Consider the following 288358-nt stretch of genomic DNA (forward strand, 5'->3'; position numbering starts at 1 on the left):
AGTATAAAATACAAATATGCAAAAAAAGATTAAGAAATTAGACTTATAACTTGCAAACAACACTTGAAACAACAATATAAATATACACAAAAAATTGAGAAAGCATTAACGAATTTCTGCATTTAAAGCTCAAATAAACTATAAAACCAATGCAGATATGCTGCCTTGTGCCCACGATGAAGAACAAGTAAAACGAAAGAGGCTCACCTTAGTTTTAGTGGAGGAGGACAAGAAGACCAGGAATATACACATTCGTCGCTGCCGCCGCCGCCGCCACCGGTTTTCCGATTATTGCCATTGGGTGCCGCTGTTTGAAGGGGGGCAGAGCAGCTAGGGTTTTGGGTTTTGTGTTTTGTCAAGCTTGAAGAATGACAGCTTTGTTCGGGGACCTATTTCCTTTTTCTTTTTACTTGTTTAATTAATTATGTTTATTATTTATTTTTAACTAAAACCTAAGACAACGATTGATTATTAGGTTGATTGGGATACGGATGTAAATTTGTATTAATACTATATATATTGAAGAAAAAAATACATATAAATTCCCCCTTTTTTTTTGTCCTCCTTTTTAGCACATATAAACTACATAGCTTCATATGCTCTCTTTTTCCCCCTTTTTTTTTGTGAGAACAACACAAAAAGATTGTACTTTAGGATAGACCTTATTTACATTTCACACCTGCCCTTCCGAATATTTACATACTTTCTTAACGTACAACAGAATCCTGAGATACATATTGTAAATCCTAGAGGACAAAAGATTGTAGACACTCTACCAACCTAGTGCATGTTATATCTACAAATGACTCAATTTTTGAGAGAGTTCAAGCAAAAGTGATGCAAGATAATATGGCCAAGCAGTGTCATCAGGCAATGGTAGTAAGCTTTGCAGTTTGGCACAATTTGACCACACCTCTTGAAGGCCAACACCATTCTTTTCGACCATAGCCAGCACTTATACATCCCATCCAAAACATCTTTTATTTGTGTCTTATATCCATCCTTACCTACTTGCACATTTATACAAAAAATCTCAGCTTATCAAAAAGAAAACCCTTTGCCAACCTATTATTAACACATTTCAAACATTTCAAACTCTTGCAACCACCAAAGTGTTTTTCATAATCAAATGCTAGTCGTGAAGATTATTAAAGGTTGTGGAATCATAAAATCCTGCAAATTCGAGTACTTCCAAGTTCCCTATTCAACCGATGGTGCAATAGCTTCAAATGCTATTATATTTGCCCAAAAAATGAGCTTTATATGCTAGTATGTCTTCACCTTTTTTACCAAAAATTAAAAAAAAAATGTCTACACCCATTGAAATACTTTTGTACAAATACTTCACAGTAAGAAAAACTAATAAATGAAGGCAAGTTCGAAGATGGATTTCAACTATCATTTATAGACCTCTCCCCTAGATTTCCTCAACTTCCTTTATCTCAAAAATCAAGGACCCTAACACTAATTCTACAGCCCTTTCACCCTAGACTAATTCCAAGCAAAACTTTAATTAACATGCACGATTGACTTCTCTAGATCAAAAAATTTTTTTTTTTTGGTAAAACTTTCCTAAATCAACTTTGACATAAAAGTGGGTCTGTAACATGAAAACCTAACCCTAATTTGACTCATAAAACCTAGCCAAACCATCTAATACATAGCCGATCTAGTTCTCGGTTTCGTGTTTGTCCCCTACCGATCCATCGATGCGGCCTAAGTGATCAGTCACAGCCTTTCTGACTACCTCAAGCAACGTCATGAACACCAGATGTTGAAACTAACAAACTGGAGGCAAAATCACATAGCAAATGCTTTGAGACATGGCTAAAATACGAAACAATGAAAAAAAAATTTGGGGGGGCCAAAGGGGTCAACAAGGAGGCTAGGAACAACATAGAAATTTGTCAAACATTTTAAGAATGGTAAAGAAAAAATGAAAGGAATTGGATGGGTTTCAGTCTTTCAGGGGTTGTATGGTAACGATTCTGTGCCAAATTTCCCAATTTGGCACAGAATGCACTTTTTATGCTTCTATGCCGAATTGAGTAAGTTTGGCACATAATATGTACTAAAATCTTGTATGGTTGGACACAAATGGGCACGTTTCTGTGGCAAAATTGGCACATAATCTTGCATGGTACATACGACTTTTGTGCAAAAATGGGCACATTTTTTTAATAAAATAATTAAAAAGATAAATATAAAATAATTAAAAAAAGGTAAATATGCTGGTTTAGTTCATACACAGGTGCTCACATAAAATCAAGTGAAATTATAATGTTTTCAAGTGGTTAGTGGGAGTCTCACTCTTGTTGCCAATGCATTTGCAATTGCCTTCCTTTGCTCTTCCATTTGTCTTGCTTCATTTTAGGTGTTTTCAAGGGGAATATAAGGGTCTGATATTACTTCTTCACGTATCCAATGCGGGTTTCCATACTCTTCAAACTTTTTGTCGGCGACTTGCTCATCTCGGATGAAGTTATGAATAGCACAACAAGCAGTGACAACTAGTATGGTATTAAAACCTTTTGTGCTTAACAATACCAAAAGAACCAAAACTGGAAATGACTCCCACTCACAATCACTATGAGTTCCCAAACTAATGCGAGGAAACTCAGATCTTCGATTAACCAGTGGTAGTAATCCTCACTCAACTACTATAGAGATAGATAGTCCTAGGCTATCAGTACTATACTACTATGTGCATCAGAATCTCATTTTATGTACCTGGTAGATTTAAGAAGAATAAAAATAACCCAATGAAAGTATATTTTAAGTATTAAATTCCAGCTCCATGGCTAAATCATCTAAGCAACAACAAAATTTTCCACTTGTTCCAACTTCCAACATAGAAAATTACACCATAGTTCAACATTTCATCAAGCAGCTTCCTTCTTCATCAGAAAATTCCAGCCTTAAAAAGCACTCAGGAAGAAAACAGCAAAGACAAGCAATATCAATCATTCAACAAAATGGTTGAAGGAGACACCAGCATCTCTATTAGGTTTTGCCCAAAGTCAATAACATCTATCTGACTGATTACGCATCTAGCTTCCACAATCGGGTCTTCATCCAAGCATACTCAGATAAAGAAATCAAAAACAAATTCATAATCATTTTAGGCATTATACCGTTAGGAAACCAGAATCCCACCAAACAATCTCAACCCATAATCATTTTATGGCATGAGTTTAGGAGACGAATGATTTGTAAACAACCATTTTCAATGACAAAAGTTCTGAAGAAAATCAACAATACCCTCTGAATGCAGGACTAATAAAATGAGCAACTACCCAAAATATGCAGAAGGAGGTGTAAAATACCTCGAATCAGAAGCAATGAACGAAATCAAGAAGTGGGTTGCAGACACACGGCTTCGGTTGAGATATCGATTGCAGAGACAGGGCTTTGCTTGCACAAGAGGGCTTCGGGCTTCTGGTAGAGAGATCGGTTGCAGAGATGCTTCCAAACGAGAGAGATGACAGAGATTTCTGAGACGAGAGAGATTCGAGAGATCAGTTTTGGAGTCGTGAGAGAGTTGAGAGAAATCAAGATGAGAGACAAGAGAGGCGAAAAAACGAGAGAGTGCAGAGAAACGAGATACATTAGGGTTTTTAGGAAATTACTTCCATGTCCTGATCACCCTCAATTGAGAGAGGTTGTGCCCAGCGTTTTCACCTGAAGCAATTAGGTGTGTCAGAAGAAACTCTTAATTTGGAGCTTCTTGTTGAGACAGAATTTGTGTGTTAAATATCCAGTTCAATACACTTTTGCTGAACCAACACACAAAAATTGAACTCTTTCACCGTACAACCCCTCAGACTCTATAACTTCGACTTCGAAAGGCAGGGCGGCACATCCCCAACTGAGAGAATGGATGTCCCCATTATTCCCGACATGCTATGGTGCCCCGGTGGGGATAGGAGCGGGTCGAGTCCGTATCCCTGCGGAGCAACAACAGCGTCCGGATCTGATCAGACACTTGAAAACAGCAATATAAATATACACAAAAATTAAAAAATCATTAAATAATTCCTGCATCTAAAGCTCAAATAAACTAAAACATCAATGCATATATGCTGCCTTGTGTTCACGAAGAAGAAAAAAAGAAAAAGGTTCACCTTAGCTTTAATGGAGGAGGACAAGAAAACCAGGATCATACACACTCGTTTGCCCCTGTTAGAAAGGACAGAGCAGTTAGGGTTTTGCGTTTTGGCAATTTTGAAGAATGATGGCTTTGTTCAGGGACTTCTTTCTTTTTTTCTTTTACTTGTTTAATTAATTATATTATATTTATTATTTATTTATAGTTAAAACCTAAGATAAGGATTAATTATTAGGTTGACTGGGTAGGGATGTAAATTTGTACTACATACTATATATATTGAATAAAATAATTAAAAATGGGTATAAATTTCATTCGTAATATATATATATATATTTGTTTGTATTGGTGCTTTAATTTACTTTTATTTTGTTCAAAAAAAATATCATTATAATTTTTTTTTAAATATATGTAGACCTATACTTTAATATAATAAAATAATTTAAAAGTGGGACCTTCAATGCGTCTTAAAGGGTTCACACAATATGTATGGCAAAACAACATTAGTGTTTCCCCAACGAAAAGATTATCTAGTTTTCATTCTTCGCCCCCCTAGTATTAAATCTTTGGTCCGCCCCTGAATTTCTCTCCAATCTTTGTTCAATTCAATTTTTAGAAATTTGTTTAGTAACCTTTTTCAATTTTGTTTAGTCCTTGCTTCAGAAAAGGGTAAATTCCATCTTCCATTCATCATGCCATCATGGTATATCTTCCCACAAGAATTTCATGTATTGGACTAGACGGTTGATCCTCCGCTTAGAACATTAATATTCAGAAGTTTCACAGAACTTCAAATAGTTAAGATTCTGATTGTTTGCGGTGCTCTTGCTGGCATGAATAAGCCTATTTTGCATGGTTTTGTATTAGAAATTGAAATGAATGAACTGTTAATCCCCTCTTTTTCTTTCAATTTATAGATCGAGAAATTTTCAAGGACATCGCCAGGCGCTCCACCCACACCATTCTAGCTGCTTGTGGGCTTGACCACAGTAGGAGCATAGCCATCCCTGTGCAGCCACCATCAAGATGTTCCCATCTTGAGAGACAGAGCGAACCAACCAACCAGATGGAGAAGTGTTGCTCGTCTTGCTTCAATTCCTTTATATCTGAGGTGTTAAGGAGGATCATGGACATGAGATGCCAATCAGTAGGGTTCAGCAGATGATTGGTGATTTCATAGAAAGAATACTTCCCTGATTTGTTCAGTTCTTGCAGGGACTGCATTCTTTGTCTATTGTATTATTATTACTAATTTTTCTCCATTCTGAGGCTGAGAGGTCAAGATTAACTATATATGTAGCTCAAATGACCCGAGGTCAAGATTAACTATATATGTAGCTCAAACAAAGGGTCATTGTACTGGGATTAGAATTGTATTGGGAAATTGTGCACTGATGAACTCCATTTTTATCATTGAGACATAAAAGTGAGTCCTTCTCAATTAAAAGAATAGAAACTCAAGAGAAATTATGTTGTGGGACAATGGTTTGCTTTTCAGATGTTCTTATTCATGATTATTAATAAAACTGTGATCTAGGATTGTATGAAAGAAATTCTTATATGATTTGGAGATCTTTTGGCACTAATTCAGCTGGATTTGTTGGAAGATAGTTAATATGATTGGTTAAAAACGATAAAATAAAAAGTTGCATTAGTACTAAGAATGTAATAGATATTTTACTGAAATGTAATATGTGAATTTGGATTACAATTTCTATTTCTAAATATTTGGACGGTTTACGACCAGGTTGCCTTCGAGCTTGTATAGGATGCGTTCAGAGAGGATTCACCTTTTCAGGTTGGAAGACTGAAGATAGTATTATAGACAAGGTTTAAAGTATCGGTATCGAGTATCATATCGGTCAAGTGATTTTAAGAGACGTATCGTCCTGTGTCGAGTATTGTATCACTCTAGCTAATGTATTTTAGTGTAATTCAATGGAGAGACGTATCGAGATGTATCGTATCGGTTGGGTCAAATATGGATACGTATCGGCTAGTATCGTAGGATACTTTAAACCTTGATTATAGATGCGAGGTGATCCGAATTTTAATTGAAGAATTCATTAGTGTAACTTTCAGTTCATTGGTAATTAACACTGAAACTGCATTGGCAAAGAATTAGCTGCAATGGTGAAAGAAGAGAGAGCAGTCACACTCTCAACAGAGAGCATGTTTCAAGCACTTCAACTGTAACAAATGCATGAGCTTGCACTGTTAATTAGTTGTTTAAGGTATTGGGAATTTTATAGTCACTAGCGCATTTATACATCTACATTGGGAGAAGATGAAGAGGGAATCATCCAGGAGTCGGGATCAACCCTGACAATTCCTCAACACAAAGTTGGGTGGAACTGGGGCCCACCTCGATTAAAAATATTAAAAGAAATAAAAAAATGGGACCTCTTGTCAAGGTTTAAAGTATCGGTATTGAGTATCGTATCGGTCAGGTGATTTTAAGAGACGTATCGTCATGTATCGGGTATTGTATCGTTCTGATTAATGTATTTTAGTGTAATTCAATGGAGAGACGTATCGAGATGTATCGTCTTGGTATGGTCAAATATGGATTCGTATCAGCTAGTATCGTATGGTATCGTGAGATACTTTAAACCTTGCCTCCTGTGAGTCTCATATGGGTCCACTCAAATTTGTGGCGAAAAACCGTTAGAAAAATAATATGTGCTCCTATTGACGGGGAGGTAATCTGGACTTATTGTCCGCACCCCCTCCACCCCCAATAGGAAAATGATTCTGGATTCTCTCTCGACAGCTGTTGACCACAAATTATAAAGGGAGTAGGGTGGTGGGATTTTTTTCTTAATATTTTATTATTTTTTTACTTATAAGCCTCACATAATTTGTAGTTGTAAAGCCGTTGGGGAAGCACTTTGTGCTTTCCGTAAGGGGAGATGATCCCCACCCCCGAAAAGAAGATAAAGAAATTTCAGATTATTCATAAAGTTAAGTGACTAGAAAAAGCAGTTTGAAAAATGGTGAGGTGAGGTTTTCCATAATTAAAAAAAATAAATTAGCGGTGAGGATTTTAATCCTCCCTCATTCGTTGCATGATAAATTTTAAACATAGAACCTTGAATCTTCCTCCCCTACCTCCCCCAACCTAGCTTTATCGTGACCTTGAGCAACCAATGTGATAATGTGTGAATATAGTCCCGGTCATTAAATATGATATAAAATTTATCATAGGGGTAATTATTGTTGTCCTTTGTTGTTTGGTTTTATTACTAATCAAACTTTGTGTTTTACAAATTTTGCAGTTGTACCCTTCTTTCTGATTGAATTAAGTAGTTGTTAAGTTTTCATATGTAATGTTTATTTTCCCTTCAGCAAAATTAAGAAATAAAAAGACAATACTATCCTCATTTATAAAAACCAAAGTAAATACTAGTTTTACCCTTACTTTTTAAATTTCATTCTTTTATTTATGTTGGGGATGAGAGTATTACAAAATATACCTTAGGTAGATCAAACCAATGATCTCTCCATTGAGAGTGTTGATTTTACCAACTTAACAACTTACGATGGTAATGCAAGTTACGTTTCGTTAAAACAATAATTCAAGGACATTTTACTTATGTGTGATAGTCATGCAATTTTGGCTTGCATGAGATATTGCTATAAGTACAAATTAAGTTCAATATTATCCATATACACATTTTTTTCCCTTACTTTGCCTCACATTCTCAATCTAAATGCAGGTTGTGAGAATAATATGAAAATGAGCTATAATGATAAATTTTCAAATAAAACTAGTGAGACATTGGAGAAAACTAATTTTGTAAGTATATATTGAGCATAAAATTTTTAGATGATTTTTTATTTTCCAATCATAAAATTATGTTGATCATAGGCCCTTTAGATATTTTTCATGTTTAAATCATAAGTTTGTTTTTTTTTTTTTTTTTTTTTTTATATTAAGTTTTACAAATAAAAAACACAATTTATATTTATAAAGGAAGACATATATATCATTATTATTTTTTCAATGCTTGTAATGCTTAATGATTGAGATAACAAATACAATACAATCTCTTGTTCACTTTAATTAAGCACAACATAAATGATTTTACATGTCAAAAAGCCCACTCATGGAGTTTGAGCATATCTCATTATTTTCAAGAAATATAGTCATATCAGTAAACTTTGTCATTGTCTTGGTACAAAGTACATGAACACACACCCATTCTATAAATTCACCATATAAATCCCAAATATTTGTTAGTAAGTCTTTATTTCCCCTTATATCTAGTACTATTCGAGACTCTTTAGGAAATGTAAATTTCAATATATGATGTTACATTATTTTTTGAGATATAAACCGATAAGAATCGACTCAGATATGGTAATATTTGAATTTGATTATTAAATACATTGTCCGAATTCAAATTCAATATATGTTAGATGTGTAAATTTATAATCAAATTTGAATTCATTTAGTTAATCATATTTTAAGATAATATCCAATCTAAATTTAAAGTAATCGAATAGATAAAAATATTAGAATATAGTTAAAATATCCGAAATCCCATTAGAGTAACAAATGTCCCTAGGTTGTCCTTGAATATTAAGTCCTCTATTAAACATAAATAGAGTCCCTAAACATTAAGAGCTCTTTTTGGTATCTATTTAATTCTCTATTATTGATTTTTTTTTTAAGTGTTTGGCATCTATTTTGAGTTTTATTTTTCTTTAAAATAATAGAAAAACTTTCAAAATTGACAATAGATTTTTTTTTCCATTATAGATTATGGTGAAAAATTCATTTTCCTCAATTACACGCAAGTCAACTTAAATTTGCGAGTTAAAGAGAGGTTAAAATGGTCAATACACATTCTTTTTTTAAACCCCTGGTTTTTCTCCAAACAATCTCTCTCAAGCCTGAATCCCAATTCGAAATTTACCATGGTCACTACACATTCTTTTTAAACCCCTGGTTTTTCTCCATACAATCTCTCTCAAGCCTGAATCCCAATTCGAAATTTCTCGCTGCTTCAAACACATGGGCCATGATTTCTGGCAAATTGGAGTAGAGCCTCTTGTATCTATGCACCATTAAAGAAGACATGAAACTGGAGAACACATCCTTGATGAGCAGATGTTGGTGAAAGATGCCAAAAATCTTTCCAATTTTAGCAATCCTTATTCTACTGTTGCTCTCAGTCCAGACCCTAGCATCAACCTGAATCTTTGTGGAATTATCTCATTCATCTTCCGTTCATGTGCTTCACATCTCTTTCTATCAAGGTCATGGGTGTTTTTTTGCGAGAACTGATCATGGATTCCGGATCTATAAATCTATTTCCAGATCAACAAGAGATTTGTCCAAGTCAGTGCCAATAGGAGCACAGGGTTTTAACCATTGCTAGCGAGAGAACCTCCATGCAAGAGGAGTTCGATCTGTCTTCTTTAGATTTTGTTCTTCAGATGTGTTGTTGGCACTTCAATGTGTTCTTTGTTTTCTAGATCTACGATTTTGCTTCGTGATTATGAACTTTCACTGTGATCTCGTTAGATCTGAGGTTTCTTTCTTTAGATCTGCGATTACATTAATTTGTGAGCCTAATTTGCTTCTCTATCTACCTTACTCTACTCCATTAAAAAAAACCCTTTAGCTTTTTAAATTGTTGCTGACTTTTTCATGACATTTTCAAAGACGAGCTGTTTATGATAGTGATTATTAGTATCCATTAATTTTTTTTTTAATTAGAATGCTTAGCTTGGCGTCTAATCTGTAAATATAGCTCTGTTCTTGCTCTTCCCTACCAAACTGAAGGTTTTAAGAATCATTAATGAAAATGAAAGCTTACCCTGGTTACTTGCAACTCAGACGTTGAAGACATACCTATTATCTAAAAGAGACCCATTTACTAAAGAGAGACACTAGTTGAGAAGCTTTGACATTGCGGAGGAAACTACACTAGCTTATGACTTCACATCCATTTGTTCATTGGAATTGGCAAAACTAGAACTAATTTTTTCTTACTCTCACTTGGATTCTCCATCTACTGCTACCACCTCTTATATTGGAGATAGGAAGAGATTTTTGTGATATATGCTTTCATGATTAGATTGAAACTGGGTTTGAAGTAATTCATATTTGAAAGCAGAGGAGTTTCAGGGTTTCTTTTTTTGGAGTGAGTTTCAGGAGTTTTATTCCATAAATCTTGCAGAAATATTTTTTCATCTAGACATACTAAAATTATTTCTCATTTTATAATTTATTCTCAACAAAAGTCACCAAATCATTTTTCATTTTTGACAAAAAAATGAATTTTTGTACTCATTTTTTTTAAATAGACATAATAGAGAATGAGAATAGATATCAAAAAGAGCCTAAGTCCTTTATTAAACCAAATTAAGAAATTTCTGCCCCTCAATATTAAACCGAATCAAGTAGTGCATTTGAAGTCTTCTCTATTGAAGTACTGAAGTTTTCTTTGTTGAACCAAAGCAACTCTATTGAATTTGAACCTCAATGATTCAACTTGATTTATCAAACCAATTAAGGGATCAGATGTTGCCTTTAGGAGTTGTCTTTTTTCAATGTGATTTGGCTTTGATTATAGGATGAAAATCATTGAATAGAATAAAAAAAATTACCAGCAAACCAAATCAGGATCTAGGTAAAATCATACTCCTTTTTCAAATACTTAAATCTATGTGGAGAGTTAGTTCTACTTTTTCTTGTCAAATGACAAAACATGGACTAAACTCATAACAAAGACTCCCTCTTCAAAATTTAGCAACAAATAACAATAGAATATGTTCAAATTCAGCAAAACTTTCTTCCCTTGCACCACTACATAGTAAACCCAAGCTATTATTTTTCTTTGAGACTATTTTGTACTTACAATCAAAAGACACAGATTGTTGAGATGAGAAAGATCATGTTTAGCAACAAAACACCTCAACTAAAGAATGGGTCCCTTAAAATTTGAACCACATAAACCAACCACTGAGTATAGGCTAAAAAAAGGTGTCCTCCAGAGCTTGCTGGCCTTGCTTGAAAGAAGAAATAAAGGACAACACACATTAGAGAGATATCTATTTCATTTTTTTTCGTTTTCAGAAATTTGTAATCCTGACGGTCTCTAATCTCAATTTTTCAGCACAAATCATAAATGATCTAAACATTAAGCAATAATGACTGATGAGAGAGATAACATAAATAAAGGGAAAAAAGACCTGCACTAAGAAATACTCATACATCTAGGGAAGAAAATAGGAAATAAATTTACAAAAAGGAGCAAAGCCAGTCAGGGAAAACCATCTTTCTTAAACAAGTAAGGGGAAAAACAAGCCTAAATGTGGATATCTAAACCAATGGAACAAACATTTCAGGTACAGATGAAAATTTTAAAAGATCAACCTTTACCTATTTGTAAGCAAAAAGGTTAAATGAAAAAATGGCCAAAATGTAAAAAGAAGTACAACCGTATAACAGAACAGAAAAAGACAAACAAAATTGAAGTCCTTTGTAAAAAGAAAAGCTCATATATGTAAGGAGAAAAACAATGATCGATTATACCTGATATGCTTCCAAGCTGAAACGGCAAACAAGGCTCGATCTTCCTAACAAATTACCAAACTGTAATTCTTCCCTTTGATCTTATATCCATAACAATCATAGGTCTGCAGCTGTGTTTGACTGCAACAAAGCAGAGTAGCTCAAAAGCACTTATCCTTTTGAAACCCTCAAAAACCTAGTCTCTGGATCCATTTCTCAAGCAATATCAATCATTCAACAAAATTGTTGAAGAGACAAGCAATATCAATCTCTATTGGGTTTTGCCCAAAGTCAATAACATCTATTTGACTGATTACGCATCTAGCTTCCACAATAGGGTCTTCATCCAAGCATACTCAGATAAAGAAATCAAAAATAAATTCATAATCATTTTAGGCATTATATCGTTAGGAACCCAGAATCCCACCAAACAACCTTAACCCATAATCATTTTATGTATGAGTTTAAGAGACGAATGATTTGTAAACAACCATTTTCAATGACAAAAAATCTGAAGAAAATTCACAATATCCTCTGAATGCAGGACTAATAAAAACAACAACTACCCAAAATATGCATAAGGAAGTGAAAAATACCTCAAATCAGAAGCAAATGAACCAAATCAAGAAGTGGGTTACAGTTACACCGTGAAGAGAGATCGGTTGCAGAGACAGAGGCTTTGCTTGCACAGGAGGACTTCGGCTTCTGGTAAAGAGATCCGGCTTCTGGTAGAGAGATCTGTTGCAGATATCCTTCCAAACAGATGAGAAATACGACAGAGATTTCTAAGACGACAGAGATTTGAGAGACCAGTTTTGGAGTCTTTAGAGTTGAGAGAAACCAAGATGAGAGAGGAGAGAGGAGAGAGGCGAAACATGAGAGAGTGTAGAGAGAAAGACGAGAGAGGGCAGAGAAACAAGAAACATTAGAGTTTCAGCGTTTTCACCGGAAACAATTTTTTATCGGATAAGCTTCTTGTTGGCACAGAATTTTTGTGTCAAACAGTTCAGCACACTCTTACTAAAACATCACACAAAAGTTAAACCGATTTACATACCAACTTCATACTCAACTTCTATTGATTCTATGCTATTTTTGGACAAATGACACAAAATAAGTGTGCAATCGCCACCATATTTAGAAAATAGTATTAATTCTTTTATTTTTTATAGTTTTTATATAAATTTTCTTTAATTTGTTTGATTTTTTCTCTTCCCACATGTGAAATGTCACTATTTGACCCCCAAATATTGAAAATAATTTTCAAAGTAAAATAATAGGTATAAACAATTATCCTAATTAAAAACTAACTCATCAATTCCTATTTTTTTTCTCTTCTATTCTCTTTTTCTCTTTCTATTAATGTGGGTTAAGAAAAATTTTGAAAAAAAAATCTTATTAAGTATTCAAAATTTCATTCCTAATTAATAACTAACTCCTTAATCCCTATTTATTCTCTCATTTCTTCTCTTTCTATAAATGTGGGTTAAGAAAAATTTTGAAAAAAAGAGAAGAGAATAAATAGAAAAGTTCATTAGGTATTCAAAATTTCATTCCTAATTAATAACTAACTCCTCAATCCCTATTTGTTCTCTCCTTTCTTCTCTTTCTATAAATGTGGGTTAAGAAAAACTTTTGAAACAAAAATCTTATTAAGTATTCAAAATTTCATTTCAAACTAAAAACTAACTCTTCAATCTCTATTTATTCTCCTATCTCCTATCTCTTTCCTTTCTTCCTATTTATTCTCCTATCTCCTCTTTCCTTTCTTCCTATTTATTTTCTTCCCTTTGTGGATAGAAAATGGAAAATCTGGTCTTTTCTCTCCTTTTTTTTGTTTTTTTTGTTTTTTTTTCTTGTTTTTATTTCTTCTGCAATTTTTGTTATGTGATTTTGTATTCTGATTTGTGAATAAAATATCTATAGGTAATAAGGTAACTACCATTGGTTTACATTTTCTACCAAAATAAAATTTTGACTTGCATTTAACTTTTTAAGGTTAAAGTCAAGGTTGAAGTCATAAATATATATATATATATATATATATATATATATATATATATATATATATATATATATATATTATTTTTTATTTTTTTATTGTTGTTTTAATTTATCTATATTTTGTGGGTAAAAAAAAATCATTATCAATAATTTGCCTTTTTTTTTCAAGTGTGTGGGCCCCATAAAATATATGTGGGTTATTTCTTAATATAATAAAATAATTTAGAGGTGGGATCCTCTATAGGTCTTATAAGGGCTACACAATATGTGTGGCAAAAAAATATTAGAGCTTCCCCAACGGGAATGTTATCTGGACTTTCATTTTTCGGCCCCCCAATATTGAATCCTGGATCCGCTCCTACATACAACCCCTCAAACTCCATAACTTTGAAAGGCAGGGCGGCACAACCCCCAGCCGAGGGAGTGGTTACTTCCAATATGTCCCCCCTTATTCTTGACATGCTATGGTGCCCCGGTGTGGGTAGGAGCTGGTCGAGTCCGTATCGCTGCGGAGCAACAGCAGCCTCCGAATTTGATCTGTCTACTTGATAATTCATCCGTTGACTTCATGGTAGCCAAAGATGCCCCAGGATAAACAAGACTTGAAAACAACAGTATAAAATACAAATATGCAAAAAAAAAAAAAGAAATTAAGACTTAAAACTTGCAAACGCCACTTGAAAACAACAATATAAATACACACAAAATTTGAAAAATCATTAAAGAATTCCTACATCTAAAGCTCAAATTGTTGGAAAGACATTACCACATGAGCAATCGTATAAGACAAATAAAGCATAATCACCAATACAAAAACTTATCTTGTTTCAAATAGCATGAATAATCTCCTTGTCGAAAAAAGTGGCAGAGTTGAAACGTGTAGGTACGACACATTCTTTAAGGCATTTAAACGCCCTGAATTGTGCAAACGGGTTAGCAGACATTGGAATTTTCCTAAATCTTCTCCACAGTTATCAGGTGTTTACTCTCTCTTTCTCAAATTATTCCTCTCTCTCACACACTCATAATTTTTCTAATATTCTTTTCATAAAGCATAATTTTTTTTAAAAATTTCTTTCTTTCTTTCATTGTTTGTAATCATTTAATTTTATTTTTAAATCCCTAAACTTTCTCATAAAGTTTTGAATCCTACTAATAGCAATTTAAATTTTAAGTTTTATTAGTTGAATGTTTAAATTTCTGCCATTAATATTAGAGCAAATTGCATTGACAACCCAAAATGGAGGCTTTAAAGCACTGTCACCCCACTTTATGTTTAAAAAGTACAGAGGTCCCAAAATTAGATTTTCATTGGACATATTTGTCTAATTTGTCACTTCAAACATTTCAGACACTGTTTATTATAAGGATATTTTTAAAAATAAACAATAATTCAACTATTTTCAGTCATAAATTTGACAAATATATCCAACAAAAATCCAATTTTAGGGTTTTTGTATTTTTTAAACATAAAGTGAGGTGTCAGTGCTTTAATGCTTCTATTTTTTAGTGTCAATGCAATTTGCTCTAATTATTATATCTAATCATAATCATTGATTTTTTAAAATTAATTTATGATAAATTGAGTGTTTGTCCCATATTTAGTTAATAGACTTCAAGTTTATCTTTTTTCTTATAATTTCTCCCACAATTTTTTTTTTGCGTTATTCTTTCATGATTTTTTAAAGTTTTTCTCCTACAATTTTAGTCCCTATTTTTTTAATATATTTTTTTAGGGTAATTTTCATCTGGACCCCCTAAAGTTTGATCTATGTCATTTTTAGTCCAATAAAATGGACACTTTGCATCTGCCTCCCCTGAAGTATCTAATAAAGTCAATTAAGGACAAATTATGATTTTTACGACTAAAATACCCTCGTATTTATTCAACCTAAAATTTGCAAACAATTAACCCCATTCCATGCCGTCGCTTGGGGCCTCCGGTGTCTCAAGAGGATCCAAAACTATCCATGCACTTTGAATCGGCTGGAGGTTCGATTAAGAAATGGTGGGAGCCGGTTCGGGGATTGGGCATTGGATCCTAGTCCAGAGAAACCCATCATTCGTTGTTGTGGTGGTTGATTCTGGGTGCGGAAGACCGCCATGTTAGGTTGTCCGACAAGGGCCGATTGAGGCATGTGTTCTCCATGGTAAGATCTAAGTTCCTGTAACGCTTGTGCGTACCAACTAAGGTCGGTGTACCTCAAACCTTCAGGGGTGATTCCTACAATTACCATCATCGTCAATTGTCAACGACGGCAACAAGGCTCACTAATTAAACGCAATAGTCCGAAGTCGCAAATTCCAAGATCCGAGCGTTTCCTTCTTCTTCTTTGCTTTCTATGCTAGCCTCAAGGGCGGTGTCTTTGGGATGGGCTCAAACATACTCCTTGTTAAGAAACTAAGGTCAAAATTAATATCAATTTCTCTCACGGGAGCTCCATCTACCAACTTGTAGCAAATGTTTTTGGGAACTCTTTTTCAATTTATTGTTGATTCTTCTTTATTTTTCTTAAAATTGTATATCTATCTCTCGAACCAAGGAGCTGCTGAGATCACCAATGAATATTTTCTTGTCTTTAATTCCACAGTTGACGACGACCGATGCGGAAGGTAAGAAAACATGCATAGAACGGGAGAGGGAGAAAACATGAGATGATAAAAATGGATCTAATTGATATCCGGCAGGGAGCTCAACCGTTTGTTTTCAATTTTTAAAACCGTATTTCCTCTTCCAGGAGGGTACCGACGAGAGGCAAAATCAAGAGGGATTTAGATCTGTGAATAAAGTTGAATGAAGCGACTGAAGCGGGTGAAATTGGGTTAATTGTAAAAACATAATGCAAATCTTACACTATAATAGATATGAGGGTATTTTGGTCATAAAATTTACAATTTGTCCTTAATTGATCTTATTGAATATTTCAGGGGAGGCAGATGCAAAGTGTCCATTTATTTGGACTAAAAATGACATAGATCAAACCTCAGGGGGTCCAGATAAAAATTACCCATTTTTTTATGATTTACTTATAATTGTGTTGTCTATATTTTAGTCCTCTTATTAATTTACCTAAATTTTTACAGTGAATTCCACATCAAAATATAATAAAAAATCTGAGATGGCTATGGGTCCCACATTGGCCCACGTATATTCGGCGCCCCAATGTTCAATCTTAGCTCCACCCTGAATGCAACATTGTTAAAGTGAATAGAAGACTCTGGAGATAAAGTTGTTTGAAGAAAAGTTAGTATTAGGAATCAAATGAGTGGTTGAAAAATGATGAATTCAAGAAGTTAGATAAAATGGATTTGCATTTGAATTAAACTTAAAACTTGGTAGATTATACTGCTCCTGCATGCAACAATTACGGAAATGGTTCTACCCTGTTGTCTCACAGACTTGTAGCCATATATCTCAAAAGTACAAAATAAGAATTTGAGAGGATTATGTTCAACTCTTAGTCTCAACAACGGAGGTTTAAAGCCATGGAAAGAGCTGCAAGTTCTATAGGTTGTGCGACAGAAGGCTGAATTCTTTTTCTGTTTATTTTGTTTAAATATTTTTGTGGTAGAATATTAGGAAATAGATATGTTTGATGGATTAAAAAAGAAAAAAAGTAAATTTTATTGACACCAAAAAATGAATGCTTTAAAAGACTGACACACATCACTTTATATTTGAAAAACACAAACATCTCAATTAATTAAACATATTAATCCATTCTATTAGTAAAACAGTTAACCCACTGTTTATTATTTTTCGTTAATTCTAAAAATACCCTTAACAAAATCTGAAGAGAAAAAAAAAATCGAAGCAATTTCTTCATCAAATAACCTTACTACACGGATTTTTTTTTATTTTGGTAAATGAGAATAAGATTTCTTGGAAAGGTATAATAGTCTTTTTGATAATACAACTAACCATTTTAACAGAATATGACCTGTGTATTTTTCAAACATAAAGTAAGATGTCAATATTTAAAAGCCTCTATTTTGAGGTGCCAGTGCAGTTTGCTCAAAAGGAAAAGATGATTGACAATGAAGAGAGAAAATAAAAGGACTGTAGTAATCACTTTTAGTAAGTTGATGGATTAAAAAAAATAAATAAAAATAACTATAGGTAATCATTTTAGTATGTCGATAAAAAAAAGGAAATGATAAAAGAATGAGAAGGGGAAAAAATTATCGAATAGAAATTAGATGTGATCATTGCAAAATTTTCCAAATGCTCATGTAAGGGTAATCTGTGTATTTCCTAGGGTTTTGGTTTTCTATTGAACCAGGCCGATTCACTTCATTTTGTATATGTTATTCTTTGATTACCCTTCCATTCTTGAGTCTTCGGAGATGTAGGTTCACTGAACCGAACTCCATCAACAAATGCCCTGTGTCATCTGTCTCAATTTCTTGAAAATCTCAAGCAACCGAATACATTAGGCTTGTTTTTCCTAAATCAATTTGGTAAATCTTATATGTTAATCATCATATGCAATCATAAATCAGAACCTGGGATATCAGTTCACAATCTTATTGAGAGAATGATTATCATGAGAGAGATGGCAGAGAGGTGGAATGAAATAAAATAAAAATAATTTTTACCTACCAAGAAAAAACAGAAGGGCTTTTAATAACTTTTATTGGTTGCGGTTCGTTTCAATTGTCATTGGGGCGTGGAAATTTGGGTTTCTACATTTCCTTCCGGTTCTTTTCCATTGAGTGATGTCCCAAATACCCAATGTTGCAAAAGAAAAGCTAAGCCCCAGTAATGCATAAACCATTGGAGGTGTTGATTTTACCAACTAAACAACGTACGATGATAATGCAAGCTATGTTTCGTTAAAACAACAATTAGAAGTCATTTTAATTATGTGTGATAGTCATGCAATTTTGGCGTGCATGAGATATTGCTATAAGTACAAATTAAGTTCAATATTATCTAAATACATATTTTTTTCCCCTTACTTTGCCTCATCTTCTCATTCTAAATGTAGGATGTGAGAATAATATGAAAACGAGCTTTACAACTAGTGAGACAGTGGAGAAAACTAATTTTACAAGTATATATTAAGCATACAATTTTTAGATTATTTTTTATTTTCAAATCATAAAATTATGTTGATCATAGGCCTTTAGATATTTTTCATGTTTAAATCATAATTTTTTTTAAAATTATATTAGGTTTTATAAATAAAAAAAACACAATTTATGTTTATAATATAATTTTTTTTCTTCAATGCTTGAAATGCTTAATGACTAAGGGAACAAATACAATACGATCTGCCTCTTGTTCACTTTAATTAAGCACAACATAAACGATTTTACATGTCAGAAAGCTCATCAGGGAATGTAGCCATATCAATAAACTTTGTCATATCTCATTACTTTCAGGGAATGTAATCGTATCTCAACATTTTCATCAGAAGTTACGTTCGTTTCAGACGAGGAGGAGAATACCATGTCCCAAAGGTTCTGCGGATACACGACCCTACTCAAATTCTTACTCGCTTCCTGCATCTTCATCATCTCATTAAGTAAAACCTCAGACAAGAAGAAAACTAACTCTAGTGTTCAGTCTTCAGTGAGTGAGTGAAGCAAATTGAGACAGAGAGAGAGGGAAGTGTGTCTTACAAACTTAAAAGTAATGAGTAGGAGCTCATTCGTTGAGTTGAGCGCGGTTAAATAGAAAATAAAGCAGCTAGGACTTGTTTTTTTTGTTTTCCTAATAGGATTCAGCAAACGACTTTTTGTGGTTTCCTAATCGGATTCAGAAATTTGTAGTTAATGTTTATTTTGAATTTAAAAAAATATTAATATTAACCAAAAAATCCTTTAAAAATATTACATACATGTTTACTTTTTGGATACAATACAAATATTAAAGGGTGGTATTAATTTCAATATGGCCAAGTGTGTCATCAGGCAATGGTAGTCAGCTTTGAAGTTTGATACAATTTGACCACACCTCTTGAAGGCCAAAAACATTCTTTTTTGCCATAATCAACACTTCTCATCCAAAACATCTTTTATTTGTGTCTTATATCCATCCTTACCTACTTGTACGTTTATACAAAAATCTCAGCTTATCAAAAAGAAACCCCATCGCCAACCTATTATTAACACATTTCAAACCCTTGCAACCACCAAAGTGTTTTTCAGAATCAAATGCCAATCGTGAAGATTATTAAAAGTTGTGGTATCATAAAATCCTGCAAATTCAAGTACTTCCAAGTTCCCCATTTAACCGATGGTGCAATAGCTTCAGATGCTATTATATTTGCACCTTTTTTACCAAAAATAAAAATAGAAATGTCTACACCCGTTGAAATACTTTTGTACAAATATTTTCTAGTAAGAAAAACTCTGAACTGAAAAACTATTAAATGAAGGCGAGTTCGAAGATAGTTCAACCATCATTTATAGACCTCTCCCCTAGATTTCCTCAAGTTCCTTTATCTCAAAAATCAAGGACCCTAACACTAATTCTACAGCCCATTCACTCTAGACTAAAAAAAAAAAATTAAAAAAAAAAAAAAAAGGGGGAAACAGGGTTGAAGGAAGAGGTTAAGAACAGCATAGAAATTAACCAAAAGTATAACTCAAACCTTTTAAGAATGACAAAGAAAAAATTAAACGAATTGGATGGGTTTCAATCTTTTAGTTAACAAAACTCTGAATCTGAGATAGCAGCAAGAAGAAAAACTCTCGGAGAGCCAATTGAAAAACGTGGGAAGAAAAATACCATTTTCTATTTCTCATACCAGACCTGCTGATCTGGAGATCATTTTGACCTCTCAACTTTGCCCTTCTGTTTACTATTATTCTCAGCATCTTAATTCTGAGTCAATATATATATATGATCTTATTAATTTGTAACTGTTGAGGTTCATAGTCGATCAACCTGTGTCCAATGTTAATTGGTTTACACACTCTTATTTTTGGCATGCACCATTGGAACAATGTTTTTCTTTTTTGGTAAATGAGAATAAGATTTATTGAAAATGTACAATAATCTTTGTGATAATATAACTAACCATTTTAACAGAATATGACCTGTGTATTTTTTAAACATAAAGTAAAATTTCAACATTTTAAAGCATCTATTTTGATGTGCCAGTGCAATTTGCTCATAAGAAAAAGAAGATTGACAATAAAGAGAGAAACGAAACGGTCTGTAGTAATAACTTTTAGTAAGTTGATAGATTAAAAAAAATAGATAAAAAAAAAACTATAGGTAATCATTTTAGTATGTCCATAACAATAAGGAAGTGATAAAAGAATGAGAAGTGGAAAAAATTAGCGAATATAGATGTGATCATTACAAAAAATTTTAGATGTGATCATTACAAAATTTTCCAGATGTTCAATCTTATTGGGAGAATAATTATCGTGAGATAGAGAATATGACATAGAGGTGAAATGAAATAAAATTAAAATAATTTTTATCAACAAAAAAAAATAAAATAAGGGCTTTTAATCAGTACTTCTATTAGTTGCGGTTCATTTCAATGGTCATTGGGGTGTGGAAATTTGGGTTTCTACAATTCCTACCAGTTCTTCTCCATTGAGTGATATCCCAAATACCCAATGTTGCAAAGGAAAAGCTAAGCCCCAGCAATGCATAAGCCATTGGAGGTTTTGATTTTACCAATCAAAAACCTGCGATGGTAATGCAAGCTATGTTTCGTTAAAACAACAATTAGAAGTCATTTTAATAATGTATGATAGTCATGCAATTTTGGTGTGCATGAGATATTGCTATAAGTACAAATTAAATTCAATATTATCTATATACACATTTTTCCCCCCTTACTTTGCCTCACATTCTTAATCTAAATGTAGGCTGTGAGAATAATATGAAAATGAGCTTTAATGATAAATTTTCAAATAAAACTAGTGAGACATTGGAGAAAACTAATTTTGTAAGTATATATTGAGCATAAAATTTTTAGATTATTTTTTATTTTCAAATCATAAAATTATGTTGATCATAGGCCTTTTAGATATTTTTCATGTTTAAATCATAAGTTTTTTTTTTTTTAATATATTAGGTTTTACAAATAAAAAACACAATTTATATTTATAAAGGAAGACATATATATAATTATTATTTTTTCAATGCTTGAAATGCTTAATGACTAAGGGAACAAATACAATACGATCTGCTTCTTGTTCACTTGAATTAAACACAACATAAATGATTTTACCGGTTAGAAAGCCCACTCATGGAGTTTGAGTATATCTCATTACTTTCAGAGAATATAGCCATATCAGTAAACTTTGTCGATTTTGATCCGTTTATATCTCAAAAAATAATGTAACATCATATATTGAAATTTACGTTTCCTAATGAGTCTTGAATAGTACTAGATATAAGGCGAAAACAAAGGCTTACTAACAAATATTTGAGAATTTAAAATAAGGATCTAAGTAAAATTGTACTCTTTTTTCAAATACTTAAATTTAATTTGAAAGTTAGTTCTACTTTTTCTTGTCAAATGACAAAACATGGACTAAACTCATAACAAAGACCCCCTGCTCAAAATTTAGCAACAAATAACAACAGAATATGTTCAAATTCAGCAAAACTTTCTTCCCTTGCACCACTACATAGTAAACCCAAGCTATTATTTTCCTTTGAGACTATTTTGTACTTACAATCAAAAGACACAGATTACTGAGATGAGAAAGATCATGTTTAGCAACAAAACACCTCAACTAAAGAATGGGTTCCTTAAAATCTGAACCACATAGACCAACCACTGGGTATAGGCTAAAAAAAAAAGGTGTCCTTCATCTGCAATGGCATTCTCACATAACACACAAAGCTTGCTGGCCTTGCTTGAAAGAGGAAATAAATGACCACACATTAGAGAGATATCTACTTCATTTTTTTTCGTTTTCAGAAATTTGTAATCTTGACCATCTCTAATCTCAGTTTTTCAGTACAAATCATAAATGATCTAAACATTAAGCAATAATTAATGACTGATGAGAGATAACATAAATAAAGGGAAAAAAAAAGACCTGTACTAAGAAATACTCATACATCTAGGGAAAACCATCTGTCTTAAACGAATAAGGGGGAAGCCTAAATGTGGATATCTGAACCAATGGAACAAACAGGTCAGGAACAGATGAAAATTTTAAAAGATCAACCTGTAAACAAGGCTCGATCTTCCTAACAAATTACCAAACTGTAATTCTTTCTCTTTGATCTTATATCCATAACAATCATAGGTCTGCAGCTGTGTTTGATTGCAACAAAGCAGAGTAGCTCAAAGGCACTTTTGTTTTCGAAACCCTCCAAAACCTAGTCTTTGGATCCATTTCTCAAGCTTCTCGCTTTTCTTTACTCTCAGATCCTTTGTTTGCTCAATAATTTCTTGAGTTCTTAAAGGAATATGAAGTGACAAACATTAGTTACAGATGATGACAACAGCAGACAGTTGAATGGCTAACAAGCCCTTGAGTAATTATAGTTTCAACCAATTCCCAGAGTTTCAGTTGCAAAGAAGCCTCTAAAACCAAATGTGCAACAACTGGAGGAATGAAAAATTCTCTTTTCAACCATTAGATAAGTGTACCTTGAATCTGAACAATCAACAACACTGGATGGAGGTACCAACCTATTTCCCTATTTCCTTCAAAAATGTATTTACAAGTCCTAGTCACTCTTTCTTGTCAAAATATTTATGTTTTTTGAACTTTCTTTTCAATTTCTGAAACAGCCATCACCACCATTTAAAATAATGGGATACTCCGATCGATCAAAGCGGTCTGAGTAATCAGTAATCAGCCACATCTTTTCTGACTACTTCAAGCAACGTCATGAGCACCAGATATGAAAACTAACAAACTGGAGCCAAAATCACAGAGAAAATGTTTTGAGACATGGTTAAAATAAGAAACAGCAAAAAAAAAAAAATTAGGGGAAAGGGGGGGGGAAGAGGAGGATAGGAACATCATAGAAATTAATCAAAAGTATATGTCAAACATTTTAAGAATGACGAAAAAAATTTAAACGAAGTCTTTCAGACTCTATAACTTGCAAACAAGAATTGAAAACAACAATATAAAATACAAATATGCAAAAAAAATTAAGAAATTAGACTTATAACTTGCAAACGACACTTAAAAACAATAACATAAATATACACAAAAATTGAAAAAGCATTAATGAATTCCTGCATCTAAAACTCAAGTAAACTATAACACCAATGCAGATATGCTGCCTTGTGCCCACGATGAAGAAGAAGTAAAACCAAAGAGGCTCACCTTAACTTTAGTGGAGGAGGACAAGAAGACCAGGAGTATACACACTCGTAGCTGTCGCTGCAGCCACCGGTATTTCGATTATTGCCGTTGGGTACTGCTGTTTGAAGGGGCAGAGCAGTTAGGGATTAGGGTTTCGGTTATTTTCTTTTAGTTGTTTAATTAATTATGTTTATTATTTATTTTTAGTTAAAAACTAAAAAAACGATTGATTATTAGGTTGACTGGGGTTATGGATGTAAATTTATATTACATACTATATATATTGGAAAAAAGAAATTACATATAAACTCCCCCATTTTTTTGTCCTTTTTAGCACATATAAACTACATAGCTTCATATGCTTTTTTTTTTTTGTGAGAACTAACACAAAAAGATTGTAATTTAGGGTAGACCCTTATTTACATTTCACACCTGCCCTTCCGAATGTTTACATACCTTCTTAATGTACAACAGAATCTTGAGATACATATTGTAAATCCTAGAGGACAAAAGACTGTAGACACTCTACCAGCCTAGTGCATGAAATATCTACAAATATTAAATGACTTAGTTTTGAGAGAGTTCAAGCAAAAGTGATGCAAGATAATATGGCCAAGCAGTGTCATCAGACAATGGTAGTAAGCTTTGAAGTTTGGCACAATTTGACCAGACCTCTTGAAGGCCAACACAATTCTTTTTGGCCATAGCCAGCGCTTGATACATTCCATCCGATTCATCTTTTATTACTTACTCGCACATGTATACAGAAATATCGGCTTATAAAAAAGAAACCCCATTGCCAACCCGTTATTAACACGTTTCAAACATTTAAAACTCATGCAACCATGGAAAAATATATCGCCGAAAATCGGCAAAATTTCGGCCGATTTTCGGTAGTTTCGTTGAAGGGCGATACGAAAAGAGGATCGAAATCAAACTTCCTAGATGTCGCCGATTTTCCGGCTAAACCAGCGAAAATGGATGAAATCTCGCTAGATCTCTATCTTTAACTTCAAAATCTTTGAGTTGGATACTTGGATCAGATGTTTAGTTGAAGGAGAAGAAGAAGGAGAAAGAGAAAGAAACAGAAGAGAACCAATATGATTTCCGGCAGAGAACCAGTATTTACTCTGTCTTTAACATCTAGATTAGCGATCGTTGAAATCGGGCGAACTTTGGCTCTGGGAACGAACAAGAATCGTGGGAAGACGAGAGATGTAAGGCTTTCAGCTTGGGGCTTCGCCAATACCCATTTCCAGATCGAGATGGAGGAGAAGAGAAGATATGAGAATGTCTATGGCCGAAGCAGAACACTTTGGAAGTTTGCAACCCTGCAAGTCTGGTTCTTTCATATTTCAGTTCTTCTTTGTGGCGAACTTTAGAGCCTGATTCAGGCGAATTTTCGGCGATATTTCCCTATTTCGTCCTGTTTGCTGAACGAAATTTCGTTCATTGCTTGCAACCCAAAAGTGTTTTTCAGAATCAAATGCCAGTCGTGAAGATTATTAAAGGTTGTGGTAGCTTCAGGTGCTATTATATTTGCCCAAAAAAAAAGCTTTATATGCTGGTATGTCTACACCTTTTTTTACCAAAAATAAAAATAGAAATGTCTACACCAGTTGAAAAACGAATTGGAAAGTCTTTCAGTTAACACATCTCTAAATCTGAACCAAGATCCAATGATAGAAGCAAGAAGGAAAACTCTCCGAAAGCCAAATGAAAAACGTGGGTATTTTTCTTCCCCATTAAGGTTCTCTCATCTTCCTCAGTATTTGTGTATTTATTTATTCATGAATTTCTTGTAATTAAATGTAAGTGTATTGGGTTTCTTGAGAATGATCTAGCATACCACCGTTAGCTCACAAAATTCTGTATGTATCGCAGTCCAAGAGAGCAGGAACCATTGAAAAATGATTTTTTTGGCATCAAACCACTCATATGATGTAATTTGTGTGATCTTGATCCACCGTGTCTTGAAGGTTGGCTAAGCCAATTGGTTGGGTTACAAACCATGCCCATTGCATGAAAGATGTACATTTTATCTATTAATGTGTTCGGTGGGTTGTGCTGACACTTTTGATTTCCTTATGTTTATATTTGACTGCCATATAATGCTGTCACTAAATTCATCAACAAATATATGAATGTCAATTTTCATGGATGACTGACTGCTTGTTAACAATATAACAGTCACCGCTTTAGACCAATCAAATGCTGGAGATGCCTTGCTTCCGGTCCCAAAGGCTGATGAATTTCTTGATGGAAAGAGAAAGGAAATGCACCCTAGAGATCACGATCAATTGTTGAGCGATGATTTGGTTGAAAAAGGGAGGAAGTAAAGATTGTAGATAGCAATGGTATGCTTAACATGGCTCGGAGTATTTATATCTGGTGTTAACCTAGGGTTGTAGATGTAGAAACTGATATTTTTCATTAATTATAAATGAGATAGTACACCGTGTATATATATACAACAGAACGGATATATACGGTATTATATAAAAATACAAGTTATATATTGGTATCTCTAACACGCCCCCTCAAGCGCAACCCATCTTGTATGGCAAGCTTGTCCCGCAACAAAAGAAAACGAGGTTGAGATAAAGCCTTAGTGAGAAAATCAGCCACCTGATCAGTAGTTGACACATAACGAACAACAAGGCATTTGACAGCAACCAACTCACGAACATAATGAAAGTCAATTTCAAGATGCTTTGTGTGTGAGTGAAAAATAGGATTAACTGTCAAGAAGGTAGGACTCAAGTTGTCACAATAAACAATAGGTGCTTGAGAGAGAAAAATGTCGAGCTCAAACAAAAGAGATTGTATCCAAATAATTTATGGAGTAGTGGACACTATAGCACGATAATCAGCCTCGGTGGAAGAACGTGAAACCGTTCTCTGTTTGCGAGATCCCCATGAAATTAGATGATGTCCGAAAAAGATGCACAAGCCAGTGGTTGAGCAACGAGTTATTGGATCACTTGCCCAATCCGAATCGGAATATGCGGTAAGAAAAACGGGTGAATTAATGCCAAAAAATAATCCAAAAGAACTCGTCCCTTTCAAACAACGAAGTATCCTCTTCACAACCACCCAATGATGATTCAGAGAAGAATGCATATGTTGACCAACGTAGCCAAATGCGAATGCAATATCAGGACGAGTGAAGGAAAGATATTGAAGAGCACCCATTGTACGTCTGTAGAGAGTACCATCGGCAAGTGGTGAACCATTGAGAGGCATAGATGTAGAGCAACAGGAGTGGCAAGTGGTTTGGCATCTAACATGTGTGTATGGGTTAACAACTCATGAATATATTTTTGCTGACACAAAAATAACCTATGGGTCTCCACACCAAGAAAATAATGCAAATCACCAAGTAGCTTTATAGTAAATGTAGTAGACAAAACATGAATCAAAGCATCAATGGCACTTGAAGTATTTCCAGTAATTAATATGTCATCGACATATATCGAAAAATAAACCACAATGGAGCCTTGACGATAAATGAACAAAGACGTATCAGTTCGGGGAATGCCGTAAACCCATGCAAAATGAGAAAAGTGCTCAACTTTGTGTACCAAGCGCGGGGAGCTTGACGTAAACCATACAAGGATTTTCTTAGCAAACACACATGATTGGGCTGAAATGGATCAGCATAACCCGGTGGTTGAGACACGTAAACCGATTCTTCCAGGCGCCAAATCACCATTTAAAAAAGCATTGGTGACATCGAGTTGAAGAACATGCCAGCAATTGACTAATGCGGCGGCTCTCAAAACATTTTTCTAATAGATATGAATGAGTGAAGTGATTCCTCCTCCACCATCTTCTTCGTTAGCCTTCTTGATAATTACCCAACACTCCGAACGAGAAAAAATTACAGTGTTTCTTCATCAATCCCTTGGCAACTCCGTTTCCTACCGATGGCCGCCACACCCACTGCAGGTCCATCTTCATCATTCCCATTGGAGCCCTTCGGATGGCATGTATTCTTGAGTTTCAGAGGAGAAGACACACGGAACAACTTCACGCGTGACCTCTATGCCGCCCTGGTGGGGGAAGGGATCGTAACGTTCAAGGATGACGAGAAACTGAGAAGAGGAGAGCTGATCTCTGATGCCCTGGAAAAAGCAATCAAGGAATCAAGGTTCGCCATCATCATATTCTCGAAGAACTACGCGAATTCGAGATGGTGCCTAGAAGAGCTGAGCTCGATTATGGAATGCCGGGAAAAACACCAGATTCAAAGGGTTTTTCCAGTTTTCCTCAGCGGAGTGGATCCGTTAGACGTCCAGCAGCAGAGGGGAAGCTATGGGGAACCTTTCGGAGACTACGAAGAACGATTCAGCGGAGAGATTGTGGAAAGGTGGAGGTCAGCCCTGACAGCAGCTGCTCAACTCTCCGGATCTGGATGGAAATTAACAGATTTTGGGTAATTATTACTTCATCTCTAGCTTTGAGCTTTCTTTTTTCTTTCTTGTTTTTTGGAAATCAATTCGAGAAGAAAGAATTAGCAGACCTAGCTAGTAATATAACTTACCGGGGAGCTTATAGGAGAGGATATTTGCTTAGTTATGGTTATTAACTAGTGGGTTTTAAGAGCTAGCTAGGCAATTAAGAAGCATACCCAAACAAACAGGTAATGGAACCAAAACCGGATCGAATTGAAGACCACTATGGGCAACAACCGTGGAAAGATTGCAAAGCCCCCAAAAAAGGAAGCTCTTGAATGAATGGGTCTCCAAATTAAATCTTCGCCGCCATCAAGACTCAAAGACTTGAACTTCTGAAGAAGAATGAAGCCACCAGAGCATCGTCGAATTTGTGTTTCAAGAAAATAGTAATGAGGGTTTTGGGAGACATGACAGCGATTGACAGGGGTAAAAAGGTAATATCGTCTCATGAGATTTTCCACTTTTTCGTAAAATTGTAAATGTGTAATGTAATTGTAACTGAGTAGGACCAGTTGAAGCTAGTGAAGTGGTTGAGCATTGCTTTTCAAATCTAATCTAGAGGGAAGACTGAGTTGGGACTTGGGAGTAATTTTTTCCTTTTTTTCTTTGAGGTTAAGAGTTTAGCACTTGAGCGTGATGAAGTCTACGAAGTTTTGAGTAATTAATTGGCAGAGAGGGGAAACGCGGTCAGAAAGATTAAGGTTCTTATTGGTAGAGCGGCAGAGAGATTACGTTAGGCGTTAGATCCGACCACTGGTTTTTTTTTATTGTTATTAATAATATTATTTTATTAATAAATTAAGAATTTAAATCATTTCACAGCGCATTCCCATTTCCCACACGATAAAGTGGCTAAACCTCCTGAATCCTGATTACTGGTTTTGATAATTAATAAATAAATAAATAAAATTTAATTGGGCCGTTGGATTGTCCACTTGTGCTCGTTCACTCTCGACTGGGGGAGGTTCCAAAAAAAAAAAAAAAAAAAGAAAAAGACTGGGAGTTTCCTAAAGGAAAAGGGTCTAGTAGGATCAACGTGTTGACCACCGCCAATACCCTAAGAACTCGCCTGTATCTTCTTCAGCTGACTCAGAGATCAGGTGATCCATCCATCTACTCCAAACAAACCCAGGTTCAGGAACTCTGTTTCAGATTCATGGATACAGACGCCGTTACTCCAACTTCTTCTGTCATCTTTAGATGGGATTACGATGTAACTCTGAGCTACGTAGAAGAGGAAGAAACAACTGGGAAGAACAATTTCATAGGTAACCTCTATGCTTCCCTAAAGAAGGCCAACTTCAAAACATTCAAGGATATTAAGCATAACCTGGAAAGAGGAATCAAAGGATCAAGATGTGCAGTTATCATATTCTCTAGGAACTTCGCTTCTTCGACACGATGCCTTGAAGAGGTTGCCTTCATGATGGAATGCCGGATTAAGTTTGGCCAAACGGTATTTCCTGTATTCCTCATGGATGTCGAAGGATCCGATGTAAGGCGTCAAAAGGGAAGCTTTGAGGAGCCATTTCGCAAACACGAACTGTGCTTTGACCAAGGGGTGGTGCAAAGGTGGAGGTCAGCTCTGCAACGAGCAGGTGAACTCGCTGGATTAAACTTCAAAGACATTCCTGACGGGTAATATTTTTGCTTTCGATATCATTAATACAATGGTTAGTCTTCTCTTTTTCCTTTTTCTCGTCTAATACATATATATGAAGAATCATCATATTGAGATTATCATGTGTATTCTAATTCTCGATCCATGTTAACTCTCATGATTTTCTTGAACAGAACCTATATCTGATGCTTGTATATATACTTCTATGGTAGTATAGTTTTGACTTCACATTCCCTTTATGTATTTTGGGTTTCCCATTACAGGAATGAAGAGAAGTTGATTGCTAGGATAGTGGAAGATGTCTCCCATGTGCTGAGTGAGCTCCCTCCTCCAAATGCCGTGATAGAGATGCAAACCGAGCCAATACCCGAGAACCAACCATCAACCCAACGCGTGCTGCAGAAAATACTTGATTGCATAGGTGATCCAGAGATTGACATTATTGGATTATATGGTATGGGTGGAGTCGGCAAGACCACCTTGGCCAGAGAAGTAAATGATCACTTCTACAAACAATTGGTTAGAGGAATAAAGATGCCTTTTGAAAGTGTGATAATGGTTGTAGTGTCAGCCACTCCCAATGTGAAAAGTATCCAAACCGACATCGGTGAGCGCCTCGGATTTGATCTATCAAAGGATAGCGAGCATGTTGCAAGAAAGAAGTTGTTCGATGGGCTAAGGAGGAAGAAATTTCTTCTAATCTTGGATGATGTCTGGTCCAAGTTAAAGATCAGCGATGTTGGAATCCCTCATCCTCAAAAGCACAAAGGCAGCAAGATCCTAGTGATCAGTCGGAGTGAAGATGCTTGCACTGATACCGGGGCTATGAAAACTATAAAAGTAAAGCCACTATTAGAGGACGAAGCATGGAACCTCTTTGTTAAAGTTGTTGGTCCACATGTTGTTGCTGATGTTGATATAGAGTGCTTTGCAAGAGAAATTGTTGAAAGGTGTGGGGGCCTTCCTCTTGCAATTGTCACTGTCGCTCATGCAATGGCAAATCGTCGTACAGTCGGGTCATGGGAAAATGCTGTAAGGGAAATCAAACTATCATCTTCAGAGCTCCGAGGTATGAAGGAAGAAGTTTTTGTTCCTTTAAGATTCAGTTTTGATAGGTTGGAAAATGATATGCTCAAGAGTCTATTTCTTTATTGTGCATGTTTCCCTGAAGACTATAGCATAGATGTTGACAACATTTTTATTTATTGTGTTGGAGAGGGATTAGTAGATAAACTAGGGAGTTTGGAGGCTACTAAGGCTAAAGGAGAGGATTTGATGGAGAGCCTAAAAATTGCTTGCATGTTGGAAGAGGGGGTGCTAAAAAGTTCGGTGAAAATGCATGATATGATGCGAGATCTTGCTCTTTGGATCACTTCTTCAACATACCCCGATAGCTATAGCCCCAAGTTTTGGGTAAGCACTACTACATCGGCTAAAGAGGCACCCTTGGAAAATGAGTGGGTAGATGTAACAAGAGTTTCGCTACTACATACCGGAATAGTGGAGTTGAAGGAGTTGGGGAAGACATGCCCGAAGCTTACATCTTTTCGATTACGGGAAAGTTTGGAAAATACCCATTATTATTCCCCAAACAAATTTCTTCCAACACATGAATCATCTAAACATACTTGATCTTTCTTACACAGGATTGGAATATCTCCCAAACTCTGTGTCATGTTTGGAGAATCTTCGGGTGCTTTGTTTATATGGGTGTTGGTATTTGACAACATTGCCTCCATTGGGAGAGCTCCGGCAGTTGCAAGTTTTAGATTTGTGTCAATGCCGGATGTTACATCAGCAGATATTTGGACCCGAAGACGAGGGTTGCGAAGCAAATTTAAGATACTTGAATGTTGAAAGTACAAAAGTTTCTATTCCAGATGGGGTATTTTCTCGTATGCAAAAGTTGGAGGATGTGAGATTTTATGGAGTGGGGGAAATAGATTGGGGGTTGGTGGATGTTGAAGATCGTGACGAAGGGGATGAGAGTGCATCTAGTGGCGAAGGACAAAGGGAAGACGACGAGCAGGAGGTGGAAGAGATAAGTAGGCCTAGTGACAACTCCATCTCTAATTTTGGGGACCTATTACGCTTGAACCATTTGCGATATCTTACCATTCAATTCGAACATATCATTATTTCTGATTGGTTCATACCTTTGGCTAATAAGATTAGGGCCTTGGGCTTGATAAATTGCCAGGTGGTAGAGCAAGCTTTAGAGTCTATCAACCACTCCAAAATCCTGGAGAGAATATCCCTCAGTAACTGCTCAGGTTTGACATGTGTGCGCATAACTCAGCCATTTACCCACTTGGCCGATTGCGCTGACCTGGAGATTGTAATGGATCGTGTGATTGGCTACCATGGTGATAGAAGATATCCTACTTCCTTTTTTATTTTAAAAGATTTGCCAAAATTGGAAAGGATATTTGTTAGCCCCACACCACTAAGTAACTTTTATCAATTGTCTGATGTAGAAATACATGGATGCAACAGCTTGAAGATGGTCTTCACCAAGGAAATGCCACACTTGTTCAACAGGTTGAGAGTCATTAATGTTAAATCTTGCAGCCAAATGCAAGTAATAGTTGAAGCAGCAGAGGAAGAGGAAGAGGAGGGGAGGAGGAGGAGGAGGAAGAAAAAAAAGTAGGACAGTTTGTTAGAGTCATCTCCCGCTTCCCAAAACTAAGAAGACTGAAACTGGAAAACTTACCCGCACTAAATGACTTGTGCAGTCGCAACTTCATCTTGCATTGTCCCCTCCTAATAGAATTGCAGGTGAAAGAATGTCCAAAGTTAAACAAGGATTCTTCCATTATATTAAGTGCGGACGAGATTGTGGAAGGGAATAAAAGGAAGTCATTCGATCTTCACATTGACACTACTGTTACGACCCAGGGAGAGAGTACTGTGCAAGAAGATAAATCACAAACAGAGGAGGTGGTGGGCGTGCGACGAAATTATCGACGAGGTTCTCGGCCATCTCGCCCACCTGTGTTTTTGAAATAATAGAACGTGTAAATGGGATTTTAGTTGTAAGTTTGGTCAATGGATCAAAGGGTGTATGAGGTTACAAGTGTCACTTAGTGAATTGAATTTTAGTTGTTTCTAACAACTTACTTTAGCTATAAATACTTGTACTGCACAGAGCAAGGGAGAACGAACGGATAAGAAAATTCATCTTCTTCTAGAACTGAAAACCCCTGTCTGTCTTCGGAAACCCTCTTCTTCCTCTAGTCTCCATCAGACACACGGTCTGAGGTAAAAAGACAGCCAAGTTGAGAAGTTTTCTCAGACTCAAATGTTCTTAGAAGTTTGAAAGAGTGTATACATGTATATATAAGATGGGCAAGTTTGTCTCAAATAGCTTGAGTCCATGCATCTGCCTATTTAAAGTCAAAAGAGGGTTTTGGTTGTAAATTTTGGTCATAAGCACCGGTGAGCTAGGGTTGGGTCAGGGTGGCTTTGGATTAGTGTTGGGGTCAAGTTAAGGTTGAACGTTTGGTAATGTCCAACCAGCTTCACTCCTATGTAGGAGATTTTGATATATGTAGAGCAACAATATGAAATTATGCGTTGTTGCATTATCATTTGGTTAAGATAAATTTCAAGAATGAATGTTTGACCTGGCTCAGCTTAAGCCTTTAGAATCAAGATGATCAGGTTTTAGAAGGCCAGACTCAACCAGACACTTTTGCAAGCTTATTTATGATCATAAAAAGACCTTCATGAGAAACATCCTTTTCTTTTTGTTATTATTTTCACCTTCAATGTGTCATGTAACTAATGTGTGAAAACTATACAAGAGAGAAAATAATATTATGCAATTGCATAGACAGACCATACACCTTGACACGATGATATATGAAATCCACATTGTATTTCTACACCTTATGTTAAAATACTAAAAACTATGTATTGTGCAATTAAAATCACCACCTTAATTACTGGAATTAATATAGTGATCATTTCAACTACTTTGTGTTAAACCCGATGGGTGAAGATTTGTCAGCTTCCTGATCTAGAATAACCTCCTAAACCATTATATGAAAATTCCTATTTCTTCTTCTTCGAATGATAATAGATCCAATGTTTGCTATTATAAGAATGACGAGTAACAAAATGAATCGAATCAGATACGCATCTATAGATCAGAAGTGATCACCATCCAATTTGAAGGTTCCTGAAGGTTTTTTATTTGAAAATAAAACCAATTTGAAGGTTCCTGCCAGTGATACATCCTTTTCAGATTTAGGGTTTTGCTTAAAAAAGATGACTTGTGTTTCTTATTGGAATTTTGCTTTGGGTTTGGATTAGGGAGTTCCTGCTAGATAATATTCGAATAGTTGCATCCATTTGGGGTTAGATGGATTTAGGGTCCCTTTATCAGATTTTCGGATTCGATGATGATAGAATAATTATTTTTTTAAGTAGATTTTTTTAAATCGACATTAATAATACAGATTAAATACAAGTTTTCAACAACCTGTTGACACCTTTACCCTTTTAATTGTGAGGCTAGGTTTGAAATTTAAGAATTTAGCAACTTTGATAGTTATTTTAAGGGTAAATATCACTTACCTCCCCTCTTATCTGGACAAATAGCACTTACACCCCCTCTTAATTGGATAATATCACTTACCTCCCCTCTTACTTAGTAAATATATCAAACACCTCCCCTCATTAACTTTTTCAATTAAATTTAATTTTTACCGTTAAATATTTTTCTAAAACCCCAAACTACCCTTGGCTAAAAATATATTTTTTTATTTTAAACTTTAAATTACCGTAATCACCCTAGCGTTAAAATACTAAATTACATTCAATTAAAATAATTTTTAAAAACCAAGATACAATCCAAATTATCTTTAATTATTAAAAGTTCAATATACTTTTTTTTTTTAATTATCAAACAATTTTAAAAAAAAAACCCATAGTACTGGTTTAATTTTATTAACATACCCTGTCTTTTTTTATTGCATTTTTTATTTTAATTGATTGTAGTACGTTTTTTTTTTTAAATTGTTTGATAAATTTCTTTAAAAAAAAAAGGTATGTTAGGCTTTTAATAATTAAAGATAATTTAGGTTTTAACTATGGTGTTTTGGTTTTTAATAATTATTTTAATTGAGGATAATTTAGTAGTTTAATTGTTAGGGTGATTACGGTAATTTAGGGTTTAAAATACAAAAATATTTTTAGCCAAGGGTAGTTTGGGGTTTTAGAAAAATATTTAACAGTAAAAATTAAATTTAATTGAGAAACTTACCAGAGGGGAGGTGTTTGATATGTTTGCTAGGTAAGAGGGGAGGTAAGTGATATTATCCAACTAAGAGGGGGTCTAAGTGCTATTTGTCCAGCTAAGAGGGGAGGTAAGTGATATTTACCCTTATTTTAATAGAAAATCTAGAAGAAAGAAGAGAAAAAAAAAGTCACATATCTCAAGTAAGAAACTATTAAAATAAGAAAAAAAAATCCAAATAAGTAATTTAATCAGATAATTTTATCAAATTAAATAATAATCAGTAGGAAAGGGGTAATACTAGATCCGCATCTTATTAGTAATCGGCCAAATTTTGATGCATATTTGAATTTGGAAGCGGATTTTAGTTATCCATTTACACCCGTACATCCATTCCATGCTTTGGTTATTACCAATGATCCGTTGCAAGGGTAGTTGTAGATGTGGGAGGAGAGAGATTTTTCCTGCAAAATTTGTTATGTGTGATCATGGCGGTGGGAGCACTAGCAAAATTTGTCGGCAATTTTCTCAACTCCACTATTGTTTATAACTTCAAGACCGTAATCGATCTCCTTTGATCCTGACCTTCTAGTGTTCCCTTAATCACAATTAGCAACCACATGTCCAAGTATGTCCCTCTTTTCCTTCTAATGCATCTTGAAATTGTTTGACCACCAGAAGCCTACAAAACAAGAGTCAGATGTGGGCCAACTTGTCGGTCGGGAAGCTGCCTCTAATGGCTAAGTCAATCTTAGCCATCATGCGTAGCACTTCAATCTTCAAAGCGAAGTTCTACAACTCTGCTTCCGATCATTCATGAATAAAAATAAAAATAAAAATAAAAAAAACTGAGAAGGAATTGAAACATTCATGAATGAGGAGAAACTAAAAAGAGGGGACCTGATCTCTGATGCCCTGGAACTGCAATCAAGGAATAAAGGTTCGCCGTTATCATATGCTCAAGGAACTATGCGAATTCAAAATGGTGCTTAAGAGAGCTCAGGTTGATTATGGAACTTTGGAAGAAAAAAACATCAAATTCAAGAGGTTTTTCCAGTTTTCCTCAGGGAGGTGGATTTGTCGGACGTCCAGCACCAGCAGGGAAGCTTTGAAGAGCGTTTTGAAAATTGCAGATACATTCTAAATTCAAATTATTCTTTTGGCACATTTTCAACACACGAGCGTCAGTTAAGCTCATTTTGTCATAGTAGACTTCATTTGGCTCTACTTGTATGCTTTGTTACTCATTTTTTTATTTTTTGTCACTCGACTAGGAGGATTTGGACAACGAACCCACTAGGATTGAGAACAGAATCTCTCATTCAAAGTTCTTTACGGCAACTTTGCAATTCCTCTTTAGTAAATCTCTCTCTAGATAGAGTTTCTCTCAAGTGACTGTTTTCAATTCTTATTATTAGAACATGGTGGATTTTTTACCTTTCTTCAAGGCTTTTCAGAGTTATTAGAATGGGGTGGCACAACTCCAAAGAACTAAGACATGCATGGGTGTATCTGAGCACTAAAATTCAAGATTCTATCATTTATATACAACTCCTTTCATTACAATGCCATCCACATTCCTTTCCTTATAGTTCCGTTTTCCTTTATAAATTGGGTAGGAGTTAGGACATTCAGCATTTCAACGGCAATTTCGTGCATTCAAAATATATTCTTGAACTGCAAACCCTAATGTTAAAGAAACAAAGACCCCAAGAGACAACAATAACTCTATATGTTCTTCAGGATTTAGTCACCTAAAACACATAATGAAATCTAATCATATTGTTCTACATTGTATTTGTATCGACAAGACATACCTCATAAAGAATCCACTAATGTATTGATCAAAACTTCAAGCCAAATCATTTTTTAGGTATATGAATTTACCAGCCTAGTGCTTCTGCTTGTGATGTGGTAGTGCCTAGTATTGGATGAACGCCGCTCCATTAAATCCCAATCACACTAAAAATGATTGATTTCAGTTTCAGATCAAGGAAAAACTAGAATATGCCACTTAACTTGGTATAATATGCATTCACTCTGTTATGCAACTGAGATTTAATGAAATTCACGTGACATCCATCCAATACTAGCATTACAAACACCATGAATATACAAAATTTCAAACCTGTTCGTTAACATATGTTTTTTTTTTTTCCATTAAACATGTGCTTCTATTAAGTATTACCCCTGGCAGTTGCACAGGAGTCTTGTATTCAATTTCAAGAACTTTCCAGAAACATGGAATCCTCCCCTCCATTCTCTTCCCTTCCTTGATATTTTGGTGCAGAAGAAAAAGCACAGGGAAGGGAAGGAAAGAAGTCTCCTCAATCTTCTGGTCGCTTTTGCTCTTTGGAATCTTATCGTCACCATTGAATTTGTTTTAGCCTTTGGGGGATGGAAAGTAGAAAGTAGAAAGTAGAAACCAGTTAAAATCCAAGAAAAGCTTCTGAACACAGTGTCTCTTGGATCTCCATGGAGTCCTGTCACCTCCCTCTCCAGTTGGCAAAGCGACAGCATGAGCAAATGATGCGATACAGACAAGGCTAATCAAAGAAAGGAAGCAAAAGAGAGAATAAAATGCTTCTGAGTTGCGTGTCTATCCCTTCTTTATTATCTACTGCTGCTTTTAACATAAATGATGAAGTCTACCGATGTAAATCCAACCCCACCAAATAAAATAAAATTTCTTGTTTTTTTATTCGACTCTCTATTTAAACGTAACGTACAACAATAAAGAAGAACACAAGTAAAACACACAATAATGACAGGGAATTTAACTTAATTTGACAAAATCTCATGAAGTTTCATTATTTCTTGAAAACCTCACCTTTCCTCCTTCGTGTTTTTTTTTTTCAACATTATCCTACACAGACTATTTATAAAAAAAATCAAAACAATAATCTCAATACTACCCAAAAAAAAATCTCAATACAATTTTTATCTAGATAAATAATTGACATAAAACCCTGAGAGGGTAGATGTTCTATCATAAACCCTTTGTAAACTCCATTTTTCTTACACTTAAAACAAAATCATGACATTATTAATTGATAAATTGGAGAAAAAAGACAAAGGAGATTGAAGAACATGTATAAGAATATAGTGGCTGAATTGAAGAACTTAACATGGGTTTTAATTGTGACGTTGGATAATTTATTGCTACATGTCCGATCCTAATGATTAATTGTTAGAAATCGTATAATGAAAAATTATAGAAGATGTGAATCCAGCAAATTGATGATACAATTGATTTCTAAGTTTAACCCAGATTTAAGATTTTTTAATGCCTACAAAGAACTTGAACTTCACCTTAGGACCTAAAATCAATTCAATTCGACCAACATCAGATCTATTGCCACCACGTAGATTTTTCTTCTTCTTCTTCTTTTCCAGCTCGATGACACAAATACAGGTCTAGAAAGCTTGAAAAAGTAAGTCCAATGAAGCTCAAACTATGGGAAGTCACGTCAGCTGGGCAATGGAATCCAGGCTGCACCATAAATTGACCAAAAGCAACATCATTTACCATATCTGTGCTATATTTCTTGGCTGCAATGGGCAATTTTGCTGGGTCAGATTCGAAATCTCGGTTGAATTTGAGCAATGAAGATCGAAATTTTGATCTAATGGCCTGAAATGCTTTGCTTAATCATCCTGCGCAGGACTGAAGCAAAGTCCTCCAATGGGGCAAACCCACTTTCTGTTTTTCAAGTTAATCCCTTTACTTGTAAGGAAAGGATACCCTGAGAGTGGATATCCTTCACCAGAAAAAGCTACTTTGGTGGTTCTGTTGACTAATAATCTATCAACATTCAGCCATGATAGTGATTGTCACTGAATTTCCCTTCCCTTCTTTATTATTTCTGGTCGGCTCTGGATATCCTGACGACCTAATCTGCCTCACACAACACCAAAACACACTCACATCTCAATTATGGATGGCCATCCATGCCCAAAGCAAATTCCTTTTTGGCTCATCCAACCAAACGTAGCCCGCCCATCTCTCCCTTTCTTTAGTCTTTTTATGTGACAGTTACCTCTCTCTCTCTCTCTCTCTCTCTCTCTCTCTCTCTCTCTCTCTCTCTCTCTCTCTCTCTCTCTCTCTCTCTCTCTCTCTCTCTCTCTCTCTCTCTCTCTCTCTCTCTCTCTCTCTCTCTCTGTGTACTGTGTATTGCGTGTCCTTGTATTTTTTTTGAGTATGTGAAGAAGATTCCTTGCATGACCCACAACTTTCACGTTACATATATTCCCCCTTTATATACAAATGCCAACCCAGTAGCTGATCCTTAATTCGCTTGCTGCAACATTCCTATTCCATACAAGAAACCACCTTCTTATTCTCTTCTTTGGTCCTCCACCTCTCCTTCACCAAAATGGTTCCTGAGTTGGAGGTAAGTGATCTTTTGATCTGACCAATCTATCTTCCTAATGTGACACTAAAACTGAACTTAGAACTAAAGTTGTCCTTCAAGGCATTTTGGTTCATTTCGTCTGTTAAGGTACTAACTCATTGATTTGGGTTCTGAAAATGCAGAAGCCACGGATCACAGAGATAAAAGTTCGGATGGACTGTAATGGATGTGTACAAAAGGTCAAAAAGGCATTGCACGGCATCAATGGTAAGTACCTGAACAATGCATACCTGCATCATTCATCAACTATTCAGTATTTAATGTCTATTACTCATTGATTTCTTCACAGGGATATATGATCTCTATATCGATTTCCCACAGCAGAAACTTACAATAGTTGGATGGGCTGACCCAGAAAAGATCATCAAGGCTATTAAAAAGACAAGAAAGATAGCTACCATCTGCTCCCACACAGAAGCAAGCGACCCCCCTGCTGAACCTGCAGCTCCAGCACCAGCTGAAGGTGGACAACCAGCCAATGATAACCCAAATCCTCCACCTACTGAATCCCCACCAGCAGAAGCTGCTCCCCCTGCAGAGCCTCCGAAAGACCCACCACCACCACCACCTGAAAATCCAGCTCCTGAAGTGAAACCATCAGCTGTGGCTGCTGAGACTGCTCCACCCCAGCAAGCTCAGGACCAACACCAAGGCCCCCCCAAAGACGTTGAAGAGATACACATAATACATCACCATCCACCAGAGTATGTCCACGGGTACGGCTATGGTGGGCATTGGAGCAACTATCCCAGTGGCCGTGGTTTTCGACCTGAGCCACCCATTCACAGTGGTTTCCGACCTGAGCCACCCGTGTATGTCACTCACAGCTACAACAACCATACACCATCTCCTTCCATACCTGCATATGGGTACGTTCAATCACCACCTCAACACACACGTTACAGTCATCCAGGGCACTACAGTGAAGATTACCGCAACCGCAGTAACAGTGATGGAAACATCACCTCGATCTTTAGTGATGAGAATCCAAATGCTTGTAGAATTGTCTAGAGAAAGAATGAGAGGTTGGTATGAAAAAAGGCTCTCTTCCTTTTCCCTTCTCAAGAGATTCCTTGCTAAAAGTAAGTTATTCAAAGTATACTAGGTGTCAATTTCTAATAGTAATTAATTAAATAAGCATGTACGAAAGTTGCAAGAAGAATGAGATTCTTAGATTGTAAATGAAGGGAGTATTGATCCTGCATTCCACTACGAGACTTTTTGAGTAATAACAAATGAGACGTCTGGTGCTTATTTATTCCAAGAGAATCCTAAAAAAGCTACAACAACAATATTTAACTACATTACTGACATGTGTTCCTTTACTTTTTTCTGCTATTCATGATGGAAAAGCTTTAATGGGAAAAAAGTTATTTATCTGCAACTCTCTTCAAAATCAGAGGACCCTAGTTAATATTCAAGGAGCTGGAAAAATGATGTTAAAATCAGCAGACACTAATTACAAAGGTTTTTCACCCCCAAGTGGGCTTACCATTTCATTTATACCAATCCCCTCCCACCATCCCACACCACTAACAATTAGGGGTGTAAGTTTGGCCCTCGCAGCCCTGACTCACTAAGCCCGCCCTGAGCCCGAATAGGGCGTGTGCTAAATATTTTAGCCCTAAGGGTGGGTTAGGGTCAAAATATTTTGGCCCTGAACTAGGGCCAAGGGTGGGTAGGGCCAAAATATTAATTAATTCTCGGCACTGAACTTGGCCATGATCCCGGCCCCGACTTAGCCCCGATTGGCCACATCTTGGCCCCGACTTGCCCGACTTAGCCCATCCCTAATTTTGGCCCTAATATTGGCCCGATCAACCCCCGATTTGAGTCTAGACCCTCCACCCATATAGAGAATAATTAATTCTAATCCACATGGGTGAATACTTAACACGTGTCAAATTTTAAAAACATGATCATGTTTTGTAAAAAATTAATAAAAATAAATTATATCCTCATTACCAATTTAGTAAGCATCCATCTGATTTTGGCCCGATCCTGACCCTAATTTTGGCTCTAGTCTTAATGTTAATTTGACATTGATCATATACTAGATTTTTATCCTAATATTCATTTTAACATTGATATAACTATAAGTCTCGACTTCGACCTTCAGTCATTTTGATCATATTAGGCTATGAGTTCACTTTTCATATTATTTTTAGAATAATTTTTATTTTTCAAACTGAGTCATTTTTAGTTCCAAAAATTGTTGATTTTTTTTGGACTAAGGCGAGATAATATATTATAAATAATAAAAGCTAATGTATAGAGAATTAATATCTAACAAATCTATACCCTAATTTCTAATCATGAATATTGATATCTTTCTTTTGCTTCGAATGTGAAATTTCAGGAGAGAAAAAAAAAACTTATTAAGGACAGAAAGCTATGTATGTAGCTAAAATATCATTTTCTTTAACTACGAAAAAAACATCAATACTAAATTATCGTTGATTTACTTGTTAACAAGATTTTGAATATGGATTTTTTTTTTGTTGAATAAAGATATTAATGGAAGAGGTTTTCAATTTACATCATCAAAGCAATGGGAGACTTTCAGAACTCAATATAGAATTATGGAGTATGAATTTATTTATATTTAAAACAACACAGTCAACTTACTTAATATTTATCATTTTGTATAAGCTTGAATCATCTAATATTTCTATGAATTTTATTTTTAGTTTACCCGTGATATTTTTATTTTATTATTTTATTAATTTTTTTTAACATTTGATATTTTAACCAATTAAGGCTAGGATCAAAATAGGGTCAATCAAGGCCAGAGACAAGGCTAGTTAGGATCAAAATAGGGTCAATCAAGGCCAATTAGGGTCACGGCCAAGGACAGGTCCAATTCGGCTCTAATCAGGAACAATGCATCCCGACCCAGCCCAATTAGGACAGGAATGGGCTTGGCTTAGCCCTGTAGGGCTTCGGGCAAGGGACAACAATCATTGGCCCTAAACTAGGGTCAAGGCGGGAATGGGATCAGATTAGAATGTATAAAGCTGGGCTTGGGATTGCAAAAGCCCGGCCCAATTACAGCCCTACCAACAATCACCACAAAAACTCAATCCTTCTCCTAAACAGCGTTAGCTAAATGGATCCCAAAAAGGCTCCTATTTCAGGTCATACTTTTTTTTGTGTTTCTTTTTTTTTGGTAAACAATACTTCATTCAGATAACTAAAGAAAGTACAAACACAACTGCATGAACACACAAGGTTCGAACCGAACCAAGGAGTGGAAAGTGACCAAACTGTCGTACATGCAAATAGACAGGATCATCTAGGCTACCGGTTGGGTCAAGCCCATAGAACCCTTAGAACAAAGACGGTAACAACTACAGTAGCAAAGAAATACAACACGCCTCAAGGGCGGACATACAACACGCCTCATAGGGCGGACATACAACATCCTCATAGGGAGACATACAACTCGCCTCAAGGGTGGACACAAAACTCGAGCGGTTGTGGCGATGGTAGCATCAAAAATGCGGAGAAGATTCAGACCTGCCATCTGACTCTGCCTTAGAGGCGTACCTGTCAAGCTCGCCGCAGAAGAACGTGTACCCAAATCTGGAGTTGTTCTGCAGTGTGCACCAAAGAAACGCTACAACCAGATAAGTGATGTGTTATTTGAAAACCAAAAAAGAAAACAAAAAAAGTACTGCAACCAGATCTACAGTATGAACAAGCAGATCTAAGGGGAAACCCTAGATCTGGTTATTAAGTAGAGAGGGAAACGGAGACCGGAAAGTGGATCAGAGGAGAGGAGACAGAATAACCGAGGAGGAGAGAGGAAGTGGAGAAGATCAAAGGGGAGAAGCCGCAGAGGCGGGAGGCAGACAGAGGAGGCCGGAGCAAGGAAAGAAGGAGCAGGGAGGCAGGAATTGGAGCAAGGAAAGGAGCAGCAGGGAGGCAGGAACTGAAGCAAGGAAAGGAGCAGGTCATACTTAATCCATAGCCTAATCGATGTACTCTTTTTCCTAAGTTCTTCTCCTAGGATCATTGTAAGTCTGCCCCCAACTCCCCCCAACTCTTTTAGTCCTTTCAATCTGAATCAGACTAGTCCTCCAAAATGGAGTATCATCCCAAGTTTCCATCAAAGAGTAAGTCCATCTCAAATGACTATTACCCAAATCACCTCCAATACAGTCATTCTTTAATTTTCCCTTGCGACACATCCATCTCAACATCCTCATCATCCATCTTACTTGAATAGTCATAAATTCATAAATTGAACCTCTTTCTACCCAACTTAAAACCTTTGAATTCTCTTACCACCCCCCCCCCCCTAAAATAAAATAAAAACCCTTTGAATTCTAACTTTGATCTCCAAAGCTCAACAAGGCTTCAATTGCCACTGGAACAATTTCATTAGCATAAATAATTGGCAAAATTGCATATTTACAGCAAGTTCTCTTACACAAAAACAGACAATGAAAATTTATGGCTTCCATAGTTCCATGTGCCAACTTCATGAACCTAAAGCATAATCAAATCCAATCCACTGCGTGATTAACTTTCCAAAAGCTATCTTTCAAGTCCGACCATTAACTGTCCAACAGTGTGCATCCTGCAATGAGAATGGTTCAACCATTTAGACATCATAAGCAGGTCAAAGCATGTCACTGATATTTGTTCCAAGGCCTTAAACCCACTAAATTAGAACACACTATCAAACCCAACAAATTTAAAATTGTCCACTCCTGCTTCCAACATGCATCTCCTAAATAAAGTCATAGATATGACTCGGGACCATTAGCTTCCTAAAGCTGGCAGTGTAATATTATCTGAAAAGCATTAATCTGATTCCCCATCCCAAGGGACAACTAAGAAATTAACAGACCATAAAACACCTCCAACAAATTACAAAATTATTTTGAACATCCAAAATAACATGAAAATGGTTTTGGGAGGAACAATATTTCACACAAAATCAGGTTGCCAAAATAAAAAATGAGGTCAAGTACAATAATATATCCCCTGGAACAATGGCTGTGACATATAAAAATACCACATCAGTACCAAATATTTCACGTACAAGAATTCCCAATCAGGTAGCTTGGCATTTAACAAAATTTGAAACTACAGAACAGTGCTTCCCTTAAACAATAAAACTACTCATAAATATTTTATTGAGTGAAACTCATATCCAATAATTTTCTTTTATTTTTTTCGGTCACCATTCCTCACTACAGCCCCAAAAGATCTACCCAAAACATGAAAATACATTTACCAAAACAAATCATGAATCACTGTTGGGGCTAGGGTGGGTATAGCACAGTGGCCAAAAGAAAATAACATTGGGGTTACCAGTTTTGCAACACCAAGATCTGTCAGTGGGTAAAATGAACCATTGAAGGCAGTGTTTATATTGGATCTAATTCGCAGGAGCAACACAATGTTTGAACTGCGAAGCACAATTTAACTGTGAACAGAATCCAACTGCTACAACCATATGCAGGGTGGGACAACTCATGACAAGGGAAAGTTTTTTTAAAGGGAAACATACCAACTGATACAGTGAACAAGAGATTCAGAGAATGCAGAGTTTCTTTTGAGGAGCCTGCCTTCCACACATGTTTGGGTGCACCCTATGGAAATCAATACTTACCATTAAGAGTTAAAAAGTTCTAGACTACAGAGTTTGTTGGTTTTGGCAATCATAAATTGAAACAAAATGTGACAGATTCAAAAAGCGAGTTTCAAATCAAGGTTCTCAACAAATACCCCCATCAATGCGGGGAAATAGTTCCAGACAGAAAAAGCATTCTGATGCAAATGTACCTGTGGCCGGGGGGAGGGGGGGGCGCTCTCCCTCAAATAAAATAAAAAAAGAATGCTTGCACAAGGAAAATCATGGGAGAGAACATCTACAAAGGAAATGGACCACTATGTTTTAGATTTGTTGCATCAAAATAAACAATGAGGCCTTTTTGGGTGGTTGTCGGGTGTCTGTTGAGGGGGAGAAAATTCTTTTCTTCCTCAAGTACTATGATATTTATCCTTTTTCTTTCTTAACACCGTGGAAGATTGATGCTAAAATTCACAGGATAAGATCATATGGTTAAGCTGCCAATTATGCTGATGAGAGGAGGGAAAATGTTGGGATTAAACTTATCTGGGAGTTTTCCCATAAAATCTGTTTAAATTTTTTGAGTTCTTTACATGCATACCCTAGAAAAACAAGCTAAACATGAGGCACCTCCTCCGAAAATCATATCTAACATTTAGGTTCTCAGGACACTGTTAAAGTCTTAGTTAAAGGTCACTGCATAATGACCTTAACACCGTCAACATTAGGGGTATCAAGCTTCTCAACAGATAACTCCATCAATACAAGGAAACAGTTCCAGGTAGAAAGAAGCATTCAAATGCAAATGTATACAAAACTAACAACACCCCCCCCCCCCCCCCAAAAAAAAAAAAAAAAAAAAAACCCGGGCAGGGGGAGTGGTTTCCCCCTCAACCAAAAACTCAATCACTTGCAGGAGGCCAAAAAAATGGACCACTACATTCAAATTTCTTGCATCAAAATAAAGATGAGGCCTCCTTTGGGTGGTTGTAGGGTGTGTTTTGAAGGGGAGAAATCTATTCTTCATTAAGTGGTATAATATTTTTCCTTTTTCTTTTAAAATTGCAATAGGTACTTTTCACATGTTTCCCTCGAAAAACATGCCAAACTCTAAAACTTTAATAGTGTCAGTTCTTGAAGACCTGAATGCAAGGTATAATTTTCTAAGGGGGTGCCTTGTATTTAGCATGTTTTTTGAGGTAGTGCAAGTAAACAACTCAAACTCTAATTTCAAGCATACACATAACAAGGGTATAAAGGTCATTTTACAATAGCCTAAACCTGAGACATTGATGGTACGAGTCCTAGAGGAGGTGCCTCTTGTTTAGCATGTTTTTGTGGGGGGCACATGCAAAAAACTTTTGTGATTTTTATGTTAAGTGTTTTTTTTTGGGTGTGTGTGTGTGTGGTTGCAAGGGGGGGGGGGGGGTTGTAGAATGTTCGAGTATTCAAGCCCAACTTATTGGTCAATGCTTATATCTTTTCTTTATTCTTTTATCCCAAGGATTAAAATTTTCTTATAATGTATATTAACCTGTCTGTATTGCTATAATGGTATGAATTTAGAATAAAAAAGTTCTAATTGGTTACCATTAATTGTATGGACATTTCATTTGATATTGCACTTCAACCAAGGCAGGAAGGAAAAAATTATTTTGCACAGAATAACTACCTCAAACAATGATACTTCTAATTATCTCCATCACTACCACTTTGAGATTCTTCATCTTCTTCCCCATAGACAAGTTCATCCACAACTTCATCTTCATCATCATCATCATCATCTTCACCTTCATCTAATTGCTTGTCCTTTGATACTGTTTGATTCTTGGTCTCCACAGCCTTGTCAATCTGCAGAACAAAAGAGTGGCTCAACAAGATTCCCCAGAACTGATAATTAATTCAGTGGATATAAGAATGTTGACCTGTGCCCTTATAAGTTGGAAACGACCACCCAACTGCAACCAAGGTTGAAGAGCAACACTTCTGAACACTAGCTTCTGGAACAAAATAAAGCATGGAATGAGAAAGTGCAAAATGAAAGTGAAGCTATATGCAGTATAATGTACAAACTGAAAAAACTAGTAAGTTTTCACAGGATAGGATCAGAGCAATGACTCTAGATTTTGGATCAGAATCGGGTCCAGTCAATCCCAATTCTGGTTCCAGCTTCTTGCTTTACAGAAACCACGGTTAGGGAACTAAAAAACTGATATTGGGGATGAACCAAGACGATTCTGATCCAATCTGTATCAGAAATGGCCAAGACAATTCCATGTTTTATAACTGGACCAGAAAGCTAGAGAAAAAAGAAAAAAACAAACTCATCCAGCATGTACAACTAAGCAGCATTTCAGCCTTCAAAAAAAAGAGCAGCGCTGAAATTAGTGAGACATCACATGATTACCACAATGAATACTAATCTGCTGCATGCTGCAACTGAATATTAACTTCTAATTACAAGGACGCCCTTATTGAAGCCACATCAATAAAAGGAGATTTCAAAATAGACACAATTTTGACTTTGGGACTAGTTTGTCTTGCTTCCATTGAAAGCTAGAAGACAAGATTATGCATGCACCTATAGCAACATCTGATCAGATATGACAGCTGAAACTGCCCAAGGAGATATTTGAATTAATGAAGGCTACAGCACCAAGAATGATAAGGACAAACCAATAACAATAATAGAAGAAAACATGCAATGCAACAAATAGAACTTTCCAAGCCCCACAAAAGAGACATAAGAGGCGGCTTATCCTACTGGTAAAGTCTGCAGCTTGTTGCAGCAAAGAAACAGGGTTCAATCCCTCCATCAGACCTGTCAATCCTTCCCACCCTGATTAAGCCCTCAAAAACAATGAGCTAGTTATCTTTAGACATCTCCAAGCAGCAAGGGATTCCCCCCCCCCCTCCCACCTGCCCCTTCTCACCAATGCAGTACTCTATTTTAATGATCAAAAAAGCAACCAAACAAGATCTTTTAACAGAAAATGAAGTATACTAACCAAACAAGATCTTTTAACTAATTCTTCTTCCTAAATTCGTCATTTTATACTATAAGATAAGACAGAATATAATACAACTAAGGGTATATTCATCATTTCCTTTAACTAACTAACGTTTCTAACAAAAATGGGGGGTGATTGCCAATTTGACATAGTTTTGTGGTATCTATGCTTTTTGCCAATTATCTTGGAGTGTCCCTGCAATTTTTGCCAAAAAAAACATGCATAATGTACAAACAAAGTGGTTCAAAATTACAAGGAAGAAATACAAAAAGGGATGATGTCCTCTTAAAATGCCTCACGTGATTAGCATTTTTATATAAACATCACAATTTTAACATTTCTTTGCGTTCACTACTTCACATTATATAGTTCATAATATTATTTGCCTTCATAGTACATCCAACAACCTTATGACTAATGGTCACCTAAGAATATTACTTGGGATGAGTTTATTTGGTTGAGAGCTGACCCAACCTAATTTTGACAAGTTTTGCCAAATGTTAGAACTCCATAGACAGAGTATTATGAGATATGTCAATAATCTTGTACACAAATCCAAAAACTAATTAATTATCATTTTTTTGTAAAAATTAATTACCATGCCATATATATGAAATATATTACTCCCCTCCTCTGTCTGATATTTTTCTATACCCTCATATATGGTCACTCGTGCATACACATATGGAAGTTTATTAGTGATTTGAAAAAGCACATATAGATTTCAATTCATGAGAGAGGTGATAAGTCCTCTTACATAAGTCCCTTTATATAGCCAATATAAGGACAGATATTAAATACATCAATCAACTAGCTAACACCCACTAACAAAACCCAAACCCAACACAGGCTCAACCACTACCCAACTCTTGACAAAGGAAAGCTCTTTTAACAATGAAATCTTTTTATTGAGTTTGAGTCATTTTTCAAGTTTCCATTCATATTATACTAGACTTGGGTTCAAATCTAGCCCATGAAGGCCATAATATGTTGGCCGACTCTCACTCACTTGAGTTGTATTGACAATGGAATCCATCGGCTGATCTGGGTAGATATCCTTGGGCCATTGATTGGCTTGATCCCTTGGGTTTCTTCTTTCGAGAGTATGTCTTAGCCCTGCATTACTCACAAGCTATCAAGGATTTACAGAATTTCGATATGGGGACTGGACCACCAAGCTTGAACCAATTATGAGAGAACTTAGCCCATGCTTACCTGAATTGGTCAAGTATGAACATACTAAAGGGATAGCCAGGGTTGATTAGACTAAGTTCCCTGGGGTACAGGGGAGGATCACTTAGTCAACTCAAGATCAAGCTCCAACAATGCCAAGCTAGCTCAATCCAAATGCCTAAAACCTGGTCTTTTCACATTAAATACCATCAAGTATTCAGAAAATAACAGTGAAAATTTTATTTAGTGACATGAGAGCACAACAGGCCGAGTGAATGCAACATATTAAACTCTTTGCTCTGTTCTTAACTGGCTCTGTTTTCTCCTACCACTATCTTCTCATTCTTTGTTCTTTTTTATAGTGTTACCATCCACAGGCACTGTTCAGTAACCACACACAACAGTGTAGCTACAAGAACCATCAATCAATTCTGATTATCTTAGGACATTTCTTTATCCAGACCAATAAACTTGAAGGAAAATTAGAAAAGAACAATTTTCATGTGAAGCTTACATATGGTGATCAGCTTTTTTTAGTGGTAGTACATTTTCCAATTGGCTTTGCTTAAAAAACCCAATGCTTCCATCAATCAGAAAATGATACCAAATAGCTCTGAAATTATTACCAGAAAGAAAAAGAGGAAACAAGAATTTATGTTTTTCAAACCATTTATCCTTTAAACGGTATATTTTTCCATATATGGCACATCAAATAGAAATGGTAAATGACAATTTGAAATGTTTATTTTTGGTGGAGAATAGTCTTGCGCTTACAGAGCTTTACCTCGTATAAGGAATCAACCATTTCCTTGTCTTGCGATATGACATAGCGTCCATGGATCAGCAATATACTATTAATCCACGGAATAACATACTTTCCACTGCCTGACCTGTTGAAGAACACCAGTGTTTTAGTCATAATACTAAATTTGGTTTTAATATAGTATATACTCAATGCATGGGTATCTGACAACTTCCTATAAAGAGAGTGAGAAGTCAGATGGCTATGGTACTGTCTGACAGCATTATTCATGTCAGAAGCATATGAATTGTATAGTAAGTCTTTCTTTTTTTTTTTTTAATGGAGAGAAGAGTCCCATGATCGGTACTTCTTTTCACATAATTTTTCTAATATATAACAATATTGAACTGTAAGAGATAGACAGGCCCCTTATTTACCAGAGTGTACACAAGGAAGGTTAGTAACATAGGCAGGGAGTTATCAATTATAGAAGTTGAACCTGTGGGGGACGTGTAGGGAGTGGAGGGAAGAATGAGAGAGAGAGAGAGAGAGGAGAGAGTTATTTGTGTATTGGCTGTTTTATGGAAGTGGATGGGAGGCAGAGGCTATTGGAGAATTCATCTCGGGTATTGAGCAAGGGAACTCGTAGGAAAAGTACTGGCCTATCATAGCCAGATTTATGTTTGCACTTCCATTGGTGTACTTTTCCTTGGTATTGTGCTGCTACTGACTCCAATACAGAAGTTGTCTCCTATTTTCTGAATATTTTTTTGCGTAACAGAATGCCGATGTGTGTGATTTTGTGTGTGCATTGAGGGATGAGAATCTGTCCCTGGGTTTCTACAAAGGTAAATTAGTAAACAATGCCCATAAACAGAGCTACCCCATCAGAGAGAGAGAGAGAATATTGAACCTTGATTCCCACGTTGAGATCAAACGCTCCAGCAACTTGTATGCATCAGCTGAAGTCATAGACAAGACAGATGCCCTAATCTGAAGGGAAGACAGATAAGGTTAGTAATAGATACCTCCCAAAGCTATGTGCATTGAATAACTAATATTAAAAAGTGTCATAATCATGTGGGATTCATTTCCATTTTCTAGAACAATTATTTTCCCAATTACTAGAGGACAGACCTCCTTTTCAGAGAACTGAGCTTCAAAGTGAGCATAATTAGACGTAGTATCTCTAGGAAGATCTTCCTCAATAGTGAGAACTCCTAATGCTCTTAGGCGATCCTCCATGCATATTGTAGCAGTTTCCACTTCAACCATTACCTGGTCATCTGCATATAAAAGTCATAGACAAAATGATATCAGGCAAGAGCATAACCAATTGCCCATTGAATATTACTCATAGTCTAAATTTTTTTTGGATGAATAAATAATTAAATTAAACGAAACACCAAACTACAAGAAGGATCCAAAAGGGGAAGGATCCAAAAGGGGAAGGATCAAAGAGAGGAATGGAACTAGGAGTTGAGCCCCAAGGCGACAACAATGAGCTTGTTCCTTGGGGAATCAACAACCGGGGGATGGGGAATAGAGATAATCCAAGTAGAAACATTAAAGTGGATAGCATTCCAAATCAAGTCAGTAGAGCGGGATTTGGATGACCAACGCCTAAGATTACGCTCCGACCACAGATGGTGGACCATGGCAAAAACAAGTCTATTGATCCAATCACAAATAGAGGTACAAAGTTACTCAAAACCCAAGAACAATCATGATCAAACCCAAATGAATGACGAGAGCGGGGCCAAATGAATGCAAGGGCTTTTCTCCAAAGAGAGCTAGAGAAAGGGCAAGAGAAGAACATATGCTCAATGTCCTTAGTACCATTCCAGCAAAAGATATAGTTGGGGTTAGCAGGGATATGGCAACTAATAAAGAAAGCTTGGGTGGGGAGAGTTAGGTTTAGGGCACGCCAAAGGGTGAGGGAATGACGGGGAATATGACCTTTGAAACAAACTAGGGGGGCCAGGGGGGAGGCGAAGGGGAACGAAATAGGTTCCAAGATGAAGATGTGGTGAAGGATTCGGTGATGGAGGGGAGCCAAACTAATGTATCATGGGTTGGGGGTTTTTTTTTTTTTTTTTTTTTTTTTTTTTTTTTTTTTTGGGGAGAGAGAGTTCCATACTTGTGAGACAATGGTGGGGGAGAGTCATTGCCCTCCCGCTCAACCTCATTTAAGGTCTCTCAATTGAATCATATGTGGTGAGCAGTATCAAAAGTGGGGGAGATTGTTAGCAAAATGACCCAAGAACCCTCATATGGTTTTGATGATCACAAACACATAACATATTAGTGTTAGTGTACATTGCACTAAAGCAGTCCAAAAGCTATATAAAGACCAATGTAGTGCTCACATGACATGGAGAACCAAGATTGGACCAACATAGTCACATGCAAGTACACCTCAAGAGCTAAAGGCTAAAGCAAAATCAAGCAGAATTAGGAAAGTTGCATCTTGTATGTGTATGAAAATTCAATTTTATAGTTTTATAAAACTAAATGCATAGGCAAAAGGTGTATTGGCTCAGAACTTAGGGGCAAAAACCAAATTCCAGAATTATTTTTGAATGCCCTCAAAAGATAACGGGCGATGTGACAGTTGATGGTTAGCCAAAATGGCCTGACCGATTGACACCATTGCAAAAGCTACACGGTTTCAACCGTGAAAGGCTCCTGGTTAACTGTCAGGCCAACGGACGATGTACCAGCCAACTGTCAGGCCAGGTTGGCTTCCAATTGCTAGCTTTAAATGGCTTATTGAAACTGGTTGACCATGTGGGTATACAGGTTGACCGTGAGTTAAAAAACATGACAATTTTCTACCCATTGGGATCCAATTCAAACCCAGTCTTTTGGCCATAATTAGGGGCCTTAATGACTCTCTTAAACACAATTTTTTTTGGATGAATAACAAATTGTTGACAATCTCTTCAAGCACAATTATCAAAGCTTGAAGAGTACTTATTATTTTGCTTTTACGATAGCCTCTGTCTCCCTAAATTCAAAATCCCTTCAGATTTCCATTCGCTTTGACCAAGAAGGTAGGAGTGTAGAACTCAAGGTAGAGAACTTGAAGCTTGGAGACCTACATTCAAGTGCACACACTGATGATACTCATACAAGGGTTTGTGCCACATCCTAAAGGTATTTATATTCTATCTATTTCTTTTATTTGTAATTGGGTAACCTTGAGCGGGATCAAAGGATTCTTGTAAAAAGTACTCTTGCTTGGAACAAAATTCTGTAAAGGTGTTGTGTCCTCACCCATTATATTGAAAGGGGCACAATAGTGGAATTCTCTCAAGGTTTAGAGAGGAGTGGATGTAAATTCAAATTAATCGAACCACTATAGAATCCTTGTGCCTTGTCTCTTGTTTTTTTATGGGTGATTTCACTGACCCCCGAGGTGACCGGCCAACCCAGAAGATTTGCACCCCCCCGGGTAATCGTGGACAATTATTTTTAGCCGTGCCCTTGTATTTTTTTTTCTGATAATTTACTTTTCTTTACATCGGGGTTTCTTTTATCACCCTTGGGTCGGGGCCGTCCACCCTCGTTTCGTTTTTTCCCGCTGGCTGTTCGTTCCGGTGGGATCCCCTCGCGTCTCTCCCTTTCTTTCTGGTCCTTCTTTGGGTGTTCTCTTCCTGGCTGGTTCTTTTGGTGCCTCTCTCTCCCTGCCTGTTCCCTCCCTGCTTTCCTTCTCCTGGTTGTCTCTTCTTCTTTCCTTCTCCGCTTGCGCACTTCTTTTTCTCTGGTCTGCTCGTTCTTCTTTCTGTCTTTGTTTGTTTCCCCGCTGTGTCTCTTCTGGTTGTTGTCTCTCTGTCTTTTCTGCTTGCGGCTCTGTTCCCTTCTTCGGTGCTCCTGCCCCGCTGTGCGTGGGGGGGGTGTTCGGGCTGTTCGCGCGGGCCTTTCGGCGGCGGTCCCCGGCGGTGGTGGTGGCGTTCCGGCGGCGCGTTGGTTGTCGGGTCCGGCGGTGTGGGTTGGTGGGCGGGGTCCGGTCCCCTGGGGTGCCTGTTCTGTTCCGGTGGGGTCCGCCTCGGCGTCGGGTCTCGCCGTGTTGGCGGTGTTCTGGTCGGCGTTCTTTGGGGGTGTTCTCTTGGATGTTGTCCCCCTGTTGGTGTCCGTTCCCCTTGTGGGTTTGGTGGGTTCTTCGGCTTCCTCTGTTTCATCCGGGTCTGTTTTGTTTTGTTCTATCCCCTTGTTGTTAGGTTATTTTCTTTTTAATATTCGGGCCTTTGGTCTTTTTTGTCCTTACTTGTTTTTTCCTCCGGGGGCGGTGCTTCTCTTCTTTGGGTTGTGCGGTCCCTCGGGGGTCCGTGTTCCCTTTTTTATTTGCTTTAAATTCTTAATTGTTAATAAATTTGTGATTACAATTTATTCCCTCTAGGTTGAGTCTCATCCTTGATGCCCTAAATATCATTTAAGAACGTATGAGCTCTAACCACAAAGCCTTAACTCAACCTTTTTCCCCTAAAAGGAAACATATCCACCCATATGAGTTGGTTCTCTTAAAAGATCAAGAAGTAGCCTTCATTGAATTGGGGCTGCTTCATAACTTTAGCATGAACATACAAAGAGACACAGTCTACATACAACCAAAGTCTGACAGAGTAAATTAACACTACTCCAGATATTAAACCCAAAAATAAAATAAAAAAATTAAACGCACACTTTTGTGCTTGAACAAAAATAGAAACAGAAGCAGTTAATAATCAGGAACTTAGAGGAGCCACAGATACAAATGAAGAAATCCAAACAAATTCAGAAGGACAAACATATCTACGATTTGTTAACAGATTCTATATTTAATAAGCTAATTAGGGGTTCAGCCAGGCCTCTCTGAATGGCATTCAGAACTCAAATAATCAAGACCTCAAATTCAACAAAGGGAAATAATCTTTCTAATGTAATAATGTAATTGAGCAACAAGTCAGACACTATCAAAAGACAATTAAAATCAAACAGATAAACATACGGACTTTTGGAAGAACATCAATAGCAATGAACAGATGATTGGATGGCCTCCAAACTCCAATTGAGTTTAGCAAACCACACAGGGAAAGATCCAGAGGGTATGAGTCAAACCTAATCGAAGCCAAATAGGGATATAACAGTAAATTTACCACTGAAAAACAGTTACAGAAATTTAAAAATAAGAGCGTGTAGACCAATTAACACTGAGCACAGGCTGATCAACTATGAACCTCAACAGTTACAGATTAATAAGATCATATATTGACTCAGAATTAAGATGCTGAGAAAAATAGTAAAGAGAAGGGCAGAGTAGGGAGGTCAAAATGATCTCCAGATCAGCAGGTCTGGTTTTAGAAATATATTGATCAATTACTCTGGAACAGAGTCGAACCCCTCAAAGTCTGAATGTATGCTAGTGGCTAGATTCTTTTATCTCTAACCCATGCAGACGGTGGGAAGGAAAGAACATCAAGCAGCCTTGATCACACACTGTCTTCATCACTCGAGTTCAACCAAAATTCTTGTGCCAAAGTGACTTCCTTTACAAATTTTCATATAAGACTCAAAAAAAAAAAAAAAAAAAAAAAAGGAAGAGAGAGAGAGAGAGAGAAGAAGAAGAGAGAAGAAGAAGAAGAAGAAGAGAGGGACAAGGCAATATAACCTGAGTAGGAAACTGAAATAATAAAAGAAACTAATTCAAAACAGAACTCGACTATAGAAGTTATGGAAGCTAGAGAATAAGCACCAAAAAGTGTCAAAGCTCATTATATAAGCGAGAAAACTTCATCACAGAAAGTAAATTAATAATATTGCAATATTGTCAAGCATGTCTACAACCCAAGATTAACACCAGATATAAATAAGAACATGATAAAAATACCGAGAGTCGTTAAGCATACCTTTGCTATCCACAATCTTTACTTCCCCCCCTTTGTCAACCAAATCATCGGTCAACAGTTGATCATGATCTCTAGGGTGCATCTCCTTTCTCTTTCCATCACGAAACTCATAAACCTTTGGGACCGGAAGCAAGGCATCTCCAGCATTTGATCGGTCTAAAGCAGTGACTGTTATATCGTTAACAAGCAGTCAGTCATCCATGAAAATGGACATTCATATATTTGTTGATAAATTTACTGACAGCATTACATGGCAGCCAAATATAAACATAAAGAAATCAAAAGTATCAGCACAAACCCACAAAACTCATTAATAGATGAAATGTACATGTTTCATGCAATGGTCACGGTTTGTGAACCCACCAATTGGCTTAACCAACCTTCAAGACACAGTTGATCAAGATCACACAAATTACATTATATGAGTAATTTGATGCAAAAAAATCATTTTTCAATGGTTCCTGCTCTCATGGACTGCGATGCATACAGAATTTTGTGAGCTAACGGTGCTATGCTAGATAATTCTCTGAATCGTGTAAATTTATTGATGTAGCTTTTATGGCACATCAAATGGATTTTCAAATCAGATTAACATAAAGTAACCAAGTAACTCTCAGACGACATAGCACGGAGAAAAAAGAAAGTGAAGTAACTCTCCTTTCTCTTTCCATCACGAAATTCATAAACCTTTGGGACCGGAAGCAAGGCATCTCCAGCATTTGATTGGTCTAAAGCGGTGACTGTTATATCGTTAACAAGCAGTCAGTCATCCATGAAAATGGAAATTCATATATTTGTTGATAAATTTACTGACAGCATTACATGGCAGCCAAATATAAACATAAAGAAATCTAAAGTATCAGCACAAACCCACAAAACTCATTTATAGATGAAATGTACATGTTTCATGCAATGGTCACGGTTTGTGAACCCACCAATTGGCTTAACCAACCTTCAAGACACAGTTGATCAAGATCACACAAATTACATTATATGAGTAATTTGATGCAAAAAAATCATTTTTCAATGGTTCCTGCGCTCATGGACTGCGATGCATACAGAATTTTGTGAGCAAACGGTGCTATGCTAGATAATTCTCTGGATCGTGTAAATTTATTGATGTAGCTTTTATGGCACATCAAAAGGATTTTCAAATCAGATTAACATAAAGTAACCAAGTAACTCTCAGATGACATAGCACGGAGAAAAAAGAAAGTGAAGTTTTATTTAAGCTACAAAAGTCTCCAATAAAGAAGCTATGCTTATTTTTAGTTCCTTGATCTTAATGCCTGAAGGAGGAGAAAGTATACTCATAGAGTAAGGAACAGAGGAACAAGAAGCAACAATAAGTTTCCATCCTAACAAATTTTTTTTTTTATGGATAATAGTGTATGATCTGACACTTCCATTTCATATAAAACCAGTGGCCCCACTAACCTAAGCTTAATGAGATAATGAGAAAATGAGAAAACTTATTCTCCAACAATACAAATTGATGTGAACCAAATTCTGGTGTTTAGGGTTTTAGGATTATGCCCTAGAATTGGAATCACTCAAGGATCATCTATCAGGGAACCAGCAGTCTTCTAAGGCTGTATATGCTTGTAATAGGAGATTCCTGAGAGGAATTAGAGTTTAAAGTGGTAAGTAATGCCCTAGAAGGGTTCGCCAGCCTTACGAATATGCTTGGGACCTTGCTGTAATTAAGGTTCAGATCTGGTTTAGGTGGCTGGGATTGAGTTATGGAGGTTTTGAGGCAGAATGGTAGGGCTTCAAGGTTCAGCTATTGCTGGAATGTAATTCCAGGTTAGGGTTTATAGGTTTTTGGCCTTAGGAATAGGGTTTTGGGGCTTTGGCTAGCTTAGGATAGGGATTGTTATGGTTATTTGATATGTTTAGGACAATCTTAATTGGTTAAGGTTTAGTTTGAAGCAAGGAAAAAAAATTTGGTCGAAACTGGAATTTCGACCTTGAAAAAGGCTGAACTTTCGATATTTCCCGAAATTGGTGATTTTTTCCCTAAAAATTCGAACTTCAATTTCAAGCCTCATATGGACTCAAAATGATTTAGATTCTTGCATACTACCTATTTCAAGCATAATAAGCACTATAGAACTACTAGTTTACCAAAAAAAAACCATTGAAAAGGTAACGTTCAAGTATATACTACATATGAGAAGAAGCGAGAATGTTACCAATTATAAGTCTACTCTATTCAATGTCTCCCTCTTCTGTCTGCACCCCATACAAATGATAATACAAGTCCCATGATGTTTGCCCCATATATATAAAATACACTAATCATCTTAAAAAACTGCACAACATGCTCCAAAAATTGCATAGATGCTTCCACTAATACTCTCCTATTTTTAAATTTAAACATAAATTAATTATTTTCTTAACATTTAAATATTTTTAAAATTATTTAAATATACATTAAATAGAGTAAAAATAGATAATTAATAGAAAAAAATTGATTCAACACCATCACAACAATATGGTGTCTCAACTCTCACATACATAAATTTGAAGCTCATACATCTACTATACATATACATTTTTAGCAATATACATAATTTACAAAAAAATTTTTAATAACAAAAAAAAATTTTAAAAAAAAATAGGAAGAACCAAAAATTAATTTTGACACTACAAATTCATAGATCAACACTCTAAAGTAAACATACTTAAATTTGGAAGCAATCCAAGAAGATTTAAGTCACAAACAAAAGAAAATTAAAAAAATGAAGAAGTTGGTTACTCACCTTGCAAGATTTGAGAAAATCCATAAATAGAGGAGCAAATCTAGTGTTTGAATGAAATGGAGTTGTAGAAATTAGGTGAAAAGACGGATGAAAGTAAGAGAAATAAATAATAAAAAAAATCAAAACAGGGTCGAAATCACAGAGGCGACATGGGTCGATATCGTCGAAATCAGCAATACATCGAAATACCGATCGAAAATGGTGATTTTATAACAAGAAGAGTCCCACGGGGTTAGGATCTTGGGAATGGGATGAAGTTGGGATTGAGTGTGAGTAAGGGGATCGAGAAGCTAATGCTAAAAGGGTGAGGGGATTGGAGTTAGGTTTGGAAGATATAGTTGTTATAGGGTTAGCAATGATTCTGGCTTTCTGGGTTCACTCAGCTGCTGCAGGTTAGAGAAGAAGAAAAGAAGAAAGGGGAAGGTGGAAGGGCTGTAACTAAGATTTAGCCTTAGGGGAAGGTAGGGGATTAACTAGCAATTGAAGGGAGAGGCTTCCTAAGGCTGCAACAAAGTGTTTTTTTTTTTTTTTTTGGGTTGGGGGGGGGGGGGGGTCCCCTGCCTGTGATAGAAGGGAAGGGGCTAAATTTCCAGAATTCAGGTTAGAGGGATGGGGAGACTTGAGGGTGAGAGAGAAGAAGGGGGAATAGGGCTGGGATTAGGGTGTCGTTTACTTAGTTGGTGACTGAAGGGAACTGCTAGAGTTGTTGAATTGTTGCCGGAATTGAAGAAGACACAACCTCAAAGCTGCTGCAGACTTCCCAAGGTAATGATGCAGTATCATAACCAACTTGGGCTTGTTTCCATAGGAAAAATCCAGGATTTGATCATGTATGTGCTTGGCATTTGATTCCATGGGCTTACTTAGAATTCAGCCATCATGATAGGCCTAAATATGGGCAAAAAGCAGGTATCAAGAGATATTTCATTAGTTTAGTTTGACTCCTGTTTCAAGTCTATTTCCTTCATTGTTCCAAATTCCCATTTCAGTTTACGTTACCTAGTTAAGATTGGGTTAGGCCTTTCCTTTTCAGTATAGAAGTCTGATTTTGGATTTAATGTCTAATTTTGAGACCTAGTTTGAGTTTGAAACTGTGCCAACCAATGTGGCTATAGATATGGATTGCTCAGTTGAGGATGACTCGATGAGTTTATTGATTTTTGTTTACTACTACCTGGAAGGGACAATGGCACAGCATGGATGTCTGACCATCCCCCACCCCTCCCTAATGTGATTTCTTATCTTCCTTTTTTCTCTTCTCCCAAGGATATCTTAAAAAAAGTAAGTCGCATTATCCCTGCTCCAATACTTCTTTTCCTAATCTTCTACCCTTCTAAATTCACCAACCCTAATACCTTTTTTTTTCCTTCCTCTTTTTGTGCTCCCAAGAAAACCCAAATTTCATACACCAATCTGACCACTAGAACAGTCCCAGACTTAGGGATCATCCGTTTATATCATTACCGATATTCTCTATAAATTTCATCCCCATCCAACCACTATAACCTTGTTCATCTGTACCCCAATCAACTAACCCAAAATCCTAAAGCTTTAAACTTTTGAATAGAGATTCTAGAAGATTAGCCCCTAGTTGATCATGTTCAATCTAAGGCTACATAATATGTAAAAGGCCTAGAACAGTACAAGGATGGAACTCTGAGCCGGTAACAACTTTGAATCGGAAATAGTATTTGTATCACTATTGGAAACTTTCCAGAAAAGGCACCAACAAAGAGAGAATCATCAATCAAGTAATAATAAGGAGCGGCTTACCTTCAGTTTGTGATTCCAACCCTTTCTTAGATTTGCTGCGCTGAACTAATGGTAGAAGAACCCCATTCTGAGAGGTGTTCAACTTTATGTCCTGACCATGCTGCACTGATATCCTCTGAAATGATGGTTTTACTAGTGAACCATATGCAGCAAACACTTGACCTGAGGATGGCTTCAAGACGCATTGTATTTTTGCAGCAAATATTGTAGGTAATACACCCTTGGGATTCTTTGACAGCTGACTGTCACTGGATAATGAGATTATTGTGGGCTTGACATTGTGTAATTCATCAACATTCCTTCCATACCAAAAATAGCAAATTCCAACTTCTGAGATGGCCAAAACATATAAGCTGAGATCTTCTCTTCCATTATTGTCCCCACATTTAGAGTCTAGATATACAGCAGGATGCTCCATTGCAAGCAAAGCGCTAGCAGACTTCTTTTTGTTACCATCTACTCTCCAGACTGCAATATATCTTTCACCGACAGCAGAAGAGAGTATATAATTCCCATCATCGGTAAAAATCATACAGCGAACAGCTCCCTATTCAATTACAAAAAGAAGATAACTGACAAAACAGAAATGATTGAAATAGATGGTCAAAGTAGGGCTAGGCTATAATATCCAGATTTGACCCAGTTATCCCAGATATAGATACAGTGGTACCATATTTGACTTAAGATCTGACCCATTTATAGCATCTCAAATCAATAATCCAACAAATATTGGTAATGCATATTGATACCCGTTTCATTTATAGTACATTATTATATGGGATTATATGTAGTACAGTGTTGACTAAATAAATGTCATCCAACATAACAAAAGGGGCAATTGAGGAAAGAGATTAAAGAACAAAGAGTTAATAAGTTAAAGACAAGGGTAGAAATAGGATGTAAATCACAGCATAAAAGCATATAGACAATTTTTATTTTCTTCTGATAAAAAAAAATAAATGGAGCCATATCCAAATATTTTAAATACTTAAATAGATTTGCATCCGCACTGGATATTTTGATTGGACATTGAATATCCAATTAACTTTATAACTCTAGGCTAGATACAATTTAAACCCACAAAAACAGAAAATTAAACACTGAGAATGAACCGTCATAAATAAAAGAAAATATCAACTCCTTTAAACTCACAGGGTGGCCATAAAGCTTCTGTATTTTTTTATTATTGGCACAATCGAAAATCTTCAACTGACCAGCTGCAGCTGCTAATGTCTTCCCATCTGAAAAAAAATGACAAACTTTCATCAGAAATTTTTTTTTTTTTTTTTTTTTTGGGGGGGGGGGGGGGGGTGACAAAGGCCCAACAGAAGAAGAAGAAAAAAAAAAAAGGGGGAAGTAAAAGCTTAATTACTTAAAAAAGAGAACCCCAAAGAATGTTGCCATAAGGATTCAACAATTAAAGCAGGCAAGCAAACATATCCACAACAAAGTAGGATATGGGATCCATCTTTCCAGGTCCAAGATATAATCATTGGTTGGCTATGGTAAAATATTTTCATTTTGGCTATCAATGCAAAGAACAAAAGAAGTGAAAATGTATGTGCCCCTTGTGTACCTCTTGAATTGGATAATTTCAGAAGCACAAATAGACGTCATTAAAAGAAACAACTTGAACTAAAAAGGAGCTCCTTGATGTGAACCGGGTTGACCTCCCCATAATTGAGCCCAAAGCCAAACCAAAAGGCCCAACTCAAAGCTGGCCGGATGCCCCAGGTGTATTTTGATGATTCTTCCAACCCATTTGGGGCTCATGAAGGGCCTAGTTGGAACCCCCTCAATCCAAGGGTCATGGATCTATCTTTATCTTTTTATTTAGATTAGTATTTTGTCAGTTATTGAGTTTTCGGGGTGTCAGAATACTTTATTCAAATTTAGAGTATCCAGTTGGAATCAAATCTAAATTAAGATTCCTTTTGGATAATTAGGTGTTATTTTTGTGCTTATTATTTAGTCGTAAACAGGGTATCCTAAGCTATAAACTATAAACGAAACCCTAGTTAAGTTGGTCCAAGTCTTAGCTAAGTCAAGAAAGAGTCTCCCAGTTTGAGTTAAGTTCTTTTGATGTAGAGCTATAAATAAGCCAAAACTATGGTTGTAAATTTTAGTCTGCAGTGAATAAGAATTGAATATTGTTTGTGGGAAACAGGTCATGGTTCTCTATGGGAGGGCCACGGCGTATTTTTCAGATCTGTAGATTCGATTGCAGCATTCCATCTTCAAGATTCCAGCAACTTCTTTCATCTCCAGCATTTTTCCACAACTACAACAGCAAACCAGCCCTAAACAAGTTAAGTACAGCATCCAAAAACCACCCCCACCCTGCGACTCCATCAAGAACCTACCCCCACCCATCTCTCTTCTTGCGCTAGAATCCCCGCCCCCCTCTCAACCCTGCAACAGCTCCAAGACCCCCCCCCACCGCTTTCTTTCCTGAGGCAGCCTCTCCCACCCCCACCCCCTCTTTCGGTTTCTTTAATTTTCCATTTTCTTATTTTTTTATTTTTATGGTTCTTGCAGCAGTATTGAAACAGCAGGGGGGGGGGGGGGGGATGACTGAAACACAAATAAAAGAAAAGAAGAAAGAAAGCAGAAATAGAGAAAGCAAATCTCAAGAAATCTACCTTTTTCTTCCCTAACTGAATGCCTTCCCTACCCTTTCCATTCCCCTTCCATTATCCCCTTGAGTTAATCCTTTCACTTCACGTTTTGCAGAACCCTGATCTTTTCCCATCCCATACCAATTTTTGTTATCCCTAAATTTTTCCCCTTTTCCCAACTAAACCCAACCCATCTAGGTCTGTTAATTGAGCTTTCCCATATAAATTTAGAATGATCCTTTTCATCCCTAAAACCTCCCCAAAGCCAACCACAGGTTCCCCGGGAAGTTTTGATACACCCCATATCTCTTTGTTGCATCCCATACTTCTGTGTTAGCCAAATTCCTCAACCCATTTCCCTAACCTTGCTCAAACCTTCCCCTAATAATTTTTAGAGCCATCCTTGCTACCTCAGATCATCCTATTGATCATCCCATTGACCTTTGGAGATCAGCTGCTGGAAGATTCTGGACAAACCCTCAATTTTAAAGAATCAATTCAAGAACCCTAACCCTAAAATTGGGTTTTAAATCACTCCATCTGATGATAATCAAAGACTAGTATAAGTATTGGTCTTAAGTAATGCATGAATAACCAATCAAGTGACTGCTTCAAGAATACAAAACTTATATCATCAACACTAAAAGGGAAATTAGCGATCATAAAACGTACAATATTAACAAGGATATTGGTGGATGTCATCAGCTGAAGAAAGAGAAGTCAAGCACATAGAAGGTGCAGCAGACACACCAGAGGACTTGTTACTGATCAGTAATTCAACTGGCTGGTAATCCTCCAAGTAGAATGGAATCCCAATCAGGTTAATCAAGAAATAAGAGAAAAATAACTTAAAAAGAAACAAAGAGAGGAATGGAGAGAAGGTGTAAAAGCAATGTGGACAGATGGCTCTTGACATCAACAACCATGCCACAAGGTGGGTAATAGAAAATATTTCTCATTTCATAAAAGATTCCCACAAGATGATCAAGTCAAATGTTCATTTAATTTTCACAGCAGAAGTTACATGCAGATGGTATTATCCAGGAGCTGCATCGACAGGCTTGCTCTCTAAGACAAGCCAACAACAAAAGGGACAGTATGCTTTTCGTCCCCTTTGAAAATGCCCAAAGTAGACGCATAAATTAAAACTAAAAACATTGAAAGTAGGCTCTTTTTTCAATACTACCCTTGCATTATTAACCAAAACTCTTCAAATTAGTAATTTATGTGAATAAGGTAATCCATGCAAAGGGACAACATCATACAACACAACACAAGCCGCCCACAGGGGCGCGGCCCCACGCGTGGCCGACCCGCACCCCCCCCTCCCGGCGCCCCCGCCCGCCGGCCGGGCGTCCCCCGCCCATTCATCACATTAATTTGTAAGATGGAGTAACCAGCAGATAAGTAAGCGCATTTGGAATTCCTGGATGGCATAAATTCGTGTATTTCTACATCAAAAAAGCATATTTCAAAAAAAAAAAAAAAAAAAAAAAAAAAAAAAGACGACAAGAAAAGGGTAATGGACATGGTAAAAGTTTTTTCATTAGCAAAATCTGTTTCTACTGGAAATTCATCAAGTTTTTCTGTACAACAAATAATTAACCAAGCCTTCAACTAATCAGAAGTAACATGAGAAATCATATAAGTTATAGTACGTATCTTAAATGGAATAACAGTTGTCTTAGTTGGAAACAGGGAATAGAACAAAAGTCATAAAACATAAAAGAATTGCATTGAGAAAATAGATTGTGCCATTAATCCACACATCAAATAGATACTTGATTTTCCAAATCATTTTAACATTAAACCTTCAACATCCTTATAAGATCGCCAATGTAATACTCTAAGTTAATAACCATTGCTTCAACTTTTCATGGATAATACCAGCATTCCATTACCCATACAATACCAAGATCCAAAACCAACCAAAAAGTCATATTTCATCTGATTGTGTTACAGAAAAAAACTGAAAGTAATAAGTCCAGCACAAGAGATATATAGATGAAATATGCCTTGTTTCTCATAAACAATGAGTTTAAAACATGATTAATCCAGTGGTATAAATTTGCACAAAAGATGCATACCAGGCGCAACAGAAATGGAAGATATAGCTTTTGTTGAAGCTCTGAACTTTCCTAACAGGTTTCCTGTTGTGGAATTGATTTGGCAAACCATACCATCAGCACCCGCAGTGTAAAAGCACAAAGTATGTGGCGAACATGCAATGGCATTGACACCTCTGTACATTTCAAAAAATAAGAATAATATCATGGTTTGTGCCCTGTATGTTCTTTTTAATTCAACAGTAGCCAAATAGGACCTTTCACGGGAATCAACTTTAGATTTGATAAGACTTAAGATAATAATTCAGATATAAGATGGCTGAACCGGGTGGTGACAAGGATATTGGTTTAAGACAGGACTAATGGTCTTAACGCGTGACTATAAGAAAGGATGACATATGAGTTGAGACATAGGACAACAGTAACACCGGGCTTCCCCGGTGGTCGTTGGATCAACACCAACCTCCTTGATCAAACACGGAGTCTCCTGGGGTGCTACGCATTTGATTTTATAGATGAGTTGTCTCTTCACCACTTACATAAGTCTCTTTATATGCATTCTAAAGAGACATAAACATTAATGGCAACATCCAACCATTAGCTAACACCACCTACCTATTTGACTCAACTACTACCTAACTCTTGACAAGGACTCCTTTGACAATGAGTTCTCTTATTCTCAAACTAAAGCCCCTTTTATTGACTTTCTAAACGCGGCTTAGGTCTAGACTATGAGTTCAACAAATGTGGGCTAACTTTAACCCACTAACAGCCCTAGCCCATGAAGCCATGGGCTGATTCAGTGACAACTTTAGGCCTTTGTGGGCCTAACCCAATGGGCTTCTTCTTTCGTAAATATGTCTTCATTCTGCATCAACTCTCCCGGCTTGAACATTCGTCTCCGACGAATGAGCGGGACATGTACGTTCATACAAATCGGGATCGGTTTCTTGAAATCATCGGCATGAATCCAAGTACTATCATGTCGTGGACGATTCTTCCATTTGCGAGAGCATGGTATCCGTTGCCACGACGAGTGGTTTTGTAAGAGTCATCCAAAACCTCTTCATGATGTCGTTGATTGGTGGCTTGGTTGGGGCAGCCTCAACATTTGTTCGGTGTCTCCATCATCGGTGGTGTCCTACATAAAGATGTAAGTCAGCCACGTTGAGACATTGCTTATGTTCATTTCTTCGGTGCTCGAGTACTAAGCATTTGGTCCAATGCGTTTCAGCACCTTGTATGGACCCATCTTCTTTGGATGGAGTTTGTTGTTGACCCCATGTTGGAACCTTTCTCGGGTTGACACGAACCATCACCATGTCTCCTGGTTGAAACTCCACATATCGTCGATGATGATCTGTTGTAGCCTTGTAGACATCATTGTTGAGAGCTATTCTTCGGCGAACATCGGCATGTACCTCTGTGATATGGCGCGAACTCGTCAGCCTCAATACTCACCGTGCTTGTGGTGGTAATGGAATGAGGTCTATAGGCCGTCGGGGTTGAACTCAAGTAGAATCTCAGAGTCACTGTCGTACGATTCTGGCTGTTGTAAGCAAACTCAGCTATGTCGGTATGGACGGCCATGTCTTCTCATAGTCACGAACCAAACACCTCGATAAGTTTCCCGCTTCGATTCACCACTTCTCGCCCGTCGGTTTGTGGATGGAATGCGGTTAGCTGTAACTTTGTGTTACTTTTCAGCCACAATGTCTTCCGTAGCTCGTGAACTTGACGTCACGATCTGAGACAATGCTACTTGGTAGTCCATGTAGTCGTACAACCTCCTTAAAGAATATCTTTGCAATGTGAGATGCATCAAGGTCTTTCGACATGGTATAAAATGAGCCATCTTTGAGAATCGGTCAACCACGACCATGATGGAGTCGGATCGCTCTTTTGTGGAGGGTAGCCCAAGTACGAAATCCATACTAATATCAATCCAAGGTGCATGAGGCTGGTAATGGTGAGTACAAACCTGTATTTTGCTTGGTTCCCTTGGCTGCTGACGACTCTGCATCTCTTGATTACATGATCAACATCCTTTGCAATATGGGGCCAATAATACCGATCGGTACTTGTATGATAGTCTTATCCTTGCCAAGTGACCTCCCAAACCTCCGCCATGCGCTCCCGTATGATGTGATGTCGTGGGAAGAATTTGAATGCATACCGAGTTCCCAAAACAAATACCCATCGTGAAGTGAGTATTTATGATGTTGCTTGCCTTGCTGTAACTCCTTGTATGGCATGTTGAAATCTTCGTCGGATGCATACTCATCACGTATCGATCAATGCTAGCTGCATGTCTTGAGAATGTGCTAAGAGTAAGTACTTTTCGACTCAATGCATCGCCACCGTATTCTCCTTTCCTGCCTTGTACTTCATTGCGAACACAAACTCTTGGAGATAAGCAACCCATTTAGCGTGCTGTTGCTTATCGACTTCGTGAATGTAGATACTTCAGCGCCTCATGATCGGTATAGAGAATGAACTCTTTGCCGATGAGATAATGTCTCCAATGGCGTAATACCTGGACAACAACATAGAGCTCTAGATCATATGTCGAATAGCTCGCTTGGCATCATTGAGTTTCTCTGTAGAAAGCGATAGGGTGCCCTCCTTGCATCAATACACCTCCTAGACCAATATGTGAGGCATCGGTTGCTACCTCAAATATACGGTCAAAATCTGGCGGCTAAGTATTGGAGCCTCTGTCATCTTTTGCTTGATAAGATGAAAGGCTTTGGTTGCCGCTGCTGTCCACTTGAACTCACCTTTGCCTTGCTTTAAACACTCGGTAATAGGTGCCATGACCGCACTAAAGTTCCGAATGAATCTCCTGTAAACGATGCAAGTCCATGAAAACTACGAACCTCGGTGATTTTCTTTGGTGTAGCCCAATCTGTTATACTTGTTATCTTCTCTGGATCAGCTTCAACCCCCGTGATGAGACAATAAAACCAAGGAACACAACCTTTGGCAGCATAAAGGAGCATTTCTTGAGATTGATGTATAGCTTCTCATGGCGAGCACTCTCAAGACTTGCCGTAGATGATCGTGTGATCATCCGGATGCTTCTGTAGATCAATATATCATCAAAGTATACGACCAAAAATCGACCAATAAAAGGACGATACCTGTGTCATCACCCTCATGAATGTACTAGGTGCATTTGTCGACAAAGGCATGACTTTCCATTCGAATAGTCCATCCTTGGTCTTGAGGCGTCTTCCACTCATCTCCGGCCGAATACGAATCGATGATAGCCACTTCTAGATCCAATTTAGAAAAGATCTTAGCCCCGGATAGCATGTCCAACATGTCATCAGCCGCGGTATAGAAACCTATACTTAACGTAATCTTGTTGATTGCTCTCTTGTCCACACACTGCCCATGAGCCATCCTTCTTTGGAGTCGGTAATGCTGGTACAGCACATGGACTTAAGCTCTCCGAATGAATCCTTTATGTAGCAACTCATTCACCTGTCTTTTGAGTTCATTGTGCTCTGTTGGGCTAAGGCGATAGCCGGTAGGTTTGGTAACACCGAACCCGGTACCAAATCAATGGCATGTTGAATATCGCGCATGGAGGTAGCTCATTAGGCAACTCATCGGGAACCACATCGAAAAATCGAGTAACTCTTTGATGGGTGGAGGGAATGTCGCCTCGGTGCGTGACTACCCTTGTAACAAGAGCCAATACCAGCCCCGTATCATGGCTAGTGTGAATGAACTCCTTGTGGGAACAACCAGCGCTTCTTTTGCGGTATGGACAACAACTTTTGTGCTTCATCGGTCCCCTTTTGGTTGGTCCTCAGGACCTCCGTTGGCGCATTTCAGCTGGGACTTGCTGTGGGGGCTTAGTCCTTTGAACTTGAATACCTTGGTTTTTCTTCCCCCCACCATAACATCATTATCATACATCCATGGTCACCAACAAACATCATGTGCATGGATTACATCACCCATACCTCTTCCTCATATCGTGGAGCTTCGTGGTCACACCGTTGATTTACCTCCAGTATTCCCATTCAGCAAGGATACCCGATATGGTTGGGGTGCTTCTCCACCTTCAGTTTCTTTCTTCGCAAGGTGTAGTAACGTTGACACCTCCCACTGTCAACTATCACCAAGCGGTATTATCTCCGACTTCATCGGCTGTGGATCATTCCCGCCTCCTCTCCTTTGGTTTCGCCACCAAGATGCGGCTTACTATATGATGCCATAGCATCACCTCTATTAGCATCATCCTCATCATTGCAGCTCCGTCATGTCGCCATCATCGGCGGGTTGATAATCATCTTCTTCCTCTGCTGACTTTTCTATCTCGCGCATTAATCTTTTGACGTGTGCATATTTGCATAATGTCCAACCTCTTGACGTGAAAACATTGTGCTTGCTGCCACTAGTCATGGGCCTTCCCTTATCTTTCGGGTGGTGTGGTTGTGGGGTTTTGTTTGGTTTTGGTGCTGGAAAATTTCCCTAGCCTCCCGGCTTGGTATCCAAACCTTTTGTTGTTGGATGCCAATATTCTTCCCCGTACCTTTTCAAAACAATCCCCCTTCTCTCATCCCCGCCAATGGCCCTTTGATTTCCCTAACCCATCCGTGACAGTTTGGTCTCCCTCTCTCGAATTCCCGTCGAGAAGAAGAGGTCAAATTGTTCCATATATTCTCCCGCAGTTCCCTTCGGATTTACTTGTCTTGTAGTCCATCGTGATCGTACTTTTCTCTCTTCTTCCTTCTTTCCTCCCACGTGTGAGCTCTCCCGATCTTCCAATTCATATTCCGTTCTCCACCATTCCTGCGCTCCAACTGCTTGTCTGCTCTTCATCTTTCGTACCTCCGGTTCTCCATCAATAGTCATCCCGCTGCCACCAATCTGACTTGGATCTGCTTCCCAGTATTCTTTGGTTCGCTTAACCTCTGTAGAGTCACCACATGCTTTTGAATGTTTTTCTCCCTACTTCTTGCTCCTCAGTTTTCCCTCCTTTGGGTCCTCTCCCCATATTTCTTGGCGAAATTCTCTCTTGTTCTTCACCGTGGTACTGGTCCACTCCCTCCATTTCGAACCTCTCTCCTTTCTTCTTCTTTTGTTCTCTTTTCCATCTCCATCATTCTCCTGGTTGTTCTTTCCTTTTCACTCCTTCTCTCTCCTTGTTCTTTTTGATTCACTCCATACCTTTCCATCCTTTGTTTGTACTTAATTTTCGATATAGATGCTCCTTCGTTTGGTTTCGACTATTCTTCCCTACTTGAGTACATATTTCATCACTCCCCTTCCCCTTCTTTCCCCACCTACCTTGTCACCGGTCTCCTGTGCTACCTTTGTTTCTGTGGTTTCTCTTCCCACTTACATAGTCTCTTTATATCATTCTAAGAGCATAACATTTCACATCCCCCTCTCCCACCTACCTATTATCTCCTACTCCTCTCTTCGACTCCTTTGCTGGTTCTCTTATTCTCAACTAAGCCCCTTTTATTGCTTTCTAACTGCTTCTGCTTGGTTCAACTTCTACTTTCCCCTCCCCTCCCTGCCCTTTCCCCCTCTACCCAATGCTTCTTCATTTCGTAAATATGTCCCCCCCCCGGGGGGGCCGGGGCGGGGGGGGGCGGCGGGGCGGGGGGGGGGGGGCGAAATAAAATATTTTTAAAAAGAGTTATTTTTTTTTTTTTTTTTGGGCCCCCCCTTTTCCCCCCTTCGGGGTAAAAACCCCCCATTTTTTTTGGTTTTTTTTTTTTTTTGCCCCCCCACAAAAAAGGAGCAAACCCAACACCATCCCCCCTTTAAAAAAAAACCATATCTAAGTACCTACTTTGCACTTGTATTCTTATCATTTTGAATTATAAAAAATATATTAAAAAAAATAAAAATAAAATAAAAAAGACGAAGAAGAGGAAGAGGAAGAAGACTACCTAAATTATTGTATTTTTCGGTTAAGAAAAAGAACTTCCTAAAATTGATAATGTCAAATTAGATAGTACATAAATGAAAACCTAATGGAGGTAGGAACTTTCTAGAATTTATAATATCAAATAGGAAAGTAAATAACAAAAACTAAAAAACAATACCGAATTGAAAAGTAAATATAAAAAAGCTAAAAACTAAGGAACTACCAAATTATGGTTAATTTTTTCCTAATTATTAAGGTAATAATGTAATTTAATATAAAGTATAAATAAGTAGAATAAAACCTTGGGATTATTTTGGAATTTTTAAATAAATAAAAATTGCCATGTCATCACTTAACTAATAAAGTTTAACGGTAAAGAGGAACAGTAATTATAAGTAAAGTCTACGGTTGAATTAGTAATTTCAAAAAGTATAGGGGATAAAGTAGTAATTAAGATATAATAGAGGGGGGATAAAGTAGTAATCTCCAAGTCATCATCAACATTGCATAAGATGATAGGGTAACCTAAAAACAACATAGATGAGGCAGCCACAAAGTTCAATCCTTGCCAGCATTTTTGTGGAGTTTTTCTAATGGATTTTGGTTTTTGGAGAAACCAAATTATGTAAATTATTTCTAGGGGTTCCATAGGGCCTAGGGTTGCTTCCCCAAACATTAGGAAGCCTAATTCAAATTAGGGGTATTTTGGTAACCCTAGATCTATTGCTACTAGTAGGTCCCTGATCCTGAAACCTGCAGTATTTTGGTTTAGACATGGATCAGTTAGTTGTCTTGATTGATTGATTTTCCATACTTGACGATTTACTAGAATTATAGCGGAAGAATAAATTCAAGAGCCAAAATGAGCTTTTTCTCAAGTTAGGGAGCTTTTGCTCTTCTGATTGGGTGATTGGGAAATTAGAAATCAAGACAGAACATCTGGATTGATGCAGGGATTTTAGAGTTCAAAATATAAAATCAAGAATGACCAAAATTATTGATTATGAAGTAAACAGTAACGAGATTCAGAAGAAGAATGACTCAGTCTAGGAATCAGAATTTCAGGAACTTTAGTGGCAATGGGAAAATCAGGAATCTTGATACTTAGAGAGTTGAGAATTAATGGAATTGGTGTATGAGATGTACACTAAAAAGTAAAAATTTCACTTAAAACGCATTGACCACCTCAAAAGTGCCTCGGAGGGCGCCTCGTCGACTCATCGCCTCAACTAGCTAAAACCGCCTTGCATCGCCTCGTCACCATGACAACTATGTATAACCTACATGTTTTTTATATGATAACTATAGCATTCCAAATAGAATGGATCTTTGTAAAAGAAACTATTTAAATCTTATCCTTGTATAGAGACTTGATGAAGATGCAAATGTTTTTTAGTCATTATGTGTATTGTAATAAGTTCTTTTGGTAGAACTAGAAACACATATATATGATCCAAATGATTAAATTCATGTTCTTCCAAAAATTATATTTCACAAATTCATAGTAAATGGTAAAAATGGAGAAGAGCATCTTGATGAGGATGATTTACTTTATAAGTAAAAATTGTTCAAGGCTATGATGAACTATTGTTTTTATTCTTGTGCAACATCAACAATTTGCTTTACAAGGAACTTCTAATTAGTTTGAGTCAGGTTTTTTTCCTAAAACTTATGTTTTGTCTTTTTTTCTTTTTCGTTTTTTAAGGATTTAAGATACTATTCCCTTTGATAAGTTAAGACCTATTTAGCATAAAAATAGCATTTCTTTGACCACTATTAGAGCCAAGCTATATACTTAGGGTGTAATGCTTTAAGCAACCGTGTGTTTAAACCTCAAACCCTAACATTACATTTACATCAATGTCACTGATATTGCTATTTATGAGAAATAATTAATTAATAGGAAACAAAGTACCTCTACTAAATAGTGTTAGAAAATTACCCAGGGTGGCAGTCACTGACTCTCCACTTTAATTGACCAGAAGACACGTCCAATGCTAAAACATCACCACTGCCAGTTCCCAGAACTAAAAGTGGCAATTTAATCTCTTTTTTCCTCTGAAAATCATGATGGAAAATTGGAAACTTTAAGTTAGTTGAAATAACAAAGCTGGCTTTGAAAGATTCAAAAATCTGAAGATCTAAAGTTTGTAGCCATGATCAATGAAAGAATGAACCTTTTTCTCCAAAGGTAACCATTTCATGCACTTGTAGTCAACCGAAAGGTGCCCTCTTTCTGTTTTTGTGTATAAATTTCCAAGAGTAGTAGATGTGATGTCAGCAAACTCAGTCTGCAGTTGACCCTTCAAAGTGTCCCAAATCTGAGCAAAGATGAAACTAATCAGTAAGGGTGTAAAACTGACCTTACAGACAAGAAGCTAAACAGAAAAAGTAATTTCAAACTAATGTCTCCGTAAGAGACGAGTGATACACTTTAACTGAAAAGGTATATCTGAAAACAACATAAAATAACAATGGGTAAAAAATTTGGAATGCACAACTCTAGCTGCTCAAAACTGTCCAAAGTTGGATAGGAATTCAAGGCACTATTTCAGAAAGCAACTCATATACCATTTCAACCATCAACAATAACGAACAAACCAACAGGGGGAATAGAAACTAATTAATAAAGATAACTCATTTCCGACAACAACAACAATGATAAAGCAAATGTGAACCAGCATCTCCACAGAAAAATAGACCATGTCTCATGGTTTCATCACTAAATATATAGAATGGCCCTCAAGACAGTAACTTCGGGGTCAACTTCGTAAAATACAATCATAACAATCTTTCTACAGTTTTTGGGTTTCACAAAGACAATTTATCAATAATTTTTTTTTAAACTACCAGCCTTCAAATCTTTCACATAACCAAGCAGTTCCAGTATTCACTACCCAAAAAGAAAGAAACAGTTCCGGCCTTGTATCCATCTTGGTCGAAGTAAACAAAAATTAACAAATAAATACCTTAATTCGACCATCTCCTGAACTGATAGCGAAAAAATCCAAAGAAGAACTAAACGATGTCAAGAGGTCTCTAATATCAGGGGAACTCATAGTCCTGCATTTACAAACTTCAAATTTAAATCTCGACCAAGAATATTTACAAAAATTTTTAAAACAAAATTAATCAACTAAAAATCTAAATTAAAACCACCAAAAACAGTATTAGTCATTCACAATAGCCCATAGAAATGGAGAACAAACAATGAATAAGGTAGAAGATATCGAATACAAGTGTTGGCAGATATCAAATATTAAGTACCTTAGTCTCATGTATGTGTTAAATATTAGAAATCTCGGTTCAGCAAGAGAAAAGGAGGTATAACAGGAACAATGAACTACACTCACGAAAACAACAACTAGAAGCTCTCTCTACAATTGAGTTATTCACCAAGTTAAAAGATGAGATGAAGCGGCGGCCAAACCAGAGCCCAAAGCAAAGGTTGCACACTATAAGGTCTATCACGGCGCTTGCTACTCCAAGATCAACTCTAATAGCTTAAGCTCTCATGTGACCAACCTTTCCCGCTTGCGCTTTACCAAATGCTGCCTACCTTAAAATCCCAATTTAATTTATATGACATATATATTTATGAAAAATTTAGGGAAAAAACAGCAAAATGCGAGTCAGGTCCTCTACCCCATCACTCCATAGATTTATCCAAGCCAGCTTGTTCACACCTCGACTACATCCTTAGGGGCTTCAGTAAGAGGTGTGGGTCTTACCACTAGAGCAACTCTGCATTGATTATTTTTATTTACTTAACCATTATTTTGTCTCAAATCTCAATTTACTTTTTATTATAGTAGAATTCACATTTTATGCCATTGTAGGGTTGCTCGATCAGTAAGACCAATACCTCTTAATGAAGAGGTAGTGAATTCAACTCTTGCTAATAGCATATATAATATCTTCATCTCCTATTTCCAATATATAAAAATCTCACTTATTTAACCCTAGAGAAAACCTTATTTCCAAAATTGAAGTAAGAAAACAGAGCAGGATTTGGCTTTCTTCTAAGAAATTCTGAGGGATTGGGGCCGACCGGAGATGTGCCGGCCATGGCCCGGGGGAGGAGCGATGTTATCTCGGTGGCCGTGGGCCGGGAAACCCTTTCTCCCTGTGTTTGGTGCCCTCGTGTGGGTGTGTCGCGTCTCTCGTCGCCGTCGTGGTCGGTCGTTCCGTGGGCTCGCCGTGTCTGTGGGGCCCTTCCTGCGTGGTGGTTGGTCTTCCCTCCTGGTTCTGGTTGTCGGGTGTCTGGGCTCTGTCCCCCTCTTTTTCTCCTTTCCAAAAAAAAATTGAAGTAAGAAAAAAAATTCAACTGCTATGATTTTTTCGTGGGATTAAGAGGTTGTATGGCAATGATTCTATGCCAAATTTCCCAATTCGGCACAGAATGCATTTTTTATGCTTCTGTGCTAAATTGGGCAAATTTGGCATAGAATCTATACTGAAATCTTGTATGGTTGGACACAGATGGGCACGTTTCTCTGGCAAAATTTGCAAAAAATCTTGTATGGTGTATACAAAATTGGAAATAGGGGAAGATCTTGGGATCTGTCATTTTAAAGACATAACCATATGTTTGGCTATAAGGTTGTAACTTATAATCCCTAACATTTACCAAAAGAATAACTTATAATCCCCAATACCCTCCATCTCCATTCTGGGGCTTTAAGTTTGGGCTCTTTGTTTTACCACAACAAACACATACAAAATTGAATTCCCGATATCCTACAAATCTGTCCTATATCAAAATAAGTTGTGAAAGAAGTTAGTAATCCTATTTGTAAGAGGAATTCCAACCTCAATACAGACAAATTCCAATCACCTCTCTCCAAGGTAAAAAGATAAAAAGGCCAGGTTGATAAGAAAATCCCATTGAGACAATCTAGAAGTAGGATGAGAACTCATACATAGAAAGGTAGCATTCCAGTAAGCAGAAAATATTCTATCTTAAGTGAGAACCAAATGGATTTAGCCAGTCAGGGATAAAGCTAAAACTATTATCAACAGCAACAACAGACTAACAATAATGGAAGTGGGCATCAAATAGAAACAGAAGAAATATGAGGAAGAAGAATATAATATGATGGATTCACAGTAGATTTCAGAATTCTAATACAACAGAATCATATGACTCCCTACCAACAAGTAATCAAAACATGTAACTCCACATTGCAGCGTTTAGGTAGCTGAAAATAACCAGAAATACTTCAATACCCCAAAACTAAGTGAAGACCTCAGAAGAGAAACATATAGTATACGTTTTATTGGTTGAAGGAAATCCTCTTAATGGCCTATTCAACAATATATGTATCATATACAAAATGAAGAGAAAGTGGCCAGCAACGGAGCTCAAGATCAACTAAAGACGGAAAGCAAGAGCCAAGACAGCAAGAAGCTGGAAAATACCTCCACTCGCAGTTGAACGAAGATGAAGAAGTGGGTTGCAGACACACGGCTTGGGTTGAAGAGAGATCGTTTGCAGAGATGCTTCCAACCAGAGAGGGCTTCGCTTGCACAGGGCCTTCGGCTTCTGACAGAGACCGGTTGCAGAGATTCTTCGAAAAGAGAGTTTCGAGAGACCAGAGAGAGTCGAGACTCGAGAGTGACCAGAGAGACTCGATAGAGTTGAGAGAGACGAGTAAGAGGAACGGAGAGTTTAAGTTTATTAGTTTAGGGCTAATGTGAGAAATTACATCGATAACCCTACAGGAGGAGGACGATGTATGACATGAAAATCGATTTCAATTCTACCAAAAAGGAGGATCTATTTCAATTATCTAAGGGTGGTTGTAGAACGCATGTGTTTCAAATGCGTGCAAGTGAGGATAAAACAGTCATTGTGTAGTCTATTTACAAATTTGTGGAGGGAAAAACCCTAAACCCACAACCCAAATATATAAATAAAATTAAGAAGAGGGGAAAACGATTAAAAGGAATTCATGTTACTCTTAAGCTTGAACACAACCACCGATTCTTAGGAAAGAGGTTCATCTTTTTCGTATTCTCTATACAGTGGCCCAATCCATCGAATTCAGTTTGTTGTACCGGTTCATCTCTTCTCCGTAATAGTTGAGGTCAGTGGATAAATCGGCTTTATTCATTAGGATTCTTCTGTGTTCATATTATTTTTCTCGTTTTCCATCGGCTTTATTCATTAGGATTCTTCTGTGCTCATATTTTTCTTCTCGTTTTCCATTTTTTCTTTAATTCTATTAATTTTATCTATTTCGATAGAAGAGGCTGATAACTGGAGTATCTACGCTTGTGTGGTTCTGATCATTGTGACTTATGAGCCTTATCTGACGATTAGAACCTCCAAGGATTTCAAATAAGTAGGCCGTTTTTGTTTTTCACTGCTGAACTCTTAATTTTTGTTGGCTTGTTTCAATCTTCAACTCCCATAGCCGTGTTCTTGTGAACCCATTGTCACACATGAATAGCTAAATACGAGTAAGTGTTCTGATCACTTCAGCCGTGTTATCGCATGTTTGTGTTCGTGCATGTTGATCGTGCAAAGTTTCTAGTTTGTTTTCATCTATTATGTAATGTTTATTTCAGTTGTTGACTCCACATGCTATTATCCAGGAACCATTAAAACTTAACTGGAAGTTTGGTCAGATACTCAGGAATCTTGCCTCTCTTGTTCAAGTTCTCAGCTGAACAACATCAAAGGATAGGCTTGAAATGTGTGACATGTCAAAACTTGCCTATTAGAAGTCTGATAAGCTGAATCCTTAACATTGAAGCATCATTGACGCTTTCATTCTTAAAAGATAGACTAGGAGAATCGAAGTAGGAAGAAGATGCCACAGATATTGGATTTGGAAGCAGAGGGAGATTCTATTGATGATTTCAGTTCTCACCAAATAAAAGAGGAAGAAGTGGGGGAAGAACAGGAATCAGATGATGACGGTTAAGAGCAAAATCCTTTGACTTTAGGTTTCGTTGAGAAGCCTAAAGGTCCCCATTCCCTTCTCCGTCAACTATTTCCAAGCAAGGCTGGAGGAGTGCCTGTATGTATTTAATTATGGATTTCCTCTTTTTGCTGTTATGTATATATATATATATCTATTTTTTTTCAATATGAATAGGTATAGTTTTTTTTTTTTTTTTTTTTTTTTTTTTTTTTTTTTTTTTTTTTTTTTTTTTTTTTTTTTTTCTCAATGAGGTAGTTCTCTTTAAGTTCTTTTTGGATTGATTAATATCCTCTTTTAATGCCCGCAGGCCTGGTTAGACCCCCTTGATTTGCCATCAGAGAAATCTCGTGTTTGCGACTTCTGTGGAGACCCCTTACAGTTTCTCCTTCAGGTTTGTTCTGCATCTGACATTTATTTTTCCTCCTCGCAAAAAGCTGCATTTGCTTTTGCTGAGTGGTTCTCAACTTCTAGGCTTTTGATTCTTCCATGTTTCATCCATGAGTTTCAAGAAATTATAGTATAAAGAATCAACAAAGTCTGAATGGTTTTGCTGTTAGGTATATGCTCCAGTTGCTGAGAAGGAATCGACATTCCATCGGACTTTATTTGTGTTCATGTGCCCATCAATGGTATGCCTTCTCAAAGATCAGCATGAGCAATGGAATCATGCAGCAGACAAGCCAGCACGGAGGTGTTCTTTGCAAAAACTTTCTTTTGGAGCATATTTGCTTATTCTTCCTTTTAAGTTGTAAGTGTTCCTGACACTGAAAATGCTTTCTAAAGTGTGAAGGTTTTCCGTTGTCAGTTGCATCGTTCAAATCCCTTTTACTCAAGTGAACCTCCAAGACATGATGGGACTGACAAACCATCCACAATTGGAGGTACTCTTTCTATTTTATTTTTTGAGTAGGTTCTCATGCCTTTTTTTGAAAGCCTTTTGGTAATTTCTAATTGTACTTTCTAATATTCAGAGTTAACTAAAGATTTGAGAGGATTATTATTTTCATGCTCAGGGTTCTCCATAGGCTATCTAGGCAATCATTTGTTTATAATTGAAAATGGGTACTAGGTAGTTACTAGTTATGGAGATATAGGCTTATAGTTAGCTGTTCTCTCATAACTGCTACTAAGTTATGCTTATTAAGCATAGGTGGGTTTTAGGGGAACATTGATGGAATGTTGCCGAATTTACTTTTCCTTAGCTTTTTGGCATGGTATAATTCTTGCCAAAAGCAGGGGGGAAAAGCTCCTCTCTACCCCATCCCAAATGAAAACCCTAATTTGTGTTTATGACATATTTTTATATGTATATAGAACATGCGCAAATGAGTGGCAAGACCCTTATAAAGAGAAATATAAATAAAGAGTATGCAAATACCATGAGAAATATTCAAGATGACCTCCTAATGAAACTAGGGATCTAGGGTTAAGTATGAAGTTGTAATTTTCCTAGATTTGTGGCCGCCCAGGAAATCCCACCAAAGAAGGATGAAATTTCTAGGATTTTAGAAGGTAAACTTCACACTTTCAGGCTTAGTATAGTGTGAACAGGGTTTGGGATAATTGCAGAATTCTGGACTTAGGGCTGAAGAAGGTTCGGCCAGGGTAGACTTCGGTCTTATATAAGCTGGTTTTGCAGATTCTGAACTAGGTCACAGTGTTTTAGAAGGCTTATGGGGTCTGGGTAATCTGTTTAGGGTTTTCTGGAGTCCTAAAAATTCTGCAGAAGTCTCAATGAAGGAATGACTTGCAGAATTTTTCTGGTTATGTAAAATGTAGGTTGAATGGACAAATAACTTGGGGATTGTATTCTAGGTTTAGGTGCGATCCTAGGAGGAGAGGAAAGAGGTCAAGAGGGGCTGGGGAGATGGGATAACCAACGGCGGGTACTGCTGCTATCGCAGAAACAGTGGAGAAGGGGAGGAGGCCTATGGCTGCCAAGGGAAGGGGTAGGGTTTGCTGAACCAGAAGGGGAAGGGGAGGGGTTGGGGGTGTTTCTTGGGCTAGGCAAGAGGGTAGGGGCAGGGAAGGTTACGGTGGAAGGGGGAGGGTCCTCTAGGGTTGTGCAGGAAAGGGGGAAGGGTGTGGGAGGCTGCTGTACTCACTTGATTGCTTGGGGATTGAATGCTTGGCTGCTTGAAGGCTTTGATGATGCTTCTACTCTGTTGGATTGATGAAGAAGATGAAGAACTAGAACAATTTTACTCAACCAAGGCCTACCCAACAAGGGGAACCTGGTCCTCAACTCAGTCAATTCAATTAATCATCAAACTGATAAATAACATTGCATAAGAGGCTATTTATAGCCTAAAATAATCGACTCTAACTCCAACTGGGATTTCCTTACTTATAGAATCCCATTACATATTGGATTGGACTCTCTTTGAAGAGGAATCGTATTTGAAAGGAACAGTAGAACCGCCCAAAACTTATGTATACTTCAACATTAGACTTTTTATTACTATTGTTAGAAAATTTGAAAGGAAAAAGAAGTAAATATATTTGAAGGAAAGAGTGAAGGGGGTTTATTTTGGATGAGGTGTCACCGATATTCTTCTTTGCCTGCAGATCATTGATTCAGTTTGAAATTTTTTAGTAATGTTTAATAAGTCTGAGGGTGCAATCATTGAATAGCCTGGAGCAGATTTGGGATGAATCTACTGTCATGTCATATGTGTGACTCATGCCATATTAGTTGCAGAAGTTTATGAAAAGGATATATAATGCATCCTTCAAAAAAATTTTCAGTAGTCTCATTGCTTCAGTGATGTCTTGTTTTAGCTGCACTCTGTTGTTGGTGTGGTACATGGAAGGGAGATAAAGTCTGTAGCAGTTGCAAGAGTGCCCGGTATTGCTCAAAGAACCACCAGGTAATTAACAGTGGTGAATCTCAAAATGCTGGCCTGTGACTTGGATCAATCCCGTGAAAATTTGATATTCTTCCATTGTTGCAGACGATGCATTGGCTTTCAGGACATAAAGCTGGTTGTCAAGGAATCTGCACTTATGGCAGCAGAACTACAACGGGAGAGACAGACAGAGGTTTATGAATAATTCTGGTTAATTTGGTGAAATGCCCTCAAATATTCTAGTGCACCTAATCCTATGCAAGTGACACATATAAACCTCAAACTTTTGTTAGACTGGGCAATTGCACGATGGTTGCATCACTAATAATTCAATCAATACTTGATTTTAGTACTTGGATTTGTAGGAGAGATGAGTTGTTATTGGAAGTAAAAGGTTCAATCTTTTATGTTTACAACTGTATGATAGTTATAAGGCCTATCAAGTTGGTAACCTAGCATTGAAGCATAAGATTCTGGTACAATGCATAGATCATGAATTCTCAAATATGTTGTGCTGCATTCCCGCTGCTTCCAATATTTGGACACTGGTTCACCAGTCGTTAATTTGTTCAATTGCAGTTGCCAACAAAGCTTTATGGTCTGAATATGAAATCATAAGCAAGGATGAAGACACAGAGGCATTTGATGGTAATGAGTACTCAAATTCAAAGGTTTCCAAAGGCCAGCTGGATGAAACAATGAAGTCACTGTTGGATTTTAAGGTATGTTTGCATTGCATTGCATTGCACAGCTGATATTTGCTTCTGGTTCCATCTAGTCGGATCGTTAATGGTTGCTTCTTTTGATGTGGATGCTAGGATGATCAGAAATGCTTGGCTTATTTCGAAGAGTGCAGTGCTAAAGCTCCCGAGCAAGTAATGAGGTGGAGTACTGCTGAACTGTAAAAAAATGAGTTCTCTGTCTCTATATGATTTCAATTTCAGCCTAATGAGGAACCTAGATATGGTATGATCTAACTCATGTTTATCTCTGGTCAAATTGCCCTGCAACTCTGTGTTTCTCCCCATCACTATCAGCAGTTTAGTTTTCAGGAAGTGCAAATAATGGATTTAAACTTTCACGAGATGTTGATAAATCTTCTCTCATCTGATAAGTTTCGATGGTTTGTAGAATGGTGTATGTTTGACATAAGTTGTGGTGGTATATATAGTTTACCAGCAATGATCGGCAATTACACAAGGGAGGTGTCTTTTATTAAGTTGTATGACCATAATAAATGTACCTATGTATTTTCAATTGGTACACTGATTGAGTAACCCAACCTACCACCCTAATACGTCCTCCTTGCCCCCTCCCCAACACCCCCAGCCAAAAAAATATGAAAAAAAGGCTCTCTTTTTTTTTTTTTTCTCTTTTTTTTTTTTTTGGGGGGGGGGGGGAGAAAAGCAGAGAGAAGAAAACAAAAGATGTAGTCTGTATTTTGGTGAGTTGACTATCTTTGGCAACCATAATTGTGTTTTTTCTTCTTTATAATAAAAATAGGTTATTCATTCTTCTAAAGTGATAGCATCAATGACTAATGAAAACCAAGGAGCATGGGATGTGTGTGGTACAAAATTTTCACTCTTTGGGACACTCAGATGGATGGTTTTGATAGGACATGGGTTTCTTTAATTAGGTTGATTTTGAGTTGTTTAATGGTTTGAGGAACGTTTGGTTTACAAAAAAGCCTTGATGGGTTGAGAAGGAAATAGTTCTAGGGTTTTATCAAGGGTTCAAAATTAAGGGAATGGGGCTAGGGAACCTTGCGGCAAGGTTAGGGAGGTTTCTTGCTCATATTTTCTTTCTTCTTTTCTTTTCTTTCATTCTTGCTTTCTTCCCTTTTCTTTCTTTCTTTTTTTCTTTTCCTGGTTACACAAGACTTGGGAGTGCTGTTTCTTGGGTTTCAAAGGGGAGGGAGGGGCTGGTACTGCTGGTTGAAGGGTTTGGGTGGTCTAAAAGGCTGAATTAGGTTGAATTCTTGGACTGGAATTAGGGACAGCTAGGTTCTTGATGGTATCTTGATCTGAAACTGCAAAAAATAGCTGCTGCAGGGTAGAGGGAGATGAGAAGAATGAAAAGGGATTGGGGAGGGGTTTTAATTTAATGATTTGCAGGTTCTTGGTGTTAGAGAGGGCTGGAATTATTTGCCAGACTGAACAAGCCAGATTGTAGGCTTCAAAAGGGCTCTTCAAACGACAGCGAAGGACCCTGCTCGATACCTCCTTGGCTGTAAACTTTTCATTCTTCCATTGATCAAAAACTCCTTTCGACACCAGCAGGCATGACACTTTATAGCCTTCACAAGATTCCAAAATAAAACCAACTTCTAATAGACCTAACTTAACTTATTCTTGGACTCCTAAGTAGACTAGACAACTACAGCTGAAATAAACTACTAATTGGGATTCTTTAACTGATTAGAAACCCAACTAAAATACTTAACCAAATAAAAGAAAAAGACCCAAAAGAGACAAAGATACCCCTTGTGGTTGCGCATTCTTGCGGCTTCTGTTGGGGGCCCTTTTGTTGTTCATCAATTCTCCCCAACTTGAAAACACTCATATAAATTAGGATGGATCCTCTTGAAATCATCCGCATGAATCCGTGGGCTCTCACTAATAGGCTTGCCCTTCCACTTGACTAAGAATGCATGGTATCCAGGTCCTTTTTGCGTGGTCTTGAGCTTGTCATCTAATACATGCTTAATAGTATCTTGTTCTGGAGTGGTGAGTTGGGGCAGTCGTAGCATATGCTTACTGTCTCCTTTATCCAAATGAAGCCCTATGTATAGTATAGATATGGATCTGGTACATTAAAGATATTGCTAAACTGTAGGACGTAAGCATTAGGTCCCATACAAGTGAGTACTTTGTAGGGTCTTGTCTTCTTGCGGTGAAGCTTAGTATTCACTTCGACTGGATACCTCTCTAGATGAATGCAAACCATCACCATATCTCCTAGCTTAAACTCTACAGCTCTCTTTTGTTGGTCTACCTGTGCTTTGTATATTTCTGTGTTAAGGGCTATCTTCCTCCTGACATCTGCATGTACCTCCATGATGTGTCATATGATTTCATCTTCTTCTATGCTTTACCTAGTTTTAGCTGACAGGGGAATTAGTTGCCAGAGTGAAGAAGGGAGATCGCAGGCTTCAAGAGAGCTCTTTAGACAACCAGAGGGTCCTCCTCAAAAGGACCCTGCTCGATACCTCCTTGACTGTAAATTCTTCATTCTTCCATTGAGCAAAAGCTCCTTTTTAACAGCAGTAGGCATGAGAATTTATAACCTTTACTAGATTCCAAAATAAAACCAACTTCTAAAAGACCTAACTTAGCTTATTCTTGGGCTTCTAAGTAGACTAGTCAACTGCAATTGAAATGAAAGACTAATTTGGATTCTGTAACTTATTAAAATACATAACCCAAAAAAAAAAAAAGGCCAAAAGAGAGCTGGGCATGCAGCTTCTGTTGGGGGCCCTTTTGTTCACATTAATGACATTGACTGATGCTACACTTTCTGTGATCTGTGATTGAACTAGTGGACTATTATGGAGAGACTAGGCTCTATTACAGAGATTGGATCATTGATTTGCATTATTAAATTATTGCAGGTATTGTAGGGATGCAAAGGCCAAACCATTGTGGCCCATGTTAAGTGGCCGTCCATCAAAGGCAGATATTCCCAAATGCAACTACTGCAATGGTCCAAGAAATTTTGAATTCCAGGTTAAGAGATCCATCATTCCCTGTCTTGATTTGAGTGATACAATTTTGCAATGGTTCAGCTAGTTTATCTGTCTACACAAATTTGCTTGCTTCACTGAATCTCTTCCATGTCTGTCATCATGATGTCAATCTTTCATTCTGGTATATGCACAGATCTTGCCCCAGCTGCTGTACTACTTTGGGGTGAAGAATGATCCAGGTTCTCTTGACTGGGCAACCATTGTTATTTACACCTGTACGGCATCTTGTGAAGCAAGGATCAGGTACAAAGAGGAATTTGCGTGGGTTCAGCCATATTCTCCTTCTGCTGGGATACCCTGGTGGAGTCGAATCTTATCTGAAACTAGCAAAATTTCATCTGCTTAAGGACGTGGTTTTTGTTATTTCCTAAAATAATGTAAAAATATAAACGTTTTCTTTTAGGGGAAGAACAAATTAAGGGTCAAGGTTAAATATTCGGCAGATTTTTGTGGCTGGATAAAATACAGTGAGTACTCTTTAAGTTTTTGCTTAATATTTATAGGAGAGAAATAAAGAAGATGACGATGGGCGGGGAGACATAAGGATTGAGGTAAGAGGGTGTTAGTCGAAGAGGTGCACTTAAGAGAACTTGTTATGGTCCTTATGAATTGGTGGGACATTTCATTGGTGGCGTGGTGTAATTCGATGAATATTACATGAGGATGACTTGAAAGGATATGTTGTTTGGGAGGAAGGGTATTGGGTCTAATGAAAGACTTGCTATAAGTGTTTTGGGGTTTTACTTTTATATAGTAGTATGATAGAATAAGCATGTTCATGTGTAAAAGCTTTTGATTATTTATTGTAATACTGTTTGTCCAATGAAAGTATTCAAACCTCAAAGCAATCTTAAAAACCAAAGCCCCTCTTCTTTGGTCTGTTCCCTATAAAGAAGACATCTTTCAAAAGGGCGAGGGATTGAGTTGGTAAAGCATTCAATTTCTTGTAAGCTGCTGCTGATTTGATCTGGTTATTGTTATTATTAGTGTTGAATTTGGATTTTGTCAACACAGCTTGAACCAGAGCCAAACATAACCTTTTGGTTTGCTCTTCAGTCTGGTAATGAAATATGATTAAAATTAGAGGTTCCATGTATGAGTCACCGTCTATGGTTCTACTTGTGTATTTTTTTTGTGGGGGTTCTTATTCTGTTCCGGAAAGGAGAGTTAGACTAAGAAACATACTAGTAAAGTCCCAAAGCTTGCAATGCTATGTTTGGGTTATTGAAGGCCTTAGAAAGTATCCTTGTTCTTGGGTAGAGTTTCTCTGGAAGTTTCTTTTTTAATATTCTTCTCAAGGGAGTAAAGAGCCACTTGGACCACTTCTTCCCCACATGATAAGAGTAGGATCCACCTTAGAATACTCATAAAATGAAACAAATGGGTCGCCCTAGAGGATATTATATGGGTCACCCCAACCTTATTATGTGGTGGAAAAACATGAGTGAAATATATACCTCTTCCTTGAGGAAGAGGTGATCTAGACACGCCATTAGGCTGATTCATTTTCGGAGAGCTGAATAGAAGATTCTATGGCTTTAGCTCAGAATTGGCCAATTCTAAAAACAACTGTTTGGGAGGGGAAGGGGAATAGTGGAAAATGGACTTTTTTTTTTTGCAATCTAAATCCCTTCTATGATTGGGGGGAAATTCCCTTCTATGACTGAAAAAAAAAAAAAACAAAAACAAAAAAACAAAAAAAAACTCCATTAGTATCAAGGACAAAAGCCAATGAGATGACTGGAATTTGTTTGACACTAATCCAATATAAGTGTTCATGTCAGTGTTTAACATTACTGCAATAATGTTTTGTCAATAGAAACATACTTAAAATAAGTAGCTAAGCTATATTTTTTTTTTCCTTGAACTACAGTTTCATCTGGGCCAGTTTGCATGTACCTTGACTACATCCTCAGGGTAGACACCTCAACGAGAGTCAAACCGCAACCTCTTCACTAAGAGGTGTAGGTCTTACTGCTAGAGCAACTATGCGTTGGCAAACTAACTAAGCAAATTTAGTTTTTTGATAATAGTAGTTCAGCTAATTATATTAAGTGAAAAGAGGTGCCATTTCTAACAAGGGTGGGCTATGCTGATTCTGAAAATAGAATAAAGCAATGCCTGCTTGCAGTCCAATTCAACAGTTTAGTGCTTGCCTACCATTCAATCTGCAGTTGATCTCTTTGGTAACAAGTAAATCTACTGAAAAGTGGGGTTTTCTTTAGTAATTATAATGTAACGGTTGCAAAGCACATCTCTAATTTCCGTTTCCTAATTAACGAAAGTCTCTTCATGATTGGTGTTTTGGAAATTTAACTGTTCAAGTTTTGCAGGAAGGAGAGTTTTTTTATTAATTCCGTATTGTCTTTCATTCTCACATACTATATTCACTGCTTCAATATTCCAATCAGGAGTGTAAGAAGTTAGACTCTACTGCATGTCAATTTTGGAATAGGAAGGTAAACAATCCAACCCCCTCCAATCAATATCGTCAATTTTAGCATCCCTTCAATGAATAATCCTCAGTCATTAGAGAACCATCGAGGTCCAAACAGAAAGAGCAAAACAAAAACCCTAATCAACCTTGGCAAAATGGTAAGTAATGACTTTGGTGATTTACTCTATTCCCTAATTAAATAAAAATTCGACACTAAAAACAATTGTAGATGAACAGGGACAAAAGATTTACAAAGAGGAAATTTTCTTTACAGTCAATAAGAGGATAAATGATGAGCCCAGATAAACCTCAAAAGGGGATTCAACAAGAACCTCTGGCATGGGGGCTGATCAGTTCTGAGCAAGCGAATGACACTCACCTGCTCAACACCCCCACTTGCATCAGAGCACTCTCAAGGGGTGGTTCTTAACCCAGCCACACCATTAAGGGTAATGTTTGAGAAACATATCCCAGAAAAAGGTGAGTTCTTATTGCCATGTATTAACACCAGCTGCTGAACCTTCACACCCCACACATGGTTGAATTTGACACAGATGACGATTGGGAGAGCATTTGGATTGTATTTGTCATTTGGGTGATCCCCAACATTACCTGACATCTTGATCCCCATCGTTGCATTCTCCATGTACACATCAGACATTGTAATGTTTTTTATTACCTCTCCCCTACCAATGTTAGTCTGCAACTCAAATTTTTTCCCAATTGCTAATTCAAGTTCTTGGACTTCCATAGAGAGTAACAATGAATGCCATACAAGGAAATGAAAATTCAATATTCATACTCGTAAGTCGTAACCATAGTATGAAACTTCCTTTGATTTTGGCAAAATTTTGTCAATATTTTGTCATTTCGATACTAAGCAAAACAAGACCATGGCCGGTATACAAGTCTGCAAAGTTGTTAAGAAATCACTGAGATTTCAATAATTTGCTGAAATTTTGCCGAAATCCGAAAATGTCTGTTAATTTTGAAAATTCCAAGAGGTTGTATCATACCGAATTTATGGCTGTAGAAGAAATAAACATAAGGTGGTTCATCTGTTGATTGGATAGCACTGTGGGGAAATGGATAAGGTGCATCATTTGAGAAACTCCATCTTTTTAGATATCCATCAAAACCTACACAGCCATTTATGTTAATTTCACGATCAACTTACATACCATGATCATCTTACAAATTCCCTAAGGTAGGCAATTGATGATACTACCTATAAAAGGGCAACAACAAACTACTTGGATAACTTTAACCATACTATGTCATGACTTGCTTATGTCCAGTATTGAAAATACTCTTCCACAACCCCATGGATACTCTATTGAAAGAAAAAAAGGGCACCAATTTTTGGTGTTCTTGGGCGAGATGGCAAGATGAACCAAAATATAAACTATGCGTGGAACTCATTTCTTATAAAATGTTGAGCTACCAAGCCAATATCTCAATCAATCTTACCACGCAGTTAGCTTGATCTCACACCAACAGGAGTTGGAGTTTGATGGACAAGTAATACTCAGCCTTACTTTTATTCATCGGTAGAACCCAAGGGTCTTTCTTTTACAATAAATACTACAAGCCTTGAAGTCGAAGAGGCTTGGGTACTTGGTAGTTGGTACGCATTGGCCATTGGGTAAACATATGTTGAGATTTCTGCTATTATTTTTGTCAAGGTCTCGTTTCTTTGCTTTGTATCTGTTTTCACTTCCCTACGTTTCCCACCTGAACATAAAAAATTCATTGATGCTAGTAGCTCAAAGTAAAAAGGCCATTAAATACTTGAAAGAGAACCCCTTCTGTTGACAAATTTCCCCCTTTCATTTCTATGGAACAGCAATTATAGACGTCTTAGCAATAAGTAACAACTAACAACAAGATCTTTGATCAGCAGCAACTTACAAGACGTCTCACTCCCCCTATGCCATAGTCAACTAACAGTGCACATTATACGGCATCAGCTGCACAACAGCCAATATGAGCACACACCCTGCAAATTGCAAGATCCAACATTTGAGAACCAAGAGAGCAGACCAGGTGACCTTTGGAAGGAAGCAGATGACATGATTGGCCTTTCACATTGCTTTGGATGGTTGTCTTCAACTGCTAGTACAATGGCCTGTTAAAAGGCCCGTCAACTTCACATTCAGTTCTCATGGCCTCAATGGTTTCAACCCAAGTGAAGCTCGAATCCTGTTTTGTTCAGCAATCTCCGGATCTGGATGATCAGTCCCATCATCCTTCTTTTCCTTCTTCTCCTTTTTCTTCCTTGACTCCTCTCTGGCAGGCCCATCCTCTGCCCCATCTGTGCGCCTCCGAGGACTGACACTACTGCGGTGCCTCTTGCGGTACTCTCCACCTTCACGGTCCCCACGATCTTTTCGGTCCCTAGGACTCCTGCTCCGACTCCTAGAACGACTCCTCCTCCTCCTCCTCTCCCTTTCTCGTTCTCTATCACGTCCATAGTCTTTTTCATCTCGGACACGGTAACGATCCCTGTCTCGCTCCCTATCTCGGTCTCTATCCCTGTCTCGCCCCCTCCCACGATCCCTGTCATAGTCCCTGTCATAATCCCGGTCCCTGAAAAATGAAATGTTATATTGAGAATATATGGCTCCAAAATCAAAATTCTTAAGTACAGTTACATAGAAAATAGGTTCCAGCATGCAGTATGACCAAGACTCATAGTACAATAAAATTTATGCCTCCAACAATGCTGACAGAAGACCCGGTACCCTTGATTTCATGTAATTGGAGAATACATCATAAAAAATCCTAAAATTCCAAAACAATATGACTATAGTAATTCAGTATGTGTGACCCATCATACTTCTCACTGCACACTACCAGTGCAGAGAAACCTGGCAGGGTCATTGCAAATTATTATAGGAAGCTTTGCATCTGCTAAAGGCTTAAGATGCCCTAGCAGCCAAATAGAAATCGATAAAAATATAAATGAAAAAAAGAGCAGCAAAATCAGCTTCCATTCTGTTCATTTAGGAACCCTCTGACAGAGTACAGACCCATTCTAGTCTAATGTGGACAGACTGACCAAACCAAGGAAAACATTTCAAATTTCAGGCTTCAAAGCACCTTGACAATAAGCCTGCTTTTCCAGATCCCAGTTTCATGTACATGGCAAAAGCATAAAAATCACCATAAATTCCAACACAACATAACTAAGGTAATGCATTAATGTGCGACTCATCATACTTCTCACTGCACACTACCAGTGCAGAGAAACCTGGCAGAGTCATTGCAAATTATTATAGGAAGCTTTTCATCTGCTAAAGGCTTAAGACGCCCTAGCAGCCATATAGAAATCGATAAAAATATAAATGAAAAAAAGAGCAGCAAAATCAGCTTCCATTCTGTTCATTTAGGAACCCTCTGACAGAGTACAGACCCATTCTAGTCTAATATGGACAGGCTGCCCAAACCAAGGAAAACATTTCAAATTTCAGGCTTCAAAGCACCTTGACAATAAGCCTGCTTTTCCAGATCCCAGTTTCATGTACATGACGGAGGCATCAAAAAATCACCACAAATTCCAACACAACATAACTAAGGTAATGCATTAATGTGTGACTAATCATACTTCTCACGGCACACTACCAGTGCAGAGAAACCTGGCAGGGTCATTGCAAATTGTTGTAGGAAGCCTTTCATCCACTTAAGGCTTAAGATGCACTAGCAGTGATACCGAATATAGAAGTATGAATAAAGAAGAGCAGAAAAATCAGCTTCAAGCATGTTCTGTTAGGAACGTCCCAGAGTACAGGTCCAATCCAGCCTAATGCGGATGGAGACTGACCAAGGGAGTATATTTCAAACTGCAGGGTCTGGCTAAAGTAAATTATCATAATATCCAACCATCTACAAAAATCTGAATAACCAATATGAAAGAACTTCCACGTATGACATAACTCAACTCACTGAAATAAACCAATGTCTGGAGTTCACAAAGTGTCATGGCGTCTAAACAAATCAAGGTAGCCAACAAACCAAGGTGGCACTGTCAACGTGCCTGGATGCCTTAACAACTATGTTGGATATAAAGAAACTTTTTATAACAGTTGGCAAGGTGTATCTGTTAAAAATATTTTAAACATAAACAAAATGCAGTTCCTGATGAATCAATGGGGAGTGAAGTGTAGGACACATCATCAATTATAGTGTTCCTTTTCTCTTGAGCAAATAAATTGAACTTTTACATGGGATGCAAGTAGGGTAGGTTACCTGTGTCTGTGACTGTCACGCTTTCTATCCCTGTCTCTTTCTCTACCAGGGCTTCGGCGATAATAGTCCTGTCACATAGTACTTAACGTAAGTGATGGTCCAGAACTACACAGAATTGAGACTTTGGAACTAAACAAAGCAACTCCAACCTTTTCATGAGACCCATTTTCCAATGCAGCCATAGTTTGGTCTTCCTCTTCTTTTTCCTCCTCTTCTTCAAAATCATCTTCCAAAGCACTTCTTCTGAGTTCCAATGTTCCATTGGTTTCAAGAGTCCACCTATTCAAGTAAAACACACTAGTTAAACCATGAATTCAAGGAGCTGGCCAAAGCTCAATAAAGGGGCAAAACAAGATGCAAATGAAAAAATTTAAGGCAATCAACAAAATAGATAAAAGGGAGCGAATGATCAAAATTATGGAATTGTAAATTACTAAATTCATCAATAATTATGCATTGGTTAAACAATCACTCTAAATGATAAACTTACAATATACTGTAAGTAACTGCTAATAAGCCACACATTACGGATAGCCATGCCACCCTTGATTTATTTGTAGCAGTTATATGAAGAACTTTTTGTTTGTAAGAGAAAGAATTGCGAAACCATATCAAGCAATTCAATTGTAGCAAAACAAGTAGGGTATAGCTGAGACAAACTACAGAGTCAACCACAAAAAAAAATTATTTCAAATTTGATTAAGTGAATTTCACATGGAAAAAAAAAATAGGGAGGGGGGGGCTGTGCAAGAAGGGAAAAAGCAATTCTCAAATCACTTCCAATGAAAACTATGGATAAAACAGAGATTGAAGAATGTTAAAGAAAACATATAATTAAGGCTAATAACCATGATCAGATTAATGAAGGTCACCTTTTCTTGATCCGTGGTAGAGCAATGTCACATGAATAATCTGTTGTCAGGAGTTCATCAATAAGCTCATCCACATGAGTAAGGCTAAAACCTGAGCCAACAACAGAAGATATGCACATCAATACAAATACTAAAGGTCTATGAACATATCAAAGAGGCATATAAAAAAAACCACCTGGTAGCAAATATTGCAGCAAGGAAAATAAATAGTAAAATCAAAAGACTACACTGGCAATTTAACTTACGTCCATCTGCTAACTTTCGTCTCAATTTTCGATAGTCATTGTATAGAGGCTCTAGATACTGGTATACATCAGTGTCTGTGCCAGTGAGTCGCAAATAAAATGCACCAAGTATGCGAACATATCTGAAAGCCAATTAGAATGTATCAGATAAAAATCATAAAATATTCCAAGACTGAAGAATCATATTTCCCAATGCACTCAAGTGACTTAATATTTTTGCTCCTCCAATCCCAATGATATTGATTAAACAGCTGACAACTATGACACTAATGAACAGAAGAAAAATTAACTACACATCCACACATAAGAAAGTAAATTCATCAAGAAGAAATCAAACTAAGCACAAGAAAAAAGCAGATAGACAACGCAAAAAACTACAACTATTTGCAGCCAACCATGCCCAATCCATAAAAACTAAATATAAATGTGAACCTTCAGCTTCAGATTTCCAAACCTTTTCACCATCTACATGTTCCCAAAAGTCCCTCAGATGTGGCTTATATGCTATCTACAATTTGAGAACTTGACACATTTAGCGCAAAGAGTTAGTTCGCTGAGGCATGAAAGTTCAGGGAAGTAGGTGTTCATCTCTAAGATAGGTAGCGAATTGCACCTCTTATCATCAGTTTCCAATCTGATGAAGTGGTAACAAAACAGAAAGGATACTCAATTTTTGGAACATAACGAGTGTATATGAATGTAGTGTAACATTAGTTGCAAATCTTAGAGAGGACAATAGCAGTTATAGCGGAGAATCAAATCATACAAATTTACAGGATAATCAACACAAAAATAATTTACTCGGAATAGCAGTAGACGCAACTGCAAGTTAATTAAGCAACTTACAAATTAAAACCCTAACGACATGAGAACGCATACTTAACCCAAAAAACCAATTGCAAATGGCTGTGGTTCCTATCAAGCAGGATGAACTTACTTGTAATCCTCGTTCTTGATGAATTCGACAACGATGTCTTTCTCAGGCTGAATCTGAAGCATCTTCATGACTAAGCACATGAAAGGAGTTGGCTTGCGATTGCCACCATAGGTACCGCCAATATGGTCTAGCTCCATGGCCTTATCGACGAGCGTTTCAGCAGTGAGTCCAAAGCACTGTTCCTTCCAGTAGGTATGTTGGTAGATCTTCGACCTCAATATCTTCTCCACCAGGTTCTGAGGGTTTGTCCCTCGAATGCTCTTCGCTGCAGGGTCCGTTCGATTCGCCATTGCTGGGAACTCGAAAGTCGAAACCCTAAACAGAACCTCAAACTTTATTCAGATTTAACCACAGCAAAGACAGGATTTTCACTTGCCGCAGCGGGAGTCACCAGGATCACGCCACGTGTAAGAAAATATATCTAACGGTAACGGTTGTAGACAAAATATATGCACCCATCCGGCGGCGCATGTATTGGTTTTAGGCGATTCACCTTGAAGGGATGGTAAGAGCTGGAAATCGGAAGGGGAAGTAGTAAGCAGAAACAAGAAATCGGAAGGACTTCGGTTTGAAGGTCTGAACTGAGAGAGTGAGAGTTAGACAATTAGGGCTGCAGAAGAGGGTGTTGATTGAACACGAATTGCAGGTAATGGATAGCGACGAAGGGATCGAATTTTCTAGCTTTCTGAAGCAATTGAAGCAGAAATTGGAGCGAACCCCATTTTGAAGAGGAAGAGCAGAATAAACAAGGATTGGAGAATCTCTGAGAAGCACTTGACCAGGTTTTCTCGATTGGCAAGCAATCACAGCTCTCCCTCTCCCTTCGATCTTCTTTACTTTGATAAGCTGATTCGATTTTGTCTCAGACTTGTTCGTTCTACTCTTCTCCGATGGGTAGCTGTAGCGAAAGGATTAGAATCTCTCCCTTCAACCGTAGAAGGTAACAGTGAATACGAATAAGGGTTTGGGTATTGAGGGACTTTGAGTTATAAATTAATAAAATTTAATCCCTTTTAAGCGTGAAAAGAAAAATCAATATTTACACATTAACCCTCATTGTGTAAATTTCAACCGTCCATTCAAACTTACTTTGCTGATGTAGCGAAATCAAGACCGTCAGTTCCTGATGCAAATAAAAATCCCCATAATATCAACTCGCGAACTCAAAAAATAATAATCAAAATTGAAAAAATAATTTAAATTTGGAAGGGGAGATCTAACTAATAAATTATATAACTCAAACATGACATTAAAAATTTTCGTAAATGCATTCTAGTGTTTATATATTAGATGGCACAATCTCAATAACAGATAGTATTGGTTATACTCTTATACGTAATGGTATCAATCCGTTTTTCAATAATTTTGTATGATTTCGATATAGTATCAACTTTGAATATTTAAAACCAAAACTACACCATACCGAATTTATACAGTACCATATGGTTTTGGTATTTGCAGAAACATTTGGTACGGTTTCGGTAATAAACCGGTGCGGGAAAATGGTTTAAACAAGGGATCTAATGCAAATACAATTTTAGCACGAATGAACCCATGCTATTTTTGTTATTAGTTCATTAAGATACTAATGAAATTAGAATCAAACAATTGATAGAATATTGATGTTAACAGAGACAAAACAAGTAAATTTAAAAAAATTGAAATAGGGAATTAGGAATATGATAAAAATAAAGTATTTTAATTGTAAAATTATATTTATATCCCTTAATTTGGTACAATATCAATTTAGTACGTATTAATGGTGTGAGTACCTGAAACCGGAATCATACCAAAGAAATTCGATAAGTACCGAATTTTGAATGATGCGGTTTTAGATGGCACCGTTTTATACGGTTAAATGATTTCAATACACAATTGATACCTTTACTTATAGGCCATCAGGCATAGAGATTCAAAATTAAAGCCAAAAAAAATAAAATTAGGGAATAAAAATCTCATGGTATTTGGTTTGACCATGCAAAAGATGAGATCCTTCTTACCATTTTTTAATATTATCTCAAAAAGATAAAAATATTATTGATAAGATAAGAAAATTTTAGTAAAATTGCTCTAGCGTAAAGGCATCTCCCCAAAGATGTAGTCGAAGTGCGTGCAAGTTAACTCGGATGAATCTCAACTTCCAAAAAAAAATAGTATTTTGATTAGATTATTTAGGTATCTTATTTTTTTTTTCCATTGCGAAGTGAATATTGCCATGACAATCCATTTTCATTTCATTTCTTGCCAACCAAAAGCAACCAAAATTCTTCCAACATGTACTCAATAAATAGCAAACCTCCTAAGAAGACAGCGTGATCTAACAAAGTTTTTCATTTTGCCTCCTTACGGCAAAAACCATACAGGTACACCAAAACAAAACCTTTTTATTAATTTTTCAGCCAAGTGGGGAATTTTAAGAACACACCCTATTGCCTGTGTTGCCATCTGATCCACTACCTTGAGCTTGCAAGCTTGCCTATATCATCATCCTCAGTGATGAAATGCTTTTCTCCAACCACAAGTAGGATGCCCACATGTTTCTTTTTCTTTTTTCTTCCTTTCTTCCCTTCTTTCTGGATCATCATCAATCAGTCATAGCAATTGAGGGCCCACAAGCAAGCACCGGGGGAGAGTGAAAAGTACGAGTGGGAAGTAGATTCAAGCAAAAGAGGCCCAAGAAAAGATTGCAACCAGTAAAAGACATTGGCAGGTTATGCTTCTAGATTTGCATTGTATTAATTGGAGATCTAGGCCTCTAATTTCGGTAGTTTCATGATCTAGTTGTCAAGGGTAGTTGTTACATAACTAATTTAAATATAATGCACCGTTTTGCCCAGTGTCTTGAGGAGATTTGAACTCTGACCTTCTACACGATAACTCGAGTGAACTCTCGAAGTTACCTTTTACTTTTCCTTCCAATGTTTTAAAGGTTTGGATATGGATATGAATGAACTGAGTTGACTCAATCTGATTCAGGCCATTTTGGGGAAGTTCCAAGATTTGGCTGTCACTTGAATCAACGAGTCTAGATCTTCCCCTCCAATCTGTGCTCTCCCGACGGCTGTTGACCATAAATTACAGGGGGCTACAGGATTAAGGAGATAGAATTTTTTTTTAATATTTTATTATTTTTACTTGTAGACCCCACATAATTTGTGGTTGTAACACCATCCGATCAAGAGAGATGATCCACACCATTGGTCGTTCTTTCACACAACTTCCGTAAAGATGACCCACTAGATCTGGCCATGAATGCATCAAGAATTGGGACCAGTGTTGGCCGATTCTGTGTTTTCAAAACCATGTTCACTTTCTTTATTTGGAACAAGACAGAGCATATGAATGAGAATCAAAAGTAATAAATTTGTTGAGCACAGACCAGAAAGCAAAAAAAACAGAGAAAAAGACAACAGAAAACATACAAACATTTGGGTCCCTTAGCATGTGTTGTTCAGTCAATTATTGCAAAAGAAAATAAAGATAAAAGGGCACCTGACAGCATCAACACATTACTCTGCAAGTGAAACAGCCAACGGTACCAGAAGACCTTTTAGGTAACAGGGTATTAGAGGACCACAAACCACCAAGATCTGACTGGTCCTTCAAGGAAGTATCCCCTTGGCTTTGAGATTTAACTGTTCTCTTCTTTCACCTTTAGACCATTGCAAACCACCAGCTTTTGCTTGTTTCTGCATTATTTTTCTAAGTTTTTCACAAAGTGAATAGTGACAACACTGCAAATGTCTTTTTTTGAAACCTTTGTCTGTGTCTCCCGTGTAGACATGCTTATAATTTATAAACATGGTATCTGATACGGTATCGCTTTTCGGCCGATAAAACTGATTCATGTCAGCACTCGTACCAAGTCTCGGGAAATTTTTACTAGAACCAACATTGAAGGGACAAGAAGAGTACATATAGGTACTTGCTGATGTACGATAGTAGTTGAAAATGAAAAGAGAGTAAAAGGTAATTTTCTTGTTTCTTGAAACCAGAAGGCATTGCAACTCCACTCTACAACAATCATTTATTTCAAACACAATGTTTCAGACACAGCAAACCCATGAAGGATCATGTAGCATTTACAATGTAAAAATTAAACAGAAATGGGAAAGGGAGGTGGGGGAGGAGGAGAGGATGCAGAGCTAACAATCTGTCACTTGAGCTATACCATTCCTACCAAAAATATCTTAACACAAGAATGAAGAAATGAGGCTGTACATAAAAGCTGGTTGATAGTGCATGACACCAGCTTCAATGGAGTTTTGAGTGCATTCCGAGACTACAGAAAAAAAAAAAACTGAAGAATTGAGGGTTCGGGATCTGAATTTTATTAAGAAAAATCCAACTGGATGCAAGAAAGAACTGGACTAGACAGGCATGTGGTCACTCTCTCAAATTTTGGAAGGAAGGAACTATTCACAAAGCAAAGATATCACAAGGCCACAGCATAACTATTAGAAGATGCAAGGGAAAAGCAAGCTGATGAAAAATTTGAATATGACTTCTGGAGATCTGGACATGGTTCTGGGAACACAGACTCAGAATATCCCAACACATTTGAACAGAACCATGAACTGGTAGAGTCAGAAGTTATTGACAAAGAGATATTGGAAAGACAGAGAGATGTGAAGGGAGACTCTTCAATTCCAGCAAGCTCTCCAGCAACACTAATGTTTGTACCAATAAGATTTTTCAAGGAGATGTGATCAATAATGGGCAGAGCATGTGGATCATATTTGTCATCCGGGTGGGATCCAAGGTGGCCTGTGGCTTTGAGCGCCAAGTAGACATTTTCCATTTCTAAAGATGACAAAAGAATATCTTCTATAGAACCACCTCTGCCCTTGGTAGTCTTGAATTCAATACCAGTTAAGGAATTCTGTATGCATATGCCCTCTACGATGATGTCACAGATGCCACCAGACATCTCACTACCAAAGGCAAGGGCAGAACCTGTGGAACCTTGAAGCCGAGCCCCTCGGATATGAACATTTCTTGTTGGTCTTCCATAAGCAATGCCATACTCATCCCACCCACTCTTGAGCGCAATTGCATCATAACCCACACTAATATTGGAGTCCTCAATGCATACATTGTCAGAAGAATCTGAATATGAAATTCAAACACCTTGAATGAGGATATAATGCTATAAGCCTTTAATGTTATCTATTCAAAAGAAGAAAAATAAAATAGTAGACATCAAAGAACTTGAAAGGGCAAAAATTCATATGCTTTAGGAATTAAACCCTATTTTACACACTCATAAACAGTAAACTATTTAGATCCAGATGTCATGCATCTACAACTGACATAAAAGGAACAAATGAACTAGCTCTTTCATGGACAAAATGTATAAATCCTGATTTAGAAATAGGCATTAAAAGTCTCTGAAAAACCAACTACAAATCTTTGACTATTAGTCTACTAGAGTATGTTGGCATCACCAAAAGAAGAAGAATGAAATTTGAGAAATTTCGTAGAGGTCTTGAAAGGAGGTATGTAACACCCCTGTCCCATTTCAAGGACTCCATTCATTAACTCAAAAAATTCCATGGCAGATGTGGCTTTTCTAAGAACTGTTTTCCATGAACTTCAGATATCAATTCATCTAACCATATAGACAAATTAACTCTTCTCAGGGGAACCAATATAAATTTCAGGGCGAATGCAAAGCTGTTCGGACATCAATCCTATCTTACATGAGAAAGGATCAGCAGGTTCCATGAAATCATCATCCTAAATGCTCATATGGAGGACAGGATCTGCCAAATTGTTTTTAGTAAAAAATTAAAAACATGAGTCAACCTTCATAGTAGCAACTCCAATATAAAGTAGATTAGTGGCCAGGGTAGAGAAGAAAAGTGTGTTAAAAACATGGCTCATCCAGTAGCTAGCAATAGAAAGATGAGTCATTCATGTGAAAACATTGAATAGGAATAAACAAATACAGAAAGCTGGGAGCATTCACCATCACAAACCTGGGACAATACCAACAGTGTAAGGAGAATCTGATGGAGCATATACGGTAATGTTTTGAACTTGTACATTGCTGCATAAAGGTAAAATAAATATGACTGAGCTTTCCTTCCATTAGTAACTCTTGAATTACATAACACAAGAAGAGAATGTGAACTCATCAGCACAATTTACCCTGTGTACCTGCAATAAACCGGATGGATGTTCCAGGCTGGGGAATTCAAGAAGGTGAGATTTGAAACTACAACATTCTCGCAGCCAATGCATTCCACAAGATGAGGACGGCTGTAGTTTAAAGAATGAGAGTTAAACAACTCCCACCAGACTGAACCCTGGCCATCAATAGTTCCATTATCACCTGATGCATTTAATATATCAAAGAAGGTCAAGTGGTAGAAAGAGTTAATATGCCTAATAGTGACACAAATACAACAACGGAGCAGAATGGATTAAGCAATATCCATGCCTGTTATCACCACATCTGTCAAATTATATCCAATTATCAAGCTGCAATATCTTCCACCTGGGAGTTCAATACCTCGACCATAGGATGGCAAGGGATCAATGAGATCCCAGTGCGTAAGATTCTGCAAGGGAGAAAATAGAAAGGATTATTTAAAAAAAACTCAAGCACTTGAATTTCATAATTATAACTTGAGAGTTTAGTACCAAGAAATACCAGTACCACCACATTTAGATACATGACAGGTATTAAATGCATTTCAGATAGCAGATAGTGATAGTAAAGAAAACTGGGCTGGGAAAAGACCAGAATAGCTGAAGCAGTTGGAATCACCAAATAAGTTGGAGCATCAGATTAAGCCTTGAGATCTTGAATTTCATGAAAAATAGTTCCCTAAACATAAGAAGCATAAAATGTGGTGATTGGTTTGTCTAACTATCAAAACAATATCCAAAAGTCAACAGTTTGAGTCAATGGCATGCTGAGGTCTCTCTGGACACAAAATGTTTCACTCTTCTCAGGATGAAGGGAGCTGATTCAGCCTTTCATTAAAGAGGGACTTCCAAGCTAATGGTTAAAACCTTGTAAGCTATTCCTCATGTATATTGTAGGGAATTCCATCTTCAACAAGAAGAACAACACCAATATAGCCTAATACCAATAAATGGGTTGGAAAATGTAAACTTGCACTTCAAACAGCTCTATTCAAAGTCATGTATGATATGAGATATAAGCTAAGCATGACTTTCCTAACCTCTTCTTCTTCATGCATACTACTCTTTTTGGCTAGAGAAAAGGAAGGAGAAAGGCAACTCACTTAGGGGGAGAAAAACAAAACAAGAGAAGAATTGGATGGATAGAATGAAGACCTGTGATCCAAGAATGAGGGCACCTCTTTCCAAAAATAGGGTGAGGTGGCTAGTGAGGTTGAAGGTTCCAGTAAGCCACCTGCCTGATGGCACATAGAGCTGAGCGCCTCCCTTGTCAGCAAAAGACTTCAGATAGAAGATTGCATTTTGAAAGGCAACCGTGTTCAGTGTTTTCCCGTCCCCAACAGCACCGAACTCTAAGATGGACACACTGTGAGGTCTAGGGTCTAATTTTATCTTCTTATCACACTGTCCACTACTCCATCCTACATCCAGTATATTGGCATTTCCTAGTGCCAGGAACAAAAGAAGTGCCACCTGAAAAGAGGGCAAACAATAGGTTTAAGGAAGAAAAAGAAAAGCAATATCAGTTCTCAGAGAAGTTCAATCTACTGACAAAAGTCCATTACTGCAATAAAGAGTTCATCAAGAAACAAAAACAACAAACAAGCTGAGGGAGATTCCAAAAAGGCATGATTAAACATATTCTTTATGACTATCCGTCAATTTTCGTCAACAAAGAGACACAACAATCTTCTCCTCTAAAATTGGGATACAATAAAGAGAAAATAAAGGTTACTGCCTTCAGGTTGGTCAAATAGCTAATACAACACTACAGAGGGCACAGATAATGAGAAAACATAAATTGTGTAATGAAATCAAGTAGATAGACCAACAAAAGTCTCAATTCCAGCACCTACACACAATTCAAGGTAGCTGAAGCAAAATTGGCAAAATACTACAGGCTATAAAAATTTGAGCAACTAAGAATCATTTTGTCCCCGGAGCAACACAGAGCTTGCAGGAAATCAAAGCCGAACTGCAAAATCATCCGCTTATTTCTATAAAGTAGAATGTGATACCCCGTTAGAACAAGAGGAAGAATTGAAAAGAAAAATATAGACAGTGGCAAGGGCTTAGGAACAAGCTGATTGTCTAAATTATCACCCACAATGACAAAAGGAAGAATAAGAAAAACGAATCATAGGTCAAAGTTCACAACTCACCCATGAAAACAATATCAAGGACCAGAGGAGTAAGCCGAATCTACTAACTACCCCCATCAAGAAACGAAAACAAAAACCCAAACCCAACTTTAAAAACAATGTCATGAAACAGAAAAATAGAATTCTGGAACTCTGGTAAACCAGAATACAGGAACCATAAACCATCCCCAGGAGGAGAAACGGCATTGGTGATCCAAATCCATTACTCAACTTGGAGATCAAATATTAATGGCGGAGATATCTATCAAGGAAATCAAACTGTTGAACACCCAAAAGGATAAAATTATGGAAGTTCATTATTCGTGCACCGAGGGGCATCTTAAGCATCAAATTCTACAGATGACAACAAAGAGAGGAGACCAAAAGAGGGTATTATCAAATACCTAAGTCGTGAAATCTAGGAGTTCAGCCACAAAAACCCATTGAAGAATAGGTCTGCTAAACCCAAAAAAAGGTAAACACAACGTACTTACTAGCCTCTTCATTAACTTGTGCCCTTCTTAATCACCTTGGGCACCAGGCGAATGAAATCAGCAGCAACCCCAATGAAAAAGGAGGGGTCTTCAAACCAAAGAAGAGAAATGAAGTAGAAGAAGAAGAAGAAGCAGAAAAGAAAGAGAAAAACTTTGGTATATAAGACAAGTTGTAGTGAAGATGAGAAGGTTAAAAATAAAGAAGGAAGGAGAACAAGGGGAAGGTAAGAAAATAATGGTGGAAAGATGAAAATAAAAGGAAGGGGGCCAGGCGGGCCAGCTCGCTTCTCTGTAGTTCAGACACACACCCGACACAACCCTGTTAGACCAAATCAAAATTAGTGAGAAAACAACGATAATTATTGCTCTAATAACTAGTGTTAGCTACAGAGAGAAAGCCTTCCTCCAGGATCTGTCACATTGACAAAATGACAATCACAGTGTTCTCTTTCTCTGTCTGTTAAAACGGCTTTAATTTTATCTGGGTTGGGGAGAATCAACGAATAGTAACAGCAGCAACGCGAGATCGGATTCGAATTGACCCTATAATCGAGGAGAAAAGAAGGATTGTGTTTAAGGAATAATAAAAAGAGTTAGAAAGGTGTACCAGAGAGTTAATTGAAAGCAGAGGAATGGTAAAATGGAGTATGGAGACGCACGTGGTTGCCAGGGGTATAGCGTAGGGCCCACGTCAATCATGCGGTCGATGCTAGCCTGGCGTCTCTCTCCGCCATTAAAAAAAGCTCGAAGTTGTGTTGTGTCAAGAACAGGAGGAGCAAGAGGAATGGAGATCACAGTGGAGTACAATTTTAAGTGTTTCAGAATCGAAGTTGAATTCTAAGTGTCAGCGAATTCCGTTACGTCAAAACAGGAAAGGAATTAAAAATGCTTTCACAAGTTTCTATTTAATCAGAGCCGTTCTGGTGTCTGTTTCACTCTCACTAGTCTGTCTATTCTGCTCAAGTACTATATTCTTCCAAGTTAGTCCTCTGCAAAACTAATAATTAATGAGACGAGTTGATGGTGACGAAGATGATATCATTCAGAGTAAATCAGAATGGCCGGATGCTTGAAAACAGTCAAAATTCCTCCTTTGATGAAGTCAAGCACAGAACTAGTATAATCCAGTAAATATAGATAAGAGGCAAAATAACAAATTTGCAGAGATCCACGATTGAAGCAATAAATTTGGGGATTTGAACGAGGAAATTAATTCAAATTCCAAGACTCAAAAAAATTACCTAGTTAGGATTGGAAGATCGATCAGGTGGTCGTCAATTCTACATAAAGACGGGAATTAAAGAAACGCAGAGATCTTGGAAGTAGTGCCTGGTTACGAACGCTTGCTTCTCTCCGCTCCTCCATTTTCAAGAGGATAAGAGCATTCAGAGCGGTTCCGTGAATCTTTCTTCTTCGTTTTTTGGGGAAGTCTTAGCTTTGGAACTTCAGGTAATTATATTGGTAGCTCACTCTGTCGTAGCTGAGAATTTCGGAATTGCAACAACCAGTCTCGTAGACGCCAAAACAGCTATGAAATAACTAACGGTCAAACGACGTTGTCCATTCACTTCTGAGATCCAAAAGGAACAATGGAGTTTGGGAAATTTTACAATTTTCATCCTTCATCTCAAATCTGATATTGATAGATCTAGATGGTTTCTTTGTGTGCTCCTTAGCATTCTAAATAGAGAAGATTTTGAATCTGATTCGAATTTTTTTTCCATGGCAACTTCAACTTTAATCTATGGAAGCTGCTGCATCAGAGACTTCCGATTGCGAGGTTTTAATTGATAGAGATCAGTCGGTTATAAAGTCCTTGTGTCTCTGGATCATATTTTCCTTCAATGTTCGGATATTAGAAAGATTTGGTGTTCGTTGGATATCAAAGGCATGATTCACAGGTTTGATTCCCCAAGAACAACAAAAACTAGGATCTTAACTCACCTGAAGATTGTTTGGTCACTCTGGATAATTACACGGCATGCATTGATGGGAGTCAAGAAAATTTTGAAACAGATAACCAAGCACACTTCACAATTCGCTCTTGAGTTCAAAGGAGATTCAATTTCGAATGTAAGAAAATAAAAACATCAGATCAAAAGATCAATATGTACGGGATTCTTCAGGTTACGTTCTGATATTAAAAAACATCATTGCAAAGCAAAATATTGTGTTGTTTGATCATTTTTTCACCTCACCTGAGGTCAGGCTTGACATTCTTCCTCTGATTTAGGTTATTGCTAATGCACTTTTTCTTTTTCTTTTATTAATCATTTTATCTTTGCTATGGCTTCACAAAACTCTTCAGCCGTGAAACCTCAAAGCCTTCGAGTTTGGATCCGCTCTATCTTGAAATAATTACACATCTTAAGCCTGTTACTGTTTTTTTCTTTTTTTTTTTGGTAATATATCTTAAGCTTGTTACTGTTGGGTGAGTGATGAAAATCACTTTAGCTTTTTGGGTTATAATTTGAAATTTGTGACTTTAATGTTAAACATGGGTTAGGTGTTTGATATTACGCCTTGAAAAAGGTAAATGGGATGAGAAAAAGAAAGTTTTTAGTGAGTTCTAATAGGGGTTTTGAACAAAAACGAGATTGAGTTTGTTGAGTCATCTTGTTCTTGTGATTTGCAAGAAAAATGTTCTCTTTCTTGGGTTTTCTTCTCCATTGTTACTCCATTGAAGCTGGAACTTGGATTGAAGAATTCTTTTCAATAACTTGAAGATGGAAGGGTGTTTTCAAGGAGGTTTGAGATGTGATGTGATCATTTTAAAGATAAAATTGTATTTTTTTCAAATCTTGTATTATTTGATGATTAAAATAGTAAAATTCCTCCCCATGGATGTAACTAATCTTAAATATTTTGAGTTAGTGAACCACATAAAATTCTTGTGTGTTGTTTTTCTTTTATCTTTCATTTCTGTGGTGATTTTTTATTATTTGTTCTGTAATTGTCTTCAACTTACTTGCACAAGATCTTTGGGTTATTTTGTTCATTTGGATAATTTGTTAAATCACCCGATTCCTTAAATCGAGCCTTGGCTTCTACAATTACTCAATAGGGTTTTGTCTACTTTATAACTATCACATACCTTTGAATCAACAGAAAGTGAGTCAAGCATGGGGTATTTCAGCTTTCCTTTCGTGTTTTTACACTTTTAAACTGTCCATCACAAATTAAGATTGATATCTTGAGCTAAAATAGGACAGAAGTAAAATAATAATAATAATAATAATAAATAAACCCAAATCTAGAACGTGTGTGAATATGAATAGGAAAAACCTCTTTGTGATTCTATGGGCGTAATTTGAGTTCAATTATCCCTCTGTCTGTTCCCATTAGTCATATGATTAAAACACCCATTATACTAGAGACTTTGAGCTATTTGACAATCAATCTTCATAACTTCTTTTATTGTTTAGATTTTGGCGAAACAGACAACTTCAATTGATTAATGCAAATTGTCTCAAAGTCACCAGCATTGTCTTACTCTATGTGCTTGTTTCATACAAATTTAGAAACAATACTGAATCTTTTAAACAGATGAGCCACTCTAGAATCTAAATTAGTTTAAAACATCATTTAGTTCATTCTAAAGTTGTACATCTCTTATTCCCAGAGAGCAGGGATTCACCTCCAATGCAGGGGGAGTTGTTCTACCTCTTGTGGCTCCTCTGCCTTGTGCATTCTGATTGGCTCTTAAAATTGGTATATATGTAGACAATGTGGTCTTTTCATGCTTGAGTTCTACCTGCTGACATATTACAGCATCTTAGAGTAATGCTCTTGAACTGTCTGAAAGAATTTACATTGAAGAATGAAGAAATGGGTGGATCATCGCGTTGAAATATACCATGAAACAATGCAGATCAATGTTATTCCAAGAAATACGTGAGGAGAAAAGAGAAAAGTTTAACTAAGAGAGTCAAATAAACAAGTTTACTGGGGAAATCTGCCAATTTGAGTCAGTGCTGAACTTGGCAAACTAGCCTAACCCACCCCTGCACCCCAAAACAAACCATGGCATAGTTGTTTGATTGTTTAGTAATTAATTCCTATTCCTGTGTGACATAAGAGTTCCACCTAATTGGAACACTTTCTACTTAAGAGTTTAAATTAGTTGAGACACTTTTTGTTTCAAGTCACTAAAGCTGTATGAGAATTTTAAGTGGTTATACTCACCACAGAAGACTTCCCACCAAGGGAGGTTTCTCTTTATTTCTTTTACAGTTATTTTTTATTGTCGTACTAGGATTCTTATCCCCATTTATAAATAAAGAAGCTGCTGAGCACTAGCCCAGGGTTTTAACTTTATTATGGGCTTCTGCTCTGTGAGATCAGTGGTAATGCGACAATGTTGTGGTGTTGTTCAGCTGGGTTATTGTGGTGAGGCAATAACTAGTTAGTGGTGATTCAAACCTAGTTCTATAGTGATTAATCCTCTCCCTTTTCTTATATGTTTTCCTTTAATTTCTAATTGCTGGAATCAGATCAGTACAACCTTTTCTTCTTGAGTTTTTGTTGTATTTGTCTATTGCCTTCACTTGATCTGTTAGTCACTTTCATAACTACATCTGATTTTCTGTTGTCTTCTTATATTTCTGTTTTAGATAATATTGGACTTCTGCAATGACTAATGTGTAAGGGCATTCATGTTCTCTTTTACTGATAGGAATTTTCATGACCTTGTAAATGCCTAGTGATGCAGAGTCTCCCAAAGTTAATGAGACACAAAAAATCTCAGAGAACACTAGCACTTCAGCTGAGATCCCTGCAAAATGGTATAATAGAATTCTCCAACAAGCATCAGTATATGGAATAGCTGCTGGCTATTGCATTTCAGCATCTCTTATCTCAATCATCAACAAATGGGCAAGTAAAAAGTGCCGCTGGCGTCCTCCTCTGTGGAGCACTTAAACTTGTTGAGCATGACCCACTTGACCTAATGACCAAGTGGTGATTCCTACCTGCAGCAGTAATATTCTACCTCTCCCTGTTTACAAATAGTGATCTTCTCCTCCATGCTAACGTTGACACCTTCATTGTTTTTCGTTCAGTTGTCCCTATCTTTTTGGCAATTGGAGAGACTTTCTACTTGCACCAACCCTGGCCATCAATCAGGACATGGATCTCACTTAGTACCATTTTTGGTGGAAGTGTTCTTTATGTTTTGACAGATTACCAGTTTACAATAACTGCTTATAGCTAGGCATAGGCACACCCTTGTTAGCATGTCAGTGGACTTTGTGTACATAAAGCATTGGTGATGACTATTGGCCTGAACACGTAGGGCCTTGTCCTATACAATAACCTCGAGGCACTCCTTTGTTCCCATTGAAGCTACTTATTATGGGGGAACTAAAAAGACAAAGCATGAGATTTCAGATGAATCAGATTGGTATTCAATAGGGGTGGTGTTACCAGTGGGTCTGTCCTGCTTGTTTGGCTTGGCCATCTCCTTCTTTGGGTTGTCATGCCTGAGGGCAATCTCAGCTACATGATTCACAATGCTAGGTGTTGTAAATAAGCTCTTAACAGTTGCTATCAATCTAGTAACCTGGGATAAGCATTCATCAGTTATAGGGACAGCAAGGGTGTTTATGGTTGGTGGAGTTATGTATCAACAGTCAAGTAGCAAACCTAAGACTATTATAGAAGCAAAAGCACAAGAAAGTGAGGAGGAACAACAGAAGTTATGTAAGCATTATTTTGTAGGCAATTGGAAGAGCAAAGAGAGCCCCCTTTTTTTTTTGGATGGGAGGGGGGGTCCTTCCTGTCCTCCCTACTATTTGGTTCCTCCTATTCCAGTGGGGGCTATAATCACCATGAGTTGGTTAAACTCAACACTTGAGCCTAGCAGCAACCTATTCCATTATTGGCATTGAAGAATTGCCTAATAATTCGATTGTTGTGGGTCTTTTATTTGGTTTTTTTTAAACAAACCAGCTAACTTTCTCAGTAGGGGATTGCTCAATTGGTATTTTATTTTTTGGGTCGAAAACTAAAATTGTATTAATTGAAAGCAGACAAACCAGGAACTTGGTCAATAACAAAGAAATGTTAATGATAAAAAGACTGAATCAAGCAGAGCCTATATGCTCTTTTAGCAAGGAAATCCGTAAATATATTACCTTCCCTAGAAATATAATGAAAAAAAAGAGAAAAATCTCGTAGTAACTAAAACTAAACTGGTGACTGAAGGTTTTCAAAATGTCTGGCCATCTTCACAGCTGAATTGAACCACATGGATGGATGATCTTGCCAATTAGAACCACAAGATTTGCTTGCGATAGTGTTTTTATTTGTTAATCAAATGACATAATAAGCACCACGAGTTAATACCATAAAACTTTATAGTTTCCATTCCAACCTTCAAGCTTCAAAATGGGGTTTGATTCATCATGAAAGACCTCTTACAGTCGACACAAAAGGCTTCCCACATTTAGGAGATCAAACCAGTTTATTTGGATCTACTGAATTGGGGCCTTGATTTAGACTCTAGTCAATCATGTAATTGAACTTAGATTGGATGAATTAGAATTCTTTTCTTATTGCATCAATTTTTATTTTTTGGGTGAAAGAGTGTTAGAGGGGTCTCTCTAGGAAAAATTCAAAAAGTCAAGGATTGGGGGCCAAGTAGTGGTATTTCACATATGAAAGACACTATAAGTAGGCTTGTAAACGGACCGGATTCGGCTCGGATACACCAGTATCCGAATCCGAATCCAATTAGCAAATTCGCTATCCGATTCCGAATCCGAATCCGGCAAAAATTTAGAGAAGGCATCCGAATCCGAAACTTTATCAGATATCTGATAATAATCCGATCCGATAAAATATCCTGATTGATAATTGTCACTTTTTTACATTTTTTTTATTATAGATTTCTAATTTCCAATTACCGAATACCGCTATCCAAATCCGATTATCATATATTTTTAAAGAAAAAATGTTAAATACTTTACTCTATCCGGATACAAATTTATTTGGATATTATCCGATCCAATAAGCAATTATCCGAATCCGAATCCGGTTACTTAGTGGATGGATACGGATATTTTCCGATAAGAAAATTTTCGGATACGGATACCCTTAAACGAATACGAATGCAAATTCGGAGGCGGATTTCGACTATCCATTTACAGGTTTAACTATAAGAGGGGGGAGGGGGCTAGCCCTTGGGGAAGCTCCGCCTTTGATTGTAGGCCTTTCCATCACCTACTATTAGTGACTCCAACAAGAAAAATGTCTTTGAAATAGCACATACTTTATAGTAGGAAATGATTCATGTAGCCGATCTCATTTAGTTGGGTGAAGACTTCTTCCCTTTTTTTTTTTTTTGTTAATTAGTAAGACTAGAGTCAGACCAGTAGCCATTGGAATGGTTTGGTTTTAGTTTCAAACAGTCAAGATCTGGTGCACAATTGACATCTTAACTGAATCTCATGATTCCAATCAATTCGGATCAAAACATTTAAGTGTGACAAAATGCTTGTTGGAATGATATGGAACCCTTGGTTCCCATAAGTTGACCCAATAAATTACAAGACTGCCCAGGTTAAAAGAAAACCCTTTAAAACCCCCCGGGGTGGAAGACGAACTTCCAGGATGGATACTAAACCTATACATGAATAGCCAAAATCTGCTTCAGATTCGTATTCGTACTTGTTGAGGGTCTTCAAATTTGAAATTATTCTTACCAGAAAATATCTGTATCATCATTCTTATAAATAAAATCTTATCCGACTAAAATATATATATTTTTGGATAATTTTCATATGGACCCCTGAGGTTTGGTCTATGTCATATTTAGTCCAAAAAAATTGAGACTTTGCATATGCGTCCCTTGTACTATAGAAAAAGTCAATTTAAGGACAAATTATCGTTTCTATAACCAAATTACCGTTATTCTTTTTCTTTTGGGCAAATTTCATTTGGACCCCCTGAGGTTTGGTTTATGTCATTTTTAGTCCAAAAAAACTGAGACTTTGTTTTTGTCTCCCGTGTACTATAGAAAATGTCAATTTAAGGATAAACTATCACTTTTATGACCAATTTGCATTTATTTTTTTTTAATTTAAAATTTTAGCATATACATCCTACCTTCCATGAAACTCATGACTCCCCTTTTAGTCCAAAATAGAATTTAAGCTAAGGGGTACTTAAGTGATTTTAACATATAAAGGTATTTTGATCATATTTTAAAATTTATTAGAATTTTAAGACTTTTCTATAATTTTTGAACTAAAAGGAGAGTCACGAGTTTCATGGCAGGTAAGATGTATATGTGTTTTTTAAATTAAAAAAAAAAAAAAGGCAAATTGGTCATAAAAGTGATAGTTTATCCTTAAATTGACATTTTCTATAGTACAAGGGAGGCAAATGCAAAGTCTCAGCTTTTTTAGACTAAAAATGACATAAACCAAACCTCAGGGAGTCCAAATGAAAATTGCCCAAAAGAAAAAGAATAAGGGCAAATTGATCATAGAATTGATAATTTGTCCTTAAATTGATTTTTTTTCTATAGTACAGGGGAGGCATATGCAAAGTCTCAATCTTTTTGGACTAAAAATGACATAGACCAAACCTAAGGGAGTTCATATGAAAATTACCCTATATTTTTTTATTTAAAAGAATATGTTATGTGACACACCTAAACCGGTTAACCCTAAATCCCCAATGGTGAAATCGCCTAAATGGGTAAATCGGTTAATCCCTAATATTGTAACCAGTTTTTTTTTTTTTTTTTTTTAACCCGTAACCTTAGAGTGAATTACCCAAAAATAAAATAATAAAATTTCTTCAAGCTTCGGAAATCCACAGCCGAACCCTAGGTACCATCCCCTGTACATGCTCGTTGCAAAACAAGCCAAGAAGTGTAAACATAAACGTTGAGAAGAACAAGCCTCTGTATTTTGTTTCTCAATATTTCTTCTGCTCCTACTGAAAAACGTCTTCGGTTGGTAAAGTTTCTTAAGAGTATCAGAAGCAAGAGTAACAGAGAAGAAAAAGCTTCGGCAGTTTCTCATGGCGGGCAAAGACAAACCTGAGAGTGGCCATTCCAAGAAAAGAAAACAATTTTTAGGTACTCCTAAGGACAGCACTCACAGTGAAGGTGAAAGGAAAATTCATAAGAAGCCAAAGTTCACTCCGTCGAAACCAGGACAACCTCCAAGTAAGGGAGCAAAAAAGATTTTTCCGCCAAAGTTCGGTTCTTCGAAACCTGGACAACATCCAACAAAGGGAGCGAAAGATAATTCTTTCTCTAAATATGATAAATCCATTCAGTCTACCGAGAAGAAAGAACCTCTAACCAAGCATGAAGGTCGTTTGCTGGCAAAGGTTGGTTTCTGACCTTTTCACTGACCTGTTTGATCTGAACTTTTGACATTCATCTTTTGCTGCAAAATACATTTTATTCTGGTATCCAATCCACTGTAGGAATTGGCCGAGGCGAGGAAAAAGAAGAGAAAGCGACATTACACTCTTGAGCAAGTAAGCAGGACTTCTTTTGCATCTTCATACTATCAATGCCGAAAATGCTATTGATTCGTGAATACCATTGGAGGTTCATTGGTTGAGGTCTTCGGAAATTAACTACGTTGTTTCCTTCAGGAACTGGCATCACTATGGGAAAAGATGAGGCGCCGTAACATCACCAAAGAAGAGAGATCAACGTATCAACTATATTTTAAACTTACATGTTGGCTTATTTCTATTATCAGTGAACATTATTAAGCTTGTTTTTTTTTCTTTCACATTAGGCTGATAACTAAGGCTCTACAAAAGATGAAAGGCAAAATCCCCGAGATAGCAAGTTCCCATGTTTCTTCCCGAGTTCTGCAGGTGATATCTACCCTTTGACTGACTGCTTCCAAATTTGAAAAGGGTATTGTTATTGTTCCTTCTTCATATTAAATTGCTGTTGTTCCCTTGCTTTCAACGTAGACTTGCGTTAAATACTGCTCGCAATCTGAAAGGGATGATGTGTATGAGGAGCTCCGTCCGCATCTTCTGACCATGGCATGTAACACCTACTCGGTACATCTGGTGAAGAAAATGTTAGACAGTGGTAGGTTCAAATGTGAAATACTGGGATAAAAAAAATGTCAACTTGATAAGTTGTTGATCCCTTTTTGTTTTGTGCCTGTTTGCAGCCTCTAAGAAGCAGTTGGAAGAATTCATCTCTTCCCTTCATGGGCATGTTGCTTCTCTTCTTCGTCACATGGTTGGATCTGTTGGTCAGTATTACTTATTTGGTGTCTTTCTATTTATTTATTTTTTGGCAGGATGGGATTAAGGTGGGGTGGATGCACATAGTCTTCTTTGTGTTTCTTATTCAAACTACAGCAACAATAACAACCATAACAATAACAACAATGTAACTTGATCCAAATTAAATGGTTTTGGCTAAATGGACCTTTCTTCCTTATCAGCTCTTAGGTTGTGCATGACTTCCATCACCTCTCCTTTGATATTTAACTACGCAACATCCTAGCTCTTTTAGTTCCTTCAATCTATGTCTAACCACTCCTCCATATTGGAGTATCTTTAAGCCTTTGTTGCACATGGCCATGCTACGTTCAATTTATACAACAAGAACAACAACCATAACCTTGTCCCACCTAACTGGGGTCAGCTACATGGATCTGGAGGAAATTGAGAAAAAGAGAGTCAATGGTAAAGTAAAAAGGGGCTGAAAAAAATAAAAATTAGAAAACAATGGCTTCAAACCATGATTAGATGGGATACAAGTTAGTATCTCAGTATCTTTGTGAGAATTCGGTATTTCATGTGATTGTATACATCCCACACACCCCACCAAAACCTAACTTCAATTCAACCCAAAAATTTATCCAACTTGGCAAGAACTTCAACCAACTTGGTTTGTCTTTTGGCTGACAGTGGGGCTACAAAGCTGAGTTCTTGAACCATGCTTCATAGATGGTTGAATAACGAAACAGGATCCATGTAGCTAACTGCATTTAGATATGAGAAGGCCTGGCTAAGTTGATCTGACAATTGGGGCTAGTCGGGATTTAGCGTGTAATATAAGTCCAGTTACTTCTAATGTTTGTTTCTTCATTTTAAACTTTTGAAAGTTTCTTAGAAAATGAGTCCTTTTTTATTTTTCATGGGTTAATCCTTACATTTTGCTACCTCTTTCTGCTAAGCAGTTATTGAACAAGCATATCAATTGGGGAATGCATCTCAAAAACAAAGGCTTCTATTGGAGTTGTATTCGACAGAGCTGCAATTGTTTAAGGACTTAGTCTCAGTTAAAGAGAGCAGGTATGGAGTTATAATTGACTACATAGTTTCATCTTCGCATCCCCCTTGTTCTTTCTAGTTTTTCTGTTTAATTGCCATGGTTTCCCATTTATGTATAAATGTTAAGAATAGGTTTACTGTTAACTGTTCACTCCTCTAGTACTTGGCATACCTTCCTTCAGAGTTAGGTCAACTATATGGCTTTTCCATTGTTATCCATATTCTACATGGAGGCTGCAATCCCCCTTGTGTGTGGTTAGGTTATATGGTTTTGTTTCTATAACAATTGCTCTTAGTGATTTTTTTTTTAATTGATGAATAACGAAATATATTAAATGGTTAAGTGAAACTAAATTACAAGAGAAGACAAAGGGGGGGGGGAGGGAGAGAACAACCTTCAAGCAGGAGGCTGAAGAAGAGAACTAAGACCTCAGGAGACAACAATGAGCTTGTTCCTTGGGGTATCTACAACCAGGGGATGGGGAATAGAAATAATTCTCGCAGAAACATCGAAACAAATGGCTTTCCATAACATATCTAGTGAATGGGATTTGGAGGTCCATCATCTAAGATTGTGCTACCACCACAAGTGGTGGATAGCGGCACTAAAAACTAGCTTACCAATTCGATGGCAAACGGAGGAACCTGAAAACTTTCTCAAAATCCAAGACCAATCTTGAGCAAAACTAAGAGAATGCCTTGAACGAGGCCAAATGGAAGCAAGGGCTTTATCCTAAATGGAGCAAGAGAAGGGACAGGTGAAGAAGAGGTGGTCGAGGTCCTCTAAACCATTCTAACAAAGGGTGCAGTTTGGGCTAACTGGGATATGGTGGCTAATGAGGAAAGATTGGGTGGGGAGGGCAATGTTAAGGGCTCTCGGTGAGACAGTGGCGGGAAATGTGACCTTTAAACCAAACCAAGGGAGACCAAGAAACTAGGGGGAGGGTGAGTGGATCAAGTTTCAAGCTGAGGCGGTGGAAAATGATTTGGAGGGGGAGGGGAGCCAAACAGTGAGGTCATGAGGGGAGTCAAAAAGGGGGAGGGGATCCCAAACTTGTGTGAGATTGGGGTGGGGGGGAGGGGACCAAGGAGAGTGAAAAAAAGTACCCATCGGATGCTACAGATCATGCCAGAACGAGGTAGAGGATCCATTGGAGATTTGGATAGAGATGGCAGAAAGAGCAAGCGGTCTCTAAAGGGGGAGCTTCCACCTAACCCCAAGAATGGTTAGGAGGAACAACAATAGTCCAAAAGGAGTCTGATTTGAGAAGGTAGGAATAGACCCAATTTACCCAAGTGGAATCATGCTTGGAGGCAATTTTCTAGATGAGTTTAAGGAGACAGGCTATACTGACATCTTCAATGCGGCAAAGTCCTAATCCCCCTTCAAATTTTGGCCGGCAGGTGTTCGCCCAGTTGATGGGATTAAGAAAGTAGGAAGATTCCTTGCCCTTCCAGAGGAAAGCCCATAAGAGGAATTCCATGGCACGAATGGTAGATTTGGGAAGAGAGAATGTACCACACTAATAGAGGTAGGGGGATTGGAGGACCGATCAAATTAGCACCACCCTACTGCCAAAGGAGAGAAACTTGCCTTCACTTCATTCTATAATGCTAAAGTGGTTTGTTTATTGCAGATGATCCTAAGGCATGTTTCCTCGCCTTGTAAGTTCTGACTTTGTCCCATCTTCCATGTCATCTACGCTAGATTGTGTGTCCATGGATCTCTGTACTGTAGGAATGTGTTCTTCTGTAAGTAATTTAATTCTTATTTAGTAGCAGGTTAATCAGTGTAGGAAACTAAAGTCTGATTACAACACTATACAAATAAGAATCCAAGCTACTTAGAGAACATATTCTTACATTGTAGAGGTCCATGGACACCCATGGGCCTCCAACAGACACACGTACACTCTTAACAGGCTACACGTTGGTTTTGTTCATCATTTGTTTTCTGTAGAGCTAGCCTAATTTCAGAAGGCCTGTCTTTTCTTGGTTTCATGCGGAAATGTTCTATTTAATTAAGCTTATAGCTTGTCTCTGCTATCTGTTTCATTTAAGCCTCCTGAGGCTCAAGCTACCAGTGCTAGTTTGATCAGTTGTCAAACCTTGTTTTGAAATGCATGATTCTCACTGACAGTGAGGGTTGTGGTGGTTCTGCATCTGTCAGTTCAATCTATACTCCAGTCCTCTACCAATGTGATTAGTTCTCAGTGGATGTCATGGTTTCCTATTCTGAAGATGTGAAATATATTATTGTGTCATAGATTATACTGCAAGCTTAGTGAGGACCTCTTTGCTTTTTGTTTCTAAGCATCCTGAGTTTCAAGCTACCACTTTTAGTTCGATCAGTGCTGAGTCTTGGTCTGAAATGCATAATTGGGGGCTGGTGATGGTTCTGCATTTATCACTGATTCACTTTCAATGGTGGTTAGTGGGAATCATGTGCCAATTCTAAACATGTGAAAGAAATTACTGTTTTTCAGTGATGTCACCTAATTTCTTGGGTAATAACATGACCCTTTGCTATTAAGTCTATAACTTGTAAGAGGCAAAAGTATCTGAATGCTGAATTGATTGAAGTTTAAATTTCAGGCTATTTAGCTAATAGCTGCTCGTTTTGTAGGCATATTCTTTCTTTCATATGTATAAGAGAAGCTTGATGTAATCAAATAATACTTCACACAGAGCAAGCTTCTTTTTTAGTGATTAAAAGAAAACTGTATCTTGTGGCTTTTTGTTCTCTTTGTCATAGAATCCTTTTCTTCCTAACCTTTCTCACCAAGGGCTTGGGGGTCTGGATGTATATATGTTGATTATTTTCTGAGTTCGTCAACTTTTCAACCCACTGGTCATCCCTAAGATTCACAACAGTCTTCTTTATCAGGTTAATAGATTTGATTTCTAAACTGGGACTACAAAAAGCTTCTGTGATACGACATATGACTTCTTTACTTCAACCTATTCTGGAGAAAGGAATTGTAGACCACTCTATCATACACAGGTTTCTAGTGGAATACTTCTGCATTGCTGACAAGGTATTGCTTAGCCTTATTTGATTCTTATAATATGCCTTCAGATCTATTTGTTTTTTCCGATAATTGGTGTTGGTAAAGTTCTAAATCATATTTGTTTAAAGACCTCTGCTACAGATGTGATCCAACTACTCTCGGGACCACTGCTTGTTCGAATGATCCATACAAAGGATGGAGCAAAGGTTGGCATCCTTTGTGTTAAACATGGAAGCGCCAAGGTTTGTTACAATAGTTAGAGGAGTTATTCTGTTTTTTAGCTGTTTAACCAGAAGTATGGAATTATATTCTTCCTAGTAATTAATGACTTTTTTCGAGCTTCAAATTTATCCTTTTGCTTCAGGAAAGAAAGAAAATAATTAAAGGCATGAAAGATCACATTGGGAAAATTGCTCTGGATCAATGTGGAACCATGGTATGCCACTCTTCTTGAATATCGACACTTTGTGTTTTTGGAAAGTTAGGAGGATCATTTATTTATTCTCCTTCTGTTCATCCTTTTTTTTATTTTTTAGTGGTGGTGGGGCTGTTAAATTCTCTATGGACTAATCCTACGAGTATCAAGCTAATTGAAGATTCTTTTTCTGCTCACACCCTTCAATTGATTCAGTGTAGCCTGAACATTAGAGAAATACTTTGACAAACAAGAATTGTTGTGGTTACTGGTCAATTTTCTTGTTCCACTGTAGATACATGCATATAGAGTGCTCTGTGCATTCCCTAGTGGTTCAAAAATGAGGCTTATTCTTGCAGCTGTTGGTTTGCTGATCATTTTTTTTTGGGGTTAATTTCATTTTATTTTCTTCCTTTCAGCTGCTAGTCTGCATTCTCTCTGTGGTTGATGATACGAAGCTTATTGCAAAGGTTAGTTCTTTACTTGCTCGACTGACGCTTTCTATATTTCTCTTGCATTGCATGATTGTGTTCTTAATCTGGTATCAAATCAACCGTTTGCATGACAGATTATTGTCCGTGAATTGCAAAATATGCTTAAGGAGCTCGTTTTGGATAAGGTAAATAGTTGAAATTGTGCTTTGTAATTCTTGCTTTATTATTGGGACTGACATGGATGATGAATGGATGTACCTATAATTTGATAGTCTAGAACTATGAGGTTTACTTGTCCAAAAAGTAATCTAATAAGAAGACCTTAATTGTCTTACCTGCAAAATGTATGTGCTGATGCTGAATTTGACTGGTATCAATTGGAATCAGCAGATCGGGTTAAGTTTGGTCATAGAGTCTTTTGGTCTGCTTGCCCCTGATCATGTTTGCAGCTATTTGCCTTGTTTGCATCCCATGTCACTAGTTACTTATAATCTGTTTTTATTGTCAGAATGGAAGGCGCCCGTTGTTGCAGCTGCTTCATCCAAATTGTCACCGTTACTTCAGTCCTGACGATCTGGCTTCCCTTAATTCATCCATTCCATCTCTCTGCTCCAAGGCAAAATCTAAAGCTGTTTAGGCTTCACAGAACTTTCTGGTTACTTAAAAACACCAATGTTACCTAATCTGAACTTACTGGAATTTTGTTACAGGGTGAAAATTTGGATTTAGAGAATCAAGCTAAATCCATGGAAGTTGATGAATCTCAAGAAAATGGGGCAGACAGTGTTCCAGGGGCTGCTGTAGCTGATCCCAGTGATGATAACAACGATGAGGAGAGCCTGCAATCAGTGGATGGTGGCAAAAAGGATCCCTCTGTACGAAGACTTCAATTGTTGGTAGATAGTGGGCTTGCTGAGGTCAGTTTCTCTAATCTTCTTGGGTGGAAGTATTGAGAATATTTTTTTTGGGGTGGGTTGGAGGGGAACATAGTTGTCATGGTGTTTGAGTGACCCAGGGCATTAAAAAGAGGAAAGGCTGGTAGCAATACTACCAAGGTTTCTCGACACCTAGGTAAAGAAGGCTCTTAGGCGTCTAGGAGATGCAGCTAATACTGATAGGGCCCTGTGAGGACGCCACGTTGAGGAGAGAGAGGGTTACCATAACCAACTGCTGGTTGGTGGGCTAATTTTTTTTTTTTTGGGGGGGGGGGGGGGGGAAGGATCAGATATTCTGTCAGTGGCTTTGGGCAGCGTATGCTGTAGGGGGTACCTGGCACCATTGTTACCAGGTTTGTCTCTTTATTTCTTATCAAGGTGTTTATCAGATAAGAGGTTCCTACCAGATACCTTGACCACCATGGAGGCCCAGAGGGGAATGCCAGCAGCAAGGGATGTTCTTACTGGAGCCTGGCCAGATGGAACCTATTTGAACCAGATAATTGGAAGATTTGGTTAATCCAACAATTAGATATATGGAGACCCAAAAGACTGCCACATGTCAAGATATTGTGGATCCAACAATATGGCCAGTGACGTATTGGACTTCTTTCTTTATGTTTCTCACTATGTTGTGTAGTAGTCCTTTCAGACTGAATTACATCAGGTGGAAAGGTGAGGCCTTCCAGTTTGCCAAATTGGGCCCCACTTCTGATGTCAGTGTGTGATGTCTATTTGTTTACCGAATGTGAACTTATTGTCGGGATGTGTAGTATTGAATATTAATTGTCATAGAACAAAATATCTGGTGTTAAATAACTTGTAACTTCAATGTGTTCTTGTTTTGCAGAGTCTCATTCTTACGTGCATTGAGAATGCAGGAGAACTAATCCGATCAAATTTTGGCAAAGAAGTCATCTATGAGGTGATTGTTTTGTTGTCGACAATATTCTTTGTGCCTTTATCTGGGTCATTACCTGAAGTGTGTTTTGACTTTTTTTGGTTGGGCCCAATACTTGAAATGTGTTTGCCTTGCATCCTTTTCTCTTAGGACTCAAGTATGTAATTGAATAAAGTTTCTCCAATCTGTTTCATATCAAGGGCTTCTTTGCCTTCTTCGAAATGCTTTTCATATCTTTATATAGAAATATCTGATCATTGGTAAAAGTGCAGAACAAGATCTATCTTCAGTCCTTCGATTTGTATTTCGTCAAACATCTATGCGGACTTGAGGTTTTGATTTATTTTTGATTTTTTTTTTTGGGGGGGGGGGGGGGGTTGTTTTGTATAACAATAAGCAATTCATTGCAGTAAGAGAGACTCTAATTTACAATGACAAAAAGTGGATATTGCCTAAAACCCTGACACTTGGGACTAAACGTTAGGAAGATCCCTTGAGTTCAAAGAACTTATCAACAACTCTCCACAAATACAATCACAATAGAAGACCTTGTTGTCCGAACCAGGTGATGTACATTCACAGATCACCAGGACGTTGCAACCAATCATCAATTATAAATCTGCTCGGCCATGATATTTCTTCACCTGTAACCTCCATTCCATATTTGTTGTTCTCTTAGAAGATCCTCCTCCCTTTTCTTCTTCTTTGTGCTTTTCATCAGTGTTCAAAAAATAACCGTTCTTTGTTGTTAATTGCTTCATTAGTACTTACTGGAAGACGAATGTGAACCATTATGTTGCTTGATTTTACCTTGTAATTAGCAGTGACCCTCATTGTGTAGAATCTGGAGGAAACACTCAGACATTTACTGAAGTTCTTTTATTGGTATAACAGGTAGCTACTGGGGGGGCTGATGGTGTTCTTTGGTCAACTTTATCTGACAAGTTGAATGCCCTGCATGAAGCCCTAGCATCTCTTGCAGCGCTGCCCAAATCAGATGAATCAGAAGAACATGTTCTTGAAAATTTTCATTCGAGCAGGACTATTAGAAAATTGGTTATTGACTCCCCCACCTTTGCTTCTACTCTTTGGAAGATGGCTTTGGAAGGGAAGTGTGAGATGTGGGCCCAGGGTCACAGGTTGATTTCTAGTTTGAACTTTGAAGTAGATGCTTGATAGGTCCACTTGGTAATAGGCTTCTAATTACGGTTTTATTTTGGGTTCTATTGCCATTTTTGCAGTTGTAAGGTGGTCTGTGCTTACCTGGAATCCTCAGACTCCACAATACGGGACCTGGCAAAACCTGAGTTGCAACCCTTGATAGATAGTGGCTCTCTCAAAGTCCCTGATACCAAACTCGCGGAAAGCTAAGTTTTTAAGGTTCCATGAAAAGGCTTGCTTCATTATGAACCAACAGGAATTCTGATGGAAGGATCACCGGCTTATTCAGACCTACTTCCCAAGTAAACAATGAGGCTTCTCTTGTATAATTTAGCAAAACTGCTCCTTTGGTGCAAAATAATTCCAGTACCAATTCACTGCAAGGGCTGTGAAGTTTTGTTAGTTGGGTTTCCAAAAAGGAAAGATAATTAGTGCTATAATTTATTGTAACTTGAGTTTCTTCAATGGAAGTCAACAGTTGGAATACTGTGTGTGGGAATCTTTATTTCTTTTAATGAAATCCACTGAGTTTTTTGCATCTTATTTCACTTTGAATCATTTGCAGTGCTATGCTTCTGAAATACGATATTGGTATATTCCAAACAAATCATTGAATATTTGGAGCAGCAGTACCGTATTTGGGCCAAGATCGTATCTGATATCTTAGGGCCTGTTTGGTTACATGAATCCAGAGGTGAAAATCTCCAAATTCATGAAATCTTGAGATTTATCTTTTTACACTAAAAATATGAATCTCTAGATTTATGGGTATGGGGTGAAATCCAAAGATTTCATCCCCATAATAAAAACGCTAAGCCTTTGTGTATTCACAAAATTCATAGATGAATCCGCATATTTCATTCTACATATTCGGTTAACCAAACAGTTAAAAACAATTAATTTTATAAATTAAGACTCCATAAATTTGAAATCTCTTGATATTTGAAATCTCCATACTCATGTAACCAAAGAGGCCCTTAATCTGAACTTCAAACAAGCCCTTAATCTGAAACTTTGAAATCTTCTGGATTGTATAATTTCACACAATTCATTTGATGAATATTCTTCAGAAACATGGTCACAGAAGTCACAACTGTAAAAAGAAGGTTTGGATTTAATTTTGTGTTTGAAAACATCCCAAAAAGAACTGAACAGAAATGAATGTGCAGGAATTATTTACAGAAAGTTTCATAGTATCTATGTGATCTACTTTCTGCTCGGATTTCAAAGACTGGGTAACTACACCTTCCACTTCTATAATCATATCCTGCAAAACCAACATTTACTGGTCTCAAAAACTGAAAATCCTTTGGTACGTTGCTGATCCGAGTTCTACAGTGAGGGTAACCCTGGTTCGAGTAGTTACGTGGATCAAAGACTGGATATTCATTTTTAGAGGCATGGTTGGTCCTCATACACTTCTCGATCACCTTTGCTTCCTCCTTCATTCTGTCTCGAACTTGTTGAATATTCTGAAAAATCTTGTTGGATCTGATCCTGTTTCTAGTATCTGAACCCTGCAGTTTTACTTCTGAAACGCTTGGGAACTTGGCGGATGAACAGTGAGTGCAGAAGCTTTTACTTCTCTCGAAATCAAAAGCTACTCTTTTTGTTTTATCAGAAAGACAAGCATATGCCTACAAACAAACAAATGTTTGTTTTTAGCTGAGAGGTTGATCAGAAAGTTAAAAACCCATCATTAAAATCTGGAGAAAATCTCACCTGAGAGACAAGCTTAAATGCAATTCCAGCCTTGGGATGGTTGTTCTTATCTGGGTGAAGTTGCAAAGCTGCAAAGAAAAACAAACCTCAACAAAGCTAGCAAAAAAACAAAATTTTAATTATTGCTTTCACTAGTGAGGCCAAAAGTACCAAGTTTTCGGTATTGCTTCTTAATAATTTCTGTATCTGCATCTTCTTTGACCTGTCAAATGGATCAATAAGAAAACATCTTGAGAACAAAACAAAATTTCACATAACGAAGTTGGAATGAGTGGGAAGAAACATACGTGAAGGAGAAGATACCAATCAATTAATGGCGATTTATTTGGGTTCTGGAATCGAAAATGCCTGCAGGAAGTGGAACGTGAAGAGAAAGAGCAGATCTCTAACACAAGTTGTGATTTGAAGTCTAAATCTTCTCCCATTCTTCCCATGCTTAGAAAAATGAGATAGAGAGATGCATTTCAATTCAAAATTCACATTCTTGAATCTCTGTTCTCCAACTTTTTTGGGGTTTAAAAACAAGATCTGAGGAGGTGGAGCGGTTAGGAATGGCATGTTTTGCGGGAGAGAATTTTTCAAAGTGTGATGGAGTGAGTAAAGACTAAAAGACTAAAAAGATGGGATAGGGGAGTTACCGTTAGGTGAATGACTTTAGCTTTCTCTTGTGATTGTGTTTGCTTCAATTTGAATATCATTAAAAAGAAAATTTTGAATCTCATGAAGGACACATTGATGAGTCTCATGATTTTACTCATGATTTTACTCTACCCTGTTAGGTATTAGTTAATACTTGCATCGGATCAAGAATACCTGTGATCCATGAAATGAATCAAATGATGTGAAACTTGATTCCGGTTCGAGTCGGTTTTGGTTTGGTTTTTTGATTTTGGACCGAAACCACCACAACCCGAACATGGACAATAAATTTTGGGTTGGGATCAGGATCGGATTAGATCGATTTTGAAAATTACCAATCCATTATCAAACAGTCTTCAATGCATTTCAAATTAGCTAACGGGTTGGTTTATAATGGTTCGGTCATTTTGATTTGGGTTAACGGACCATTAAAGGTCATACCCATGGTGAGAGATCTCATGATATATCTCGTTTTTTCAAGAAGACGAGACGAGATGGAGGTCGATAACAGAGAGTTGGAGATCTCGCTCGAGAGTGAGATCTTCTACCATGGTCATACCAACCAGTTTAAAACGAGTTTTTTCAACCCCTAACCCATACCTTATCTAATTAGTCTTTGGTTGGTCCAAATCGAGTCTTAATGGACCAATTCAATTCGATCTCAAAATTAACACCCCTGTTCTTTTGGAAAACTTTACAAGAACCCTAAGGATTAGGTTTAGATTTTGGAAAACTTTACATGCAACTTTGGAGGACAATATTAAAGTTCAATGCAAACAACGAAGAAGTAAAGAAGATGATATGATATGGACGCTCAAAAGATAATTTTGAGAGCTTGTGAGTTAAACTTGAAAAGAAACTAACGGTTGCACTTGGTATGGGCCATGAAAATCCTAACATAATTATGGAAGAAGAATACTTATTTGCAGAGATTCGTTCGTTTGCCCGGTCGTGGGCGCGCCGGCGATGACGACCCATTTCGCCGACTTGGGCTGAGTTTCGCCAGGTTTTTATTTGAGTTCTGAGTCTTCTGACTCCAATACTGGGTGGTAAGACAAACAGCTTATGCTTGTCTCCCCATTAATGTAATAACAAACCCTCTTCCGTGTTTTTTTAATAATAAACTCTTTCACCTGCCTTGATTTGGTTTTGTTTTCGTTTTTTCTTTTCTTTTGTCGCGCCGCTGCACTCTTGGTGTTGCGTGTTGTGGTTGCCGGTGCTTTTTGTGGTTGCTGGGTTGTTTGTTTTTTTTCTTTTTTTTTTTCTTTCTTCTTTTTCTCTTTCGTGGCGCCACCTGTGGTATTACTCTTCAGTTTATTTATGTTTCTCTCTTTCTTTCTTCTTCTTCTCCATCTCCTTCAACGATCCGGCAAAAACAGCACTAAATCCGGCAATTTTCGTTTGATTCGCCGGAAAATCGTCGATTTTCCGGCGACATTTCGATTTTCCGGCGACATTTCGATTTTCCGGCAACCATTTATACATCTCGTTTCGCCCCCTGGTTTCGTTTCGCCGATATTTCGGCGAAATTCGCCGAAATTTCTTTCCATGCTTATTTGTATAATAACACTTTCCTTTTTTGGTAAACTTGTATAATAAGACTTCAGCTTAAGAATGCCACTTTTCTTCAACACTGGTTCTCAAGTGTATTTGGTTGTAGTGTCACTTTAATGGGTGTGTAGATGATGATTAATTAATGACCTCATCATAAAATGTTGCTTTGCCTAAAAGAATAATTATTAACCCCTTTAAGGGATTTTAGAGTAGTAGTTTATTTATTTTGTTTAATTCAATTATCAAGTAATGTTGATCTAAGTGATTTTAAAAAGCGATTAAACTCAGATCAACACGATAAAAAATAACGAAAAATCTTGTCATTTGTATGGGTTGATGTTTCTTTTCAACTCTGTCTCTCATTCTTCTAATTCCTTCAAACTGAATAGAATCATTTCTTCGTACAAAGGTATTTACATCTCCTTAAACATGGCTGTACCACCTCAAATACTTTCTCGTTATTAAACTTGTTTAGTAATTTGATTTGAACAAAAAAAATTAAGAAAACGAAATCCACTGGGTAATTCAGTTGCTAAAATAATCAGGCACTGTTCATCTTGATTTTCACCAGGGTATTCCATTTTCTATTGCAGCCTTGATTTATGCTCTGATACTGAAGCTTTGAAGCTATGAAAGATGAAGGATCTATAACATTACTTCAATTAGAAGACAAACTTTCCCCAACTTCAGTTTGAAGATATAGTTTGACCTCACCAATAATCTCTGCAAGAACACAGACCACCTTTAAAATGATGGAATCTATTGGCATCCCTCAGGATGATCTCTCGCCCTGTAATTTTAGCTATCAATTTAATTGCTGAATGACAATCTCCACACACACGCAGGTTCTTCATGACGCGGATTGGCATTCCTTCAGGCACCTTCAATAGCCCAAATGCCACAGCAAGCCTCTCACTGTGATAACCTAAGTTATGCATCTTCTGTTCCTCATCTACATCATGCAACACAAAGCTACCATCTGGACAATACCCAGCTGCCCTAAGTAATAGATTCAACTTCTCCAACATTCCCACTATAGCCAAATGATCAGGATGCTCCACACACTCTCCTCCAGTGAACATATGCACTTTGTTCTCAGCCTCAATCCAGCTACAGCCAGGTGACTTGCTTATGTTCCTCGCCTTCATCACTTTTCTCAGATCCACAACATCTTCCCATCTACCCTTGGAAGCATAAATATTGGACAGCAAAATATAAGGTCCTGCATTCTTGGGCTCAAGCAACAACAGTTTCTTTGCTGCTACCTCAGCCAACTCCAAGTTCTTGTGTGTCCTACATGCACCTAATAAAGCACCCCAAACAACTGAATCAGCTTCGATTGGCATCTTTTCGATCAAATCCATTGCCTCATTTATATGGCCAGCTCGACCAAGTAGATCAACCATGCAAGCATAATGTTCAGCAGTTGGCTCAACAAAATAATTCGATCTCATCAACTCAAAAAGGTCCAACCCTTCCTTGACCCTCCCGCTGTAACTACATGCAGAAAGGACTCCAATAAATGTAATATCATCAGGTGCCATGTCTACAGAACACATTTCATGAAACACCTGTAGAGCTTCCTCTCCCAAGCCATGTTGAGCATAACCAGTGATCATAGAATTCCAAATAACTACATCCTTCAGAGAACACCTATTAAAAACTTGTTTTGCCTTAAGAAGGTCACCACACTTGACATACATTGTGATCAAGGCTGAAGCAATGAATACATCCAAGTCAAACTGTGATTTTACCACCTCAGCATGAATTTGTCTGCCATGCTCAAGAATTGCCAGGCTGGCACACACAGAAAGAATACTGATCAAAGAAGGGTAATTTGGCTTAATTCCTGCATTTTGCATTTGAGCAAATGTATTTAGTGCTTCCAAGTCAAATCCATTTCTTTCATAAGCCTTAATCATTGCACTCCAGGTCCCATCATCTTTTTCCCTCATTCCATCAAATACATAACTTGCCTCAGCAACATTCCCACTCTGGCCAAAGCCAAGGATCATTGCATTGCAAGAAATTACCGACTTCTCTGGCATAGTTTTAAAAATTTCTGCTGCTTCTTCAATCCTTCCAGATTGGATGTAACCAGTAAGCATCGCTGTCCAAGAAACCTCATTCTTTTCTGGCATTACTTTAAAAAGCTTTCTTGCGATATCTACCTGAAGAGTATGCGCATAGCCAGATATCATAGTTGTCCAGGTGATTACATTTCGGCGTGGCATGACGTCAAAGAGCTCACGAGCTTCAGCTAAAAGACCACCTTGGCAATACCCTGAAATCAATCATAGTAGTCCAAGTGACCACATCCTTCATTGGCATTTCATCAAAAAGCTGACGAGCATCATCAATCCTGTGATCTTGAATCAGCCCACCCAACATGACAGTCCAAGAGACAACGTTCTTTTCAGGCATTTGCCAAAAAAGGGATTCAGCCTCTCAGATTACACCTTCCTGCACATACCCTCTAACCATAGAAGTCCAGGAAACAACACTGCGTTCAGGCATTGCATCAAATATTCTACGTGCTTCCTTAGTCATTCGACATTTCACATACCCAGAAATCATACCATTCCATGAAGTCATATTCCTATCAGGCATTCTGTCAAATAGACTCCGGGCTTCTTGCGGTATCTTGTTTTGGAAATATGCAGCAATGACAGAGTTCCAGGAAATAATGCTTTTGTAAGGCATTTCATTGAAAACTCTTCGGGCATTTTCAATGTGGCCAAGTCGTACATGGCGAGAAATCTGATAATTGGCTGAGAGTACCGAATCAGTGCAATAAGGTCGACAGCGGGTTAACAAGAACAACATCTAGAGACCAAAAGCAAGATACCAGATGCAAGACAATGGGCGGTCTTCCAGTGTGGGCTGATTCCAAAGAGGACTTGTAGAATCATAACGACTACTTATTAGAATCAAAACAACTCAAGCTTGAGAGTGCTAATACCCTATTATCCTAACCCAATAAAAATTCAAAACCACAAGCTTAAATTGTTTAGTTCAATACACTGGCAGAGAGGTGGAAGGTGTTCCAACAATGTTGCATTTGGTATGTACATCCTCTACTTTCCATTTAACTAGAAATCCATTAACCAGGCCAAGAAGAAAATTATTTCTAAAACTCCAACTCTCATCCATATGGCACAATCAGCCAGTCAATTTGCCAAGCCTGGATTTTATCGTTGATCCACTGCAGAAAAGCAAATTTTAACAACTCAGAATTCACAAACATTAGTCAAAAACACAAACATAAATTCAGTTTTCATAGTACTCTAGGTTTGATAGCCAATCCTGCATCTCTTAAAAGTAGTAATAAATGACAGGCTAAAGAGATGTGCAGAAAATTAATTAAAAATTGACCAAATTACAAATACAGCCCCTGGGTTTGCAAACTATTATGTATACACCCCCTGCAATTTATTTTATTACAAACATCCGTGTGCCTAACACCATTAGTTTTGAATAAAATACAAATTTGCCCTTACTGAATCTTCTTATAAGTTTAAAAAAGAAAAATTGAACTCCCTGCTGCTCTTCTTCTTTCAATATACTCCTCCACCTTCTCCTCTGTTCTTATTCCCACTACCTCCGATCATTTATGCTGATATTCTTCTCCTCTGTTTTTCTTCGTTCTATTTGTGGATTATAACAGTCATGACAACACTAATGAATGAATACTCCACATTTTACAGCCAAAGAACCCTAACTGAAATTTGATGAATCACTGTATTCATCCAATTCTTTACTGCAAAAACTCACAAGTGCTATTTCGGCTACACTCAACTTCCTCCTACCCCTTATGCCGGACACCTCAACCACCCTATTCTCCACCGAACAATGATGCTCAGTGGATTCCAGAATCACAAGCCACCAATCATATGACATTTTATCCATCAAATCGGCAGTGCAGTAACAACTATAATGGAGAAGACCAGGCTGTTGTTGGAGATGGTAAGACACTCCCTATTACTCACATTAGTTCATCAGGTTTAAATTCTTCAAGAACTCCTTTATTGCTTAATGATGTTCTAGTTGTTCCCCAACTTCTGAAGAACTTGATTTCTATTTCACAACTCACAACTGAGAAATCTTGCTTTGTTGAATTCTTTCCCTGGGTTTTTGTGTTAAGGATTACAGCAACGTCCCACTTCTGGCAATTCCAATTAACTACAAGCTCTACGGTATTCCAGCCAAAGGTGTCTCTCTCCATCGGCTCTTTATGGTTCTAAAGTCCCTCCTGAAATATGGCATCGGCGGCTTGGTTATCCTTGGCCCATGCTATTTCTTGCTACTCCTTATATTAGATGCATTTACCATTGTATCCTCCTGTATACATATACAAATATAATATATCTACGATCAATACAAGAATTTACAATTCTATAATTGGCAACCATATTTTATAGACTTGATAAATTTTTAATTTGGTTGATTGATTTATTTAAATTAAGAGAATTCCCCCCATGAAGGGATCTTCCAAAAATTGACGGGCAAGCCCACCGAGGTAGGATGGAACTTAGCTCGCCTTCAAAGGTGTGTTCGCTTTGGTAAGTGTCGGCACGACTCGCCGTCTCGTAACGGTCATCAGCGAGTCGCCCTGCACCCCCAACAGGACGGATTAGCTCTTTCAACTGATGTCCCTCCTCTCTTATACAAACCCCATAGCCCCCAACGCCGCTCAACTTGTCGATGTGGGATTTATTACTTTCTTATTTCTCATGACTGTATCAGCCCGAGGTTTTAATCTCTCTTTTTTCTCCCTGCGGTGGTTAATATAGGATTTCAGTTCCAGTCCCTTCTTCCTACGGCGACGAACCTGCTGAGAACCTAGAGGAGGAAGAACGCCTAATTTTCGAATTTGGGCTATATATGCATTGTTGAAGCCATTGGTCAGTTAAAATCTATATTTTTCTCTCCCTATCTCGCTCTATTTTCATCTCTTAGGTTGGTTTTGCTTCTCAATTGAATCAGTACTTTCATCTTGTTCTGTTTCAACTGGTCTGTTATTTCTTTTGCTTTGTGATTCTTGTTTTCCAACTAGAAGTAATGGGAGGGATATAAAGTTTTAAAATCCAAGGAGAGGCACATTGGGCATGTATCTTTTTTCCAGGTGATACTGGAATGAAGAAAGAAGTTTCCATAGCAGTGCGCCATCATTTGTAATTTATTTGTTTTCTCACCATCTATCTCTTTTTTTTGGGAAAACTTTATTGAGAAAGCGGGAACAACACCGGGCACCCGCAGCGGAGGGGGAAAGGGCCACGCCTCCCGAACGGCGGGCCCCGCCGGCCCCGAGCATAGAACTTACAATCCCTGGCACCCCCGGTTGTCCGTCCCTCTCGCCTCGGCGTTGGCTCCTCCTTTGGTTTTGGTTCCGCTCGCTCGCACACCATCCTTATCTTTGCTATTCAATTTATTTATATGACAACTCTATATTGCTTAACATGGTATTTATACCATAAGTCATAGCCGATTTAATCCTATGAAATATTCCTTTTAAGTTTTATAGCAATACGCAACCATACAACACTTTGGATGCACTTCTCCCCTTCACCCACCTTATTTTAACCCATGGGGCAACATTGTCCTACCTTTCAAAAAATTGCTCTTCATAGTTCCAGCTTGGCATTACTTCTTTTTCTTTTTTGGATGAAAATAAAAATGCATTAAGAAAAATTAAAAGCAGTTACAGATATTAGCTGTTCTATTACAGTCATCCATCTGATTTTCACCTATAGAAGCATAGTTTTCAAAATATGACTCAAGCATTGGGTTTGAGAATATATGATAGTCCACATGATATTAGCTGTTCTATTACAGTCATCCATCTGATTAGCACCTATAGTAGCATAGTTTTCAAAATATGACTGAAGCATTGGGTTCGGGAATATATGATAGTTTACATTCTTGGTTTTATTGGTTAGATCCATGAGCATGTGTAGTTCCCCTAAAGTCCATGTCTCTCTTGAGGGCCATGGTAATAGTGCTACTACTTGTGCATTATTGGTCTAGATTCCTTGTACTTGTAATTCAGTTCCTATTGCCTTGTTCATTCTTATCTGTAGTCCCTTTAGAGTCGCCTCCAAGATGCTTTTTGTATTTCCTTTGCCAAAATTGACAGACTGTATATGTCCATCTATACATAACCCCGTGCTCCAGCCTGCTCCATCTAACTGGGTTAAGAACCCTTGCACACATTAAAACAATTTTATTAGTTCTTGGTATGATTTTACACCAACTATGACACTGTTCTTGTAGATTAGCATTATTGTAGATTCTAGTTAATTGTGTACAATCATTTTCCTTTTTAAGATTTAACAGTTGGATCTAATGATTTAGGTTTCCTAAAACCTACAGTGGGTTAGGTGGTTTTAAATTAAAAACCCTTCCATTTATTTCTTTCCAGATAAAATAGCAAGTTATAATGAAGACCGACATAAATCAGCGGAAATTTATCCTTTTCTAATTGTGCACTCATATTGTGACACCAGCTTAGCATGGACGTATCCACCCAATTTTTTGTTCGGAGTCCCAGTGGTCCTACCGCGTGTACTCTTTTTCCCCATTCGCAGGAGATGAAGATATACCATGTTGTTTCATCTTCTTTCCTGGACCCATCTGCTGGTTGAATGTTTGTCCATTGATTTAGCTTTGCTCGGCATTACTCTGTTTTTATCTCACTCAATATCTTCCCCAAAAGCATGCACCAAAGAACCTTTACTTGTATGCCTGTGGCTAGGTTATAGTTGTCAAGGCGTTGCCTAGGTGACGCTTGGCGGCATTAGAGGGTCTGAGGCGAGTATCTCGCCTTATGGGCTCTGAGGCGTCGCTACGCCTCGGATGCCTTGGACCCTGAGGCGATTGCCTTAGGGCCTGTTTGGTTACATGAGTCTGGAGATTTCAAATCTATGGAGTTATAATTTATAAAATTAGATGTTTGGTTGTGGAATGAAATCTGTGGATTCATCCTAAAAAACTATTTGATCGATGTGATTTTTGTGAATGTGCAAATGTATAGCTTTTTTGAAATCTCTAAATTTCACCCATTACCCATAAATCTAGAGATTCACGTTTTTAGTGTAAAAAGGTGAATCTCTAGATTTCATGAATCTAGAGATTTTTACAACCAAACGGGTATAATTTTCAGATTCATGAGTCCAGAGATTTGAAATCTCTGGATTCATGTAATCAAAAAGGCCTTTATGGGATTTTAAAAACTACAATTTTTTATTCCAAATCAAAGGTTAAAAAATAAAATAAAAATTAGACTCCAATTAGAAATAATCTAATGGCTGAATGCTTTTATATATATATGTTACATGGGATCATTGTAACATTAACTCATTAACCCAAAAAAAAACACAAAAACAAAAGGGAAAAATCGAGAATTTGGCGAGTGAAAACCCGAAATCCCTAATTCCCTACTAAACGTCTATCTTCTTCCACTCTGCCTCTCCCTCTGCTACTCTCTTCCAGACGATCGACGACGACCACCAGTGATACCGGCGACAACCAGAGTCATCACCGGTGACAGCAGTACAACTGTTTTTACTTCTGCGACTGCTAGCGACACCTGCTACTCTGTTATTTCTGCTTCTTTTTTTTCGTCATACAAAAACCACCTTAGTTGCAGCGGCAGCAAGCCAGAAACCTCCAGCGGCAGCGGAAGACTGTAAGAGCAAGAATTTTTTCCTCTGTATACTTCTCGCTTTCGGTCGCTCTCGAGTTGGCAGCACTGTATCAGACAGCTAAAGTTTGTAACTTCTCGACTCGCCTTCTTTTCCTATTTCTATCTTTGATGAAATCGTAGGATTTTTCCTTTGTATACATTCATTTGGCCTATCAAGATGATTGCATTAAAATTGATGTTTGTGTTTACCGTTTAATTGCTGGTTATTGGCTTGTGTGCTTTTGATCACTCTGTCGTTCTTATTAATTAAGTAGGATTGATCACCATTGCTACTAGTAGGTCCCTGCAAACAGCCACAGAAAACCTGCAGTATTTTGGTTTAGACTTGGATCAGTTAGTTGTCTTGATTGATTGGTTTTCCATACTTGACGTTATACTGGAATTCTAGCGGAAGAATAAATTCAAGAGCCAGAATGGGCTTTTTCTCAAGTTAGGGAGCTTTTGCTCTTCTGATTGGGTGATTGGGAAATTAGAAATCAAGACAGAACATCTGGATTGATGCAGGGATTTTAGAGTTCAGAATATAAAATCAAGAATGACCAAAATTATTGATTATGAAGTAAACAGTAACGAGATTCAGAAGAAGAATGACTTAGTTTGGGAATCAGAATTTCAGGAACTTTAGTTGCAATGGGAAAATAGGAAACTTGATACTTAGAGTTTTGATAATTAATGGAATTAGTGTATCAGATGTACATTAAAAATAAAAATTTCACTTAAAACACCTCAACCGCCTCAAAAGCGCCTTGGAGGGCGCCTCGTCGACTCTTCACCTCAACTAGCTAAAACCGCCTCGCATCACCTCGTTGCGTGACAACTAGGATCCAATATAAGTGTAAACATATAAGGGCTTAATAATGATTGTGCTTTATATACTATAGCATACTTCAGACTGTAGATGAAAATAATGGTATCTTACAAATTTATGGCTGGAAACAAGATGTTTATGTAAGAATACTTCTAAAGTGATTGGTCCAAATGACACCAAGGTTGAACATAAAATGTGCCCAGATTCCCAAGATTTGAGAAAATGGATTTTCTTTGTTATGTAGGTGATGTGCTCTCTTGCATCAATGCATGATAATGAACATGTTTCATGAGCTGTATTGGTGATTTAGTCATTGCCTGGTTTTGATGCATTATTGTAAAGTCATTATGCTGTTTATCCAAGTTTTGCTGCCAATTGGCCCCTAGCTAGATTATTTGTTGATCATGTGCATTATGATTTTCTCACTACTACTTAGGGTGTCAGTTCAGAGTTCACGTAGAGAGGAGAAGATGCGGACATGTCTTAACAACTTGGAAGAGTCTTTGGATGTGGACCAGAGGCTTTTCCATCATATAGAAGAAGGCTGTCAAGATTCATGGAGGTAAAACACTTGGTCGTTCATAGTTTCATCTTACGAAGACTTGTGTTTTTTGGTGTTAACGATTAACTTATTTTATCAAGGGATTAAATAAGATGATCATGAATCTTTTATATTTACATTGTATTGGCACCTAAACATCATTGACTTCCCTTTGAAGTAACAATCCCTGTAAAGTTGGTATGCGTATACTTTAGATTTGTGGGTCCTTCCATGTTTGGAAGGTTTTAGATGCATATGCAACATGGATTCAAGAAGAGATGGCTGATTCTATTTCAGCGGCTCCAAGCATATTCTCAGCCAAGCAGACTTCCTTTTTCAAAATAAAAAAGTATTGTTTTCTGGGTTTGTTTACAGTTCCAAAGATTATGATAGCAATGCAACCATCTTGCCGGAAAAGAAAACGAAGAAAAAGAAAGGGGCAAGTCAGGTAAAGACTCTAGCTAACTAGAGTAATCTTGTAAATTTGTAATGCTATAGTACAGTATCTGTTACTTTATATTCCTCACCATGATTGAATCTCCTTGTATTGTTTGCAAGATTGTAAACTTAAATGTGAAGAAAAATTCAACATTGAGCAAATCTCAGAAAAGAAAGCTGAAGAAGTTGGAGGTATGGATCCCTGAACTTGTTCTATTGGGCAACCAAGCCCATTAGATCTTGGAATGAATTATTTCCTCTATGTGCAGGAGGAGAAAGAGAAAGCGGCCTTGTTCTCTACCAGCATGAGAATCTTGGAGTAGGAAAATTTTGTTCAATTTCTTTCTAAAAATATCATTTGTTGGATTTGAATGCTTTTTTTGAAGAGATAGTACTGAATGTATGGTTAATAATGGTGAAGAATTTCATTTTCAGGAAGTACAAGATCCAAGAGAATGCATATTCACTTCTGCAATCTTCAGGGAATATTGGTCAGGTTTGCACCATTAAGTAACATTTAGACATCCAGGATTTCCCATGTCTGGTTCTGATTGCTTTCCAGCATGTCTTCAAAATAAGTGTCTGCCCTCTTGCAGTTTGTTTATGGTTAAAATTTGGGAGTTGGCCTCAACATCTTACCAAGTCTGAAGTTTTAGAATGTGATGATACTTCTATGTGTCATTATCAAGATTTGGATTTTTAGGACTGCCAAGATGCTTCTTGGACATAGATGGGGGAGTCTGCCCTATGTATGGCACATATGATTTAACTTGTGTGACATTTGATGTGTCCAGTTCACACTATTACCAAGATATCCTTTTTTTATTTTGGTTGGTAAATATTACCCAGATATCCCACTATCAGAATTGCCACATCACCCCCTACTTGATAGACAAAGTGGTGAACTTTAAGGCTTGTTCAATGTCATGTTGGAAACATAAATCCTTTGTTCATACTAAGTGGGGATTTGAATCTCGTTTTATTATATGATTTAACTTGTGTGGCGTTTGATAAGTTCACACTATTACTTAGATATCCTCTTTTTTTTTTTTTTTTTTTGGGTTGGTAAATATTACCAAGATATCCCACTATCAGAATTGCCACATCACCCCCCCCCCTACTTGATAGATAAAGTGGTGATTTTTAAGGCTCTTTCATGTTGGAAACGTAAATTCTTTGTTCATTCTAAGTGGGGATTTGAATCTCATTTTATTCAATGAAAATGTATAGGTTGAAACTATGAAGCAGAAACGTAGAAGGGCTGTAGAGTTTTCTAAGGCGGGGTTAGAAGTTGCCCAGGATGACCGACCCTCAAAGAAAAGGAGTGATGTCAAAGCTTTCTGCCAAAGCAAATCTGATTTTGATGAAAGCCACCGAACTTGCGAGGTTAGGGAGGATGAATTGCAGTCTCCAGTGATGCCAGACAGAGAAGGTCATGATGGTATTTGTGCGTCTATGAATGCTTTTCAAGATCCAACTTGTGGCAACTTGATAGGTACGGAGTCTTTATCTGATTCTGCAATACTTCCAAGAGGATTGACTGATGGGGATGATGGCAGAGACATTCAGGGTGATGGAAAGAACTCTTTGCTACCACCATGCAATCATGATGAGATAAAAGGCACCAAAGCAATGGTACCTATAATGTTGAACTAACTTTTAGTGATTAAATGTTGCTTTTATATATGGGACTTGATGCTTGTGATACCTAGCAGTTAGTGAAGGATGTGAACTGGGTTGTTTCATGTGAACCAGGATGGAGAGAGGAATGGTACAAAATCAGATTCACATGGTTCTAGTGTTCTTGTGGCTTCTGCTACCCAGAGACCTATTAGCACTCCAACTGTAGTGCATGTTTCAAGACCGGATGAAGTTGAAAGCAAAAGAAAGGATCTTCCAATAGTGATGATGGAGCAGGAGATAATGGAGGCTATAAATGAAAACTCTGCACTTATCATTTGTGGAGAAACCGGGTGTGGTAAAACTACTCAAGTTCCTCAGGTGCGCTTGGATTGGATGCTTTTCATAATTTACTTACTGGATTTGTTAACTAAATTTATTCCTTAGCTTTAATTGTGCCTCTAACCTCTATTTCCTCATTTATACTCTGCAGTTTCTTTACGAAGCTGGCTTTGGTTTGAACAAGTCTGGCTCAAGAAATGGAATAATTGGAGTTACCCAACCACGCCGTGTTGCAGTCCTTTCCACGGCCAAGCGAGTGGCATTTGAACTAGGTCTCCGTATGGGTAAAGAGGTGGGGTTTCAAGTTAGACATGACAAGAAGATTGGGGAGCATTGCTCCATCAAGTTCATGACAGATGGAATTTTACTTCGAGAAGTGCAGGTTCTTGACTATTACTTGTTCATTTGACTTTCATTTTGAGAATTTCTGCATCATTTCATTTTTCCTTCTTTATCTGGAATTTGTGTGTGTGTGTGCAGATAGATGGATAGAAAGAAAAGTAAGCTTCTTATCAAAGAGGAATTACATAATAGGCAGTCTCCGAGAACCACTCAATCCAAGAAGGGCATTCCTTTATAACCATTATTCCGAATGGGTAAAAGCAACCCAATTACACCCTGTAAAACACATAAGACTCTTCATCCTTCTGGATCAAATCTAGCAACTCTGTAGGAAGCTCCCAGGTGGCCACACCAGCTGTGCACTATTTACTTGAACTGCCTACATTCTCCCCCATATATATAAATACAAATTTAACCTAATCTTGCTTTTGGAAGTGGAAGAGATGATCTTGTTCCTCTTCCATGTATTTTTTTCTGCTAGATTATTTTACTTGCTCCTCGAATTTATGTGGGGGTCATAGGATTCGTTAAAGTGGGTTTTGGAATGATGAAGCCATGGTTGTGGGGGTTTGCAACAATTCTTGGGGGGGGGGGATTTCAGGTGGAAGATCCACGTTGGGAAGTTTCTGTTTCTCAGGCATCTGTTTCTTATATCATCACACTCAATTTTTAGGACAACTTTTGGGCCTGCTTGATTTTGATCATCGTGTTTTCAGTATTTAGACAGGGAACAAGTGCCACTTATGTAGAAACAAATGTGCTTGGTAAGAATAAATTGTGAGTTCATTTGCGTGAAAAGGTCATTGTTTTGGATATGCTTTTCTTGTTGAAGTGGGAGAATCAAATATAACAATGATGCAACAAAGAATAATGGGATGGAGTTAATTGAAAATTTGTTGTCCTTGCTTGTTACTGTTGGGCATCAGCATCTTAATGGATATGCATATGTCATGAGATGTGAGGTTCAAAACTTCCTGAGAGCTTCATTGGTAACTCATATGATTGTATTCTGGGATTTCTTCTTGTAACAGTTCTTGTGGTGTTACACTTTGTAATCTGTAAAAATGGTGGATTCTGGATAATGATTTTCTGAAATAGCTAGTTTGATGGTGTCAATTGTATAGTTAGATAGAGATTGATGTTGGTGATTGCAGAAAATAAAGTCCAATAAAAGAGATCTTAGCGACTCTTCAGGATGTCTCCCGGGATGGTATTTCATGTGTTGAGTTCCATGGAAGTCATCATTCTCATCACAATGTCTGGGTCAATAGAAAAGAAGTTATCTTGTTATTCTTATCCCTCTTTGCTGTGTGTGTTCTTTTTCTTCTTTTTTTCTTTTTTTTTTTTTTTTTTTTGGGGGGGGGGGGCAGCGGTGGTTTACCACGCGCACACATGGGGGTGTGTGTATGGGTTGATCTGCTTGATTGAGTGGCTTCTGCTTCTCTTTTTTTTATTTTTGTCCCTTTTCTTTTTTCCTGGTGGAAAATGGAAATGCAATGGGTGCAATTGTGTTGAGTACTGGAATATTGTGAATATTCATCTGTATGTGCATACCCTAGAATTTCTGATCTTACCAAAACATCTGTAGTGTTCTTTAGATTGACCTATGTTGTATGCTTTAATGTTTTTGATCATATGTAATTATTGGTCCATTGATCTTGTTCATCTCTGGGGATTCTCTTGTGATTGTGTATGGTGTTTCTTGTATTGAACTCTCATTTTGGTTTATGAGATGACCATCTATTGTGAATGGTTATTCTTCTCTGTTGATGATTGATGAACTGGCATGTATCTAATGTTGCCCTCTGACAACATCATATCAATGGATTCTTCTGCTGCAGGGTGATTTCCTACTTAGGAAGTATTCTGTTATTGTGCTGGATGAGGCTCATGAGAGAAGCTTGAATACTGATATACTTATTGGAATGCTTACCCGTATCATACAAATCCGCCAGGTGAGATATTAAAACCATTACTATTGTCAGGTGCAGTGTTAAAGTTTATCTGTTTATGTGCAGTTTGGCTTGTTAATTGTGTTTCTTAAAAGTTTATGCTTCCATGACAGAGGTTGTATGAAGAGCAGCAAGAGAAGGTTCTTTCAGGAGTGAAAATAAGTCCTGAGAATTTAGTTTCTCAGTTAAAACTTGTACTTATGAGTGCAACCTTGCGAGTTGAGGACTTTGTTTCAGGAAGGAGGCTATTTAGTGAAAACCCACCCGTTATAGAAGTTCCAACTAGACAATTTCCTGTTACCATTCACTTCTCAAAAAGGACTGAGATTGTTGACTACATAGGTCAGGCTTACAAAAAGGTCTTATCCATTCACAAACGGCTTCCACCTGGTGGAATACTTGTTTTTGTCACTGGGCAAAGAGAAGTTGAATATTTGTGCCGCAAACTATGTAAAACTTCAAGGGAGCTGACTGAGAAATCCTCCAAGCAGGAGAGTGAGGCCACTGCTGTCTTGGAAGTTGATACCATTGATCAGGAAGTTGACGTGAAGGATATTAATGAAGCATTTGAGGTGCATGGGTCATCAGACCACCAGCAAACTGACAGATTTAGTTCATATGATGAGGATCACGATGTTCATGATGAAGAATTCGATGACTCTGATGATTCGGGAACAGATAGTGAGTTGGAAGTTGATAGTGATTTTGAGGGTTCACTAAAATATGAAAATCATGTGAAAGATGATAAGCATTTTGATGTTCTTGGAGAACATGGAAGCCTAACCTCATTGAAGGCTGCTTTTGCAGCTTTGGCTGGCAATAATGCACCTAAATCAAATTCTGAGGGGAAACTGGATTCTCCCGTCACACCTGGTTCAGAAGGAAGTTTGAACCAATCTACATTGATTTCTATGAAAAAATGTGACATGGCAGCTGGTACTTGTGCTGGTGCAATGTGTGTACGGCCTCTTTATGCCATGCTACCTGCAGCAGTACAGCTTCAGGTATTTGAAAAGGTTCCTGAAGGAGAGCGGCTTGTAGTGGTAGCTACCAATGTGGCTGAAACATCCTTAACTATTCCAGGCATAAAGTACGTGGTTGATACCGGAAGAGAGAAGGTCAAGACTTACAATTCCTCTAATGGTATGGAAACATATGAGATACACTGGATAAGCAAGGCATCTGCTGCCCAACGTGCAGGAAGAGCCGGCAGAACTGGGCCTGGCCATTGTTACCGCCTTTATTCTTCTGCAGTTTTTGCAAACATATTTTCTGACTTTTCCATCCCAGAAATATCCAAAATACCTGTTGATGGTGTTGTCCTTCTCATGAAATCAATGGGCATTGATAAGGTGAGTTTAGTTTGTATTTTTAGAGTTGGCATTTCTTTGCAGTGGTGTATTGCAATAGCTTCATATATTATACATCTTGGGTGGGAATATGATGAAGATTCTAAACATCCATGCAAAACCCATGGGATTTTGGGTGTATGTCACCAAAATTAAATTGATTCAACCAGATGGTCAGAATAATGCATCAGCAAGGGATTTAAGCTGATAAAGTTCCCCCTTTTTTGGGTTTTTTTTGGGGCCGGGGGGGGGGGGAATCTTGGTAATACCTGTCACATCTATTTCCGTGGGTGCACCATGGTTCTTGTCTGGTCAATATGGCAGTAATATATGTGGTTGGCAATCCCTACCATTTCTACTGTAGCATAGTTCTATGATTCTTGAATAATTATTTGTTTCTCTCTTTTTTTTTTTCAATCACAATATCTAGTAATATTCATCCTTATTTATATTGGCTTATCCTTCATCCTTTGCTTTCATGTTGTATTCTCCAGGTTGCAAATTTCCCATTTCCAACTCCTCCAGATGCATCTACCTTGGCAGAAGCTGAGCGATGCTTAATGGCTCTTGAAGCACTTGATGGTCAAGGAAAGCTTACACCCCTTGGAAGGGCCATGGCGAAGTATCCAATGAGTCCACGACATTCTCGGATGCTTCTCACAGTTATTCAGATTATGAAGAAAGTCCAGAGTCATCCAAGGGCAAATCTTGTTTTTGCTTACACAGTTGCTGCAGCCGCAGCTTTGAGCTTATCTAGTCCTTTTATTATGCAGTTTGAGGGAAGCCACAATAATTCTGCTGACTTGGATAGGGATGAGAAAACTGATACTGTTAATAAGCCAAAGATTCTGGACAAAGAAGAAAAACTCAGGCAGAAGAAACTGAAAGAAATGGCTAAATTGGCCCGTGTAAAATTCTGCAACCCTAGTAGTGATGCTCTGACAATAGCTTATGCTTTACAATTATTTGAATGTGCAGCAAACCCAACAGAGTTCTGTAAATCTAACGCATTACACCTCAAAACCATGGAGGAGATGTCCAAGCTAAGAAAGCAGCTAATTCAATTGGTATTTCATCAAAGTTCTATTGGTGTACATGAAGATTTCTTGTGGACTCATGGGACTGTTGAGGATGTGGAACAGGCTTGGGGGATTTCCTCCAACAGGCATCCACTGTTACTAAATGAGGAGGACCTCTTAGGACAAGCAATCTGTGCTGGCTGGGCAGATAGGATTGCCAAGCGCATCAGGGTAGTTTCAGTATCATCAGATGGAGACAGAAAAGCCAATGCTGGTCGATATCAAGCTTGCATGGTTAAAGAAACTGTGTTCCTCCATCGCTGGTCATCTGTTGCTCGAACTGCCCCTGAATTTCTGGTCTATACTGAACTTTTAAACACAAAACGGCCTTATATGCATGGAGTGACAAGTGTGAAACCAGATTGGCTTGTTAAGTATGCTGCATCTCTTTGTAGTTTCTCAGCTCCACTTTCAGATCCTAGACCATTTTATGAACCCTCAAGTGACCAAGTGTTTTGGTGGGTGAGTCCAACCTTTGGTCCCCATTTATGGCAGCTACCATTGCACAGCTTGCCAGTCAGTAATGGTGTGCATAGAGTGTCCATATTTGCTTATGCTTTACTTGAAGGTCAAGTACTGCCTTGCTTAAGATCTGCACAAAAGTTCATGGCAGCCCCTGCAGTTACCATGTTGAAGCCCGAGGCAGCAGGTCAAAGACGGGTGGGGAACCTTATAAATGAACTAATGACTGGTTCAAGATCAATTGATAGCCGTGCCATGTTGAGAAAGGTCTGGAATGAGAATCCCCGGAGGTTGCATTCGGAGATTCGGGACTGGTTTCAGGAGAAGTTCCATGATCAATTTGAAAAACTTTGGGCACAAATGCTTCGTGAGGTTCTTTTGGAGCCTCAAGAGCTTTTTTCCAGGAGAGTGAAGAAAGAAAAGAGGATAAAGTAGTTATTCAGAGGACTTTGAAGTGTTAAGAATAGAATCATACTGAACCTTGACCACGGGAGCCAATGGGGACATGTTCAGCCTGTTGCAATTCCAAGGTAAGAACTTAGTGAATTAAACTTGACTTGCTTTTAACTTTGCAATACTAACTGTGCTTTTGCAATGTTAGCTACTTTCATCTTGGCTGAACCATGAGGCTTACATTACGCATGTTGATAACTTTCTCAAGGCCTTGGATTGAACCGTGCATTCAAGCCTCTTACCCCTAACTTATCTAACATTTGGTAGAGAGTATGGAAACTAATTTACAGCAAAGCGCTTTAGTATTTATATAGTGAATAGTGTTGGCTGGATAGTAATGATGGATGTTGTCAAGGATTTCATCCTTTCATATGCTTAATGAAGGTTATATTTATTTTATTGCAAACTATAAGCCGCTGCTGGCTGGATTGACTTTGTACCATTCATTCTATTATGGAATGAGGAGTTTTTGTTGTATTGTGTGGCTGTGTCCAAAATTACCTCAGTAAGAGTTCAATTTCTTTTCTTTTCTTTTCTTTTTCCCGTTTTTATTTCTATGAGCACAGAGTGCATGGTGTTTCAGAAGAGTTGAATTTCTTTTCTTCTTTTTTTCCCTTTTTTTTTGGGAAATCCCCTGTTTTTATTTCTATGAGCACACAGTGCATGGTATTTGTAGTCTGTATTCTGGTCTTGAACATTGTCGTTTGGGATTTTCTGTTCAAAAGAATCGAGGTTTCACATAAAACATGACTCCTTGGTTACAATGGAGTAACATTACCATTGCACTAAGGTACAATTTTAAAAGCAGTTTGTTTTAGATGGGTGAATTTACCTGACTTTGATTCTCTATTGATGTCTGTTCAGAGGAGGCTGAGAGGATAACACAGTGCCAAGTGCGGACATTGTGTTTAAATGATGAAGCGGGGATGCACAGGGTCTGGCTGCAAGATGAAGAAACACAATGTCTGGCAATGTCCAGAGCCTTGGAGACTACTGTGTAAAGGACTACAGGAGCAGAGAAATATAACCAGCAGGGACCAATTTGTTGTACTGGCAACAGATGGGGTATGTCTTGGCAATATTTGCACTGCTAGCTGTGAAATTACCTCACTGCCCTCCCTGTCTCTGTGGGTCTCTCTACCTACTTATCTTTTGGATGTTACCTACTGTTATGAGTATTGCAACAGTAGTAGAGAATCTTCATTTTTTAATATTTACATTATGAGTGACAAGTTCTGCACCTTCTGGCTGATTTAGAACCAGGATTGCTAAATGTGTTCTATCAGTATAAAGGCTATAAGCTATGGAAATCTCTACTATGTGAACATGATTGAATATGTAATTTTTGATGAAATATTCTTCTCTTGATTTTGGGTGTTACAGAGGTATCAGTTGGAGTTTTCCTGTAATTATTGTTTAATTTGAGGGAAGTGTTTTATTTTATATGGGAGATATGTGCAAGGGAGCCCTATTCCCTGTTATTGGTCCAACGAGGATGATAGGGCCTTGTGCATATTAGCTTCCAAACACCCTAACAAGAAGGGAAATATGAGTCCTGATGAGATTTAGAATGGCCTCTTTTCAATATATATATATCGAAAAGATTATTTCCATCTGAGTTTCAAAGGCTTTTCAGAGGTGTGTCATCCCCCTTGACATGGTGTACAATTTCCTTATTCCATGGTGGCTTCCAAAGGGGATTGCAACAACTAGAATTAAATGGTAGACATTCTAGGGGTTATTTGGACTAATGTAAATTTTCAATTCCTTGTCTGAGTTCCTACTATAGTGTTTTTCAGGATTTGTGACCCTTTCTGCTTTTTGAACTTAGATTTTTCTTCTTTTCGGTTTAAGTGAGCTTTTGAATCCCTTTTGTATACGTAGGGATGGATTACAATTGAAAAAAACAAATTATTTATGGCTAAAGTATGGTTGAACGGAGTGTATATCTAAATGTTCACCGTCTAGTTGAATTAAATTCAAATTGTCCAATAAAATTCATATTTTTTATCCTATTATTATTTGGATCCTGAATGTAAATGAAAAAGTTCTCACTGAATTCGATGGAAAGATAATAGAGAAAAAAGAAAGAAACGTTACTCTAACTAACCCAGAAAAAATGAGAGGAAAAATAAGAATTTTATTGGACGATTTAGATTTAGATTTAGTCAATCGAGATGGTAAAAATATAACCATTCAGCTACCGCCTTCCCATTATATATACCGTAATTTTTTACCGTTAGATCGGTTGACTAAGTCTAAATCGTTCAATAAAATTCGTATTTATCCTCCCATTATTTATGGGTTAGTTAAAATAACCTTCAGTTAACTTCTCAAAAAGGAAAGAAGAAAACAATGGTTTCTTCCTCTGATCTCTTTCCATCTACTTCACTATTGAAAACTCTTTCATTCAAAGTTTGGACCCTAAATTTTTTATATTCTCTGAAATCTAATAACTCTTTTCTTGAGATTTTGAGATTTTAATTTCATAGAGAAGGATACAAACAAGAAATTTCCACATATTTATGTTCTCCACAAAATCCAACTTTTTTCTTTTTTAAATCTTCAAAAATTCAGTTGTGTTGAGCCTATACCAATGAAAATTCAATGATAGGTTAAACTTAACTAACCCATAAATAATGAGAGAAAAAAATACAAATTTTATTTAAAGATTTAAATTTAGTTTAACAAATCTTAATTTAACAAATCTGAAAATGAATATTTAGAATCATTTAATTAACCAATTCACCCAGTTCAGCTAAACTTTAGCCTTCAAAATTTATTTTTAAAACAAGAGTATTTATTTAATTTTATTAAATAAGGTTATAGAAAATGATTTCAACTTCTGCCCCCATGTAAGGTCAATTATAACAAATTAACAATAACAAAGAGATGATCCACATTCTAAGAAGTCTATGCTCTCCCAATGACTTTGTAATCACGAATTATGTAAGACCCACAAGTAAAAAATAATTAAACATTATAAAAAAACCATCACCGCAAAAATCCAATAACGGTCAAAAGGATTAAGATGATGGATTTTTTTAAGTGTCTTTATTATTTTTTACTTGTAGACCCCACATAATTTGTGATTGTAAAGTCATTGGAAAGTAATATATTTGAATCTGAATCCTCACCCTCACCCTGGGATAGCACAAAGTGCTCCCCAAAGTGCTCCCCAACGCGACCCCAACCACACAAAACAGTGGGGCCCATGGATAAAAAAAATTATTTCTAAAAAGTATTTTCACCGTGGGCGCCACTGTTTTTTGTGGTCAAAAACCCATTGGGGAGCACAAACGTATATATCTATGCTCAACTTCAGCAGGAGAGATGATCCACACTTTTACTTTAATCCTGTGGTCAATAGCCGCCCCCTATAATTTATGGTCAATAACCGCAAGTTGGGAAGATGAATCGACCCACTTTTCTATAGGGTTTAGGTTTTAAAAAAAAAAAATTAGAAGAAAGAACCTGAAGATCTGTGATTCTGTATATGGTTTGATGATTTTGATGTTCTGACAAATTACTAATTCACAATGCATCAAACTGAAGGAAGGAACTCAAGAATGTCAGCAGTGAAATTAATTCATCCAGGCAAATAAGAAATCAAACACCACAACATCCGCTGAACAAGTGCCAACGAATGAAGTCGACAAAAATTCGAGATGCACCAAATCCATCAATGGAGAAGGAAAAAAGAAGAAGAAAACGGGATTTCTCTCAGACAAATGCCTCAATCACATCATGGTTTTGAATGGATTATCAGACTCGTCATCAAGTATTGACATCACTGAGAAACCCCATTTCGTTAAGAAAAGAGAAAACATTAGAAGCCCACAAAACCTAATCTTGGCTATAACGAAAATACAAGAAAAGAAATTGATCGATCAGAAATCGAATTAAACTCAAAACCACGAAGAACAAAGTTAGAATAAAGTAGAAGATATAAGAACCAGCATTTCCAGTTGGAAAGCGCGATGAGCCGAAGGTAAAACCCGGAGACCTTAGTAATTCATTAAAAAGAGTTGTTCCTGGCTCATTTATAGAAGTCTGAGATCGAAATTTAGGGTTAGGGTTTCTCATAACGCTTAAAAAAATTACAAAAACCTCCTTGCACGCTAAAGTTCTACTACTTCGATTTGTTTGTGATCGGCGGCGCTGGCATATGGGCTTATGGGCCAATTTGGACCCCAAAAAAAATGAAGAAGGGATGGGCCAGTATAAAGATGATAGTCGATCAGTTTTGGGCCTGTTTTGGTTTTACCTAGTTGAGTCTTTGTTTGCTCTTGCGTGGGTATTCCGGGCAGTTTTTAGATCCCTGCACGTGACATTTTTTAGATTCAATGATGCTGTTAAAGACAAGGAAATCATAATCTATGAATCTCAAAAATGTACCACTAAAGGTGATGGTCTAGCGGTCTCAAGCTTACTCCCAAGTGGTTTGGTAGTCCCTAGAAACCCCTCTGCTCTTTTGTTTCTCACATTGGGCAATTGTGTGCTTTTTGGCCTGGGCACGGGGTCACTATCGGTTTTTTTATTATATTAGATCTCCGTTGGGATTACGTTGACTGGGCTAGTGCTTGCACTGGCAGTTCATAGAGCTAATGCTTGCATAGGTTAAATTGAATGTTTGAACATGTCTAAAAAAATGTTAGATATCACGATCGTAGAACTGAACAAAAGATACCGGTTAAGAGCAAATGAAATTTCCACTTAGCCCAACACTAATGCATGTATTCGTCTTGGTAAGTATCTTTTTGTGACAACTTTGATTTGTTTGTTTTTGGGTTCGGTTTCGATAAACCTTCATTACAAATTCGAATTATGATTTTTTTTAAAGGGTGCCCAATATTAACTAACGAAAAGAGCCAGTGGAGACTATTACATACACCGTTAGGGAAGATCGAACCCCAACTAGTAACCTCCCCACTGTGAGGCATTCATCCCCACCCATTGAGCTGATAAGTCAAACCAATATGATACACTTTGATTTTGAATGTGACTGATTGATCATTTTTCAATAGTTTCCGCAAAAATTTGACATGGTTAGGTCACTGGTAAGGGAATTTTATCAAGTTAAAAATGGACCATCTACTTCTCTAAAGACACATGTCCAATTGACCATTAGTCACATCCAAAGATTGAGGTAAGATTTAGAGGATAGAAAAAAATTTATAATTTTATCTGAACTTTTGGATACTACATGTCTTTCATCCAGAGGGAAATGGATGATTCATTTCTTCGTTGATAAAAATCCGTGGTATGAGGGATTATGTGATCCTTTAAAAAAAATTTGTTACATTAATTACAAAAACAAATGAATGGTGTAAATGATATTGCCTCTAAATTCAAATTCAAATTCACCGTAACTAACTCTATCATCATCGAGTGATCTTATTTCCAATCTATCAAGAAGAGTTTGAGTTATAGTTAAAGTATCAATAAGTTGTAGAGTTTGATTGTAAACAAGTTGTAATTCAAATTCATCAAACTCTATAACTTGTTGATACTTTAACCATAATTCAAATTCTTCTTGATCAATTGGAAATAAGATCATGATAGAGTTAGTTATGGTGAATTTGAATTTGAATTTGAATTTAGAGGTTTATCCTTTACACTTTCCCGCAAGGTCATTGGTTGAGAACAAACAGTGAGCTTTGATTTTAAAATTTTGAATTCAAAGGCTTATCATTTACAAATGGGAAAGAGAATTGCAAAAATGAAAATGTTAATTCTGACTCCATCGGCTTGATTTGGCGTCTTAAAACCATGGATTCATCATCCAGCATTTTCGAGATGGAAAAGGGTGCTCTTTATAAGTGATCAAGTCAGATACCCAGAGATTACAAAAGTTATGAAGTTCTCCACAAATCCTGGTATCCATATTTGTACATAATCATGAACTAAAGCTACTAATTTTAGTAAGGATGAATGTATATTTTCCCAATACTGCACAGAAATTTAGAGATGACTTGATGTGTTCCTATTATGACTCTAAAAGCAAACCTTGAAAGGCTCTTCACCTGAGAATTGCTTCTGCTATGATTTTGATTCTTCAGACGGCATTACCCTGTTCAATCTTCAGCATCAAAGCACCCAGAGATTAGCCCCAGGAATGGCATTTTTCCTTTTACCAGAGACATCCTTGACACCACAGTTTTGTTGAAGGCTAACTACAAAATCAACTTCGACCCAGCTTTTCATCTAGTATGACTATGATAGTAGGTTCATCACTGCTGAGTTAGTTGAAATAGACTTTTCTGATGATTTAGTTGAAATAGACTTTCTGATCCCTGAGCATCTGCAACTGAGGTAAAATCCATACTCAGTTTCTGATGGAAGTCAGAGATTGATAGAAGCACTTGAAAACATGATATTCTGAAAATAAAAAATTCAACAAATAAAAAAACTTGATGTAGAAATACCTATTAAATGATGACAGAGCATAAAAATGTAAGATGTTGGATGAATCATATTGTGTTAGAAGTAAATGAAACCATCCTCCAGATTCTTGTTCTGGATTCTGATCATCCTACATACAGTATGGCAAACAGAGGACTACTCATACTTCAAAGGTGCTTTCCCATACTATCCATCTATTGTGATTACCAGTACATTACCATCCCATCCATAGAAACCCCTGTGGCCTTTCAATTGTTGCTACTATAAATTTGAGATCATTTTGGCATCGATCTGCTCTCTCCTGTTCTTTCGCCCATTGTAAGCACTCATGAATAGAAAAATTCAAGAATCTATCTTTTTATGTCCCATGAGCAGAAACAGGCCAAAATGTCTCAAGGCATGAAAGACTTCCATTATATAGTAACTTTATGTTTTAAAAAGAAAATATGAAAGATTAATAATATAATCCTCAGAGTGCACCTAGCAAAAATGACCCAAAAACTAATGGAGCATATCATGCCTACCTTATTCATTGGCTGAGCCTGGATTACCAAAATAAACTGACTTTCCTACATATAGTTGGCTTACACAAAGAGGGGCGGGGTGGGTGTGTGTGTGTGGGGGGGGGGGGGGGGGGGAAGACACACACACACACACAGAGGAATAGGAAGTAAAGAATTTGCACTCTTCTCATCAAAGTGAAACTGTAGCTACAGAGGGTTACTGAATACCAAAAGTTGGTGCCAAGTTACCTTGCTCATTATCAGGCTTTTTTCTGCAGGGAAATGGAATCAACTGGTTCATGGGGTGAAGAAGGGTGCAAAAAGAGACAAATGGCAGAAATATCATCCATTGAATCTCCAAGCTTCTTACGTTTCCATGCAAGAGCTGCATATTCAACCAGCCGTTTTGCTGATTTGGCTCTATCTGTTGTTGCTGAAACCACTTCTACTGCTTCTTGGTTGGAGATAACATCCCACACCTCCATTAAAAAAAAAAAGAAAAAAAATTGGTGAGAAAGAACCATTAAAGACCCATAAGACTGAGAGGGTACAGAAGACTTGACAGTCAACACCAATCCAAATAGCAAAAGAAGCTCGGCACAAATTTTGTATTACAACTGGGGAAAAGATTTCTCAGCAAGCAGAATATTTGCAAATGAAGAAGCTAGTCTTTACCTACACAGGAGTTTTCCCTTCCTTTTGGGTGTGTAGAAGCTAGTTGCATAAGATTCTATCATCCTTCTTAGATCAATAACAAGGACTCCATAAGATCCTCTCATCCTTCTTAGATCAATAACAAGGACTACATTGCATGTCTCTCACATACAGTAAGAGGTTCCCACTACCCTCGAAATTAAATAATAACTACAGAAGAACTCCTATTGATTTTATTTCTTCTAAGAAATAGGAAAAGAAACGTTTGTAACACCCAAAATCAAAAGAAGACAAATATTTCATCAAAAAATATCATATTCAATCATGTGCACATTTTAGATATACCCATAGCTTATACTAACAGAATACATTGAAATCTTGGGTTCTGATCCTCCTATACTAGCCAGAAGGTGCAGACCTTGTCATCTGAGAAAATAACTATTCCCTACTTCTATTGCAATATTCATAACAGTGGATAATATCCAAGAGAGAGAGAGAGAGAGAGACAGAGAGAGAGAGAGACATACCCCATCTGTTGCCAGTACAATGAACTGGTCCCTGCTGGTTATATTCCTCTGTATGACTTCAGGCACAGATATAACCCCGTAGTCCTTTACACAATAGTCTCCAAAGGATCTGGACATTGCCAGACCTGGTGTATCTTCATCTGGCAGCCAGACCCTGTGCACCTCAGGTTCATCCTCAAAACATAACACACGCCCTTGGCATTGTATTATCCTCTCAGCCTCCTCTGAACAGACATTAACAAAGGGGTCAAAGTTAAGAAAAAAAATCCACCCTTACATAATACATCTTAGGGAGGATTTTTTTCCCTTTTATATATTTTTTTTTTTTTTTTTTTTGGGGGGGGGGGGGGGGGGGGAGAAGAGGAAGGGAAACTCACGAGGCAAATTTGGCTTGAAGTCAACAGTGAGTTGCACTGGTACCAAGCTTCCATCCTCACAAATGGTAGCCAACACAGCACGTGAGTCCCCAATATTTGCTATAACAATGCGCTCACCCTGGCAAAAATCAACTTGAGAAAAGCTTCATCTTGGATCTTAGTGAACTTGGCCACACATAGGAATACTAGAGTTGGTCCCAGGTTTATTGCAAAACGAAACAAAAGAAAACTTCCACTCAACATCTTTCTTGGAATTCATCTAAAGAACAGAACATCATTCTTGGAGAAAGGGGAAACCATCTCAACAATATCCTTGCATTAAATTTTATTTTATTTTATTTTGTCTTCTTTGTTGGGGGTGGGGATGTGGGTGGAATGGGTTACTAGCATATGATCATCAGGAGGAAAGGTAAATAAGTAGATTAAGATATTTGATTAACCTCTAAAACACTATGGGAGTTAAGGCAATATAAGAAGATCATCCCACCTATTTAACATTCTCTATATCTTATAATGTAGGAGTAAAATCATCACCATTACCAACCAATAACGATCACCTATATCTCCTTTCAAAACTACAGGTACAAATAAGAGAATTTGACTGGTTCATGCCAACTATTGGATTCTTCACTTTTAGCTATTCAATTATCATAATATGCACAGGTCATCAACTCCAACAATCAAATCAAGGTGCCATTTCATGGATGAACCATCCCTAGAACTTGCACCAAAAGAAAGGCATTACCATCCAACCAATAAACCTTTTATTGGGATTCCACTTGATGCCATCACAAGAAGAGTTAGCCTATCAAGTCAGATAGTCCAGATGTCTGGATCAAGAGAGTGGTATCAGATTCATTAGATTTTAAATCTATCACCAGTCTTAACTAACAGAAAATATATGAGTCTTAAAAGCAAAATAAGACGATGTGTTTATTGTTAGCAGATGTCATTCCAGAATCCAGACCTTAAATGGGAGATGGAGCTTTACTGGTTAGAGTTATATTAATGCATAAACAACTTTTAATTGGTAGAGTCTAAACCCAGTTATGACTGAGTAGAAAATGTAGTATTATTGCCTTTCTTACAAAGACATCATGAAATTTTTGGTCTTACATCATTAATTCTGTGTCTCTAGTCATTCTTTTGAATCTCATGGTTTCTTTAGATGGCCTCTCAAGATACCAAATGGAACCTAATCATATTTTTAGCATTTGATTGTATGTATTCCCGGCTTTAAAAAGGTTCTCAATACAGTAAATTAAAAATTGCAACAATATGAACTACCATTTTCTTCCTCGACGAGTCTATTAAGTGCTTCAAATGATTGTTCCTGACTTTTCCACCACTAATAAATTGACCAGTATCAATCTAATTTCTTTCAAAACATTCTGCTTATCTGTTATTTTATACCGTTTTCTTCTAAGCTCACCTATAACCTACAGAGGAATCCACACGATAACAACATGCAAGAAACAAAGTCAGTGAAAAAACCTACCAAGGCCCATGTCATATAGCAGATATGAGCAAAGAAAAGAGATTACACACTGGGAAACTTTAATTCATCTGCTTCTTGAGCACTAGAACTTTTATAATGAGGAACAGGAGAAGCTTCAGTGTTTAGAATTTCAAACAAACAGAGTGAATGTCTACTACACAAATTCATAAGCCAACATTAAGTCATGGATTATCATAATCAAGCTATCACATCTGCTGCAAAACACTCAAAAACAATAATTTCTAGTTACCTGTCTCAGAATTGTCAAAGCAGTTGTACCACTGTAGTAGGAATCAATCCTAGGATGCTGCTCAAGCTCCTGATCAATGGCTGCAAATGTCTTGAGATAGGATTCCTTCCATATATCAAACCGATGATGTTCCTTTTCGGATTCCCCGTCGAAATCCAGGTCAACCGAAGTAAGAGCAACCATCTCCTGCCAATTACGCAGTAAAGATGAAGGCAATGATTTCCTGACCGTCTTTGCTAAATGGTGTCCCCATTCTCCATGCCCATCAAAAATCCCACAGAAGATCATGTCTTTTTGGCATCCAAATTCCTACCAAACAAACAAAGAAACCATAATTTCTCAATCAAATAGAAGAGAGGGGTTAAAAAGTAAACACAAGCACATGAAGTTTCACCCAAAACCATACAAGCCATACCTCCCACACAGTGAAACAATCCTGGTTCACTCCTTTCTGCCCACCCTTGGAGAAAACAGAAGCGAAATTTTTGGAACCATCAACATTGACTACACCCGGAGACCACAAAATCAAGTTGTTTTTCTTTGCTTCTTCGGCAATTGCTTTAGCAGCTTCCCTTCCGACATCAATCCCATTATTCTTTCCTTTCTTGACGGAAAGAGATCTTGCCAAATCATAGAACAGAGACGACAGATGCTCCATTGCCTCCACAACTCCTGCAAACAGGAAGAGTTACAACTCTGAACCATGGTGCGTGCATAGCTCTACTTAGACTACTTTAAAATGGAATTCTCAATGGACTTTAAGAGTCGCCTCATGCAAGTACAGAAAATTTATGACCTTTTCTTAACAACCCAGAAAAGAAAATTCAGAAAATTTCATCCAGAAGGTAATCAAAATAATTTTTTTTCAGCATCTACTGAATGAAGTATGAAAAAGAATACTCACCCAAAAATGGGTTTCCAACTACTAAGATTTCATTTCAAGAACCAGAGAGGGAAACAAAACCCACCTCGTTCTGCAGGAAGGATACGAGTTGGAGGCTAAAGAAGGGGAGTCTGGCGGCGCCGGTGAACAGAGAGTTGTCTTGGTCGGATTCCGAAGAAACTCCGGCAAATTGGACCAAGATATATAGATGAAGAAGCCTCAGATCGCTTGCACTCCATTTGTTTCTTTAACTTCAGATGAGATGAGACTTAAGAGCTTCTGTCGTCTCCACAAAACACTTACACCTGACACCACCGCCGACCATAAAGTGTTTGTTAAGCTCCACTCGAGAAAACGGAAAACCTCTCAGTGCATGCCTTCACAGAAAGCGTTCGTATACAGTAACAACAAACCATGATTAGGCTTTCTGAAGATAACATATTAAAGTAATAATGTCTTAATCACACATTAATCATATGATTATAATGAGTTAATACTTGGTTAGTTTCACAAATAGAAAAATAGAATCACCAGTTCTTATCCAATAGATGGTATTAAATGAAGAAGCGTGTTTTCCCATCATATAAAGTATTAAATAAACATGCTTGTAGGGTTGGTGTTTGGAAAGGAGCCTGCAGAAAAGTGACAAGTAGCAGTTGAAATGGTGAGGTGATGTAAGTTAATTAATTAAATTATTAATTTTATGGGTCTTTGATTGGTAAAGAACATTAGAAAATTGGGTTCTTGTCAATTATGGAATGTTTAGGTTATCACCTAGGAGTTGGGGGTGAAGGAAATTTTAAATATGGCAAGTGTTCGTTGACCAAGTGTATTATTTTAGAACCTTATCTCCACATCTAGCTTTTTACTTTTAAAATTTTTCGGTATGGACCCATTCTCCAGTGATGGGAAAGATAGAACCCCATTAAATATTGAGCAAATTGCATTGGCACCCCAAAATAGAGGTTTTAAAATATTGACATGTCACTTTATATTTAAAAAAACCAAAGAGATCTAAAAATTGGATTTTCATTGAATATATTTGTACCAATTTATTACTAAAGACAACTAAATTATTGTTTATTGTCAAAAATGATGTCATCAGTTATCCACCTCCCTAGAACAAATGCCGATTGAGTTGGCTCAATGATTCTATCCATATACCTCCCCAGTCTTGTTGTAGGAACTTTGGTGATGATCTTGAGCACCATTTCTGTAAAATCCCTTAAAGTCCTAATCCGATAACCCATCATTTCATGTTCGTGAACACGAAGTTTTAGAATAAGGCAACTTTGGACCATCCAAATTGAGACCAAAAGTTCGAAAATTGAACCTATGGACTTGGATGAACTAGAAGAAAAACTGAACACCTTATTTGACTTCAAGAGGAGAGAAAAAGTCAGTCCAAAAACATAAAAATAGATTTTTTTATACATAGAAACCAATGCCAAAGTAGTATACCATTGATTCAAGCATGTTTAGAGGAACCTACCCTTTGAAACCTGTCGAAATCGACTTTAGCATGTGAAAGATATAGAGCCAATTTATTGGGGCGGGTGCTTGGTTTGACCGTCCACCTCCTGCCCAAAAAAGGACAGCTTTGGGATTTTAAGTCAATAAGCCCCATTTTATTGTTTTCTCACTTCATAAACGAATTGTTTATGCTAGTGGGAGGCTGAGAGCATGGGAGAGGAGAAGAACTTAGAATTTGGGGAGACACGTGAGGCAATGTCGAAGCACGGTTTGCAAGGATAATCGGATGTTGAGGTAAGAGGACTCTAAAAATCCTTTAGTCCAACTACTTTTCATAGTATTTTGATGGATGTTTGTAATAATGATGGTAGTTGTAGAAGTTGGGTTGTAATGAATGCTTATTCTTGTCCCCCTTCATGTTTCCTAACCCCATTAAACAATGAATCATATTATCTTTTTATTTTAAAATCGTTTCATCCTCTCTAAGATGCATGTGGGTGGCTCTTTGAGAACCAAATTGGGATGATTGGAAGGTGTTTTGGGGACAACACTAATACTATTGTTCCATTGAAGTCGTAAACCCCCCCCCCCCCCCAATTAATTTGATTTTGAAATGAGCTCAAACTAAGGCATTTTGGTGGAGGCAATTGACCAGCCCTAGAAGGCTTGACTTGCTGCCACCTATCCGGGAGAGCAAGTTGGGTTCATTTGATACTTTTTTTAATTCCTGATCTAAACCTAGTTTAGTCTTTATGTTTCTAGGGTGCTTGTAGCTTGTTTACACACTTGAATTTGTAGATTTCTTGGGCATTTGGAGATCATTATTGTCATTGATAGGTGAGGAATACATTATCATGTTTTGTGTATTTGATTTGATTTTTATTTCTTGTTGTTTCAAATGTTGAATATTTTCTTATGAATTGCATGAGACTTTGCACGAATAAAAGGTAATTTGACATTTATGTTTATGTTACTATTCAATTCATTCAAATGATGATTGTTTATGACATGATTGGAATTTGGGTGTATATATATATATATACCAACCCGGGTTGTGGGTTCACCCATTACCCCTAGTGCCTATGCATCCCTTAGACTCATTAGGTGCATGGCCAGTAAGTATCTAAATGTGTTGGCGAGTAAACCTTGATAAATGCTACTACATTTTTGATAAGGAATAATGAAGCCAAGTGACCTGTGATGGCAGTGGCTGGGTCATGTGAGCATCATACAAACCCACTGTTATCATGTAGTGGTAGAGTTGCATATGTAGAGTTGGGCTCATGGGGAGTCCAAAAGAAGGCTTGAGTGCCGTGAGGAGACATGAGAGGCATCCACCCCAATATATGTGGACGACTACAAGGTTAAGGAATGGTAGTCCAAAAGATGGTTTGATTACCATGAGGAATAACATTGCTAGGTGGAGAACGATACTGGACCACAAGGGCATTACAAGACGTAATTGACCTTGCATTTGGGCTAGACTTATCCCTGACATACGATAATTCTCAGAGCAAATAGTGTTGGTGAGAGAGTAGTGACCTAATCCCTAGCCAAAGTATGATGAGACCTAATCCCATTGCCGTGGAGAACCCAAAAGACGGCTTGAGTGCTTGAGTACCATGAGAGAGAGTGACGAGACTGCTCAAAGGAGGTTGGTGTTGTAACTTAATACGTGTCTACCATAGATACTACATTTGTTAAAGTTTATGAACATTGTTTACATATTTATTCATTATCTTTTTATATATTGATATATTGTCATTGATGTGTGTGACGGATGCACGATATATTATTATTTTGATCTCACTAAGTTCTATGGAACTCATTCATTTATATATATTTTCTCTTAGAATTTATTACAAGTTATGAGGACTCCTTCTATCTAGAGAGTTTGCTCCAGGCAAAGTCCTACAAGAGAACGGTAGGAGAGGACATGGAGACACATGGAGAGTCATGTCTCTGTTCAGATTGCCCATATGGAGTCCAACCCTTATGAGGTTTTGAAGATATCATTGGAGAAAGTAGTTGCCTTAGTCACGATTAGTTACATTTTATACTTGTTTGTTAGGTAAGAGCGTTACTTAAACTCCTAACTTTATTGACAACAATACTTAGACTTCTGCTATTAAACAATTTTTTCTTTTATACTCTAATTTCGAATTCATTCGCTTTAATTATGATTTGAGGTTGACTGTAATAACTTAACTATTTGATACTTTAATTCCTTTGCTCTTGGATTATGTTATTCGGTATTGCTTGTTGTAAAGATTCCATATGCATGTTTGGTTATATGAGTCTGGAGATTTCAAATCTATAGATTTAAAATCTATGAAGTCATATTTATAAAATTAACTATTTGGTTAATCAAATATGTGGAATGAAATCTGTCGATTCATCAATGATTTTTGTGAATGCACAAATGTTTAACGTTTTTACAGTAGGGATGAAATCTCCGAATTTCACTTCATACTCATAAATCTACAGATTCACGTTTTTAGTGTAAAAAGATGAATCTCTAGATTTCAACAAAACATGTATAAATCTCGCATTCATGAATCCAGAGATTTCAAATCTTTGAATTCATATAACCAAACAGGGCCTAATGTCATGAGATTTAAATAATGCAATTCGGTTGGAAACAAAAGCAACACTCTTGTGTCACAAGTAAAATCTATTAATAAAACCACTTTTCAGATTGCAGGCCAGGTGTTTGACCCACAACAATTCCAAGAAAAAACAATTCCATGGATCAAACTTTTTTACTTACAAATCTAATGGATGCAAAGGCTAAACAGAAGATTCGCAAAATTGTCATCCATGACCATGAATTGGATAGATCATTAAGCACGCATTGTCATGTTATGCGTCATGCACTGGGCATTAGGCACACATTATTCTTTGAAAAACAAGTTTGAATTGAAGCAAAGATTACAGTCTAGATTCTGCCTAAGTTAAATAATAACAGGAAAAGGTGATTTCGCTTCTAACCATGGTGGCCAGAACCTCATGGGAAAATTTTGAAAACAACTAACCCAGACAAAAATGTTGTAAAAAAAGTGGACAACAGAGACAGGCATCTCACATCACCTTATTATCATTTATTTGATCCGGAAAAGTTGAAAAGGAAAAGTTACTTTTGTAGCGGTTGGGCAACAGAATCAAAATTGTCCAACAAAATCATTTTTTGTTGGCTCCTTAAGTTTATTTTTTAGTGGACTAATCTTTTCATGCATCCCCCATTTTTATTTTTTTAATATGAAACTAATTCATTCAACCCTAGAAAAACACGTGGAGACACAAATAAAATCGTCTAATCACATAGTGGTAATTGACCAGCTTATTTCATCCGAGATTTACAAGGCAACCTTTGCTAGATTGTCCGCTATAACCTTAGCCTCTCTAGGGACAAAAGATAAAATACATGAAGTGAAATTGGCCGTGAAGAAACGAATAGTTCTAGGGATAAAAGAGAAAATACATGACGTGAAATTGGCCGAGAAGAAACGAATAGTTCTAGGGATGAAAGAGAAAATACATGAAAGTGAAATTGACGTAGGAAAAACGAATAGCTGAGACCACCACTGGGGAACTCAAAGGAGCCGGCTTCGTTGCTGCTTTCAAAACCGAAACCAGCTCCAAGTTATCAGCCTCAACCACCACCCAGTTCAGTCTCATCTCTGATTTCATCCCCTCTCTCACGGCCAACACTTCCCCCATCAAAGATTTCAGCAAAGTTTTTAGACATAGATTTTTACAGAATAAAAAGAAACCTAATAAATAAATAAATGAAAATGGGTTAAGAGAACCTAAATGCTAACTTCACCTGGATAATAATAATAATAAAACAAAATTTGGCAATACCAAAATAAATAAATGAAAATGTTTATCCTTGTTGTTGGTTAATTTTTTCTTCATCATCAACAAAGTTTTTGTGACATTGAGATTCGAGTGAGAAATTCCATATTTGATCAAATGAACAGATTCTCATCATTGAAAACATTATCTTATCACCATGAATGAAGAAGAATTATTGTTTGTATCAGTTTTTCAATGACACTGAATCTTCTAGTAAAATGAGAAGAAGCGTTTTCGATTCACTATGGTTTAATGATTTTGTAACTATTTTACTCTAGTTGTTGTTTGTTTGTTTTGTTTAGAATTTGACATTTCAGAGAGATGATTTGCCATATATCTATCATTAATTTGAAGACCTTTCTTTTTATTCTTTACACTTTCTGTTCAATTAAATACACAAATAAATGAATACAATGATCTATGGAGACATCCAATGACACTGTCATCCCTGAGAACACCAAGCTTAATGGAAGACTTGAGGGGATGCATAGAACTCACTTTCATTAAAGACTGGTCTCAAATCTTCTTGCCGCATGAAATCTAGGGGAAATGAAACTAGGTATCCCCTCAATGACTCTAATCTCTGCATTGGATCAGTGGTTTTGATATCTCCATTCTGATAGGATTCTAGCTTCTCAGGAGCTATACCTTGATCAATTGTAGTATACCCTAATTTTTCCCTCCAGTATGACATGCTTTGCCTAATAGCACCTCTGCACATAACAAGTATTGCATCAACATAAGTACAGAAATCAATCCACTCAAAAACATAAAAAAGAGACAACGTAGTAACAATTGGCGCACCTGGAATGAATAAGATCATTTGGAATGCATGCAAAAACATCCTGGTAGATCATTGTGTTTGTCTGCAAAAAAAAAAAGGAAGAAAAAACAATCTTGCTTGTTATTGGTATTCAGGTAAGAAATTTACTCAAAGAAATAGTAAAGAAACATGACACATTGAAATCAAGTACTAAAATGTTCTTTGCAGAAAATATGCTCCAAGGATCTAAATCTGTAGTCATGCAGGGACTAAATAATAAGTGCATCATAAGAAAGCCAGAAAGTACAAGAACAACAGGAGAAAACTCTGGGTTGTATCGGTTATAACTTCACTCAAGAGCTTGCAGGGACTAATTTATAAGTGAAAGCAACATATGAAAGCCAGAGAGAACAAGGACAAAAGGAAAAAAGTCTGGCTTGGCTGTTGGGAAAAACTTCAATCAGAAGTTATCCTATGGAGATGTGCAATGACATTCTTGTCCCTCATATTTAGATCATGGTATTTGTCTGCCGGTTGGGGGGGGGGGGGGGAAGAAAGAAAAATCTCACTTGTTATTTGCATTCAGGTATAAATTTACTAAAAGAAATAGTAAAGAACATGACACATTAAAATCAACTACTAACTGTTCTTTGTAAAAATTATGCTTTCAAGGATCTAAATCTGCAGTCATGCAGGGACTAACATTATAAGCAAATGCAACATAAGAAAGCCACAAAGAACAAGCACAAGAGGGAAAAACACTGGCTTAGGTGGTGGACTAAATTTAGTCTCTTCACCCAGGAGTATGCAGGGACTAAATTATGAGTGAATGCAACATAAGAAAGCCGGAAAGAACAAGCACAAGAGAGAGAAATTCTGGATTCTCTGTTGGTTAAAAGTTAAAACTTTCACTCAGGAGTTATTCTAAAAACTTAATAATTTGTCCCACTTTGATGGCCATGATGGGGTAGGTACGTGAAGACAACAAAAGTATGCTTTAAAGCAAAGACCCTCTTTGTGCATTATGGAATTGAGTACCAAAATTTGTCACCCAAGGACCATCAACAAGGGCTAAAAGCTTCCACACAAATAGTCCCCACCAGGGGGGGGGGGGGTTCCTATGCAGCCTTACCCCCCATCAATTTTTTGCTGAGAGGCTGTTTGATGCTTTAACTTCAGGCTACAATTGTGGTCCACCATCCATTGCACCAAGTACCAAAATTATTCACCCGAGGACCATCAAAAACCAAAAAATCAGGTTGCTACAACTGCACTAGATATGGAACCTAGGCTGATCCCTAGAGAGTCAGAGACCAATGGTTAACTTTAAACCCCAGGCCCATTGATTACTTCAGCATGTAAAACGACACTCACCTACCCTTTGGGCTACGAGGGGTGGCAATTTTGGGCGCTGTTCAACCAAAGTGTAGTCGTAGTCTTGAATACACATAGAAGATTCAGATTGAGACCAAGTTTATGATATGCAAACTCTACAGGCAGGACTCTGCTAAAATATTTTCTTCTTTCTTTCTTTTTTTTCTCCCAAAAGTTCTTCATAATAAATTTATACTTGCAGGAAGTCTCATTTAGTCAACTTCCTCGTGAAAGTAAAAACACCTATTATCCTCGGTAAACACTTGTTCATCAAAACAACAGCAGGGTCTTACAAAAAAATAAAATCAAATTTAGGCCATCCTTCTGAGGAAGGAAAAATGCTTCTTTTTTTAAATAAACAGATATACTAGGAAGAAGGTAACAGCCACAAGCTTCAAACTCGAGACGTCCTGGTGAGCATGGGCTTTGGGAGCCCCACATCTCACCAACTATAGCAAATTAGGCAGTTAATGAAAATACAGTCACTCACTAGCTTAGCAACAAAATTTTAGAAGTTACAAATTGTTATAATTAGCAAAATCGAGGAAACATAATGACATCTTCCAGCACGAGGCAATTAGTTGTACAAAATCCAACAATTTTGACTCACCTTTGCAGTAGCCATCCAAATATCCTTGTAAATTGCATCAACCACAGGATCGGTTATTTGACTGACCTGAGATTCATTATTTAACATTTTGTTAGAACCAATCTATCATCCAAATTGTGTCATTTTATTATGCATCTCTACTCTACATTTAATGTGTTTCCGAGCACCATCAGGGCAATATGAGGAACTGACTAAATTGGAGGTCAATGGGAAACCAAGAATACTCTGCAAATGCTATCCAGTAGGACCTTGGTTGGAAAGAATAAAGAGAACTAACTATTTATTAGCCCATGATTAAATGCAACATTCTCAAACAACCGGTGGATATACTAAATTCTGCCCCTGCTGTCAACTTGTTGCCAAGGGTCAAGAGAATGGAACTGGGGAGGAATTGGTTTCCATTGATGCACATTCTGATTCTGAGCCAGCATCAGTTGAAAACACCATAAATTGAAATCAGAAAGAAGCAAAGATTTCTTAAACCTGTGACATTTTTAGAATTTTTATTCAATAATATTGGGCATCTTGCTACCTGAAATAAGTTCCATTTATTTCCTGCCATTTTAATAGAAAAGTAGGTAACAACTGGCAAAAAATAAAGTTCAAACATGAAACTAGGTGATTCAAAATAGGGCTTCAGATATCAGCTGGCCTGCAATGGGAATGGGTGCCACTGGTTCCAATTCCAATCAGTGGATTCATCTGATCTGACTCCAACTGCTCAAAACATGCTTCTCCCCATCTAATCCTTCTACCCAATAATGGGATTTTTCAAGCACCATTGGATGATGGGGATGAAACTATTTCAACGGGCAGCAAAGGAGAGAGCAGAGAATACTCTGCAGGTGATAGCAAGAAGTATGCATTCCATAGCTTAATGAGCTATACCCCCGAGTCACTGTTGACCACACTGCCAATTTTGAACCTCGACCAATGTAGCAGGTCAAGTTTGCAAGTGAAATTGACCTTTTTTTGGGGGGGTACATACGTGAAATTGACATTTGATCCATCAATAAATGAGGTTTTCTTTAGGGCTAAAAACTTAATAAAACACTATTAGTTCAAATTTACTCACCTCTCCTGCACGAAGACCAAGGTGTTCAGACCACAATGAGAGGCGAAGGCTACAAGAAAACTTTCCAGCTTTCCAAGGCTTCCCAGACATAGATGAGTCAACAAACTCTTTATCTTCAATCACTACGGCAATCTGAAACAGAAAGATTCATGTGGCAAAATAAAATATGGTTGGTCAGATAAATGACAGGGATAAGTATATTGAAGGTAGCAAAGAAAGAAGTGGCATAAAGGTCATTAAGTGAAACCATCAAGCAGCAATCTCTCTTTTTTATTTGATACTTTCTGTTACTTCAGAAACATTGTTTTAGCCAATGACAAATACAAGAATTACTATTGGCGTTCAACACTTGGCTACTTTAAAGGAGGAAGTCCTACTTTTGAATCTCTAGGACGGGTCTTGGTTGAAAAGGATGCATTGATCCCAAGTGTGATATGACACGGACTTATATTGCTTCCTTCCTTAACAAGTTAGGATGGAGGAGAAAAGAAGAAGCTACCAAGAATATAGAAAACTATAGGGGTAAATTCACCAGGAATGAAGGTTCCATGAAGAATACACAACTGACTCTGAGCCTACTTTCTATGCTATGATAGACATGTTAACTTTAAAAGTATGGTTAAGGACTGAATCCTACTCAAAGATGAGTACCTCACAGAGAATATAATATTGGACCAACAATAACCATTACATATGCACTTAAAAAGGCATATGCAAGATGAAAATATCTTAATTACTCATCTGCACAGTTGGAATGCACACACACATTCATTGACTTATTAACATAGAAAATACAGATGTATATAGCATATATTACAAAATAAACACCGGTAGACCAGGCCTGGGCCTTAAAACATGAAGCCAAAGCCCAAAGATGGGCCAGGTTAGGCTTCCATCCCCACCCTGCTAATAATCTCAATATTGGGAAGGGCCGTTTGGAGGAGAAAAGAAAGAAGAAAAATTTGAGGACAAAAAAAAACAGACATTTGAGCATAAAAAATTGGAGATGAAACACTACACAGTTAGAATTCCAGAAAGAATCCAGCATCATCTCTAGATTGGTGAAGAATGCAACAATTATTGCTCACTATCTCTGAGTCTCTTATGAATTTATCAATGTAATCATTAGACCTCCATTAGACAGAGTGATAAAAGTTAACAACAATATCATACCTCAGAGTCTCTTGATCCAAGCAGGCTTCTATCATTTATGTTAGCTGATCCAATCAAAGCTAGACGATCATCAATTATCATAATCTTACTGTGCACATACACCTGCAAGAACGATACAAATATACACACAGAAAGTCGTAATGCATTCCAATAAGGAAACCTTGTCACTAAATCATATTCGAAAAAATAGCTATATCTAATGCTAGGCGTAAGAACCTCACCTGACTGGTGGCAACGGGTCCTCCATCAAAAAGTCTGCCGTAAGTTCTTAAACCATAGAAATCTATGTAATCATGTGTTCTAGGACCAAGTTGATCATAAAGGTTATGCAATATTGAATTTTGACCCCTGCAAATGGTTCGATATTGCCAATGCATTAATGCTCTCACAGATGCTGCACCACCATCGTCCAGACCTCCCTGTTTAAATTTGGAGTTCATAAATGGAATTTTAGAATATGAGATATAACTTGGAACGTAGGCCAAGCCATTACCTAGCTTCAGCACTAGCCAAAAACCCAACTTGCCCACCCAGCATCCACTAAGGAAATAGTGTTCAACAATATTTGACAGTAACAGTACCTGGAAACCAGGTAAAAGCGGTATGACAATAATAACCCTGAAACACTTCTGTTCATTGTATGCTCGCATTATACGTATGTATATTGCTTCCAAGACTCTATTCCGTATTGTTTCATCCTTTGCAAGACCTGATATGAAAAATTGATTCTGGGAACACGCAGCCAATTAACATAATGTCCAATTAGGAAGTAATTGAGACTCCTACGTTGAAGAACATATTTTGTTATATGTAGGATTAATACCTCAATGTAGATGAAGTGTTCGGCTTTCTCAATAAGTGAGCAATATGCATTGTGAATACTCGATTCCGTCTGACTTGTGCCAGCAGACCATTGCCCAACACTTCGAATAATCTGTATACAGAGGCATAAAAGTGACAATCTAGCTTGAATTGAAAATGAAGAAAAATTTAGTCCTCGTGGGAGTATAGTTCATCATTGCATACAACAGCTGGCAAATAAGAAACCAAAAGGGAACCCAACAACATAAAAAATTATGAAAATGAAAAATTAATCACAGGTAATTAATGCATATTCAACAAGGATTTCAAGATATTTAACAAACCTGGCAATGACATCGGATTCGCGGGCCTACTTGTCCAGTTTCATCAGCAGAGGCAACCTGATCACCACGCTCTTGTGTTTCCCACCATTCTTTATCCATACTAAGCAAATCTGATTGTGCAACTACATCCACGGATGGTTTCATCTCAAGATCCATGAAATCAAGGTCATCAACAAAGCCTTTCATCTGCATGTCTGGAACTGAGGATTCAACTTTAGACTTCTGTAGAGAGAATGAAAGACTCTGACTGAACTTGCTTGGCTTATCAAGAAGCGCTTGTGTCATGTCCAAGCCATTTAGTGTTGGGCTCTGATTGACAGCATCTGCCTCTTGAGGCAAAAGCAATGGGATCTTTTGTAATGATGATCGGGAAGAGAAGGAATCTTGCCTTCCTATACCTTTAGGTTTGTCCTCTACTTTCTTACTTTCAATCTCTATTTCCTTGCTTCTTCCCATGTAATGTGGAATAACCATGTGCTGCTGAGGCATAAGTAGTGGTATTGTTTGTTCATTCGGAGCTTTGTTTCTCTGAAATGAGACATAAATTATTATAGTTCCAACAGCAATTAAATCTATTGGTATGTGAACTGCAACATAAGCAGCAAATTGTAAACCTTAGCAAAGTTCCAGCGCTGAACAAAATGCCTTGCCACATCCCGGCAAGGTGGTCCCCAAAGAGCACAGTGGACATCATGCCATGGCATACGAGGATATTTGCAACGATCTAGCTCGTCTTTCATTGTGTCTTCCCAAGAATTTGGCTCAGATTCCCTACAACACCAGCATTTGCATTAAATAAAAAGATATTGAGTAGACTACTAATTTTACTCCCACACATTATTTTCATATCCTAAATGATGATGCAGTTACAGCTTAATTTTAAGACCTAAAGTAAATAATAAATACAACCAGGCTGATTTCTTTCTCCCTCTCCAGACCATTGCCTGCTGGATTTTTGAGTCAGTTCTTTATGAGAAGATAGAAGTTTACCTTGGGTTGTAATAGTCCTTTCCAGGCCATGTCTGAGGAGGGTAATCACCCACTTTGTGTTCAATTGTGTCATAACGCCCAAAACACAGATCTAATCCCCCAATAAAGGCAATCCGGTTGTCAACAATAACAAGTTTTTCATGGTGGGACCTACGCGTAACCGGAAATGTTCATCAGCATCAAGAATCCAAATTATTATACTAATTCAAAGAACAATGGAGCTCCTGCAATATTGATGAAATTTTTAACTGGTTTCACATTTGAACTGCATACCATAGATAAACACCAGTGGAGAAATGGTCTGGATAACGGAGTACCCTCACATTCTCATGAATGTTAAGAAGCCTTCGCTTACTATACATGCTGTTGATTTTCAAAGCAATAGAAACTTCTTTGTAGAGAAGAATGTAGATCTGCAAACATCATCAATAGATCAGACTCAAATAAAGCCTAAGTTAATCCAGCACATAAATTCTTAAACAGTTGCCACCCCATTTAGTTGGGACTAGGCTTCTTCTTCTTCTTGTGGTTGTTTCTTTATGTAGTTAGACATTGTTGAGGAATATATAAAAAGGGGAAGATTTCTGCATAAAGGCATGTAACATATTGTAGCATAAGAAAAGGTTCTAGAAGCAGTTGAGGCAGAGACATATGAAGAACTCAGATTAGGAATTTTTATGACATGACAAGAGCCTGTGACTGTATAGCCCACAGCCACCATGAAAACTAGATTTTTCTGTGATGACAGCCAGCAGTTACCGGTTCATGTCTCAGATAATGGTTTGGATAAGATTCTAAATCTTAGTTGTCAAGTCTTTAAGTTAAATTAAAGCTTTCCCATTGGTTGGCCAATGAAAATTCTTTGTTCCGAATTGTAACTAGCAAGATGATTTAAGCTCTATCATACTACAGTCATAAGTTTGTGGAGAATCTGTACGTATATGTATTGGAGATAGACCCTCCACATAATTTGAAGAATAAAGCTTTGCAGTTTCCAAAATTGAGTTCTATAACTCAAGTCTGTGGATTCAATGGTGTATACCTGGTGGATTCCAGGAGAACTAGGTATATTTTAAGTGAAGACTAGGTGGATTCCTCACTAGAAGAGTAGACTCTCTTCGCAAGGTCTGCTTGACTAGCCTGGGGTTCATTGCATTCCTAACCCATTTTATGCTTCAGTGTGTTCATCTATCTATCTATCTATCACAGTTAACAGGTAAAATCTGAACATACACATACCCCTTGTGAGTTATGGCTATACTGTTTCTGTTCAAACCATTCAGATTTGTTTTGTTTACGTGTTTCTGCAACATATGTTACTGATTCTCATTTCAGTCTATTTCACAAATCCGTGAAATATATCTTTCAAGTTCGTTTCTGAATTTCTGAGTGCCCTGATGATTTTGTTTGTTCTGTAGGTCTGTTCGAGATCTCACGATTCAGCCATCAGGTTTGATAAACTTTTGCAGGTCTAATTTACTTGGTAAATTAGCCCACTTAAAACATTTCACACCTATTTGATCTGAATCACCAAAAGTAGACTTTCACTGTTACGTCATATGGTACGTAACCCACCTTGTGTTCCTGTTTGAGCTATATTCCAGCTGAACTGTTAACGGGGAACAGAGAGTTAAGAAGACAAAGGGGAAAGATAAAAGAAAGCTCCAAAGAAACAGAGTAGCAGGCGCTAGAGAGGATAAATCACATAAAGCAGAAGTGTTTACGCTCTTTTGCCTGGGCCCCAGGGAGGGATGCAGGGAGTACACATGTACAAAGCCCTCAGGCTATTCAAACCACAATTCAGTTAATTCCATTCCCAATACATTGATTACAAGGCATGTTAATATGAATAATAAATAATTTAGAAAAAGAAAAGACTTCAATAAGAAAATATATACTAGAGCTTGTAACAAGTTAAAAATTACTAAATTGATTTGTGTTCCTCCATATCCTATCCAAATTAAAATTCTATCTACATACTTGTCCCAATAAAACCCCAAGTTTCCAATAGACTAAATCCATATTTAGAGCTGGTACTCAACCGTGGTTCCACAACAGACTTAAGTTGGTGCAAGACTCCACTGCGTCAATTTCCTTGGTTTAATTCATAGTCTTCATGACATGCTTATGAACTACGGAAGCCTAAAAGGTGATAACTTCTATGCTGCTGAACAATTTGGTAACTTAGAAATTATTACTAAAACTATCATAGTCAACATGTAAGACTGCATGTCACATCACATTCACATACTTTAGTTGCATAGTCATCAAAGAAAATAATGAAACATAAAAATGGAGGGAAATATGAGCACCTGAACTCCTTGCTTTGCTTTAGCTTCCAGTAGAGCTTCAAGCCTAGAGGAGCCATTCGCATCAAAAGGACGCCTTAGATACAGTTCTGGGCACAACCACCAGCCAGTAATAAATATCTGCACAGAACTTGAAACTGGTTCAGCATTTCTTAGAACTGAATTGCAATAAAATCAATCTCAGCTAAAACGGAAAAAAAAATTCATGTGCTAGCACTGTAGGCAGACCTCTGATTTTGCTGCTTCAATTGCTGAAGCAATTGCATCAAATGCGGCTTGTCCATCTATGAACCATTGTGCCTCGCTTCCATCTTCAGTTAAACCCCTTGGGGGAGCAAAAGAACCAAAGCGGTGAGGATAGCACCAGCCCTCAGGAGGCTTTAAGACAGCATCATTAATTCCAGCAACCCAATCTCGAACTTTAGCATTGCTTCTAACTCTTAATTTTACAGTGCGGTTTCCACAAGACACCTTTTGAAATGTCCAAATGTTAATTAGACAGTACAGAATAGTAGTGCATATAAATGACTACATCCATATAACAATCAAATCACGTTTGATGAAGCCAAATTAGTATCTGAAGAGACAAATATGTCGGAACCGTCTCATGGTTGCAACCATCTCTCTTTTGTCCAACTTTTTTCCACTTCTTGACTATAGAATTCTATATTATGCAGGACTATTAGGTGAAAGCAAATAAATAACTTTTGTTAACACACCCCAGTAGCTACAAGAGAAAAATGTTGAGACACTAACATAGAGAATAAAGAATGATTTAACAGTATGGTGTTATTTACTTTTCTTCTCACTAGTGTTACAACTAAACTAATCATCATCCTAGCTAATGGTGCCAACTAAAAGGAAATTTTTACCAGTCAGTTCTTTTGATTATACTTGTAGTCAACTCTAATATCCGTGTGATTTGTCACCACTTCTTTAAAGTCGTGTCAGTCCTCCGGCTAACTCAATTAGCTTCTCAAATCCGAACACCATTGCTCCTCATAAATGCAATCAGACAATAGTACCTCAAATGACTTCTTTTCAACTTATCATGTGTCAGAGCTACACATATTTTATGTTTCTAGTTTGACCCAAGGATAAAGTTTTCAGTTCTAGCATTTGGTCAAATGTGGTCGAAACCAGGTTTTTTATTTTTTTTATTAATATAAAACTCACCATGTGATACGCTGGTCAAAACTGTCAAAACTTGTTGGAGCTAGTCAAACCACATTACAATGGGGTTTGTTGAAATTGGTCGAAACTTGGTATTCATTGGTTTTGACTTTTGAAATTTATGAAATACTGTTGAAACTAGTCAAACCTTGTCGAAACCAACCATTAACCAAAACAAGGGATTTTCTTTAGTACCGAGATTTCTCATCTCAGTTTCCAACTGATTTCAACAGAAATTCATTCCAATGGTTTGACCAATCATCCATCTCAACCTTCTTTTCTCAGTTATGCATCTTGGTCCAAAACCAGCTTCAAGTATAGGATTCTTTCTTACACCAGCACCATCAAGAGTAGTGTATGTGCAGGGGCTCCCCTTACAGTCTACACCCAGCACTGAAATCATAGGAATAGGTTTAGGTTGTTTATTATTATTGAGCTTTTTTACTTTAAGTCATGCTTGGATCTGTAACTCTATTAGGATTTGGTTGTGAATCCTAGTTTGAGTCTTAGTTTCCACCTTGAGTCCCTTCCAACTTGAGTGCTATGACAACCATTGTGGCTATGGTAGGACTTCTTAAGTTGAGCCCACAATTGATTGAATAAGATTTTTTTTTTTTTTTGGGAGCATTGCTTTGATTACCATTGGACATATACTCTCCTTCCAAACCCTCCACCAAATTTCCTCAAGCAGGCCCAAGGGTATCATATTTGGACTCTTGAAGTTATCTCCTGTTGCTGGATATACTCTTCATAAAAGATCAAAATCTTCTTCAGCTCATCAACCTGCTGTTCAAGAAATTCCTAAAAAAACAGTCATTGAATCCCCAACACCCATACGTCTTCTGATCCTCTCAAAGGCTCAGAAACCAACCCTAAGTTTTTCCCTTTTTGTCTCCAAGTTCCCCACAAACAAATCAAGTCCAGACCTATGCAGCCAGCCCCAAGATCCCAAATTTGAATAAAATACTTCCGTGCCCCCATCGGACAATTTGATCCTTTATTTACGCATATTGTTGGGTTCTAGGGACCTTGAGCTTCTTATTTTGTGTTATGTTGATCTCATGCACCTAATTTATAAGCCCATAAAGTGGGGATAAAGTTGGTAGCAAGGTTTGAAATTTCAATTAATCTCGTCATCTCGTCCTCTAGTGAGACGACTGAAAATTTGCCGAGAATTTACTTTCTTATTTCAACTCAATGTTTGAGTGGGTTTTTTGGGCTGGTTTTCAGTGTCCAGTCTAATGTGAGGATAATAAACACAATGAAAGTATCATTTTTACCTAAAACCTAACCCAAAGTGGTGTTTTTTATTAGCACATGCCCAGCTTTATGCAGGAGAAACTCGAAATCTGGAACATGCATTTTCACAAATATAAATAAGGATATTATGGATGACAACAATAAGATTTTCATTAAATTCAATAACAAACACAACAAGTAGAATTCAATATATATGAGTCTAGCTGGATCCATCCCCTGGTCATGAAGTACTCTGAATATTGGACATAAGCAAGACATCACATGGTACAAATAAAGTTATCCATATAGCCCGTCACTTCCCTTCTACAGGTATTATCATCAACATTAAATAGATATCCTACCCAAGGAAATGTGTCATACAGCCATGGATTGTGACCTGATCGCAGAACTAACATAACTGTTTGTGTTGGACCTCATGGATATCCAAAGATGGATTCTGCAATTGAGATGCACTTGATCCATTTCCATACCCATATGCAGGCTACTAAATCAGAAAATGAACCACCACATGCTCCACCAATTCCATATCCATAGCCATAAGCCTTGTATAGTACAACCCCTTGGAATTATCAAAATTTCACTAAAATTTTCGAGATTTTTGCAAAATTTACAAAATGTCACTGGAAAATTCACCAAAATTAAAGAAATTTCGGCGACATTTCACCGAGATATTGTAATGTTTTCATTTCATAGGCCATTTTGTTTCGGAACTTCACCAAGATAGCGAAATTTTGCCATAATTTCATACCATGGTTATTAGAAGGGATCAGTAGCCAAGGCTCTCATTGACATAATTTATATTTATGTTTATGACATATTTATAAATAATCAACTATAATAACAGGTTATGAGTGATTTCCATTTGGTAACTACTAGACATAAAATAGGTTTGGTATAATTGTGTGAATAATATATTATGTATCATCAGTTTTGTTTTGGGTTGGTTCTAGTTTATATATATGATTCGCTTCTATTGGTTTAGGCTAGTTTAATATCCCTAAAATATTATTAAAGTGGAAATGGGTGCAATGTGGAAGTTGAAGAGAGAGAAAAACAAGGTTTTGTCCTAATTTTTAGTAATTTTACCCTTCTATAAACAAAAATTAACAGTTTATGGTGTTAAATCATAAACAACCTTTGATTTATTTATGAACTTTTGTTTAAAGCAATTTATTTCAATGAGAAAAGGGATCATAAATCATACCAAATACATTTATTTATATTTACAGGTCAACAATCATAAAGTTGAAGGGTACCAAAGGGAGCCTAAGTGATTGGGATGAAGTTAGCAAATGAGATTAGTTGCTGTGTAAGGTACACTAGAATAACACAAAGTTCTAATTTAGGTTTACTTACTTTACTGAGTGTATTAGAGTGGCTAGGAATTTACCCAAAAAAAAAAAAGTGGCTAGGACTCTTTTATAAATCAAAATTAGGAATTTGGAAGCTCTCTTATTTGATGCTTTTGACCAGTGCATATGGTACTGGTACCCCAGACCTGATTTATTTTCTGTCTCATCGCTCTTCCCTCCCTTTATATTGATCTGTTTTCATCGCCTAACTACACAACTGCTTCCTTTATCTGAGATCTAATCACAGATTTGATTACTGGGCATGCCTGTATTGAAGATCCATCATCTGGATTTCAGATTGCATCACTTCACTTTTTGTTCCTCATCTCTTTCCAGCCTCTTTCTTGTTCCATACGCTGCCTCTTTAGGGCACACCAACAAGCTAATGCAGTTAAAGCTTTATGAGATGGAAGCACTAGAATTGAATCTCGCAGATTGATGCATTTATCATTCATTGGGAAGAAAACACCTAGGCAACTTGAGTACTTTGTTCCCACAGTAGACCAATTCAATCAGAATAACAATAACAATCAAGAACAGTCATAAGCATCTGAAATAAGAAGGGTAATACAAGTTTTACCAGCTTGTTTGGATTACATAGCAACATTTTTTGTTTTTTGGGTGAATTCCATAGCAGCATATTTGTTAAAAGAAACATAATAAAATGGCCCACAGTCTCAGCATTTCTGGGGAGAGGATCACAAATGGTAAACAAAGCATAACCCTGAAGTCATATGAAATGAAGATGCAACCGAGAGAAAAAAAGAGCTTTAACAGGATCGGAAAGGCCATACCTTAAATGCATAACGCAAAGGGTTATGTTCCTTTATCTCTTCTGCTAACAATACTTGGCCTTCTCCATTCCCATTTGGTGATGGTAATACATCAAAAACAATTATGTCCAACAGCTTTGTACCAAAGGGATCCTCCAGCAAGGCCAAGAACCCAGGTTTCAATACAGCCCAAACCTACATGCATTTATTCGGTACAATTAGAGCTATTGCAATAATCATAAGGTTAAGTTCAAGCTGTAACTCAAATGATCAATGGAACAAATAAGCATGTATAGAATGTGTCTGATGTATAAACACAACCTTGAGCTGACCCAAACCTAAACAGGTTTCTAGACCAAGATGCACCAGGTTCAGTTGAAGTCATGCGTCTAGTAGGATTCTAGAAATATATTATCTGGGAAATAATCTTTGTTTATTTGACTTATTTTAGAAATTAGATTCTTTAGGATATTTAGTTTCTAATTACTTTTAGTTTCCCAGTTTAAATTGGTCACTTACTTAGGGAGTTAGTCTTTAATTAGAAGTCCTGTAATTTTCTATATATACACACTCACACACACACATATATGATGTTTGTGACCCATCATAGGCAGAGACTGGAAAATTATGAATTCATGTTCATGAGAGCCTATGTGGCTCATGTGAGTGTGAGCACTCTCTTCCCTCTTCCTCTTCATATTCTTCTAATTCCCCTTCCATGAAAGCCCGCCATAAAAGACCATCCCAGACCTGCATTAGTGTCATTACAATTTTGTCACTGAGAAACTATTAACAGGTATCTTGCCCTAAGCCTGTTATGGTAAAAATGGGATAGGCTGATCATATGAAACTGCAACAACAGACTTTTAACAGAGAAGGAAAACAAGGTAGAACAAGAATAAGTGCAACTGGCCACAACCATTTAAAAAATCATAATTAACGCATTCAATGGAATAACAATATGACCAAGAAAAAATTGGCATCATTGAGAGACCCCATGAGCTTACAAGGTTCATCACAGAACAGTCTCATATATATATATATATATAGAAAATTCAACTGTCAGTATCTGATTTCCAATAAAATACATCCGTGAGGCCAGGGGCGGCCCACAATGGTTAGAGGTCGGAGAAGGGAAGTGGAAGTTTGTCTTAAAGAAAATTACAGCACAGCAGTATTAAAACATTGCCACTGCTCTCAGGAACAATATATTGTTTTTTTTTTTTTTTTTTTTTTTGGTGGGATGAAGGAAGTAATCATTAACCAAAGCCCCAAAAGGGAAGGAGAAAGAGAGAGAAAAGGGGGGATTACCTTTTGCCAGTTGTCATTGCAACAGCTAAACCAATAGCATCCACAACAGCCAATGTCATCGTCGTCCATTGTGAATTTTGGTAGATGTTTTACCATCACGTAATCTTCTTTCAGCTTGGGGCCATACTCGGGCAAAAAAGATAACTTCGAAACCTCCAAAAACTTGCATACCTACATGCAGAACTGCTTATAGTTTACTGGTAAAAAAATGAGAACTAACAAAAGAAAAGATGTATGAACATACATTCAAGGCAATTGCCAAATTAGAAATACCAAGCTCCCCATGTGTTACCACTTATAACACCAATAATTGTTATTTCCACTGTAAATGTTTTAATTTCTAATTTTGTTTATTTAACTTTTGTTTTTCTTCTTCAGCTCTTTGGTAATGAATCTAAGTAATCTCGTTATTACATTGTTTTAGAATGGAAGGAAGAACCCAATTTACTTTGTGGTAGATTAACAACAATGTCCATAAAGAAAAAGTGGGCATGACCAGCAGAATAGGACCTGTGTGAAGGTTAGTTGCCATTCCAAAAGGGTTCCACATGTTAATACTCCACCGATTTCATGTGGTAAATTTCAGCCCAAAAGATACATGATGATAGAAAATTTTGTTTGTTCAATTTCCAAATTAAGAAAATTAAACTGCTTATACTACAAGGTGGAAAAAGTCTATCTGATGGAAGAGTCATGGCCAAGTTCAAGTCCCATTTTTTCAGGTCCAATCAAAATGAGGAGAGGAAATTCTCCCTACCTATTGTGGTTGCTTGATGTAGAGCTAGCAAGAAGGATCTCCATATGATCTTTACTGACCTGGAAGAAGCCTATGACAGAATCCCCTAGGGATGTGATCCATCATGTTCTTGCATAGAAAGGTGTGTCAAACAAATATAGAAACATAAAAGAAGGTACGTATGATGCTGTGTGATGCCTAGATTGAATAGGATCAGCTAGGGTTAGTCTTTTAGGATTTCAATTCAAAAAGTTAAGAATTTTAGGATTTTGAGGTAGCTTATTGGGAATTTGGGATACACAATAACATAGGTAATAGTGGTTGGATGTGGATGAAACTTGGAGAGATCTTCAGCAATGAAATATTGGGATGCTCCCTAAGTATGAAATTAGGTAATTCACACTCTACAAGTATGAACTATAATTAGTTATTTTTGCATGTCAGAACTTTTTCTAAATAACTTCCAGAGTCACACAAAAACAGACAGACGGCAAGAACGCTTCCCCAACAGCTAGCTGGCTATTCAATATTTCATTCTAATCCACCACAACTAGACAAAGGGTTCAATGTGGTTGATGTGGGCATGTTGCTAGCTTGAGAGGAAAGCTACCAGCACCACCCATCAGAAAAAAGAATTTCTGAATTTTATATAGAGAGAATAAATAAACAAAGTTTTCATGCATTGACTAAATGGAACCTGAAATCAATGTCATCCAAAAATGTGAAAACTTAAATCTACTTTCCCATTAAACTTAACAGTCCACATACCAATATCAAGTAGGGATTAAATCAAGGGAACTTAGCTCCATATTTTAAGAAGAAAAACCATTCATACCTCTCGGGAGTTTGCAATGTCCATGTTCCCCAGAAAATGATTCAAATAACCTTGCATTGCTACCTTCGCACTGTCCGAAACAGACTGCTGCCTTCCAAGTGCAGGGCGAATTATTGGCAATGCAGCACTGGAGGGAACATCCCTACCAAAAGAAAATATACCGATCTCAATATATTTGACAGGTTTCACTAGGTATATAGTATCCAACTAAACAAGTAACAAATAATATGATTTTCTTTTTTTGGTAAATAAAAAATAATAAGTTGTCTCACCAATTTTTAACACTTTCATCATGATGTAATGGAACATTTTCATCATCAGCCTCATCATCATCTTGCACTACTCCTGTATGATCTCCTATCCCAAGGTTTTGAAGCCATTCTTTAACCTTTCATTTGAAGTTTGGATTAAAAGTAGATCAACAACTCTAATCGTCCACAAAAATGATTAAGCAGATTAAAAGCATTCTTACAAACAAATAAGCGTTAGTAACTTATGGAATTTGCTGAAAGCTGACTTGTGAAGGAAGTCAACCACCAGATGATTAACAAACCTGTTCTTGTTTCTCATGGAATTCCTCAATGAATGCACGTTTCTTCAGTGCAAAATGTAAATAAATCACTCGTGAGGCTTTCTTCACTAAGCGCCATTTGAACTGATATAGAGAAGTAAACAGTTAGTTCACACAGTATTGAAGAATCTTTTCCATTGTCAGACAATGGAAGCAAATAATAATAAAAAGAAGACGGAGAAGAACAGCGACATATACAACTCATCTATTTTAAGCAAGAAAAAAATTTTCCAAGTCAGGAAAGAGTAAAAAAATTCGCAGCAAGTCCGAGTAGTATTAGAACTTGAAGACACCAACCACCAGGAAGCAAGAAGATATCAACAAAATTTACAAACTAACCTAAAAACAGCTATTTAGCAGTCATCTTTAAATCGTGCACCTAATTCCTCAGTCTCATTTTATTGTTGGATTCAACTACAATCTTAAACCAAACTCCTAACGGTTCCTAAAAATAAAAAGCTGCTGCAGGTTGGCACTCTCCCCATAAAATGGTCACAACCTTCAGAAATACAGCTTAGATTAGCATAAGATGTAAATTTCAATCTGACCCAAAAATAGGTCAAAAACCAACTCCAAACTGACCACCTTTGGAGTTTATTGTTCAGACCATTGCACTGAGTACTAGAGAAGAACAATCTGTTGAAAGTTGAGAGGCTTCTCTATCATTATGTTCAGGAAGTGTCAATGAGAAAGGTTTTATGTCACAGAGCTACACTCTTTTACTGCATAGCCATGGGAGTATTGGCCATTTAAGTTTGAAAATTTACGGCTCAAGTCAGAGAAATTTAATGCTATTTTTCCAGAAAGGTGATGTATTTTCTAGCTAGGTGGGTTAAGCAGGATAGAGGTTCACAAAAGTATTCTTTATGGAAGATTAAAACATTTTCTTTTTTTGGATGAATAAATAATATATTACCCAAAGAACAAAAGAAAGAAAAAGAAGGGGGGGGAGGGAAGAAGTTCAAAGGGGGGAGTCTGATACAGGGCCAAACGGAAGCAAGTGCAGAGACTGAGAAGGGGCAGACAACGAAGATGTGAAGATGTGAGGGGGCTCTCAATATCTGAAGCACAGAGAACACACTGGGAGGGGACAGGGATATAACGGTGTAGGAGAAGGGATCAGGTGGAGGCAAGTGGAGAGTTCTCTCTAGGTGGTGAAGGCTTGTCTAGGGATGTGGCCTTTGAACCAAACTAGGTTATAGTCCAAGTGACCAGGGGAAAGGGGGACTGGATGTGCTTCTAGACGAAAGAGGTGGAGAAGCTCATCTCTGGAAGGCAGCAAAAGAAGTTCATCACGATCAAGGGGGGGAGAAGGGAGGCTGGGACCAAATAGGCTCAAGCCTAGGGGTGGAGGAGGGAGGGGCCAAAGAGCCAGAGGAGATAAAGAGGGAGAGAGGGTAGCCTTGACTGATCACAACATTTGAAGGAAAGAACCCCATTGGGGAGCCACTTACAAGGGCTGAGAAGGAGGAGTAGATGCAAGAGTAGATCCAATAAACGAAGGGAGGGGTAAGTGCATTTGGGAGAGGACATCTCAGATGAAATTCCAACGCAAGAAGTCAAAGGCCTGTAAATGTCGACCTTGAGGAGTGTGCAGGAGAAGAACGCTTCCAATCAAAGCCTCGAATAATCTCAAAGTATAGGATTATATTATCTGCAATGCTGACCCACAATATAGGCAGACTGGTTGAAACCAACAAGTATGGGGACCCACCTTTGGAGACGGTTAGCCAGGATTTTAGAAATGAATTTGTAAAAAAAATTGTAGAGAGAGATGGAGACTCCTGCGACTTTGGGAAGGAGGCACAACTTGAACATGATTTGGATAGGATTAAAGAAGAAGCTCTTAATGGCCTTAATGAGCTTGTCCTTGATGAGGTCCAACAAGCAAAGAAGAAACCCATGCCGAAGCCGTCAAGACCCAGGAGCGCCGTTACTTTTGTGGGGTCAAACTGTAGTTATGATTTCTTCATCAGAGGGGATGGAGCTCAATGAAGGCCATAGGTTAAGGGAAATAGATTTGTTGATTATAAAGGGGGGAGATAGGGGAGGGGGTTGAAGAGGAACTAGCAGGAGGTTGTCCTCTTTGATGCCAATGAAGGAAGACACAAAAGACTTGTCACTCTGGTGAAGAATGGAGATAGAGTTGAAATTGATATGCATCTTGAGGAGACGTGGAAGGCGGTATTTGAATCACTAAATTCGAGCCACTTGGCAGTTGGCACAAGATTTCTGGCGAAGGAAGCTTTCTTCCAAGGAGGCACTAGCGATTAGCTCAGTAGAGAGTCTTTTCTCCTCTAAGGCAAGGATAGGGTTGGAGATGTTAGATTGAAGTTGGGTATGGATGAGGGAGAGCTCCAAGCTACAAGCAGAGGTGTTGTTGGATATATTCCCAAAGGTGTAGACCTGCCAAAATTTAAGAGCATATTTGACAAAGAAGAGGTGATTGGAAAAGGCAATGAGATTGGGGGGGGGGGTTGCAACCGGTGGAGTTGAACCAAGAGGCATAGACCATGGAAAGGAACTAAGGGTGGTGGTCTATATGTCAAAGAATTTGAAAGGTTTCAGATTGAAGGAGATGGTAGGGTTGATGATAAGGTTGCAAGGTTTTTCTGAGATACCCAGAAGGGGGATGATTGCATGAGAGCCCGAAACAGAGAGAGCCAACTTTTATTGACTAAGAATTGTTCAAGTTTGCTCACCACCTATGTGGGACTCACCTAGCGTTTTTGCTAGGTGAGCAAGAAGCTGGACCATCTCAAGTCATCAACCTCGATGGTCTCAAGGCAATCATTGAAGGTGTCCACAACATGTTAATCAGGGTGATTGCCTCCTATTTCTAGTGGATCAAACGCATGACACAAAAATCGTCATTGATTCCTCAAGGGAGGGAGCTAAAGCTTAAGGAGTGGAGGAGAGGTTGGCCGATGAGGGAACTTGGTCATGGGCGTGGATGTGGGTGTACAGAATAGTGAGAAGAAAGATTAACAAGGGGAAGTGGTGATGACTTGAAGATGGAGAAGTCGGGATGAGGATTCTCAGATGGTAATGGAGAGAGGAGGGCTTCCAGAGGAACTAGATACGACCATATCCTTAAGTGGTCATAATTGGCTATAAGGGTACAAGATGCAGCCAATGGGAAGAAATAGGGTTCGCTCGGTCCTTGGAGGCACGAGTGTCAAGAAGAGCACAGAAGGGGATTTTGGAGGGTTTGATTAGATCACGGATTTCCTTCGAAAAAGTAAAATGTTGAATCTGAAAGAAGTGCAAATATGAGTAGGAGAAACACAAATTTGTGAAACCACTCAGATTCTTGAGTCCAAAAGGGGAGAACCAAAAAAAAAAAGCAATGCTAAGGAAAACTTTAAAGCTCATTTAAATCATACATCAAACAAATACACAAGAACAAAATCTCCAAAAAAAAATGGATTAAACTTGAGGATTGCTAGCTTGAGCTTTCCCAATCTCAAAAGCATATTATCCATATTTGCTATTAAAAGTAAAGTTATGTTGTGTCATTAAGATGACTAAAACTAATACTAGAGGGGGGAAAGGATTGCCTTTTAGGACAACCCAAAATCAGCCAAGGCATAAGCTAATGTTTAAAAAAGGTGATATAAAGGATGATATTTCCCAAAGAATTAAAATGGGTTGGATGAAGCAGAAAGGTGCATCCAGGATCTTGAGTGATTGACATATTCCTTTAAATCTTAAAGGAAAATTCTATAGGACCGTCATTCAACCAGCTATGATGCATGATGCAAAGTGTTGAATTGTTAAAAAGAATTATGTAGATAAACTCAATGTAGCAAAAATGAGAATGCAAAGATGGATGAGTGGCAAAACTAGGAAGGATACGACAATGAATGATCATATTAGAGTTGGTCTGGTAGTAGCTTCAATATGTGATAAGCTAAGAGAAAGTCGTTTGAGGTGGCACGGCCACGTTCAACAAAGACCTGTAAATGCCTCTATTCAAAGAAGTGATATAATTTAGATTGAAGGAACTAGAAAAGTCAGAGACAGACCTAAAATAATCTTAAGAGAAGTGGTGAGAAAGGATATGCATAGCTTAGGCCTTGTATCTAGCATGACTTCAAACATAGCTAAATTAGAATGCAAAAATCCATGCAGCCAACCCCATTTAGTTGGGACAAGGCTTGTTGTTGTTGTTGTTGTTGTTGTTGTTGTTGTTGTTGTTGTAGACTTCTTTTCACTCATGCAAAATTTCTTACATGTAGAGAAAGGGTGCATGAATAAAATGGAAATACAATATCAAGTACAGAGCATTGAAAAAAAAAAAAAAGTTAATTCAATACATGGCAAAACTAGGAAGGATAAGACAATGAATGATTATATTAGAGTTGATCTGGGAGTAGCTTCGATAAGTGATAAGCTAAGAGAAAGTTGTTTGAGGTGGCACGGCCACGTTCAACAAAGACCTATAAATGCCTTTGTTCAAAGAAGTGATATAATCTAGATTGAAGGAATTAGAAAAGTCAAGGACAGATCTAAGATAACATTAAGAGAAGTGGTTAGAAATGATATGCATAGCTTAGGCCTTGTATCTAGCATGACCTCAAATAGAGCTGATTAGAAGGCAAAAATCCATGCAGTCAACCCCATTTAATTGGGACAAGGCTTGTTGTTGTTGTTGTAGACTTCTTGTCAATCATGCAAAAATTTCTTACATGTAGAGAAATGGTGCACGAATAAAATGGAAATACAATATCAAGTACAGAGCATTGAAAAAAAGAAGAAAAAAAAAAGTTCATTCAATACATTATTATAGTTTCAGCCACGAAATAGGACCCTTAGATACGTAGTTCGAATCTGCAGAACAAAAATCACCATTGGCGGATGAATTCATCATATGGCCTGAACCTCGAATTGGAAACTCAGATACGTAACCAGAATCTAAAGAAAGATGCTCATTAACTGGCGAACTAAATACCATATCAAGTACAGAGTCGACAAAGATAGAAATAAATTAAATTCATCGTAACAGCACGAGCCTCAAGTAGACACTGAGATACGGACATGAATAACGAACTAAAACCATCAACCATCGGGATTCAGTATTTCCATTAGAAACAAACACTTCAAACCAATATTAAAATTTTGAAATAGAGAGAAAGCAAGTCTATGCCTGTTTATACTGAAATTCGATTGTGTAGGAAAGAAGCAAGGGGCTGATATCAGCTGCGTCAGGGCGGGAGACAGAGACAATGGTTGCCTTGGGCAATGATTCGAAAATCCAACTCTGCTCCGCTCCATGACGTGAAGAATGAGATCGCGTTATCATCGAAGGAGGCTCCGATTGCATTTGTGTGTATACAGCTCCAACTCCAGGAACGAATTGCTCCGATGCCGTCATTAGCACTTATATGTTTTCTTGATCCAAATTTTGAATATTCAACTTCTGTAATTCGGAGAGAATCACCAGGAAACTGGTTTGGCATATCCTTCTCCGGTAGGTTGGCGGTTTGACGTTCTTTATATGCAACGGTTCCGAGTTCGAAGAGATCTTCTAAGAGAGACAGAGAGAGGAGGAACAGGTTTTTCATTTCGTAGCGTATTATGATTAGCTTTTAAGAAACCATGCCAAAGTCGGAGATTCCATAAGCATTTTTTAGTATTCCCCACTAGTCCCCACTCCAGTTCTACGGTTCTACCGTTGACGGAGAACGGGTAACATTAAATTTTTTATTTATTTTTTTCTTTCGATATATATATTTTTTTAATCAAAAGAAAAGAAATTAGTATTAACTTGCAAGACACATGTAATTTCTGCCCATTATCGTTTTTGTTCAAAAATTTTTGTCAATCATTACGCAATTACTAATATTGGAAAGAGAATTAAAAAATAATTTTGTTAAAATTTTTAAAAATAATTAAAAGAAATTTTAAAAAATATAAAAAAAGGTTAAATATTGATATTTTACACAGAAGGTGATGACCAACTATTCGAACTCTTCATAGGACCTTATTTTATTAATGCATGACTTTCACGGATTTATTTATACACAAGGTTCAATAATGTTCAAGCAATAGGGCAATTATGGAAAGTAAAATGATATAAATGACCTTGCTCTTCTGATCTAGATTATAATTTAGAAACAATTTTTATTTCAAGATCTTTCTGTGTGAAAAGACACGATTAGCCCAATATTCAGGATATGGTACCTAACGAATCTTAGTCCATTGTTAAATCAGGTGGATGACTGGTGGTGATACTTTGGAAATTGAGACTCTTTGTTTTTGAGTGGCCCAAATTGAGACGGTTTCAGGTAACCACGTTAAATAGTTGAAGTGCCACGTAGGATAAGCCACCAGAGAATAGTTAGAATATACTGCATCTTTTATGGGATCAAAATTTAGAATATGCCGATAAAGTGCGATGGCTGGAATATAATTTGATGATTGGGGTGACCTCATTTTTTCTTTTTAATCAATTTATGAAGCGTGTGGATATTTGCTTGTGGGACAATAAAAGAAAATGAGTACGTCTTCATGGCTACCAGCCCACAGCTGCCCGGCCATGAGTAGACCATGCGTGTTCTATCAGGCTTGCTTTTAGCACCTCACATTGGCATGACTTCCCCTTTTCTTTCTTTCTTTCTGGGATAATCGAATTTTGTCTTCGTACCCAATAACATGAGTGTGGGACTCACATTGTATAGGCTTTGCTCGTGTCGAGCTAGGTGGAGATGATCTCCACTAAAAATTAATACGTTACTATTGGATGTGCGAAGGACTTATCATAACCTCTTTTTTTCAATAGAAATGTATGTCGGCCGAGATAAATGAAAAGAATCTCCATTAAAAATTATGATATTAAAATTGGATGTGCAAAGGGATTATGAATTTATGATACCCTTGATTGGAACTATACAAAAAGAAAAAAAACTATTACTGAAAATGGGTTTTGACTCTCAATAGGTTCAACTTGTCATGGCATGGATATCTTCGGTTTCATATGAAATTATGATAAACAGGCTCTAAGGGAAACCATACAACCATAATGAGGATACGGCAAGGGGACCCCTTGTCCCCAACCCTCTTTTTCTTATGCTCGTAAGGGTTCACTGCACTACTTCACCAAGGTATGGATGCTAATCTTATTCATGGGGTAAAGATACATGATAGGACATCCCCCAAACATCCCTACTATTTGCTGACGATAATTTATTATTCACCAAGGTCAACGTGAAGGAGATTCACAACTTGAAGGGTTGCATTTGTATATTTTGCAGAGCAAGTGGCCAATAGACAAACTTCTCTGAATCAACTCTTATCTTTAGTCCATTGGTTTTCACTAGTATCAAGGGTTCCATTGAAGAAATATCTTGAGCTACCCTCACGGCTCGGGTTAAAAAAAAAATTACTTATGAGGAATATCAAGGAGAACACCTTGGATAAATTGTTGTATTATTTTTAATATAATAAAATAATAAATGTTTAATTTTATTGGATTTAAAAGTGCGAAAAACTTTCCTTTAATTATTTTAGGAAAGTGTTTTTCACATGCACTTAGAACTTAACACGCTTGCATTGCTTCGAGTGAGATCAGATCTGAACCGTGTATTTCGATCAACAGCAGATCTAGGGCGATGGAAGTAAATCCATAAATTTTTATTCAATGGTTTAATTTGGACCTTTAGATCGTGCAGTTGAACGATCCGACAACTTAGATTTGAACGTGAGAGGTACACCCATACGAACATAGTCATGAACTGTTCAGTAGAGGCACTTCAATGTCTATAAATACCCTCTAGCATCTCAAGAGCAAGAGATAAGAAAATTCTGAAGTTTTCTCTATTCTTGGATTTTGTCTATGCTTTGCAAAACTTGGAAAAAAATAACTTTGAGTTGGGCTTTTTTGTATCTTGGGAGACGGTTCGCCGGTATTTCATAGCATTTTTAGTGAGGGCGAATTACGTCTTAAGGACAACGACTTTAGTAACGTGCAGGGGTGGACCTATGAAGGGGCCACGGGGCCATGGCCCCCCCCGGATTTTAAAAATTTTTATATAAATTCTCTTAATTCCCTTAATTTTGCCAGTTTTTTCTCTTTCGACATATGAATGTCGCTGTTTCCCCCCCCCTCCCATATCGAGAACAATCTTTAAAGGTAAAATGATGGATATAAATGTCATTCCTGATTAAAAACTAATTCCTCAATCCCTATTTATTCTCCCCTCTCTTTTCTCTCATCTTGTCTTATTAGGATTTCAAAAATCAAAATATCAATCCTAATTAGAAACTAACTCTTCAATCCCTATTTATTATCCTCTCTCCTCTTTCCTCTCTCCTCTTTTCTTCCTATTTATTCTCTTTCCTTTCTATAAGCTTGGGTTAAGAAAATTTGAAAAAAGATCTATTCTACAATTAAATACTCTTTCTATTTCTCAATTTATTTATTGTTTCTCCTTTTCTTTTCTTTTTCTTTTTTTTTTTTTTTTTATTGATTTTATATTATATGTTTCTTTATTTCTTTTGCAGTTTTTGTTATTTGATTTTGTATTGTGAATAAAATGTTTATTAACTAACTATCATTGGTTTGCATCTCTTACCTTAAAAAAAATAAAAAAAATTGGTTTACATCTCTAACCAAAGAAAATTTTGGCTTGCATCTAGCTTTTTAGAGTTAAAGTCATGTGTATATATATTTTTTATATTGTTGCTTTAATTTTACCTATATTTTGTCAAAAAAAAAAATCATTATCAATAATTTACCATTTTTTCAAATATATGTGGGTCTCACAAAATATATGTGGGTCCCACAAAATATATGTGGAAAAAACGTTAGTGCTTCTTCAACCGGAAGGTTATCTGGCTTTCATTCTTCGGCCCCCCCCCCCAATATTTCATCCTAGGTCCGCCCCTTGATAACGTGCCTAGAAGTTCCTGCTTTCACATTGTAATCTTGTACACCTGACAATTCTTTTACATATGTTCAACAGTGTACAAACCATCTCCGGTCAAAAGCAAGAAGAGAGATCATGACAAAATTTGTGGCATTGAGTTTCAATAGCTTTCTAGCGTCACACTTTCTTCTTCCTAAGGCACACTATGGGAAAATTCGTCGAGCAACCTCTAGATTTTATTGGGGTGGCACTAAGGAGAAAAAACAAATCCAATGGATCTCTTGGCGTATGATGTGCAATTCAAAGGATCGTGGAGGCTTGGGTCTTCATGACCATGAGATCCAAAACCTTTCTTTGCTAGCACTCTAGCCTAGCAATTATGGAAGGAGAGTGATTCTTAATGGGCGAGATTATCAAACAAATTTACTTTTCTTCATGCTCATTTATTGAAGTTGAGATGGGTTCTTCACCAAGTTGGGGTTGGTGTCATCTTCTGAAGGGTAGGGAAGTCTTACAACGAGGTCTACTATGGTTCGTGGGCAATGGCGAGAATATTTTGGTCAACCATGTCCAATGGACGCCTACTAATTCAGGCTTCAAGTTGAAACATACTCTTTTAATTCCAAGTGGGATATCTAGGATAGCAGAACTTATTGATGCAGATTCTAGACATTGGGATGATCAGCAGCTTAATAGATATATTCAACCTGATGATATTACTAAAATGAAGAAGATCACGCTTGGCTTATTCACTGAGGCAGACCAACAGGTATGGAGATGCTCGAAATCTAGAGTTTAATCAGCTAAAACTGCCATATATTGTGTCTCAGGAGAGATGCCTAGAGGACCCATGACACCAACAATCCCTTGGCTCCCACGGAGGCTTGGAAGCAGTTGTGGAAGTCTTTACCGAAGATCAAGCACTTTTTATGGAGAGGAAATGCTGAGGGATTAGCGATAGCAAAGGACTTTGAGAGGGGAATTCGAGGTGACACTGGATGCATGAGGTGTGGTACCACTAAAGAAACCACTGCTCACATACTATTTGAAAGCCCGTTTGCTAAGGCATCTTAGTTTGAAATAGGGGTGTCTTTTAGGCCAATGGATCTTGATAACTGCCTGTACCAGTTTATTCTAGCAGGGTTAAATGTGTGGAATGGGGATCGGAGGTTGAAGAGGAGATGGCTGGTTTGTGTTCTTTCATGTGCTGAACCTTGTGGAAAGCACACAATGATTTATTATTATTTGCTGGCTCAATTTGGACACCCATTAGAGTGGCCCAACGTGCTTCTTCTCGGTTTAGAAAATTCCTTTTAGGCTATGAGGCCAAAAGCCTAGCCGGTTATTATGATAACCCCCATGATCCTAAACGAAAACCCAAATCACATGTCCAAGAACCCGAGCATAGGAAGAAGCTATGGGCATCAAGGTCAAAGGACTCATGATGTGGTGCCTGAGTGTGTTAGCCCAATAGCCTATTATAGCAAGTGAGGGGACACTAGTATACCACGGTTCATTCATGGTAGGGTTGTATATAACAAGGGGCACGTGGGCACTAGTATACCACGGTTCATTCATGGTAGGGTTGTATATAACAAGGGGCACGTGGGCACTTAATAGCCTGTGAGGGGACATGGAGTAACCTACTTATCATATGTAGATGACCATAGGTTTACGGATGCTTTCTGATAGGCAGTAGATATTTCGGGAGGATTGACATTCCCTTGTTTAAGAGAGGCTACCAGATTGAGTTGGTTGGTGTCATAGGAAAGGTATTTGAACCTATAATGATACGATTAAGTAGATGACCTATTGCATTGGGCTAAAGAGTCTCCCTGACACGCGTCGGTCTCATGCCAATGGTCATGGTGAGAGAGTGTGGCCATATTCCCCAGCCATGGTCATTAATTGGACTATTATCCCATACCTTGGTCATAACAGTCAGTTTAGATGTTGTCATTGGGATCTATGTGAGACTTCTCAGAGGAGGATGGTGTCATGTCTTAATGTGTGTCTACTTAGATAGAGATTAGCATGGTTTGATCCGTAAGAGCTTATTCATTACATTACATCTTTACATTTCATTTGCACTTCATAATGCATACATGAGTTAAATGCTTAGTATATGAAATTGTTGACTTCACCAAGTTTGTTGGAACTCATCCTGTGTGGGAATATTAATTTTAGACTTTTATATAGGTTAAGAGGACATTATTCCTTCGAAGCACCTGATGATGTCAGAGTCTTGTGATCCACCAATGAGCTAAGAGATTGAGACCCATGGCGATGATTGTTCATGCTTGGACTGTTCTTGAGGGATCAACGGTTGTGGTGAGAGTGTGGCCCTATAATTCAAACCAAGGTGATGATGTGAACTATACCCCTTTATCTGGGATCCCAACAGAGGTAGCCAGTCCCTGAGGGATCAAAGTGACGAGACCTTCCTAGAATAGGGTTGGTGCTCATCTTAATGCATGTCTACCTAGGTAAAGACTAGCATAGTTAGTTCATTAGTTGCATACTTAGCTTCTCATTGCATCATTTACTTTATTGTATTCAACGATCATGGTATATATGTGTATTGTTGCTTTACTGAGTTCTACTCATCGTTGTATAAGTTTTTGTTTTCTCAGATTGGCTATGCATGCACAGAAGAAACCCTGTATCCGTGGAAGAACACCACTAAAGATATACTAAAGACACTAGTGAGAATTGGTTACGATGAGCATGAAGCTTTGTGTGGATGCCTAGAGTGCTCTTAGCAAGGATAGAGCTATGGATGAAAGAGGGACTCATGACATTTTTTATAGAGAAAATACCCATAAGATGCTTAAGGACAACTGTAAACCATAATTAAACTATTTTCTTTGCTTCTCTACTCACATACTCTTTTTCAGATACCCCTTTTAGTATTTATTTTGAGATTTTGAACATTGTTATTATTATTAATTGATGAACTGTTTATTTCTTTGCTTCTCTACTCAAAATTGATGAACTGTTTATTCGAAAGTAAGTTTTATTTTGGGGTAAAGATTCAATAGTAAAAATAAATAAATAAATAAATAAAAGTACTAAAACATACTTATCATGCAAAAAAGTTAGGTAATCGTAACGTATATCCATACAACATGTGTGGGACGCATGAAGATGCATGAAAGATCAAAATTGCATAAGATTAACCCGCAACAAAATAATGTATAGAAAACTAAACCAAACTTCTTCAAATATCCTCAAAGGTAGAATAAAGAAACCAACTTCTAACTATAAAGAAACCAACTTCTAACTACTCACATTTTTTTTCTTTTGAAATGAATTAGCTACTCACCTTGGTTGTCCTAAGGGGATGAGTCTCTCATGATTTCCTTTTTTTTTTGGTTGATAGAAAGAAACAAATTACAGGAAGCAAATGCAAAGGCCTTCTTGTGAATCATCTCCCACCCTTGAAGAGCTTTGTTATACATACTTTGGATGGCCAATTCTGAATATCCTCATCCTTGAATGGCTCAAAGCTAACATTAGTAGTGACTTTGGCTAAGCCAAGTAATTCTTCCATCTCTTCAATTGGTCAATGGTGTTTCGGATAATGGGAGATATTGTGGTATAAGGTCACTATTACTCCAAACTCTAGTTATATGGATGTCATTTTGAAGTGTATAATTGAAATCTTCTAGTAGACCATGAGTCACCATTTAAATTGGTAATCTTCTAATATATGCCCTACCATACATTTTCATAGTGCACCATTTGTCATGACCCTCAATAACATCCTAACCAATTACTTTGGTCGTTAGAGCTTCCTGCACACAGTAAAAATGAGTCATTTTGAAAATCATACATAGTAATAATTTTACAAAAACACATCCTATTGTGTGGGAGAGGGGAATAAGTTATCCCCTTGGACCCCTTCCTAGTGGACTCAAAGAGGGTTCACAATCCATTTGTAGAGGAAATCAAGAACTCTCTGTGGGTGAGGTCCGGCTTTACTAAAATTGGTCTCTTTTCGTGTGAGTCAGTCCATAGCAAGTTATTAAAAATATTGAAAAAACCCACTTCAACATTGGTTTATCCAACTGTGAATGATATAACATAAAGTCACATAATTCTATTAAGGTATGTTGTTGGAAATTCTCCATTCGCAGTCCTAATGGTCTTGCTGCCCAAACCCTTTGTGTTTATTGCCGCTACCACACAATATACACATAGGGTTAGCCCAGCTCCACTTACCTATGTGTTCCTTAACTAGAATGCCTGCATGAAACAAAATCCAACAAAACCATTTTAAATTTAGAGTGTATATGTAGTTTCCAGAAAAAAATTTCACCAAACAATATGATTATTACTAGAGTCATCAGTAATGCTTCTCAGCATCTCCTTATAGGCCACTTTGGTTGACAAAATCCGCTACATTGGAGGTTTCCACTTGTCAGGTCTTAGAGAAATAACAGTTGTATTAACTACAAAGGAAATATTGTCACGTAAAGTTGTTTTTGGTAAGAAGAGAATGATTTATTGAAAAGAGAAACCTCTATTACAACCTATTCTTAACAAGTCAAACAATAAAATCCAATAAATAAGGGGTGGGGGGAATTTACAGTTAAGAATGCATCTTGTGTGAGTGCACTATCTTTTGCTAGGGTGTCCACCACCATGTTAGCCTCACGAAGAACATGTCTAAATGAGATAAACTCAAAAGAGTCCTTCAGATGCAAAATGTCTATAACTATTGGATATACCTTCCAGGGGGACTTAGAGATAGGATTTTGCAGAATATTGATGATCGCCTGATTGTCCGATTCTATCTCGATGTAAGCTAAGTTGAAATCCTGAGCCCAGATCATCGCTTGTTGAATGGCTAAAGCTTCTATTTTGAGGATATCCTGCGTTTCCACAGCTCTTCCAAAGCAAAATATCATTTGTTCTTGATGATCTCTTGCTATACCTCCATACCCGGCGACTCGCTTATTATGAAAAAGTGACCTGTCCACATTTAATTTGATGTGAGGATGAGAATGTGTCTCTCATTTAATGATGACTGGATCTTTTTGAGGAAGTATTTCTTCAAATTTTGGACAATAAAATTGGAGACCTTTTCATCATATTAAAGTTGAAGAACTTAACGAATGGCGGCTTTGTTAAGAACTTCAGCAAGAGTCACCTCTCTTGAAAAAATCTGGGATTGTATATCATCCACTTTATGATATAGAGAAATTTGAACCCATGGATCAAACAAAAAATAAGTCTCTCATGATTTCAAGAGCCCATCATGACTACAAACTTTTGCTGGGGTGAATAAAAATCTGATGACAGCCCAAAAGAGAGACAAAATAAACGGAAAGTGGAAGGGTGTCTATTTAGCTAGATATGCATAGGAGCAATCAACAAGGAAGAATCAAGGCTTCAGGTAAACTATAATGAGCTCCTTGGAGAATCTAGTAGCAGTTTAGATACTTAGTAGAGAGAACTTGGAGTAATTACTCATCCCCACAAATGGTCATGGTTTAAGGTCCAACATAGGCCCAACACCCTTGAGGGTAGAATACCCCATACTTATCTGTGACTCCGGATCCTCTCTCTTAACGGGAGCACCCTCAAAGTCTTTACAATCACAAGTATATGAGGCCTACAAGTAAAAAAAAATAAAAAAATATATAAAAAAATGGACTCATTACGGATACCTTGTGGCTAGGGGTATAAATGGATAACTGAAACCCGCTTTTGAATTTGTGTCCGCATCCATTTAGTAGTATCTGAATCTTTCTGGTTGTTAATAGGATGCGAATATGATATTAGCCCTTTTTTACCGATTTAATACTTGTCCGATTAAATTATCAAATTAAATTACTTATTTGGACTTATTATTTTTTTAAAATTTTCTTACTTGAGAGATAGTGACTATTTTTCTAGATTTTCTACTAAAATAACTATCAAAGTCGTTAAATTATTAAATTTTGAACCTAGCATTCACAAATAAAATAATAAAGATTTCAATAGATAGTAAAAACTTGTATCTAATCTGTATTCATGTATATTTAGAAGAATATATTATCCGAATCCGTCCAAATCTAATATGATGAAAGTTATTATTACTACTTATTTGGACTTATTATTTTTTTAAAATTTTCTTACTTGAGAGATAGTGACTATTTTTCTAGATTTTCTACTAAAATAACTATCAAAGTCGTTAAATTATTAAATTTTGAACCTACCATTCACAAATAAAATAATAAAGATTTCAATAGATAGTAAAAACTTGTATCTAATCTGTATTCATGTATATTTAGAAGAATATATTATCCGAATCCGTCCAAATCTAATATGATGAAAGTTATTATTACTATCTGATCCGTTTATACCCGCCCCTTTGTAGTTTATAGTTGACAACCATTTTTTTGGTATAAAGGCGCTTTTTTTATATATAGGGGTAGGGATATTACTTGCCGGGGGGTTGAACCCAAGACCTTCCACCGGGAAGCGGTTCCAACCATTTTTTTGTAAAAGGCGCTTTTATATATGGAAAATTGGGTGGGATAATTCATAGCGCCGGTGAAACAATCTCTCCACCGAGAGGTTCTCAACCACTAGGCACATTCTACTACTCCTCCATTGGCATTAGTTGACAACCATTGATGGAACAGTGTCTGGAGAGAGGATTCAGATTCGATCCACATTCCCTATTTGTCGCGCACATCGAATGATGTAACACCACGTAAGCAGTTCAATCCACGTGTTTTGGATAGGTTGGTTGGAGGGCGCTTTGACCATCAAAATGTAGCGGCCGTTGCTGCACCTACTCAGGCCCCACCAAAAGTCCCGCCAATTAAACGGGTCTTACTTAGGAAAACTCAGGAAGTTTCAAGTGCAGCGATGGTGCTCTGGCCGTCGGATTGATGGCTGTACATCTTGCCGCACCGCAGAAAGGCCCCACCAAGAAGCGGGTCAGCCACTCAGATTTCAGAAGCGGGTGAAATTCTAGAAACCTCCTGACGCGACTCGACTCGACTCGACTCAACGAAATTTAAATGACCGTCGACCCAATCAAAATCTGAAGTGGAGCTCTGTTTCGTCCCTCGGTAGCGCTTGCAGGGAATTCTACAGGTATGGCGGTTCGATCATGTTCTCTTTCTGTCTCCTCCTTTCCCTGTTTCTTTTTCCTTATATTTCTCATGTTTCTTTTATGTTTTATCTCTCCAACTCTCTTTCCCTTTCTTCCCCATCTCCTTCTCTTACCCGCTAGAATAATTCTTCTGCAATTTCTGCTATTACCGTGTTCTTGTATTCCTCATACTCTATTTCTTTCTTGTTCTTATCATTTTGGTTTTGTTGATCAGTGGAGCAATTCGGCCATAAATTTAGAATGTCAGCAATTTGGGAATAACAATTGACAACCTTGAAAAAGTTTCAGCTTGAATGTTCTAGAAACAGTTACCTTTCTCATTGATTTCTTTCTATTTGTCTTGGTAGTCTTGATTGACATTTATACATTCACATTTTGTTTGTACAGTGGAGAACATTCGGTAGCTTAAGGGTATTAACTGATCATACGAACGAGATGCCGGAGCGTGGAAATAGTACGACGAAAGAGAGCTATTCAAGAAGTAGAAGAAGATGTAACGAATCCAGTTCTGTTTCTGAGGAGGAGTCACCCCACCACTCTTCTCGGAGAAAGGATAGAAGTCACAGCCAAAGCAGGGGAAGGAGCTCAAAACACAGTGAAGATTCCGATTCTGAAAGCGACCACAGCCGGAACAAGAAGAGGTCTTCAAGGGAGATAACCGAGGAAGAAATTTATGAGTATTTGGCGAAGAAGGCACAAAAGAAAGTATGGGGTTTTGTTGGGACTGTCATTTGCTTTACTACTTCTTTTCCAGGTTCTGGTTTTATACTAACTTGCCCCTCATCTGATGTACAGGCACTCAGTGTTGCTAAAAAGTTGAAGTCACAGACGGTTTCTGGCTACTCAAACATCTCAAATCCTTTTGGTGATCCAAATCTTAATGAGAAGTGAGTCATTATTTTTTGATTAAATCAGTTTGATGTCCCAGACCCAATCTGCCACGTGTTACAAAACTTTGCAATGGTGCAACTGGTTGAACTGAAAAGTGAATTGAGATTTCTGATATTGCAGAGCAATTAACTCATACAGAAATACAAATTTTTCCTTCAGATTTTGACAGAAAATTCAATGAAATTCAAATGACCAAGGTCATTTTTCTGTCCTAAATCTTTTTTATTGCAATCACGTAGGAGTTAATAGAAGAAATCTGTGTCACTGGGTCAAAGGGCTAGTATCATATAATTCTTGATTTCATACTGCAGCCCCGATTTAGAAGGCCCCTTATTCTTACTGCATGTAGTTGGATGAACTTGTTGGAGTGTTGTTTTGTTTATAGACATCTTTGTCACGCTGGTGTCACTCCAATTAATTTTCTGATGGAGAACAAAGTTTATACTTCCAATTCACTCTGGTTAGAGCTAGGTTTTTTGATTTACAAGGAAAACTAGAAACTAAGTTTTGCTATTAGAGTGTCATTGCTATTCTATTGTTGACAATACCATTCTTACAGGAGATCTAACATGGGCTGGCAGCAAAATACATGCTTAGAAACTGTACTCAATCAAACAAGGGCAATAGAAATCCAACTATTAGTATATGAGCAAGACAGAAAATAGATGCTCTATGATCTAAATTACTGAGGAATTAATCTTATATATTTTGCATGAACAATCAAAATCCCAGAAATGCTGACGCTAAATCAGTATGGCCATCAGCCTACTCCATCGGGAGAGACATTAGCATATATATGTGAAATCATTGTAACAGAACAATAGTGAAAGGAAGACAACAAAATTAACAGAGACAATTAGGTGGTAAAAAGAATCAGAAGTGAGAATGTAAATGCTGTTGGACCTTTAAAATCAGTAGCATTTAATGGGCAGCAAAAGGAAAAAAAATGCGACTTTGGTGGGAAAAGAGGGAGAAGATGAAGATGAAGATGAGAGGTAGAGAGATTCACCCAGAAACCCATTGGATTTAGTAATGGAGCAGTTACATGTGTCCTGGAAATAGCTAATTTGAATATAGATACCATCTACGACCTAGACATGGGAGGTGTCCTCTTTTATTATTTTCTTTTGGATTAATAAAAAATTCATTAACCAAAAGGAGAGAAAAGAGAGGGGGGTACAATAAGAAAAATAAAGGGTAGAGTCCTTACAAAGCCAAGGAGGCCATAAGCAAAGCAAAGCAAAGCAAATTATAAGAAAAGGTGCCAAAGTCAAGAAGCTAAGACCACTAGGGACTAGGATTTCTTGTTTTTCTTCTTTTTCTTCGCAGAGGACTTGAACTTGACAATGAAATCTTCGTCAAAGTGGTGGCGACTTCTGGCAGAGTGGTTGCTACTCGAGCAACTCCAAAGAGGAGGAGAAGGGGTCTTCGATTTAGAAGAGCGTCCAAGCTCAATATCAAGAGTGTCCTCATTGCACAAGTAAGGGGTAGGATGCCCACAAGCAGGGGTTGTGGGGAGGCAACTCACAAACAAGGGAGGGTGTCCTAGGAGAGGAGAGGGCCGAGGGAGAAGAAGAGATGGTGAGAGGAGTATTGGGAGCATTGTTTGAAATTTCATTTTGTTGAAACATGCGAAACATTGAAATTTAATTTCGTTATTTTGACGAAATCTGGTACAAAATTGTACCAAATTTCAATGGCTTTTTGGGTTCCCCCTCTCTTCTGGGCTGGTTTTCAATGTCCAACCTATTCTTCAATAAACACAATGGAAGTGAATTTTTTGCTTAAAATCTAACCCAAAGTAGTGTTCTTGATTGGCACATGCTTGGCTGACTGGCTATGTGTAGGCAAATTAGAATCTTGGAAGATGCATTTCCACAAATGGTAAATATGGATATTACGAAAGACAACAATAAGATTTTCATTAAATTGCAACAACAAATACAACAACTGGAATTCAATATACAAGTGTATATTAGGTTGGATCCATCCCTTGTGTCCTGGAGGAGTACTTTGAATACTACAAATAAGTAGGCCGTGACATGGTATGGATAAAATTACCCGTATAGTATGTCACTACACTTATATTGTTAGCATCATCAACATAAATAGATGTCCTACCCTAGAGCATGTGTTGTATAACCATGGACTGTAACTCGATTGTGGAACTAGCATCACTGGGTTTGCTGGTCTTGATGCATATCCAAAGATGGAGTCCACAAATGATGCACTTCATCCATCCCCATGCCATATGCAGACATGCTACTGAAATCAGTGGATGAACTACCATTTGCTCCACCATCCTTATCCATAGCCATAAGCCTTGTATGGTTTAATCCTATGATTCTCAAAATTTTGCCTAATACTTTTAGATTTTGGCAAAATTTTTAAGGGTCTGTTTGGTTACATGAATCCAGAGATTTCAAATCTCTGGACCCATGAATCTGAGAATTATACCCATTTGGTTGTGAAAATCTCTAGATTCATGAAATCTAGAGATTCATCTTTTTACACTAAAAACGTGAATTTGTAGATTCATCTTTTTACACTAAAAACGTGAATCTGTAGATTTATGGGTAAGCGGTGAAATCCAGAGATTTCATTGCTATTATAAAAAAGCTAAACATTTGCGCATTCACAAAAATCACGTCGACCAAATAGTTTTTTAGGATGAATCCACACATTTCATTCCCCAACCAAACAATTAATTTTATGAATTATGACTCCATAGATTTGAAATCTATATATTTGAAATCTCTAGATATTTGAAATCTCCAGACTCATGTAACCAAACAGGCCCTAACAAAATTTCACCGAAGTTACCGAAATTTTGGTAAAACTTTATAGTTTTGAATTTCGACCTCCATCTTGTTTTGGCGACTACTGAAACTATTGGTAAAATTTCATCAAAATTTCACGAAATCTTGTACTATGGTAGGGAGTGGGAGAAGAGAAGTGGGCTTGAGAGAGGGGGAGTGTGGGCCCTAGGGATCAAGAAAGGGAGGTTGGGGAAGGTAGGCCAAGAGGGTGGGTATAGATGGGCCTAGGGGTTGGGTAAATATAAGGAACTGGTTGAGAGGGTTGGGGGTTTAAAGGGTTGGATGGGCTTTAAAGGATATTCTAGGTGATTGAAGGCTAGTATTGAACAAGGAGGGAAAGGGGACGGAAGAGATGTGCTAGGGAGCAGGTAGCGAGTCCGGTCGAGACTCTGACAGGAGAAGGGGCGAAGGGTGGAAAAAGGTAAGAGTGGACGTGGCTTAACCTAGAACCAGCTAGGCCCATGGAAGAGAGAGAAGGGATCGAAGCAGGAAAGGAAATTGCAAGGGGAGGAGAGGGAAGGAGAGAAGGTGATGAAGCAAGGGGCAAAGATTGTAGAGACAAGAGTTGGTACAAGGGGAAGTAGCAGAGGTAATGATAGCAATGGTAGGAGGGAGAGAGGTAGCAGGGTGCAGATCAAGGCACACTACAAGGCTAGGGTTAGCATAGTCATAAGCTAGAATGCCTGGATCAAAGGCCACGTCTATAGAATCAGTGGTCAAGGAGGAAATGCTAGAGGGTAGGTGGTGGGTCTTGAACAAAGAGCTCGATCACGGAGGAAGGGTCACCATCAAGAGGTCGAGTGTCAAATCAGTTAAGAGAGGTGGAGGATTGACCTCCGTGGCTGGTCGAAGAAGGTTTTAGCTGGAGAGGATGAGGTGGCTCACCCCTAGGCAATTCACTATCAACAGAGGTCGAGGAGATGGCCGATTGGCCGTTGGCAAGCCTTTTCCACAAGAGTTGTGCCTAAAAACTTTTGTAGGATGAGTGTTGGGAAGGTTTCCAATTCAAATCTCACTACTTGACTGAAGTAGCGGCCATTTTCTTCAATAGTGGGGATAGAAGAGGGTAGTGGAGTCTCAACACAGACATCGATATAACTACACGCAAATGAGAGCCTATCTTGCTTCGTCATTTTGGCATCGAAGAAGAGAGGGATTCCTAGAGAAAAGCCAACAAACTCAATCCCTTAGTGCTCCAATAATGGAGAGTTAAGCCTGGGAAAGTTATCCAGAGAGCAAGGGAAGTGTGATTCTCTTGGGTGAGTTGAATACTACGATACCATTGCCTGAGAAACAAAGGTTTCTTGCGGACCATCCAAGGTCCCTCTTCGAGGGCTCTAACATTGGGGGGGGGGGGGGGGTCAGTCATGGGTCTTGGAAGCTCTTCTCTGGCACCAGGTTTGATGTAGGAGGAAACATAGAGTAGAACTATCAGCCTACTTTTCTGTGAGAAAAGGAGCATAGAAATGCAAAATCATTGTAACAGAACAATAGTTGAAAGGGAGAGAAAGAAAGAAATAACAGAGATAATAGGCATTTCAAGAATAAAAGTGGGAGTCTGGATGCAATTTTATCTTCAAATCAGTAGCATGCAATGGGCAGCCAAAGAAGAAGATATGCATCTCGGAGAAGAAGAAGAGAAGAGAACAGCAGAAGATGAAAGGTGGAGAGAGACATGCACTTTCTTTCTTTCTTTCTTTCTTCTTCTTCTTCTTTTTTTTTTTTTTTTTTAATTTTTTTATTGGTGGGGTTCCCCGGGTGGGATTGGTGTGGCTCTATAAGTTCTTCATTTGAGCCACAAAACCAAATTACATGGTCGTTTGGCTTTTGAAAGAAAAGAATGTTCTGGATTCAGTTACAAGCACATGTTCTGGAAATAACTAACTAAAACTAGATACTGTTGCATAACTGAAACCAAATAAGATGAAAATATAGCTGATAAATAAACATAAGTCGAGACCAAAACTATAAATAGCTTGTGTGGGGTGGGATCACCTGTTGTGCTGCAGCAATATGGTATCTATGAACTCATCATTCTCCACAAAACAAGAAGTGGATGGGTGAGATCTGCACCACCTCCTCAGCTGGTGTGACATCCTCATTATTTTCATAGCATTACAAACTTTTGTTAAGGTGTGGCTCCAAATCTGTCACAACCAATGCCCATTACCTTGCGTTTATAAGTGGCAGGATTATTACATTTATATAAAAGAGGAGCAGCAAGGATGTGATTATGTGTATAAGTGTTGTATAGTAAGCTATGCTTTTTGTGCATTCAAATGACATTTGGATGAGGAAGATACAAATAGAAGTTTTTTCCCTTACTACTAAGCTAATAGGGTACTAGGTAGTCACTTTTTAGTTATCTTACAGACATTTTGAATGGAAATCTGATCTTTTGGTTCCTCTATTTCAAATTTTGTACTGATGTTCGTGTTGCTGGACTGGGTAGATATGACTGCTTGGACTAATTTGCTCACTTGATGGACTTAATACAATAAGCTAATGAAAGCAGCTGCCCCTCTTTTTTATTTATTTACTTATTGTTATTATGTTTATTTACCATAAAATGGTGGCAGGTTTGTGTGGCGAAAGAAAATTGAGCGTGATGTTACTAAAGGCGTACCGATTGAGATGTATTCAGTGAGAGCAGAGAAACAGAGACAGAGAGAAAGAATGGTATGCATTGTTAGCACGATAAGCCTTTTGATTAGTTTCTGCTTTACAGGTTACCTTCTCCAGTACGTTCCCATTTCCTGCGGTAATTATAAACTAGTACTATGACATATGAAGTGGAAAATAAAGAATTAGTACTAGGTTTTCTTCTTGATTGCTGTGTTAAGGGAAAGCTCTGTAGTTGTTTGTAACTAATTTAGTTAGTATTTCTTTATTGTTACTGTTGCTTGGACTCAAGTACACTAATTTAGACCTGACTTCTATCACTATATACACTGTAGCTTCTCTGGTAAAATGGGTGAAGCATTTTACCAAAATCCATCATACTGTCTTGGCTCATGTAGTGTATGTGATGAGGAAATAACAACAACAACAGCAACAAAACCTTATCCCAACTCAATGGGGTGGGCTACTTGGATCCTTACAAGCGTAAGTAAAAGATATAAGAGAAGTAAGAATAGTAAATTTAAGCATATATGAAGGTTATTAGGAGACAAAGTCAAGGTTGTATTTCAGGAACATCACTTTATATGGGATCAGCCGCACAGGTCCTAGTCTTCCAAACAACTGTATCAGCACTCATATGGGCGAGTCCTAGCACATGCATATCCTTTTTACTACTTCTACAATATCAATTTAGGCCTACTCCGACCTCTCTTAGCTCCATCCAGTTGGATCTGATCAATCTTCCTTACAGGTACCTCTAATGGCTTTCTTTGGACATGCCCATGCCACCTCAAGCGGCACACTCTTAGTTTGTCTTGAATTGGTACAATACCCAAGCTAATAAGATTATTCTTATCCTATCTCTCCTAGTGTTGCCACACATCCTCCTCAGCATTCTCTTCGCTGCTTCAATTATTTATTTATATGGCTTCTTTTGGTTGCCTAACATTCTACCCCATAGATCATAGCCGGTTTGATAATTGTCTTATAGAATTTTCCTTTGAGTTTAATAGGCATATGTTTGTCACATAACACACTCAAAGCACCTCTCCATTTGAACCATCCTATCTTAATCCTATGAGAAACATCGTCATGTATGTCACCTTAACTGTTAAGGGTAGAGCCCACTTCAACAATTAATTTGTGGTATCTCTTTCCTCAAGTTTCACTACTTCATTGCTTCTTGTAGTGTGGCTGAAGTTATACATCATATATTTTGGTTTTCTACTTATCTTAAAACTGTTTGATCAAGGTTGTCAAGGCAACAAGGCGAGGCGAGGCGAGGCGAGGAGTTAGAGGACAATGAAAACCAAGGCAGCACCAAGCAGGGTGACAAGGCGACACCAGGTTGCCTTGACCCAAAAAGGGCTAGGTTGCCTAGGTATCGCCTTGACAACCTTGCTTTTGATTCCAAAGTTGATCTCCAACTTAGCATTATTCTCTTCTATTGTCTCATCTACTAGAATAATATCATTAGGGAATAGCGTACACTAAGGTACCTCCTCTTGTATTGTGGCCAATAATAAGGTCATCCATTATGAGTGTAAATGGATACGGGCTTAGAGTAGGCAATTGGTGTAGCTCAATTGTAATCGGGAATTCCTTTCTTTGCCCTTCTACAGTTCCAACATTTGTTATTGTGTTCTTGTACATGTTTGTGACTATACTAATGTAATTGGTTGAGATCCTTCTCTTCCTTAGAATCTACCAATTGAGCTCGCTAGGGACTCCATTATATGCTTTTCTAAATTGGTGAAGATCATGTGGAGGTCCTTTTGTGGGCCCTAAAGATTTCCATTAGCCTGCCTAGCATGTAAATAGCTTTAGTTGCCGATGTTCCTGGCATAAATCCGAATTGGATCTTTGATATAGTAGTTTCTCTTCTTTGGGGAGCTTGAATGATGTTCTACTGAAATCTCATGGCATGGCCATTAATTTAATACCTCTATAATCATTACAATTCTGGATATTACCTTTATTCTTAAAAATCGGCACTATGGTACTGCTCCTCCATTAATCTGGCATTTTCTTTGTACTCCAAATCTTGTTAAATGGCTTTTTTATCCAAGAAACACCCTACCCCTAAGCTCTTCCAAATCTCATCCAATTTTGGGGTTTCACCTCCCTTCATCTTTCCTGGGGCCTCTTTGACTGGTATCTCATTAAATTGTTGTAGGTGTCCATGACAAGTATTCTCTCCCGCTACAAACTATCCTAACAATCTGAGCAGGTTCCTTTAGAAGGTTATAAAAATGGTCTCTCCATCTCCCTAAAATGTTCTCATCCTGAGTTAATATAGGAAGAGGAGATATGCACTTAAAAAATCATGACTATAACCATTAGAATATTACATTCCATGTGTCAGGGAAGACTTATTCTGGATTTTGTCGTCTTCTGTCGTATGCCCACAAAGTAGAATGATGAGGGGAAGAGTGTCCCATTGATGGGCAGAAGAAAATGAGGATTTGAGTTCTCTGTCTTTTTTGACCATTGTAGGTGACACCTTGTTTTCTGGTCCCTTGTATGGTTTTAGGCGTCCAGGTGTTGCCATGGTTTTCTTCACCCCTTAGGCGCCTTGTCGTTGTGGCAGCTTGACAACTATGCTTTTGTCCCTCTTTCTTTCTTTGTTTCATTTCATTCTTTAATTGTTTATTTTATTTTTGTGCTTTTAGGGGGTGTTTTGGTGTGGTGGTTGGGTTAAGCTGGCCCACTGCACGGTCTTGTTTACTCTTGGAGAAAATTAATTTACGCTGGCATACTTCAAATTAAGGGTTCCCCCGCTCCCTCTCTCTCTTTCTTCTTTTAAAATGAAGGCTAGTCGCTGGGATATAAAGTGGGCTGACAATTAATGAATAAGAGGGTCGACTGTTGGAAGTATGATTATATCAGTCAATTGGAGTAGACTCCTCTTTTAGTTATATCTTCTTTTTTTTATTTTTTTTTTTTATTTTTTATATTGGTTTCATATTTTGTGTTACGCGAGGTTTCCTAATATCTAGGATTGGTTTTTCTATTCTAATTGCTTTGTATTTCCTTATCCTACTCAGAGTAGGATTTACTCATATTGTAGCTATAAATACCCCATTGGGGCCTATGAATGAAAAATACCTTTTGAGCAATAATTTCTTTAAATTCCAACATGATATGAGAGCCTAATTTTGATTAGGGAAGAAAGAGGGAACTAGAGAAGCCTTTTCTCTCTTGATTTCCCTTATTGTTGCTCCCTCTGCCTCCTCAACCATTCATAACCAATGCTGTCATCACCTACAAACCTGCAACTTCCTCATGGCTTCTTCTTCTTCTTCTTCTTCTTCTTCTTCTTCGTCAATTAAACCTGCAACCTTCGCCATCTACAGCCACTACACCACCTGAACCATCGATGAAACATCGCCGCCGCTGCTACTACCCCTTCCAAAACTACATCGCTGCAACCTGAAAATTCTTGTAGAATGTACCAATTCGAATAGGACTCTTCAAAAGTAACCTGAATTCGAATAGGACTCTTCAAAAGTAACCTGAATGTAATATGACTCTTCAATCTAATCCTAAAAAGTAACCTGAATACAATAGGACTCTTCAAATCTGCCAATCGTTTCCTTCCCTAGAATTTAGGGATTTACTTTCCCTGTCGAGTGTAGACTTGTGTTACTAGGGACCTATCAATACTCCCCTCCAACAGTTTCACCTTGTCCTCAAGGTGAAAATCTGAAAATCTCTTCTTCTGGGGTTTAATGGAGTGGGCTTGACCCAAGGGGGTTTCTTTGGGGGTCTAGCGGCCCAGTCTTTGTGTTGGGTTTGTTTGGGCCTTAAGTTTGAGACGAAACATAACTGATTGAGGCCCAAATAACACAATCTTTGGCTCATAGGGATTGGACCAAACCCATGAAGCAGTTTGAGGTGAACCGAACCAACCCCAAAAACCCTAATACTCCATCGTCTTCTTCTTCCTTTCCTGCGACGATTTGCTGCAACCCTAGCTACCGCCTGAGGTTTTCTGTCGGCAGCAACTGAGCTCTTCTTCTTCGATTCAGTGGCAAGAGTCCTCGCAGCCCCGACGTTAATCCGGTAGGCATCGACACCCGAAACTCTCATTCGAATCGACTTGGATTTTTCAACGTGTACTTTCAAATCGACTTCGGCTACGTTTGTCTCAACCACCATACTGTGGTTGTCCAAAGCTGAGATGGATTTCTTATCGCTCTCATCTCTGAACTCCATTCTTAAGGCCTCCGTGAAGTTCGCCCAATCCAGTTTCGGCCAGCGTCTCCGGTAGACCCAATCTAACGCATCATCTTCCAGATGTTCGAGTGCTACTCCAAGCCAGTGTTCTTGCTGAATCTGATGTTGCCAGCAGAAGAGCTTGACTTCAATCAACCATTCCTCCGCTCGTTCTTCGCCTGGAAAGATTGACAATGTCATCTCACTTCCTTGGGATCGTGAATGCTCTGATACCATTTGTTAGGTACCTGAATGAGGCTACTTAACAAGGTGGAATAACTCAAGAAGAAAAAAGGGACTTTGAATAAAAGTTGAATAAGAAACAATGCATTCTACCAGCAGTAGGTGATTCCTACGGCTACCCAAGAGCAATAGCTCTCACATAAACTTTCTCAATGCTCAAAGCATGTCTCTTCTACTCTTCCTTCCCCCTATTTATAGCCATTACGTTCCTACAGTATTAATTAATAGAATCATCCCAATTCGAATAGGACTCTTCAAAAGTAACCTGAATTCGAATAGGACTCTTCAAAAGTAACCTGAATGTAATATGACTCTTCAATCTAATCCTAAAAAGTAACCTGAATACAATAAGACTCTTCAAATCTGCCAATCGTTTCCTTCCATAGAATTTAGGGATTTACTTTCCCTGTCGAGTGTAGACTTGTGTTACTAGGGACCTATCATAGAACCATCGCACTACCTACCCATTCCATCTCTGCAACCAAAACCATCGCTTAGCCTCCTCATTACAGCCTAGATCTGATCGATCCAAAAAAGCACCCATTCTTTGCTAACGATTGTGTCTAGAGGGGTCTCTGCAAATTTTTGGCTCTTTTAGGCCCATCGCTTATTGCCTCTACCTCTCCTAAGAGTGTTGTTTAATCCATGCGATCCTCCTGGGATGATCGATCTCACCTCTTTCACCCCTCTTTAATTTTTTTTTCTTCTTTCCCCACCTACGATAATGTTTCTGTTCTTTTTCCTTCTATTTTGGGGATTCAAATATTTTCAACTGGTATTTTGTGAATTTGAATATTTTCAAGGGTTGGTTTGTGAATTACTATATTTTTAGGGGTCTAATTGTGAATCCCCATCTTTTCAACAGTCTAATTGTGAATTCCCATATTTCTAAGGGTCTAATTGTGATTTTTATATTTCTAGGGGTCCTTTTGTGAATTTCCATATATTCAAGGGTCTGTCTGCGTTTCTTATATATCCAAGGGTTTCTTTTGTAAATTAACAAAATTTCGGAAGGAAAAAAAATGAGAGAGTGTTAGTTGGACCTTTCAGATTTTGTCCTTTTCTTTAGATTTGTTCTAAGAATTTTCATGCTACTTTCATCTTACCATTACAATTTCTTCCCTTCCAAGTTTACCCATTGGCTTGAATTTTGTCTTCTAAGAATTCTCCTAATTATATTCTGGCCATTATCTTACCTTGGTGGACCATTAACCGCATCATTTAGGGATTTCCTTTGTCATTGTTTTACCCGTGAGTAAAGCTACACGTGACGGGGAGATTGAAGATGTCTACAATTCAATGTTTACTTCAAGAGTATTGTCTACATTTTTCAGGTTATTGTTCAAATGCCTTTCTTTCAGACCTCCTTGTGTAGAATTTGATCTCTGTCACTTTTAGACCTCTTTATGCAAAATTTGATCTCTATAACCTTTGAAGATTGTCACTTATCTTAGCAATTTTCCCCTTATCCTTGGAGATTGTCACTTATCTTGACACGTTTTCCCGTACCTTTGGAGATCAAATTGCTACAAATCTAAAGTTTCACTTTTCCTGCTGAACCCTAGCAGTTGTTACCCCAAAATTTTCTCCCTTAGATTTGCGTAGAAATTTGGTCTTCTCAACATTTAACGATTTTACCTTTTTGCTTGGGCGTTCTTCCTTGGAGACCTAAAGTTGCATTAGAGATGAGGACAAAGCAAGTGGAAGTCTATAAGGCAGACATAATCTATAAGCTATTAATGAAGTTTGAAGATCAGTCGCAAATGTTTACCTGGACAGATGTTTTATACTATTTTAGTCAAGTTGCGCATGTGTGATATCCATCCCTCAACTTGAGGGGGAGTGTTGGGAGTATGATTGAGGTTTTCTAATTGGAGTTGATTCCTCTTTTAGTTATATCTTTTGTTTTCTTAAATTCTTTATATTGGTTTCATATTTTGTGTTGGACGAGGTTTCCTAATATCTAGGATTGGTTTTTCTATTCTGTTTGCTTTGTATTTCCTTATCTTATTCAGAGTAGGATTTACTCAGATTGTAACTATAAATACCCCATTGGGGCTTGTGAATGAAAAATGCCTTTTGAGCAATAATTTCTTCAAATTCCAACATCGATGAATTTTCGTTTCTTGAGTGTTGCTTTCTTCAATGATGTGCTATCTATTAGTCTTGTATGATTTGTGGCCTTTAAGGTAAATCACTTTTATTCAGCACAACTGGTCTTCTTTCTCTCCTTTCTCTTTCAGTAAAACTCTGATCATTTTTCAGCAAAAAATAGAACTTCTCTCTAGTATTAATAATTTTAAGATCGAGTAAAAATCTCCTTTGGCTATGGTTAAGGGAGATATTTTTATCTAGGCATTTGATAGGCCCTTGGGAGCAGGAAATTTTTTTTTTTGGGGGGGGGGGGGGGGGTGTGCGTGGTTACCACTTGCCACAACTAATCGTTATTGGTGGTTTATAAAAGGGGGGAAGATGTGAGGAGAGGATATCGGTTGTTCAGCTCTTTGGGAGGGGCAGCATGTTGCTGTAGGGGGTGACTGGCACCATCAAAACCATAGTTGTTTTTCATATTTTGCTAGTCTAGATAGGAGGAGGTTGCTATGAGCATTCGTATACTCTTTGTAGGGGATTATATAGTGGGTGGTTATCACTCACCTTTTTATAAATAAAATTTCTAACTGGTGTTAATAATCTTAGGACCGTGTGTTCCTAAGGAGGACGTCTTAGGGAGCGACAGTTTCAAGTTTATTAGTGATGCCTATCTAGAGATCAGCTGGGTTGATGATGAGTTTAGGGGCTGCCAGGTTGCTAGGGTCCATTGATTCAACGAGGAGCACTGCCCGTAGGCAGTTTTTTGGGTTTAGTTTAGGTTTTTGATTCTTTTGAGTCTTATGTGGGTTATTTTGGGATAATTTTGTTCATTTTTTATTTTACTTGGGTTATTTAATGTGATTGGGTTTTGGGTTTGATTCATGGGTCATATTTAACCCACAGGCATTTTCGCTTAAATGTACTTTGTGGGTTTTCAGTTTTGACCTTAAGCGCTAGCCATTAGCAAGTCATCTAGGGTCTTCTTGGGATTTTAAATTTAGGGTTTGAGTTAATCCTTCCCCCCCCCCCCCCCAATAAAAGAATTGTGCGTTCACTTTGAGAATCAATCGATATTGTTGAATTTTGGGTAAAATAGAGAGTTTGTTCTTGTGCAAAATCCACCTCTTAGATCTGGCAGAAATTCTTTCTCACGGTAAGTTTCCTTTCTTGTCTGTTTTATCTCTCGTAGTTCTTGCCTGAATAGGCACCTTTCCCCTTCTTTATGTTTTCCTTTCTTCTTCAACCTAACGACAGCCCTGCTGTCCTTGTTTTCTTTGTTGTCTATTATTCCTACTTCCAACCCCAGCTTCTTTTCCTTTCTTTTGTCCCTTTGTCACAAAAACTTCCCCCAGTATCTCTACTGATGTTTTGTTCATCCAAAAAATAATTTTTCTGTTCCTCTGTCATCGACAGAATAATATCTAGTAATGTTCCTTTGTCATGAAAAATTCCCCCCTCCTTTCTCATCAATAGTTCTATTAACTATTGGGTTCTCTAGGAGTTCCCCTTTGCCAAGAGGCTGTTTTGATGCCTTGACCTTAGGCTACAACTTTGGTCGACTGACTATTGCGCCAAGGCCCACCCCTTTGTTCCTTTAACATCCCTTAATTATTACTGTATCTTTTCCTTTTGTTCCTTCCCATATAATAATTTTTGTTCCCTTGTATATATTTTTAATAGGATCTTTACACTTTTTTGATAGTTGCTGAATTTTTATTTTTAGTTTGAGGATATTTAGATTAGGACAGTCTTTAAGAATCCTTGTCTAACTTGCATTCTGTTGGGTGTTACATTGCTGTGATCCCCATCCCCATGGTTCTCTATTCTGTCTTGTTTAGTCTTGCTTACTAGTTTAGGGCTGATATTGCTTATTATTTTGTTACTTCGTCTAACTTGCATGTTTATCAACTATTAGCTGCTGTGATTCCCTTCTTCTATTTACTATCTTTCATTAGTATTGCCTTACCTAAGAGGACTTGTAAGTTGTAACCAGCCTCCCCCTGCATCAGTTTCTTCAGACCTCACAGCCATTGAAGGCTGTATGGTTTGGTGAAGGAAAACTTTCCCATGATTAAAAGAAAGTAAAGCTTTCATTTATATTGAAAGAGATGAAAAATAGTTTTTTAAGTCTTGCACTCATGGCATTCTCTAGATTATTTTACTTATTTACTCTGACCTACTATGGGTCTTTTTGAATGATTCTAAGTCTGACCTACTATGGGTCTTTTTGAATGATTCTAAGTCCCTATCGTTAGCCTATCTTCTTTCCAACTCCTCCCTCATAACCAGACAAGGGTTGAGGCATGCAAAAATATCAGTGTCACTAACTTCGATTGGAATCAGCACGTCCTGCCAGTGGTTCTGGTTTTGTTGGATGACCGAGCAACTCACTGCAAAAGAAAGCACTGTCCTTCATTAAACACTTAACTCTTTAAGGTGTGAGCATATTGCCACAACTTCCAGGTACATACTTTGGGGTGTTTGTTTAGTGAGAGCAGGTCGTTGCTTATCCAAATCAGAGGAAAGTCCCAATACAATCATCTATTTCAAAGAGGTTTTTTTTTGTCACATGTCCTGTTATGCTTTAAGAATGAACTGACATGTGAATGTGACAAAACCCTGTCTGACTGACTTTGTTTTCGTGACTATATATTACTTGAATACCTCCAACATCTTTAATGATTTACTGGTTCTGATAGTGCCCCCCCTACACATTTTGCTTCAACTTTGAGAATGGTTATAATTAGTATTTTCACTGTCATACCATCTGCTGCAAAACTTTCATGTGTTAATTGGCACTATGTTTACATACAAGAGCGTAGAACTGCAGATTAGAACTTCTATAAATTTGGTTTGGTTGAGTTGAGATTTTCCCTCTCTGAAATATGAATTTTGGGTACTTACCATCAAACTCATGATGCAGGCGGAGATTGAGAAAGTGAAGAAGAGAAGGGAAGAGCGAGCAATGGAGAAGGCAAAACATGAAGAGGAAATGGTACTTTCATCTTTGACATTTGTTCAATATTTTTTGGGTTTATTGAAGGAAGTTTGTCATTCTTTCTAGTTAAAAGTATTTTTCTGAGTGATAGTTACTGTCTTATTTTAGAGGAAGAGAAAAATTAAGTATTTTTTTGGTTCTTGTTCCACGGTTATGTGATGATGTCCTTAATGCCATTAAATGCAATATGGCTGTATGCTGACCTTCTCCCCATTGGACTCAATCCTCTGACAGAAGTCTTAACACTCAATACGGAAAATATAAAGTACAAACATCCACATCCATGTATATTCTGGGGTTATTTCCTGGATCATTCTCTGTTTTCTCCCCTTCTTAGGCCGGACCACCATAGATGTAGAACCTGCGGATTAGACACATCGCTATTCGCCATTACTTTGGCAGTTTTGACTGAAGAAAAAGAAGTCTTCTTTGGAAGAAAAAGGGATGCCCAGAGAATTTTCAAGTGAATGACTACCAAATGGTCTGGTATATCTATTGAGTGAAGGTGATTGATTGTCTGAGCTTTCTAGTTGCATTTGACCTGGCTCTTTTTTCTTTTCTTTTTCTAAATTTTTATTTTTATTCCCTTACGTGTTAAACAGTAAGATGTTTTCTGATATCACGCTCCATGTGTAAGCCTTGATGATTGTTGGGACGGGAGTCATGGGACTACTTCATGAAATAAAAAAACTCGGGTCTCTTTATCCTACTCCCACAGAACTCCAGAGGAGTATGCACCCACAATTGTGCGATTCTGATCTAACAACTTGCCTTTCATCATCCTAGGAGTGGTGTTGACCTCATTGGGCCTTTGCATAGATATCACTGTGTGCGGACCTTGTAAAGGGATCATTGTCTGATGTTCCTCCAATCTATTAGTTAAATCAAAGCTAATAATTTTTGAAGAATAAGTTAACGACATTGTTCATTTCACAGGCAATGGTGGCTAGGGAACGCGCTAGGGCTGAGTTCTGTGACTGGGAAAAGAAAGAAGAGGAGGTAAGCATCAACTTTATCACCATATATTCATACTTGCATTTATAATTTTTCATGTGACCAATTATTTTTATTTGTCACTATTCCTATTGTTTGGAGTTGAATTCAATATGGATCCATATACTATATTCTTGTTCAGTTTTGTGAAATCGGTTACTTTACTGGCATTTGATTGGTGGTATTATTATTATTTTTTCTTATTATTATGCAAATATGTCAATAGGCCCGGCTCTAACCTGCTTATTTGACAGTTTCATTTTATTCAAAGCAAAGTCAGGTCAGAGATTAGATTGCGTGAGGGGCGCATAAAACCCATTGATATTCTCTCCAAGCATCTTAATGTTTCAGATGACTCTGACATAGAGATCAATGAACCCTACATGGTCTTCAAGGCAAGTACCCATTCTGTTCTCTAGTTTTATTTTTATTCTTTTGCTAATCGTTGCAATCTTCTGACCTTCTAACTTCTTTCATGTTTTTTCATGAATACATATTTTTTGCATTACACAAAGCAAATGAAAAATGTGTTTGCAGAAAAATTGAAACTCATTCGTTTACCATGATAGTCTTTTCTTCAATGGTCCATTTGTGTTGCAGCTCGAATTGAATGAGGTTCTTTATCAGAACCAACTCATATGGGGGACCAAGAAAGAGTTTCTTAAAATCTCAGTTTGGGCTATGGGGTGATTATGAGGCATGACCTTAATTGGGTTTGGACTAGTGGACGTTGAATTCCGTGGTTATGGTAATTGGAGTGAAATAGTACTAAGGATGATGGGATTCTATTTTTGGAGAGATTTAGAATGGTGGAACGGGGAGGTTCTTGAGATATGGGATGACAAGTTATGGGAATGGGGCGAAACTTGAAAGGAATGCAGGTAACAATATAGAGATATGATCCCTCAAGTTTGGTTGGGTTTGGATGGTTAATTAGAATATATTAGTGCTCTTGTTTTGGGGGGTTTTAGGGTGTACGAAAATTTTTTTTTTTGGGGGGGTGGGGGGGGGGTGTTAGGGTTTAGGAAAATTCAAGAAAATATCCACATCTTGAAATTGGATGGTTAGAATGGGGTCAAGTTGGGGACCTAAGGTCATTATGGCGTGGGGGATGATGTGCTCAATGTATCTTTTATTCCATTTCAGTCTTTGCATTTATCAAATTTTATATTTTTATTTTTATTTATAATATAAACATCAAAATACAATTATCATGATAAATGCATAAATAAAGCAATCCAGTATACTTACACTTTACAATCATAAATATAACCATAACATAACATTTATTTAGATCAGTTGTGCAATCTCTAGTCATATTCTCAAATCACTTAGCCCATGAAGAATCAAACGAATACTAAATAAAGATTATCATATAATTTATCAAATATTACACCATGCATCAAATTTATAAATAACCATCAGTTGGATCATAATACTCATTATTTACACCAGTTCAATCCTGTCCATTCTGTGACTGTCAGTAGCTTAACTAGCATTTTGACCCCTTTCTGGTCGTTTTTGGAACTTTTCTTAATCATAAACGTATGAAATGTAGATCTTTGAGTTCTCTTTCCAAACATAATCATTTAGTTCCAACTCCAACATGGAAGTTATCGTCATTTTAGCGTATAGGGGTCTTTAATCAAATGGAGAGAATGACCAAATTGGGACATTATCCCGTCAATCCTAATTACTAGTGTAATTACTAGGCGATTAAATTCACGAATTGTGACGAATCAAAACTTATGATTTGTACCCAATAGGGGTGCCCAATTTGTTGTGAACAGGTCTGCAAGTCCAAGTATAGAGGTCGATGCTTCAGTCATGTACTCCTTCCCTACGCCTTTAGTGTTCTCTGCCCCCCCCCCCTTCCTTTCTTCATTTCACACAACACTCCCCCCCCCCTCCCATTCTATTCATTTATGGCCATTAATCAATTCTATCTTACCCCTCTTTTCTCTTTTTTTTCCCCATTTATTGTTTTGTGTGCACCTATAGTTCATGGTTACCCAACCCCGTCTTAGGTGTCACTAAAATCCCTACCCTTCCCTCTTTTGCCACCTCTCTCTTCTGATCCGATTTCATCTTTCACATTTTTTTTTTCTTCTATTTTTCTTTATTTCCTCTCATGTCACCATCTGGAGGGAGTGAGGTAGTGTGAGGTGTCACCCATAAATAGGCTTTTGTCTAATTAGCATACATTATGACATAATATGTTTCTCAACACTTAGGTATATAATAGGCTTTTATTTAGAGGTTTTTTGGACCTGCCTTAACTATGGTGGGGGTCCAACTGGTGGGTCCAACCCTTGATACCTGTGGGGTCAGAAAATTATGTTGATTATTACCTCACTTTTGGTTTTGGTTTAGTCTAATTCCATTGCATGTGGGGTTCATGGACGAAAATGCGTTTCGCCATGGTGGAATGGAGAGGTGGAGCCGGGGAAAGGTTGCCGCAGGGTAGGGAAGGGTCTGTAGGGACTTGCAGTGGAAAGGCGAGGGGCTGTGGTGGCTTGCGATGGGAGGGATAGGGGAGGTTTGTGATGAATGTGGAGGGGTGAGGAGGTGACAGCTGGACTAGGGAAGAAGAAAGAGAGCTATAAATTATTTTTTTTTCTTTTTTTGGGAGGGGGGGGAAGGAAGGAGCTGGGATGTACTTACAGGTGTGGGGGAATTCACTTGAAGAAGATGAAGAGAGTTGCTGAAATTGCAGAAAACTCAAAACCTTCAACCTAGGTGGTGTGTTGTCTACCCACGACTCCAAGCCTTTAATTTTCTTCAATTTCAGCTGGCTTACATGGAGGTTGGGGATATAAATAGGTTTACGTTGGAGGGAAGAGGACGTAAACAAGGAAACTGAATTGGATTCAACTAGGGAATCCTTTAGGTTGCGTTTGGTTCCGCAGTTCCCTAGAATCGGCTTCAGAATCTGTTTCTTGGGAATCATGAGTATGTGGAATTAGGTTCTGTAGAATCATATTCGTTAAAAAAAACTGTTTGGCTACCCTGATTTTGACAAGTGAATTTGTCGGAAAAATCATTTGGTTACCCTAATTCTGTGGGTGGATTCAACTTGAATCACTTGAAAAACTGCTTGGTTACCTTGATTCTGTGGGTTGATTCAACCTAAATCACTTGAAAAACCCTTTGGTTATCTCGTGAGTGGATTTAACCTAATTAGTAGATTATACTTTCTTACACCTTAATATATACACACACACACACACACACACAAGGAGTTCAGCTTGCAACATCGGGGCAAACCATGACCCATCCACTAAACAAATCTTTTTATAGCACTGTTGTATGGTGTGCAATCCACAATTTATATTTGGTAATACAAGCATAAAAAAATGCTTAGTATGTACGGATAGTAGGGGTGATCTTGCAACAAATTAGGTGTGATCTTACGCTTGATGAGTAAGAAAAATATTGGCAAAGCTGAAGTCATTTCTTTATATTATAAGTATGTTTGGCAAGAAAGGTCCGTGGATTATACATTGATCTCATGTACTACTTCACAAATTCCCACTTTTGATAAGACAAACACTAAGAAATTCACATACAAAAACAAAATTATATTACAGTAACACAAATATTTATGTGGTTTATAACACAAACATGATGTGTTTGCCCTTAGCATTTTAAAAATAAATCATTGGAGTTTATTAGGCGTTGCTCGAACTTTGCAATCAATATGGTAACAACATGATAAAGAAGTCGTTAAAAATAATGTAAAGGACGAAGAGGAGAGGATGGTAAGCATGGTATGGGAAGATTATAGGAGAGCACTTTTTTCTAAGTCAAATTGGCATCATATCTCTTAAATGATGTAAAGGAAGGACGAAGAGGAGAGGCAAAGGCCTTCATCTTCTAGTGGCTATTAAAGTAGTGGTTTTCAATGCACACAGTGCATGGTAAGGAAAGAATTTCATTTAGAGTAACTAATGTAAAGACTAACACAATCTGGTCAACTACATGTGTGGAACATAAGAAATAAAATGTACCCATTAATACAAGCATAATTAACAACACATGATAATAAGGGAAATGTTTTTACATATTTGTTGCATACAAAAATACATAACAAGAAAGTAAAAAAACCCACACACATAAGAACAAGAATCCATGATACTACATTGTGTTTCGGTACAACAGAATTTGAGTGTGCACATGTTCACTAGGGGATTGCCATGCAACACCCAAATTCTTCTTGTTGATACTGTCATATGATGTTGAAGCTGTAGAACCCTCTTCCATTCTTTGACTCCCACACATCTTATTTAGCAAGATAAAAGAATTTGCATGCTTACTACCATTTGGACACATAAAATCTTCGACCTGGATTTTTTCTGGTTCTTGAAGTCAGTAGGATCATCCTTCCTTGCCCATAGTAGCACAATGGAGACTGTTGTTCCATTCCAAATGAAGTTTGGTCTTCACAATGGTAACCACCCATTGCTTTTGAAGAAGAATTATCAGTAGTGAAATTCCCAAATTAACTGAAACCAACAGATAGGTTTGGATTGGAAGATGATTTAAGAGAAGAAAAATAAGATAAGAAAACTAAATTCTAGTTGGGTATTTTCTATGGTTCCAAAGGAGAACAACAAATTCTAGTTCAGAGGTCAGTAATTTTCCTAGGCAAGGTATTGAATTTTTACGAGGGGTTTTGTGCTCAGGCTTATTAATCATTTTCCATGTTCTAATGAGCCTGTTACAACTTACCTTCATCGGCAATAAAGCATTTGTATGGGAAGTTAACATTTTGTGGTCCATAAGATAAGCTTCTCTAGACTATTTGCCTCTTTTAAGCTACCTGGATAATTCATTGAATTTCTATAAATCCAAACTCCTGTGGCTATGTTGCATCCAATACGGTGGTCGAAGCAAAAGGGAAACTCCAGGAACAAAGAATGAATGGATGTAGTTTCACTAGTTAGAGCACTTCTTTTAATATATACTTTTCAACAGTTCCAAAACATTATTTTCTCTTCAAATTCCATAAGGATCAAGTCTTTTATTTTTTTTCCAAGGGATAAATGATAACTTCATTGAAAAGCCTCCAAGCATAACCTGTTGGGGTTAAAACTAAAGTTTTCAGACATGAACAAGGGTGGAGACTGCCACCAAACACGATGCAAGTTGAAGTTTTTTGTACCCTTTGCAATGTAATCAGCAAACAGGTTATCAGACCTATTTACAAACTTAAATATCAAAGTCACAAACTCGATGCGAAGTTTTTGAATTTCAAAAAATAAACTAAAAGCCATCCAATCAAGTGAGGCTCAAGTCTACCATATTAGGAATCTTTAGGTTTAAGGTTTAATAGGAAAAAGATCAAAAAAATCTATGAACAAGAGAGTAACAACATTGATTCATTCCACAACCTAATGGAAGTTCTATTTTATGTAGGCCTTTGGAAAGACATCTTGTTATCAACTTCAAGAGCACCTTATCAAGATGAACTACAGATTGTTATTCAAAAAGCTGGAAATTAGAGAGAAATCACCAGCAAAATGGATTAATTAATGGCTTAAAAAAATAGATAGAAGGGATTAATCCCCAGTTTTGTTGAGTTGTTATCTGTAATCCTTGTAATTAAAATGCAAGAATACCAATGAATATATGGATACAAAAAGATCCGTTTCCACCCCCAACACTAAAATGAAGATCGAGAAGTGAAAAACCCAAGACAAAACTAATCTAGACAGGGAAAACCAGTAAGCAACAAGCCATGGACAGATAAAGCAGGATGTATTCATAAATACATAATAAAAACAATTGTAGAGACTCACCGCCTGTTTCAATCGAGTTTCCAAACAACACGAAGATGCAGAAGCCTAAACACCAAGCAATATCGAGACGCTAGAGTTGTAGAGAAGTTAAGGTTTTTCTTCGCGTTTTGCCTAAAACAGCAAGATATATCGAGATGCTTGACTTGCAGAGAAGTTAAGGTTCCTTCTTCGAGTTTTGCTGAAAACACCAATCGATTTCCACACGCTAGAGTTGCAGAGAAGCTAGGTTTCCTTCTTCGCAGGGATGGCGGAGTTCTTTGCAGGTCTTTCTTTGTGTTCAAAGAACACCCCATTCTGTCCGTCTTCTCGGCAGTGGTTCGCGTTCTCAGCAGTCGATGGACTCTACAGTTCGATCGAATGTGATTCTACGGAGTCATGCCTTTTTATATCAAGCCCATATTTGGGTGATTCAATTTGGAAACCACCTCAATAGGTGGTTTCCACAGAATCACAATTTTACTCTAAAAAGTATAATCACCTGATTCTAAGGAATCATGTGGATTCCGAATCACCTGATTCTAAAGAATCATGTGGATTCCGAATCACTGTGGAACCAAACGGTTTTTTTTTTTTTTTTTTTTTTTTGTGGAATCATGATTCCTTGGAAACCGATTCTAGGGAATTGCGGTACCAAACACAAATTTATAGATTAGGTTCTGTTTGCAACTTAATAAATATTTAACAACTTAACTAATAACCAGGACCACTAAAAATAATAAGGGAAGGATCCCATTTGTAACTTGATAAACAATTAACAACTTAACTAATAACCAAGACCACCAAAAATAATAAGGAAAAATAAAATTATCTAAAAGGAATCTTTGCAATTAGATTCATGCAAAGATTTCGGCTAGGACTCTTGGTTGCGTTTGGTTCTGCAATTCCTTGGAATCGGCTTCCAAGGAATCATGGTTCCACAAAAAGAACAAAAGAAAAAAAACGTTTGGTTCCACGATGATTCGGAATCCATATGATTCCTTAGAATTGGGTGATTCTACTTTTTAGTGTAAATTTTTGATTCTGTGGAAAACACCTCAATAGGTGGTTTCCAAATAAAATCACCCAAATATGGGCTTGATATAAAAAGGCGTGACTCTATAGAATCACATTCGATTGAACTATAGAGTCCATCGATTGCTGAGAACACGAACCACTGCTGAGAAGAAAGACCTGCAACTCGAGTGTTCTTCCTGTCGAACGTGAAGAACTCCACCGTCCCTGAGAAGAAGGAACCCTAGCTTCTCTGCAACTCGAGCGTGTGGATATCGCTTGGTGTTATTGGCAAAACTCAAAGAAGGAACCCTAGCTTCTCTGCAACTCTAGTGTCTCGATATTGCTTGGTGTTTTCGGCTTCTGCATCTTTATGTTGTTTGGAAACTTGATCTAAATAGGCGGTGAGTCTCTACAATTGTCTTTATTATGTATTTATTAATACATCTTGCTTTATTTGTCCGTGGCTTGTTGCTTGCCGGTTTTCCCTATCTATATTAGTTTTCTTGGGTTTTTTCACTTCTCTATCTTCGTTTTAGTGTTGGGGGTGGAAGCAGATCTTTTTGTAACCATATATTCATTGGTATTCTTGCATTTTAATTATAGATAACAACTCAGCAAAACAATGGATTAATCCCTTCTATATATTTTTTTAGCCATTAATTAATCCCTTTCGCTGGTGATTTCTCTATGATTTTCAGCTTTTTGAATAACAATCTTTAGTTCATATTGATAAGGAACTCTTGAAGTTGATAACAAGATATTTTTCCAAAGGCCTACATAAAATAGACCTTCCATCAGGTTGTGGAGTGAATCAGTGTTGATATTCTCTTGTTCATAGATTTCTTCTGATCTTTTTCCTGTTAAACCTTAAACCTGAAGATTCCTAATATGGTAGATTTGAGCCTCACTTGATTGGGTGGCTTTTAGTTTATTTTCTGAAATTCAAAAACTTCGCATAGAGTTTGTGACTATGATATTTAAGTTTGTAAATAGGTCTGATAACCTATTTGCTGATTACATTGCAAAGGGTGCAAAAAACTACAACTTGCATCATGTTTGGTGGCGGTCTCCACCCTTGTTCATGTCTAAAAACTTAAGTTTTAACCCTAACAGGTTATGCTTGGAGGCTTTTCAATGAAGTTATCATTTATCCCTTGGAAAAAAATAAAAGACTTGATCCTCTGGAATTTGAAGAGAAAATAATGTTTTGTGACTGTTGAAAAGTATATAATAAAAGAAGTGCTCTAACTAGTGAAACTACATCCATTCATTCTTTGTTCCTGGAGTTTCCCTTTTGCTTCGACCACCGTATTGGATGCAACATAGCCATAGGAGTTTGGATTTATCGAAATTCAAATAATCATCCAGGTAGCTTAAAAGAGGCAAATAGTCTAGAAAAGCTTATCTTATGGACCATAAAATGTTAACTTCCCATACAAATGCTTTATTGCCGATGAAGGTAAGGTAAAAAGGGCTCATTAGAACATGGGAAATGATTAATAAGCCTGAGCACAAAACCCCTCGTAAGTAAAAATTCAATACCTTGCCTTGGAAAATTACTGACCTCTGAACTAGAATTTGTTGTTCTCCTTTGGAACCATAGAAAATACCTAACTAGAATTTGGTTTTCTTATCTTGTTTTTCTTCTCTTAAATCATCTACCAATCCAAACCTGTCTGCTGGTTTCAGATCATTTGGGAATTCCACTATTGATAATTCTTCTTCAGAAGCAATGGGTGGTTACCATTGTGAAGACCAAACTTCATTTGGAAATTGGAATGGAACAATAGTCTCCATTGTGCTACTACGGGCAAGAAAGGATGATCCTGCTGACTTTAAGAACCAGAAAAAATCCAGGTCGAAGATTTTATAGGTCAACTTCTTTTACTAGCTAGATAAAATGTGTGGGAGTTTAGGAATGAAAGAGGGTTCTACAGCTTCAACATCAACAAGAAGAATTTGGGTGTTGCATAGAGAACCCCTAGTGACACGTGCACACTCAAATTCTGTTGGACCGAATCACAATGTTGTATCATGGATTCTTTTTCTTATGTGTGTGGGCTTTTTTACTTTCTTGTTATGTATTTTTGTATGCAACAAAGATGTAAAAACATTTTCCTTTTCACCATGTGTTGTTAATTATGCTTGTATTAACAGGTACATTTTTATTTCTTATGTTCCACTATTGTAGTTGACTAGATTGTGTTTGAGTCTTTACATCAGTTATTCTAAATGAAATTATTTCCTTACCATGCATGGTATGCATTTAAAATCACTACTTTAATAGCCACTAGAAGATGAAGGTCTTTGCCTCTCCTCTTCGTCCTTCCTTTACATTATGTAAGAGATAGTATGCCAATTTGACTTAGAAAAAAGTCCTCTCCTATAATCTCCCCATTCCAGGCTTACCATCCTCTCCTCTTCGTCCTTTACATTATTTTTAATGACTTCTTTACCATGTTGTTATCATATTGATTGCAAAGTTTGAACAACGCCTAATGAAGTCCAGTGATTTATTTTTAAAATGCTAAGGGCAAACACGTCATGTTTGTGTTATAAACACTTAAAATAACATGTCATGTTGATATATAAACTACATAAAATATTTGTGTTACTGTAATATAATTTCATTTTTGTATGTGAATTTCTTAGTGTTTGTCTTATCAAAAGAGGGAATTTGTGAAGTAGTACATGCAATCAATGTCTAATCCAAGGGACTTCTCTTGCCAAGCATACTTATAATATAAAGAAATGACTTCAGCTTTGCCAATAATATAAAGAAATGACTTCAGCTTTGCCAATAGTTTTCTTACTCATCAAGCGTAAGATCACACCCATTTTGTTGCAAGATCACCCTTACTATTGATATATACTAAGCATTTTTTTAATGCTTGTATTGCCAAATATAAATTTTGGATTGCACACTATACAACAATGCTATAAAAAGATTCGTTTGGTGGATGGGTCATGGTTTGCCCCGAAGTTGCAAGCTGAACTTCTTGTGTGTGTGTGTGTGTATATATATTTAAGGTGTAAGAAAGTATAATCTACTAATCAAGTTAAATCCACTCACGAGATAATCAAAGGGTTTTTCAAGTGATTCAGGTTGAATCAACCCACAGAATCAGGGTAACCAAGCAGTTTTTCAAGTGATTCAAGTTGAATCCACCCATAGAATCAGGGTAACCAAACAATTTTTCAAATAGATTCACTTGTCAGAATCTGGGTAACCAAATGGTTTTTTAGACAGATTCACTTGTCAAAATCAGGGTAGCCAAATGGTTTTTCAGACAGATTTACTTGTCAAAATTAGGGTAACCAAACAGTTTTTTTTTAACGAATATGATTCTACTGAATCTTATTCCACAGACTCATGATTCCCTAGAAACATGATTCTGAAGCCGATTCCAGGGAATTGCGGAACCAAAGCAACCTTACTTGTCTTAACCATTACATAATCAATTAAAGAAAATAAAGATCCAAAGTCCTCATGAGTCAAGGAATCTAACTGGACTAAGGAAGCCCCAAGGGGCATGGAAAAATGACCAAAATACCCGTTAGGTCATTTGGCCAACCCTGGTTGCCGCATGGACTAGGGGCTCATTTGGGCCCGAATTTCAGGCCTCCATTGGCCTGCTGACCCTGGTTACATCAATTCCTCAAGTTACATTTAAATTCCTCCAACCAAACCATTAAATGAGCCATTTTGACCCGTGGACCATCCGTTCATTTAATTTAATTACTTGAGATCTTAAAAATAATCTCACATATTGGAAATAGTCAAGCACAATATTAAAATAATAATATAAGTAATATCTGGTCATCGTAGATACTGGGTCATAAGTTCTCAAGATAAGTGACAGAAACAAAGAATATGCTGTGTAACTTTGTAATTACACCATTAAAAGTGAGGAGGTGAACATTGATGATGGTAGATACTCCAAAGTGAATTTAACACTTAATTTGAATCATAATAAAGGATTCAAATAAAGGATTAGAAAAGGTTAGATGAAGTGAAGGAACATGTCAAGAATTTTATGAAATTGGCAACAAAAAAAATTTTGGTCTTGAAACCAAAATTGTTTTGATTCCATCAGTCTGTGATATTTGAAAAATTAGAAATCCATTTGGTAGTTGAATGATTGAGAATATAAACAAGGAAGTGCCAACCCATCATCTTCCTCTTGTCCAATTTCATATTCAATTTTGGTAAAGCTTAAAATAAAAACATCAAGTTTAATTTGAACAAAATGGGGGACAGGTTTATCCTTCTTCCTTTGCTTGTAACCTGCCATTTTTTTATTCCACTGTGTTATCTATATTCTCTTTGTTTCCCAACAATCTAAATCTCAAGCCTTTTCACTTCGGCAAATCTAGCATGAACTTCGCTGATTTCCTAAGCTAATGTCCTTGACCATTTGATTGATGGTTCTTGGCCTGACCTATTCAACCCACACTGCAACAGAATCTCTGGAACAGAATGGCTAGTTTATGGGTTGGATTATCCTCCAAAGTTATCTTTTTTCTTTTGCCTTGGCCAAAGGTAGCTAGCTTCCTGATGGCATGGGCTATTTTCCCTTGTGTTTGTAAAAATAAACCCACCCTTGGATCTGAGAGCCTGGCCTTGCAGGACTTTGTGGGATTTTCAGGCTTCTTTGAGTGCTTTACCATGGTCGCTACTGCTGCCTTGCCACTTAATCTTCATTGCTCTCTCTCTCTCATTGGCCAAACCCAGGAAAAAAGGGGAAAAAGGAAAGGGATAAAGGAGGAGAAGAATCAAATAAAATGAAGAAGAGTCGAGAAGAGAAGCAAGAGACAGAAAGGGAGGCAAAAGAAATAAAGAAAGAAGCAAGAAACAGAGAGGGGAAGTGTAAAGAAAAGAAGTGCGATTAGGATCTGAAAAAATGAACAAAAAATAATAAAAACATTGATGCAGGAGAGGGAGGGGGGAAAAGCAGCTGAAGAAGAAAATTTCGAAGCTGCTTTCACCATTCTGCCCCTTTCTTGATTGTAGTCTTGGACTCCAAATAGAAGTCCTACTATCTCCTCTCTTTTTTCAAGGGTATTTCTTGTAACAGGTTTGATATTACTCTCTTGACCAGTTGACCCTAGAATCAGGACATTTTAACCTGTGCAAATTTAAGAGCACTGCAAAAATAGAATGGCTGCAATTTCAATTTTGAAATTGATAGAGCTACTGACCTATTTAGGAATTCTCTTTCATTTGCTTTCTGTTTCATTGAGGTAAGTTGTAAAAATCAAACCAAATGATTCCTTAAGTCAAACAACCCCATGAAATTGAAATAGAAAATCAGACCAAAACTGAGGATATTGAGATGGATTAGTGGTAAACCATAAAAGAGCAAGTAAATAAAATGAAAAAATGGGAGCTAATATAGGAGTAGCTTTGATACATGATAAGTGCAAAATGTCCCTTGAAGGAATGTAAGAGATGCATAGTTGCATGACTAGTAACGAGTATGGATTTGAATAGAATTGATTGGAAAAAAAGATCTATGTAGCCACTCGTACTTAGTTGGTTAAGGCTTACATCTCTTGAGTTCTGACCAAATATGGTTACTCCCTTGTTTATTACATTAAAGTAGATGTTGAGCTCATTAGATGGCTAATGGTCTCTATCTTGTCTAAAACATTAGAGAAATGGTGGGATAGTAATTCAATCAAGAATGCAATATTAAGGACAAAGACCACTAGAAACTATGGTTGGATGCTAAGTGCGCATTTGGTAACGGTCTTTTTTGAGAACAGTGTTCTTTCTGAGAATCATTGTCTAATGTTTTTTTTTTTGGATGATTAAATAATTCATTACCAAAGAGAAAATATACAATAGCACAAACAACAAGCAACCGACAAGCTAGACATAGCAAGAAATCATTGTCTAATGTTTTTATGCAAGGATGGTGGTCTGAGCACAATTTTGACTTGTTCTGAAAACGTATGAGAACACCTGTGGAACAAGTGGGCATTTGGTAAGTTTTGCTCTTAAGAACGATACTGGTTCTTTCTTTCTTTGTTTCTTCTTCTCTTTTTATTTTTAATTTTTTCGGTTTTAGCTTCTTGGGTTTATGAATGAACTACTATCGTCCCCAACTGATTAAGACATGGATAGGCTGACAAGGGCATGAGAATAAACCAGAAAACAAAGGTCCATCTTCTCATCATAAGGTATAACTCAAGTTACACCCAAGGTTCTCGCACATATACCAAGTAGGCTCTGTTCGAAAGAACAAAAAAGAAATAATATGGCCTATCAAACAATGCCACCATCCTTCAGTGCCTTCTTCTGGGACGTATCTTTGGTGATTCATTCAACTGTTGTTGCAGTCCCTGTCTTTTTCCGTGCAACTATATTTGTAATATTTTCCATCCTTTTGGAAGTCCTGACAAGCAAACCTTTGGAATGCAGGACTGCTAGCGAGAGTATTGACGACCAGCTCATTATTGACATAGAAAATAACTCTGCCCATGAAATTCCCTCCTCCCGTGATAATCAGAGCTACATCCCCTTACCTGGTTCATTATAAATTGTCTTACACTAAGAAGAAAAAAAGTCCTCCAGATTATGATCGGGAGGATTTCTCTCATGTACTTGTCAATTAATTTGCCAACCTTGCCTCAAGATAGCTACCAGTGGAAGAAAATTTGAGTTCGTTGTGATAAATTGTTCTAACAGGCTTCTTGCGATTGACCATAGATACGTTTTTTTTTAATATTTGTTAGGAAATGGCAATTTGGGAAATGACAGATCCATCGAGAGTTAGTGCACAATGGGAAAAAGAGGCGGTAGTTAAGAGTTTTATACCAATCGAAATTGGTTGATGCTTTCCTATATAGAATATACTTGTAAATTAGCCTATATAAAGTAATATTACTATTTGAGCCTCCACAACTAAATCGTGGCTTCCATCTTCTCTTCTCCCTCATTCTTCCCCTTATTCTTTCTCAAAAGAACATGGTATCAGAGCTGTAGTAATTCTTATTCAATTCTAAGAATTACTAGTACAAACAGTTGATTAGGGAAAGAAACTGTACCTAGTGTGGGAGTCATTTCCAGAAAATAAAGGGATGCAGTTACGCTGCACTTGTTGGTGATTATTATTTTGATGCAGCTCCTTATTGAAGATTGGTGATTGATATTGAAGATCGGTGCAAGAGATTGTCCATGACTCCAATCAATCTGCATTTTTTTTCGGTACGAATCTGCGCTTGTTTGAGATATATTTCGTTTTTTTTATTGATTTGGGGCTGAGGAAGAGTGTCTGTAGTCCTCTCTCTCGATCTGTTTAGAGTTGAGAGAATAACAATCTTTGGAGAAGAAGCAGCCGTCGGAGGAGTCGCTGAAATTGTGACTTTTCGCTTTCGACGCTGTTTGAGATCAGAGAGAGAGAGAGAGAGAGAGTGAGAGAGAAGGAGAAGAGTAACCTTGCGACGCTGCTTTAGATCAGAAACTGGTGTGATTTTTTGTTTCCGATTGTTGCTTTAGATCAGAAAGAGAGTGAGAGAGAGAGAGTCTTCGTGAAAGAGAAGACTGACTTGCGGTAAACCCAGTTCGATTGGTATTTCAAGTTCGATTGGTTTTAATCTGTTTTCTGGTTCGGTAGGTTCAAGTGGTCCAAATTGATTGGTATTGGTTTGTTTTCTGGTTCGGTTGGCTCAAGTGGTTATGAGATTAATATGATTCTGGGATTAATCTGGAAATTATTCTGATTCTATTTCGGATTTCTGATTTCTGGGATTTGATTTTAATTGTGTTGGATATGGGAGAAATTCCAAATAAAAATACCATGATTGAAATTATTTCTTCATCCTCTCATCGGTTAACTGAGAAGAAATTGGAGGGTGGATCAAATTTCCACCAATGGAGGGCTATAGTTAAAATTGTTCTTACTGGACGGGGACAAATAGATCATTTGACTAAGACTGTACCCAAAGATGATGATACTTGGGCAGATGTTTAATTCCTTGGCCGATAATATTATAGATTTGGTTACTCACTTACAAACTGTGAATGAATTATGGAAGTATTTGAATGTGTTGTATTCTGGTCAGAATAATCTGGCTAGAATCTACTAATTGTCCCAGGAATTTTATCGAGTAGATAGAAAAGGTAGAGATATTACCCAATATTTTGCAGATTTTAAAAGAATGTATGAAGAACTAAACTCTATTCTACCTATCTCCTCTGATATCAAAACTATGCAAAATCAAAGAGAGCAATTAGCTGTTATGGGTTTCTTGGGAGGTCTTGGAAAGGAGTTTGAGGCAGTTAGAGCACAGATTCTTGGTAGTGATCATGTACCCACATTAGCTGACACATTTTCAAGAGTTCTTCGTGTTGTAAGGGAGAGTACCAATAACTCTACAGAAAATTCAGCTTTGGCAACAGTTTCTCGAGGCACTTCTGGAGGACATGCCCCTGGTGGACAGAATATAGGACGAACTCGAGGAAATAATACTGGAAAATATCCAGGTTCACACAACTCTATCGACAAAGACAGACAAGTTAAGACTTGTCATCATTGTGGTCGTCCAGGACATATTCAACGATATTGTTGGAAGCTTCATGGGAAGCCCCCACACATGGCGAATGCAATCATCACCTCTGAATTAGCATCTCCAACTACTACCGTTCATCCTAAGGGTAAGACTGTAAAGATGACTGAGGCAGATTATGTTCGTTTCACTCAGTTTCAGGCCACTCAACCACAATCAGCCGCTGCCACCCTTGTTCAGACAGGTAATGCTACTGCTTGCCTTTCAACCACATCTCGCCCATGGATCATTAATTCAGGAGCTTCTGATCATATGACTTGGGCTACAGGTATATTTTCCTCTTTTGTTCCATCATCTTCTTTGGTTACACTTGCTAATGGCTCTCATATCAACGTTAAAGGAGTGGGTACAGTTCAACTCACTCCATCCATTACCCTACCCTCAGTTCTTTACGTACCGAATTTGCCATTTAACTTATTATCTGTTCATAAATTTACCTCCACTAATAACTGTTTGGTGAAATTCTTTCCTGGATATTGTTTATTTCAGGATCTTACGACGAAGAAGATGCTTGGTAGAGGCCGTATGTCTGGGGGGAAGAATTATTTCCACTAATAGACACTTATTGGAGGTCACCCGTTCTCTCTTATTTGAGATGAAGGTTCCTAACTCCTTTTGGGCTGATGCAGTTTCAACTGCTTGTTATCTTATTAACAGGATGCCTTCATCTGTCTTAAAAGGTGGCATTCCTCATTCTCTCCTATTTCCTTCATCTCCCTTATTTACTTTGCCTCCTCGCGTATTTGGTTGTGTATGTTACAATCGTAATCATCGCCCAGGGATCTCTAAACTTGATCCTCGTGCACTTAAGTGTATTTTTGTGGGGTACTCTCGTACTCAAAAGGGATATCGTTGTTATTCTTCTGACTTACGAAGATATTTTGTTACTGCAGATGTCATTTTTTGAGTCCACTCCTTTTTCTACTGAATCTCATAGTTTAACTGACCTAAATGATGATCTCTGTATTTTTCAAAGTGTGTTTCCACAGGGTACAGTTCCTTCACCTCCACCTCCGCCAGACATCACCAAAGTGTACATGCGCCGTCCAAAACCACCGGCTCCCCCCCGCACCTACGGTCTCTACCTCTGTGCCGACTTCGTCTATTGATCCTGCGGATGTTCCTGCCACATCTAACCTTGATATTCCAATTGCCCTTCGGTAGGGTACTCGTTCTTGTGTTCAGTATCCCATCTCTAACTTTATTTCATATTCTACTTTATCACCTGGATTCTCTACTGCTCTATCTACTATAGAGACTTATCCTATTCCTAAGAATGTTCTTGAAGCCTTGTCTAATCCTGGGTGGGTCAGTGCAATGAACGAAGAATTACAAGCCTTAGAGGACAATCAGACTTGGGATTTTGTACCTTTACCCTCAGGAAAGAAAGCTATTGGTTGTAGGTGGATATTCACTGTGAAAGTTAATCCTGATGGTTCTTTAGCTCGCCTGAAAGCTCGTCTCGTTGCCAAGGGCTATGCTCAAGTTTATGCGTAAATTATGTTGATACTTTTTCGCCTGTTGCCAAGCTTACTTCCCTCCGCATTTTAATCTCTCTTGCCGCTACCTACCAGTGGCCCTTGTTTCAGTTGGATGTGAAGAATGCCTTCCTTCATGGAGATCTGCATGAGGAAGTATATATGGAGCAACCACCTGAGTTTGTTGCTCAGGGGGAGAAGAATAAGGTTTGTCGCCTCCGCAAATCATTATATGGTCTCAAGCAGTCACCTCGAGCATGGTTTGGACGATTCACTACTGTTGTAATAGAATTTGGGATGACTCGTTGTGAAAGTGATCACTCTGTATTCTTTAAAAACTCTGATGCAGGCAAAATCTTTCTTGTAGTTTATGTTGATGATATTGTCATTACAGGAAATGACACTTCAGGAATTGATAGGTTAAAGACCTATTTGCAAGAGAAATTTCAGACCAAAGACTTGGGCAAGTTAAAGTATTTTCTAGGAGTAGAAGTTGCCCAATCAACAAAGGGCATCTTCTTATCTCAAGGGAAGTATGTACTAGATTTGCTTTCAGAAACAGGAATGTTGGGATCAAAACCCATAGACGCTCCCATGGAATGTAACTTAAAGTTAATGCCAGAAGATGGAACCATTATTGATGATCCAGAGAAGTACAGAAGGCTTGTTGGAAAGCTGAATTATCTGACTGTGACTAGACCTGACATTGTCTTCCCAGTCAGTGTTGTGAGTCAATTTTTGTCTGCCCCACGAACATCACATTGGGATGCAGTTATACAAATTCTGAGGTATCTTAAGAAAGCACTAGAACGTGGACTTCTTTACACTAATCATGGGCATAGAAATGTTGAAGGATTCTCTGATGTTGATTGGGCTGGATCACCTATAGATAGAAGATCGACTACAGGCTACTGCACATTCGTTGGAGGAAATCTTGTATCATGGAAAAAGTAAGAAACAAACTGTGGTAGCAAGATCAAGCGCAAAATTTGAGTATCGTGCCATGGCACAGGTAACATGCGAGATGGTATGGATAAAACAATTACTCCAGGAATTAGGAATTATTGATGACACACCAATGAAGTTATGGTGTGATAATCAAGCTGCGGTTCATATAGCATCAAATCCAATTTTTCATGAACATACTAAGCATATTGAAGTTGATTGCCACTTTGTTCGTGAGAAGTTACTACAAGGCATAATATCCCCCAAGCATGTGAGGACTGGAGAACAACTCGCAGATTTGTTCACCAAAGCTCTAGGGAATACAAGAGTTACCTATATTTGTAACAAGCTGGGCATGAGTAATATATATGCTCCAGCTTGAGGGGGAGTGTTAGGAAAGGGCAATTTGGGAAATGACAGATCCATCGAGAGTTAGTGCCTTGCACTAATTCTCGATAGGAAAAAGAGGCGGTAGTTAAGAGTTTTATACCAATCGAAATTGGTTGATGCTTTCCTATATAGAATATACTTGTAAATTAGCCTATATAAAGTAATATTATTTTGAGGAGAGCTCACAAGTTCTATCTGAGCCTCCACAACTAAATCGTGGCTTCCATCTTCTCTTCTCCCTCATTCTTCCCCATATTCTTTCTCAAAATAACAATATTTATTATGAAGGCGGGAAGGAGTTAGAAGATGTGTGGTAATGAAATTTGGGCTGAGTCTCCCTCTTTGTGCATAGTTTTGAGACATGCTTTTTGTTTTTGAAAACGAAGAAATAAGTCAAAGTTGTTTTGCAAAAAGCTTTCTTAGGCACAAAAATTGGACCACTTTGTTTCCTAAAAGACGAAAGAATGACCCAAACGCTTTCTTGCATTAGAACGAAAGAATGCCAAAAATTATTCCTTGGCCCGTTACAAATGTGCTAATTGACAACCTAAAACTAATGTAGGATAACTGCAAGAATCAGGCTCTGGCACAGAAATAATAAAATTTATTACCTCCCATCCACAGTAGAGGAATTAAATAAGAGATTGAACATATCTTTTCAAACAGGTTGATTACTACCAAATATTCTTGACCCTCAACATGTGAATTGATCTAATAGGTTGCTTGTTATCTTATTTTGTATTTATAATTATTTAAATGTTTTATATTCTACCATGTTCTCTTATTATTATGATGACTATACTTGGAATAAACACTGAAATGTGTTCAGCAGGGTTTGACAGTGAAGGAAATGGAAGAGCTTTATGATGACATAAAAATGCACCTGGATCTAGATAGAGCAACACCAACACATATAAAGTTTTGGGAAGTATGAACCTTTTCCCTGGTCCATTTATGCATTCAATTTCCATCCTTGTCAATCATGAAATAGTTAAACTAACTAGCTACAAGACTTTTGAACTCAAATAAGTAAATATCGATATTTTACATTTTTTTTACTTTGTAAACGTCTGGGTTATGCTTCTCATTTGGAAAGCTTTAGACTCAGTTTTAGTACTTAACATTTGTTGGTCCTATTTTGCTTATCTATTTATGGTGTAACTAATTTCTTGATCCATTGTTGAACATTCTAATAATCTGGTTAAGTAAAGGCATCCCTTAGCCATGATTCCGGAGTTCTAGAATTAGATGCATTTGATGTTGAAAGTATAGCCCTGAAATAAAATGCATAGTTGTGAAGGAGTTGCTGGCCCTTTTTTGGGGTCAAGGCGACCTGGTGTTGCCTTGTTGTCTTGGTTTTCGTTGCCATCTATCACCTTGCCTTTGAATTTTCTTGCTTTTGTTTGGTTGGCACAGTGTTTGACAAGTTACTTTCCATGGGCTGTTTCAAAGATTGGTAGACTTGCATAGTCAATCTGTAGGGTGTGTTAACCCCCACACCCCAAACAAAAAAAAAGGGGGGGGGGTTGTTTCAATGTGTATGGTGCAGGGAGCAGGGAGGTGTTGCATCACCAAGCAACTAGTATCTTGGAATTTTCACATTTGGTATTTGGCATGGCTTGGGTTTCAATAGGGATACCAAACAACCACTTCTTATTTAGGAATTAGCACTAGAGCTGTTTTAAATTTCATGACAGAAGCACCGGAATTGTCACCGACTAACATGATTTTTGTCAGGAGTGACACGTTGATATTACTTTCCCCAAAATAACTCCGCATTTTCTTGCTTTGTGATGGATATAAAGCACCTAAATGAGACATGGGGTGTTCTGTAACAGTCATTAATGGTGGTTTGTGATTGGGAGCTGGCTGAGGCTCGGAAAAAGGATGCCTTGGATCGTGCTCGGGTACGGGGAGAAGAACCACCAGCTGAATTGCTTGCGGAGGAAAGAGGGCTGCACTCAAGCATTGAAGGAGACGTGAAGAATGTCCTACAGGCGAAAACTTACAAAGAGCTGGAGGAACTAGAATCGCAAATAGACTCAGGGTTGCGTTCTGGCACTGCCAAGGTGGTTGAGTTTTGGCAGGCTGTTCAGAAACACCTTACGATATACAAGGCAAAGGTACATGGTTCTACCCCTTCATAAATTTCTTTCATCTAATTTCCGTCATTAGATTGCCAACTGATTCCCCCCCCCCCCCCCCACACACACACACATAATAGGCTCTTTTGAAGGAGATTCATACTAACCTATTGCATAAACATCTCCAACGTCTGGAGCAACCTTTGGAGAGTGAGGAAGACTTTGAAGGAGATCACAACTTAAATCTTCAAGAGGAAGCCATTCATCCTGTGGAAGGTATGGGACATTCTTGTCCTAGCTGCCTATGCTGTTTTGGTTTTGTATTAATTTAGAATGATGGGCTAATCTAAACTTGTGTACAGATGTTCAACCTTGTTTTTCTGAGCCCCTGATGAATGAAGAGACTCATGAGCCTGAAGAAGAACCTGGTTCATTTTCACCACAGTTGTTGCATGGTGATGAAAATGAAGATGCAATTGATCCTGAAGATGATAGGATTGAACTGGTAATCAATCTCCTCACTCACAGATGCTGATTCGATTGTATTAGATATGCAGTTCACTGCACTAAATTCATTTGTCACCCAAAAGGGACGGGGTTATTAGTATTACCCAGCACTCTCTAAAAGAGCAGTGGATACTACAACTGCAACATGGCCAAACCTATTCTTTGAATCAAACCTCCAAGTTAAAACTGTTCTTTTTCCCCAAGGAAAGAAAGCTTTCTAATTACCTGTTCTTTAGGTTAATTGAGAGTCACTAGAATCTGCTACTTGGTCCTACTCCTAATTACGGACCTTTCAATATGCTATTGTTGCCTGAAATTTCCTGATATGCATCTTCGTGATACTTTTGACTTTGAAATCTGAGCATCCTATAATGAAATTACTTGGCATTTGATGGTTGATATTAATAAAGACATGATTGGATAAAAAAGGTCGTCCAATTGTCTTGGGGTTGACCAACCACAATTCCTATAAATACCAATCCTCAAGTAACTGAATTCTTACTGAGTCTGACTGCATCTGGCCTTGTGCAGCCAATTCATATCCAGTTTGAATCAAAATTTATAGAGATTGTTCCTGTTCCTAATTCCTGGTTTTAAAGCCTTTTCGTATAAAATGTACCAGGAAAGAAAAAGAATTGCTGTACTAGAAGAACAGCAAAGACAGATCCAGGAATCAATGGCTTCAAAAGGAAGTGTGTCAGAAGATAACTTGGAGCTGAAGGCCATGAAAGCTATGGGTAGTATGGAGGAAGGAGATGCAGTATTTGGCTCTGGTGCTGAAGTCAACCTAGATTCGCAAGTATGTTTTTCAGCTACTAATTTTTCTATTTTCCTTCGTTTGACCATCTTTTAGTTGTATAATGAAGCATATTGATGCAGGTTTACTGGTGGCATGATAAATATCGCCCGAGGAAACCGAAATATTTCAATCGGGTTCACACTGGATATGAATGGAACAAATACAACCAAACCCACTACGATCATGATAATCCGCCTCCAAAGATAGTGCAAGGTTATAAATTTAACATCTTTTACCCAGACCTTGTTGACAAAACAAAAGCACCAGTTTATACCATAGAGAAGGATGGAAGCAGTGGTGAGACATGCCTCATCAGATTTCATGCTGGTCCACCTTATGAAGACATTGTGAGTCTTGCTTTGTCCATTGAATGAACACTCACCCCTCTAATTTCATTCAGATAGTTGACCCTTGCTCTTGTTATTGCATTACAGGCATTTCGGATTGTGAACAAAGAGTGGGAATATTCCCACAAGAAGGGTTTCAAATGCACATTTGAGCGGGGCATTTTGCATCTCTATTTTAACTTCAAACGATATCGTTATCGCCGATGAGTTATTGCATGAGAATGCTGTTCAAGCTATACTCTTGTTTGGTAAGTGGCTCTGGTTGGTGCCATTATAGGTATTATTATATTTGAGTGCTATATTAGGAATCATTTGGGTAATATATATGACTTGGGTTTTTACCTAATGAGATAAGTTCAGTGGCGTACTTGTCCATTCCTTGTTTTAACATAATACAAACTGTTTAGTTGACAGTGAGGCATTCAGCTAAACCTTGAGCCTGGTTCTTTTTATTTGCAATAACTTTCTCTTCTTTTCCTCTCTTGAGTTGGCTTCTGATATTGTGTCATGGTGTCAGAATGGGTTTACCAGGTTGTGATTAGTAGCACCTTGCGAAGTATTTCCAAATTATTTTGTTCTATGAGAATAAAGTTGAATACCCCCTCTCCTCTCTTACTTACCAGCTTTGCTTCTTCCTTCATTTCCCTAGGGGTTTTTAGCTAAACCTTGAGCCTGGTTCTTTTTATGTGCAATATCTCTCTCTTCTTTTCCTCTCTTACTTACCAGGTTTGCTTCTTCCTTCATTTCCCTAGGGGTTTTTGTTTGCACTGTCATAAACAAGGCCAACCCTGCCCCCTCACCCCATAAAAAAATATATATATATATATATATATATATATATATATATATATATATATATATATATATATATATATATATATATATATAAAAAGAAAGAAAGAAAAGAAAACATTCAGAATGGGGAAAGAGAATGTCCTCTCATCTATGCTTGGAAATTCTCCCCCGGCAAACAGACACACACAGAGGGGTGTTTTTTTTGTCCCTTTTTTTTTTTTTTTTTTTTTTTTTTTTGGGGGGGGGGGGGGGACCTCCTAAAGGATAAGGTCATCTGGCTTCCTTCTTCTCCTGGTCTTTTCAGCACCAGATCTGCTTGGAAACTAGGCTGCCACCACTCCCCCGCTGTCAGTTGCCAACACCCTGCTTGGTTCAGAGGTCATAATCCCTATCGCAGTTTACCTTATGGAGATCCCTTAAACTCTACCTCCCCATGTAAGCCTTCACCAACACTGCAATATCCAGGCCCCTCCCTCTCCCAGAATACATCCTACCTCCCCTCAGAAAAAAGAAAAAAAACTCCTCTTGTGCCTTTTACCTGAATTGCAATTGAGGACGTCAGTCATCTTCTCTTTCCTGCTCCCTTTCTGCTCCTATTTCTGAAAGAAAAGTTTTTAAATACAAGTTGGTTGCTGGCAGAGACCTTCTTTCCTTTGCCTGTAGTGCCATTGGTTGATGCAGTACGGGAACCCTTCTTTTCCAACCCATTGGAGCCGTGCAACTTTTTTTCTGTTCATATCCCTACAATTTGTATTTGAATTCCTTTTTGTATCAGCTTGTTCAGGTAATTCGATAGCCTTTTTCATTGGTTTTTGAAATGAAACTTTGTCTTTTTAATTGTCCAGCTATATGTGTTCTGCATGAATCTTATGTTTGTCCATACGGTCCTGCAATACTTGTGATGCAAATGTTGAGTTTTTGGTTTGCTGTATTAAACTCTCTTTGGGCATTGTCTGTAATTCTTCAATTCTTTGTCATCCATCCTCTATTTGCAACTTTGGGAATCTCATATGGATTATGACCTGAATCAGATCATGTATTTTGTGAATTTCTATGCATGCAATTCCCTTGAATATTCTTCTCTCTCTCTCTCTCTCTCTCTCCCCCCCCCCCCCCTGTTTTTCTTTTTTCTTACAATACATAATTCTTGATACAATCTCAGATTGCTTCAGTCTTCCTGGAGACCCTGGGAAAAACCTTTTGGTTGCACAAACCAAAGGGAATAATGATTTCAGGTTGTACCTAGTCTGAAATCAAGTGGATTTCTTTTGACCTATACTACCCCACAAAAACTCTCATAATCAAAATATTTATCACGCTGTGTCTTCCCGTCTCTATTGTATTCCTATGTGATTGAGCACATTGTCTCTTCTCGCAAAATGAGGAGAAATATCTTGCCGATCTCGATGAGATCTCGAGTGTTCTCCAACCATGCTTAAAACTGAAATAAAAACATGAGAAAGGTTATTTTGCCCTTATAACTTAAGTTGGATAGTATTTACATAATTAGACCAATTGAACTAACTCATTTGTACCTAGCCTATATATGAACCCATGACCACACAAGCCTGAGACAGGCCCAACACGCATATCCATCGACCATATGTTGATTTCAAAGGAATATAGGTCTAATTGATATTGGATCTGCAGGAGTATAAGATGACTTGAAAGAAAGTTTCTCTAATGGATCATGTCTTGTAGAAATGATCTCTATGAAAATATCTTTAACTTGAAGCAGGGAGACAAATCTGCTAAATAATCGATTAGTGCCTTTAAGGGAACATGGGAGAAACTTAATTTTTATCGACCCTCTTACCGTAGATGTATATTGATTTACAAAAGACTGGGTTTCAGTTGGCAGAATTCTTTTGAATTGATCCTGAGTTGCAGCCACTTGAAGCCAGATTCTTGGTGTTGAAAAGGCTGCTTCAGGCATTTTTCGCATTCCTGCTCACTCTGATCCGTATTCATCTTCAAAGGGAAGTACTGTGATTGTTGCTAATGACAGTGGTAATGTCATGGTCTGCCTTTCTTGGGAGAGGATGTGGGTCAGTTGGAGGAATGGACTAGTACAAGTGGTTTTGGTGGATGCTAGACATACCATACTTTCAACACTGTACTCATGGTGGCAAGTCTAACCATACTGTACATTCCATATTTTCAGCATTGGTCAACCATGCGGTACATACCATGCTTTCAGCATTACTCCTGGTGGAAATATAGTTGATCCATGTAGGTGAAATATGTCAAACCTCCATGGGCCCAATTAATTGCCAACATTAGCAAAATATCAATGGAGCTAGTGACTTGCTGTCACGGAGTGTCACTAATCTTGCCACCTCCTATAATACAATTCTTGTCTTTCTGAACTATTTTCGACAGCTAGTCATCATCCTCATCCATGACTAAATAACCTATGCAGGTAGAACTGCTTTTTTAACCAAGTCATTGGCCCTGACACATGTTCTTCCTCCTTTTTGTCGTCTATCCTTCATATATCACCCAATTGCCTTCGACTCTCTTTTGTATTAGTCAACATGAGTTTTTAGTTATTCTACATTCTTTCTTGTTGTGTCTTTTAGAATCTTAAGACAAAAGACAGTTTTGTGGAGGGAAGACGGGAGAATGATGGATTGTTTAACTTCAGTGTGATGCGTCTCCTATGGTTGTCACTACTACTACCTCTAGTGGTGTTTACTTATTCAATGGAATTTCTTGTTGAAACATTCGTAGCTGTCCAAACTTTAATAAATGATTGCATGCCTATCTTTCTTTCTTCCTTTTTTTGTTTTTTTGGTCAATATTGCATGCCTATCTCACTCTATAGGACTGGGTTGTCTATTACTGGTATTGTTTCGTTTACCAACTGTAGTCAGCGATTACAGATGCTTTAATGTTTGAGAAACAAAGACCTAATGGTAATGCCATCATCAGTTTTGAGTATATGCTTCATTTGTTTCTGACCAAACATGTATGTTTTAGTCCAAGCTATGGCGTTCTATGAGTAGTCAATTGGCTGAATCACGGACCATGGTTACAATTATATTAACTAATTAAGTTCCTTTATAACATTGGTTCATGTGTCTTTTTCTTTTTTTCAGCATTCTATTACATGAGGAGGAAAGCTGGTGAGCCTGGAATTTTATGCAAGCTTCACTGACGGATGAGGATAATCTGCAGTGAGCTGGAAAGTCCCATGTACTTATTAGTGGTGTCCTAATGGGTGCCCAAAGAGTGGGTTTCTGCTTAAAAGGCCTGTGGGAGCGAGAGTAGGTTTCTTTCACTATTTTGCCGGAAGACGTATCCAAGAATTTCAAGGGATGTGGATTTACTAAGTTATGAGCCACCTGTACATTATTTTACAGAGTCCCCCGCCCCCAACCCTAAACCCAAAAAAAAAAAGAGGAGAATATAAGGGGGATGAAGCACACTTGTATAATATGCTGCTGACGCTGTGAAACTTTTAAGTTTGTCTGGTTGCATACAGATTGTATGGTCTGTAAAGATAAGCCATTTTCAAGCATCTTCTGCGTGTAGTCCATTTGATTTAACCCAGCTTTTGTTTGAGATCCGCTATGTGGAAGAGCAATATTTTCTGTAATTCATTCATAGATCACCGGAGCCCTTTACTTTAATAGAGTTTTCTATTTTTAATTTTTTGTAACTGATCTATATATATTGGGGTATGAAATTATTATCCATCACTAAAATGAGTCAAAAACTCTTGACGTCTTATCCTGATTTCTTCAATAAGAAAGAGGTGTTTTAACAGAACCGATCATTTCATGGTATCAATCTTAGTGGTTTACAGAACCGATCATTTAGTATTATAAACATATATGTAGGTATGACATACCCCATTAATATCCTCTTGGATGCCATTCAGACGAAAAAGCCAAGTCTTAATACACAAAGATTGTAGCGGACAATCAACAGGAAAACGATTGGATAATTCAGGACAATAAAAAAATGGATAAAAAGGCCGTAGATCGTTGAATCAAAGACTACTCTGTTCATGTGCACATAAACAATATATTCGTTTAATATTTTGTTGAAGCGGTTCATCTCACTCAGGTAAAAATTAGACATCTACCTTCGCATAAAAGCAAAAAAAGATGAAGGTGACTCAGTAAATCAAAACATGGCAGCACGTAAAAACCCGTGAAGTATTACTTTGCATGTAAGTTAATGGGAAATAGCCAAATAACATCATTATAAACTAAAACACACTTCGACTCGGACTAAGCTAAGTTTCAAAAAGTCAAACTGTCTCTCTCGAAATACAAGATATAGATGAACAAACAAAATGAAAGGATTGAAATTTGACAAAAGTGAACCAAAACGAACTGACTTCTCACTTCTTGGTCTTCTTAGCTCCTCCCCTACAACAAAAGAAAGAGCAGAACAATTACTTGAAAGCCGTAGGGGCATCCAAATTGGATTACAGTTCGGATTAAAAAGACTCACTCAGTTGCTTGAGGTGCAGATGCTGGTGGGGCTCGCTCCACGGGTCCCTATACACGAGCAGCAATGAGTTTAATTAGAAACTCAACATTCTAATGCACGATTGATTCTAACCATCGAATTTCCAAACACTATCTCATAAAATTACAAATGCCTTGCAAGGGTTTACCTGTGCCAAACGTTCCTCTCTTCTAGCAAATTTCCTTTCCCTGCTTGCCTTGTTCTTAGCCCGTTTAGCCTCAAATTGATCAGACAATGTCTTCTCCCTTGCTTTCTCAGCTTTCGACTTGTGGATACTCTCCATTAACACACGCTTGTTCTTGAAGACATTACCCTTAACCTTCATGTACATGTCATGATACATATGTTTGTCAATCTTCTTCGCTTCCCTGTATTTACGGAGCAAGCGCCTAAGCACACGCATCCTCCTCATCCAGAGAATCTTTGTTGGCAATCTTGCCTCCCGTGTACCCTTGCGTTTACCTGCAAACATTACAGACTAGAGTCTAAAGATGGCACCATTGCTGCTAAACAAACAACTAATGGAGCAACAATAAATTTATGCATGTATTATTAGGGGACCCAATCAAGATAGCATTCCAGTAACATCTCTCTATATGGGATCCACCCACACAGGTCCTAATCTCTCCAGACATCTTTATCAGCACACACATTTTCTTACACTTCAATAGTCAACTTAGGCCTACCCTGCCTCTTTTAGCTCCATCTAGTCGGATTTTATCACTCTTCTTCTTCCTTACAGGTGCCTCCTTTGGACATGCCCATACCAGTGTTACTGGCCAAGTATTTCAATCCCTTCTCAGTGAGCAGACTGCCGAATGGCATTAATCAAATCATTTTTATCTGAAAATGCTGATCCAGAAGGAACAACTGAAGTTTCTAATAGAACTAAGAAAATGGACTGGCTTCCATTTCTCAGCAGTTCTTATTGAGAAGACTACCAGTAGTAGTCAAAACAATATCAGCATTTCCATAATTTCAGGAACTATTTGGATCCAAGTTTATAAAACTGGGAACATGGCATCAGCACATTTACACAAGAAAGATAGGGAGTAACCAATAATATAATACAACTGTTGTGTGGGGTTTGCATTGCAAAGCATACCATAACCAGAGTGGCGTCCCTTTCTCTTGGCCTCCTTCATCCGGCGTGCACGTGAGCGTGAGTGTATCTTGGTTGGCTTTCTGATGATGAAACCATCCTTCACCAGTTTTCTTATGTTTTGCCCTGCAGTGGGTTAGCAATTAGTAAATTGAAAGAAAAACCTGGACTATATCCAATCCTTATGGAAAATATGGAATCATCTCCCTCTCCCCCCCCCCCCAAAATAAAATAAAAACAGTACGAGAGAGAGATGGACAAGGCTACAGAAGAAAAGAATAACTGATAGCAACTCAAAAACCACGATATAAAGCTGGAATAGGTTTTCGAGTTATATCCATATCTTCCTTTTGCAATTTCCTTCCACAAAGGACACACCAATCATGTCAGGATCTAGTTATTAGTAACAAAAGTTAGAACTACAGTAGCTATCTTAACTAACTCATTAGTAACAGATGATAGAATTATCATTGTAACCTCCTCACTTTGAATCATGGAAGCAGTTTAGAAACCCTCGCATCAGTATTATATTCCCATTCTTCATCAGACACTAATTTTCAAAAGTGGGAATAGTTTTTGAACAAACAGAATCAACATCTATGCTATTATACTCTGTCCCACCAATCAGCAGTCTGTGCTAGTACAACTTCTTCTGGTTCAATGTACATCCAATAGCACTGACCTCTAAAGATCACATGATGATAACAAACACCATTACAGTTGCAATTAAACATGTTGAACATAAAACTTTACTGCCACAATGAATTATATTTTTTTTAAAAAGCACATTAAATTGACAAAATTAGAGAAACCCAATGCATATTCTGTATGGAAATCATTTCAACGTCAATCTCAACTGTCTGATACATTTCTACTTGATTAAGAAAAACATGGTCAATAGAAAGGCAGAAAAAGAATAATGATTCTCTTTAAAAGTAATTTGAAAAATGGACTTAAAGGTAATAAAACTTCAAAACGTTCCAAAATAAATTTTCTGAAGTAAAATGGACAAAGAGGAAAAAATAGTAAAGATTTACTCATCCTATAAAGGCCCTATTGACAATAAAACAAATAAAATACCAGATCATTTGTGTGTGCATGCGTCCATCTATCTCAAACTGACCTGAAGCGTTCAACTCAACCGCCCTGCAACTTTTTTAAGTGACCTACTTCATGATAAATTCAATTCCAGCAATAACCGACATCGTATGTTTGCATTTTTCTTCCATAAACTACATCCCTATCAAAAAAGGTTAAGCTTTACAAGCTAATTATTAGTTAGGGTTTAGTGTTCAAGGCTAGGAGATGAGTGGTACCATGATGGTAATACTTCTAAAGTGATGCCTAGTTTTTTTTTTCCACTGATACTAGTAATAAAACTGCAATCCAAGCCAACTGAAAATTGCTGAAATAGAACTGGCAAACAAAATTAAAAAAAGCAGCAGATTTAGTCACAACTTAACAAAGAAAAGCGAGAAGAAAGTAGCAGAGCATCTCTGTGCCTCGATCTATTAGAAACTTATCAACAGGAATTGAAGATAACACAGAACAATTGAAGATAAAATAAAATCCGTTCGAGAAATCGAACGAAAATCGCCCTACGCAGGTAACCAACAAAAAGAAAAACGAAGGCGTGAGATACAGAGGTAAAAAGAAGAAGGATAAGCGTACTTGAATTGGCCATGGAGATTTCGTTGCCTTCATTAGGATCAAGCCAGACTTTCCCTCTTCCACACTTGAGAACACTGGCAGAAAGCCTCTTCTGAAGCTTTAACGACACCATTGCGTCGCTCAGTTGTTGTCTTCCTCCCCAGCCGTTGCAGAACGAGAAATGCAGCCACTATGAGAACAGAAAGGGTTTTATACCCCCGACCTAACTGGCTAGGGTAGCCGGGCGAGTGACTTTCAGGGTTTGGCGTCTCGTCGAGGTGTGGGATTCCAATCTAACGATGAAAACATCCAAACCCTTTCTCCATAAAAAATTGATATGTGAGGATTTTCATGAAGTCGACAAATAGATCGTCCATTTCTTTCTGATGAATGACACGTGTCCATTAATCACATCCAACGATTCAGATTAAATAAAAATAAAAATATTATACTTTTGGGTAATTTTCATCTGGACCCTTGAGGTTTGGTCCTGGTCACTTTTAATCCAATTTAAATTTTCTTTTGCATATGGCTCCCCTGTGGTTTAAGAAATAATTAAATAAGGACACACTTAACAAAAATGGTTAGTTTAATAAATTTTATGACAACAATACCCGCATATCCTTTGGACTTCTTTTTATTATTTTAGTTTTAGTTTTCCCTTTTCCTAGCAATAAAGTAGGCATTTTCAGTAATTTCCGAAGGTCTAACTACCGTAAGTTTCAAAACTCATCTAGAAAGCCATACATTTAGCAACTGAAAAACCATAATTTACGAATATTCGGCATAGGTAAGAACCTAAATCAAAACTCGAGAGGAACTCGTTAATAATGGAACTCGTTAATAATGTCTTGCCTTTTATTTGTCCGACTGAGAATGCAGAAACGTCGTCGATTGAAAGGCATGAGCGGCACCAAACCACCTGTAATCGCATGAGCCTAGAACTTGGGAATCCTAATAAAGTAAAATCAGAGAAGAAGCAACCAATTGAAGGAAAGAAGAAAAAAAAAATCCCGATAAATGCCATCAGGCTTTCTCTGAGAGTCCTTCTGTGAACAAGGTCTCTTCTCTTGAGATGCAAAGAAAGGGGTTTTAGGCAAGCCGAGAATATTCTTTGCATCCATACGATGTAGAAGAAAAGGCTTCTGCTCTTCACTTAAAAGACAACACGTCTGGAGATTAAATGAACCAATTCCATTCGCAACAAAATCAGATACAAAACTTCTGCGAGTTTTTGCAGATCAAATTACGAGGGGTTTTATAACTTTGCAGGGCGGGAAGGACGAACAAAAGATGATTTCTGATTTGTCAGAGAATTCAAGTGGTGCTACTGCTTCTCGGAACCATGAAGGCGATTCTGGTGTTGTCGGTTCATCAATTGCAGTTGCAAGTGATGGTGGTGGTGGTGGTGGAATTGGAGGTGGAGGAGGAGAAGATGAGAAGCTAAGAGGTGAAGAGGGTGAACCGAAGGGTATTTTGGTAATATCTATTTTAATAAATTAAAATAAAAATAAAAATAATAAAAATAGGTCCAAAGGAAAGAAGTGTATTTTCGTCACAAAATTTATTAAACTAGCTATTTTTATTAAGTGTGTCCTTATTTAATCATTTCTTAAAACTACAGGGGAGCCATATGCAAAAGAAAACTTAAACTAGACTAAAAATGACCTGGATCAAACCTCAGGGGGTCCAGATGAAAATTACCCTATATTTTTTTAATCTTACTTCAACATTTGGCTGTCCTTCATCCAAAATAAATGAATAATCCATTTCTTTGTCAAAAATTCTTGTGAGATTGTGTCAATACTAGTTGCACATCTTATGCAAATGTGTTTTTGGCATAGTTATGTCAGCCACCTATGTGGAAGTAGTAAATCTAAGGTGGCCTTAAGTTCGAACCTCCACACCTTCCCTTCCAATTACATGGGCATATGGCTCCCAATTCTTGTGATTGATTTGATGTGACAAAAATAGGAAAAAATGTTGCGTATCTTATTTTTAATGTAATTATTTTCACAACCAATACAAACAATCCAGTAAAATATGGATTTTGAGTATTTTTTTCCGATTGATGGAAGATGATTTCTACCACTGCCAATCTGATTCAAAATGGTTTCAACAAATATCGATACTGAACTTGGATTTAATCCCTTGCACCAAACACATTACAATGTGGATTTGCTCTTAGCATAGTGGTGACACTATTGCAACCTCCTATATAAATCTAGTAAGTTGAAGGAGATCTCAATTTTGAACCTCTATTCACACCTTCCCTCCCCCGTGTTTGAAAATGGGGAATTCTCAGCACCACCCCTTGAGTTACTTTATCAATAGACCCCTTATAGGGTAAAAACATACCAAAGATGTCCCTTGTCATTAGGAAATCATAGTTAAGTGTTACATAAGCAAGTTAAATATTCTCAAAGGACAAGATTAACCTTGTGTGAAAAACCCACTATTGACTTGTTTTGTTTTCTTGTTTCACCCGGAAAATAAAATTTAAATCCACCAGAAAGATTTAGGACAGTTTAATAAAACTCGAAAAATAGTTTTTTATTTTTGTTGCTTCAAGAAGTAGAAGCATAAACAATTGGTGAGTTATCAAGTTCTAACCATTAGGCATAATAAGTAAAAAAAATTTATCTATTTTTTTTGTACAAATGGGCTTATTAAGCCGAGGAATGAGGATTTTAATATGCCTTAACTAGAGACGAACCAACGACCTCTTCACTAAGAGGTGTTGGTTTCACTACTAGAACAGCTCTGCGTTGGCAAAATATTTTATCTTTATCTTTTCTTAATTTGAATTATTTCTATAAGATCTCATCCTTCCATATTCTAGATACCTAACCGCTATTTAGTTATTTTGGAAAGTTTATATCAGATTAATAGACTCATGAGAACATTTTCAAACTGGAAAAAGGCCTCTAGTTCTATTGCCCACAAAATGAAGAAATTTTCACTTTCAAAAGTCACAACAACATTAAATGGGTGGTACCTATTCATCCTCAAATTAAGTTAAATGTAAATGGGTTGCTTTTCCACAACAGACGAGTAATAGGATATTGAGGATAGTGAGAGATTACGAATGACACATGCTTTTTTGTTCAAAGCTCAGGATATCCTTAAGTTGGAAGCATTAGCCGTTCGTTAAACACTAATCTGGGCTTTTGATTTTAAATTAGCAAGTATTGAGGTAGAATCTGATAACCAAACGATCATTAATATCCTACAAAATTCCCTCCCAAAGTCACGATACCCAATAGTTGCAGATATTTTCCACCTCAAAGAATCTTTTGAGTCTATCTCGTTTAGGCATGTTCTACACAAAACCAATATGGTGACGGATTCTTTAGCGAACGATAGTGTTCTCACTCTTAACTATTAGCTCCCTCCCCCTTATTTAATGGCTTTTATTGTTTGATTTGTTAGGGGTAGGTTGTAATAGTTGTTTTTCTTTTCAATAATATCCTTTATTTTCTACCGAAAAAAAAATAATATCTAACCATATCCTGGTTTGACCTAGATCGGCACATCCGATCCCGGTTCCCCGAATCTGTGATTGCTTGAGGAGTTTGGCTCGTTAGGTTGGAGTAAAGTGTAAAACACGCTTTTCTAATGTTTACACTTGTGGAGTTTCAGGCTTCTAGTTTACAGGTCCTGGTTTCGGTCGATGGAGTTTTGTGTTTGCTTTGCGTTGAGAAATTCTTAACCAAGGGAAGCGGAAGAGATTGAGAATTTCTCCTTTTCCTCTTCAAATCGGATTCTTCTGCACTTCTAATCTCCCCTGAATTTTCAATAACACTGATCGCCTTTCAGAACTTCTTGACAAATTTTACGATCTGCGCCTGTAATCATGGAGGTCTCGGCGGCATCTCACGGTCTAGAGTTTACAAATTGTATCCTTCAGAGCAATTCTATTCTCTGCGGTTCGTCCTCCGAATTGTCTTATGCCACCGGAGTTCTCTCAGTTTCCGCTGTTACTGCTCCTCCAGCAGTCAGATCTTATACCTATAGGATCATTCCTCGGACGTTTACTAGGCATCAGAGGCGTACGAGAAGAAAGCGTTCTACAGGAGATCCTGAGGACGGCGAGGAGGATGGATTCTTCGGCGATGGCGACGATGGTCCGTTTGGCGGGGGCCGTAGCGGGGGCAGCGGGGGAAGAGGATGGAATTTCGACGGATATGGAGGTTTTGGTTCGGAGGAGTTTTCTTATTCGTCTTCATTTCATCATGCTCTGGATTTTTTCTACGAGGTAATTTGCTGGATTGCCTTCTCTAATTGCTTGCACTTTGCGTTCAAGAAGCTCGTCAGAATTGTGGCAGTTGCGATCGGCGATCCTTCTAGGGATAAGGTTCCAATGAGATTGGTGTCGATGTGAACTGGATATGAAGCATCAAATACTTCTACAAAGGGGTTTTATTTGTCAATATATGTTAAAAGTAGTTTCGTTTTTTATTATTGTATCTATGTATGTCTCTTCTCACTCGCACTGTAAATTGCCCTTAAAAGATTTCTATGTACAAAGTCTAAGTACAGTATTTTTCATCATTTATTTAATGAATTAAAAATTTAGAATTTGTTGGCAAGATGCTCGTTAATTTGATTTTTCTGCAGATGCTGAACTTTGAACTTTTGTGATTTTTCTATTTTCACCTGGCAAGTAGTAACATGGCTTGCAATGTAATAATATCTAATATAAGCTACTGAAATTGCTAGTTTTGACGAATGAATTATAGGATCTTTCGCAACAGAGAATGGAACAGAATGAGTTTTAATATCATAGGCAACAGATAATTAGGTCTCTTTGGTAATAGGTTATAAGATAATTTATAGTTGCATTTTAAATAGGTAAGTGAATGTAATCAGTGAAAGGTTTCAAAGATGGTGTTGCAGTCGTGCATTTGAATAGATTATCATTTGAGAGATCAGGAGGGAAAACTAATGTGGAAGAAGATTCATGGATATTGGAAGTTTGAGCAACAAAAGCTGGAAGGAGAAAGGGTATCAGATTTAGCTTCTTTTGTGAGGATTATCTGCAAAGCAGCCGGTGTGTTCAGGTCATCAAACCATCAGGTTAGGAAACCTGTAACAGTCCAACCCGGAGGACCCATTTGTGATACAAAATATGCAAGTGTTTCAGCCTAAAAACAATCTGACTATCTTGTTGATTTAACTGATAATCCAAGTACCTAAGTCTTGGTTGAACTGAACAGCTGCAAAGGAGAACTCTGAATTGAATCAGAGGTGACATGGTGCCGCTTCAATATGAGGACCAAGTGCGGGATCATAAACCAGAACCAGATTGAGTTGGACTGGCTAGGAGTCTCAAAAGGGGAGTTAGAGATTAAGGGCCTCTAAGTTTCAGTTTGGGGTGAAACTTAGTTTGAGATTGGGGGTCCCTAAGGGGGTGGTTCGATTAAAATATTGAACAGTTGTGATGGTGTAAAGGGAAATTGAGGTTTACCACTGTTGAGGGGCTGATGTCTACAAATGATAGAGAATTTCTCATGGGTAGAATGGAAAAAAAGAAGAAAAAAAAGAAGTTGCAGGTTTTAGGGTTTTGGAGAGAATCTAGGGTCCCTTCCCATTGAGTGGAGGGGCTTATTTATACATAATAAGCTAGAATTCTAATCTAATTTGAACTCCTAAACTCTAAATCAAAATAGAAACTAAGTGACTTAGAATAGGATACTTGGAACCACAATAAAAACACAAGAAAACACTATGCTGCCCTCATAACTTAAGTTTGGGAGAATTTACATAATTAGACCAATTAAACTAATTAACTCACCTATTTTCATACTTGGCCTAGACAATAAATTTTTGGCCACCTGAATGTTATTAAACAAAGGCCCAATACCCATTCCTATCAAGCCTTGGTTGATTTTAAAGGGAAATGAGCAAATCCGGTGCTGGTCTGCATCAAAGGGTCTCTCGCAAGAAATAAGGCAGAAACAGTTTTTGTGGAACCTAGGGGGATAATCCCCGATAATAATAGGAATAGGTAATAGAGCTAAATAAACACGACCCCCCTTATAATTCAAGGGCAGCTGTGGTGGTCCAAGAGTACATGCTAATGACTCACCAGTCATGTGACTTAATTAAAGGTCACATGACAACTTAAAATAGACCCGCTGAACTAGGTTGAACCAGGGCTCAATTATACAAATTATAACCCTTAGAGGTAAAAAGAAAGTATAGGCAGATCAATGTACTAGTAATGCTAACATTACTTGGACAGCTTCTTGGGTTTTTGATGTTGTAGGTCTTTAGATCTGCATCATGATGTCTGGTTGCTGTTGATTAGGATTTTCAGCCATATAAATTGGGATCGAAATTTGTTGAATAGATGTTAATTGAGACTTTTGAAACATTGAAGCTTTTATGTTCTTCTACACAGAGGAATCCTTAATGATGGGAATGAAATCAGAAGGCTGACATGTTTAAATTATGATCAATTCCCACTTGATGTAATCTATATAGATCCTAACACAATCCACACTAAGAATCTAGCTATGGTTCAACCAAAAAGTACATGTAGTAAGAGACGCTGTTGGTCTGGGATACTACAATAGGCTCAACTTGCATTAGGATGAAAGAATGTCATGAGCTTTGTCATGGGACACCCATCATATTATTAGTATTGTTATTATTATTATTATTATTATTATTATTATTATTTTTTTTTGGGGGGGGGGGGGGGGAAGAGTTGTGCTAATTTTTAATTATCTTTTGTGTTGTGAGTTTGATTTAGTCATAGAAGATAGGTTCTGTTGCTCCCCCGAAATTCACAAACATAAGAACATGTCTATGAACATTTGATGCACTCTACCAATGCTGTGTTTGGGTGCAATCAGGGAGTGACGCATCTCAGCCTTAGTGTGTTCCTTTAGGGAGCCTTGCGCGAATGGAATGTCTGGAAGGGAGGCAGAGAAAATTACCATGTTAATCACACTGCAAAGCCTGACCTCCCTAGACTGGAGCAGTTTCATATTGTTTTTTGGCAATCTTTAGTTTTGTACTTAGCCAATAGGGAGTGGTTCAAGCCAAGCACCCTGAGACAAGCAGAGTCTTTATTAGGAAGCTTTAGCACATGGACTGATCATACATATATAACAATTAATGATAGTTGAACAGTGATGCCAAAAAATAGTTTCTGTATAGAAAATTTAGGTTATAGTTAATGTTCTGTGTTGTTGCTGGTTTGAGTCTAGAAGGGCGTCTGTAGAAAAGCAGGTGAAAGGCTGCGTATATTATGGCCCTCCGTACACCCTGCAGTGGCAGGATCCGGTTACCTGTTTTCTCTTTTCAAATCTTGTTCTTAGTTTTGTTATTCTGTTCCTTTCCGTCTCCTTGTATTCCATTGATGTACCCTTGTATTGGCAAACCAAACAAGGGCAATATTCCCAAATCTGATCTCAAAGAGGAACCAAAACAGTGTCAATTTCGGCCAGGTCTGATTGCAATTGTTTGTGCTGGTAGGGTGACTTAATAGGTGTAGGACTATGAGGGAGTGACGGGCATGAAGGAATCTAGGATTGATTGAAGCTTGGGTTGATTTGGACAACTCCTAAAATTTAGAAGGTGGTTGAGGCCATGAGGATTTTTAGGTTATAGAGGTCAGTGGGTTAGGGTTTGACTCTCGGGCTGCAATTTGAGGGAACAAAGGGAATGAAGGCAGCCTAGTGTAGATGACTTCCTCAAAAGGAGAAGCCAAACTGAGGATTATAAGCCAAAGAAGTTCTTAGCTGCAGATTTTTCTGTTAAGGTGCTTTAATGGAGGTTTAGGGACTGTTGAGATGATGAACCAGAGGGTTAGGAAGATGTGTTCTCTTTCCAACTAATTATGGGATGGGTTTTGAATGTTAACAATGAAGGAAATAGGTTCAAATGGATGTAGCAGCAGCCAACCAGAAGTAAGTAGAGAAAAAAAGGGTGGAGGAAGAAGAAGATGATTGAGAAAGAAGAACTGGAAATTACTCACCGGAGCTTAGGTTTGATTGTACCCTATTGGGTATGACTCTTTAGGACAGTTGGATATTGACCCCCACCACACCCTCCGCCAAAAAAATAGCCAACTTCTTACGGTGGAGAAGAGAAGCAACAGCAGCTCTTGCAACCAGGCGATTCTTTTAATCAAATTTGTGTTTGATAAGGTACCCTACTACAACATTATATAGGAGGGCTCAAAAATTGGCTCCTATTAAAGGGAAAAGCTTAACCCAATTGTAAGCCTATTAGGTGACCAAACTAGCTGGGAAACTGAAATGATGAAGCAAATAGATTCAGAATAGGTCTAACTAAACTAATGAAACAAGTTGCATTTTCTTACTTTATATTTATATTTATCCTCTTTTTTCTTACTAATCCCATCCAATGAAGAACAAAGCCATACATATATCAACCTAGGTTGTCTTCTGATGAAAGAAAGGCCTCTTTGGTGATGGATCTGCATCATCCATTCTACATCAGATCCCTTAAGCTCTCTTCATTGTGCCTTGCTAATGGATGATTGTAGCAGTCTGTAAGTTTGATGTGATCTCCCTATAACCAAAATCTTTTGGCTTTATATCTTATGTCTTGGTCATAAATCCTGGCGCAAATCAGATTGCTGAATCTGAAGATGAAAAACTTATCTGATTTATAAGTTCTACAGGCAGTTTCAGAACTGTACTGCTGTCTACCTCTGGATACTAGTTCAGTAATCTAATCTTAATTTCCTGGTTGTTCGTTTGGGTGATTAATAGTTGGGTTTCAGATTTCAAGGGATTAGCATCCTGACATTAAAGATTGCAAGCTGATTGATGCTTTATCAACTGAGTTCTTTCAGGTTGAAGCATATTCTGTTTCTATTGTGACTGGTCTGGATTCAGCTTTGAAGACATCCAGTCTTCTTCCTTTTTACAATCCGCTTAGGCCTTTACTTCATGCTTTTTAGTTTCCAATGATGCTGGTCTTATTTCCTCTAATCCTGCCATGCCCCTTTTTTATTTGGATTCCAAGTTTGTCTGTCTATATCCTCTCTATCGGTTTTCACAGGTCATTTACTAGATTGCCTATCTCCCTTTAGCAACTTCAGTTTATATTTGGAATTATCACCATTCCTAAATTTTTGGCACTTAGGTGGGCTCATAAGTGAAATGAGCAGGTTTTCTGAACCAGGTTCCTTATCGACTGGCTTACCCCCTCCCTTGCCCTCATGCCATGGTTCAGCTCAATCTGCCTTTGGTCAAATGGCAGTCACTTCCTCAATACTCCACATTGTTGTAATCCTGTAATCTGGTAGGGCTGGCTTCCTGTGACCAAAATTTGTACCTTTGTGTTATATTCCTTCAAATAGGTTAGGCTGTGAACCTCATAACCATTCCCAATTGGAATTTATGGTCATCTGTTTAAAAAGAGAGCTGTGAATGCATGCATAATTTTTTTTCTTTGGTCCCGCTTGGTGATTTATTGAAATCAAAAAAAACCATTATTTTCTTGAGTAGAACTACTCTAATTTTGTCTTGATATTGTTCTCCTGAATTGCCAAGTCCTTGGGTCTCTGATGGTGCTAAAGGTTCTAGTAGGGCCTGTTGTTTGTTGTCTTCACTTTCCAGTTGTGCTGCCCAACAATAGTCATTTTTTTTTATTTTTATTTTATCTTGAGAGGGCCACCACTAGTCAGCCCTGACTTTATGGCATCTTTCCACACATTAAGGCTTGTTTTGGAGTATGGCTTATAGCAAAGTATTCATCTGTCGCTTGATGAAAATTACATGATGAAAATTACATTCACCAGGATTGTGCTTATCACTAGCCAAGGTTGTCTTTTTTTGTTGAGTTATCCTCACCCTCTCTCGCACTTCCTCAACATTTACTCATTGGCAGGGTGAGAATGTTATTGTGAGAGCAAAATAATATAATTGGGCATATATACCCATCATAATGTCACGTAAGTTTAGTGAAGTCTTATAAATAGCTACTTTTTCCAAAGCTTTGCAGGAAGTGATCATAATTCATTGAAGGATTGTACTTAGTATTTAAGCATATGTGCCCACGAATGGATGAAGAGAGACAATGCATTGAACACACTTAATTTTATGGATTTGCCAACCAGGCACGAGGAACTTGTTTGACATTGCCGATGTAGAGGATGAATCCAGATCCTCTCCATCTCCCGCCCCTCTAAATGGACAACATGTGGCTTGCCCGGGTGCCCACGTGCCCATCCAGAAGGGAGGGGAAGGGCAGGCGCACTGCCTGGGCAAAGAGGATAGATGGGGTTGAGCTACAGTGCTGCACAATTGATGCACAACACTGAGCTATCTATGGTCCAGATTAATTATGGGATCCAGGCAACCACCACTTTACATTTAGACCGTAGACAACTCAGTGTTTCGCATATGCCTAACAAGAATATAGATGGATATAGATGTTGGTAGAGAATGACCATGATCTAGCGGGGAGCCCATAGATGCTTCCTTTTCTAGAATTTCGTCAAGGCATTCTGGGAAAATTCCAAGGTTAGGTAATATTGTATGATGTTTTACCAAATTAACCACACGTAGTTTTAGAGAACAAAATTATCTAAAACTTGGTTTGGTTTTACAAATCTTGGCCATTTCGATGCTCTTCATATTTTTCTCCCTCTTTTATCCCAATTCGTAAAGAAATGAAAATAAAAAACACAATCAGATTTAGATAGAAAAGAAGCAATGAATCTCTGCGAGTAATCAAACGTCTTCAGATTCTGAGGTGAAATTTTAAAGTCTCTGTTTTTTATCATTTGCTTTGTTTATTTAGCAACAAAGGGAAAGTAGAATATTTGTGGATGGGACCTTTGAAGTTATGAATATGAGATGGTCAATTTCTGATACTTTACTGCAAAATTCGCTTTTGTGTACCCAAATGGGATTAGATCATGCACTTCTTTCCCTCATGATCAAATAGATTTTTTTTGGTAGAGATTTGGTGCACTGAATAAGAGGATCTAGATTTTCTCCCAAAACCTTTAGGGTCTGCTTTTACAATTATCTTAAGGATTTGAAAGAAATTTTTAATTTGTGGATTGTAATTTAAAATCTTTAGACTCAGATAATTAACGCATGGACCCCCATGACTTTTTGCCCACGTATTTAGGGCTTGTTTGGTGCATGAGTCTGAAATTTTCAAAGCTATAAATTTCAAATATAGGGAGTTATAATTTATAAAATTAAATATTTAGTTGTGAGTATGAAATCTGTAGATTCATCCTAAACGTGATTTTTGTGAATGTGTAAATGTATAACTTTTTTAATACCTGAATTTCACCTCACCCATAAGTCTACAGATTCACATTTTTAGTATAAAAAGGTGAATATCTAGATTTCATAAATCTAAAAATCTTTACAACCAAACAGGTATAATTCTCAAATTCATGAATCCAGAGATTTAAAATCTGAATTCATGTAACCAAACAGGTCCTTAACTAATCTTGCAAGACAGGCAAAATGTATGGAAGGGCGAGTTTCTGGGAAGGGCCCACGTATTTAGGACTTGTGTGGAATGTACTTAAGTCTAGTTAATTTCTTAAAATTATAAATTTCAAAAACTAGGGAGTTAGGTAATTGTATAGAAATTAAATATTTCAGCTGTGTCATGAAATATTTGGTTAAGGGCTTGTTTGGTTACATGAATCTCTAAATTTCATGAATCTAAAAATCTTTACAACTAAACAGTATAATTCTCAAATTCTTTGAATCTTCTGAATTCATGAAACCAAACATGCCCTTAACTAACCTTTGCAAGACAGGCAAAATGTATGGAAGGGCGAGTTTCTGGAAGGGCAACGTTTATCTGAACTGTGTAGAATGTGCTTAATCTAGCATCAGTAATTCATCGACAACGAGAGAAGTTCAACAATTCTAGAACTCAACAGCGGAACAGAATGAACCATAAATAATGAAAAAACGAAAAAGAAATAAAAGGAGTTCTTGCCCTTAAGCAGACCTAATAAACTGAGGCGATGGCCATTGAGACGGAGCCACATAAAAATCATCTGAAGCCATTTAGGAGAAAAGAACGCCAAGTATCGAGTACTTGCTACTGAATCGATCGATTAGAACCAGGGAAAAGAAAAATTATAAAAAAAAAAGAAGAAGAGGAAACAATATTAAAATTTTGAAACAGTTCCCTCAGGAGATTAAAAGAATAGAGTTTCATCAATATGCTTCAGAATTAGCATGGTAAAGATAATCATCACCGGGAACAACAGACCTAAATCAAACTAAAATCTGAACCTATCGAACTCTACAAATTTGTAAACAAGAATCAACTAATGCTCAGACTAATGTTATAGAGTCTTTTCCCTGACCTACGGAAAACCGAAGGTCTCATAATGAGCTGGGATTAACAATATCATCATAGCATTCATATCTTCGAAATATCGAACAAAAAAGAAAGAAAGAATAAAGAAAAGAAATTATCAAATTGAAATATAGAGATGAAGAACAGATCCAAAATCACAAAACAACAGCGCTGTCGCCGACGAAGACCTCCAGCAATTGCTGAGGGTTTCCAATGGCGAGGATTTGAAGGAGCCTGCTGCGGGTTTTAAAAGGCGAATGGCGAGGATATGAAGAAGCCTGCTGCGGGTTTTAAAAGGCGTAGAGAAATAGGGTTAGGGTTTTATTTGGGTTTCGAAAATCTTTTAACTTTCATCCTTATCCCTGAATTTTTGCAAAATTACGAACGTAAAGTTTGGGCCTCTTATTCTTTTGAGGGCCCATGAAGGTGAGAAGATTCACTAGTGGGCTGGGCTTGTATTTGGATCATGCTAGATGCTGTGAAAATTTGAATGGTTTGGAGTACCACTAGGAGATAGGTGGTGGTTTTTGCAGTTCTAAGTTTCGATTGTTAGAATTACATTTTTTTTTGGGTAAACATTGTTAGAATGAATTTAGAAGCGAGAAAAGAGAGTACGGGTCATCTCCTCCGACATGTGCTCCTATTGACCACAAATTATAGAAGGGCCCACTCCGTTAGGATGATGGGGTTTTTTTTTTTTTAATGTTTTAATATTTTTCACAGAGTGCTCCCCCGTCAGGGGATATGATCCACGTTCACAAAAAGGGAGAGTTTTACCTCCTAAACCACAAGACACTCGATACCCATACTTTAAATCTTGGGTGAATTATTAACCTCTTATTTTCCAGCAATCATCGAATTAGTCATAAGGATTGAGGGCCTATATGCCCTAGGGAATTTTTTTTTTTTGTTGGGGGGGGGGGGAGACGGAGGTTTAAACCCAAATCCTTATTGATCTACTGCTTCTACATTGGAGGTTCCCACCATTGTGCTTGAAGAGCTTCCGCCATTTCCAATTGAATGTGATGAGTTGATCTTTAGATCTAAAGTCTCACTTGTCGTGGGAAATTGTAGAATGACATATATCATTGCCTTAGCAAGGTGTTGATTTGGACTCCTCCTTTCATGTATAAAGTTGCACATGTATATTATGATATTTTTATCTAGACTTTGCATATACGGAAGCCTTTGGCATCGGATTTATCCTTTTATGCATGTTGATTGTTATGTATCCATTTACACAAGTGTATATCTTAACAAATAAAAAATAAAAAACCATCAGCCAAGAGACATGTGGCTAGCTGATTTTGTAATTGGGTGTAATGCAACGTGTTGAGGATCGAGCTTTAGTCCTGCACAATGAATGCACAAGACACGTTTGACGGAAATCACATATTGATTTCAATCTCAACCGCTTGTCTTTCAAATGTGGAGATCGAAAATCTCGATCGATATTTCAATCCGATGATTGCATTTTTCAGCTGAACACATCAAACCATCAAGATTGAAAATTTTGATCGAGATCTCAATCCGACGATTGTACTTTTCAAGCTGAACAGTCCTACACATTAACTGAAGCAAAATTCAATTTTGATGTGTGAGTTTGAGCTTAGCCACAAACAACATCAAAAGCAAAATACTGCCAATGGGGAAGGTGGAATGTTTTTATTAGTTGGCAGTTGGCAGCTGCATCCACCTTTTGCTTTCCAAAGTGTTAACATCAACAGGTGTCAACATCCACGGTTCCCATTCCGTTAAGTTTTCCACCATTCTTTTCTACTTCTACATTCCTCCTCTTTGTCCCCTTCACTATTTGCTGATGTTGCCATTAACTCCACTGACTTTTAATTTTCTTTTCTTTTTTATTTTATTAAGAAATTTGATGAATGGGGATTTATTAGAGAATAAAAGCACAAGAATATTCCTTCATACCACTAACACTATGAATTTAAATATTTTCCAATGACATTAATCTCGAATCAATCTTTAACTATTTATAAGATGTGATCCTTTTGCCTCAAAAAAGAAAAATGATCCTCAGAATTCACATGAATAAGAGTTTATTGGGTCAGTTAATTAAATTTCATAATTTAAGTAAAGTGACCTACATCTTACTAGTGTTTATTGGGTCTCTTTGTTCCTCCCTTCTAACATATATGACCTTTAAAAAAAAAGAAAAAAAATCATTCTTAGTAGAGTAACGATCTATTTGATGATTCGATTAGTGCTTCTTCTTTGGGAAATATCAAAAGCAGTTTTAACTGTTTCTGGAATTAGAAAATACCTTATAGACATTTGATAAAATTGGATTCTTGAAGAAGAAATAGCATCAACAAGCATCTTAATAAACGGTGATAGAGAAAATGAAGAATATAGACCCCTTTTTACAAAGAGATAGAAATGATGAAAAAATTTGATCATTACAAACAGAAGAAATGAAGAATCCAATGGCTCCTATCATTAGGGTTGTAGAAGCAATGAATGTAAGAGTTTTATCACAGTATGAGAGGGTTTTAACAGGATTTTTAGGTTTATCATGTCAAATTCCATGAATATCATTCTCGACAACTGTTGTACTTAAACCTAATATATCCAAAATTTGCTTTGAAAAACAACATTAGTCACTCAACAAAAAGTCATTAGTGTCTTTCGAAGTATAAATTTTTATAAATTTTAATTTACCTTGCAAAATTTACTTGAAGCAACATGAACCCTAAGCTAAACACATGCCATGCCATTCCATTTTTTGATAGGCTTTTTCTATTGCTACCAGGAAAAACATCTTTCAAGATAAGATGAAGAGAGCAATGTAGAAGAAGCAAGTAGGGTGAAAAGTTGTCTGTCCAAAGCAATACTAAATCCAAAGTCATAATAAAGGATCAACTCACCTGATTTAGCAATTAGAAGCTCAAAACCATCAGCTTTTGCTGAAGTTTACATTATGTCTCTTCAATTTTCAATCCCTTCCTTGCATTGTTCTCACTCTTTGTCCTCTTTGCTTCTTTTCCTGGAGAATCTAATGTTATCTGGAACTCTATTTGGAGGTCCCCCCACATTACCTTTCAAAGGAACATAGTGGTTGTTGGTGTCATGTGTAACACCGTGACACGCGGATCCTTAAACCCTTGCAGGTGCACCACTTAAGAATTAGGAGAAATTCTTGTTTCTTGGGCAACTATTTTTGGGAGGATTTTTTTTTTTAATTTAAATTTATTTCTTTGTTAGTTTCTTTACTTACATGGATTTTTTGTTTTTTTTTGTGTGAGGTTCATCCAGACCAGCTTGCATACACCTTGATTACATTCTCAGAAAGAGCTTTATGTCCGCAAGGGTCGAACCCATGACCACTCCATTGAGAAGTATGGATCTTACTATTCTACCAATCATGCATGGAATAAATACTTCTCATTATTGTTTTTCCTTCCAGAAAGAAATTTTATCAAACTCTTAAACTGTTTATTTATACTAATACTCATAATTACTTATTGTTTCCAAAAGAATTACTTATTGTGTTTCTTAAAATAGAAACACTTGGTGATTATCAAATGGGTCCGAGAAAGTAATGAGCCAGAAATTCATTAAATTCAAAAGGCGAAATATCGGTGGATACCCTTCAATGTTTAGACGTCGGCCACAAAATTGTTCTAAGAGATAAGAAAGATAAGAAAGAGCTCGCCGCCTCCCACAATCGCAACGCCTGAGGAGGAGAGGCTCGCCTGGTAGTCTCTCCACCTCCCGTCTGTTTCCTTTCGCTCTTCTCTAGTCTCTTTCCTGGTCGCCTCCTTTCCCGCATCCCGGCCGCCTCCATCTCCCATCTCTGCTTCTCCCCTCCGCTTCACTTCCCCGTTGCGGTTCCCATCTCCCATCTCTGCTTCTCCCCTCCACCTCACCTTCCCCGCTTCTCACTTCCCATCTCCGCCTCGCCTCAATCCATTTCCTGTCGAGAAACACCAAATCTGGTGTTTTCTCTCCCGTCTCCGTTTCCCTCTTCCCCACTTCAGCTCCAATAATCAGATCTATGGTTTCCCCTTAGATTTTGTTTTTTTTTTTTTCTTTTCTTGTTGCAGTACTTTGGTTTTATTTTTTTTCTTTTTTTTACATAACAGCTCCTTTGATTGCAGCTGCTCTTTGGTGCACCCCGCAGAACAACTCCAAGTCTGGGTACAAGTTTTTCTGCATCGAGTTTGACCGGTACGCCTATACAGCATCGCTGGATGGGAGGTCTAAACCTTATCCACACTTTCGCTGCTACCATCGCTGTAATCGTAGGAGTGTTGGATCCACCCTTGAGGCGTAATTTGTCCCCCTATGTGGGTGTTATGTCCGCCCTTGAGGCGTGTAAGTTGTCCCCCTTTGAGGGTGTTGGTGTTTTTTCGGTGTTCTTGTTCTAAGGGTTTTGTGGTTATGATCCACTTTGGGCTTGACCCAACCCTTACCCTGGCTGACCCTGTCTATTGCATGTACGACAGTTTGGTCTTTTGCCACTCTTTGGTTCGATTTGAACCTTGTGTACTCATGCAGGTGTGTTTGTACTTTTTTTAGTTATCTAAATGAAGTGCTGTTTACCAAAAAAAAAAAAATAAGAAAAATAAGAAAGAGACCAATACCAAAAATAGGTCAATGCCTTACTCCTCAATGACTTTATAATATTTAACTAATATTGACCTGCAATTCGTATATAACACAATCAAAATTGAAGACAAACAAGCAGGGGCGGAGCCAGGATTGAACATTGGGGGGCCGAATGTAGGTGGGCCAATGTGGGACCCACTGTAGGTCCCATCTCATAATATATTATTATATTTTAATGTGAAATCTACATTAAAAATTAGATAAATTAATAGAAAATTCATGAGTGTGAGAGAGAGAAAGGAATAATTTGAGAAAGAGAGAGTGAATACCTGATGTGGAGAAGATTTAAGAAAATTCTAAAGTTTGCTAACTACTTCAATATTTTGTGAGACGTGTGAGAAAAAAAAATAGAATAAATAGGAATAAAAAAGGAGATTCATGAGAGAATAAATAGAAATGAAAATAGGAGAGAATATATAAGGAGAAATTCATGGATCTTGAGTTAGTTTTTAATTATAATTTAACCTTTTATTCCTTAAAACTAGGGATTTAATGATAACCATTAAATAAAGATTATGAATGACATTTGTACCCATCATCTTTATCTTAAATTTTTATTTTTAATTTTTGGAGGGGGCCAAATAGTGGTATTTCACATTTAAAAATGGAGAAATAAGGAAAAAAACAAGAATATTTGTAATTTAAAAAAAATTGGAGGCCATGGCCCCACCGGTCCCAACGTGGCTCCGCCACTGCAAACAAGGCTATAAAATTACAAATTTTAAAGAAAGATAAATAAATTCAGTGACACCAAGGACAATAAAAAAAAAAATATATGAGAATAAATGAGTGAATCTAGCTTTTGTAACCACCCAGTTAAGATGGTCCAATTGATAGCGAACACGACTATATAACCAATATCTACACCCTGATTAGTTGAGTTGTATATTCCTTTTTTCCCAGTTCCAGCCCTTGAATAAATTTTTTTCCTATTAAAAATTAAAAAAAAAAGACCTAGCCATGATAAATATATCGATTTTTCACATGATAAGGATAACAGAAAATTATAGAAAACCAATTGGACCGGAAGATAATATATGCTGACGTGGTAAACATTTTCTTTTATATTCATAATAATTTTTTTCGTGAGCTTATATTTAATAATACTAAACCAACCAATTATAGAAAAAGAACCCCCATTAACAAAAAGTATTTAAAACATAAATTAATGATTTATATTTTTTTTTCGGCGAAAAAATAATGATTTCTCATTTCTTTATTTTAGTGTTCTTAGCTTTTCCAAATTGGTTGAAGCGTGAAGCGGTGAAGGCCTCTTCCGCCACCAGAGGGTTGACCCCACTCTACTCATACATCATACGTACAAGAATTAAAACATCCACGTGGCCTCTCTATCTCTCTCTGACATCACCAACGAATATAAATAGTATAGATAATCTTATATACACCTCTCTCATGCTTTTCTAATGGAGTTTTCCAATCTGAGTACGACACTGTGAGTGTTAATCAAGAATGTCGAAGCTCAGTGCTTCCGATGACGCTTCGATCACAAGCCTCAGTGAGATACAGGACGATTCAGGTTCGATCAGATTCAGTATTGATCTTGTCGGCGCAGCGAGGAGACATCTTTCCTTCTTACGAATCGTCGCCGAGTCTCCATGGCTTCACAACAAGAACATTACCCTCTTCTCCATCCGAAGGTTTGCTTTTCTCCTGAAACCCTTGTCTTCTTTCCTCTACTTGCCCAATTAGCTTTATCTGATTCTTTTTCTTCTTAGGTATGAGGAGCAGTGGATGCCCTTTATCGCTGATCTCATGGTTGGATCCACAAAGCCTCCGATGCTTCTTCCTCCGCTGGATATTCAGTGGGTTTGGCACTGTCACTCCCTGAATCCGGTAAATTAGACAAACAAGATGATATGCACTCCACATGTTCGATTAATTTCCCTTTCGGTTGGAACTTTTGAAAACGCGAAGACTTCCTATTTCAGGCAAAATACCGGAAGTACTGCGAATCGAGATTCTCGAAGCTGGTGGAGAAACCCGTAATCTTAGACGACGAGAACGAAGAATACGCTTTGAATAGATGCAGAGATCTCTGGATCCGCAGGTACCCATCGGAGCCTTTCGAACTCGAAGTCGACACCATTACCGGAATCAACGATTCCCTTTCCACTACAGCCCACAACGAGGACATATTCACCCAAGTTTGTAAGAACAGATCCTTGCATTCCAAGTTCTCGCAGCCTTACATGTTTGAAATCGTTTATCTGATAGCAGCCAGGCAAAGATACAAGGGGATTTTGTATCTTCTGCAAAGGTTGGGAGGTGATTCATACTCAAGCCTTGTGCCCACATCTGATATCTTGCTTATTTGGTTAACCCATCAGGTGGGAATATATTTTCCTGTTACTGTGTGTCTGTTTTCGTCCCTTGCATAATCATGAACCATGATTAAATGGCTAATCTGGGTCTTTTGCTTGAAGCAGAGCTATCCATTGATATACGCAGAAGACATGAAGGAGATGGAGAGAAACATAGAAAAGGTGGTGGGGGTTTGGGATACAGTGAAGGAAGATGACTTGGAAGCCACAAAGGAGCTGTGGGAGAGAAACTTTGGCCTACCATACGAAAAAGCAGGAGCTACCCTAGACAGAATTCCATCTGCGAAATCGCTCGTTTACTGGGAAGTTCCAGATTTTGATGTCAACAAGAAATACAAGTCTATGGAACCCAGGTTCTTGTTAGAGGTCTCATCTCTCACTCTGCATTTTTTTTCGTTCTTATTGTTTCTAGATTAGCTTCAATAGTTCGATTGATTAGTCAATTACGTATCTTTTATGAATCGACGAGTAAGTAAATCATTCTATTTGCTGCTTGACCAAAGTAATGATGGCTTCCCACTGAGTAATGTTGCGCGTTGACATTAGGTCGCCGTAGTTGATAATGGCGAACATCCATTTCATTTCTATCGTTGCTGTAGCTGTAGGGTCTACTTTTGAACCCCTTTTTCTTGGTATTCGAGCATTTCTCATCAACGACGTCGCTTTGGCCGAGTGGTTAAGGCGTGTGCCTGCTAAGTACATGGGGTTTCCCCGCGAGAGTTCGAATCTCTCAGGCGACGATCAATTTTTTTTAAATTTTTTTATGGAGAAAAAGCTTCCGTGTTCTATCTCCGAACGAACTGTGAAATTTGTCTCTCAGGTATGCGTTTTTGTGTCATCCAACCTCAACAGCAAACAATTGGATATAGAGACGAAGAAAGAGTTCATGCGTCTTTCCACAATTAAATGCCACAAGGAGTTACGAATTGACAAGCAGATCGCCGGCGACACTGCGTCGTGGAGGAGGACATGGCACCTTTACTGCGAGTTTGGGACGAGAGGTGTGGTCATCGAACGCCGCCGCCGCGGTGGTGGTGGTGGTTGTATCGGAAGAAAGAGTAACCTAATTGGCAAACTAGTATTCCTCTGGAACGACTTACTTAGAGCTCCTTCTCTTACCCTGGAGAAGGAAATTGACAAGCAAACTGAACAATCGAGCCTGAGGGTTGTGGTTTCCATTACTCCTCCGGTGCAAGCTCCTTACTTGTTGAAATGCGTACCTGACCGAGTCACTGACGATTCCGGCGCTATGATATCCGACTTGATGCTCAGGATGAGAAATTACCATCCGCAGGAAGGACGGTGGTTGTCTCGCACCGTGCTCGACCATTCTGGCCGAGAGTGCTTCGTTATGAGGATCAGGTACTACAAAAACTGCCATTAACACAAAACCACCTGTACCTGTTGAATTCCACGAAACAAAAAAGTTTGTTTTTTTCGTAGGGTAGCCGAAGGATTTTGGAGGAGAGCAGGAGAAACTCCGAAAACGGTGAGGCGGCAGAACAGGGTCGTGGAAATACGTGAAGGGTCTTGGAAGTACATCGGCGGTTCCATCGGCACTGCTCCAGGTATGTTTCTTTCATCACAATGGCGTCCTCTGCTAATCTGGTGCGTCTTTTTGGATGCTCATCCGATCTGGCTTTTGCACAACCAGAGAAAGTGGTGGGAACTGCTACGCCAGTAGAAGAAGAATCGAGATCAAGGCAAGAAGCTTCCTGGCATCTTTCCACGGGAGACGAGTTAACAATACGGTGGGAATCGTCGTCCCCTTTATTGGGTCTCTCTTTCCACCTTGAAAACAATAATTCCCTTGATCCATCCGAAAAGGTAGGATATTCTTGAATTAATCCTTCAGTTAGGAAAATCAACATTTTAATTTTAATCCGATAAATTCAGGTGAGGTTGCTAAGAGGTAGGAAGATGCAATATCGAGACTCGAAGAGATTTGATCAAGAAACAGAGGAAGAATGTGCTAACGAAGCAGCAGGAGGAGAAGAAGAAGAAGAAGAAGGTTGTTTTGTGACAGTTGTTCGATTCACGCCGGAGAACCCAACTGGGAAAGCCACAGCTTTGTTGAATTGGAAGTTACTGGTGGTGGAGTTTTTGCCTGAAGAGGACGCAGTGCTGGTGTTGCTGTTATCCATGGCGATACTCTGGAGCGTATCGGAGATGAAAAGGGAGGATATTGGGGGACTTTTGGTGAGGAGGAGATTGAAAGAAGTTAAGATTGGAAGCAGAGATTGGGGTTCAGTGATGCTTCACCCTTGGTCTACCTCTTCTTCATCTTCTTCTTCTTCGATTGATTCACCTTACCTTCTTCCTTGGTATTGGAATCCCGAGGTTGTAATGGCCCATCCAGATTATGATACTGCACCGAGGTTTAATTATTCCCCTGCAGAAGGTGGTGATAAACTTTTTAAGCGAGAAATTTTGTTCTAGCTTAGCGGCCTGGAGTGTTGAAGTTGAACTGTCTTTCTGTATAAAGATATGCCATGGAGAATATGCAAAGGGAGAAAACCACTGTGGTAGAATTGTAGAGATCCCTTATTATGGGATAAGCCGATACCCTACCCGTGGCTCTGCTTGTGTAGGTATTGAGGATCAAGAGAGTGTTTTATTATTTTTTTTTTTGGGGCCAGCGTAGGTACAACTTCACTACATCTTCATCTGTACCTACAGTACATCTTCATCTTGGAGTTTTATATAATTGGTATAGGCGGAGCTTTGCCTTACGCCCAAACAAAGAAAATTCGAACTGTGGTCTTTTGCCAATTGAGTCGTCACCTCTCAAGGTTGAGTGTTTTTTAACAAGCCAATTTTCAACTAGTGTGTGGCTGGAAACATAAAAACGATTAATTGCCTTAGCTTCGCCGCTCTGAAAACTTCTACCGCCGCCGCCGTGTCTTGGGGTGAAGAGACTTTCTTTTTCCTCACTTCTCTTCTTTTCTGGTTTCTTCTTTCGATTTCTTTCTTTCCCACCTCTATTCTCTACTTCTCTGTTTTCCATCGCCTCCGTTTCATATTTCTCCTGTTTCTTCTTCCTCACCTTCTCATCTTCTCTGTTTTCCGTTTTCGTTTTCTTCTTTTTTGGTTTTTATCCATTGCCCTTATTTTCTCATCTGTCTTCTCATCTTTGTTTCTTGTTTTTATTTTCATTTTCTTTTTTTCTGGTTTTATCCATCGCCCCTATTTTCTAGTTTCTTCTACCTATTCTTTTGGTTTATTGTGGCTGTTTTGATTTTCATCTACTTGAAGCTGGTGAATTTATATGTTGATAGCATAATCCTAGTCCTAAGTGAGTCTAGATCCTTTATTCGTTAAGACAAAGGTCTTTTTTTCTCTCACACTTTTTCACCATATATTAGAAAGGAAGTCATTTTCAAACACTGAATTAGAAATGGGACCTCCTTCCTAATGTGTAGTGAAAAATGTGAAAAGTACAAACCTATCCTGATGGGTAGAGAATGTAGATTCGTACTGAGCCTGCCCTTGTCGACAAAGATGGATTTTGAGGTAACTTGATGACGGCTATCAACGGCTCCTTGAACATCCCATATGGTGAATTTACCAACAATTTATTAGAGTTCCCTACCTATGCACCAATTGATTTATGGAAGGAAAACTAGGAGGTAGATTTTACAAGGCAGCTGCTTTATACTTTGAGAGAACAAAGATCTTAATTTTTGGGTAACTGATGACAAAAAAAATATATATATATATATTTTTGTCACAATCAAACTAGTGCGATCTGTGCCTCTCATATATTCCTTTTAATAAATTGCACTGGCACTGAAAAATGGAGGCCTTAAAGCACTGACACCCCCATTCTATGTTTAAAAGTATAAAGACACCAAAATTGAATTTTCATTAGATATATTTGTTTAATTTGTCATTGAAAATAAATTGTAATTTAACTATTCTCAATGATAAATTTTTCAGTGACAAATTGGACAAATATATCCAATAAAAATCCAATTTTTGAGTTTTTGTACTTTTTAAACATAAAGTAGGTGCCAGTACTTTAAGGTCTCTATTTTGGGGGTACCAGTGCAATTTACTCTATTCTTTTTTATTTTATTTTATGAGTAACCAAGGTGTTCGATGACTTATTTGCATCTCGACTAATCCTTATTTGCATCTCGACTAATCCTGACTTATTTGCATCTCGACTAATCCATCATGAGAAAGTAAAACAATTCATTGCCATCGCTTCCTAATTAAAACACTGAATTTTAGATAATGTATTAGAGCTGAGATTCTATGCTTACTCACACTGATAAGTACAAAACTAGAATAGGAGCCACTGTGTTGAACCGAGTGAAAAGTTAAATTTATAGAAGGTTGAGATGGTGGTTATACCTTGGTTAGCATATTTGGTAGTTAAAGAAACTTGGCATGGGAACTCCGAGGATCTAGTGACATGCGTGGGAAGAATCCAACAAATAAAGAAACTCTTATCCCAAGTGTTACACCTAATTCGGATGAGTCTAGGAACCAAAGTGAACCGTTTAGTACGGAAAGCTACATTTTGAGGAGAGTAGCTTTATGCAAGCACCACATAAGCATTATCACTTTACGGAAGAGAAGTTCATGTAATGATACCTAAGATATTATTTCTCAAAGAAGAACTGAATGTGTCATTTAATGCGTAATTCTCAGGTCTCGAGAGTTTAACGTCAGTTGAAAAGACATCAGTCTGCATTAATTGCATGTTAAATCAAGGATAATGTGAATAGATATTTCGGATAATATCTAAAGCCAGGTATATTGCACTTGTAGCTTCTTGAAAAAGATTCAGGCCTTGGTTTCTCCAACAAGCCAAGGGTTACTCTCAATCTAGACTCTTAAACGAGTATATGCCAATCTAAGGGAGTAAGGGAATCTTTCCCACAAAGACATCATGGATTTTAGTATAAAGGGAACAGATAAAAGATAAAAAGGGGATGAGGTGAGAAAACAACAGCATTTACTCTCCTATAAAAATTCTTAGCCTTGAATGCTCCTTGAGTTCTAAATTCTTCACTATTGAGGTTTTGTGTTATCCAGAATCTAGCTCAATTATTGAAGGTGGCTTCCCGTCAACATAGGCAGCCCACTCTCATAGTTCATTTCTTATGCAGTCATTCGATTTAAAATCAGATCAGTTCATTTTTGAACCAACTTAGGACTAGTGCAGATTCAAGAGCAGCACCTAAGGATATAGAGATCCTAATTCGGGAAGGACTCCTGTCTTGAGTCTTCCAAAAGGACTCCTGTCTTTGAATTTGTCTTTATTTTTTTAATTCAACTTGAATTTGTCTTTATTTTTTTAATTCAACTTTTTCATTTTTATTCGTCTCTATCGCTGATCCGGAGCAGCCGTGAGGCTTACATGATGGAATCTATATAATTCCACGCTACGGGTTCCGAAAGAGTAGAAATATTAACGCGATAAAAGCCATGGGCGTTTTCGCCTCTGGTTTCATCCCCAGAAACCGTTTTAGCCCGCAGGAATTTGGTGTTTCTGTATTCCAATACCAGGAGCGCCCAACGTTCTCAGGCGGCGCTTCTCGATCTCTGATTCGCGATCCCCAATCTTCGCTCCATGTCTAACTCTGACGCCGATTTAGACCATTGACGCCAGAATCTCTGCTCCTCCCTGAAGAGAAAGAAATCGCAGAAGCTTTTGAACAAATCTATAGCCAAAGCTCTGCAATAACTGACCAGTTCTAGAGGTGAATGCTTCCCTACTTCTTACTATAATCGATGAAACTTTAATTTTCCTTTTAGTCATACAATTATGTCGTCCTTTCGTAAGATCAAGCGCGGTTAGAGTGAGAATCTTTGGGTACAAATTAACCGCGGAGAGTGATAAATTAACAATTTAGTAACAGAGGAAGAGAAAGGGGGATCGGATCGATTACAGTGAATGAAGTATTGGAGATTAAAATTGGAAATCTGATGCTTCAGGAACATGAATCACAGTAAAGGGAGCATTCATGTGAAAAAAAAGGCCCGGTCTTTCATTAAAATTTCAGTTGCGAAGAAGAAACAGAAACTAAATTTATTTACAGGATTATCCGCTGAACGAATGATAAGAATCACCCCCTCTACCATCACATAACATTAACCCCCAAAAAGAAAAGAACAGAAAAACAACAAAGAAGGAAATCAGACATTTTCTGATATACTTGAAAGAGGAACATCGTCGTCGAAGCTCCAGAGCTCCAAGGGAACGCCACCAACTACGTTTTCCTGATCGGTGGTTAGATTCGTTGCCACGGACTGCTCACTTATCCCGTCCAGATACGGAATCTGGTAGAATTTCATATATGTCTCGAATTGCATCAGCTCCTCCGATAGCGTCTGCACTTCATTGACGTCTGTCTTCATTTTAACTTGCTCAGATGTCGTTATTGAATCCTCAACATCTGTTTCAGACACAGTTATCTCCTTCTTCGGCAGTGGCAATGGAACCGGAATGGGTGTAGGTGGAGGAGCAGCCACAGGATCAATTGGGTTCGGATTGAAAGCAGAGGAAGCATAAAACTGCGGAAACGCTCCCATCTGATTCAAATCGCTGGCGAAACCCATCTTCGAACTGTTCAAGAAATCCATACTCGAATGTTGGTACAAAAATTGGGGATTCCAACGAGTAGCAGGTTTTTTGGCATTCTGCAATTCGCTCTCATTTGGGAAATTCACCTTGGCTTTCTTACCTCTTATATTCCTTGCTTCCCTATCATAAGCCCTAGCAGCTTCTTCCGCGGTGTTGAAGGTACCCAGCCACACCCTAACTCCTTTTCTAGGATCGCGAATTTCGGCAGCCCATTTGCCCCATGGACGTTGTCGAATCCCCCTGTACTTATTCTTTCTCTGCCTCTTGCCATTCTTCTGATCAGTGCCACTCTCACTACCTGTTCGAAGAAAGTCCCAAGTGAAAAATCACACATAAAAAAGCACATCCGAGTAGAACAGAGTAGAGTTAGAGAGAAAAGTACCTGAAGAAGGGGAAGGTTGCTTCGTCGGTGGTTGCTGCGGGTTGCAGCAATGGAAATCTGAGCTGTTTGTGGAGTTGAGATCAGACCAGAAATCAGAAGCAGTAGCGGAACGACCTCGATTGCGAGGGATGAGGTCATAGATAATCGCACCGCCGCACATTTTCTCAATAGAACTCGGGCAATCGCTGAGACTTTTTTTTTTTTTTAATGGTAAGGATGGAAGTTGTTGTGGAATGAGAACAAGAGAGACGGTGATATATACGGTTGGGCAAGTGGGCAACACGTTAGCCGCCAATTCGACAAATAAAAATCAACTTTAGCCACAATCGAGATGCTTCGCTGGAGCGCATATTTTGCTTGGGCTGCGTTTGCCTGTGGAGAAATTATGAAGACAAACGTGATGTTTTTCTTTATCTATAAGTCTCGACGTTAGAGAATCTTTTTATGTCTTTTCCTATTCCTTGCTGGACAAACAAACACACGCTTAAAAATTCGTCATTGGTGGCACGCCATTATTAGGTTTTGTCTTAGAAGCTTCATGTTGGAGTAGTTGTCGTAGAAGCTTCATTCAAGAGTTCGTAATTTGCTTGTCTGTCTCCACTAAAAAAAATAGTTAAAAAAAAAAAAAATACATTAGGATTAGTTTGGCAACGTGTAAAATCTAGCTGGATTCTTTTAATGGGTTAAATTTGGTCAGGATCAAGCATCAATTAATCAATTGATACTACTTACCAAAAAAAAGCATCAATTGATACTATTTAAAGAGTGTTTCCCAAGCATCAATTAATAGTATTTAGAGAGTGTTCATTTTATTGGGTCTTACTTAGGTCCTGCACATTAATTCAACGGTCGAGATTTCGGATCTGACAGCTGAAATCTCAGCTTTGACAGTCATGCGCATTTAACGTGCATCACCCAAATTTTTTCTCATCTTTATTCATGATCAAAACACTTTTCATTCATATATAATCGACTCCATTCTTTACCCAGCGAGTCAAATAATTTTTTATTTATTATTAACTGAGTGTGGATGTGGATGGGGGAGAAGGCGGAGTAGGTGAGGATATTTTGGTTATTTTCTGAATGAGAATGAAGTTAACATCTTTTAAATCGTACTAATTCTTACTGATGTAATTTTAACCGCTAAAGGGACTTAGCTAGGTTGTAAGTCTCACTAAGAACCCCTTATGTAAAATTTTTAATGAAATAAGATAAATGATAGAAGGGCTTACTTTTATTAGGATGTTCCCACTTTCATTAAAGTATTCGGATTAGAAGTTACCTAGATCATCCTTGCAATGGGAGCTGGCCGGGCTCTCTCCAAAGTCATGGTCAAAGCTAACTTGGTTACCATCGACCAATTATGCTATTATTTGGAGAATGTTAACTTTATTCATGAAATGATCAAAATACCATTTAACTCATATATAATTGACTGACATTAAAACAATAGATTCATTTAAACCACCTAAGAGAGTAGAATTTGTTTTTCTTCACCAACGGAATAAAATAAATCCTTTATTATTATTAATTGAGTGTGGATGTGGGGAGAAAGCTAGAGTAGGTGGGGATATTTTGATTATTTCATGAATGAAGCTAACATCTTTCAAATAGTATTAGTTACTATTGAATTCAGATGTAATTTTAACCACTGAAGGGACAAGTTCAGGTTTTAAGTCTCACTAAGGAACCCTAAAGTAAACATTTCAATTTTTTTTTTTATAGAATGTAAATTTTCAATGAAATAAGATAAATGATAAAAGGGTTTATTTTATTATGATACTCCCACTTTTATTAAAGTATTCAGATCACAAGTTACCCAGTTCCATCCGGGTCCGGATCAGCAATTCCGACGGGGACCACAAAGTGCTCTCCGACGCTTCATGACCACAAAAACCAGTGGGGCCCACGGTGAAAAACATTTTTGAAAAAAAAAACTTTTTTACCAGTGGGACCCACTAGTTTATGTGGTCAGAAAGTCATGGAAGAGCACTCTGTGCTCCTTGAACCGGGAGAAGATCCGGATTCGTTCCATCCTTGCAATAAGGGCTGTCCGGACTTGCACCAAAAATCACGGTCAAACCTGACTTGGTCGCCATCGACCAGCTACACTAGTCCTTTTAACCGTGTTTGGTCTACTCAAAACCAATTGGGTTGTACTGGTTCAACCATCTGAGTAGTGGATTCTGATTATAATCGGCTGAGAAATGGAGAAAATCATCAGAATATGAAGGGAATGGCGGAAGAATCTGGTCCGGGTGATTTGAGCATGGGCCCTCGAGTGGTCCAGCCAGAAGCCTGCCTACAATTAACCAGAACCGGTTCATACCTTTTCCACCCAATTGGGCCAATTTTTGCTTGCAGAACTGAATTAAGTGGGATACGGTTGCGGAGAATGGACGCCTTCGGCATTCTTCGAGTTGAATAAAAGCTCTGAATTGACACTTTCACAGACAAGACAAAGCATTATTAGTCAAAGATAGCTCGCTAAAGAAAAAAAAAAGGCAACCTTCTCTAATCTATAGTTTGTTATAGAGTTGATTAGTCATAGTCATCCCCAGTCATTGTCATGGTTTTGGCTGCGCTTCTAATGCATTGGGAGGCAGTTTTATTAGAGTGAAATTGCTATTAGAAGGCAGTTTTATTAGAGTGAAATTGCTTTAGGAAATGTGCATGATGTTAGAAAAAATTTTGACTGTCAAATCCGAAACCTCGACCGTATCGCATGACTGGGATAAAGCAAGGTCGTTATTGTTAGGGAGACCTGCGATTTGGTCATCCATTCTGTATCCCATGACGGGGACTAAAGCAAGGTCTTTGTTAGAGGCCTAAAGTATTAGGAGACCTTTGATTTGATCCTCTTTTCCTTTCACGTCTCCCTCTCTCCCTCTATTCCATCTCAAAAGGGCCTATGGGCCTTCAGTCATGATGACTGATATCCACTTGATCAAAAAATAAAATAAAATTGTCATGGTTGGTATGATAAATATTTTTAAATGGCTGGTATAGTATAATACATGGTTTATGGTTTTAAGTTATTGGTTTACTTTTTAGAGTCCGAATCTGCAGAGGAGTATTTAGTGCTCCTTGGACTCTTTAAAATCATGAAATTTAGGGGGCTAGGCATGGTACTGGTGTGGGTCATGCTTCCTTTTAAATATTTTTATTTATTTGTGTGAGTCCCACCTGATTTTGTAACTGAGAAGTGTAAAAGAAGCACTTTATGCTCTTTGTCAGAGATGATGATCCAGACTTGTGGTTTTAGGCTTATGATATTAAGATCAAATCGAGATTAACAAACTTATTGGTTCATAATTTAAGATCCAAAACAGTTAATTGTAGGTGCCAATGCCAATTTATTGTCACTTGTAATTTATCCGAAAATATGCATTTTCAAAGCTTTTCAAACTAACGATCTTTCAACATTTCTTCTTTCTTTCTTGGAAGTCATTGTAGAATGCGTCAATGTGTTTAGCTTTAACTCCAAAACAAATGAAACCCCCAAAAATGATGCTTTATTTGGTAATCATGCTACTTTTATTACAAGTATATTGACTTTGTCTTTATTTTACAAAAAAAAAAAAAAAAAAAAAAAACAAAACAAAAAAAAAAAAAACAAAAACAAAAACAAAAAAAAAAAAAAAAAAAACAAAAAAAAAAAAAAAAAAAAAAAAAAACAAAAACAAACAAAAAAACAAAAACAAAAACAAAAACAAAAACAAAAACAAAAACAAAAACAAAAAAAACAAAAACAAAAAAACAAAAACAAAAACTTTGTCTTCATCATAGGTGGCTGAAATTCGAAATTCCATTCACAACTCAAGTGTGATTTCGGCTGTTAGTTCAGGTTCACTGCACCTGAGGAGTTGTTGGAAGATATAAAATACTTTCTCACTATTTACAGATGGAGCTTGGACTAAATAGGATAGAAGAGGTGAGCGAGGCTGTGTGTTGTGGGAGAAATCTGGCACCTTTGTTGTTGCGTAAGATCATTGCAGTAGCAATGGAGATTGAAGCTTTTAAGGGATTGTATGTGAATGTAATTTATTGACTTCCCAACCCTATAGGGAGACTAGCAAAGAGGGGGAGTCATGTTAGGATTCACCTCCTTTATCTTATAGGGCAATTCCTTTTTTTCTTCATCTTTGGTAGCAAGGTAGCCGTAGGAAAACTGCAGCATTTGGGAAGTTTCCCACCACCTTCTTCTTTTTGATTAATCTAAGTTAAAAATTCCAATTGATTATGAAATTTTCTTCTAGAGACAAAATTCCAATAATGCAGGAAGATTTAGTTAAAAGGAAAGCAAAATCACCTTCAAGATGGAACTATAAAAACTCCTTGTGTAAGAAGTGAAAATTAGTTTGCATAAATCTTCACCAAAGTTTTGTCAAAGGGTCATTTTAAGTTGCATTAAGCAAGTTAATTTTAGATGAAGTCTTTGATCTAACTTGAGGTGGAGTGCTATGAATGTAACTTACCAATCTTCCAACTCTATAAGAAGACTAGCAGAGAAGGTGAATCATCTTAGTATTCAACTTCTTTACATTGTATAACTCTTTATCATGTACAATATATTTTTTTATTTTCTATTTAAAGACAATGAAACCTAACTTTAGAAACATGTTGATTGGGGTTCTCTATGGTGGATGTAGGCTTCACATTGAATGCTAAACTACGCTAATTCTTGAGTTTTTGAGATGATTGATAAAATTAGCATGATTGAAATTTTACGAGCCCTCTCACTCCATTTTACAAGACTCATACTTAGATTGCAAACCAGCCATCACAGTCTTAAATGGACAAAAACTCAGTACGTTTTCAGCCTATTTCCTTTAGGTTTGTAGATAGGTCATTGATCTATTATGGAGCTTTCCTCTGGATAGATGTTAATTGGTGGTGTATCCCCCTTTTTTATGTTGAACAGCAGCTTTTTATCTGGTCCAGTTTAATTGTGCATGGTCCTCAAGTGGTCCAGCCAGAGTCCTTGAACCAGAACCAGTTCATCTGATACCGTGTTGGACGTTTGAAGTTTGTCCTTTTTCTACACAGTTCTTATTTGCAGAACTGAATTGGGTGGCATACGGCGGCGTGGAGTGGAAGCGTCTACGAGTTTCTTTTTTTTTTTTTTTAACAAAAAAAAAAAAAAAAAAAACTCGTCAATTGACAGACAAGACAAAGCATGATTAGTCAAAGAGAGCTCGCTAGAGAGAAATGGCAATTGAGTCTAAACTATAGTTCTTCGTACAGTTGACTAGTCATAGTCATCACCTCTTAAAGATGCCGTTGGTCATTGTTATGGTTGTTATAAATTTATAATATATATTATATTTTGAAGGTTGGGGGAGGTAAATAAAGCCAGGGTTTTTGACTTTTGTTTTGTAGATTTGTAATTTGTAAAATAATAAATCTTTTAATGTAAAAAAGAAAATTTGTATTTAAAAACACAAGTGCTGCTGACGGCTTTACCACCACAAAATACAATGGGGCCCACAAGTGAAAAAAATTTTAAAACAATTTTCAAGATGTTTTTTCTCCATTGTGGGCCCCAATGTATTTTGTGGTGATAAAGACTCTTGTTCGATTAGTTTCTGCACACTTGACACAATCTTGAAGGTTTGCTATAGAATCCACATAATATCGGTTCCTGCACGTGACACAATCTTAAGGTCATTTGGCTTAGAAGAGTACAGATCCTCTACTTCTTTAGGAGGGAGTCTATTTCCAATCTAATTTATAATGAAGAGGTGTAAGGAGAAAATATATTTCTCTAACTTTGAATCTTTGACGGTTCAAGAATTCCAATTTAGGTAAACCAGTTGGGTCCAATAGTCTCTGAGTTATTGGTTCATTTTTTCAGTGGCCTCATGCCTATGATATCAAGATTAAATCACAACCAACAAACTTATTGATTTCCGATCTTGATCCAAAATGAAGACCCTAGGTGAAATGATATGGATATGAAGTAAAAAAATTAAAAAAATAAACCAAAAAAAACTTATTTTTGTTTGGATTAGTGATCAATCACACACACAATCGAATAGAAAACAAAGAAAGAAAAAGAAACACAGATTTTACCCTGGTTCACCTCAATGTGAGGCTACGTCCAACATTAAGTTTTTTTTCCACCATATTCAATGTTCGATTACAAGAGAATATATATAAGCACTTAGAAACCTTAAGCCCCAGCTATTAATGTGCCCAAACCTAAATTGTAAAGAAAGTCCGAGTCCCAAACAAACATGGACTCTCTACAGGCTATGGGAGGCTGCCCCCACACCTCCGTAAGGGTGTCAATTCAATACGGTATGGTACGATATATATTGATTTTGAAAACCTCATACCAAAATCCATACCATACCGGATTTATACGGTACGGTATGGAAACAATATTTTAAAAAGCGGTGCGGTATGATTTCAGTATAAAATCTGTATGAAAAAACTGCACGGTTCGGTAGTTGGTACGGTATAAATTCGGTATGAGAAAGTCTATTTTTCTAATCATAATGTTGGGTTTTACTTGCACAAACCCCACATATATAGATTCCCTTGAACTTGCTTTTGTTTCATCATAAAATACTACATGAGATCGATTGAAATTAGTATAAAATAAATTGATTGTTTTATTGCAATGCAATACAAAAGTATCGGTATCTTCAACATTCTTATGCCTAGATTCTACACCTGTATCGAATTTTGCATTTTTAAGGTTGCGACAAAACTGGGTTGGGCTACCTGGGCTTTTGCCTTAACCTAGATTCAACTTTGTCAAGTGAGGCTTTGCCCATGAGTGTAAAATCCATGAAACTAACTACCTGAGAAAGCTCTGACCAGCAACCATTAATAGAGAATTAGAGATACAAAAGTACAAGTGTACCACCAAGCTTGTGACAATTGGAGCCCAATAAACAAAATGAAGCTCTAAATTGCATGGAACTAAAGGCTAAAGCTAAATGTTAGGGTTATAAGTTGAAAGGGAAAATTACACAAATAACCCAATTACGTTATGAAATTCGGTTCAAAATTTAGTTTTGGTATACGGTTTTGCGGTATGGTATGCGGTACATACCAACGGTATAGATCCTCATACCAAAACCGTACCGAATTCAGAAAACGGTTTTTGGTATATACCATACCAAATTTGAAACAGTGCGGTACGGTATGATTTTAAACGGCATGGTTTGGTACGGTTAAACGGTTTTAGTACCGAATTGACACCCTTACACCTCCACCAAAGCGGCCTCCTTGAACCCCCTTCCCGCCCACGTGGAGCGGGACCTTGTGTCCATCAGCAACACAAATGTGAAGCATTACCCATACTCAACAATTTTAAACAAAATCTATAATAAATTCACCTGATAGCTATTCTGAAGGTGAATGACATAGAGTCTAGTGTCATCTGCTAAAATCATGATGTCATCAATTGGAGAAAGATTATATGACTAATTCCAAATCGTTTTATATTTGATCATCAAATCTTACTTTATTTTACATTTATTTTCCTTTCATTTAATATGTAAATAAAGAGTATATGTAAGCAAGGTGCAAAATATCAGCGAAATTTATCGCTTTGTCCCTTGGTGAAGCTGAGAAATGGTGAATTTTATCGATACTTTGTCGATAAGAATTCGCTCCCCAATTTCAAGGGGTATTTTAGGTCGTTTTGGATCGAATATTGGTGTCTAGCTTAATTTGATACCAAGCAATGCAATGGAAGTGCTATTTTGGCCTAAAACATTGTCTAAACTAATGTTCTTAATTGACACATGCCCTGTTTTATGGTAAAAATTCAAATAGTTGTAAATTTTGATCCAAGGTAAGTTATGATACCCACAACATGTCAAAATAAATGGCTCAAAAAGCTCTATAGCGTCCCCACTTGGGTTAAGATAGTAGGTGTCGTTTGATTGCCAAATTCCATTATATAAGTGGGTTTTCAGGCCATTTTTAGTTTCCTAGTTAAATTTGAATTTATATTTTTTAATCGTTTTAACTCTATTTTATTTTCCTAATATTTTTAGGGTGTGTTAGGGATATATATATGTCATTATTATCTTATAAGGGAATTCTTACTTTTGAATAACAATATTTAGTTTATCAGAGTTTCTAAAATTCTCTGTTCTTTGCTCACGCTATATCAATGTCGAAGATCGAAGCAAAATAGAATAAGAATGCAAGAACAAGAGAGAATAACTCTAGAAAAAAAAGGAAATTTACTCGAGAAATTGATAGAATCGGTGCGGCGATTTTTGGTAAAATCTTGTTGCGGTTTTTTTTTTTATACTTACCAACCTGGCTAAATATTGCCAAGTTTTAGCGATAGTTAGCCCATTTTTTTTTATCCTCCATGTAAGATGTATCATTACTTACATATATAATATTAAGTTTATGTAATTTACACAATCAATCAGGATTACAAAATTTAATTTTTTTTCTTTTCTCTCTTTTTTTTTTTTAAATAAAAGTTTTTACTTCCCTTCCCCTTGCAATCAACTCAACAAAGGATCTCTTCTCATGGATTTTCGTGTCCATCAAACCTAATTTATTTGTAATTGAGCCATTTAAAACATTTATATAAACTTTTTGGCATGGTCGGTTTGAAATTTTTAAAAACCTCCTTGCCTTTTTCATTTTTTGAATGAAATAGCTGGTAACCAAGAACCAATTCTTACTCTATCCCCCCCCCTAAAAAAAAAAGAAAGAAAAAAACAAACCAATTCTTCAAGACTCTTGGGCTTGAACCCTTTTTATGCTTCAAGGAGATCAAACTTATGGGCTGATCTTTTAGCAAGGAAGGTCCTTACTGTATCGTGTCTCACCGAAGTGGCCATGTTCTGCTGAACAGTATTTTTAGAGCAATGCTTCACTGAAATGAATAATTTCGCTTTTACCGAAGAAAGAAAAAAAAAGTTCCGGATCCAAGTTGAATACCTGGTTAATTATGGGATCTCAAATAGATTTATAGTCTAGATCTGGTTCAGCTTCACTTATGGGACTGATAGATCTGAACCAAATCCAAACTAAATTCTCCTTCTAAATTTACAACACTTATGATTATTCTTAACTTTGAACTGTTGAATCCTGGTTTTGTCTTGATTTTATACTCATGTGAGTGTGGATGAATGAATGGAAGAACGGAGGACCGTATGAAAAGAGTCAAAACTGACTTAACATTGAACCCAATTTAGAATCCATAGCCAGTTGACACCTTAGATGTAGGTCCCCGACATAAAGGTTTTTGTAGCTGATACGGGATCGGCCATGAATCCCCACCATTCTCAACTAGTAGCTGAACCATACACATATCCCCACGCATAAAAATCCATTTCGACTGTCATTATCATCATGAGACTCATTACATAACAAAACTAGCAAGTCATAATCTACACTGCAATGGGCCACAAAGAACACCATGTAACATTTAGCATTTTACGCACAACTCGAGTGAATGTAATATATGTGGCTTCTTTACTTAAAAGCTTTAATTTGATTATTAATGGAAATACGTCTTAATTGGATGAACAGAACAGCATTATTAAGTATATCCATCAAACCACACACTCACTCTCCAGGTACGCCCAGAAAAGACACCGATTAGAGATCCATAGACACTCGCTATAAGAAAAAATGAGGACTTGAGGAGAGTAGTTCGTCCCACGACCACCGATCCTCACTCGCTCCTTCCCACTGATCTGTGACACTCATTAATTCCGGCTCAGATGACTTCTTCGGAGACAGTTCAAGAAACGACTCCAATCTTGAAATCTGCTCCTTGATCGTAAGCCCAGATGAAGCCCTGCTCAGTTGATTCACTACTACTTCTTCTTCTTCTTCTTTAGCTTCTGTTGGCGGCTTCGCTTGCTGGGTTAGGCTCTTTTCGCCGGAATCTTTTTCTAGGCAGCGTCTTTTGGCCGGTGGTGGTGTTTGGTTCTCGGGAAAGTTGAGCTTTGCTTTGTTACCACGGATTCTTTTGGCTGCTTTATCGTAAGCCATGGCAGCCTCTTCTGGGGTATTGTATGTGCCGAGCCAAACACGGGCTCCTTGGATTGGGTCGCGAATCTCAGCAGCCCATTTTCCCCATTGCCTCCTTCTGATGCCTCTGTATTTGTTCTTTCTGACATTTTCTTCTCTCGTAACTTTCTCATTCTTTCCGTTCGCTGCAGACGATTCTGCTTCTGCCCATTTTGTCTTTTCGTCGTTTTTATTCTTCCCTGCATTTCAAGACAATTCACCAAAGAGGAAAATCACATACAAATTCCACATTTGGAAACTCCAGCGACAAAAATAACTCAATTAACTCACCTTTGTTTGGTTGCAGCTGAGTGGGGTTATCATTAAATTCGACGTCGAGATCATTAGAAAAGCTCTCGAATTCCGATAAGGCTTCTTCTTTAGTCACCTTGCGGCCATTTTTTCCGTCGACGAGCTTGAAAATAATGGCTCCTCCACACATTTTTTTCTTTCTTCTTCTGTCTTCTCTCTGTCTTTGTTTCTCTCTCTCTCTCTCTAACTCTTCGAGACGATGAAGCAAAATTGGGAGGTTGGGAGAATTCTTTCTCGATGTCTTTATTTATGGTGGGGCGAGCGCTGATATATTTCCAAAACTGGCTGAACCGTCAGATAGGCACCTTTCCTTTTTCATACCTAGACGGATCAATCTTGTGCGGATGAATGGTGGAGATCCATTCCATAGACAGCAAAGATTAAAAAAAGGTGGCCACGTGGAAACGACAATGACCGTCCGACCATGCGACACTGATAGCGGGGCTCGTTTGGTTTTGAGATCTGACAAGTTGGGGCCCGATATATTTACGTGGTGAGTCCTCTGGATAGCTGTATCGCTTGTGTTTTTGGATAACGGCTCGTGTATCGGACATGCCGTTTTGGGTCCAAGTCTAATACCCCTTTTTAAGTAATAAAATAAATTGTAAATGACACCTTAGCTCTTCATTTTCGCTTTCAGTGGCTGTTTCGGTTCGCAAGCCACCGAAATCATCAAAATATCGCCAAATTTTGGAGAAAATATGTACCTTGGCTCCTCCAAGGAACGAAATCTCGGTGGATCTCGCTGGTTCGCTGGTTGCCGAAACCAGCGAAACGGCGAAATCTCGCCAAGATTTCGCCGATAGGTTGTTGATTTAAATTAAGTGTAGTGGCTTTTTACGGGTGTGGGTTTAATGTGCAACGTGAAGGTTTTATAAAAAACCCATTTTTTCAGTAAGAAATGAATGGGATTGTGTCAGTAGCATTAAATATGTTGAATCAGATTTTATAAAACAAATAAAATATCATCAAGGTGACAATGTGTGTGGCTACAAATGTGACACTCAAACCACTTTTAGTTTTAACTTTAAAAAACAATTATTTTTAATATTGATGGGAGAAAGTGGGAAGACAGCACTCGTCTTCTTCACTTCTTTCTTCAGTTCCTGTCGAAACCGTAGGAAAGCCAAAGAATCAGCGATTGAAAGTGAGTATTTTACGTAATAGGCGAGAGGTCGGAGACTCGGAGGTCATCTACTGTTGTTTCTTCGGATTTTGATCTTGTACATGTTGGTTCGTTCTCCTTTTCTTCGCTCGGTGTTCTCCTTTTCTTCGCTAACGGTGGTTTCGCCGCGAGATTTGACTATGAAATGAACCAAAGAGGCAAAGAAAGACGTCGTAGATTTACCATTTCCGACGATATTTTGCAGGTTGGATGGCGATTTTTGACGATATTTCAAGAATTCGATAGTTTTCCGGCGATGTTTGCGACTTTCCGGCGAATTCTTGAATTCTCGTTTCGCCCACCTATGTCGTTTCCCGGCGAAACTGATTCGCGATATTTCGAAATTCGCCGAAACTAAGTTCCCTGGGCTCCTCCTTAAATGTGCAAATTTACCCTTTAGCCCTCATGCAGTGTAGTAGCTGTAGCACACAAGGTCCAGCCCTCCGGCTCTGTTCAACAGTATAACGGCTCTACTTTTGAAACTGATATAGGAATGTATTAAATTATCATATCTGTTCCATGAATGTGCATTTACATTAAGGTCTTACCCAGTGCACAAGGTTCTCGAATGAGAAAAGCTGTTTCTTCTTGCATAAGAACAGCTGTTTTCCAGGCTTAAACTCATGACTAAGGGATTATTCACGATAACCATCCTTATGTGTGTGAAACCACGCGACCTCCCAACTGTCTCTTACTATATAGAGATAATCTTAGATTTGTAATCTTCATACGAAACTCCCCATCTTTCAAGAATGGTTTTCAAGGCTTTACTCGTGAGCGACGTTCCAAACATGATTATTCACGATGATCTCTTTATAGCTGTAGTACAATGTGACAACCCAATGTTATCTAGCAAATGAGAAATAATCTAAGATTTGTAATCTTGATATGCAACTCCCTATCTCTTAAAAACGGTTTCTAAGGCTTGAACTGTGAACAATGTTTCGAGCATAACTATTCACGATGATTTTCCCTTGTAGGCGTAGAACCATGTGGCCGCCCATCAATCTCTTGCAATTGATAAATAATCTTAGATTCGTAATCTTCATGCTAAATTCTTCATCTTTCCAATGGTTTTCAATGCTTAAACCCATGGGTGAACACAGAATTTAACATTTGGGGGTGACCATAATGACATTTCTATCCATTGCCTTTTTTTTTGGCCGCCCCGCGCCGCGGGGGGGGGGGGGGGGCCCCCCCAGAGTTTTTTTCCCACAAAAAAAAAACCCAAACCCAACCCAAAACCACCCAAGGCTCCCCCCCCCCCCCCCCCCCGTGGGTTCTCCCATTTTTTACCTTTAAAAATTTTCTCCAATAGAGGGGTTGGAGTGCTAATATTTCAAATGGAAAGGAGCCAAGAGACCCAAAAATAGAAAAAGAACAAAAGGACCCAAAATGGTAAAATGGGCTTTTCAAAATAAATTTTGGTCCCCGCCCAGCATGGCTATGCACAATAAGTCTCTCCATAGGCATAGTACCATATGTCATATAGTTGCAGAAATAATCATAAGATCTATAACCTTCCATACTAAAATTCCCCATGTCATAATATATTCCATTTAGTCAGCAAGTTTGCCAGCCATGCTCTGATCTTTAACCTCCTTCTCTTTTATCTCCATTTTAGTGTTTAGGAAAGATGCACAAACATGAAGAAGAGCATGAATAAAAATCTATGAAGAATTTAACGTAGTTATGTGAAACCGTCTTCATCCACTAGAGAAAAAAAGAGTTTACTATTTGAAAAAACCTTACAGTAAAACATTACACCATTCTCACACTTCACAGGGTGTTACTTTTTACTTGCTTTCAATCTTTATCTTCTAGTTGGATTTTCTAATTTCTTATAATAATTGATTTATCTATATTATATTATCCCACAAAGACTATTTATAACAACTTAAAATGATAATTTTCATATGATTATAATTTTAACCTATTACAATAATTGACCTAATAATAATTATATATGCCCATAAAAACACTCACACCCAACATTTAGGATTCAAAGGACATCATTTTCAGTCTTTTACTTGTACATTCATTTAAGAATCATCAAAATCATGATTGTTTAGTAATTATTGATTCTTTGTGTTTTTACAATCTTCATTTGAAATGACGAGTCAGGTACAATTGAGCAGTTAATTATGAGTGACTAGTTGGAGCTTTCTATGGAAAAAAATGAGGTGGATGTTTGAAATCATTATCAAAATTAAGAACGAGTTAGAGCGGGTGGGGCAGGACAAACGTTAATTTCAACTTCTCCCTTGGGCTTGATTTATTGATCGAATATTTTAACTCTAACCTACTCAATTTCAGGATCAAAATCTTGAGCTAAGCCCCAGGACCAAAATCTTGAGCTAAGCCCTATTCGAATTCGAGACAAATTAATCTAAAAAGGGCGAAATTGCACTCCTAAAAAATTGAGATGGCAAAAAATTCCCGCTTGGGAGACTCACCTACAGCAGTCATGTGTGCGATCCGGGTCGAACACCGGATTAGTCAGGGCAAAGCCTTGAAAACCGTGGTTGGCAAACCAAAAAAAAAAAAAAAAAAGAGTTGGAGGCTAGAATCCATGTGTCCTAGTTAGACCTTCCCAATATCCAGACCATTTAGATTGTCGGCTAGTCTAGAAGGATTTGGTCAATTTTAATTTTGATTGATTATTTTAATATTATTTTAATCAAAAGTTAGCTCAATTGACAATGACTAAAACCTCTTAGTGAATAAGTCATAGGTTCAACTTTCCTAAGTATTATGTGTAATAGTCTTTCTTACTATATGGAAAAGCTTCCTTTATCCAAAAAAAAATTCATTTCGATCCCTTAAGGTTTAATTCAAATAATTTTTAGTCGAAAAAATGTTCCATTGTGTCTGCCTTCCCAGTGGGATTCGAAAAACATCAATTAAAGACACTATGATTTTTATGATCAAAATACCTTCATTTGTTGGAGTTTATTTACAGCCACCAAGATTATGTCATATAAGCCCAATAAAATCCCACCGTGTATATTAAAAAAGTGGGGTGTAATTGTAATTTTTAGTTTCTTATTTTATATTCGAGTGCTTTGAATATGTTAAATTTACAATATGATACCTTTTCCGGTGATAAAAAAGAAAACCAATCTGACTTTCAATAATGTTTCTTTTCCCCATCAAAGAAAGCAAAACACTTTTCCACCTTTGCAGTTTCCTCCTATTTCTATCTTTTACCTTATAGAAAAGAAGTTTTTTTGATGTCCCGAAGTCTGTGGGAAGCTCCAAATACTTTTCTGGTCCTTCATTAATAGGGATTTTTAACACTCTAGAAAACCATCTATCTCTTACTTTTCTGGTGAGTGTCAGGACTAAAGGTAATGCAGGACTTTTTGAGACTTAAATTTAGTCCTGAGGTCCAAGGAAGTGTCTTAAAAGCCAGAGCATACGAGAATGCCCCAATCAGAGAGCTATTGTGCTGGGAAGAGATAGCAGCATTTCAAATTCCCAATTCCTCAATCCCACCTAATCCCACCACTAGCCTCACCAACATAGACATCAGTAACCGGCTTTTCAAATTCTCCAAAACCTGCAGTTTGTTGTATTATTTTTAATATAATAAAGGGATAATTACTATTGCCCCCTTGTACTTTGGTTTTATTACTAATCAAACATCTATCTTTATGAAATTACTGTTGCCCCCTCACTTCTGACGGTGTTAAGTGGTTGTTCACATCAGATATATAATGTCTATTTTGCCCTTCATTAAAATTAAGAAGTTAAAAAATATGACATAACCCTTATTTTTAGAAACTATATTGAATGTCAATTATATCCTTAAAATCTTATATTTTACAATAAATTTTGGCTTTGGTAGGACCACACACTTTGTACAATGGTTAGCATATATTAGGAGATTTCAATTTCCTAATATATTTTAGTTTCTATTTTAAGTTTTATTTAATCACATATTTCCTTTATTCGGCGATTTCTTTTTAGAGAAGAAAAATCAAGTCTTTTCTTTAATCGGTAGTTTCTTTTTAGAAAAAATTTTTTAATTTAAAGTTAATTTTTCTCCATGGTTAATTAAGGATAGTATTATAACTTGCAAAAGAGTAAATAAGTAAAGAGATAATTGTAGGGTTATTTTTGGGTTTTTGAAAAAATATATAGATGCCACATCATCGAGAACTAACGGCTACCGGAAGGGGGCATTAGTAATTTTAGACAAAGTTAAAGGTTGGATTAGCAATGTTAAAAAGTAGAGGGGATAAAGTAGTAATAAAATCAGAGTACAAGGGGGCATCAGTAATTATCCCTATAATAAAATATGTTTCATTTTATTGGATTTGTAAGTGCGGAAAACTTTCCTTTATTTATTTTAGGAAAGTGTATTACTATATAGTCCCACATTGGAAATCGAGGTGTCCAACTCCGGTGTTAATTAATAGGTACCACCTATTAACTCTAACTTATAATAATGAGACCACCACCGTGTACGGACCAGGGGCTATGCCAGAGTGAGGACGCATGGTACCACGTCCGAGCGCCTTCTGATCCACGGTGAGGATCTAAGGCGATGGAAGTAGACCCATAAATATTGTTTTAATGGTTCAATATGGACCCGTTAGATCGTGCGGCGAGAAACGATCCGACCGCTCATATCCGAACGTCGAAGTCATTCGGTATCCCTACGAGGAGAGGTGCACCCATGCGACGAGGGCCGTGAGTGGTGGGGGCGGGAAGGCACCTCAATGCCTAAATATTCTTATAGCTTCACAACGGGGAAGACAAGAGAGAAAATCCCGAAGTCTTCTCTGTTCTTGAGTTTTATGAGTGCTCAGCAAAACTTAAGAGATTCAACTCGAAGTTGGACTTCTTTGTATCCTGGGAGACGGTTCGCAGTACCTTCATGCACCTTGATGTGAGGGCTAATTACGTCTTAAGGAAAGCGACGTTGTAACGCGCCTAGAAGTTCCAGCTCAAATACTGTGATCCTTTTACATTTCGTTAACACAGTTAACTCAAACCATTTCGAAATTAATACCATATCTTACCAACGCAATGTTAAAAGTCCAGTTAACACTAACCAGTCAAGTATCGGCTTTCAAACCATAAACCAAAACCTTGAACCGACCACTTCTAAACCAAAAATACAAACCCAAATGGAACCACATCCTAACCTTTCTAAGCCCTCAAAACCAGAGAGGCAGGAAGAAAAATAGAGTCAACAAGTACATGAAGAAGATAGTGTTGATCTTCAAGGTTGTATTAATATGATGCGGCCCAAATATGGATTTGCTGATATGGAAATTGTCGAGGAGATAAAAGTTAAAGGAATCCATCATTTTCTATCAATTGACCCCGTAAAGGCTGGGGAGAAATGTTGGATTTCATTTAATTAAATAAATAAATATTAAAGCTTTTAACTTGCTCTAATTATGATGTTGTCCAAATATTCTTTAGAATTACAACTTAATTCAATGTAATCGCATTGGCGGTTACCTAGAGGTGTTTGATGGGAACACCGATTCTGCGGGACTCATTATGGAACCTGCATTTTTGACAAGTAAACAGTCGAAGGTTTACTATGATTTTCTTGTCCCGTCTCTCCATCAATTGGGTTTGCTAAAGAAAACTGGAAGAACTGGATTTCTTCAACGCAGCAGACGGTGATCTTTTTGGAGAGGAACTTACAAACGACTTCCAGAAACAAGTTTCCATGGTAGTAGGTAAGTATATTATCCTGTCTTCCGCATAATTGAATCAAGAGTATGATTAGTTAGGTTCTTGAGATTCAATATTAAGTAGATTTGATTACTCTGTTTGGTTAGTAGTTCTAACATTTGGCATCAAAGCCAAGGTTTTTCGTCTGCCTGGAACTGTTTCTAAATTTTATGTGGATGATCCATGATGTTTTAGATCTTTAGATTTTGATGTCTGATCTATTAATCCTTTATTGAAGTTGTTTTAAAAATTTTTAGGGAATTTTTTCGGGTCCATTGGAAGTCTTGAATGTTGAAATTTTGAAATTCTATAAGTTTTGGACGTTTCTGGATCCCATCTCTGATGACGGAAGGTTGTTTTCCGTCGAGACGGTGTGCCGTTTGGTTCAGATGGCGCACCCTATCACTATGATTAATCACAGAGGGCAGGCGGATTAATTCGTCTGCTAGACGGTGCTCCGTCTGGTTGAGACGGTGCACCTTTTGGTTCAGACAACAGTCCGTTTGGTGTTTGTTTTTGCCCATTTTGAGCTCAAAAACATGCATTTTTTGGCCCTTTTGGGATTAAATGTCACATTAAGAAAACATATTTGAATAATTTAGATTAGCCACAGCATCTTCATTATGAAAAATATGTTCATATGTAGTGATTATTCTTTAAATCACATGAATGAAAATGACATTGAATTCTAGTTGTGCGTGGAGACATGATATCTTGCCCACAGGAAAGAAGAAAATTTTTAGAGACAAAATCTAGAGTGAATTGGTTGATGGAAGGAGATCAAAACACAAAGTTTTTTCATATTACAACTCTCAGAAGAAGAAAACAGAATCTCATTTCTAAGTTAAAGTTGCCTGATGGAGATGGACTCAATTAGAAATTGAAGTACATAACCTGATCTGCTCGCTTTTTAAGGAGGTATTCAAGGAGGATCCAGTGGATGAGGTGGCTGTAACTCAGGCTCTTGATCATGTGCAGTTAGTTGTTAACAAATATATGAACTCAGAATTATGCAAGATTCCAAATCAACACTTTTCTCTATTGCTCCTCTCAAATCGCTAGGGATTGATGGCTTTCTAGTGAAAATTTTCCAAAAATTTTGGGAGACCTGTAAGCAGGAAATTGAGGAGTTTGTGGTGGCATTCTTCAAAAAGGGGAATCTCCCAACTTTCCTAAACGAGACTCTCTTGTGCCTTATCCCTAAAGTTGAGGAAGCTGATTCGCTGCAGCACTTTCGATCCATTAGCCTTTGCACGGTACTGATCAAGATAATAACCAAGATCATGGCATAAAGATTAAAGGGAGTGCTTGAAACCATCATAGACCACTCACAGACGACATTCATCCCTAACAGGCACATTTCTGATAATATTTTAATTGCACACGAAGTTTTTCCTTATATTAAGAAGAGGGGGAAAATAACAAAAATAGATTTATGGCGATTAAACTCCAAATGAAAAAGCCTTATGATCGAATTAATTGGACCTTCCTTGAGAAACTCCTTTTGAAGTTGGGCTTCTCTATAGCTTGGACCAATCTTACTATGATTTGCATTAAATCAGTTTCATATGGTATTCTTATCAATGAATCCAAACAAGGGGAAGTTAAGCCCAGTAGAGGGATCCATCAAGGAGTCTTGTTATCACCGACCATTTTTATTATCTGTGCATAAGCTTTATCTTCTATTATTTAAGAACCAATTTGAAGAATAAATTTGGGGAATAAAAATTAAAAATAGAAGAGATCAATTTATTCATTTGCTGTTTGTAGATTAGTGTTTATTATTTGGAAGAGCATTGAGGTTTTAAACTAGAAATCATGTTTGGATTTGCATTACTCTTCTAAGAAGCTTTTTAGGTGTAGCTCCAAAATCCTGTTTGACAACTCGAACGACCTAACTTGCAAAAACATGTTCAGCGGGTTGGTCGAATAACGCCTCTAATGATCAAGTTAGTGAAGAACACAACTCTAGATGAAGGAGAAAAGTTTGACCTATCGATGCTAGTGGGAATAACTCAAGAATGCCAACCTGATAATTTTGAAGGTGTGAGTATTTATATCTTAGGAGGTTACCTTGGCTGTCCGATTAGACTTGAACTTTATATGGGTTCTTCCCTTCTCAAAGAAATCTTCCACTTCAAGTATTGCTTGTGTTGTGGTCGTTGTGTCTGAGTAGGACTCCTCGCTTGACTCCCTAACCTATTAAAGTCTTGAATCATTAATCTGGAGATTCCATATTTGAGTATAAGTCTATCTCAAAGACTCCGCAAGTTATGATCATTGTATTGGACTCATGGTCTGACCATCCTTGATCAAGCCATTTTGGACCTGGTCAATACAAATTTGTCCGGTCCAATTTTGTTTGACCACATCATTAGGGTTGTTGATTCGCAAATCGCAACTAATAGAGATTTTCTCCATCTAAATTGCTTGTAAGATTGTCGTTCTACATTCACATGAGTGTGAGACCCACATACCTCTACTTTTATTACCTCAATATGAGTATAGAAAAATGGTCTAATGAATAGATTGGATGAAGAGGATTTGGACTCATTTAGAACCATCTTTGATTCACTGGTCCGGTTTGAGGCGGATTACACTTTGTAGAACAATGTGAGTGAATCAATCTAGCCGGGTTTGGGCCAACCCTCTATTATATGGATCAACTCGACACGCTGGCCCAGAGGCCCAGGTGTTTATTCGCTTCCCTTCTCGCTTCTCGTGACTTCTCATGAATTTTCATCATACGAGTTTTTACTGGTACACGTGGCAAAATGTTTGCCTGGTCGAGGCGTCGTTGGGTGGGAGGTGGGCCCAGCTACGGTACGGGTTGCAGACTCGGGATAGACACTGATGGAATGACTCCAAGTACCGTACGGGTTACTCAGAGAACACGTAAGCAAGGCCAGGTGGCAACTGGCCAACCAGTGTAGCCTGACCTAGGGGAGGAGGTTTTCGTACTTTTCGTACCTTTCTGAACAAATAGTTTCGATTATTGTGTACTCAATCAACAAAATTCCAAAATTAGTAAGAGTGACCTGTCCATGGAACAACGCTACCGTACGCCGAGTGCCAACTCAACGATCCAGCCCTCAAAGTCTAAGGGCAGGAAAGTCACAACAACCAAACAGACACTACAGTTCTTGTTCTCTCTCTGTCTCTCTCTCTCTGCTTCACTTGTCGTCTCTTTTCTCGATAACACTCGAGGATCTCTGTTAACTGCTAATCTCTGCGTTTTCTTGAAATCTGATCGTCGCGGGCTCAAAATGATCTAAGGAAAGTATGCAAATGAAGCACAATCGCTTTGGCCGGAGGATTTCTTACGGCCTTTCTCACCTCTTCTCTGAAACCATCCAACAACCTCTTCTGCACTTCCGATTCATCTTTCTCTTCGTACCCACCTGATTTCTTTCATTACTTCAACAGTTCCTTTTTTCTTCTTTTCCAGTTTTGTTTTAGAAGATCTAGATTTCAGACCCATTTCCTCTACTTTTAGTGTTGTTGGTTTGATGACGATGATGATGGGAAACTATGGTGGATACAGTTTCTTTAACTTTTCCTTCCATACTTACTGTGTTGACTGAAGACTTGCTTTTAAGGATACTTGAACTGCTCATCGATGACTCTCACCGGAAATCATGGCGTTTGGTCTGCAAAGAGTTTCTCCGGTTGGAATCCCTTAATCGTCGATCCCTCCGCGTCTTCCGTCACGATTCTCTGCTGAGCCTCCTTCGCAGGTACCAATACCTTGACCTTCTCGACCTCTCCGTCTGCCCCAGCGTTGATGATGCTACCGTCGCCCACCTCTTCGGAGACCCAAATTGCTATTCCTGCTTGGCTCGATGGATCAAAACTTTGATTCTTTCCAGAGCATCCGCCTTAAGATCGCGTGGTTTGGAGGTGCTGATGAAGTCGTTACCGTATTTGCAAGAGATCGACTTGTCTTATTGCAGTGACCTAGGGGATCGTGAAGCTTCGGCCATCTCGCATGCCCAGGGATTAAAGGTTCTGAAACTAGTGAAGTGTTTGGGCGTCACCGATTTCGGATTGGCCAAAATTGTTGTTGGGTGTGTTAAGTTGGAAAATCTTAGCTTAAAATGGTGTTTGAAGATCACAGATCTCGGAATTGAGCTTCTTTCCAAGAAGTGTACCGCCTTAAGGATTCTTGATCTCTCATGTCTCAAGGTAATAACAGTGCTGAGTTTGTTATAAGACAGTAGATATCCATGTTCATTCTCTGACAATTATTTGCTTATTGGTAATTGAAATGGATCAGGTGACCAATAAATCTCTTCTTTCCATCTCTTCTCTCTGGAGATTGGAAGTTCTGCACATGGTAGGATGCTCCTCTGTAGATGACAATGGTTTGCATTCCTTAGAAAATGGAAACCCTTCACTCCAGGTTAGTTTTCTTTTACTTATCTCAAGCAATTAACATGGGTAGGATGGTTCATGTAAAATGCTCTTGTTTGATTTATTTTGCTTCTCAATCAAATACAGATTACCAGACAGGATAGTTCTTTAACTAGTTTAAGTTCCTTTTGCTTCTAAAGAAAAGGAATGTACAAACTTGACTCATCTGTCATCTTACATGCAAATATAGATTGGAAAAGTAAAGTGGATAATTTAAATGTTAAGGTTTTGATTTTGAAGAGCATAACTCTCTGTTGCAGTCTATAGATTTATCAAGGTGCGAAAATGTGAGTTCACGAGGCCTGCTTTCAGTTATTAGAGGACATAAGGGTCTGCATCAGATCACCGCTGGTTATGGTTTTCCTGTGAGCTTCCTCAAAAATTCAGTGCCTTCTCCTATATGATTTTTACATATACTGTTGTCTTTGGTAATTTCTGGACCACAACATGGCTCAGACGAAAACTTTGATTTTACAGGAGCTTTCCAAGCCTCTTGTCTGCAATTTGAGTGAGCTAAAAACCTTGCAATCCATTCGAGTTTATGCAGTTCGAGTGTCTGACTGGAGCCTTGAGATCATGGGCAGCAATTGCAAGAAGTTGGTTGAAATTGGATTGAGCAAGTGTACAGGGGTGACTGATTTAGGCATCAAAAAGCTGGTATCCAGCTGTTCTGATTTGAAGATAGTTGATCTTACATGCTGTCATTTAATAACCGATGCTGCACTTTCTGCTATGGCAGACTCCTGTAAGAATCTTTTGTGCCTCAGGTTGGAGTCCTGTATTTTGATCACACAGATGGGTCTTGGCTGCCTTGGATCATGTTGCTTGCTTTTAGAGGAGCTTGATCTCACTGACTGTATGGGTGTGAATGATGCAGGTAGTGATCAGTAAAAACTTGAAACTGGTTTCATGGTGCCCATAAACTTCTCAAGTTTGATTTTAGTCACTAAATTCTAGCTTCCAAGATTTTGAATTAAAGCATGCATTGCTTCTTTCCTTGCAGGTCTCGAGCAATTGTCTGGATGTTTGGAGCTACTGTTCTTGAAGTTGGGGCTTTGCATGAACATTTCAGATAAGGGTCTGATCCATATTGGGTACAAATGCACAAAGCTACTTGAACTCGATCTATACCGGTAATGTTACTGTCACTTATAACTCCTTGAGGGATTTGTGTGAGTGCATACTCTAAGGTTCATTGATGATTGTGAATAATTTTGTACATGTATTTGTTGCAGCTGCAAGGGCATTGGAGACTGTGGATTAGCTGCCATTGCAAGTGGATGCAAGAAGCTGAAGAAGTTGAACTTAAGTTATTGTGTTGAGATCAGCGATATAGGCCTAAAGCATGTAAGCAATCTAGAAGAGCTATTAGACTTGGAGATTCGTCATTTGCCAAAGGTCACTAGCCTAGGATTGACAGCTATTGCAGTAGGATGCAAGAGCCTCACAGAACTGGACTTGAAGAGGTGCTATAGTGTCTCTGATGCAGGTTTATGGGCTCTTGCCCACTACTCACCAAACATCCGGCAGGTTGGTTACTTCTCTGATAGTCACAACCAACCAACTCACAAAAAGAAATGCAACTTCATCATGAAAGTTTGTTTTTCTGCAGATAAACCTGAGCTACTGCCGGATATCAGATGTAGCATTGTTCATGACCCTGGGAAGTATGAAGTGCCTACAGGATGCGAAGCTACTGCACCTTACCCATGTATCGGTGGAAGGGTTTGAACTGGCACTTAGAGCTTCCTGTCTTCGACTCAAGAAGTTGAAGTTGCTGAGCACTCTTAAGTTCTTGTTATCCTCAGACCTGCTTCAGATGCTGCAAGCTCGAGGTTGCAAGGTTAGATGGATGAAGAAGGCTTTGGTCTTGAGTTAACATGAAACAATGTTTCTTCTTTCCCTACTGCTACTACCATGGCTGGTCTACATATGCAAGTGTTGCTGCGTAGCAGCTGGACCTAAAATTCTTCTAATCAGAAACTGAAAAGAAGATTTACTGTAATAAGTTTGACAGTTCAGTCATAAAATGAATGTCTCTATTGTACGAGATCTTACTGTAATAAGGTCGACAGTTCAGTCATAAAATGGATGCCTCTATCTCACAAGATTTGAGCTTTTTACTTCTCTAAATTATCTGTCCCTGAACCTAATGGTGATCCTAGATACAGGATGAAGAATCTGCTTACTTACAAAGAAGATAAAAAAGGGGTGGACAAATATGAATGATCAGGAATCCATTCCATCAAACATTCTCATTTAACATTGGTGGTCTTCCAACTCTACCGAACCGTATTTGTGTTGTAAACTTATGGCTTAAGGAATTGGAATTGGCCAATTTGGACCAGGCCGTTGTGGATTGCTCTTTTTAGTAATGAGATCACTTTGACAAATTCTTGATGGATTCTAGCTGAATCAAAATATAGTTCATATAGA

The 288358-nt window shown here is 37.6% G+C and overlaps 18 protein-coding genes, 4 non-coding genes and 3 pseudogenes across 32 annotated transcripts in view; 10 read left to right on the forward strand and 15 right to left on the reverse strand.

Moving 5' to 3' along the window:
• LOC149019590 (uncharacterized) overlaps nt 1–3686 on the reverse strand; it is a 6239-nt gene extending 2553 nt beyond the window's left edge. For both annotated transcript variants that reach the window (XM_089153566.1, XM_089153565.1), the window contains exon 1: nt 3327–3686. The gene's annotated coding sequence lies outside the window, so the exon portion shown is untranslated. The remainder of the gene's footprint in view (nt 1–3326) is intronic.
• A 23983-nt stretch (nt 3687–27669) lies between these two features.
• On the forward strand, nt 27670–33124 carry LOC149019591 (disease resistance protein At4g27190-like). The gene is given in 4 exon segments (XM_089153567.1): nt 27670–28332; nt 30239–31516; nt 31518–32577; nt 32580–33124. Coding segments are annotated over 4 exon segments (3252 nt in total). The 5' UTR covers nt 27670–27823; the 3' UTR covers nt 32985–33124.
• Nucleotides 33125–39429: 6305 nt separating this feature from the next.
• On the forward strand, nt 39430–41036 carry LOC149019592 (uncharacterized). The gene is made up of 3 exons (XM_089151065.1): nt 39430–39611; nt 39755–39839; nt 39922–41036. The coding sequence occupies exons 1-3, from the start codon at nt 39594–39596 to the stop codon at nt 40641–40643; spliced, it is 825 nt and encodes a 274-aa protein (XP_089007191.1). The 5' UTR covers nt 39430–39593; the 3' UTR covers nt 40644–41036.
• Nucleotides 41037–43975: 2939 nt separating this feature from the next.
• LOC149019593 (transducin family protein / WD-40 repeat family protein) lies at nt 43976–76726 on the reverse strand. Its single transcript, XM_089153568.1, has 14 exons — nt 76576–76726; nt 74124–74217; nt 73332–73475; nt 73097–73212; nt 65277–65431; nt 61724–61812; nt 60572–61118; nt 56034–56201; nt 51283–51431; nt 51059–51138; nt 50188–50293; nt 47145–47219; nt 46892–47070; nt 43976–44217 (listed from the first exon to the last, which is right to left on the reverse strand). The coding sequence occupies exons 2-13, from the start codon at nt 74211–74213 to the stop codon at nt 46909–46911; spliced, it is 1881 nt and encodes a 626-aa protein (XP_089009694.1). The 5' UTR covers nt 74214–74217; nt 76576–76726; the 3' UTR covers nt 43976–44217; nt 46892–46908.
• Nucleotides 76727–77116: 390 nt separating this feature from the next.
• LOC149019594 (uncharacterized) lies at nt 77117–85004 on the forward strand (annotated as a pseudogene). Its single transcript, XR_016172726.1, has 11 exons — nt 77117–77243; nt 77755–78182; nt 78394–78477; nt 78644–78777; nt 78870–78967; nt 80868–80956; nt 81041–81128; nt 81515–81657; nt 81754–81818; nt 84549–84663; nt 84817–85004. The product of XR_016172726.1 is annotated as an uncharacterized LOC149019594 (transcript).
• Nucleotides 85005–88721: 3717 nt separating this feature from the next.
• Nucleotides 88722–93968, reverse strand: LOC149019595 (PRP38 family protein). Its single transcript, XM_089153569.1, has 6 exons — nt 93423–93968; nt 92486–92607; nt 92241–92331; nt 91518–91647; nt 91369–91436; nt 88722–89709 (listed from the first exon to the last, which is right to left on the reverse strand). The coding sequence occupies exons 1-6, from the start codon at nt 93710–93712 to the stop codon at nt 89283–89285; spliced, it is 1128 nt and encodes a 375-aa protein (XP_089009695.1). The 5' UTR covers nt 93713–93968; the 3' UTR covers nt 88722–89282.
• Nucleotides 93969–96188: 2220 nt separating this feature from the next.
• On the reverse strand, nt 96189–103790 carry LOC149019596 (putative polygalacturonase). 2 transcript variants are annotated; one of them, XM_089153571.1, is made up of 7 exons: nt 103455–103790; nt 102214–102532; nt 100734–101051; nt 99868–99988; nt 99585–99759; nt 99404–99474; nt 96189–98531 (listed from the first exon to the last, which is right to left on the reverse strand). In XM_089153571.1, the coding sequence occupies exons 2-7, from the start codon at nt 102223–102225 to the stop codon at nt 97858–97860; spliced, it is 1371 nt and encodes a 456-aa protein (XP_089009697.1). In that variant the 5' UTR covers nt 102226–102532; nt 103455–103790; the 3' UTR covers nt 96189–97857. The 2 variants fall into 2 exon arrangements, with proteins under 2 accessions (XP_089009697.1, XP_089009696.1); XM_089153570.1 differs by lacking the exon at nt 103455–103790 and having other exon boundaries at nt 102214–103409.
• A 3000-nt stretch (nt 103791–106790) lies between these two features.
• Nucleotides 106791–108101, forward strand: LOC149019597 (GDP-mannose transporter GONST3 pseudogene; annotated as a pseudogene).
• A 2933-nt stretch (nt 108102–111034) lies between these two features.
• Nucleotides 111035–120879, forward strand: PUM24 (pumilio 24). The gene is made up of 17 exons (XM_089153572.1): nt 111035–111558; nt 111658–111711; nt 111832–111893; nt 111981–112062; nt 112165–112288; nt 112374–112457; nt 113394–113508; nt 116375–116525; nt 116627–116740; nt 116863–116934; nt 117333–117383; nt 117482–117532; nt 117856–117963; nt 118058–118264; nt 119133–119207; nt 120078–120322; nt 120425–120879. Exons 1-17 carry the CDS (start codon nt 111244–111246, stop codon nt 120552–120554), a joined length of 2040 nt encoding a protein of 679 aa, XP_089009698.1. The 5' UTR covers nt 111035–111243; the 3' UTR covers nt 120555–120879.
• A 550-nt stretch (nt 120880–121429) lies between these two features.
• LOC149019599 (uncharacterized) lies at nt 121430–122626 on the reverse strand. Its single transcript, XM_089151066.1, has 4 exons — nt 122354–122626; nt 122217–122268; nt 122067–122134; nt 121430–121981 (listed from the first exon to the last, which is right to left on the reverse strand). The coding sequence occupies exons 1-4, from the start codon at nt 122498–122500 to the stop codon at nt 121517–121519; spliced, it is 732 nt and encodes a 243-aa protein (XP_089007192.1). The 5' UTR covers nt 122501–122626; the 3' UTR covers nt 121430–121516.
• Nucleotides 122627–124750: 2124 nt separating this feature from the next.
• On the reverse strand, nt 124751–127533 carry LOC149019600 (pentatricopeptide repeat-containing protein At1g56690, mitochondrial pseudogene; annotated as a pseudogene).
• Nucleotides 127534–131631: 4098 nt separating this feature from the next.
• On the forward strand, nt 131632–143153 carry FAS4 (RNA helicase family protein). Of its 6 annotated transcripts, none has more exons than XM_089153575.1 (13): nt 131632–132027; nt 133209–133334; nt 133689–133761; nt 133872–133943; nt 134021–134070; nt 134187–134247; nt 134982–135386; nt 135507–135752; nt 135865–136095; nt 137897–138010; nt 138121–139359; nt 139851–141427; nt 142215–143153. In XM_089153575.1, exons 2-12 carry the CDS (start codon nt 133243–133245, stop codon nt 141330–141332), a joined length of 4065 nt encoding a protein of 1354 aa, XP_089009701.1. In that variant the 5' UTR covers nt 131632–132027; nt 133209–133242; the 3' UTR covers nt 141333–141427; nt 142215–143153. The 6 variants fall into 6 exon arrangements, with proteins under 6 accessions (XP_089009701.1, XP_089009702.1, XP_089009703.1 ...); XM_089153576.1 differs by having other exon boundaries at nt 133217–133334; XM_089153577.1 differs by having other exon boundaries at nt 133222–133334.
• A 1915-nt stretch (nt 143154–145068) lies between these two features.
• Nucleotides 145069–145149, reverse strand: LOC149019602 (small nucleolar RNA SNOR75). Its single transcript, XR_016173291.1, has one exon. It is a non-coding gene; the product is annotated as a small nucleolar RNA SNOR75 (small nucleolar RNA).
• A 1885-nt stretch (nt 145150–147034) lies between these two features.
• LOC149019603 (putative protein phosphatase 2C 34) lies at nt 147035–152854 on the reverse strand. Of its 3 annotated transcripts, none has more exons than XM_089153581.1 (7): nt 152533–152854; nt 151980–152236; nt 151565–151873; nt 149817–149934; nt 149440–149663; nt 148508–148737; nt 147035–147654 (listed from the first exon to the last, which is right to left on the reverse strand). In XM_089153581.1, the coding sequence occupies exons 2-6, from the start codon at nt 152220–152222 to the stop codon at nt 148519–148521; spliced, it is 1113 nt and encodes a 370-aa protein (XP_089009707.1). In that variant the 5' UTR covers nt 152223–152236; nt 152533–152854; the 3' UTR covers nt 147035–147654; nt 148508–148518. The 3 variants fall into 3 exon arrangements, with proteins under 3 accessions (XP_089009707.1, XP_089009706.1, XP_089009708.1); XM_089153580.1 differs by having other exon boundaries at nt 147042–147660; XM_089153582.1 differs by lacking the exon at nt 147035–147654 and adding an exon at nt 147671–147731.
• Nucleotides 152855–157723: 4869 nt separating this feature from the next.
• PLDP1 (phospholipase D P1) lies at nt 157724–180611 on the reverse strand. The gene is made up of 20 exons (XM_089153583.1): nt 180378–180611; nt 175211–175312; nt 174930–175045; nt 174658–174799; nt 173087–173257; nt 171797–171970; nt 167446–167688; nt 167221–167337; nt 165182–165321; nt 164909–165058; nt 164533–164689; nt 163919–164446; nt 163597–163707; nt 163355–163501; nt 162995–163192; nt 162774–162875; nt 161601–161732; nt 160526–160591; nt 158583–158644; nt 157724–158491 (listed from the first exon to the last, which is right to left on the reverse strand). Exons 1-20 carry the CDS (start codon nt 180603–180605, stop codon nt 158242–158244), a joined length of 3336 nt encoding a protein of 1111 aa, XP_089009709.1. The 5' UTR covers nt 180606–180611; the 3' UTR covers nt 157724–158241.
• Nucleotides 180612–191098: 10487 nt separating this feature from the next.
• Nucleotides 191099–234054, forward strand: LOC149019605 (splicing factor Cactin-like). The gene is made up of 15 exons (XM_089153584.1): nt 191099–191193; nt 191600–191917; nt 192008–192099; nt 197502–197601; nt 207020–207091; nt 208031–208093; nt 208342–208482; nt 227101–227196; nt 228107–228391; nt 228493–228628; nt 228715–228857; nt 229482–229658; nt 229739–230005; nt 230093–230253; nt 233902–234054. Exons 2-14 carry the CDS (start codon nt 191648–191650, stop codon nt 230210–230212), a joined length of 1962 nt encoding a protein of 653 aa, XP_089009710.1. The 5' UTR covers nt 191099–191193; nt 191600–191647; the 3' UTR covers nt 230213–230253; nt 233902–234054.
• Nucleotides 221207–221594, reverse strand: LOC149019606 (UvrABC system C protein). Its single transcript, XM_089152844.1, is given in 3 exon segments — nt 221207–221287; nt 221289–221398; nt 221531–221594. Coding segments are annotated over 3 exon segments (255 nt in total).
• An 876-nt stretch (nt 234055–234930) lies between the features above and the next one.
• LOC149019607 (large ribosomal subunit protein eL19z) lies at nt 234931–238231 on the reverse strand. The gene is made up of 5 exons (XM_089153585.1): nt 238059–238231; nt 236391–236513; nt 235434–235747; nt 235268–235314; nt 234931–235182 (listed from the first exon to the last, which is right to left on the reverse strand). Exons 1-5 carry the CDS (start codon nt 238168–238170, stop codon nt 235155–235157), a joined length of 624 nt encoding a protein of 207 aa, XP_089009711.1. The 5' UTR covers nt 238171–238231; the 3' UTR covers nt 234931–235154.
• Nucleotides 238232–250191: 11960 nt separating this feature from the next.
• LOC149019608 (small nucleolar RNA snoR53Y) lies at nt 250192–250273 on the reverse strand. Its single transcript, XR_016173288.1, has one exon. It is a non-coding gene; the product is annotated as a small nucleolar RNA snoR53Y (small nucleolar RNA).
• Nucleotides 250274–250337: 64 nt separating this feature from the next.
• LOC149019609 (small nucleolar RNA snoR69Y) lies at nt 250338–250438 on the reverse strand. The gene has a single exon (XR_016173304.1). It is a non-coding gene; the product is annotated as a small nucleolar RNA snoR69Y (small nucleolar RNA).
• Nucleotides 250439–256413: 5975 nt separating this feature from the next.
• LOC149019610 (enolase (DUF1399)) lies at nt 256414–260182 on the forward strand. Its single transcript, XM_089153586.1, has 8 exons — nt 256414–256660; nt 256739–256856; nt 256952–257350; nt 257450–257710; nt 258165–258706; nt 258788–258912; nt 258999–259171; nt 259241–260182. The coding sequence occupies exons 1-8, from the start codon at nt 256473–256475 to the stop codon at nt 259781–259783; spliced, it is 2349 nt and encodes a 782-aa protein (XP_089009712.1). The 5' UTR covers nt 256414–256472; the 3' UTR covers nt 259784–260182.
• Nucleotides 258003–258084, forward strand: TRNAS-GCU (transfer RNA serine (anticodon GCU)). Its single transcript has one exon. It is a non-coding gene; the product is annotated as a tRNA-Ser (tRNA).
• Nucleotides 260183–263335: 3153 nt separating the features above from the next.
• On the reverse strand, nt 263336–264581 carry LOC149019612 (ethylene-responsive transcription factor RAP2-12-like). Its single transcript, XM_089153587.1, has 2 exons — nt 264325–264581; nt 263336–264240 (listed from the first exon to the last, which is right to left on the reverse strand). Exons 1-2 carry the CDS (start codon nt 264482–264484, stop codon nt 263495–263497), a joined length of 906 nt encoding a protein of 301 aa, XP_089009713.1. The 5' UTR covers nt 264485–264581; the 3' UTR covers nt 263336–263494.
• A 9260-nt stretch (nt 264582–273841) lies between these two features.
• Nucleotides 273842–274801, reverse strand: LOC149019613 (ethylene-responsive transcription factor RAP2-3-like). The gene is made up of 2 exons (XM_089151067.1): nt 274624–274801; nt 273842–274532 (listed from the first exon to the last, which is right to left on the reverse strand). Exons 1-2 carry the CDS (start codon nt 274772–274774, stop codon nt 273937–273939), a joined length of 747 nt encoding a protein of 248 aa, XP_089007193.1. The 5' UTR covers nt 274775–274801; the 3' UTR covers nt 273842–273936.
• Nucleotides 274802–284650: 9849 nt separating this feature from the next.
• LOC149019614 (F-box family protein) overlaps nt 284651–288358 on the forward strand; it is a 3731-nt gene continuing 23 nt past the window's right edge. Inside the window, exons 1-7 of the mRNA XM_089153588.1 lie at nt 284651–285694; nt 285786–285911; nt 286183–286287; nt 286400–286799; nt 286926–287055; nt 287158–287452; nt 287535–288358. The exon at nt 287535–288358 is cut by the window's right edge and continues 23 nt beyond it. Of these exons, the coding sequence (XP_089009714.1) occupies nt 285041–285694; nt 285786–285911; nt 286183–286287; nt 286400–286799; nt 286926–287055; nt 287158–287452; nt 287535–287801 (1977 nt within the window). The 5' untranslated portion in view covers nt 284651–285040 and the 3' untranslated portion in view covers nt 287802–288358. The remainder of the gene's footprint in view (nt 285695–285785; nt 285912–286182; nt 286288–286399; nt 286800–286925; nt 287056–287157; nt 287453–287534) is intronic.

Source organism: Hakea prostrata, chromosome 4 (genome assembly GCF_041222555.1).
Source record: "Hakea prostrata isolate BN-2017 chromosome 4, UWA_Hpros_2, whole genome shotgun sequence".
NCBI lineage: Eukaryota > Viridiplantae > Streptophyta > Magnoliopsida > Proteales > Proteaceae > Hakea > Hakea prostrata.

Excerpts from the sequence above, each read along its gene's own strand:
- LOC149019592 (XM_089151065.1), top strand. Across the intron at positions 39,840-39,921 it reads GGCATTGCACGGCATCAATG|GGATATATGATCTCTATATC; the intron begins GTAAGTACCTGA and ends ATTTCTTCACAG.
- LOC149019593 (XM_089153568.1), bottom strand. The coding sequence starts at position 74,213 with ATGAGTTCCCCTGATATTAGAGACCTCTTGACATCGTTTAGTTCTTCT. Across the intron at positions 61,119-61,723 it reads AGAAGCTTTATGGCCACCCT|GGAGCTGTTCGCTGTATGAT; the intron begins GTGAGTTTAAAG and ends GTAATTGAATAG. Across the intron at positions 51,432-56,033 it reads AAAGATTGTGGATAGCAAAG|ATGACCAGGTAATGGTTGAA; the intron begins GTATGCTTAACG and ends TTTTATATGCAG.
- LOC149019595 (XM_089153569.1), bottom strand. The coding sequence starts at position 93,712 with ATGGCGAATCGAACGGACCCTGCAGCGAAGAGCATTCGAGGGACAAAC. Across the intron at positions 92,332-92,485 it reads ACGAAAGTTAGCAGATGGAC|GTTTTAGCCTTACTCATGTG; the intron begins GTAAGTTAAATT and ends TTGTTGGCTCAG. Across the intron at positions 91,648-92,240 it reads CTACCACGGATCAAGAAAAG|GTGGACTCTTGAAACCAATG; the intron begins GTGACCTTCATT and ends TTACTTGAATAG.
- LOC149019596 (XM_089153571.1), bottom strand. Across the intron at positions 99,760-99,867 it reads GACAGATGTGGTGATAACAG|GTGATAATGGAACTATTGAT; the intron begins GCATGGATATTG and ends TAAATGCATCAG. Across the intron at positions 98,532-99,403 it reads CACTGTTGGTATTGTCCCAG|ATTCTTCTGACAATGTATGC; the intron begins GTTTGTGATGGT and ends TTTCATATTCAG.
- PUM24 (XM_089153572.1), top strand. The coding sequence starts at position 111,244 with ATGGCGGGCAAAGACAAACCTGAGAGTGGCCATTCCAAGAAAAGAAAA. Across the intron at positions 113,509-116,374 it reads GTCTCAGTTAAAGAGAGCAG|GTTAATAGATTTGATTTCTA; the intron begins GTATGGAGTTAT and ends CTTCTTTATCAG. Across the intron at positions 116,741-116,862 it reads TTAAACATGGAAGCGCCAAG|GAAAGAAAGAAAATAATTAA; the intron begins GTTTGTTACAAT and ends CTTTTGCTTCAG.
- LOC149019599 (XM_089151066.1), bottom strand. The coding sequence starts at position 122,500 with ATGGGAAGAATGGGAGAAGATTTAGACTTCAAATCACAACTTGTGTTA. Across the intron at positions 122,269-122,353 it reads ATTGGTATCTTCTCCTTCAC|GTCAAAGAAGATGCAGATAC; the intron begins GTATGTTTCTTC and ends TCCATTTGACAG. Across the intron at positions 122,135-122,216 it reads GAAGCAATACCGAAAACTTG|CTTTGCAACTTCACCCAGAT; the intron begins GTACTTTTGGCC and ends TTTTCTTTGCAG.
- FAS4 (XM_089153573.1), top strand. The coding sequence starts at position 133,177 with ATGTGCATTATGATTTTCTCACTACTACTTAGGGTGTCAGTTCAGAGT. Across the intron at positions 134,248-134,981 it reads CTTCAGGGAATATTGGTCAG|GTTGAAACTATGAAGCAGAA; the intron begins GTTTGCACCATT and ends GAAAATGTATAG. Across the intron at positions 135,753-135,864 it reads AAACTACTCAAGTTCCTCAG|TTTCTTTACGAAGCTGGCTT; the intron begins GTGCGCTTGGAT and ends TATACTCTGCAG.
- LOC149019603 (XM_089153581.1), bottom strand. The coding sequence starts at position 152,222 with ATGGAGCATCTGTCGTCTCTGTTCTATGATTTGGCAAGATCTCTTTCC. Across the intron at positions 151,874-151,979 it reads ATTGTTTCACTGTGTGGGAG|GAATTTGGATGCCAAAAAGA; the intron begins GTATGGCTTGTA and ends TTTGTTTGGTAG. Across the intron at positions 148,738-149,439 it reads TTGTACTGGCAACAGATGGG|GTGTGGGATGTTATCTCCAA; the intron begins GTATGTCTCTCT and ends TTTTTAATGGAG.
- PLDP1 (XM_089153583.1), bottom strand. The coding sequence starts at position 180,605 with ATGACGGCATCGGAGCAATTCGTTCCTGGAGTTGGAGCTGTATACACA. Across the intron at positions 162,876-162,994 it reads GACCCGTTGCCACCAGTCAG|GTGTATGTGCACAGTAAGAT; the intron begins GTGAGGTTCTTA and ends TCGTTCTTGCAG. Across the intron at positions 160,592-161,600 it reads TTGGTCTTCGTGCAGGAGAG|GTCAGTCAAATAACCGATCC; the intron begins GTGAGTAAATTT and ends AATGAATCTCAG.
- LOC149019605 (XM_089153584.1), top strand. The coding sequence starts at position 191,648 with ATGCCGGAGCGTGGAAATAGTACGACGAAAGAGAGCTATTCAAGAAGT. Across the intron at positions 197,602-207,019 it reads AGAGACAGAGAGAAAGAATG|GCGGAGATTGAGAAAGTGAA; the intron begins GTATGCATTGTT and ends CTCATGATGCAG. Across the intron at positions 208,094-208,341 it reads GGGAAAAGAAAGAAGAGGAG|TTTCATTTTATTCAAAGCAA; the intron begins GTAAGCATCAAC and ends CTTATTTGACAG.
- LOC149019607 (XM_089153585.1), bottom strand. The coding sequence starts at position 238,170 with ATGGTGTCGTTAAAGCTTCAGAAGAGGCTTTCTGCCAGTGTTCTCAAG. Across the intron at positions 235,748-236,390 it reads GGGACGCCACTCTGGTTATG|GTAAACGCAAGGGTACACGG; the intron begins GTATGCTTTGCA and ends TAATGTTTGCAG. Across the intron at positions 235,183-235,267 it reads TCTGCACCTCAAGCAACTGA|GGGAGGAGCTAAGAAGACCA; the intron begins GTGAGTCTTTTT and ends CTTTTGTTGTAG.
- LOC149019610 (XM_089153586.1), top strand. The coding sequence starts at position 256,473 with ATGTCGAAGCTCAGTGCTTCCGATGACGCTTCGATCACAAGCCTCAGT. Across the intron at positions 257,351-257,449 it reads TTATTTGGTTAACCCATCAG|AGCTATCCATTGATATACGC; the intron begins GTGGGAATATAT and ends TGCTTGAAGCAG. Across the intron at positions 257,711-258,164 it reads AACCCAGGTTCTTGTTAGAG|GTATGCGTTTTTGTGTCATC; the intron begins GTCTCATCTCTC and ends TTTGTCTCTCAG.
- LOC149019612 (XM_089153587.1), bottom strand. The coding sequence starts at position 264,484 with ATGTGCGGCGGTGCGATTATCTATGACCTCATCCCTCGCAATCGAGGT. Across the intron at positions 264,241-264,324 it reads GCAACCTTCCCCTTCTTCAG|GTAGTGAGAGTGGCACTGAT; the intron begins GTACTTTTCTCT and ends TTCTTCGAACAG.
- LOC149019613 (XM_089151067.1), bottom strand. The coding sequence starts at position 274,774 with ATGTGTGGAGGAGCCATTATTTTCAAGCTCGTCGACGGAAAAAATGGC. Across the intron at positions 274,533-274,623 it reads TCAGCTGCAACCAAACAAAG|GGAAGAATAAAAACGACGAA; the intron begins GTGAGTTAATTG and ends CTTGAAATGCAG.